The sequence below is a fragment of the Anas acuta genome, chromosome 19 (genome assembly GCF_963932015.1).
Source record: "Anas acuta chromosome 19, bAnaAcu1.1, whole genome shotgun sequence".
NCBI classification, from domain to species: domain Eukaryota; kingdom Metazoa; phylum Chordata; class Aves; order Anseriformes; family Anatidae; genus Anas; species Anas acuta.
This window is the reverse complement of record NC_088997.1, coordinates 11220852-11498299: the sequence shown is the minus strand read 5'-3', so window position 1 is coordinate 11498299 and position 277448 is coordinate 11220852. Positions and strand designations below refer to the sequence as shown.

General features: G+C 49.4%; 14 protein-coding genes, 2 long non-coding RNA genes and 2 other non-coding genes across 38 annotated transcripts in view; 9 read left to right on the top strand and 9 right to left on the bottom strand.

Moving 5' to 3' along the window:
- NSUN5 (NOP2/Sun RNA methyltransferase 5) overlaps positions 1 to 1757 on the top strand; it is a 4729-nt gene extending 2972 nt beyond the window's left edge. For both annotated transcript variants that reach the window (XM_068655620.1, XM_068655619.1), the window contains exons 10-11: positions 85 to 181; positions 1618 to 1757. In XM_068655620.1, the coding sequence (XP_068511721.1) occupies positions 85 to 181; positions 1618 to 1662 (142 nt within the window). In that variant the 3' untranslated portion in view covers positions 1663 to 1757. The remainder of the gene's footprint in view (positions 1 to 84; positions 182 to 1617) is intronic.
- Positions 931 to 15544, bottom strand: LOC137842026 (nuclear envelope pore membrane protein POM 121C-like). 2 transcript variants are annotated; one of them, XM_068655617.1, is made up of 13 exons: positions 15249 to 15544; positions 14959 to 15162; positions 14529 to 14690; positions 12546 to 12626; positions 12038 to 12209; positions 10858 to 10949; positions 9878 to 9948; positions 8589 to 8713; positions 8087 to 8189; positions 7632 to 7817; positions 5647 to 7326; positions 4083 to 4211; positions 931 to 3854 (listed from the first exon to the last, which is right to left on the bottom strand). In XM_068655617.1, the coding sequence occupies exons 1-13, from the start codon at positions 15509 to 15511 to the stop codon at positions 3760 to 3762; spliced, it is 3363 nt and encodes a 1120-aa protein (XP_068511718.1). In that variant the 5' UTR covers positions 15512 to 15544; the 3' UTR covers positions 931 to 3759. The 2 variants fall into 2 exon arrangements, with proteins under 2 accessions (XP_068511718.1, XP_068511719.1); XM_068655618.1 differs by having other exon boundaries at positions 7632 to 7814; positions 15249 to 15543.
- Positions 15545 to 15861: 317 nt separating this feature from the next.
- HIP1 (huntingtin interacting protein 1) lies at positions 15862 to 66148 on the bottom strand. 2 transcript variants are annotated; one of them, XM_068655917.1, is made up of 31 exons: positions 65985 to 66148; positions 37559 to 37622; positions 36727 to 36869; positions 35951 to 36007; positions 34602 to 34682; positions 32097 to 32173; positions 31786 to 31847; positions 29761 to 29901; positions 29365 to 29422; positions 27026 to 27101; positions 26498 to 26629; positions 25740 to 25837; positions 25301 to 25373; positions 24712 to 24895; positions 24547 to 24635; positions 24356 to 24472; positions 24089 to 24190; positions 22305 to 22499; positions 21883 to 22030; positions 21652 to 21738; positions 21339 to 21446; positions 21113 to 21249; positions 20877 to 20987; positions 20669 to 20727; positions 20348 to 20441; positions 19871 to 19971; positions 19640 to 19745; positions 19333 to 19456; positions 19080 to 19141; positions 18446 to 18557; positions 15862 to 18005 (listed from the first exon to the last, which is right to left on the bottom strand). In XM_068655917.1, the coding sequence occupies exons 1-31, from the start codon at positions 66099 to 66101 to the stop codon at positions 17995 to 17997; spliced, it is 3126 nt and encodes a 1041-aa protein (XP_068512018.1). In that variant the 5' UTR covers positions 66102 to 66148; the 3' UTR covers positions 15862 to 17994. The 2 variants fall into 2 exon arrangements, with proteins under 2 accessions (XP_068512018.1, XP_068512017.1); XM_068655916.1 differs by lacking the exon at positions 65985 to 66148 and adding an exon at positions 45664 to 45818.
- LOC137842177 (uncharacterized) lies at positions 45915 to 60781 on the top strand. 3 transcript variants are annotated; one of them, XR_011088937.1, is made up of 4 exons: positions 45915 to 46338; positions 51069 to 51189; positions 57149 to 57211; positions 57306 to 60781. It is a non-coding gene; the product is annotated as an uncharacterized lncRNA (long non-coding RNA). The 3 variants fall into 3 exon arrangements; XR_011088936.1 differs by having other exon boundaries at positions 57149 to 60781; XR_011088935.1 differs by lacking the exons at positions 57149 to 57211; positions 57306 to 60781 and having other exon boundaries at positions 51069 to 52286.
- A 10107-nt stretch (positions 66149 to 76255) lies between the features above and the next one.
- Positions 76256 to 77639, top strand: LOC137842144 (C-C motif chemokine 3-like). The gene is given in 4 exon segments (XM_068655886.1): positions 76256 to 76469; positions 76745 to 76859; positions 77308 to 77354; positions 77357 to 77639. Coding segments are annotated over 4 exon segments (273 nt in total). The 5' UTR covers positions 76256 to 76399; the 3' UTR covers positions 77398 to 77639.
- A 324-nt stretch (positions 77640 to 77963) lies between these two features.
- TRIM39 (tripartite motif containing 39) lies at positions 77964 to 84139 on the top strand. The gene is made up of 6 exons (XM_068655923.1): positions 77964 to 78475; positions 79069 to 79164; positions 80892 to 81122; positions 81249 to 81271; positions 81820 to 81932; positions 82692 to 84139. Exons 1-6 carry the CDS (start codon positions 78050 to 78052, stop codon positions 83261 to 83263), a joined length of 1461 nt encoding a protein of 486 aa, XP_068512024.1. The 5' UTR covers positions 77964 to 78049; the 3' UTR covers positions 83264 to 84139.
- A 3853-nt stretch (positions 84140 to 87992) lies between these two features.
- On the bottom strand, positions 87993 to 89242 carry LOC137842175 (C-C motif chemokine 4 homolog). 2 transcript variants are annotated; one of them, XM_068655929.1, is made up of 3 exons: positions 88980 to 89242; positions 88526 to 88640; positions 87993 to 88190 (listed from the first exon to the last, which is right to left on the bottom strand). In XM_068655929.1, exons 1-3 carry the CDS (start codon positions 89125 to 89127, stop codon positions 88103 to 88105), a joined length of 351 nt encoding a protein of 116 aa, XP_068512030.1. In that variant the 5' UTR covers positions 89128 to 89242; the 3' UTR covers positions 87993 to 88102. The 2 variants fall into 2 exon arrangements, with proteins under 2 accessions (XP_068512030.1, XP_068512029.1); XM_068655928.1 differs by having other exon boundaries at positions 88526 to 89117.
- Positions 89243 to 97109: 7867 nt separating this feature from the next.
- Positions 97110 to 98911, top strand: LOC137842129 (C-C motif chemokine 4-like). Its single transcript, XM_068655821.1, has 3 exons — positions 97110 to 97475; positions 97946 to 98057; positions 98345 to 98911. Exons 1-3 carry the CDS (start codon positions 97337 to 97339, stop codon positions 98430 to 98432), a joined length of 339 nt encoding a protein of 112 aa, XP_068511922.1. The 5' UTR covers positions 97110 to 97336; the 3' UTR covers positions 98433 to 98911.
- Positions 98912 to 110821: 11910 nt separating this feature from the next.
- On the top strand, positions 110822 to 111627 carry LOC137842181 (uncharacterized). The gene is made up of 2 exons (XR_011088939.1): positions 110822 to 111001; positions 111380 to 111627. It is a non-coding gene; the product is annotated as an uncharacterized lncRNA (long non-coding RNA).
- LOC137842178 (C-C motif chemokine 4 homolog) lies at positions 111376 to 112622 on the bottom strand. The gene is made up of 3 exons (XM_068655931.1): positions 112356 to 112622; positions 111902 to 112016; positions 111376 to 111573 (listed from the first exon to the last, which is right to left on the bottom strand). Exons 1-3 carry the CDS (start codon positions 112501 to 112503, stop codon positions 111486 to 111488), a joined length of 351 nt encoding a protein of 116 aa, XP_068512032.1. The 5' UTR covers positions 112504 to 112622; the 3' UTR covers positions 111376 to 111485.
- Positions 112623 to 120507: 7885 nt separating this feature from the next.
- On the top strand, positions 120508 to 122307 carry LOC137842179 (C-C motif chemokine 4-like). Its single transcript, XM_068655932.1, has 3 exons — positions 120508 to 120871; positions 121342 to 121453; positions 121741 to 122307. The coding sequence occupies exons 1-3, from the start codon at positions 120733 to 120735 to the stop codon at positions 121826 to 121828; spliced, it is 339 nt and encodes a 112-aa protein (XP_068512033.1). The 5' UTR covers positions 120508 to 120732; the 3' UTR covers positions 121829 to 122307.
- A 7074-nt stretch (positions 122308 to 129381) lies between these two features.
- On the bottom strand, positions 129382 to 131576 carry LOC137842180 (C-C motif chemokine 5-like). Its single transcript, XM_068655933.1, has 3 exons — positions 131257 to 131576; positions 130687 to 130798; positions 129382 to 130053 (listed from the first exon to the last, which is right to left on the bottom strand). Exons 1-3 carry the CDS (start codon positions 131327 to 131329, stop codon positions 129966 to 129968), a joined length of 273 nt encoding a protein of 90 aa, XP_068512034.1. The 5' UTR covers positions 131330 to 131576; the 3' UTR covers positions 129382 to 129965.
- A 4122-nt stretch (positions 131577 to 135698) lies between these two features.
- On the top strand, positions 135699 to 135770 carry TRNAE-CUC (transfer RNA glutamic acid (anticodon CUC)). The gene has a single exon. It is a non-coding gene; the product is annotated as a tRNA-Glu (tRNA).
- Positions 135771 to 136236: 466 nt separating this feature from the next.
- TRNAS-UGA (transfer RNA serine (anticodon UGA)) lies at positions 136237 to 136318 on the bottom strand. Its single transcript has one exon. It is a non-coding gene; the product is annotated as a tRNA-Ser (tRNA).
- Positions 136319 to 146567: 10249 nt separating this feature from the next.
- LOC137842391 (myeloperoxidase-like) lies at positions 146568 to 160956 on the top strand. 6 transcript variants are annotated; one of them, XM_068656360.1, is made up of 13 exons: positions 146568 to 146664; positions 147271 to 147364; positions 147993 to 148168; positions 149912 to 150029; positions 152834 to 152963; positions 153592 to 153792; positions 153886 to 154201; positions 155374 to 155534; positions 156084 to 156336; positions 157664 to 157834; positions 158720 to 158957; positions 159443 to 159660; positions 160226 to 160956. In XM_068656360.1, exons 1-13 carry the CDS (start codon positions 146568 to 146570, stop codon positions 160243 to 160245), a joined length of 2193 nt encoding a protein of 730 aa, XP_068512461.1. In that variant the 3' UTR covers positions 160246 to 160956. The 6 variants fall into 6 exon arrangements, with proteins under 6 accessions (XP_068512461.1, XP_068512462.1, XP_068512464.1 ...); XM_068656361.1 differs by having other exon boundaries at positions 152834 to 152921; positions 159443 to 160956; XM_068656363.1 differs by lacking the exon at positions 159443 to 159660.
- Positions 160957 to 161487: 531 nt separating this feature from the next.
- On the bottom strand, positions 161488 to 170981 carry LOC137842393 (1-acyl-sn-glycerol-3-phosphate acyltransferase alpha-like). The gene is made up of 6 exons (XM_068656369.1): positions 170702 to 170981; positions 167110 to 167243; positions 166495 to 166670; positions 166103 to 166198; positions 165530 to 165602; positions 161488 to 163073 (listed from the first exon to the last, which is right to left on the bottom strand). The coding sequence occupies exons 1-6, from the start codon at positions 170884 to 170886 to the stop codon at positions 162925 to 162927; spliced, it is 813 nt and encodes a 270-aa protein (XP_068512470.1). The 5' UTR covers positions 170887 to 170981; the 3' UTR covers positions 161488 to 162924.
- A 10055-nt stretch (positions 170982 to 181036) lies between these two features.
- LOC137842392 (myeloperoxidase-like) lies at positions 181037 to 206155 on the bottom strand. Of its 2 annotated transcripts, XM_068656368.1 has the most exons (14): positions 201107 to 206155; positions 200298 to 200375; positions 198796 to 198889; positions 197651 to 197826; positions 196380 to 196503; positions 195384 to 195513; positions 194045 to 194251; positions 192714 to 193029; positions 190198 to 190358; positions 188160 to 188406; positions 187626 to 187796; positions 185116 to 185353; positions 183210 to 183433; positions 181037 to 181976 (listed from the first exon to the last, which is right to left on the bottom strand). In XM_068656368.1, exons 2-13 carry the CDS (start codon positions 200371 to 200373, stop codon positions 183211 to 183213), a joined length of 2163 nt encoding a protein of 720 aa, XP_068512469.1. In that variant the 5' UTR covers positions 200374 to 200375; positions 201107 to 206155; the 3' UTR covers positions 181037 to 181976; position 183210. The 2 variants fall into 2 exon arrangements, with proteins under 2 accessions (XP_068512469.1, XP_068512468.1); XM_068656367.1 differs by having other exon boundaries at positions 200298 to 206155.
- A 1256-nt stretch (positions 206156 to 207411) lies between these two features.
- Positions 207412 to 276034, bottom strand: TSPOAP1 (TSPO associated protein 1). 9 transcript variants are annotated; one of them, XM_068656354.1, is made up of 31 exons: positions 274995 to 276030; positions 263012 to 263119; positions 260627 to 260755; positions 258225 to 258401; positions 254741 to 255001; positions 249504 to 249611; positions 248468 to 248551; positions 247133 to 247222; positions 246389 to 246511; positions 245904 to 246008; positions 245510 to 245560; positions 239556 to 239739; positions 238968 to 239188; positions 236399 to 236508; positions 234762 to 234871; positions 232567 to 233382; positions 231890 to 232041; positions 230504 to 231094; positions 228248 to 228550; positions 227753 to 227932; positions 223225 to 224352; positions 222507 to 222633; positions 222203 to 222354; positions 221851 to 222019; positions 219317 to 219388; positions 218904 to 218942; positions 217053 to 217156; positions 215187 to 215258; positions 213881 to 214009; positions 210733 to 210794; positions 207412 to 207644 (listed from the first exon to the last, which is right to left on the bottom strand). In XM_068656354.1, exons 1-30 carry the CDS (start codon positions 275295 to 275297, stop codon positions 210768 to 210770), a joined length of 6225 nt encoding a protein of 2074 aa, XP_068512455.1. In that variant the 5' UTR covers positions 275298 to 276030; the 3' UTR covers positions 207412 to 207644; positions 210733 to 210767. The 9 variants fall into 9 exon arrangements, 8 of the variants coding, with proteins under 8 accessions (XP_068512455.1, XP_068512451.1, XP_068512452.1 ...); XM_068656350.1 differs by lacking the exon at positions 210733 to 210794 and having other exon boundaries at positions 274995 to 276031; XM_068656351.1 differs by lacking the exon at positions 210733 to 210794 and having other exon boundaries at positions 218904 to 218939.
- Between the last annotated feature and the right edge of the window lie 1414 nt (positions 276035 to 277448).

Below are 277448 nucleotides of genomic sequence, written 5' to 3'. Positions count from 1 at the left end.
GAGGAGGAAGGAAGGTGGAAGGGCTGGCTGCCCTGAGTGCTGGAGAAGGCAGGAACCACAGGTCTATCTTTGTTCCTGTCACAGCTCCTTGCCTGCATCAGCTGAGGAAAGTCTGAAACAAGGAGAGGAAATGGAGCCAGGAGCAGCTCCTCCCAAGAAGAGGAGACGGAAAAAGCAGCGGGTAAAGACATGAAATAATTTCTTAGGAGCATGCAGTGGCTGGCTGTAGCTGGTGGATGCTGTTCCTCCCGTGCTCTTCTGCACTGCAGCCCTTGTACTGCCTAGACAACAGAAATAAAGCTTTCCACCAGCTGATGGTGTGGTTAACTTCTGTAATTCACTGCTCCTCCCCAGGAGCAAATGGTCTGAGTATTGCACATGCCATTACACAGGAGGAAACTGCTCCTCCAGGTACATATAGGGGCCTTTGAAGCCAGCGCACAGCACAAAGCTTGCCCTCAACGACAGACCTGGACTGGGGTAGCCTTAGGAAGTGAAGTCATCAACACCAGTGTTTCTATATCCTGGGGGCCTGGATTGCCCCTGCTGGATTAGTGACATACCACCTTATTTTTCCCTAAAAAGCTTTAACCCAGCCTAATCTGTAGTTTTGGAAAAGGCTTTTGACTGTTGGTAATGAAGCAAATTAAGATAATCCTTTGCTGGAGAAGACCACAATTTCTGCAGTCTTGCCCAGGAACAGCCACTGCTTGTGGTCTTACAGCTGAATAACAGGCACACTAACAGCTAGGCAAAGGTGGGAGAACAAACATGTTGGTGAAATAATAGTCTGCCATCCCCCAACTCACCACAGTGTGTTTGAATGGGGAGAGCAACACAAATGCAAACTGGAAGGAACTAGAAAGCAGTACCATATACTGCACTAGCAACATAGAACCCTGCTTGAGCCCAAGACTCAAAGGCAAGCAAGACAGGAACAGTCTTTTTATTTTAAATCAGTGACATAAGAAGCGAGAGAAAAAAAAAAATTGCACATTCACACTAAAATCCTCATCAGCCACACCAGGAATGATCCAAGTCTTGAGTAAAACCCCAGCTTCCCTCTGTCCCCCTACTGCAGCCCAGGCACAGGGTTATCTCCCAGCAGGGGTCTGAAGGGGCCTGTACAGCACAGAGGGGACACAGCTTGGACTTTACCTGCCTGGGGACTTGGCACAGTTCTGGTTTTGTTTAGGGCAGCCCAGAAACAGCAGAGCCAACAGCCAATGCTCCACAGGGTGCCCTCACCCCCTTGTTCAGCACCTGCCACCCTCTGCCCACTGGCCCTGGGTGGAGCTGGAATGATTTGAGGAAGGCTGAGAGACAGATCAGGTCCTGCCCTTGTGAGGCTAAGCAACAGCAGCCTGCACACCCTAGCTGTATGCTCCCTCACCCTTGGAGCCCCATGACTGCTCTCCAGGCACAGCAAGCACCTGGGGACAGGGATGTATCACCAGAATGAGCTTGCACATGCATGTAGCCCATGATTAGCTACTTTCTCAACCTCCAAGGGCACATTTGCTCAACTTGGCTTCTTCACAGCACCTATCTGCCATGCTCCAATCAGCCCTGCAACAGACTACTACATCCCCCCAGCTGCTTTTTTTTTTTTTGCAGATGCTAGCAACCCCCCCACCAGCTCCAGCAGCTGTGACCCTTTAAGGGAGAAGGTGCCAGCCTGCATCACCTCCACCCTTCTGCACTAAAGGGGGGCAACCCTGCTGTGCCACATAGACCCTGGTCACCTACTCTCCTTCTGCCTGCTGGGAGAGGCACCTTGTTCCTGGCAGACAAGAGGAACATGCGAGAGCTCCTGCTCCTCATCCTTGGGGGAATTAAAAAAAAAAAAGTTACGTCACATCCACATACATCACATTTTAAAAATAATGACTTGTTACAGCCTGGGAGGAGCACACAGTCACAGAGTACACGGCTGGGCTGCTCCAGCCAGCCCCTGGGACACAGCTGCCTTTCCCCAGCACAGCCAGTCCCCTGGGGCAGAGGTGGGGTGGGCCCACACCTCCTCACCAGGCTGTAACGTAACAGCACAGGTAAACTACCAACAGCGCTGCAGGGTCTAGCAACCTCACTGAACCAAGCTTGAAGGAATTCAAAGGCAATTTAGCTTAAATATAAAAATAAATTCTTATTTTGTTATAAAATGTTTAAATATTTTTTTGTTTTGTTTTTAAATTTAGACTTCAGCAGACACACACACTCACACGGCTCGGAGAGTAAAAAAACCCGGCAGCAAAGCACTCCTGGAAGCAGAGGGGAGCCTGCGGGCAGGGGTGCCCATCCCTCTCCCTGGCAGGGTAGCTGTTGGACACGGACCTGAGCTCTGGCAGCCTCTTCCTGTAAGACCTCCCCAAGATGGAACAGTCCCATTCCCAGATGGGTGGGGACAGGGGAGAGCACCATAGCTCCTAGGAGCCGTTAAACAGAGAAGGATGGGGATGAACTAAAAGTGAGAATCAATTCAGGTCTAGGGAGGTGCAAACCCACCTCCTCTGGGCTCCTTCCTTTGGCAGTGCCAGAGGACCCCAAGGTGGCAAAACGGCTCCAGCTCCTAGCCCAGGAGAGTAGGGCATGGGAGGGGAAGTTGGGAGAGGAGAGTTTGCCAGGGCCCAAGCCCCCATGCTGGGGAGCCAGGGCCAGATCCCCCCACCCCAGCTGCCTTTCTTTCAGTCACAATGACAAAGGGACAGACCAGCAAGAGTAGCCACGCAGTGATGCTACTGTCAACATCCAATTAGCTAGGGCACATCCCCTGCAAAGGAACAGGTGCCCGCCAAAAAAAACTCCAAACAGCAAATCCGGCATAACCAACATGCCGCCACACACACGGTTCAGTTTTTCCTCCAAACTCGATTCAATGAGAGCATTAAAATAGGAGCACAAACAAAGCAAAACAAACAGGGCTGTACACAAGCAGGGAGGGGAGGGAAGGGGGAAAGCCCAGCACCCAACAAACAGCAGCAAGGGTCAAGGGCTGCCCATGCCCACTGTGCTCTTCCAGCTGAACTTCAGTGCTGTGGCACAGAGCTGCCTGCCCAGCGCATGCTGCACAAGGTCTGAGGTTCAACAGGTGACAATGGGCTTATCATCTAGCTGCAGCTGGGTCAGCCATTTATGGCACCAAAACGCCCAAACTTGCAAGGCCAGGCTGGTGCTAACCCAGGATTGTGCTCTGCAGAGATGACAATAACCAGCTCAAAGCAGAGTCCTCCAGAGGAATCGTGTTCACCAGGCCCCAAGATTAAACGGCAGGGAAAGATTTCTGGGCCTGGTGAAAACCACATCCCTCAGCAGCCCAGAGCAGAGAACTGTGCCCAGCAAGGCTGCAGCATGGCTATGGCTGGGCTCCAACCACTGATGTGCCAGCTGCTGTACTGGGGACGGGGAGCTGATAGCCAGGGGGCTCAGGAGGGGACAGGAACAGCCATAGGAAGCAACGGGGAAAATTTACACATTATGAAACATGGCAAAACAGTGAGGGAGGAAACACTGTGGGTATGTACAGAGGTTCATCCAGCCTTGGCTGTGGAACTGTTCAAGTAAGAAGAGTTTGGTTTATCCTGTTGTCCCACCCCAGTCACTGCCACCCAGCACTGCCTCTGTCAGGGCATCTGTCAGGGGCCTGGCCCCGTCACCACTGCTCCCACCATGGGGACTGCTCCAGATCAGAGGCCCTCACGTGTATGCTGGCGCAGGCGCTCCTCGCACAGGCCAGCAATGGGGACCTGATAGCCCCAGAGGTTACTTTTTGCGGGTGTGCTGCCTCCGTGCCTGCAGCCGCTGACGAGCACCAGTCTTGGATCCTGCTCCAATGGAAAACGATGCAGCTGATGGACCTGGAAGCAAAAAGGTTGCATAGGTCTCTCTGGCCTGGCAGAGGAGGAATTCTGGGGAAATGATTTTGCCTCCCCTGGAGCCCAGCAGATACCACCTCAGCCTGTTGCAGGGAATTGCATCAAACCTGGCTCCCACAACACAGCCTGTTCCTGCTGCTGTCCCAAATCCAAAGACTAACATGGCCAACCAGCCCCCAACAGCTCCCTGGCCTGCTGAGGAACCCTTACCAAAGGAAGTGCCAACTCCTCCAAATGCTGAGGCAGGAGTGCTGGGCGTCCCAAAGGAAAGGCTGCCGCTTCCACTCCCCACTGCTCCTGGGAGAGGCGTGCTTTGCCCGAAGGTGGGAGCAGGAGTTCCTGGAAAGCAACATAATCACCATGAGCCCAGTTCAGCAAAGAGGAAGAACCTGGCCTTTGGGGGACAGGAGGCACAAATCTCTCCCTATAGACTGAAGTGAAGCAGGCCCGCAGATCCTGCTTCTTCACCCAAAAACCATTTTCATGCAAGACATTGCATTCTTGCTTTCTCATCATAATTCCTGGACCCTCTTGCCATGAGGGAAGCATGGGTAGATTTGCAGCTCAGGGAAGCACAAAGGTTTGCATCTGTCTAGACCAGAAGTTTCTCAGCAAGTAGGTTGCAACTCCATGGTAGGCAAGGTGGTTCAGCAAGGGTTCAAAGTGGTAGTACTTTGGTCATAACAGCACCATAGGCTTGGGGCAGAGTAGCTGGAAAGCTGTGCAGAGGAAAGGGATCTGGGTGTATTGATTGATACTCAACTGAACATGAGCCTGCAGTGTGCCCACGTGGCCAAGAAGGCCAAGGGCACCCTGGCTTGTACCAGCAGTCAGCAGGACCAGGAAGGTGATCACCCCCCTGTACCCTGCTCTGGTGAGGCTGCACCTTGAGTGCTGCTTTGGGCCCCTCACTACAAGAAGGACATCGAGGCCCTGGAGCGTGTCCAGAGAAGGGCTGTGACGCTGGTGAAGGGCCTGGAACAAAAGTCCTGTGAGGAGCAGCTGAGGGGGCTGGGGTTGTTTAGTCTGGGGAAGAGGAGACTCAGGGGAGACCTTATTGCTCTCTACAATTACTTGAAAGGAAGTTGTGGGAAGCTGGGGGTCAGCCTCTTCTTGCAAATAACTAGCAACAGGACTAGAGGGAATGGCCTCAAGTTGTGCCAGAGGAGGTTTGGGTTGGAAATTAGCAGACATTTCTTTCTTCTGCTGAAAGAACAGTCAGGCATTGGAACGGGTTGCCCAGGGAGTCTGTGGCATCACCAGCCCTGGGGGTGTTTAAGGAAAGGTTGGATGTGGTGCTTCAGGACATGGTTTTGTGGTATTAGTGGTAGGGGGATAGTTGGACCAGATGATCTTGGAGGTCTTTTCCAACCCTAATGATTCTGTGATTCTAGAACACTTCAGAGACAACAGAGAAGATTGTATTCACTGGCTGGAAGTGTTTCCACTCACCAAGAAATTCCAATTTGTTTCTAACTACCAGCAAGACCTCGGCTTCTCAGGGGCAGGAGAGCACCTGGCTGGGCTCAGTGCTCACGTGGAACTAGAAAGCTGGCATGTTTAGAGGGGCCAAGGAGCAGTGAAGAGCTACAGACTAATCTTCCCCTCTGACACCAAGGGCTGGGGACCTGGGCAGAGTGCACTGCACTACTGTTAACCCATCGAGGGCTGCGGAGCCTGGGGGAGGATCTCAGCAAGGTCTGGAAGGAAAGCAGCTGCCTAGATCCTGCCCTGCCCTCCACCCTGTCAGAAGGCCCCAAGCACTGCCACTCACCTCCAAACACAGGCTTGGTGTCGGGGGTGCTGGGCACAGTGAAGGCAAACGGCGTGTTCTGGTTCTGTGCACCCAGTGTGCTCTGTGTCAGGGAAGAGCCGAATGGCGTTGCTGCTGCTGCTGCTCCGCTCTGCCCAGCCCCGAAGTTGAATGCAACGGCAGGGGAGCCGCTGTTCAGGGTGGGCACACTGAGCCCAAAGGCACTGGCAGAGGGGCCTGGCTGGGCAGCTGCCCCGAAGGTGAAAGGAGAAGGGGTGGTGCCAAAGACGGCCGTGCCAGTGCTGCTGCTTGTGGTCTGTGTGCTGGAACCAAAGCTGACTGTAGTGGAGGTGGCTGTCCCGAAAGAGAAGACCGATGTGGTGGTCCCAAACACTGCCTGGGTGCTGCTGGTGCCAAAGGCACTCTGGGTGCCACCTGTGCCAAAGGCTGGCTGTGCACTGCTACCAAACGCTGGCTGAGTGGCGGACTGTGCCGTGGGGGCTCCAAAACTGAACGTGGGGCCAAAGCTGATGGGGCCTGCAGCAGGCTTGCTGGTGGGCAGCTGGCTCTCTGCAGCACCAGTGCTGAACGCTGGCTGGCTTGCTGCCCCAGGATATGGCGGTGGTGGCTTCGCGCTTGTGCTGAAAGAACTGCCAAAAGCTGAAATGGAGGAGCCAAATGTTAACGTCGACTGACCTGTGGTGGCCGGGGTAGATGACGATAGCGTGGTGCTCCCAAATATGCTGAAGCCCACAGTGGTGGTAGGTGCCATTGAGTTTGAAGCTGCTTGGCCAAATGTGGGGCCTCCAGGGACACTGGTGGTGGCAGTGACAGTGGCTGGAGCTAGCTTTCCAAACTGGAACACTGGCCCTGGGGCAGCAAAGCTGGAATCTGTACTGGTAGCTGAGCTGGCCAGGCCACCGAACAGGAACGGCTGCGACGTACTTGTGGATGTGGCAGTGGTCACAGTCAGGCTGGCAGTAGGGCCGGTGGAGGCAGGTGGGTTGAGTCCAAAGCTGAAAACTGGTTTAATGGTGGCATCTGTGGAGGAACTCAGAGTGGTGGCAGTTGTAGCTGCGGTGGTAAAGATGACGTTAGGGAGACCTGCGAATCCTGCCGTGGTGGTTGTGGAAGCTGCTGGTAAATCTGCAGCCGAGGCTGTCTGTGACAGTGGTTTGAACGTGAAAGGAGAGGACTTTGCTGGAGACAAAGCTGCTGTTACGCTGCCAAAGATAGGCTTGAACATGGTGGCGGTGGAAGATGTTGAGGAAGGGCTTGAGCTTGCAGACACAGTGACTGCAGAGGAGATGACAGCTGTACAGGGTGCTGTGCTCTCAGTTTTTGGCAAAGCACCAAAAATAGGTTTGAAGACGGGGGCTGTAGTAGGGACAGCAGTGGCTGTGGTCGTTGCTGGCTGGCTGGCAGGTGGGGTGCTCAGCGTCCCAAATAAGATGTTTGGCTTTGGTAAGGAGAGAGGCTTAACAGGGGTCTGGCCCAGCTCTGTGAATGCAGGTGCCACACTGCTGGGAGGCTGTGCCCCCGAGGCAGGAGGTGCAGAAAGCACAGGTGTGCTTAACACAGGCACAGGCTTGGTGTCAGCAGAGGTCGCAGGCAGAGAACTCAACTCCAGTGACACAGCAGCAGCAGGTGGCTGTGATGCTGATGAAGAAGGCTGGGACCCTATTACAGCTCCAGTGGAGTCTGGAAAGGGGAAGAGAGCTTTTTTTTAGGGACATGGGCCTAACACACAGACAGCTTTTCTCCCAGACAGCCATCCTAGTTCTGCAAAGGTTCCTGGAGACCCAGTCCTCCATGCTTAACACAGCTCACAACAGGACTATGGCCTGTGTCCCCCCAACTTGTCCTCCAAGTTCTGCCAGCCAGGGCATGCAGAACATTTAAACAGGAATTTTTCCAGCCTGCCTTCAACAGCAGGAATGCAGGGCTCCTGCTGAGCCTGGACTGCTCTGCCACCATCCCACCCTGCTGACCCTACTTCTTCTCACCTGCTGGCACAGGTGCAGCCTGGCTGCTCTGCATCTTCTTCAGGCTGTCCAGGAGCGAGTTGCTGCTGGGTAGGACAGGAGCTATTGATGCAGGTGCAGGCCCTGGGGACGTCACCATGGTTACTGTGAATGCCAGCGGCGTGGACACAGGTATAGTCTCTGCAGTGGTGCTGGGGACTGGATCTACTGGAAAGGAGACAAAAAGTCAGTATCCGTAACTTGCTGTAGGGGACTAGCCATTAGTAAAACTGCAGGCTCTGAGGCATGACCTCTTTGAGTCTCAAGGCACTGAGAACATCCCTAGACCCAAGGACCAGGCGGAGACTTGCCTGGGAGCTTCCCTAGCCTGTGCTACAGACACCCCACTGCCTGCCAGCCCCAGCCCTGGGTTTCTACTCCACTGCTCCTTGCCAACCCCATCAGGAGCCCAGCCTGCCCAGAGGTGCAGCCCTTACCAGCCTTATCCTCCAAGACTTTGTTGAACCACTGCAACGCTGCTTTCTTCTCCGCATCCAGGTCCTCTGATGTGACGGAGTAGCCCAGCTGAGGTGGTGGGGGCTGCCAAGAGAGAGCAGCAGCTTAGCTCCTTCTCAGGGAAGCTGGCAGAGCTTCTCTGAATGTGTGGTGAAGGCAGGCAGTCGCAAGACCCGTGAAGCAGGTGGTTCTGCCACAGCACGCTACCGCGGAGCTCCAATCCCCACTCATCGTGACCCCGGCTTGGCGCTGAGGGCACGGCAGGCCTTCCCCAGGCCATTACCTGGTCCGGCAGCAGGCAGCACAATCACGCACAGCCCACCAGACACTGGGGCTGGGGATAGCGTCACTTCCCACTCCGCCAAGGACGGGGCCTCCTTCCTGAGGGCAGGCAGGTCAGTCTCCCCCCAGCCCTGCAGAAATTGCAGTGAGCACATTCTATTGCCAGAGGAGGGCAAAAGGGGCTGCGAGACAGTGACGTACCAGCGCCAGCTGGTCCCCCCGGCGAGATGACAGCAACTGGATCTTCCTCTTCCGCTTCCCGCTGCTCCCTGACACAGATGGTGGGCTCAGGGAATTCCGCTTCTTTCTCATTGGTGTCTCCACCACTGCAGAAGAAGGTAAGTCAGACCCAGCTCTGGGCAGAGGAGCTGGGATTGTATCAGCAGGGTAGTCACATACAACTCCTCTCTCACAGAATCATCTAGGTTGGAAGAGACCACCAAGATCACCTAGGCCAACCTCTGACCTAACACTAACAAGTCCTTCAGTAAACTGTATCACTGAGCTGTACATGTAAATGTCTTTTAAAGACCTCCAGGGATGGTGACTTCACCACTTCCCTGGGCAGCCCATTCCAATGCCTCACAACCCTCTCAGTAAAGAAGTTCTTCCTAACATCCAACCTAACACACCCCTGGCACAACTTCAGCCTGTTCCCCCTCATCCTGTTGCCAGGCACGTGGGAAAACAGACCAACCCCCGCCTTGCTACAGCCTCCTGTAATGTACTTATAGAGAGCGATGAGGTCACCCCTGAGCCTCCTCTTCTCCAGGCTGAACAACCCCAGCTCCCTCAGCCACTCCTCGTAAGACTTGTTCTCCAGACCCCTCACCTGTCTGACCCAAACTCAAAGAGCAGAGCCAGGGGTATGGCTTTAAGCTGAGAACAAGGCTACAAGACTCCGGAAAAGCAGCTGGCCACAGCACATCCTGGGACAGTTTGGTACAAGAGCCTGTTGGCATTCAGCAGAGAAGCAACTCCTTTACCACTTCCAAACAGTCCTTGCAATCTGCCTACTTGAATCACACACCAGGAAAGCTACACGAGCCACATCTAGCGCTGCACCATGACAGACAGGTGGCTATTTATGATGGACACGGGATATCCTGTCCATTTTAGATGAGGAAGCATTGGAAGAGGCTCAGCCTGGAATCTGATTGGGATGCTGCTTGTAGCATGGCACATCTTGGTGTAAGGTTGACACCTGGACCCGTGCCAATCAAGGTTCTGGGGCTCCCTCTTGCAAGCCAGCTCCCACACATCTGCTAGCATGCAGACATCATCAGTATCCCTTGCTCATCGCCTGGAAATTCATTTAGGGCAGTTGCTGAGGCCAGAAGAAGTGCCTCAGCACCAGCACATTCCTAGTTGCCAGGTTTCACTTCAACCCAATCCCACCTGTAGACTTAAAGTCACATGACGTCCCCGCTGCTTGTGTGTGCTGCCAGCCTATCCAACCCTGCACAGAACTGCTGCCAGCCCATGCTCACCTTTCTCTGTCTGCAGCTCCTTGTCTGATTTCACCGGAGTGGAAGTGTTGGAGCGATGTGACTCCTCCTCCCTGTGCCAGTGGGAGAAAGCTAGTTATGGTCAAGCCCCAGGCATGGCGCTATCCCTTGAGAGCAGGACAGGCCAAACACACTAAGGATTCCTATTAGTAACACTGGCCTGTGGCCTCAGCCAAACAACGTGCCTTGAGACATCTTGAGCACAGCCCTGCACCACCCTGAAAGCAGCTCAAGGCTCAGGAGCTGCTTCCCTCTCCAGACCACAGCTCAGTGCAAGTCTGCAGAAGCCCCAATTCTCTGTAGGACAAACCAACCCGAGGGCAGCACCCAGCAGCCCTGGATGGGAAACACAAAGGTGTCTGTCTGTCATGTACAGGTCTCTGTCTGTCACCCACCCTTTCAGGGCAAGGGTGGTATCAGTTTTAGTTCTGACAAATGCTTACTGCGCAGTCAGGTCCTTCTCTCAGCTGGGAGAGAGGAGCACATGGGCCTACGCTACAAGACAGGCACCAAAGGCAACTGTGTATTATGTATTTTACATAGCTCTGGTGAATTGCTTTAGAGGAGACAGCAAGAATCAGTACCTGCCTCTTCCCAGGTTTTGGTGGCTCAAGTAACCCAGGCTATCACAACACCACAACACAACGCTGCCTCTGTGGCAATATCTGAACGTTTACATCTCTAACCTGGTCCCAGAATGCAGCGGGGATTAGGATGGTGCAGCTCTGCTGCTCCAGAACTCCTGCTGGGACAGCAGCATAACAAGGTGGCAGGGACAAGTGGACAAAAGCAACAGGGCTGCCACACAGGTGGGTCATACAACAGTCACTTTTCAGAAACAGGCCTGGATTACCTGGCCTCGTGGAGAGCAGGATTTGGTCAGCAGGCTAGCTGAGACATTGCCTGCCCTCCCCCTAGCTGGCATCAATGAGCAGGCACTCCCCAAGTGAGTGGCTAGTTACCTGGCTTTCCTGAGAGGCCATTCAGGTGTCTGGGGGCGGGAGGATGCAGGGCTGGACAGCGGGGAAATGCTCACACCACTCCTCTTCCACAGCTGGAATCCAGAGAGAGACCAGCAGTAACTTAGTGCACAAGCTGGGAGGGAGGAAACTGTCCCATCCTCCTGCTCACTTGCACAGTAAGTGCCATCTCCTCCCAGGACTGTGGCTAACAAGCCCAGAGCCTCAGTCTCTCCACCACTTTGCTCCCCTCCATGTTCAGTAGAGCACAGCAGCATCTGGCCACCCCAAACTCAATCTGCATTGGGAGCAAGCAGCCTCCAGGCTCTTAACAGCCAGTCCTGCCTAGAGGACAGGAGGAAGGATGCTGCTGGTCAGGTGCAGCTCTCTTGCCATCACACAGCAGAGGCTGCTCAGCTGCCCCAGACACCCTTGCATGTTTACAGCGGCTCTGGCTGAAGCAGGGCACCTCCTTGCCAGAGCTCAGAGAGGATGAATCCCACTTCAAGGATTTCAGACTCCCATCAGGGGAAACCTGTCCTTACTAATAGCATGGAGGAAGCCTTTCTCTACAAGGACAGCACAGATTCATTAACCATGACTATGTTCCTCCATCAGATCTGCAGCCTGACCCAAGAGCCATTTGAGCAATGTTTTATTACAGCTCAGCAGCTGCCAAGGGGGCCTGGGTCAAAGTGGGAACACATGGTTCCAATACATGCTGACTGCAGCTGAAAAGGTGGCAGTGCAGCAAAGGGATTTACTTTTCCTTCTTTCCTTTCACCTGGATCCAGCCACCCTAGCATGCTGGCCAAGTCTAAGCAGGGAAGGGGGGGGGGGGGGGGGGAAGCGTCCTCCTGGTTTCAAAAGTAAAAAAGAAAGCACTACAGCAGGACGGCTCAGCCTGGGGACACCCCTGGCAACGTGCACTGGAGGATGAGGAACATCACTGCCTGCTGCTGCTGACACAGCAGCCAGTCTAATGTGCAAGGAGCTGGATCTGCCTGCCTAAGCTGTGCTGGAGACTGACTGCAGTGCTCACCACCAGGCACCTCGCAACACTGCTCTCATCTTACAAGCCCTGGGTTTGAGTTACGCAGGTGATCCCAAAGGAGGGTTGAGCTACCCTGCACCATGCTTGGCTGTGGGCTCCAATGGTGCCTTTGGCAGGGGTGTTTCCTACCTGAGAGAGGCCCTGGCTGGAGCTGTAGGAGCTGGCAATGGCATTGCGGATGGAGCTGGGTATCCCACCAGCATATGTGTTGTTGAGGGAGCTCATGGAGGAGGTGCGTGACCTCTTGTTCGAGCAGTCATCTGGGCAGTGTGAAACAAGGCCCCTCTTCAGAGAGCCAGGCCTGCAGGAAGTTAAAGACAATTTTAGGAGCTCCTCACCATTCTACCCATAGGCCCTTTAAATGCAGGACAGGTTGAGGAAAGCAACCCTGCTTTCACACAGCACAGAGCTTGGGAAGAGGCCTCTGCAGCAGCACAGCCCTACAGCCACTGGCCTGCACTCACAAAGCACAGCTCTAATACTGAGTGACAGCCAGGAGGCACGGTCACGGCCTCTCTTCCCCTTCACAGAAGCTAGGCTCCACAAGCAAAACCCAAGCACCTTTTCCAGAGCACACAAACTTTAAGACTCACCTCCCAGCCAACAGCAGTTGTTTTTGGGCCCAGTGGGCACTTACTTGGGTATGAGAGAGGCAGGGACACCGTTGGCTACCAGAGGCTCAAATGCTGACTGCCCACTTCCACTGCTATCATGGCGCCTGCAGGAAAGAGGGCAGAAACCTGTGAGAGTGAGGAGGCAGAAGTGACGAGGGCTGCCCTTTCAGCCCGGCAACAGGACCTCTTCCAGGGGCCTAGGCACTGTGAAGGCACAAACCTTGCTTTTTTCTTGCCAACACCTGGGATAGAGGTTTTCCCCATCCACAGCCCACTGCAGATTCTCTTTCCACCCAAATCCTTACCTTATCGATTCTCATCCCCAGCTGCTTCCTCCCAAGCACCAGCAGCTCCATCAGCTGCCTGCTGGGCAGAGCAGTTTTCACTTAACAAAATATTTACTCAAATACGTTATTTGAAGCTAAAATATTTCAGAGAGACTTTGCAGCTTTTTTGGAATGGACCGAAGCTCCAGAGGTCTAGTCTTCTACCTCGTCCTAGCCAGCACCTTGGATGATTTGAGTCAGAAATGGGATCCCCGTTTCCCCCAATGATTCAGTAAAGAATTTAAGCCTGAAAGTCTTAAAACAAACCCTACTGTGAAGCAGAGCTGGAGGTGTCAGATCCATCCTGTCACTTAGCTGAAATCCTTCCTTCAAGCTCTGAACGTGTTGGTCACATTGCGCAGGCAATCCAGCGCTCTCCAGCTGACACATACCCCTTTCTGTCCTCAAAGGTCACAGTATTTTCTGCCTACAAGCATTCTTCATGCTTATCAGATATCAATCCCTTCAAAATTGGCTTTTTTTTGGCCAAGATTGGTATTGGCATGTTGAAGAAAAAAAGCAGATCCTGTTCACGTAACCAGCCTGTTATGCTACCCAGCTCTGGTAGGGCTCAGATTCACCAAGCTGTGGCAAGTGTTCAAAAGGAGAGGAAAATCCCATGATGGAGGAAGAATCCACACGTCCTGCTGTAGCTCCCACCACCAGCCTGCTCCTGCAGCAGCAGGACAGCAGCCAGTAGCTCTCTGCAAACTCCACTCATCCTGTTGTGCTCAGGACCACCTCCAGCAGCAGCCCCAGAGCAGCACGCAGGGCAATGCACCCATGGACTGCCTTTCTCTGCCCAAACCACTCCTCCTTAGTCTTTCCATTAATGTGCCTCAGCCCAGGAAGGCTGTCCTGGAACATGATGGGCAGAAGGGTACAATGCAAACAGCCCCCACGTATGTGGGAAGAAACAAGACACAGAAGCAAAGAGAAAAACAAGGCAGTGCTGTGTCCCAGCAGTGACAAAGGCTCCAGCAGACCTTGGTATCCAGGATTTACGCCTTGTCCTTCACAGAGCGCTGGCAAAGCCGCTGCACTCTCACTTCTTGTAGCTCAGAGCTAGAAATCACTGACCTTGACTAATGAAAGCAGAAGATAGTCTCTTCTGTTGTCCCTTTTGTCTTTACCTCCTTTTGGTACTTACAGAGTGTGAAGGAACCATGCAGAGCTTTTAAAGCATAATGCTTTTACCTGGAGTCCTAAGACGTGGGGATTGCATCTCTCCTTGACAACTAGGGCCAACTGAAGGATAGACATTTCAGCCTATTACTGATACCAAGTTTTCCCCACCAGTTTCCCCAGCCTACCAACCCCTGTGATGACAGAAATCACTCCCCTTCCCGGGAGCCTTGACAGACTTCCCTGATCCACATTCAGGCCTCTCCGAGCCCTAGCAACGCAGGGGAACATGCCTGACCTGCGAGCTTGCCCAGGCAAAACCTAAACCATATCCCTTTGATCTCAAGGGCAAAAAGGAGTCTTGGAAGAATTTCGGACACAGCTGAGAAGGCTGAGTGATGGGACATGCTTCCTCTTTGTATTCCTCTGGTTCAGTTTCCAGCGCTCTTTTCTATCCCAGGTTCTGTGTCACATCACATTTGTCACCACTGAAGCGCCAGGCCCATTCTGACCATCCCAATACACAGTCAGCAACCCGCACCACAAGGTTATTACCTTCTCTTACTCTCTTGATCGTTCCCCAGAACCTGGTTCTCCTCCTCCTCCTCCACAGGCCTCTTCCTGCTCTCCTTGATGGCATTCAGCACAGTCTCTTTTGCACATGGGTCTGGACTGCTGTTGGCCAGGAAGGCCACAGGTGAGGTCAGCTGCTCCAGCCTGGTAAAGAAAGCAAGGAGTTAGAGATAGGGGAACCCCAGGGCCAGCCCCACAACCTCTCGCACTGGCTGCCCGGGGGCCCCGTGTGAGCGGTGAGGGCCGTCCCACACGGTCTGAATCCCAGCATTCCTCCCAGGGCACAAAAGCAACGCCGCGGACAGGGATTAGGCCAGCGCAGGGCCGCGCTCTCCCACCGCGGTGCTCCGAGCAGCGGCTGCAGCAGCCGAGGGCCGGCGGCCGGCCCTCCCGGGGCCCCTCCCGTACTCACGCGGGGCTGCGGGCCAGGCCTCCGGGCCGGGCGATCCTCACGGTGACGGGGCTGCGGGCCGGGCCGGCGCGGCGCGCCCAGGCCGCGCTCCTCCGCGGGCAGGCGTCCCAGCAGGCGGCGGGCAGGGCGCCGGGCACGGCGCTGCGGGCCTGCGGCAGCGGGTACCGGCGGCGCGGCGCCTGCGGCCGGCAGCGCGGCGGGGTCCTGCGGAGACACGGCGGTCAGACACACCGCGCCCCTCAGCGGCGGCCCGCTCCCCCCCCCCCCCCCAGCCACCCCGCCCCGCTTACCCCAGGCCCGGGCCGAGGCGCCGCGGCGGGGCCCGCTGGGGCCGGCCCGAGGCGGCGGCCGGGCCCCCGTTGGCGGCGGCTTTGGCGGGCGGGCCGGGCCGCATGGCGCACCAGGCCCCCGCCGCGCCCAGCGCCGCCGCGCCCACCAGGGCGCCCCGCAGCACCAGGCAGGCCAGCGCCAGCGCCAGGCCCACGGCCGCCAGCGCCGCCGCCGCCGCGCCCCGCCGCCCCCAGGGCCCCGCGCCCGGCCCGGCCCCCGCCATCCCGCGCCGAGCCGAGCCGCCCGCCAGCCGCGGCTCCCGGCATGCACTGCGCGCCGGGGCGGGCGCCGGGCCCGGGGCCGCCCCCTCCCGGCGCGAGCCCGCCGGCCGCGGCCCCGCCCCAGCCCCGCCCCGGCCCCGGCCCCCCGCCCGCCCGGCCCGGCCGGGCCCGGCCCTCCCCCGCCCGCCCGCCCGCCCGCCCGCAGCGCCGCGTGCCGGGCCCTGGCCTCGCCGGCCCCAGCAACGGGCACGAGGCCGGGCCCGGGGCCCGCCGCCAGCCCATGCCGCGGGGCCCCGGGTGCCCGGAGCCCTGCCCGCCCCCGTTCCCCTCCCGGGAAGCACGCGGAGCTGGCAGCAGGGCCGAAGGCTTTATTTAAAAACCGGGAGCGCTCCGTGCCGCGCGATGCCGGAACCCGCGGGGCAGCCGCGCCGGGCCCGGTGCAGAGGGAGGGAGAAGCGCTGGGACCGGGAGCAGCGCCGCGGCCCCCTCCCCGCCCCCCTCCCGCCACCCCGGGGCCCAGCCGGGCACAGCCTGGAAACCTGAGGTAGCAGCTGGTGGTCGCCTGCGCCAGCCGGGCCCCCGAGAAGCCGGCGGGGGCTCAGGGGCACCCCGGTCTCCCCGCAGCAGAGGGGCGGCGCGTATTGCTTGCAGAGGGACCGGGAGGCCGGGGGCTGGCGGGGTCCTGGCAGGCTGGGGCTGCGGAGGGGGCGGTTTGGCAGCAGCTCGCTGTGGCAGGACCCTTAGGGCCACGGGGTCCCTGCACGCGGCACGGTGGCTGTCACCCTCTCCTGTGTCTGGGGAAGCCCCAGGGCCGTGGTGCTGGCTGGGGTGGCTGGGCAGGGGGACACGGGCAGATCCCACTGGTCCAAGTGGCTGGCACAGCCGATGCATGTCACCAGGAAAGCATGCGGTGACAGTCCAGCCATCCTGGGCGATGGGTGCCAAGGCCACCCACTCCCCTCCGTGGCCAGGCAGTGCCAACCACTGTCACCACATCCTAAAGGGAGAGTGACCAAATGCTGCCCCACAGCACCCTGCCGCAGTCCGCTCCTGCTGGGAAGGGCTCCCCGGTCCCACGAGGGAGACAAGTGTCCACCCGGCTTGGCTGTGGGCACATCTCAGCAAACCTGGGGATGGCAGGGAGGGGCGGCCAGGCAGGGTGAGGATATGGCTGTGCACTGCTGTGCGCTGGTCTGATCCCACCATCCCTGCCACGGTGAGACAAGCTGGGGGCCTGATGGGCCAGGGGCTGGAGGTCACCCCCTGCCCTGCAAGTCCCCTGCTCCAAGGCACAAAGGTTCCCTGGCTGGGGCTGGATGTTCAGCACCAGCAGCCCCACGGCTGCCCCTGCCCCTAGGGACAGTGGCACGCCAGGGCTGCTTGCTGCAGCTTTGGGGCACCCCGACTGCACCCTGACCCCTCCGTGCTGCTGCCCTTGAGCCACTCCATGCCTCTGGGAGCTGCTGGCCTGGGAGCAGATGTTGCCCAAATGTGAGCCAAGCACCTTGTAGAGTGGTTTATTGCTGGCATTGACACAGTGATCTCTCAGGGCAGCATAGCGCTGCACAGGGCCAGCCAGCCCAGCCCCTCTGCTCCAAGCACTGCTCCAGACAGGGCACTTTGGGAACATGGGGACAGGAACTCATCACAACCTTCCTCTCACTGCCAGTCCAAGCCCTGCTCATTGCTGACTGCTCCCAGCACTGCTGCTGGGACCTGGCCAGGCTGCCAATGGGCCCAGTGAGCTCTGCAGGGCTTGGAGGAAGCAATGGCTCTTACCGCCAGGGTTCAGCAACCCAGGCTGCCTCGTGTGAATGAGCCCCTGACCTGGCAGCAGCACGGGACCCTGGCCTTACCGTGGCCAAAGGCACTCTGCTTCCACACAGACTCACCCACCACCCTGGCTGCTGCCAGCAGCTGAGCGGGCCAGGGGGCTGGGGCCGGGGGAGCATGCCTAGCACCAAGCCCCGAGCTAGCCCAGCAGCACCAGCAGAGCCAGTTCCTGACCCCACCGCATCCCTGCGGCCCTTTGCACCAGGCAGGCTCCTTCCCTTGAGGTGTTTGCGCTGAGCCAGTTAACGCATTAAGGCTGGAGAAGCAGCAAGAGGTGAAGGAAACCCAAATGCTCCTGGTCCACCAGAGCTGGGTCAAACAGTTCAGGAAATCTGTGCAAAAATGAAACTAAAGGGTTAGAGACCACCCCAGAGACCCCCCCCCAAGCAGCTCTAATAAATACACGTGCAGTTTGCAGCTGGTGTGAGGTTGGGCGGCTGGGGAGCCCTCGCTCCTGGCCCCAGGGTCTCCCTTGGCAGCGACGCGGCTCTCGGTCCTCCAGCACTGCAGGCGGCTCTCGGGGAACGCAGAGGACGTGTGCTTCGGGGTGGATTTTGCACCAGTTTATTGTGTATCTTCTGAAAGGGCTGCACCAAGCTGGGTCCCAGCTGACCGAAGGGGTGTCTGCTGCTGGCTGCTTCTGCTGCAGCATCTAGTCGGTGGCTGGAAAGGGGAGAGACAGTAATGGGATGTAGAGCAATGTGCTCTTCTTGGGACCCCAGGGTTTCACATGCTGTGGCTCCAGGGCAGCAGCACCCCAGTGGCATGCGGGCCAGCTGGCTGCAGAGCCCAGGGCTGAACAGTGGGACCAGCAGGGATGGTGGGGCTCTAGGGAGAGCCGGTCCTGGGTACTTGATAGCTTCCACAGCCTTTTGCATGGGCCAGAGTCTCCATGGCTTTGGCCACATGTGCTAATTGCTGTCGGGCTCTGCTTTATGCCAGCTGCAGTGAAACCCCTGCCCTGCCTTCGCTCACTGCCTGGGCTGTGGGCAGGGCTGCCCTCCTGCCTGCTTCCCAGAGCTGCTTCCCAGCCAGCGCAGCAGATACAGCCTGAAGGGCTGCTGCCCTCCTGCAGTGCTCAACCCCTGCCCGTGGGTACTCACCATCCTCCTCCCAGCCCTCTGCCACTCCTGCCAGCTCGTAATGCTTCTTGCGCAGCTCCCCCAGCTTCTGCCGCTCCTTCTGCAGCTGGTTTTCCAGCTCCAACACTCGCACCTGAAGGACAAAGCACACACTGCTATTGCTACTCTTTGTCCCTGCAGCACAGCCAGCTCTGCCACCTGCATGCTGCAGCACTGCCACTGCCACCCAGCCCCACACCAGCTGTGCTGGGCTTCCTGACACCAAGCCCAACATCACCAAGGTACATCCCATTAATGTTCCAACAGCAAAAGTTCCTGGAGAGGGGACTTAGCTCAGACGTGTCTGAGGATGGGGAAAGCTCAAGGAACAAATGCATGCCGCTCCTGGGCAAGCCCAGCCTTCACTTTCATCCACTGGGCTTCACCCACAAGCTCCTGGTGCCCAGGTGCTGGTCATGCTCTGTGCTTGCATGGCCGGCTTGGGCAGCAGTTGGGAATGGTGCTTGAGGAAAAGAACCTCTTTACCAGGAACAAGAAAATGGCTCAGCTCTCCCCTGCTCCCACTCCTTGGGACAGCCTGGGCACCCTCTCATCAGCCCAAACATGCCAGATGCAACGTTGGCTGTGTTTCTGAAAGTGCAGAGGAAGCTCCTACCTGAGAGTCCATTTCTTGACGCTTGATCTGGGTTAGTGTCATACTAGAGAAGTCCATGCTGTCTGCAGAGACAAAAACACCGTGTCCCCTTGGGGGCCGCTCCCCAGTGTGACCTGCCCTCCCCAGCAGCTCCCATGCTGCAGGCAGAAACCACTGTGCACGTGGATATGGCCAACCGAACACCGAGGGCGCAAAGAGTGGAGATCTGGGGGCAGGTCTGTGCTGCCGGCCAGGCCTGCAGCCCCGTGCTCACCTTTCTCCTCAATCTGTGACTTGCCAGACTTGGTGGAGGCCACCACACTGGCTGTGGCCTGGTTGACACCCCGAGAAGCTTGCTGGAGCTTGGCCAGGTTGGCGCTATCTTTGTCTGCCTTCACCTGCCAGGGCCGAGAGGGTGTACGTGCTCATGTCCCACCAGGTCCCACGATCCAAGCCAAGGACCTGGCATGCCAGCTCCAGCCTCACTGTGCCACCAGGTCACCCTGGTCCCAAGCTGGGGGCCCCAGAGCACAGCTAGGGGAGCAGTGGTGTTTCTGCCACACAGGGCACAGTGTTCCTACCTTGGAAGCTGCCACCAGCTGTGCGGTGCTGGCTGCAATCTCATGGGAACAGACCATCAGCTCCTCGAATTTCCCTTTCCCTTGAACCACCAGGTCAGCAGCATCGCTGCGAGAGGACAGAGAAGGGCTAGAGCATCCCTCGGGCCAGCTCTCTCATACCCTCTCACCCTTCTCACCTCCTGCCCCTTGGGGATGGCAAAGACCCTGCTACCCCCACAGGGTGCCACTTACACCATGACAGTTGCTCCCCAGCCCACAGCCTTGGAGGCAGAGATGAGACCTTCCGTCCAGCGGGAATTCTTGGCATAAAACTCCTTGGGTGATGCTGCGCCCTGCAGAGGAGAAGGGAACAGTCACATGCTGGAGCAAGGGGATGCGCCCTCACCCCAGGGTGACAGGGTCTGGGGCCCCCAAACCTCTGCTCTTAGGAGACCAGAGTAAATCAGGATTTCATCTGAGATACAAGTGGAAGTGGAGCAGACACCCAACCCTAGGTGTCATGGGCTCCCCTGTGCAGCATGAGAGCTTTGCTGATGGCATTTGCAACCTCTGGGTGCAAAACAGAGACCTAGGACCAGGACAGACAGCCTCAATGCTGGCAGCTGTCCTGGCTGTCAGCACACAGCTCTGCACCACTCCCGTGGCAATCCCGTGCTGGCCAAGTCCTTGCCCGCCCACACTGCCCTCACTCCCTGCCCGCCTGCTCACCCGTCCGCTCTCCACAATCTCTCGCTGCAGGTCCTTGGACGCCAGGACCAGCAACTGTATTGCCTGCATAAGGCCTGTGCAGGAGCCCAGGATCCTGTGAGATAAATCCCAGTGAGTTGTGGGAAGGCTGGCACAGGTGCAAACCACGCAGCTGATGAGGTGCAGAGACCCCAGAGCCTTGAGGAAGATGCCCACCCTGCAACACTGTGTCTCATTGTGGCTCCTCAACTCACTCCTGCATCCCCAAACCCTTCTTCCTCTTCCCTTAGCACCTGGATTTAAACCGGTACCTTGATCTGTGATGCCCTGGCCACTTCTCACCTCTCATTCACTTCCAGTTTGACCCCAGTGTCACCAGCCCGGGCCTTGCTCAGCATCTCCTGGCAGAGGGGAGAAGCTACGCTGAGCCACTTGCACTGCCTGGCTGCCATACCCAGCCTTGTGCAGGAGGCCCCATGAGGCACGGTGCCCAAGGGTGCCTCAAGGCATGCAGTGACCCCGTGGGGCAGCCCTTGCAGTGCCGGTTCACCTCAATCCGTGTGGCCGCAGTCTCGATGGCCGCGGATGTAGCTGCCATCTCCTTGTCCACCAGATCACCCAGCTCTTCCTGCTCCACGTCCAGTCCTCTGGGTCGCAGCTCCTGAGGACAGGACGGAGAAAAATGCCTAAGGGAGGCACAGCCCCTCCACAGGTGCCACCACCCTGCTTGCCCCAGGTTGCTTCCCATGCCCCAATCCCACTTGGTGGTGATGCCCATGCACCCACCTCCCCAATGGCACTGATCCGGCCCAGGCAGCTGGTCACCGCGGCACAGTCAGCGCCTTCCACACTATCCAGGTCTTGCAGGGAGCTGAGGTAGCTCATGGCCTCGCTGCCACACTGCTTGCACATCTCCAGCAGACCTGTGAGCGCCGCAGAAGAGGCTGAGGGTGCTGCTGCCCATGAGGCCAGAGACCCCCGGCCCCTGCCCACCGCAGCTGGAAGCACTCACGGTCAGCGGGCTCCATTGGGGCCATGTGGGAGGTAGCGCTGCCTTGCAGGATGGTGTCGCTGATGAGGTGGGCAAAGAGGGCCACACAGGGCAGCAGGCTGCTCACATCTGCAGACAGAGAGAAGGCGCACAGCTCAGCTGAAGCGGCCTAGGAACCCATTTAGCTCTCACTTTTGCTTCCCCTGTTCCCACTTGGGCTCTGCAGAGCCTAATCCTTGGTTGTGGCTCTCAGCCCAGGTTTCTCACCCTGCTGCTTCCTGGAGATGCCACCTCTTGCCCACCTGAGCCCTTCCCCAGCACTGCCGTGTCTCACCTGTATGATTGGAAAGGTATTTTCTGTGTGCATCCTGCAGCCTCTCTGTGCACTCAGAGGCTGCCAATGTCCTGGACAGGAGGTAATCTGCAGACACACAAGAGACAAGACTTGAACAAAGTACAGCACAGCATCTCTCTATGGCTGGGCTGTCCCAGAAGAAACTGGGGAGGGTGGCTTTGCAAGGCCACTGTGGGACGTGCTGGCTTTGGTGGGCACTGGGGAGCTCACCTGCTGAGCCAGTGCAGCTGATGTGAGCAGGGTCCTCAAGGTGACTGAGGGCATCCTGCACCATCCTCTCTGCCTCCCGTGCGCTGCCCTGCAGCAGAGCAAACTGCTCCTTGGCGAGGCGCTGCTGCAGCATCTGCTCCATGCTCTCCTGCCAAAGCAGTGTGTCAGGCTCCCTCCCCACTGCACCAGCTGGCAAACCCTGACACCCCTCCACTGCCTCCAGCTCTGGCAAACACCCACAGCCAGGGCTTGGCACAGGGGCTTTGCTCTTGTCCCTGGGGACCAGCAGTGCGGCAGTGGGCAGCCAAGTGCCATGGAACACTGCTCCCCATGTGGCTCCTCACTGTAGTGGAGTGGCCCTTGGCTCTGGGTGCACTGCTGGTGATGCTGGGATGCCCGCAACAGCGGTGCCCCTGGGATACCTTGTCTTGCAGCTGTGTCTGCAGTGTCTCCAGCTCCTTCTTGCTGCTCTCCTTTTCACTGCTGAGAGTGTCCCGAAGCTGCTGCAGCTCAGCCTGCAGGGCTGCTATCTCCTCACCATGCCGCTCTGCCGCCCGGCTCAGGCTGTCTCTCTCCTGCTCCAGGTCTGCTATCCGGGTGCTCTGCTCTGCTCCCACCTGGCCGGGCACAAAACACCCATCAAGACTGTGCTGAGGACATGGCATTGAAGGGATGAACCCTTGCATTCGGAGAATTGCTTGTGGCTTGTGGTCCATGCCCAGGCCATCTCAACCACTGCTGCTTGATGCATTGCAACCCACACAGGTGCGGGCAGAGTGCAGCCCTGCATCACCCATGCCAGGCAGCCCAGCAGTACCTTTGAAGCAGCGGACAACCTTGTGTGGGGCCAGCTGAGGCTCCCTTGTATGCCACTCCACTTTTATCAGCTGATGACTGTCGTCATCCTGATGCATGAGCAGATGAAGGGCTCTTTGACCCACTGCAGCTTGTCTGCCCACCCTGGGGAAGGGCAGGTCCATTTCCCTGACAGCTCCCTGCCTCTACAACAAGCCTGGAGACCTCCAGAGCCCTGTGCAGCGAATGGCCATGTCTTCACAGACCCTCTGGCACAGCAGTGAGTCCAAAGCAAAGGCCTCTGGCAGGAGGGCATGCTGCCCGCCAGCATTTTGCAGCAGGCAGTCACCCTGTGTCCTGGTTTCAGTTAGAACAGTTAATTTTCTTCCTAGTAGCTGGTAGAATGCTATGTTTTGGCTTAGGATGAGAAGAGTGCTGATAACACCCCGATGTTTTAATTGTTGCAGAGCAGTGCTTATACTAAGCCAAGGACGTCTCAGCTTCTTGCTCTGTCCTGCCAACGGACAGGCTGGGGGTGCAGCAAGAGCTGGGAGGGGACAGACCCAGGACAGGTGACCCAAACTAGCCAAAGGGGTATTCCATACCATCTGACGTCATGCTAAACAATAGATAGGGGTGGCTAGCTGGGGTGAGGGGGCCGGACTGCTCGGGGTTAGGCTGGGCATCAGTCAGCGGGTGGTGAGCAATTGCATTGTGCATCACTTGTTTGTACACATTATTATTAGTAGTACTATTATCATAATTGTACTATTATTGTTATTATTATTATCATTATTATGATTTTTCTGTCTTATTAAACTGTCTTTATCTCAACTCACGGGCTTCACTTTCCATTTCTCTTCCCCGTCCCAGAGAGGGAGGGGGGAGGGTGAGCGAACGGCTGTGTGGTGTTTAGCTGCCAGCCGGGTTAAACCACGACACCCTGTCTGACTCTTTTTTCACCTGTGAGGATTTATTCCAACAATTTCTTCCTCACTCACACAGGAGTAGATTGTTCAGCTTCTCCATCAGAGGCTACAAGACATGGGGGTGAAGGCTGCCTGCTGGCTCTAGGGCAATCAGCTCCTGGGTCTGTCCCTTCTGAGCTGGGAGTCCCTGCTGCTGGAAACCACTGCTTGGTGCAGCCTCACACACGAGTGCTAAACCCCATGGTACGATCACTGAACCCATCCAGATCTGGGAAGGACAAGGACAGAAAGCTGGTTATTGGCCCAATGGCATCTTGCTGGGTAATGCCTTGCCAAGGCACTGTGACAATGGGCAGATCTGCCTTTCTCCTGGGCACAGATAAATGCTGCAAGCCCATCTGAGACTGAGTGGAGAGGAAATGGGGCTGGGCTCAGAAACCGGAGCAGGGTGGCAGCGGCATGGCCGTGGCAGGGGCTCTCACCTGTGTGCTGGACTCCAGTGTGCCCTGCAGGACCTGCAGCTCCTGCTTGCTGGCCGCCAGCTCCTGCTTCAGCATTTCCAGCACCTCGGCTTGCTCCTGAGACTGTGGGCAGGAGAGAGGTCGCCCCGAGCCGGCCCCTGTGGGGCACTCGCCCGCTTCCCTCCGAGTGCAACCAGGAAGGTCCCTTGGGGTGTGAGACCCCATCCCTGTCCCCACCACCTGTCCCCATCCCCAGGACGACCCCACTGTGCCATGCGCCCTACTCACCTTCCTCTGAGCCTGCTCGCTCACCCGCTGGAAGGAGTCCTCCAGCTCCTTCTTCTCCCTCTCCACATCACCCTGGGCCTGTCTTGCCACTGTCACCTGCTTGGTCACGTCCGCGTTCTGGGGATAGCAGTGGGAGCTCAGGGGCCAGCCCAGCCCAGGCTGCATGCTCCTTGGGTGGCTGTGGGGCCCACCTTCCGCAGCAGGTCAGCGTGGTTCTGCACCAGCTCGCTGTACTTCTCCTTGAGCTTGCTGTATCGCTGCTCATTCGCCTGTGCCCTCCCTGCCACACACAGGGTGAGGTGAGCACTGGGGGCGCCCTGTGGTCCCCCGCCAACCTCCCCTGGCCCTTTACTCACGTTCAATCTCTGTCAGGCTCCTCTGCGCTTTCTCCGTGTCCTCCCGCTGTTTCTTCAGCTCCTCCAGCTCAGTGCGCAGGAACTCGCTCTCGTCCAGCGCCTGCTGCTTCAGGTGCCGCTGCTCGGCCAGCTCAGCCTCCAGCTCACTGATGCGCCCGCGCAGCTGCAGGGTGCGACGCTCGTTCTGCAGATACAGCAGGTGGGCAGCTCCTGGCACCGTCCAGCGCCCGGCAGCCCCAAATGCACCAGATGGACCTTATGCAGTGGGGTAAGCCACACTGTGCAGCCGTGGGAGCCCTTCCCCATGCACAGTGGCTGCCCCACACGGCTGCTCTGTACAGACAGATTGCTGCTGAGCAATCCAGAGGAGCTGGAACCATCAGGTGTGGGGCAGGACACGGACAGGGTCAGGGCCTCACATCCCTGGGGCAGCAGGGTCACAGCTACCACCCTGCACCACCCTGCTGGCCCCTTCACAGTGTGAGCTGCCCCGGTATCGCCATGCGGTCCATGGGCCTACAGCTGCAGGGTGCTGAAGATGATGTGGCCAGCATGCACCATGTGCCACCAACTAGTTATTGTCACCCACCTCAGCCTTGAAGCTCTCCAGCTCCTCCTTCAGGGTCCTGATCTCCCCGTAGAGCTGCTCTATTAATCGGTCCCTGGGAAGGAGACACCAGGCACCACCTCAGTACTCCTGGCACTGACACAGGGATGTGGAGACAAGGAGAGAAGGTCCTCATGGAGGCCACTGTGTCCTCAGGGACAGCTGAGCTCAGCTCTGCCTCCTGCTCCACACCAAAACCCATGGACAGGAGTGCTTGGGGCTCTTGGGATTGTGCTGGGTTTGGCCATGGCCCTGAGATGGCCCAAGTGGGGACACGTCCCTGGAAGGGGTTGGGTGTGGGCAGCCACAGCACTTGCTGGCAGATGCGGTGCTGTGTTCTGGGGAGCTCCCGCTCTGCTTCGTCCTCCCTCTGCCACCCAGTGTCGGGAGGAGCCATGGACCCACTGATCGGAGGACTCACTTGTCGTCCTTGTTCATCCCATTCTGACTGTTGAAATTGAAGGGGTCGCTGCTGAGTGAGCTGCCAAAAATGTCATCAAACTTGTTGTCAAACAGACTCTGCAGGAAGAGAAGCACAGGGACCCAGGTGAGCACTGCTGCTCCCCTGCTTGTGCAACGGGAGCCTGCATCCCCTGCTGTCCCTGCAGGATTGCATGTGGCCCTGCAGATCCATCCCACCGGCCAGCAGGGCTGCTGCCTGCAAATGCTGCCCATCTGGATTTCCCAGAGCCCCCATAGCCTCGTGCACAGGCAGATCCCAGCACTTCCTATGGGGCAACTGTGGTCCTGGAGGGCAAATCCCCAAAGTCATTTCACATTAATTTTTCTTCTTAAAATGCTGAGTGCACAAGAAGAACTCTTCATGGAGAGGTGCAAAGAACTCCTCTCCCAGCAGAAGCATCCATGCAAGCACAGAAAGCTGTAGGGTAATGCTAGGAAGGAAAACATCCCCAGCCAGCCATCACTGGAGGGCACCAAACTATTAAGAGAAGCACCGTGGGATGCATTCAGCCTGACTCAAACACAGGCAGGGAGCCCACACTCCCCACTGGGCACCCTGCAGCACGCACCAGCGACACACAGCACCCACACAGCCCCTGTGCTGACGCTCAGTGCTGCCTGAGACCCTGCGACAGCACAGTTCAGAGAGAAAGTGATGGCTGCGGAGCCAGAGGGCAGCACCATAGGCACAGCCATGGGCCATGCCTCAGTGTTTACCTGTGACGCTGTTTCCATTTCCACCAGGTCTGTGATGGGCTCACTGTCAGGCGAGGATGCCTCAGCGGGGATGACCACCACAGGGCTGATGTGCTCTGACAGTGCTGAGGCTCGCAGGAAATTGGGAGGGTTCTGGGAAGGGAGGAGAGCACAGCTGGAAGGTGTAAGACCTGTTCCACAGTAGGGCTACTGATATGGCTGGCCCCGTGTCACACCTGAAAAATCATTTCACTCCTCATCCCTCCCAGCTATGCTGCCGTGAGGAGGGATCCTGGACCCCAGCCCTCTAGGGACAGCATGCAGCCAGAAAGCAGCTCCATCCCACAGGAACATTAAAAGCACCTGACCCAAGGAAGATGCAGGGATGAGCCCTGGGCCCCACAAGCCCTGAGTTGCCACCATGCCCATGAAGCAAAGCAGGTGGCACACAATGCTTTCTGGACAATGATTGCTCATTGCCATCAGCCCTCCCTGCTGCTCCCAGCCATGGGGATGGCGAGGGCTGCACCAACACTGTGGTGCTCTCACCTCTGGGAGCTGTGGGATCTGAATTAGCCGTTTGAAGTACTGCAGGTTACTGGAGCGATAGAAGAGGTCCTTCAGCCTGGAAGGGGACAGAGGCTGGTTAAGGAAGGCTCTCCATGTACCCCAGTTTCTCACCGCTGCTCTCATACATCCCCATCAGGCAGCTCCTCTGCACACCCCATACAAACCCTTGCCAGGCTCCAGAGCAGTGTCACCGCATTGTGCTGGAAGGAATGGGAGCATATGCCACCACCAAACCCATGGCAGGTCGTCAGAAGACCCTGGCCCCCAGACTCCCACCACTGGTAAAAACTGATTGCCAGAGGCTTTCTCGCATAAACCCAGGATTTGACGAGCAGAGAGAAGGACCTAAGACCACAAACCATGGGAGAGCCACTGCACTGGGTTGGACCAGAGGCCCTGCCACCTCTCTGCGCTGTCCTGACAGTAGCCAAAATGGTAGTTTTGTGTGAACAGCTGTGAAACAGCCCCACTGCTCCCATTATACCCCCAGCCACTGGCTGGTCAGGGCTTCCTGCATAGAGGCTACATCTGCACCATCATCTTCAATTCTCCCCACGAGCAGCCCTGCCTCCCTTCTAACCTGATTTCCAATTCTGGCACCAAGAACAGCCTGTGATAAATGCTCTCCACCCCTGGTTTTACACCTGGTATTATGCAAGAAGAAAAGCTGCAGCTGGGGACTCAGTGTGGGACTGAGGATGCTTGTGGCTCCCCCTCTACTACAGCCAACCTGGCATCCAGCCTGGTGCTGCCACCACCATGAGCTGCCATTCCCTTGGCATGGTTGATATTTGCCCCTGGGTCTGTCCTGGGCATTCAGAACCTGCTTACAGCCTAGCCATCTACTGATGGTTGTGCCTGGTGTTTTTCCCACAGGCACTGGTTTGCAGTTTTTGACCTTGAATCGAGATGTCCTATATTGTGCAGTCTCAGTGCTGTGATGTGCCCCTGCTGCTCTTTGTTGCCAGTTTTCATTTTGACTACCCTAAATAACTGCGTACCACAGGCCATAGCACTTCACTGCCTGCTCGCTCTTGATCTCATTTAAAATACAGTGAACAGCACTGCTTCCAGCACAGTCACTGGGAATTACCCTGAAAACCCCACTGGTACAAAACTTTATCAATTGTCACCTGCCTTTCGAGCAGTTGCTAATCCAGGGGAGACCTGTCCTTCCATCTCAAGGCAGCTTTTTTTTCCAGAGCTTTTGGAAATAAACATGCTCACTAGTGTTTGCACATCGCATGTGTGAGTTCCCAGGTAACTGGGTACATGTGATTTGGCTCCGGCCATTTGCTCCTATACTCCTATCTGTTGCTATTAAAATCTCTGCTATTGATATTTTAATTTGGGACAGTGCCTCAGACAACAGGACACATGCCACGAGCAACTTTACCTTTTCCAGTTCTGAACTGTACCCCAAAAAGACAGTTTTTCCCTCTCAAAAGCTACCTCTGCTTGGCTGAATGACCTGAATTTGCCTGCAAAGTCAGGTCTTCAGAGGACAACACCCTGAGCTCTGCAACACCTGAAGATTTTCTCTTTTTGCTGCTTCTTTTAACGAGCTGTCTTGGTTTGCCTTTCTTTTTTTTTTTTTTTTTTGAAATTAAGCACTACTCAGGGAAATCTCTTTTTCACGTGCCTAGAGACTACAAAATTGACTACCCAGGGGCACACCAGACACTGTTGCCTGCAACAGTATATCAAGCTGTGCCTATCACTGCTTGAAGGATGGCAACTGGGGAAAATTAGGACTTCCCCACGAGCACCCCACCACATTCAGCTTCTCAGTCCTTGCTAAGCAGGTGCTTTCAGTGGCAGCAGTGCAGTGGTGCTGTGTAGTTCAAACTCCTCCAGTGAAGCCAGGAAGGGCAGGGTTGGGTCCTCAGCAGCGACGGAGAGACATTCATCTCAGCACGTCAACTGCAAATTGCAGTTAAAACTGCAATTAAAGGGTTTGAGGGTTTTAAATCATCAACTGGCGCTTCGCACAAAATGCCATTAGCAGCTGAATGCCTCTTTAGAATTAATAATGCAGTTATCTGGTAATTCAATAGCATTGGATTAGCCAAACGGAGTGGGTGTCCTGGTGAAAGCATCCCCACTCCAGCAAAGCAGCTTCCAAGCAGAGGCAGAGAATTCAAAGCAGGCTGATTTTGGAGCCCTGCACTAGACAGATTCATGCATTTCCTCTGCCTCCATTGCTCAGCTGCTGAGCCTGAGTGCAGAGGGCTCCAGCACCCCAGGGCTCCCTGATCAGATCTCGGTAGCCAGAGCACCACCTGGGGTGGCAGCTGGCACCCCAGGTCTCCACTTACTTTCTGAACTGCTCCAAGAAGCGGTCCCGGTGGCCCTGCAGTGTGTCAGCAGGCAGACCTGGGAGAAGCAGCAGATATAAACCTCACCCCGTGTCCCCACCCCAGGAAGATGCAGGGCTCCAGGGGCAGCCTGTCAGCAGGGACAAGCATTTTGCAGGGACACTTGTCCTCCTCCCGGGGTCCAAATGGGGAGCCCCAGCCACACACTGGCAAAGAGTGCAGACACCCGAGTGTTGCTAAGTGGCCAGCCAGGCTGCTTCCATGTAGGATGCCCCAGCAAGCTGGGCTGGGGGCATGTGGGTTCCCGGAGTTGCCCCATGCATAGCCTGCTGGCTCTCCACATCCCCTCCACCCCTCTGAGCTCCTGGCTCTTGGACAGGCATGGGGGGTACTCACAGGAGTGGAGCTTGAAGAGCAGCTTGACTGTGTAGTCGTAGAGGTGGCTGCAGTCCAGGATCACCTGGATGAGCGGAGCAAGGCGGCACTGCCCCGCAGCCGTGACCGACACAGACCGTGACATGTCCAGGGAGCTGAACACTGGTAGGGAGGAGCAAGGACATGGTTCAGAGGGGTAGAGGGAATGTCAGGTTGTCAGAGCTAGGATTTGTGTAAACCAAACAGACAACTGCCTTGGAGCTAATGGTCTGCACTCCTTTACAGCCAGAGAATAGCGACAGCCCTCTGTGGCTGGCTCATTTCTTCCCAAACCAGGTGTTTGACACAGGTCAGCTTGCTGAGGCAGCCACGGAAATGCCACCCAGAGCAAGAGACCTGCTGGCCTGTCATGTAGCCTCTGTCACGTAGCTGCCTCCGTCCCAGTTTGTGCCATGAAATTTCAGCAAGAGCAGAAGCTCCCACCTGTGACTCTCTGGCACCACACTGGCGTGGGAACTCCTTGGCACCATACAGTGAGGGTGCCTGGTCCGGAGCCAGCCTTCAGCAGGGAGCAACAGGACAAAACCCACCCCAGCATGCGCAGGGACCCTGAGGCTCCTGTCAGCTCCCAGCTGAGCTCCCGAGGGATAAGACCAGGTACAAATACTAGAAAAAGGCAGAGGTGGAAAGGAGCTTGGTGCATGCTCCAGCCCTGGGGTGGCTGCCAACCACCTGTTTTGGGAGATGACTCTGGGAGCAGGAGGAACATCACCGGCATCCGAGGTGAGTGTGCACAAAGCCAGAGGCAGCCCCAGGGCAGGAGCGTGCTTCGGTGGCAGACAAAGCAGGTCACCCTGTGCTAATCCCAGTTGGCTGTGCTGCTCAGCCTCTCCTGCACACAGATCTGTCAAGCCTCTGTGCTGGGAAGCACCAAGCAGCCTCGGGGTAAATAACAGACAGCACAAATATTCTCCAACTTAGAGGCAGGCGGGAGCAGGGGCTGCACTTCTGGTGTGTGGAGCATCCTGCTGCACCGTGTGTGCTGCTGGGGAGATGCTCCAGAAAATACCCAGGAGCAGATGGCAGGGATCCTCTGCAGGGAGCAGAGTACAAGACACACTGGAGCATCCCACATAGCTGCAGGGGACATGCATCCCACTGCACTCCTTGACCGTTAGAGGCATGTTTTATGGATCAGGGTCATGTGTAGGGTGCCTAACCAAGAGAATCTTTATGTGCATTTACACAAAGCACTAACACAGCTGATTTACTGAAGCACTTACCAAGGTACATGACAGTACAAAGGGGGGAGCTGGAGGCCAGCGGAGTGAGGTCTTGAGCACCACAGCCTCTGGTTTCCACAGTGCATCTAATTATATCTAATGTGTTCCCATGCAAGTCCTAGGAAAGGGATGCCTGGCAGCTGGGAAGGAAGGGCTGCTGCCGTATGTGTCTGGGGACCATCTTCAGAGTCTGGTGTTATGCATCCTAAGGTGGCCTTGCTCTGGTACTTCTTTAATTTGTCCCAAACCCAACCTTGCTAGAGTGTGCAGAAGCACATTACGGTCCTAAGACTTTAGATTGACTTGTTTTTACCTCCATGCCTGATTACAGCCTCTGAGAGCATGAGGAAGAGAGGGTACTCCCACACCTCTTCCAGCTCCAGCACCACTGCAAGTACCTGGGGGAGCTTGTGTTCTCCACTAATAAAAGCCAGAAACTGTCACAAGCCCACAAGTAAGATGAGAAGAAACTCAGCTGAGGAAGGCTGTGGAGTGGGAGTCTGAAGCTGGGGAGTTAAAGCCAGAGGCATGTGGGGGAGAGTGGAGCTGTGCAGTGCATTGCAGCTGACCCCACACAGAGCTGCAGGAGGGCTGTGATGAGGCTAGAATGGCTCTGACATGGAATAAGTTCATCTAAGAACAACTGTGGTGAAGTGCATGGAAAACAGATGAGACCTGATGCCCTCAGACAACTCCCTTCCCAGAGCCGGTGCTGCCACATGGCACACACCAGGCCCACACACTAGGGTGATGAGGGGCTTACCTGTCTGGAATAGGTTCAGCTCACACTCCAGGTAGTCAAACATCTCCACCGTCAGCTGGAAGCTAGGGAAGAGGGGCCAGGAAGGTTGGGCAGTGTCCCTGCACAACCTTACCCCGTGCCGGGGTGACACACTGCCTGCTTGGGAGGGACGTGACAGCCCTGGCAGGTGGCTTTGTCTGCTCACAGTGCCCATGGCAGGTGGTGGGGACAAGGTGCCAGACAGAGCCACGTCCCTGGCTTGGAGGGGCAGCCGGCGAGGGTGCGCAGAGCTCCCCATCCTCCCCCTTGCCACCTGCCTGTCCCGCACTCACAAGTTATTGACGTCGCTCTCCCCTGCCTCATCGAGCTGCCGGTCGGACATCTGGAGATTGCCGGGAAACCGTGGGTTCTGTGGGGGGAAGAAGCAGTCAGGAACATGGAGGGGCTCCCATGCCCACCGTGGCTCCACACCAGGACACCTGGCCTGGTGTCCCTGCTGAACCAAAGGATCCCGAGCTGGGCTCCTCAGTGCTGAGCAGGGGCTGCTGCCCCCAGGTCTGCCGGTGGGCTAAAGTCTCGATGTCCATCACCAGATCCCTCCATCCTGGCAAAGCAATGCTGAGAGCCCCAAAGGGGCTTCACCTCATCCCTGCAGACTCCAGACTGAGGACAAAGGCAAGTGATCACCCTGAAAGCCCCATCCCTTGCCAGGAGGAAAAGTGAAGCTCAGCAAAATCCCTCATCCACAGGGCAGGGGCTGCGGCAGTGGGGAGCGGCTGGTACCTCCTGCTGCAGGGGGTAAGTCCTGCTGAAAAAAGGCTAACAAGAGGCCTGCTGAGCCCTGGGTGAGCAGGAGCCAGAGCCTCCATGGTCCATACAGCCTGTACTTCTAGCAAGAAAAATCAGTTCCCTCTGGGCTTAGAAACCTGCCCAGCTGCAAAGAGATGGGGCAGCAGCTCCTGCAAGGCTGAAAAGGAAAGTGCTGCAGGGCAGAAAGGAGCTGCCATTTACCTCAGAGGGCAAAGCCTCTTATTACTGCCCCAACTAGTCAAGGTACGCCATACTATGGCTCCAAACAGAGCTGAATAGGGATTACAGGTACAGGCCTAGCTTCTGAAAATACCTTTTCAGCAGAGCTCAAAAAGAAAGAAAACACTGCAGGTACCAAACCTGCCACAGCCAACTACTTTAAGCTTTAGAGCACCTAAACCCACACAAGGCAGTGTTTGTGTACAAGCCCACAATGACTTTTCATTCTGTTCTTGGAGGAACGCCTTTATTTTAATGCCACAAGCATAAGAGAACGTCTGCCTAAATAATAAACTCCATCAACGGGTGCACTGCTTCCCAACACCCCACAGGGCACATCACATTCCTTTCTATAAATATGCTCCCCATCACCTTTGGCAGCCAGCACTGGCCGAGCTGTGTGCAGGCATGCTGCAGCAACAGACCTGGAGCCAGCCAACTCTGACCACATCCTCTCCAAAACTCAGCCCAGACAAGGGACCTGCACAGCAACTCTGCTCTGGAGGCTCAAAACAAGCTCCCGAGGCAGGCACACAAGAGAGGGGGAAAAAAATCTAAGCTGTTCCCCTGCTCCGAGTGGCCAGAAGCACCCAGAGTCCAAGAGCCAGAAAGCATGGATTTTAATGAGTGAGAATGATTATTTGAGCTACCAGACCACACGCTGGAGACATCACTGTGTGGAACAGGATGGGACACCATGCTGCTGCTCTGCTGACTCTGGCTGGGACCCAGCCCTCCCACACCACCCCACGTTCAGCGATGTTTAACAAGTAATTTAACAAGAGATGGGGGCAGACCCTCTGGCAGCTGTAGAAGAGCTTTGTGCTTCATCCATTGCTGACCATGGCCAATAATCCTCAATGCTGGTATGCAGGTTGGAGCAGGTGCTGCTGCTCATCCTCTTCCACGCACAAACCAGGACACCCCACTGGCCTGAACCCCTGGCTTCCCTCCCTGTGTTCCTGGTGATACATGAGAGCTGGGCTCCACGCAGGATTTTCAGGACATTTACACTCCAGCACCGGCTCCTGCCCTGCCTGTGCTTCCCCTACCTGGCCCTGCTGCCAGGCAGGAGACCTTCCCGCAGTGCACTACAGCTGCTCTACCTCAGCCTGCCCTGCTCAGCCCGGCACACTGCGGCTCTGCCCCCTCTGCCTGCCCAGAAGGTGCCTGGGCTCCTGCAGAGCTCAGGAGGGGATGTGCACCCCAAGGCTGGGGGTCTCTCCATACTTTGCATAGCCCCTTGCATTCAGCACAAGGAAGACCACGCCAGGTGCCACCATGAGAACAGCCGTCCCTAAGGCTGTGGTCCTTGGGACACTTCTGATCCAGACACTAGCAGTCTGGGGCATGTTTCACGATGGTCACAATACAGAAGAGGACATGCTGGGGTCACAGCCAGGATGACACTCCTGCAACAGCTCTGCCTGTTGCTGTCCTGCATTGCCACCAGCTTCTGCCCCTGCAGCTCCCTGTAGCATGAACTCCCACAGCCCAGCTGTGCTTTGGGAGCAGGGCTGAGCCCCAGGCTCCCCAGCACCCATCCCTCAATGCAGCAGTGGCTCAGCAAGTCCTACCTCTGGTGCCAAGTGCGACAGCCAGGGTCCACCAAGCCAGACGGCATGGCTTAGTGCTCTTGACATGCTTCAACTACCCTTTGTGAGGCAGCTCATCACTAAGGTCCAAGTGACAAGCAGGCTGGGGACACGTGGTGGTGAGGATGGGATGGGATGGGATGGGATGGGATGGGATGGGATGGGATGGGATGGGATGGGATGGGATGGGATGGGATGGGATGGGATGCTCACCTTTGTGTGAAACTCCATCTTGGTTCTCAGCAGTTTGAGGTAGATGCTGCACAGCTGTCCATAGCCCTCGCTCAGGTGGCCCTGGGGATACCAAGAAGATGTTCAGACCTTGGGCGGGCTGTGCCTTCAAAAAAGCCTTCTTGCCTTGCAATAAGAATACAGATCTGACCCCTGCCTGCCTGGACTCCTGCCCCATCCTACCGCCCTGTGCCTCTGCCCTTCGCTGCCTGGGTCAGCAGCAGTCAAAAGCCCAGCACCTTCTTCATCTTCCACCTCCTCTTCCTCGATACACCACTGCCATACAAGCTGGCCAAGTGTGCTGTGCCCTCTGGGATACTAAGGGGAGTTCTGTGCACTCCCACTACCTGCATGTGGTTTAGGCCCTCTATATGGGCCTGGGGAGGGTCATGGCAGGGGATTTGGCCACCATCTTCTCATCTCAGTCTCTCATATTGCAGATTTCAGTTCTGCTTTTGACTATCAGAACACTTTTACTGGGTTTTGCCATAAAACAGAAAGCATATCACAGAATCATAGAATAACAGAATCGCAGTCAGTTGAAAGGTACCCACAAGGATCACTGAGTCCAATTCCTGACTCCACACAAGACTACTTAAAAATTAAGCTATATTTTTGAGAGAGTGAATGCTTCTGGTATTCCAGTAGGCTTGGTGCTATGACCACTTTCCCTGGGGAGCCTGTTCCAGTATCTGAATATGTTTAGTTTTGCCCAACGTGTTTGATTTTGATGGAAGTGGATACTGAATGCAACCTGCACACCAAGCCTGGTGTACTCAAGCCACCCACCCATCGCATTGAGCTCAGTTTCAAGCTGCACCTCTTCAACCCTCCTTGGGGGTCCTGCTTGCCTTTCAGCTGCCCTGCGCCCCTCTCCTGTGCTGTATCAGTGATGTTCTTCTCCACCAGCATCATCCTCCTGCTTCACACATCCCCACAACTCCCAGTCCATCTCCTGCAGCCTGCCTTGCCCTGCTCTCCTGAACTTCTGGTGCCTGATTTAACCTACCGTATCTGGAAAAAAGTCACTTAAGCTATCGTGAGTATTTCTTGCTATAAATACTCCATCTCATTCACCCTTCTCTGCAGCATGATGAAGTGAACTGAGCAGATATGGCACTTCCAGGCTAGGAGGCTCTGGGGAGGTGTTGAGACTGTGCTGACGAGCAGAGTGAGCCCCGAGGGATTTTGTGCGTCCCTGGTGCTCAGCACCCAGCATCTAGCTCCTCGCAGGTGAGATGACCACACAGTCCCTGCTGAGGAGCTGGCTCCAATTCACCCTCTGTTTGGGCAGCCACAGAGTCACACAGCTGGCAGGGTCAACCACTTACCCACATCCTGCTCATGTCACTCAGCTCATTCTTGTACCTCACAGAATCCTTCAGGACCTGGACAGATGAAGAAGAAAATAATCAGCAAATGAGGGTGGCATGCCGGGCACTGACGGCAAAGTGTGCGTTATCATGACCCAGCAATTAGTCTAAGGAATGGGTGCCCTGGGCATGTTCCTGACTCTGCAGCCAGCCTGCTGCCATTACTTCCCTGCCCCAGAGTGCCTCCGTCTCGCTGTCCATGCATAGGGCAGGATCCTGTTTGGCAGCTCCTGCATGCATGCCAATACCCTGGGGACAGTGGTTCCTCCAGCACCAGCACTGCAGCCATGGTAGGCACCAGGGTGAGTTATTCTGCATGACTTAGTGTGGGCTATTGTGGGCAGACTGGCACCATGAAGGCTCCTGCAAAGCACATGGGGAGGGATGCCCTGTCCAGTCCCTGCTGAGGACTCCCTGCTGCCTTTCACTACTCACAGCTGCGGGAGGGTAACGTCTGGCTGACACCCCCACTGCCCCATGCGGACCCCCAAGGAAGAACTTTGGTCCCAGGTTGGCTGCTGAGCCAAGCTTGCTGCACTGAGAAGCGTTGGGACACTGGTACCAGAGCTCTGCAGGACACAGCTGGGGTCAAGTCAGGGAGTGGAGGGATTCCAGCATTTTGGGGACAGACATCAGTTCCAGCACACAAAATTCAAGGAAAGGGTCAGGAGTCTGAAGGGTGCTGATGAATATGAGGTCTCCTCATGCAGTTGGGAGCGTGGGACAGCACTCACGTTCGAATGGCCATCGCGGAGGAGCTTGTGGAAGACGTGGCAGAACTTCCAGCAGAGCACGGCGTTGCCTGAGAGCGGCAGCCGGTTCACCACTGACCAGAAGGTCTGTGCCCCCTTTTCGTGGTGCGTGCCCAGGATGCATGGTGGAGGCTGGTCAAGGAAACGGGGGTGGAAGTTGCCCCACAGCTTGGCTGGCTGCTTCGAAACCACTCCCAACCCTGCAACCCCATTGGCATAAAACATGGGGTCCTGCAGAGCATATGTGCCCATCCCTGTGAATTTGAGGGGACAGGAGAATGAACCCCACAAAGCTGGGCAGCAGTGTTGATGCCAAGTGTGGGGCAAGCAGGGCTGCTGTGCACGAGGGACATGCTGTACTCTCTCAACCAGCACCCGCAGAGCTGAGGGAAGCCGAGCCACCAATGATAGGCTGCCAAGCACAGGCAACGCTGCCCAGGCACCCTGCACACCGCTGCCCCAGGAATGCCACAGCATGCTCAGAGTCAGGTGGGCAGGTCCCTCCGCTGACCCTGCTGCGATGCCAGAGGTCAGCTTTTAGTGACAGTGCTTTGACCCAGCATCATCTACCCCTCCATCCCTCCCATCACCGCTCCCATGAGATGGCCTGGACTAAATGGATGGATTGTTGGTGCCATGCCAGAAAGCCCTAGCCAGCAGGCAGAGCCCCTGGGGGTCTCGTCCAGCCCCCCCAAGCACCCCAGCAGCCTGCCCAGCAACCCCCCCACGTGCTGCCTTGCCGCGGGCCCTTTTCCAAGCAGCCCCAGCCAGCTCCCACGCTTGCTTGTCCTGTGGCCAACTCTCGGAAGGATATTTCTGGCGTGTTTCTCCTTGACAGCCACTTCCTGTGTATTAATAGCCTTATTGATGCTGACAGTCTGAAAAACAGAAGGGGGGGGGATGAGATGGGAAGGATTTGGGTTCCCCCAGTACCCCCACTCTGCCAGCACCTGTTGGGGCCTGGGTCCCATCCAGGTCCCCGGCCCACGAAGCAGCTGCTGGCCTGTGCCAGCTGGACACTGCCCATTCCTGGATGCCTTTCTGGGATGTGCCTGGCATCTGCCAGGTTCAGCTGCTGCCAGAACTCATTTACTCAGCATAATAATGATGCAATTAAAGCAGCGACCACAAAAGGACCCTCTCCTGCCCTAGAGGTGGTGGCTCAGGCAGGGGAAGACAAATTTCTCCCCTGATCTTGGATCACGGGTAGCAGCCAGCAGCTCCAGCTCTGCTTTCTGCTGGGTGCTGAGCAGAGAGGGTGTTTCAGGGAGGACGGGGAAATCCAGTACTGGAACGGTGAGACCACCATGAGCAGTACAGAGCAGAACAGGACCTGGGATGGCTGTGTCATTTGGCAACAAACAACAGGTCCCAGCTTAATCACTGCCAAAGTGGAGTGATGAGTGTGCACGGGACAGAGGAAATTGAGCAGCTTTGTGAGTACCCTCAGCCATGGGATAGTTTTACCATGTGCATGGTGGAGGAGGGCAGGAGATGCACCCCCACCAGCTCTCCCCATTTCCTGCTGCAGCTTTCCCCCCTCCAGCCAGAACACATTGACCTCCATGTCGCAGCCCAGCTACGCTCCTGCTCCTGCTCCGTCTGTGCCCCCTCCCAGCCCCACCATATGCTCCTCCCTGCAGCCAGGGACTCCCCAGCTGCTCCCAACCCACTTGGAGCTGGCACAACCCTCCCCAGTGCAGCCAAGCCCACCATACCCTCAGGCTGCTCTCAGCTCTCTGCCAGGAAAGGCATGGTTTGCAATGCAAATGTTGTGGACGTTGGGAAGCCCACATTGAGAAGCATAGGCACAGAGTGAGAAGTCAGTGCGCTCTGTAGCCTACAGAGAGGCAGTTGCTGGAGGTGTTTTCTTTACAGGATTTTGAGTGCTTTTTTAGCCTTATCCTCCTTCTGCATCTGCTTTCTCAAGTATGCAGCAGGGCTGGGAACTGGACTGGGCCTAGAAGGTGTTTTGGCGCTCACAAGCACACAAACCTTGTGGGACCAAGCCTGTTCTAAGCCCAGCCACAGGCAGTGGTCAAAACCAAGCGGATCAAGGAAGCTGCTTGGTGTGAGTGCTATGGTTCTGGCATGGAGCCACCCGCTCCTCAGGCTCATGCTCTGCTCACAGCAACATCCAGCACCTGCTGGACACCAGAACACTCACGTTCCCAGTGCTCTGTGAGGATCCATGCTATTGATGGAAGAAATAGGCTGGCTCAGCTCTGTCAGAAGTAGTTAATTACTGATGCAAGCCAATTAAAGCAGTGGGACTGATTCCAGTGCCTTACTCATTGACAGTCCGTCCTGCATCCCCACAGCACTCCACATCTCCAAAATGTCCTCATAAGGGAAGCAGGACCATAGGGAACCAAGGGTACAGCCATACACACCCCACGTGCAGCTGGGCATGGCCCAACCCCCCAGCAAACAAGGTGAAGCACAACCCACCTTCCCCCTAAAACATCTCTGCCCCCAGGCACCCGCCAGCTGGAGTGGGGACAATATGCTTATGGGCTGAGATGGCTTCTGCTTGAACTCACAACTGCAGCCTCAAGAGGAACCGCCCAGGGCCAAGCACCCCTCTTTAGACGAAACAGTGTGTCCTGGTTGTGCTGTGGGGACACTGCTGCTCACTCCAGCAGTGGACAACAGCATGGGGGCTTTAGAGCACGGCTAATCCATTTATCCCTTTGCTTTTTTCACTACCACCCATATGGCACAGGCTCTGCTGAGGATACACATAAGTCGCCGGTCATGCTGCGCTGCTGCTCACCGTGCTCCCTGCCTGCTGTGAGCATCCTGCACCAGGCCAACCTGGCTGAGGTGTGGGCACGGGGCAGAGCCTGCTGCTCGGCCTTGCTTAATGGAAGCTGAAAGAGACCCTGTAGGGATGGTGGAGGGAACCCAGATGGTTCCTTCTACAGCAGGCTGTAGGCCAACAGTCCTGGCTCACGCCCTCCTCACAGCTGGGCTGGGCTGGCTCCAGAGGGAAGTGGAGCTGGGGGGGTCCTGCATGGCCTCTGTTCCCCCGGAAAAGCTGGAAGTGGAGCTCCAAGCTTAAACTGCCGCTTCCTGTTGGCTTTTCCTGATGAGTCAAGGACAAGGCTTTGGTGCAGGCCTGGCAGACTCCTGGCACTAGGAACCCAAGTGGAGCAGGACAGCAGAGGCAGCAGCCATGACGCCATGCCTGGTCTGCTCTGTGTGGTGGCCTCTGGGAGTCCCGTCCCCAAGCCCTGCTGTCCCTTTGAGGCCCAGTACAGATGATGGGGAGGTTTTGGGCTCGATGGCCCAATGATGCTCCAGTGCTGCCTGCCACCACTGGCTCAGGCAGAGCCGCCACAGGCATTGGGCCGGAGCAGTGCCCGTGAAAGCAAAGAGAGATGTGGAGCAGCAGCAAGAGTGTTTTGGCTGCAAAAACAGGTCAAAAAGGCTGAGGTGTCTCACGAGAGATGCTGGGCTGTCTTGAAATGAGATTATACGCCTTTTATGCCAGCTGACAGGTAGGGAGAAGCATGGGTGAGGCACCACTCCCAGCCACTATGGTGTTTTAATTGTGAGTTTCTCCACCGCAGTAGCTGTTTCTGACCTCCAGGCCATGAACGTTTCCCTGGTGGTGCCACAGCCCTGCTCTGGTTTCTCTGAGCTGATGGAGGGATGCCAGAGCTGGCACTGGGGCCAACATGGGGAGACTGCCTGGGGAGACAGGCATGCAGTGGAGATGATGCCTCTGCAAATGCACCCTCCCCGTACCCCCTCATTTCCTCTTTTGTGCAATCCTTTGGTGCAATGCCGCAAATTTGGGCTGGAGAGGAAGTGAGAGGAGAAGCTGGTGGAGCGTCAGTGGGCCCCATGCACACAGCAAGAGCTGCTGGGGTTGCACCACTGCATCAGCATCCCCACAGCAGGGCCATGGGGCTGGAGCATGGGGCACAGCTCAGGTGAGCACTGACTGGAGCAGATCAACCAAAACATGGCTCCGGGTGTGTGACCGCAGGCACCACCCAGAGAGACAAAGGGGCACAAAAACACATGTGGGATCTGAGACAGAGCTACAGAGGGCTCTCTGAGTGCAGTGAGACCAGTCCCACTCTTTCACATGCACATGTAGATATGCACATCCTCATCCCCCTTCCAGATTTCCCCAAATTACAAGCTTAGCATCCTTTGAATTGCAAATCTCCTATTATGCAGAGAACAGTTCAGCTCTGCACAGTAGCTGCATGGCGCCTTCCCACATCTCCTTTCATTTCCAAAAGGAAATGAGTGTTGATTAAAGAATCCAGAGCTATTGCAAATTATTTGGAGAAACTGAGTAAGTTGCAGTGCAAATCCTCTTAGTAATGCTCCTCATTTCTCCTTAATTCCTTTCTATAAATGGATAGCTGGGATTGAGCATACCTCCGGAAAACTGCTCTCAACCAAGCCCTGCAGACACAGGGGCTCCAGGGGAAGCAAATGAGAAGATCTGACCAGCACAGAGCTGCCTGGAAAAAATTGTGAAATTAATTAAAATGCAAATCCCAGCTCAGCAAAGCTCCACTGTGGTCGCTGGGCAGCAGGGCCGGGGGGGAGCAGTACATGGCAATCCCCCTGGGAAGTGAGGGAGCCTTCCAGAGGTGTAAATCACAGCTGCTCAAAGGGCACACGTCTCTTTTTAAACATCACTCAACTGCAGCAGCCAAAAGCAAAACACAGGCTCTCCAAGCTCAGGAAAGGCTTTCCGCTGCGACGTCCCAAAGCAAAGTGGGCTGGATAACGCCTGCAGTGATTCATGACCGGCTCAGGACTGGGAGCTCCTGAGAGCTGCAGTAAAGCACAGGCATGCCTAAGGAGGCAGCCACCATGCAGCTCAGCCTCATGGCCTTATACAGTAGCACCCAGGCAGGGAACAGCCCTGGTTTTGTACACAACCGCAGCGGAAGGGAAGTGAAGAAACAGAGGCTGTGGAGGCAGCATGGCAGGCCAAGTGGCATGCCTCATACACACACACACACATGTGTATACATTTCTTTGTACAAAATAAGAGAATGCCCAGCAAAAACTGAGTGGCTCGCAGCCTTCCATCATAGTCCTAAGTGCTCTCTTTGAACTGGGAGTGAAAGGAGACATAAAAAATATTTTCCAACCTTTAATCTGGGCAATTTGGCTGCATCAGGGGCTTCCATTCCTGGATCCATGAACTTAGAAACAAAGTGCTCCTCTGCCTCCCACTGAGGAGCTGAAGCCACTCCAGGGATCACACACCCCGAGCTGCTCCAATCAACCACAGACTAATACCCAGAAAGGCACAAGTCTCATCATTTGCCTTCACTTGGACTGTAAGAAACAATCACACTTTTCCCAAAGCAATGTTTGCCTCTGGCTTTAGACACCCTGAAACCTCACCACATCCACGAGGGTTTGCACACTGCATCCAGGGCTGGAGATTTACTTAATGTTCACTCGGGAAAAGAAAACCTCAGCTCCCAAAGTAACCTGCTCTCTGAAAGGCCATGCATGGTCTGGCACGAGCCAATGGCTTGGGGCAGCGCAGGGCACTTTGCTACAGGGAGCGAGCACTGCATGTGAGGTTCTTCTTGGTACAGACATGGCCAGACCAGAGGTGACGTTGCACCATGTAACATCACTGCCTTTGGTTCTGCTCTCCTGAGGCTGGGAAGACAATGACTTCAGACCTATATGATGCTTGGCCTCCCAACCATTAATGCTCACCTGCACAAGTCAAAGCATGACACGAGTGTTATAGAACAGCACATCCAGCATGTGTGGTGTTTTGAGGAGAAAAACCTACTGCTCTGGGACAGGAAGGGGTGGTGCAATGTTTAGAGGTCTCCATCTTATTCTGCACACCACAAGGCAACACAAGAGGGCTGAGCAGCTGTCGGACTCCTCAGCAAGATCTGTGGCCTCTGCCTCATGAGCCACAGCACTGTTATCACAATAGAAAACATAAAATAATTCAAGGGATGCACATTTTGAGTGCATCTGAACATAAGAACAGAGGAGACCATCCCACTAGCTCCCAGCTACTCCTGAGGGCAGCAGAGTGGCATCAAACTGGTGGAAAGCATCTGCAAGTCGTGCTTCTATGAACTGTATGTGCAAGAAATTGCTCCTAGAAGGTGGCTTTGTGGATCTTCCAACTCAAATAGTAGGCTCAACAGTATCATGAGAGGCAGGGTGGGAAGAGACAGAGAAATTTGATCGCTCCTACTGCCTTTGAGCCAAAGAGAAAGAATGAAGAAAAGCACTCAATTGACTTGTCAGAGACTTGAGTGAGAAGTCTGATGTGGATAGTGGAGATCTGGCTGATGCCAGGAAGGGAGAGCCGAGCTGTTAGCATAGGTCTGCAGGCTTTGGTTATACCGACCCTGGAAACAAGAGCTTGCTGCGTTAAACACCACCTCACACAGCACTTCATACCATCCTGGTATCAAAACCCAAACAGTTGGGACAATTGATTTCTCAAATACCATAAACAGCTTATGCAGATTAATTACTTGGACACACTCCAAGCTCTGGATTTTATTCCTTTTTTTTTTTTTTTTTTTTATCCAACATAAGGAACATGGACTCTTTCAACACACAGAAAAGCTTTGGGAAAAAAAGGACAGAAGGAAAATCAATTTTGGGGAGAATGGCTGGCAAAAACTAAGGCTATGGAATAGGCCAAACCTCACTAATGACCATCCAGGGAGTTTACGCAGTAAAGCCTGGGATCCATTTGAAACCTCCAGGTGAAACAAGTAGTCAAATGAAAAGTCAGCTGAGGCTGCAGCAGAACCTGGGGAGTGCTCCAGCTGCCTCAGGAGCCAGCATGGATCCTGCTCAGCCTCACTCCTTCCTGCAGCCCCTCTGGGAAAAGAGCTGTCAGCACCAGGAGGCAGGCCATGAGGTTGGCCAGAAACCACCTCCTTCCACCAGATGCAGCAGCTGAGAACAGAGCCAGTTCACTGGTTGGGTAAGAGAGCTCCCCATCAGACATCATCCCCCTGGGGCACATCAGACCTGCAGTGACCAGAGGCCCCAGTGCAAGCAGACACTGGAATGACCTGCCAGATCCAGAAGCAGTGAGAGAACCACATGGCAGTGAGCCCTTACACACGTTGACATGGGCACCATGAGCACCTGAGACCTGCTCCCACTGGGCAGCATGGATTCCACCTGCAGAGCTTCCCTAGCTCCTCTGTAGCCGCTCCTCCTGACAACCACTCATTACTCTTCTTACTTAATTATTGATAAGGGCATGATATCATCATCAGCCAATTGCACTTGTGCCCCACATTGCCCAGCCTGCTCTGTCATGGCCAGAAGCCCTTTCCGCACTGTCCCATTAGCCAGGCTTTTAATTTTAAGTGGGGATTTTATGCAAAGATAATCTCTTCCACCAGTGGTGCTTTGCATCAGTGGACGGAGGATCACTATGTTTTCTGGGGTCAGTGTTCCAGGAAGATCCTCCACAGTCTTCAAATACTCCTGATACTTTCCCAGTGGCCCCAACTGGAGTCTTCTGCTTGCTGACAAATACCAATATTCAGGCACTTTTATAATGGGGGAGGAATCACGGGAGAGAGACAGGATGCCTGAGGATGCAGGGAGAAGAACCAGAATGCCACATGCTCATCTCCAGATGAGCGTTGTAGTGATCAGCAGCCATCCCAGGACCAAACTTGCTTGGGAAATGTTAAATCTTATGGAGATGTCTTCAGGACGAAACTAGTCCCTTCAACAGCAAGACAGCCTGCAAAGCACATCTCAGAGTACGGCAATCTCTGCTATCTCCCATGTGACAGGCACCCTGAAGTGCTCCGGGGTGAGGTGACAGCCCCATGCACTATGCCATGGACTGTTTAAGCACCAGACGCAGAGCTGTGGGTCACCCTGCCTGGCAGGAATGCCTGCGGTGCGGTAGCACCAGCAGAATGGTCCCTGGCTGGGTGAACCCCAGGCTGCAAAGGCAGCAACAGGCACTCTTGTGGAAATCCTTCCTTGCAGCTCCTCCTGCAAAGCAGCAGCTCCTCTGAACAGAATGAAGAGTCCCTTGCCACTGTGGGCAGACGTGAGAAAATTAAGGGAGCATTCCTCTTCCCTACGTCAGTTTGTTAAACGAACAGCCACCACCCAGACAGATGGCTGCAAGCTGGTTACTCCAGAAACGTCCAGGTGTTCCTTGGGGACACCTGGATCCTGTGCAGGAGCCGAGAACAGCCTGGACCCTGCTGGCTCCCTGCTGCTACACCCCTGTCACCTCATCCTGTCCCCAGCCCTGCTCTGCCAGAGCACCTGTGCCCCCATCCTCGCTGCTCCCAACCTGGGGATAGTGAAAAGCAAAATCTCCCTCTCAAGGTGACCAGCACAGGGGATGGCCATGCCTCCATGCCAGGATGGCTCCTCATGCCCTGCTTCCCCCAGCCCATCTCCATCCCTTGTGACCAAGCAGGGGCTGGCCTTATGCATCCCGGCTAGCCATGCGTGGCAGCTTGAGCAGGCAGGGCACGGCCTGTACCCCGCTAACCCAAATGCGGGGTGCAAGGCAACGTGCGGGTAGGAGTGCACCCCAACACAGGGGAGCTGCCTTGCAGCGGGGATCAGCTTAACCCCAACGATGTCTCCCGCCGGGGATGAATCCCAGACAGCTGGAGTACGGTTCCCGTTGCAACACGTCCAGTAACACCGGGCTGTTTCTTCCTGCTTTCACAGCAGAAAACACCAAAATTCGGGTTGGGGGGGGGGTTCGCAAACAGATGAAACTTGCCAAGCTCCCGCCTCGGGAGGGAGCAAGCCCTCAATCCCAGCTCCAGCAGCTCCCCCCGGAGCCCTGACCCTCTCCCCCGGGACCGCTGGTCCCCCCCTCCGCAGCCCTCGGAGCGCCGCACCGCTGCTGGGGGCCCCGGAGGAGGAGGAGGATGCACTCACCATTTTGCCCGCCTCCATGGCCGCTCCAGCCGGGCTGAGGCCGGCTCGCCGGAGCCCGATCGGCGGGGACGGGCCCCGCTCCCCGCTCCCCGCTCCCGGCCGCAGCGGCTCCGCGGCTCCCACGGCGGCGGCGCGGGGCGGGAGCGGGGCGGGGGCGCGGGAGGCTCCGCGGAGGAGCTGGGGGGGGGGGGGGGGTTGGAAGCGCGCACCCGCACGCGGCGCGCTCCCGCGAGCCACGGCGCAGCCCCGCGGGGTGGGGGCGGGGGATGGGAGGGCCGGCGGGGGCGCGCTCGCCCCCGCGCTGGACAACAAAGGCGGCCCCGGGCTGGTGGCGGGGGGGGGGAATTCGTGGGTGCCCGGCTGCACCCTGGAGCTGCGGGCTTTGGGGCAGCCAGGAGCGCCTGGGGAGGGCACCGCCCCATCCCTGTGCCCCATCTCCGTGCCCCCTGGGCGCTGCTGGGGATCCTACACCCGGTGGTCCTGCAGGTGACCTGTCCGTGCTCTCTCTGAGACAAGAGCTCATGGGCCGTGATCTCTCCTGCAACAAAAAAGCAATCAGGCTGGTACAGCGCGCCTGCTCCCCGTCCTCGGGGAGGCAGTGTGCCGGCTGGCATCACCTGGCCGTGGACCAGAGAATCCCCCTTTGCTGTGGGACAGGAGGGAACACAACAGCAGGTCAGTATCTTTGCTGTTCCCAGCTGCTACCAGTGTTTGAGAAGCTCTTTAGCATCTTCAGATGGGGGGGTATAAAAGAAACCCAAACAATTCTATAATCATTCTTTAAATTCCCTAAAAGCAAATCCAAAGCAGGTAGGAGGAAAAGCATCATGGCACTGAAACACAGCTAACCCTCTGCAGAAGGCAGAGAAGAAGCTTCATGGCCTCAAGCAAAAAAAATGTTCTGTGATGCTAGCCCTAGACTAACTCAATAAGCCTCCCAGATTACTTTAGTCTAGTCATGGCACAGCCCCTTGTTAATGGATGGTGACTTGGCTGCTCTTAACAAGATCACAGAATCCCACATCCCATGCACTCTGCAGGGACCTGTGGGGACTGAGAGCCACCCCTTGGGCCCAGGAGCACCCAGATCACGCTGACCCAAGTCACCAAGCAAGTCCCAGCCATGGGGGATGCTTTTGGAGCCAAGACCAGGTAGTGTTTTCCCTCTGGTGGCTCTCAAAGTCTCCACCGAGATTCCCATGTGGGACAGACACACAGACACACTGCTTTACTGCAGCTATGAACCTCCTCCTTTTGCTGGACTGACTGATTCCAACCTATAGCCAAATTTTACACCTTATCCATTTGCAGCTTTCACCTTGTAGAACCCTGGCAATGTGACGAAAAGGCCAAAAGAGCAATTTCCCACTTTAAATGAACTGTGACGCCCGGTTCCTATGGGAGCAGGTGGTCTGGTCCCTGCTCCTCGTCCCAGCCCGTCAGTATGCACAAAGCAGCGCGCTGGGTGTGGGCACCAGTCCCCATTGTGGGCACTTGTCCCCATCACGCCAGGCATGACGGGGCTCCGAGCACATCTGCACAGTAGGCCTGTGGCAGGAAGGGTGCATCAGGTCCCCGTGGTGCTGGCGGTGGAAGACGCAGTACCTACTGCAGCAAGGGAGGCAAAACCAGAATTGAGTGCTGTGACTTGAGAAAGGGAGCCGGGTTTGCTCCCTCCTTGCTGCAAAGCCCTTTGGTCAGCGATGTCCAGCTGGTTATGGGATATGGGAAAAAGCTCATTATCTGCCCCAAGGAAATCTTGGTAACTTGAGTACAACTCAAGTACCAAGACCATTACAACTGAAAACCGACTGGCATCTTTCCCTAATGCTGTGACACATCTGGCTGCTTTGCTGCACTTCATGCACAGTCCTATTTTAGAGCAAGCCCTCCCTACCTGGAGGTATGTGTCATCAGCGATCTGCTGGGAACCAGTCCAGGCCCATGCGGAGGAAGACCTAAAGATATCCATCAGCCTGCAAGGTGATCCCAGCCACTGGGGACAACCTCAGACCATCCTCGCACCGCAGCCTGCTCTGCAAAATAGGAATGGACACCCACTGGATGCAAGAAACCTGCTCTACCCACTGCAGCCCCCCTCCTGGAAATGCCTCCAGCACAGAAGATGTGAGCATTGGTCCTCACCACACAGCCCTGCTCTGTGGCATCCCCAGCCTGATCTTCCCCTGGTCAGTGGGATCCAGGAATTAATTAATCCAGTATCAGCTGGATTTACCATTGCTCTGAACTGGATGGCACCAGCACTGCATGGCTTACTGTCCTAGGTCCATCACACAGCCCCCTGTGGATGCAGAGCACCATGAGGCTCCATCCCTGCAATTAGCACTTGCATGGGGTTTTAATATCTCATTTGAACAAATGGAGACCTTAGGGCATGTGTGCAAGAGCAAACCCAAAGGTAAAGTGGAAAACAAAGAGAACCACTCACATCCTTGGGAGTAAAACTCAGTCCTGACCCCCACCACAACATGCGTAGGACAGATGTGAATTTTCCCCCTATGTCACCTGCATCAGAAATGTACAGCTTTTAAAATAGTTTGTAGGATTCCCTCTTTAGCAGATACATTGGTGACACCACGCAATGCCCATGAGCTTCCCATGCTGCATACTTGCTGTTTTACCTCCCATGGCTGGCTTTCGGCTCCAAGACCCACTTCATCCCACCATGCCCTCCTGCAAGACAGCATTTTGTAGCAAACCCAGTCAGCTCATCATCCTTAACCTTGGCTTTCAGAATTTTAATCTAGAGCCAGCACAGAGAGAAGGAGGCAGGGAACCAGCATCACAATGTGGGATCAGGCCCTGGGTGAGCATCTGCCTTGGATGCTGCACGGTTATTGCCATTAGAGGAGTTCTTGTACAGAGGCCTGAAGAGCTGCTAGAGCTGACAGAGACAGGTCCGTGTCTCACTCATGTCCCAATTGTGGGACAGCGCAGAGTGAGGACTGCGTAGCCATCGGGGGACAGGGAGTGCTCCAGGCCTGGAGCTTCCCAGCAAGGAGGGCTCTGACAAAGCTCCTTGGCTAAAGGGCAAACATTAGAGCCAAGGCAGCTATAGAAAAAAACTCTGAAAAATAATTTAGAGGCAACTTCAGAAGAGTCTCCAGAACAAAGGGAAAATAAAGTTCCCCACTGTCCAAGGAAGCTGCACTCCCAAAGCATGAAGCAGGGAGGGAGATGGCCACACATGCTGAGCCCTGGCATGATCCATGAGGACAAATCGCCCTGCCATAGGGTGATTTGCACCCCTGGGATGACCCCTTGCCCTGCCACAGGGGTGACACTTCAGAGAAGTGGCCCAGGGTGCAAGTTTCTTCCTTTCTGGGCTCATCTGAGCCCACACAAGTTCCCTGCTGTGGATCCCCTGCCAAGCAGGAGCCCCAAGGGTGAGCTGCTCCTGCCCTACATGGTGCTCGCTGCGACTGGGACAGCTGTTCCCAGTGGCTCACATAAGGATGTCAAAACACTGAATCTGCTACTTCTTGTAGCTGCAAGAGCAGCAGCTCCACTTTCAGCATGGTTTCCCTGAAGTGCTATACATACAAAGCAGTTTTATACTCAACTTGCCTGAGGGACAACCCAAATCCACCTAGGACTATGCAATGTTAAGTGAGCTTGCTCCAAATCTCTGTCGGTTTGCACACACACATGCAGAGCTATGGACAGTGTCAGGGGTGCAGTTTTATCAGCCAGGGGGAGCACACAACCTTGAAGCCTCTCCCACTCTGCCAGTAGCACTGGGCACAGCTGAATCAATGTCTGCTCCAGCCCTGGAGAGCAGGGATCACGCTTTTAGCAACCTCTGTGCTTTGATCTGCAGGTGTATGTGCAGACTGGTCAGCATCCAGCACCTTTCCACTCCAGAACTGCCTTACTTCCCAGCAATTTGGGAAGGGCTGCAGGAAGACTGGCCCTAGACAGCCTCCCCAGCAGCCTTTTTTGGGCCGATGCACTCTGGTCATTAGCAAATGAACATGGCTCTAGAGGGGTACTGGAGACAGGTGCCTGGAGGTCACACATTGAGGGACAAAAGCCAGGAGGGCATCACAAGCAATAATGCCTGCAGTACTGCCTTATGCACAGCCTTGACCCTGCCTCCCCCAGCTCTGGGAGCTGTGGGTATGGTGCGACATTCCCCCACAGCAGCAGGGGAGGCAAGGCTGTGCTGCTTGGGGGAGCAACCCCTGCTCTGTCCCTGTGTCCTGGTGCCCCCTCTGGGCACAGAGCCCCCTCCTCCCCAGCTGTGTTCAGCCTCCACTGTGCTGAACTTAGAGACCCTCGGCTAGGCCTAGGAATCAGCCCCAGCCTCCAGTGGCTCCTTCAGGGCTCTGCAAAATGCTTGGCTGAGAGGTGCAGCACAGCTGGGAGCGCTGTGGGCAAGGAGGGAGGAGAGGCGTCCATCCTCTGCCCTGAGCTGGAGGGAGGCTTTGGGAGCATCTTTAAAATTTATTTCAGCAGCTGACTCCCACAGAGATGAAGGGAGTTAGGCATAAAATGTCTTGGCAAATGCAGCTTTTTGTCATTACAGACAGTTTAACAAAGGTTAGTCAAGTAATGATCTACAAGTCATTTTATTTTATTGGTTTTACATTTCTTACTTCTATTTGAGCAAATCTCTGTCTGAGCTCATGCTCTGAGGTGAGATGAAGTGGAAGCCAGGTCCTCTCTGTGGCATGAACCATTCATGTCTCCAAAAGTTCTTGTCTCTCCCTTCCCCCCCCCCCCATTGTTCATTTTACCAGGTCTAAAAATAATCTGAAGCCTTTTAAACCATCTTCCATTGCAGCCTCCTCCCTCCTCGATGACTAATAATATCAGTTGCTCCCTCTTGATCTTTCTCTATTTCCCAAATCTGCCCAGAGAGAAGAGAACCAAGCCAGAGCTCAGCACCCACAGCTTGGAATCACAGTGCATTCATGGCAGGATTTTCCACAACATTCTTCCCCACAGTGAATTTGCAGGTGTCCCCTTTGTCATCCCAGGGGTGCAAGGCTGACCTATGCTGCTGGGGGCTCATCTGCTTCTGCTTGGGAAGCACTGGAGCTGTACTTGCACGGTGGCTGCTCCTGTGTGCCAGGGCAGCACATTTCATCACTGTGCTGGGAGTTGTCTCCTCAATTATTTCTCCTCGGGGGATGCAATCTTTCCCAGCTGCATCAGCCTGCTGGAGCAGTTCAAACCAACCACCCCACAGCAGCTCTTGCAGCTCACAACAAACCAGCCCTGCCCACTTAGGGGGACACCGGGACCCTGCAGGAGCATCAGCAGCATGGGGTCTCCAGGAGCTGGGAAGGGCTTTCCCAAGCTTTCTGCATAAGGCAGAGCAGCAGGTTCAGCAGAGAGACACCCAGCACATATGAAAATATTTGCTTTCTGTTTCACAGGCTTTGGCTGGTCTCAGCACATCTCCTGATCTTGCACAGCTCTGCACCACAGCCCGTATTGAAGGGACGTGCTGGTTGAGGATCTGCTGCGCTGGGTTTCATTTCTGACCCGTGGAACTGGGTGAGCACCTCTGGCTGTGCCAGGAGCATTGGCTGTGTTGTGTTTTTTCAGAGAAGGATGTGAATGCCAGCCACTGGGTGTATTTGTAATACTTCCACTTGGAGGAAAACCCACCTCACTATTGCTGTTTGTGGCTTTATTTATTTATTTTTTTCTCCCTGAACTGTGAGATCAGATCTTTGTAATGCAACCTCACATGCTTGTATCAGGCGCAAATCCTCCCACCCTTTCCCGGGTACCAGTGACACTTGTCCTGTAGCCGGCAGCTACCTACATGCATGGCCTCGACCTCTCAACAGTCTCCTGGGTGAGCACTGACTCTCCTGCACAGGACCCCTACGGGTAGGGGCAGGCTCAGCAATCCACAGGATCTGCTGCAGCTTGCAGGCATGTATGCTCTGACCTCACACCTCTGACTTCCAGATAGGACCCTGCAATGAGCAACCTGCAAAAAACCCTACACCCATTAACACCCAATTACACGTTATGTAAAAATATGTAAAAACCCTGAAAGGGTTACAATCTGAGGTGAATCAGCTGCTTTTTTTGGTACCAAATCTGCACTTTAGGTTGGATTTCAAAGTTGTTTGGGTGCTCCAATGCTCCTGAAAATCTCCCTGGACAATTATTGCCCAAATACCTTTGCAAATCTTGATTTAGGAAAATATCCTATTCAGTGCAGTACTTAAAAGCTCAATGCAATTTAAAAATCTTTCTAATGCTGCAGTTTCCTGTGCATGTGAAAGTGAGGAGGAAAAGCTGATCAGCTGCAGGTTGGCACGGGTCCAGGGCTCGCAGTGCATGGGTGCTCATGGGGCAGGGAGCAGGCAGCTGTGGGAGCAGGCAGCCCAGGCTCCAGCAAAAAGCCAGCCCAGCACTGGGCTGTGATAGAGGCCCCAGAGGCACCAAGCCTCCCTGGACAGAAGAGGCACCAAATGCCCCCAGCGTACAGAAACGCTGTGCTGCCAGCCCTGCACCTGGTGCAGGAAGGGGGCCCGACCTCATTACTCTTGCCTTGTCGGAGGCAGCTTTGTTGTGCTGTCGATATACAGATTTTCTTCAAAAATTAAATACAGCCACAGTTTGTGCTACTGTTATCGACTGTTTGTTATTTTTAGCTGTCTGTTCAATCTATACCGGCTCATGTTACAGCCACCACAGGAGCTTCGAGTAACTGGTCAGACAGCGCCTGCAGATGGGGCCAGCCCAAGACAATGGGATTAAAAATGCACAAGGGAAAGTGGCAGAATAAGCTGCACCTGCCCCATATGCTCCCCCCACTGCCAGTGCTGCAAGGTGATGGCAGATCCTGGCTGCAGGATTGGAGCAGAAGAAAGTCCCATTCCTCAGGTGGGGTGAAGGGTTATGGAGCCTTGCAAAGGGCAGACACCAGCTCAAGTGCTTGATCCAAAAGGACAGCTTGTAGTAGCAGCAATAACAGGGTTGTAACTGAATTGTGGAAGAGGGATTTAAAACTTCACGCTTAACCTCAGCAAATATGTACATGACCACTTGCTTCTCACTTGCAGATGTCTTCTATGTCCCCTGAGTCCCCATTTGTATGTATAGGTTATCTGGAAACCCCTCTTGACTCCAGCAGAGGCTGTCTTCCTTCACACACGTACAGCCTGGTCTGTACAATGCACCGCTTGAGTTGCTTCCTTCTTGTAAGCACAACGCCGACACTACCAAGATAAGCACAATGCCCAGAAAAGGAAGCAGGGTTAGCAAAGATCATAAATGTGCTAACAAAACATCAGCGCTGTGCTCACTGCTCTCATGCTGCTGCCCCCATCAGGCAGCTCACAACGTGGGCAGCACAGCCGGGTGCTCCACCACTGGGTGCTTCTCCATCATCTGCTCCCCTGTGTGCCCCTGGGGTCTGCTCAGATAAATGCTCCCAAGCAGAAATCAAAGGCCCCTACTTTGTTCTCACTTCTTCACTTTGAAACCCCTCCATAATTGGATCATTGCCATAAATTATTCAGGAAACAAGTTGATAAATCCCATCAATTTCCTTTCAAAGCCCTTAAGTTCTGCCTCAGAGGCACTGGCTTCATTTACAGGAGCCATGGGCAGCAAGGCTGCTGCCTGGGGAGCATCCAAGGCTGCAGAGGAAGCAGTGCCAAAATACCTCCATTTTGTGCTTGGGGAGCAGTGCCAGCATCTCTCACATCCCCAGAGGGGAGAGCCATCACCCTGGACAGGCTGTTCATCCTTTTCCAAGCAGTGTCTGTTAGACACCTGTCCCACAGCCAAAACTGGGCAACGTCAAACCCGGAGATCCATTTCCCTGCTTTGCTTGTCCTCACTATGTATCTGGAAATATTCACAGGGCCAGACATTGCATCCTGGCTGAGTTGCTGCCAGCACTGTCCAGCATCTCCTGAATTCCTCAGTGGCTTTGTGGGAGGTGACACGTCCCAGCTGCAAGGCTGCTGCTCAGAGCTCCAGGATGGGGCTGCACTCGGTGCCGTCCTCCCTTTTGCAGAGCAGTGAGCCTCCTCCCTTTTACCCCTCTCAAATCTCTGCCTTGGGTGATCCCTGAGGTGGCCCACGGGAGGAATCATTTGGTTATCTCCTTTTGCTTCTCCCATGGACGGAGATCTGGCTGTGGTGTCTTGTGCAAGGGGCTTCAGCCGAAGGCCCAACCAGGACCCCATCACCCTCGCCTTACAGTGCAAGAATTTCCTGTCTTCTCCAGAGCTTTATTTCCACACAAAACCAAAAGCCTGGTGAAAAGGTGGCTGAATGGAGGCTCACAGATTTGTGACATGACAGATGCCCACAGCTCTCACAGCTCCTGCAGTCCCCAAATGCTGACAGCTTGGCACACCTGTGTAACAAATGGGGAACGAGCTCTGATACAAAACCTCCTGGTACATGGGGTTGGGAGAAGCTGCAGCAATTGTGCCCACAGCTGCCGGGCCCCTGGGGCTGGATGGTGCCAGGCCACACCAGCAGCCGAGCCAGCTTCTGATGGACAGGCAGTGGTAGAAGTGCTGGTAGGACACAGACAGCGTGTTCTGTTCACAGCCCCAGGGAAGTTTCCAGCTGCGAGTAAATTCCCCTCGATGTGGGCTCGCTGCCCATGCGATGTGCATGGCTGCACTGAGAGGTCTGAATAAAGCATGCGGAGACCGCAGACCCTACCCCACCCAGGTCTAAGACCTTGCACTTGGCCTTGTTGAACTTAACAAGGTTCCCATGGGCCCACTTCTTGAGCTTGTCCAGGTCCCTCTGGATGGCATCCCTGCTTGGTGTGATGACCCACCACAGGAGCCCCCCTGGGGCTGAGCGCTGTGCCCCTGCCCAGCAAGGAAACAACTAATTCCCAGGCTCCAAACCTCTTTTGTTGGAAGGTCTGGTGCTTCCATAGGAGCTATGCCTACGGTCAATAGAGGACTGCAGGACCGAGCTTTGCGGGCAGTGCAGCTTGATGGGTCCCTGGGGATCTCCCAAGGAGTGTCCAGCTTGGTTAAGGGACCAGTGCAGTGCTTGAAGCCCAGCCCTAGGCACCCCTCTGAGATGGGGAATTGTCCCAAGCCCAAGATGACACCAAGATCCCCTCCCAGGGTGCAGGGACCATGCTGGCCCGACCTGGCCACACTCTGCACCGTTCCCAACGCTGTCCCAACCACATCCTTTTTAGCATAATTATTCATTTCAGTAACATAATTAAGCTGTGTAGGCTTCTCTCCCAGTGTCCACTCCCCATGCAGTGGAGCAAGCATGCTCAAGGATGGGGCAAGGAAGGAAAAAGTGGTATTTTCTGATGGACTTATAGCTGGAGAATAAAACAGCAGCCCCATTCTGGTACCTAAGTGCGTGCTTTCCTTGAGGTCTTGTAAATATAACAGTGGGCCACACTCTCCCTGCTTAATCCACCTCCGCCCAGGCTGCAGGAGATATGCTACGGCTCTGGGGATGCTCAGGCGAGGAGCACAAACATCCTGCAGCAAAGCTGCACCCTGCCTGCCTGCCTGCAAGCGCTCGGCGTGGTCTGTGCTGGCTGGCCAGGATGTGCATGTTTGTTTGCTACAAGTTTGGAAAACAGAGGCATGTGGTGCCAGAGAAGGGATGTCCGCTGGGGATGCAGGGTGGAGCAGGATGAAATCTGAGCAAACACAGAGGTGGAAAAACCCCAGCATATGAAGGAAACTGTGTTTCACATGTGGTCCTGCTGCCTTTCTGAAGCTTAGAAATGGGGGAATCACAGGCACAAAAGGTTGCAAAGTTCCTTCCTGAGATCTAAATATTAGTTTTTACTCATTTTTCATTTTTGAAAACAAACACTGCTGGCCTGGAGCTCATGCTAGCTATCCATTTTATTTACCCAGCCCTAGAACAAAGGGTTGCACTGTGGTGCTCCTGCCAGCCTCACAACCACTGCTGGAGCAACAGCTCCAGCAACAGCGAAGGCAAAACCCTGCTCTGGGTGTGGAAAACATGCCTGTGCCATCCAGTAGGATATGGAAAATGGATTAGAAGCACTTCGATTTTACACAGCCAAGTTACAGGCAGCCACGCAAGGAGCCTCTCCAGCACCAGGGGACATCCCCACACTGGAGCCGTCTGTGCGTGTTCCAGCACTGCGCTGGAGAAGCTTGCAGCAACCAGTGCTGGGTGTGGGAGGCCAGGGGCCAGAGCCGCCACTCCACTCCCTGCCTCCTCCCACTTGCAGAGAGGCAGTGGATGGAGCTGGGGGATGCACTCGTGTGCATCCCCTTGGGTTTCAGCAGATCAGATGTTATAACCTGAGAGTGAGATGTCCACTCTCAAAAGTGAATCATAGCATCCTGAGCACTGCCAGCAGCATCCTGCCCACCTGGTGCTGGGTGCATGTTGCTGATGTGCTCTGCTGAAGGGTGACCACTGCGGCCTGCTGACAAGGGCTCCTGTGAAAGCTGGTGGGTGTCGGCCAGCCCATGGGACATAAAAGCAGCAGCAACCACACTGTGCGGGCTCAGGACCATGGGGCAGCAGCACCCAGTGCTACTGTGGAGAAAAACCTTCCTCCTGCCTTCAGAAAATTGGAACTTTACGCATGTTTTTGGATGCTGGCCCCTGCTTGAGTCCAGCCTCAACCATCCCAGAGGTGCAGCCGCTGCTTGCAGTACTCATGTGTGAGGAGCTGAGCACCATGCTTATCCTGTAGGACTGGAAAAGATGGAAATTCCCAGGATAAGAAGAGTAAGCTTTAGCCATAGCTGCACAGGCTGCTTGCAGGATGCTGTAATCACACTGCTTCTCTTCACAGGCTGGAAAGAAACAGGCATTTGGAGGTGCTAAGATCAGATACTCAGAATTCACTCATTAGAAGAAAGGAGCTTGGCAGACTTCATTCCCTCTGAATCTCTTGATAGGAATCAGCAGTTCGTAACATTACCACAGTGTGCAAAATCTCCTTTCCCTTCTGCTGAGGGGAAAAGAAGCTGTAGATATAGGGAATAATTGTTCCTGCAGCAGCAGAAAGGGAGGGAAAAGGGTTAAAACCATAAACGATGTAATGTACACAAGCTGGCTAATTGCCATTTCCACGTGATGGCTGATGAGAAAGAAAAAATGTCTCAGATTTGACCTTGAATGCATTTTTCTCACAAAAAAAAAAAAAAAAGAGAGATGCCACTGTAGGCACCTGCTCCTCTCCTGTAGCAGCAGGAGCGGAGCAGAGCCCTAGCAGGCTCAGCTTGTAGCTGCCTCTGCTGCCCTTTGGGGGACTTTGTTTCATATTGCACAGTTTCCTGAACATTCACTGAAGCAGAGCCTGAATACTGCTGTCCCACCTCCTTCATCCACCCCATCCCCAGCAGGCAGCAGCGTCGCACCACCCCGTTCCCTCCAACCCACACCTCCAAATGTGTCAACTGCAACCCATGCATAGCCAAAATCACAAGTAATTTTAAGGGGATGAAAGACCCAGATGTTGTTAAGCAGATGTTGTCTTCTTTCTGCTCAGATTCATTTGCTCGTGTCCCCTTGCAGCCAGTACCAACCTCTGTATCTCCAGGTGACAGCTCAGGTGAGACTGAGGGCCTCAGCTCCCCCACACCCAAGGCTCCAGCAGACCTCGCTGGGCTCAGTGGCTCTGACACTTCTGACATTTCTTTTTCCAGGGGCAGGACACATTCAGTGCTTCAGCAGGGAGAGTTTGGGCAAACTGTTAGTGTATCTGGAGGCTACCAGAAATCAGGGTGTGGGTGAGAGCCCCTCCTTAGACATTTCCAGCTTTTGCTGGATGACTGCAGTCAGTGTAATGTAGGAAAGGAATCTCCTAACACCTTGCAGGAGCTCAGCCCCACGGCTGGTTTGAGTGCACTGGGAATAAGACAAAGAAGAAAGAAGACATGATCTGACTGGAACAAGCACGGGATGTGTTCCTCAGCTTGGCATTTGCAGCAAACTTGGACATCTCCGTTAAAAAAATAAAACTGGAATGCATAAGCGGAGACTATCCCTATTTCTAGCTGTGGCTCCTCCCCTGTGTATTTGGCCTCCCTGACAACTCAGTAATTCAAAGCACTTCTTTTTGAGCTATAAAAAGTGCCTGAGTGGTAATGCAATTTCTGGGAAGACAAATAAGAGGAGAGCACGCATGAAGAGTGCAGGGCGAACTTGTGGGGCTGGTGAGGAGCGAGTCATCCAGCTGAGGCCAAGAGCATCTTACCAGCAGATAAAGGAAGCCAGGAGCACCTTGTACCAGTGTGGGAGAAAACTGGAGCTATCTCCTAAAGGGGTTAATGATGACCCTGACACCAGATCCACACTTCCAGCTGAGCCGTATGAACCATGAAAGCTCTGGGTAACAGAGTGAGGCCACAGAATTCAGCAAGCCCAGAAGTGCGTACCTCTGCCCTCTCCAGAGAAGTGTTTACCTCCACAAAAGCAGTCAGGCCTTGCTGACTGTAGGAACATTTCATTCCCGTTTGTGAAGTAAACAAAGCATTCCTTGCTGGGAAAACACAGGATCTCCACCAGGTTACGAACTGGGAACAATGCCACCAGAAGAGATTTTCCCAGGCCACGTAGAAGTCAAGAACTTCCTCTGCCTCCACCTCAGTGCTGCCTTAAAACCTCAAAACCCTTTACTCATCACTCAGAGGTGGAACATGACTGTTGTTGGAAGCAATTCTGAAGGTTGTACTGCTGAAGTGAGCGGCCCACGAGCAGTGGCCTAGTGACGGTGTGCTCGGTGTGCTGGTGACCACAGCTGTGGTGCTGAGGCACCCGTGGGGGTGAGCATGGCCGCTGCCCAGCCCTCTGGGCTGTATGAGCGCTATCAGTGCCCAAGCAGGGCGTGATTTGCTGTTCAATTCTGCGGATCACAGAGGGTGTGCAGAGCCCCAGCCTGAATCAGTGGGGAGCCTTGTGGGCAGCAGGCCAGAAACCCAAGGGATGCATCTGGCTTGTACAGAAGGTGCAAAAGGCTCTTTGTGACTCCTTCCTATGGCCACTGCCCTGAGCGGCACTCGCCCCAAATGCACCAAGTGCCTTCTGCACCCAGAGGTCAGAGCCAAGTGGAGCTGCCAGCCCCAGACATGTCTCCAAGGACAGGCAGTGCGCAGGGTGGCACTGGGGGCCCAGCCTCAGTGCTGGTGCTGCAGGGTTCAGAGGGCACTTGGGCACTGCAGCATGTCCCCAGGGAAGTGTGGTCACGGCTGTCGGTGTTCAACAAGCGACTGGACCATGCTCCTAGATATGTGGTTTAACTTTCAGGTTGCCCTGCGTGCAGCCAGGTGTTGGACTTGATCTTCAGGGATCTCTTCCAAATCAGGATATTCCATGGGCTGTCTAGTGGAAGAGGGACAATTCCCAGCTTCCTGCAGCAGCGTGCCCCTGTGTTGTGCCATGAGCACCTTGTAACACTATTTGCGCTTATGAAACCCTGTATTCTTGCTCGCTTCCACGTAAAAATAATGTCTGGAAAACACTGTTTTCCAGCCAGCATCTGCTAATTAAAATAAAAAGCAATGCCATACACTCTCTAGAGAGCCCTGGGCTGCCTGCATAGAATAAAAGAGACAAATGTTAACAATAAATAGCAAGTCTCCAGCCTGGCCCTGATGAGAAAAGCCTCTTCTCCCAATGAGTCCCTTTGTTTACTGCAACTTGCCTCTTCTCTGCATGGTAAATATTTAATGTGCCATCTTCAGCAGCCCAGCTGCTGGAAGAATAGCGCTGTTGGGGGTGCAGGGGTCTGTGCCTGTATAGGAGGAGCTGGGTCACTTGGCAAAGCAAGAGCCAAGGAATAAAAACTGCAGGACCTCAAGGAACAGACTCCCCCAGGCCCATGGCATCTGGTGCTGTGGGACCGATAACCACACAAGTCTGGTCCATCTGGGAAGAGCACAGAGCAATGCTGTTAAATTGGGATTAACTGTAATTACATAAAGCTGGGTACCAGTCATACTATGCCAAAGGCAGCAAAATTATGAAAGTCCTGGAATAAAGTAATCACAGCTTTGGTAATCTGTTTTGTTAGTTTGGTAACAGCAAAGAAATAGTCTTCTCACTGCAAGACTAAGGATGGAAGACCTGGTCAACTCGAGTCAACCTGGCAGCCTGAGTTTCATGACCAAGCTACGAAAAAAGGCTGGTAACCTCACTAGGAGCTGCCTAAAGCTTACTGAGCGCTGGAGCTACATGATTTCACAGTAGCTGCTGAGAAAAAAAAGAGTGTTTTTGTAGTTACCATGCTGATGCTTTTCGCTTTGATGGGAACAGAGAATGCAATGATGTCTGCCTGTCCCAGCACCAAAGCAGCATGCCTGGCTCAAGGCACAGCAGGAAAGGGTTCAGCAAGCATGTACTGAGCCCCACGGATGGCACAGACACAGCTGATGGACATACTCACCTTGAAGCCCATGGTGGGGGCAGGGAACATCTGGGATCTCCCCTCTGCTGGCCTGAAGGTGATGCCAGAAGCCGTGAGCTGGGTGTGCAGCCTGGCATGAGGCTCAGCCCGGCCTGATGGTACAGCCATGGCCATGTGCTGCAGCCTTCGTGCTGCAGAAGTCACACAAGGAAGCTGCGCATGCTAGTAAGTAAAATATTAGATGCCCGCATGCAGCTTTGAGCCAGTAACTTCACCTTCTGCATGCAGACCAGGGGTAATTTACCTCCCACCCTGATTAGCTGGGAACAGCAAACAATGTACAATGCATCCAGCAGCAGCTGGGGACTCGCACATCCGGACTAAAATACCAGCTGTGCTGCTCATTGCATGTCCCCTTTGAACAGTCTGTCCCCAGGAAGATTTCCTCTTTGGTGAGTTCAGAATAAATCAGGTGAGCCTGTGGCAGTGATAAGGACCAGAATCCAGCCTTTTTTCTACTTCTCCCACTGCTGCATTGCTCTCGTTGCCATCTTGGCAGCAGCAGGATCCTGACTGCTTGGTTGAATTCTCTGCACCCAGTAAATGCTGGGTACTTAGGCATGGCCCTGCACACCTGCAGGCTGCTGGCAAAGCACCTGCCAGCAGAGCCTGGGGCATCTGGGGCTGTGCTCACCTCTCCTCCAAATGTTGCTCACTGTATGCTGGTATCTGTAATTATCGACACTCTTAAATAAATAAATAAATAATATAAAAATATATATTTTAAGGTAAACTGTCGGATTTGCATAAGAATAAGCTTGCAAAGATGCATCAACATCTGGCTTAAGCCCTATTCTTGCTTTCTCCGAATATCAGATCCAGACAGGTTCCGGCTCAAACACATTTGTGTTTCAGAAGCCAGAGTCTCTGGAGCCTCGGCCTCGTGCAAAGGCTGGTGCTGGTTTTAGCACGCAGTTTTCTTCCTCTTTGAAGCATTTGAAGCCAGATGATTACAAATATAAGAACTCAAACTATTTTGTCCTGGATACCTTTTAAAACGTTTCTTTCCAGCTGCCAACCAGGCAGAGAAGACAATGAGCTGCAAAACTGTGGATGAGCGATGAACATGGCAAGACAAGAGCAGCAGCTTCAGCCCTGTGCCCATGCTCTGCCCTGAGGTGTTTCCCCAAGCACCTGCAGCCCTGAGCAGCAGGAACCCAGTCCTGTGCCACAGACCTGGCACCTCCTCGTGCCTGGCACCCGCAGCCTCACCGTTACCCACTGTCCCCATCCTTCCCTTGGTTTTCTGGGCTCAGGGTTGCTGCCACTGCCAGCCAAGGGGACAGCAGGTGCTGAGCTGGGGATCAGGCTTGTCATGGCTGTGACGTCCCCCAGCCCCGTCCTCCTGTGCAGCCCTCGGTGCGTTCTGGGGCAAGGCCCCATGCTAGTTGCCAGCTGGTCCATAAATGTCACATTCCCACCTGAAGCAACCTGGCAGCAGGTGTCCCCACCTTCTATGCCACACGTATTTATTGTCCTGGAGCTCAGCCACTTTTTGAGTCCAGGATCACAGAAAAACCTCAGTTATTTCTCCCCCTGCCCCTCCCCCCCCCCTTTTTTTTTGTTTAAATCCCAGCTTTCACTAAAGAGAAAGACAGACCTCATACAGCTAATCTGGTAAAAGACAAGCTATTTTCTTTCACACAGATGAAGCTGTGGGGATGGAAATAAGTTTCTAAGTGAGATTGAAAAGAGCCGAGATGACTCATTTCTTTGCTGCTGAAACTGTATTCACTCCCAAGCACCTCTAATTCCTATTAAAATAAAATACACCAAGAGCATTGGGGAACACTTGGGACAAAGCACAAGAGCTCGTTTTTTCCTGGAGATGAAAGAGCAGAGAATTAATCCCCTGTATCACCAACTCCCCCAGGATGGGCTCAGCTGGCTTCATCCCTCACTCTCCACAGACAGAAGCTATTTTTTCCTGTTCTTGCCAGTGTCAATATGTTTCTTTAAATATCTGTTCAGAGAGGCTATATATATAGGAACACTCTGGTGCTTTTGAAAGGAGCCTCATTTCCTGTGCAAGAACTTAAGTTCTTGGCAAAACTGCCGGCGGCTGCAGCATCTGAACCACAAAAATTGTTTTCTAAAAGTGAAGATGTCAGAAGCAAAATGGCATTTCCTCTGCGATGGCAAGCTGCACTGAGCCACGTCCCGGTCACCGTGGGTGGGGAAGGGACACAGTGTTCCCCCCACAGTGGCACGGCCAAAAGCGGGGATGCTGCAGGAACTGCCTCCCACCTGCACTGGGCCACGAGCCTCCGGCAGCTCCCATGCCAGCAGGATGAAATAACCCCACTACCTTCGTCCCAAAACGAAACTGGCCCTTGCAGCCTGCAGTGCTGTGTTTTGGGCTTTTCAGCAGCAGAAGGGTGGAAGCCACTGCAAAATAACGAGCTGGTTTTGGTGCTGATTTGGGACAGTGGGGTGGCGTCATGCTGCAGAAGGCAACGGCAGTGGTGCTTGTACCCGCAGGAACCAGCACCAGGGCAGAGCTTTCAGGATGGAACCGAAGCTCTTGGGTCATGCAAAGGAGGAATATGAAGATCCACAAGCAGGCAATTGCCTGAACCCACAGAGACCCCAGGGACCATGAGCTGACAGTTTTTCACCCCTCTGCACCATGCCAGTTACCTTGGAGGGTACAAGCAGCAGTGAAGAGGAGCTCAATGATCACCTGCAACTGCACATATGACTTCCCAGGGGAATTTCTTAGTTGTAAATTGCTATTTTTGGTGGTCCTGCACCAACATGTGGTTCTAAGGACCCAGCTATAGCTGCAAACAAGGAAGAGAAGGTGGATGCAGTGGGCAATCAACAATCCATGTTTCTCTTTGCTACTGGGTGCCCTGCTTAGAAAAAGAAAAACTTGCAGAGCAGATGAAGTGCAAGCTTTTTAGATTTCCTGGAAGAGTTTTAAACAAGAAGTGTCTTCTCCCGGCACTTGGCCACTATCAGGACAAACCACAGTGGACGAATGCCCAAGGACACCTGATGGGTAGTGGATGCAGCACACAGCTATGACACATCTCCTGACACAAACCTCAGGGGACCTGTCTCTGGGGATGAACACAAAACTTCTGCATCTCTGCTCATGCCTTAAGGAGCAATGGAAACCACCAGCCCTGTCCCCAACCTGGCTGTAACCCAGAGGGAGAGCTTTATAACAGGACAGGAACATCATCAAAGCCCAGCAAGCCGCTTCTCACTGTTGCTCTGGGCACTTACGCCCACAAAGGAATCTTCCCCCATTACTCCTTTCTGAGCACATTTGCCCCTCTCCAGCATTTGGTTTCCCAAAAGCGGAAAGGGACTTGTGCAGGACCCTAAAAGGCAGTGAGCCAGAATTGTTCTGGATGAGGAAGGAAACTTTCCCATACATTCAGGTTTCTGGATGCTGATCGTCCCTACCAGCAGTGCCAGGGATGCTCCTGGAGCTCAGAGCACTGCCAGCATGGAGGGGCTCCCGGGTCCCCCTGCTGTCATCAGAAGACCCCACAGGCAAGCTGTGAAGCTACAGTGGACAACAGCAGTGCACCAGCCAGCATATGGCACAGCACAGGTGACAGCACTGTGCTGGCATCTCAGCGGCCATCCTTTGGAGGGGATTGGGGCAGAGGTGGCTCGGCACATCTACACAAAGCCAATGGCTCTGGGAAGTGCCAAGGTAGATGGTGCGCAGCAGCAGCACCAGGAGGTTTTTGTGTCCTGCCGTGATGCTCTGCACTTAGTGTCATGCGTGCATCCTCCCTACCTCACAGAAATCCTTCATCCTTCTGACACCATTTCTGCTCTCAAGATCTTGTCTCATCTAAGTGCTGAACATTTTGTCTCCGCCGAACCAGCACATTGTGTCCACACAGAGTGAGCCAGCCCCATCAAGGCACAGAAACGTCCACAGGGGACAGGTGCAGGGAGAAGTGAAAGGAAGCCCAAGCAGGGAAGGGCACCCACCTAAGCGAGCAGGTCTTAGCTTCAAAAGCTCAGTACAGAAAGAAGAATTTGCAGAGGATGCAAACTTCACAGTAGGCTAGCAGCCACGTGAAATAAAAGCATCTATCTCAACATATGGTAGAATTTTCACTTTTGGTGGTTTTTCTCCTTGCTCAGACAGCTTTGCTCTGTCCGAAGATTTATTCTACTGAGGTTGAAGCAGTGAGCAGCACTGAATCCCAGCAAGGGAAACACTGACAAAAGGGAGAAAGCTGTTGCAACAGCCATGGCAGCAGTGCACCCCATATGGCCATGCACTGGCAGGACAGCACAAGTGCAGGATCTGGCATCCCTGTTACTCAGCTTTCCATTAAAATAACCAGCAATGACAGCAAAAGAAAAGGGGAGCCGTCAGGCAGGTGCCAAAGCCAGGGAGCCACGTCTCTGGGGCTCGTGGAGCAGCTACCACCCAGCAGGGAGCCAGCCAGGGCCAGCACATGGCAGCAGCGTATCAGAGACATCACGTTTTGCTGTGCCCTCATGTTTTCCACATTTGCATCACTAGCAAAATGAAGACACAAGCACACATGAAGAAAAGAGACCACCAGGAAAGTTATTTTGACATATCCCTAAGCCAATGGACATCAACAGGGCAGACCATTGTGCAATGTGATGACAACCACAAGAGCATCCCACCATGAGAGCTTCATATGGCGCTCTTTTTACCAACCTGACTCTTCGACCACAGAAAACGGGTGCTACCAAACCCAATTAGGTGTCATCCAGGTTCACTGGAAGCCTATTTTGACATGCCTTCTATCTGTAGGGGCTCTTTTAGCCCAAGATATTGCTACTGCTGCTATGGGACCTGCAGGTTTTGGAGGCAAGGATGGAATGAGCCTGTGTGCATGTGGAAACCTGGTAAAATCTTCATTTTGAAAGCCATTTGAAAAAATGTATGAACCTTTGTAAAGAAAAGTCACTTTCAAAAAAAAACAAACGCCAAAACCCAAAAAACAAAACCCAAAAAACAAAACCCAAAAAGCCACCCAGCATGAGGTTTCTATAATAAAACCTCAAAAAGAAGAAGTTTGACAAACACTGTGGATGACCAATGTGTGGAAGATCTGAGCAGTGCCTGTGAAGTTCCCTATACTAGAGAGAAAGCAAGAATTACGGAAAAAGTAGAAAGGAGTAAGCCAGGAAATTGCAGAGCAGAACACTCACAAGAACCAACAGCCACACAGGGAACGAGCCAGCCCTTCGAAGAGCACCTCCGAGAAACACATGCCGTGTTGTTTCTCATCAGGAGCCTTCCTCTGCGTAGTGCCACATCCCACGTTAAACCCTTACAGCTGCATAAGAAACAGTGTGGCCAGCAGGTCTAGGGAAGTGATTGTCCCCCTGGTGAGGCCGCACCTCGAGTACTGTGTTCAGTTTTGGGCCCCTCGCTACAAGAAGGACATCGAGGTGCTTGAGCGGGTCCAGAGAAGGGCGACGAAGCTGGTGAGGGGCCTGGAGAACAAGTCCTACGAGGAGCGGCTGAGGGAGCTGGGATTGTTCAGCCTGGAGAAGAGGAGGCTCAGGGGCGACCTTATCGCTCTCTACAGGTACCTTAAAGGAGGCTGTAGCGAGGTGGGGGTTGGCCTGTTCTCCCATGTGCCTGGTGACAGGACGAGGGGGAATGGGCTAAAGTTGCGCCAGGGGAGGTTTAGGTTGGATGTTAGGAAGAACTTCTTTACCGAAAGGGTTGTGAGGCACTGGGATGGGCTGCCCAGGGAGGTGGTGGAGTCACCACCCCTGGAGGTCTTTCCACCACGTTGCGAAGCAGCGCTCAGTGACGCGGCGCCCCCGGGCACCACAGCGGTGCCGAGCGGCGGCGCCAGCCCCAGGGGAGCCCCGCCCAACATGGCGGCCGCCGGCCCCGGCAGGAGGCTGGCCCCGCCCCGCCCCGCCCCGGCCCGCCCCGCCCCGCCCGTACCTGGGCGCGCTCGAAGCTCTCCCGCTCCGCCTCCAGGCCGCCGCCGGCCGCCCGCCGGCCGAGCCCCTTGGGCAGCGGGTTGCCCACCTGCTTCATGGAGCTGCTCACGCGGTCCATGCCCCGCCGCGCCCTCGCAACCGCTCCGCTCCGACCCGCCGCTGTCCGTGCCACGCGCCATTGGCCCAGCCGCCTGCCACTCACGAACGGGCCCGCCCCGCCCACACCGCCTCCTCCCCGCCCCTTCGTTCTCATTGGTCGCTCCCAACGTCAGTCAGAAGGAGCCTCCTCCCCCCCGAGGGCCGTCCCTGCCGGTGCCCTGCGGTGATTGGTTCTCGCACCTGCCGCTCACGGCCTCTGCCCCTCCCTCCCCTCCCGCCTGGCGCCACCTGGCGGCCGGGGTCCCGCTGCGCAGCGCCCGGCCCGGGCCCGCGGGTGGCGGTGTCCGTGGGTCGCGGTGTGTCCAAGGCTGGGTGATCTCTGGGTGGTCTCTGGGTGATCTCTGGGTGATCTCTGGGTGATCTCTGACCTTGGCAAAGGGCAGCAGCGGGGCTGCGCCGGGTTTGTGCCAGACGGGTTCCTGGGTCTCAAAAACCAGCCGCATAAAAGCAGTGCCCCTGCTTCTGGTGGGGCATAGCCGGGCACAGCCGTCTCGTCAGCTGCTGCCTGTCGGAGGTGGCAGGACGCTCTGGGAGAAGCTGCTCAGGATGTGGGTTGGGTTGTCGTGAGCTGTTCTGCAAGCAGTAATACCCTGGGCAGCTCACTTTTGTGGCTTTTCAGCTGAAACAATTGCACAAGCGCCCTCCTGCAGGTGCCCTGTGGGACGTGTGAGCAGGCTGTGCGGTACACCTCACAGATGTCCACACTTGTGCCTTGGATATCAGCTTCTCAGCTGCTGGAAACGGCATGCACTGTGTGTCCAGCAAGGCCACCTCCTCCCCCCCCAGCTCATCTTGACCCCCTGTCTGCATTCTCTCTAATGCACTTTCTGGAAACCTGCCTCCTTTCTTGGGGCTGGTCCCAGAGGAAGTTTAATGTGTTTAAGTCAGCCGCTGTTACAGCAAGATGATTAATAATTGAAGAAATGAAGTCATTACCGAATAGAGATGAAGAAAAGAAAGGACAGAGGGACACAAAAGGAAAAGGAAAGAAAGGTCACACCCCTCTGCGTGGCTAAAGCCATCCTGCTCCCACATGGCCCCCCAGCATGCAGGACTGGATGCTGGAGGGCTAGATGCACCTCAGCCCCATGGCTGTGAGCTGTGCTCACCTCTTCGTCTTACTGAAGAGCAGAGTCAATTCCTCTCCTTCCACAGCCAGGGCTTGGTGCCCATGCTGGGACCTGGGCTGCTCCGTTCTTTTGCCCAGCTCCAAGAGGTTGGGCTGCAGCCGGGAAGCAAAGGGCAGCGGGGCAGCCTGTCATGGGGGTCTCGGCCACGCAGGGATGGACAGTAGCTTCCCCACTGTCACCCAGCCCAGTGCAGTGGATTTTGCAGATCTGGGGCAGGAGGCCTTGATGTGTGTCTGGGGCTGTGGAGCGTGATGACCTGCCTTTCAGTAGCTACCAGAGATGCCTGCCACCTGTGCGTCTTCTGTAGGATGAAGACCATGGGTCTGGTGTCTGCTGGGACATGGGCAGGACCACATGTCCCCTCCCTCCCTTCCTTAGGGCAGTGCAGTGCTCAGCAGCAGGTGACCCCTGGTGAGCGCTGGCTCAGGCTGGGCAGAGGGGACAGGACTGGTCCGTGTCTAACTGCAGGGCTCTGCAGGGTGGCCTCCCCTTGCTGCTCAAGCGCTTTGAGGCTCCGTCCATCCATAATGGCCCTGGAGGATGCTGCTCCCTCTTTGCTGGGACAAGGCTTCTGAGCTTGGTGTCAGCCCTAAGGACTTACAAGCCACTGGGAACAAGAAATGACAGGAGAGAGGCCAGAAGGATCAGAAGGGATGGAAGGGGCTGTGGGCCCTGACCGGGGTGGAGGAATGCTATGTTCCCAAGGGTTTCCAACTGCCCTCCCCAGCCAGAGCTGGGAGACTCCCAGGGTCCCACTGCCACACTCCCCCCCATCCCCCCCGTGGCCTGGCCCAGGCTCAGCGAGAGCACAGATACCCCTTGTTTCAGCAAGAAAACAGAGGCACAGAGAGCTCCACAGTCCTTCCTCTGTTATCCAGCTGGCTGTACTGGAGCAGGCGGGCACAGAGCTCTGTGCAAAGATCCTGCTGCTCTCTTTCCCCCTGGAGGTGAGATCCCAAACATGCTTCAGTCACCCTTGTAGACACCCCAAGGCATAAGCCCTTGAGCCCACCAGAGCAGATGAGCTGTCCCTGGTGGGCATATCTCCTGGAGGGCAGTGGCTGAAACAAGCCTTCCACAAATGCAATCATGTAACCAGAAATACAACCCTGGTGATAGGGTTATTTGCTCAGACCCTGGGACAAAAATGTTTTACAAGCCAAAGTGCCCACCTGGAGCAGGGTGAGGACAAGGTCTCGGGTGTAGGGCGGTGGTCCACATCCAGCAGGAGGGTCCTTGGCGGAGCAAAAGGCATGTGGTGTCTTCCCCTGGGGCAAGTAGAGCCTGCACATGCAGGCTTTATAATCTTTTGATTCCATTTTTTTAATGCTTTGGGCAAAAGAGATGCTGCTGCTGAATCCTTGTCAGCTAGTGCCATCAAAGTGCCTTTGTGGGAAGCAGCCCTGGCCAGCTGTGCAAGGTGGTGAGTGGGGAAAGGAAGGGAAGATTCTCATGCAGGACTGCCAGCTCCCACCTGGGAGCAGCCAAGACAGAGCAGCCAGTTGCAAGGGTCTTGGAGAGCTTAGCTATGGAGCGCGAGGGCACCATGTGGTCCTTACCTCCATCTTGGGTGAGCTCTGCTACTTGCCCAGGTTTTTTCAAGGAGGGATGCAAACCCAAGCATCACCAAGCCTCAGCAGCTGTATCTGCTTATCCAAGAATCCAAAAGCAGGAGCTGAGCATGGTTTGCAGATGGACCTAAGGAGAAGACCCGAATTCAACAGGGACCTTGGGCTGCAGTGCTGCTGGGGTGGCTGCCTAGGTGAAGAACTTGCTGAGGAACGGGGCCTGGAGGTGGGAAGTGCTTGCCATCTGCTGGAGAGCTTCCTCACTGCAGGGCAGCAGCTCGGCAGGAGCTCGGCAGGAGCACTGAGACAGACACCCAGCCCTTGGTTGACCATCTCACACGTGCCACTTGTGCCGGGGGTGGGAAAGGCTGTTCTCCCCCCAGGGTAGGACATTAAAAGCTTGCTTTGCTTCTGTATTAGGAGTCAGCCTTTGACTGCCAGAACGTGATCACTGAGAAAAGGTTTTCTGTGTGTGACTTGGGGTGTGCAGGTTTGTGCGGAGGACCTTGTGCTTGTTGCAGAAGAGCATGGGCAGTGAAGGAGACAGTGGCTGCAGGACAGCACAGGCTGTAGATCCAGAGAGACAGAAGTTATCCCTGTCTTCTCTTTATGATACAGGTTATAACCCAACTGTCACCAGAGCTCATGTGGAGCACTGTCCTTGATTTTCTGCATTTGTGAAATCCTACAGTCTGATCTGCAGATGTCACATGTACCTCAGCATCAGTGAAGACAACAGGAGGACAAAATACCATGTAATGTCGGGTGCTCAGAAATATCAGGTGCTGAGTATCTCAAAGGTGACACACATGATTTCCTCTTAGTTTCTCTGAGCTGCAGCTGCTGTACCTAAAACAGTCACTCAGTGCTACAGCTGCTGGGCAAACCCATCTCATCTCTGGCCAGGTTGGTGCTCAGTGCTGAGGGCATCCTCAGGTAAACCAGGATACACATGCATGGCTGTAATTTGGCAAAGGCAGCCTGTCCTTGGAAGTGCTACCAATGTCTGTGGGGGCCAGATCCTGACAAAGCAGCTGGCTACCTCCCACTCTTCAGTGGGGCTTGTCTAGGCACCCTGAATTTATCTTGGCAAATTGCACAAACTGCAAGAATATATTTTTTCCTTGAAGTGTGCTTAGAAACTGTTGGTGTCTTTCTGCTGACATTTACCAGAATCACTCATCCTGATATATAAATTTTCATCCAAGAATTTCAATGCAATTTCACAAGAAACACTGTAGACCATACAGTCCTGTAGGACGGGCTGGAATCAAACATGAACAGTCCCAAACGATGCAGAACAAGGATCCATCTAGCCCAACACTAATGTCTCCAGATGTGGGCAAACTCCTTGAAAAGAAAGGAAAATGTTTGTGCTGACTCCCTTGAATGCACATGCAGCCTCCAACCATTCTCATTTTACAAATCTTCTTGAGCTTATCACTTTGAAATCCATGCCCTGGCTCAGACACATGGATATTTCCTTGTGTTCTCCGTGTCCCTTGGCAAGATCTCATCTGAGATCTTGCTTGTCTTTCTCAGAATTGCAGCACCCTGCAGTCTGACTTCCCCCATGCTCTGTCATGTTCTTTCTGTTTCTTACTGTTTTGTTCCCAGTTTAAGCCCAATTTCCCCACAGTAGTGATGTAGCAGCTTCTGGGGCACTGGGATAATGTGACCCTCAGGTGAAACTCCAAAACTGAGAGACAGTGTGGTGTGGCAGTCTACCTTGAGGGCTAAGAAAAGACTTTCTCCTGCATCCCAAATCTGTTCTGGTAATGAATCCAAAGATACCATGTGTGGTTTCTATTGAAAGCTGAAACACACCATACGGCAGAGGTTTTATAGATTCCATAAATAGCTACTATTTAGGATGTATGATATAGAGGAGGTTTTAGAAATCAAAATATTTAGAGATTTGCGTTATTTGTCTTGGCAGAAAGGAGCAGCCAAGACTGAAATTCAAAATTGTCCTTCAAGGAAGGAATGGAGTTGAAGAAAACAGTGAAATGAGGAGATAGCAGAGGTGTCAAAAGCTCCAAGAATTCCCTTTGCAATGAATGAAATCAGGAGACACATTCTGGTATATCTGAAAGGATCACAAATTCATTCAAAAAGTCTAGGCACATATATATTCCTGATAGAAAATATTGATTTTCAAAATGAATCATGACATTTCCATCAAAACCATATTTGAATATTGCAAGAACATCCAGAACACTCAGCTAAAAGCAGCTCTAAGGGGGCTGTGTCAGTGTGAGCTGCATCAGCAAGGACGTCTCCAGCTCATTCCCCAGCCTCTTCTCCTCCTCGCATTTTAATTCTAGTCCCCGCGTGGAGATGTACAACAGGTATGTTAATATTGGTCAGGATATGAAATGTGTGTGAACGCTGGATGTGAAAGCACTGGTAGAAGTGGCAGGAGCAGGGATATGAGAGCAGCAAGTATTAGTAGCACTTAGGGTAGCAGGTCATCATGACTCCAGTGCATCACAGTCTCCATCTCTCCTCTCCTCTCCTCTCCTCTCCTCTCCTCTCCTCTCCTCTCCTCTCCTCTCCTCTCCTCTCCTCTCCTCTCCTCTCCTCTCCTCTCCTCTCCTCTCCTCTCCTCTCCTCTCCTCTCCTCTCCTCTCCTCTCCTCTCCTCTCCTCTCCTCTCCTCTCCTCTCCTCTCCTCTCCTCTCCTCTCCTCTCCTCTCCTCTCCTCTCCTCTCCTCTCCTCTCCTCTCCTCTCCTCTCCTCTCCTCTCCTCTCCTCTCCTCTCCTCTCCTCTCCTCTCCTCTCCTCTCCTCTCCTCTCCTCTCCTCTCCTCTCCTCTCCTCTCCTCTCCTCTCCTCTCCTCTCCTCTCCTCTCCTCTCCTCTCCTCTTGCAAGCTCCAGGCCTAGAATCAGCTCTTCAGCTGGTCCAGGGAATCTACTTAACAGAATAACAGAATGGTTTGGGCTGGAAGGGACCTTAAGGATCATCTAATTCCAACCCTCCTGCCATGGGCAGGATCACCTCCCACTACATCAGATTGCCCAAAGCCCCATCCAACCTGGCCTTGAACACTCCCAGGGATGGGGCATCCACAGCTTCTTTGGGCAGCTTGTGCCTCACTACCCTCTGATTGAAAATTTTCCTCCTAAAATACCTAATCTAAATCTACCTTTCCTTAGTTTAAAACGATTAAAACCATTATCCTATCACTACTCTCCCTAACAAAGAGTACCTCTCAGCTTTCCTGTAGCCCCCGGTAGGTACTGGAAGGCCACTGTAGGGTCTCCCTGGAGCCTCCTCCTCTCCAGACTGAACAACCCTAACTCCTTCATCCTGTCTTCACAGGAGAGGTGATCCAGCCCTCCAATCATCCTCATGGCCTCCTCTGGACTCTCTCTGACAGGCCCATTTCCTTCTCGTGCTGGGGACCCCAGAGCTGAACACAGGGCTCCAGGTGGGGTCTCATGAGAGCAGAGCAGAGGGGGAGAATCACCTCCCTTTGGATACCCAGTACCCAGAACTGGTGGAAGGGGACGGGGAGCAGGATGTGGCCCTCACCATCCACGAAGAACTGGTTGGTGACCTGCTACGGCACTTGGATGTGCACAAATCGATGGGGCCAGATGGGATCCACCCAAGGGTACTGAGAGAACTGGCAGAGGAGCTGGCCAAGCCCCTATCCATCATTTATCAGCAGTCCTGGCTATCGGGGGAGGTCCCAGCTGACTGGCGGCTAGCAAACGTGACGCCCATCTACAAGAAGGGCCGGAGGGCAGACCCGGGGAACTACAGGCCGGTCAGTTTGACCTCAGTACCAGGGAAGCTCATGGAGCAGATCCTCTTGGGAGTCATCATGCGGCACTTGAAGGGCAAGCAGGCAATCAGGCCCAGTCAGCATGGGTTTATGGAAGGCAGATCCTGCTTGACGAACCTGATCTTCTTCTACGACAAAGTGACGCGCTGGGTGGACGAGGGAAAGGCTGTGGATGTGGTCTACCTTGACTTCAGCAAGGCTTTTGACACCGTCTCCCACAGCATTCTCCTCAAGAAACTGGCTGCTCTTGGCTTGGACTGGCGCACGCTTCGTTGGCTTAGAAACTGGCTGGATAGCCGGGCCCAAAGAGTTGTGGTAAATGGAGCCAAGTCCAGTTGGAGGCCAGTCACTAGTGGCATCCCCCAGGGCTCGGTGCTGGGGCCGGTCCTCTTTAACATCTTCATCAATGATCTGGATGACGGCATTGAGTGCACCCTCAGTAAGTTTGCAGATGACACCAAGCTAGGTGCGTGTGTCGATCTGCTCGAGGGTAGGAAGGCTCTGCAGGAGGATCTGGATAGGCTGCACCGATGGGCTGAGGTCAACTGTATGAAGTTCAACAAGGCCAAGTGCCAGGTCCTGCACCTGGGGCGCAATAACCCCAAGCAGAGCTACAGGCTGGGAGAGGAATGGTTGGAGAGCTGCCAGGCAGAGAAGGACCTGGGAATGATGGTGGACAGTTGGCTGAATATGAGCCAGCAGTGTGCTCAGGTGGCCAAGAAGGCCAACGGCATCCTGGCTTGTATCAGAAACACTGTGACCAGCAGGGCTAGGGAGGTGATCGTCCCCCTGTACTCGGCTCTGGTGAGGCCGCACCTCGAGTACTGTGTTCAGTTTTGGGCCCCTCGCTACAAGAAGGACATCGAGGTGCTTGAGCGGGTCCAAAGAAGGGCGACAAAGCTGGTGAGGGGCCTGGAGAGAAAGTCCTATGAGGAGCGGCTGAAGGAGCTGGGCTTGTTCAGCCTAGAGAAGAGGAGGCTCAGGGGTGACCTTATTGCTCTGTATAAGTACATTAAAGGAGGCTGTAGCGAGGTGGGGGTTGGCCTGTTCTCCCATGTGCCTGGTGACAGGACGAGGGGGAATGGGCTAAAGTTACGCCAGGGGAGTTTTAAGTTAGATGTTAGGAAGAATTTCTTTACTGAAAGGGTTGTTAGGCACTGGAACGGGATGCCCAGGGAGGTGGTGGAGTCACCATCCCTGGAAGTCTTCAAAAGACGTTTAGATGTAGAACTTAGGGATATGGTTTAGTGGGGACTGTTAGTGTTAGGTCAGAGGTTGGACTCGATGATCTTGAGGTCTCTTCCAACCTAGAGATTCTGTGATTCCCTGCTGGCCGCACTGGTTTTGATGCAGACCAGGGTGGAGTTGGCTTTCTGGGCTGCAAGTATACATTGCCAGCTCATGTCAACCTTCTTATCAACCAGCACCCCCAGGTCCTTCCCCTCAGGGCTGCTCTCAATCCATTCTGCGCCCAGCCTGTATTTGTGCTTGGGAGCACCCTGGCCCAGATGCAGACCTTGCACTTGGCCTTGTTGAACTTCATGAGGTTCACACAGGCCCATCTCTCAGGCCTGTCCAGGTGCCTCTGGATGGCATTCCCTTTGTCGTGTTGACAGCACCACACAGCTTGGTGTCATCCTCAAACCTGTTGAGGGTGCACTCAATTTCACTGTCTATGTCACCAACAAAGATGTTAAACAGTGCCGGTCCCAATACCAATCCCTCAGGAACACCACTCATTACTGATTTCCACTTGGACATTGAGTCATTGACTGCAACTCTTTGAGTGACACCATGCAGCCAATCTGGACCACTTCCCCCCCGGGAGTTCCTCCTCTACATTCCTACAAGGCCACCACTTTGGGCAGTGGTTTCTCTTTTCTTTCCTTTCCAATCCATCCTTTCCAATAAAGAAGATAAGTCACTTTCTTCACGGACCGTTACGAAAAGCAGCCTGCTCATATGGCTGTGGCCGTGGTTGTCCAGTGCCCAAACACGTGCTAGCACCACGGGTAGTAAACTCTTCCTCTGCTTGCCTGAAACTTCATCCGCAAGCCTAGAGGTCATCAGAGTCCTTCTGTGGGGACATTTCCAAGATGTGTGACATTTCCAAGATGAGTTTCCCTGCCAGTGCAGTGACACCATTCCTGTCCCAAACAGTACCAGCTGAGCGAGCAAATATCTTCTGTATGTGTGTATGGCTGCTGTGACAATGGCAAAGCAATACCAGGAGGGTGTTAATTCTATGTTGCTGGGCCATATAATCATCTAAGCCAAATTTCCAAACCAACACAGTCATGTGCTTCTAAAGCTCTTTGTGATAGTTAATGGCCAATTCTCGTGTCCATGGATAACATAGCAGTATTTTAGCTGTCACTGGTATTTCACAGAATCACAAAATCACAGAATTATCTAGGTTGGAAGAGACCTCAAGATCATTGAGCCCAACCTCTGGCCTAACACTAGCAAGTCCTCCACTAAACCATATCGCTAAGTTCAACATCTAAACGTCTTTTAAAGACCTCCAGGGATGGTGACTCCACCACTTCCCTGGGCAGCCCATTCCAATGCCTCACAACCCTTTTATAAAGAAGTTCTTCCTAATATCCAGCCTAAACCTCCCCTGGCGCAACTTTAGCCCATTCCCCCTTGTCCTATCACTGGGTACATGGGAGAACAGACCAACCCCCACCTCGCTACAGCCTCCTTTAAGGTACTTATAAAGAGTGTCGCCCCTGAGGTCGCCCCTGAGCCTCCTTTTCTCCAAGTTGAACAATCCCAGCTCCCTCAGCCACTCCTCATAAGACTTGTTCTCCAGACCCCTCACCAGCTTCATCACCCTTCTCTGGACTTGCTCAAGCACCTTGATGTCCTTCTTTTAGCGAGGGGCCCAAAACTGAACACAGTACTCGAGGTGCGGCCTCACCAGAGCCGAGTAGAGGGGGACAATCACTTCCCTAGACCTGCTGGCCACACTGCTTCTTATGCAAGCCAGGATGCTGTTGGACTTCTTGGCCACCTGCATCATAGTTACAGAACCAGTTACCCAATAACTTCCTGCAAATGATGGGAAGGACAAGAAAGGAGCCTCATCTTAGGATACATGCTGTACCCTCAGCTCTACATGGCTGCATTCTGGTGGTGTCCTTGTCCCACAGAGAAAGCCCCATCGTGGCAGGGCAGCGCTGTGAGCAGGCAGGGCATGGTTGCTGTGTGCCTCGCTGACCCACTGAGCAGGCAGCTGGGGAGGCTGGCCTGACTTGTAGGCTCTCCCTGCTGCCATGGCTGCAGGGAAGTGGATTGGCCCCAGTTTTTCCATGATGCAGATGTTCTAGGAAATACAAGTGTGTGGCAGTCATACTTATTCTCCATCCATTGCCATCATGTGACTTCTAGGCAAGAGGGCCAGCTACCAAGCTCCTGAAACGTTACTTCTAGGTATTCTAGGTACACGTTTGGTCTGGGGAAATGAAAGGAGAGTTGGTCATATCCTGTTCTTTATCATATCATAGTGTCTTTCCATCAGGGCTCCAGGCACTACTTCCCTCCACTGTATGGTACTGGACTCCACACTCCTGACACAGCGTTTCTTGATACAGCACTTCTTCCATTGTGTCATGTTGTCTTTCAGCAACCATTTCGACACATTTCCGGCTTTGGTTCCCTTTATAAAGTGGGCTGAACCCAGGGATCCTGCATCAGGTATAGCAACAGGCCCTTTGCAACATTCTAGCCTGACTCCTACAGTCTATCTCCACCAAAGGGCATGAAGTCCTCCACAGCTGCCCTTGCTGTTCTTGTGGCTGCCCTCTGCTGCCAGGTCCTCTCTTCTCCAGGTGAGTCCAAGCTCTCTTCTCCAAGGAACTCTCTACTCTTTCCTTCTGCCATATTAGGTCCAGTAATGCTTGGCAGCTCTCTCTTCTGAGCATCTGCTGCAGGAAAAGAGAGGCACATCTTGCTGCTCTTTGGCTTACTGGGGAAAGGATAACTGTGGTGGGAGACGGTGGTGGGAGCATCATCTCCTCCAGCAGGGCCATTCTGGTTCTGTCACCCTGCTTCTCCCTGATGGCACTTTTCCTGGTCTGGTTTAATCATGAAACTTCTCTTCCAGCTGCTGTCAACTTCTCTGGTCCCTGCTGTGTCAAATACTCGAGCAAAAGTTTTTCCTCAAGACATGTGACAATGTATCAGAACACGAGTAGCCACTGTCCCCAGCCAGGCGTGATGTAAGTAGATCTGCCCAGATGCCAGGAGCTGCCTCCCAGATGGGTGACAGTGCCATGAAACCCCACAGCACACCTTATCCCGGCCAGGGGAACCACCACATTAGGAGAACAGCCTGGAAACAACTGAGGGACCAGCTCAGTTGGCTGTCCCAAACAGCCAGCTGTGGTCTTCATTAGATTTTGAGTCGAAAGAACTTCTGCTGGTTGCCCCCACAAAGATAGCGGGTCCCAGACAGGCCATCTGGGGGATGAAGTGGCTTTTTCCTCTAAACGAAGAAGGCAGGATACCTGTAATGACATTAAACCCACCCCCTGTGTTTCCCTGGGGCTGCTCTGCAGTGATAGAGGTGTGTGGTTTGGTGGGGTTCCCTGGTGGCAAGGAGCAGGCGGTCCCCCTGCCCTATCCTCCCTTCTCTCCCAACTCCTTTAACTGGATTTCATTCTGCAGATTCACCACATTCAAGGGCAAGTCATTCTGTGGCAACCCCAAAGATGAGTGGGTCCAGAATATCCTGAAACAGCACAAGGACCAGGCTGACAGTGTATGAGCAATGCCCTGCTCCCTTCAAGCATCACCTCTGCCGAAGAACTTCTTGTGGTCAACTCTGAGACATGTCCCTGTCCTCTTGTCACCTGTGAATTTTGTAGACTGGTACTGTGTTTATTTAAGTGCATGAAAAAGCATCTTAATTTATTTGTTATTTTCAGGCAAACTTTTTGTTCCAATTTGTACTGATTGTATTTCAGTTATTTTTGGATAATAAAAATGATCAAAACCTGCACCTTCTCCCACTGCCTCAGGATGCTGTGTATAGGCAGCAGCAGAGTTAGTGGTCCCAGGGCTCTGTGCTCCAACCCTCCTGGCAGCCCCACAGAGAGGCTGGTGTAGGCTCACCACCCTCAGCAGCTGCACAAACATCCTGGTGGATGCTACCAGACCATGTGCCGCCATTCTCCATAGCCTGTGGGAGCCCAGGCCGTGGAGCCTGGGTTATTCCTGGTGCTTTGTGATTCTCTGTGCTGTCCCTGCAGGGCTTCCCTTTCACTTTCAGTCCTGAGGGCCCCGAGGAAGCCACAGCCCCAGGCTGTGCTGCTGGGTGCCACGCTCCGCCCCTGCCTGCTGCCGCCTGCTTGCCAGTGTCTTCACCCCGGGCTGCAGCAGGCCGGGCTGCCCGGGTGAGGAGACTGCCATGGCCCTCTCCGGAGCCCTGGAGCGGCTGCAGGAGGAGGCCATCTGCTCTATCTGCCTGGAGTACATGACTGAGCCTGTCAGTGTCGACTGCGGGCACAACTTCTGCCACGGCTGCATCACCAAGCACTGCCAGGAGAAGTGTCTCTGGAATGACGCGCCCTTCTCCTGCCCGCAGTGCCGGGCCCCCTGCCGCCGCAGCAGCCTGCGCCCCAACAGGCAGCTGGCCAACATCGTGGAGAGCATCCGGCAGCTGAGGCTGGGGGGCGGCGTGGCGCCAGGGACCCCACTCTGTACCCAGCACGACGAGCGCCTCAAGCTCTTCTGTGAGGTGGATGAAGAGGCCATCTGCGTGGTGTGCCGGGAGTCCCAGCACCACCGCTCCCACACCGTCTACCCCATCGAGGAGGCTGCACAGGTGTACAAGGTATGAGAGGCTGGGGTGCCGGGAGCACCTCTCTGCAACCCCTGGGCACTGCTTCAGGCAGGCAGGGGAGGGGTGGTAAAGCTACCCAGCTGCTTATTCTGGGGATGAGGCCGGACCCGCTGCCTCCTGAGCTGGGAAGGGAGACACCCAGCCTTGCCCCTGTCTGTGTGGGTACAGGGGGCAGCTGGGGTCCCTGACCCTGGAGGAGGCCGGGGCTCTGGGTGCTGCTGTGGGGATGTTTTGCCTCAGCAGTGGGGTACAGAGCTGCTGGCATCCAAGTGCCATGTCCAGGAGTCGCTCCCAGCACCACGCTGCTGGTTGGCAAGTGCCCCAGCAAGGTGGGTGCAGTCAGTTCGCTCTCGGAAGCTAAATAGTGAAGAAAGCAGTGGAAAACCCATACAGCATGGAGGGGGTTAACAAGGCGAGCAGAGCACAGAGCACAGCTGCTGTGTTCGGGTGCCAGGGTTGGTACCGCCTGGCACTGGGTCACATTCCCCTCGCTGCCTGCTGGCACTGGCAGCCGCAGGCCCAGGGATGGGGCAGAGCAGGACGGGTGCTGCTGGGGTGAGCTGATCTGTTTCTGCTCTTTTCAGGTGAAACTCCAGAAAGTGTTGGAACATCTTTCCAAGGAAGTAGAGGATATGAAGAAATGTGAGTCAGTGGCAAAGATGAAAATCCAGGAGTGCAAGGCAGGTGCCTGGTTTAATTCTTCAAGAATTAGCTTAGATGACATTAGGAATTTAAAAAAAAATAATAATCCTGAATGATCTTATCGGGTGCTATGAATTTTCTGGGGCTGTGACATGTCCCAAGTCCTGCTGTCATGGGGAGGACCCACATCCACCGATGATCCTGGCTGCAGCATGAGAAGCAGTGAAAGTGCCATAAGACCTTCTCCATGGAGTGAATGACCCACACACGATGAAAGTGCTTAGTTTCCAGCGTGCTGGGCCCACTCGGCTCTGTGTGCCAAGCAGGGGTGAGGTACCCACTGCAGTGGGCAATGCCACTGGGATAGAAACCAGGATCAGTAAATTTGGATGGCTCAGAAAATATTGAAAGGTCTATAAACACTTTGAAAAAAGCAGCACACCATCTCTGATGAAATCATGGGGGTTTGTGCATTGGTTAAACAGTAATTTATTATTATTTTTTTTTTCTTGAGTTAAATTCGGGAGTGAACTACATGGTGAGCTCTGCCCCACAGCAATAAGAACTGGAATTGGTTTTATTACAAAAACAGAATAGCTGAATTACTGCACCTCTGCCTGCCTCCAGGCAGTCCTGGGGAAGTAGGACACCAGCAAAAGCGAGTCAGTTTAGCCTGGAAAGTAAAAGTAACTGCAGAAAAGGAAAAGAAACTGCTGGACGGAGAGTTCCTCAGCTGAGTTGATGATTAATCAGCTTTGGCAGGGAAAACAGGTTTCTCTGGGCTCTCCCAGTTAGAGCTGCCCAGTTAGAGCTCCCTGTGAGAGCTGCCACTGTCTGCTGCTTGTGGGTGCTGGGTGTTTAGGGTGCTGCTGCGTGCCTGCTGTGCCCCTCAAGCACTGGCATGGGCTGGGATAGGGCTTGTGACAGAGCTGGGTCCTCACCCCGCCTGCCTGAGTCAGGGCTGTGGGGTCACAGCCTGGCTGCCCCCGGCTTCCTCTGACCCAGTGGCTGATTGGACTGCTTTAGTAAAAAGGAAAAAATGTCCCTTGTGAGTGCTGGGGAGGAAGTGTCTGAGAATCCTGGCTTATCAAGCATACATGAGTCAGGTTCTGAAAAATCATGTGCTTGGACAGAAGAATAAATGCATTGCAGTTTCTTTTCATTTACCTCCTGGACTTTGAGATTTCCTGGTCCTAGTTAACCCCAGCGTGTTTTTCAGGCGTCGCTTAACTTTCATGCTCCAGGTTTTGGGCCAAGTAACAACTTTCAGGGCTCAGGAAAAAAAAAAAAAGCACCACAGCCCCTGCCTGTTGTTGCTCCTCAGCCCTGGGATTAGTGAGAGCTCTCAGCAATCCAGGGAGCCCTGCCCAGCTCCCTTCCAGCCCTCCCATTCCTAGGTGCTGATGCGTTTCCCTGGGGCTTCCCATGGTAGGAAAATGGCACCACTCCTAACAAAACCCTGCCTGACACCTCATGGCAACTCCTTGCAGCCCCCACAACCCCCTGTGCTGCACCGAGACATCGGTGGGCATTGGAGGTCCACCCAACCAGAACTGCTGCGATCAAAGCCCTACTGCTGGTAAACTCAAGATGTCCAGTGGGAACTCTGCCTAAATAAAAGCACAATGATTTTTTTTTTTTTTTGATCTTCATTTAAATAAACACACACAAAAATGCAGCGGTTTCCTGGATGCCGGTCATAGCTCTGACTTAGTTGTCTGGATAACATTTCCTCTCTTCACCCCTGCATCTTTCCTATCACAAGGAGACAGTGAAGAAAAAGCGGGAGAGGATTGTGAGCGAGTTTGGGAAGCTGCATCGGCTGCTGGCTGCTGAGGAGAAGCTGCTTCTTCAGAAGCTGGAGGAGGAGGAGAAGCAGATTCTAGTGATGATCTCTGAAAGCATGTTTAGGCTGGTGGAGCAGAAGTCCTTGCTAGATGAGCTGATCCTGGAGATAAAGGAGAAAATGCACCTGCCGGACGAGGGGCTTCTCAAGGTCAGGCTGTGCCTCCAGCCCTCTAACTCATCCCCGACCTCAGTCCCAAGACCTCTGTTGTCTGGATGGGTTGCTGAGGCCAGGCTGGAGTGAAAAACCCAGAATGACTTTCTCTTCTCCTTCTAGGACATGAAATGCATCCTGAGCAGGTAGGCACCCGTGCTCGTTCCTCCTACAGTACCAGCTCCCTGCAGGCTCTCAGTGTGATGTCCATGTGCCATCCACCCTCTGTCCTCCCTGCCCACTGTTTCATTTGTCCTCCAGAGATGGAGTGACCTGGGGCTAACAAGAGAGGGCACTGGAACCGGAGTGGGCTGCAGAACACTCCATCCATCCTCTTCTCCTGGGGCCCGAGAGCCCTGGAAGTCTTGCCTTGTGCCATGGGCTGTGAGGTGAGAGATGTGTCTGCACCCGAGGGGCATGCTGCCAGCGTGGCCTGGGTTTCTTCCTACTCTGGGCATCCCTACATGGCAGTGGCACTGCAGCTGCATGGGAGCCTTTTCTGGTGCACCACTTAGTCCTAAAGCAAAGGTCCCATCATGCTTGCTGCCAAGAGCAGTACTCTGGGATGACAGAGGAGATTGAGGGAGGAGATGCGTCTGTGCAGCCAGAAGAAAGGCATTAGAAAGCCCCCAAAATGCAGGAGGAGCTGTGCTGTAGGCATTGGATGTTGCCCCCCCCATTGCTGTCCTTTCAGGTGTGAAGCGGTGAAGTTCCAGACCCCTAAAGCTGTGTCTGTGACCCTGAAGGAGGACTACAGCATTCCGGAGCGCTGTCTGGGCATGAGGGAAATGCTGAAGAAGTTCAAAGGTGAGGGGACTGCTTCCAGCTCCTGGTGCAGGTGGTCCTGATCCCCCTATACCCTGGGACACAAGGAGGTGTTGCATACCCCTGACATGTGGGTGAGCCACTGGTTTGGGAGTGATCCTGGCTGAAGCCTTTGGTCCTGTTGGGTTCTGGAGAAGGTTACATTTGCATGAGGGAAGCCATGCCATCTGTGCTGCTCAAATGCTGTTGGAGATGTTGGCTGTGTCAGAGTCCATCCATGATTGGGCTCCTCTTTAATGACATGATTTCAGACCATGCCCCAGTTCAGACCAGGCTTTCTTGTTAGCACCGGCGCTAACTGTGGGTTTTTCCAACAAGTTTGGTCCAGATGGTCCCGTTTTGCATATCAGTAGGTTCAGGCTGATTTCATGGTGATGACACCTTCCTCCTTCTAGTGTCAGATGGTTGGGAGGTGACCCTGGTGCCTAGGAGAGCATTGCCCACAAACTCTTATTTTCAGTATTGCTTCTGAAGCTGTATCCAATCTGCTGGGCTGCCTTGGTTGTTCTTGCTCTGCAGTCCCATGCCAAATAATGTGATGTGGTTTACAGCTGAAATGATTTTATGAATAGCATTTCTCCATTCTGGGGCTGGCAGCACGAGGCACTGTGCAGTCAAAGGCATAAGCAATTAAACACAGCCAGCAGCAAGGGCTGCAGCTGGAGCACTCCAGCATGTTGGTGGCAGACACCCAGCCTGCCCACAAAGTCCGCTTGTCCTTCCTCCCTTCTCTCACACCAGTGGACGTGACTCTAGACCCTGAGACAGCGCACCCTGATCTTATCCTATCTGAGGACCACAAGAGCGTGCGGCGTGGGGGCAGGAAACTGCTCCTGTCCTTCTTTGACAACACCAGGAGGTTTAACTCTGCTCCGGTGGTGCTGGGAGTGCAGTTCTTCTTCTCAGGTCGCCACTACTGGGAGGTGCATGTGGGAGACAAGCCGGAGTGGGGCTTAGGGCTGTGCAAGGAGGCTGCCAGCCGGAAAGGCAACATCCTCTTCTCTCCAAACAATGGCTACTGGGTGCTACGGCTGCAAAATGGCGGCAACTATGAGGCCCTGACCTGTCCTGTCTCCCATCTGACCCTGAGCATCAGACCCCGGTGCATCGGCATCTTCCTGGACTACGAGGCTGGAGAAATCTCCTTCTACAATGTGACCGACCGCTCCCACCTTTACACTTTCACCGATAAGTTCTCAGGGAAGCTCCGGCCTCTTTTCTACCTGGGTTCCTTCTTGGGGGGCAAAAATGCAGAGCCCTTGGTGATCTCCTGGATGAGGGACATGCAGGGGACTGGCTGCATCGTCCTGTAATGGGAGGCAAGCAGAGACTTGGGGCCCGATGGGCTGCTCGGGTCTGCATGGGGATGATGGCTGGGCAGCAGCTGTGTGCGTGGGGGGCACATAGCGATGACCCCACCAGCCCCTGCTCCTGCCAGGACTCTGCTGAAACTGGGGCACCCGTTGGCCGCCACCATCTTGCCACTCACCCACAGGCTCCTGGTAGTGGGTGTCTGCACACCATGCTGCTTTGTCATGTGTTTGGTATGAGCTGTAGTGACACAAGACAATAAACAGATGATGTGGGGAGCCCTGAGCAGTCTGCAGTGCAATTTTTGTGGTGCATCCATCCCTGCTGGTAAACCCCGAGCCCTGGCTGACACCCAGCATCTCAGCCCTGAATTTTGTAGCTTGGAGAGAAGGTGCTGCTATGTGCTTGTTGCTGGATTATGGACCACGTGTGGTGTCCAAAGGGTGCTGTTGGCCATGGCTCTTTGCAGTCCAGGGGGGGCCACCAGGGCAGTGGTCTCCCAAGTGGGGTTCACAAGATGATTGATTCGGATGTGGAAGAAAATATTATAACTTCAGTAGTATATGTATATAATTTATAAATAAATAAAGACACATATACTGGGGGCTTTGATTAAAAAGAAAATAACAAGAAGGATTTGTAATCAGGCAAGTTTGGAGGCCACTGCTCTGGAGATCCTGCTGTGGCAACAGTGGGGCACCATGTTGGCAGAGTTCGATAGCAGCAGCTGCCTGTGCAGCTGACCACACTTCAGCTCTGTGTCACTGGGACCAGGGGTGAAGGCAAGGGGATGCGTGCGTGGGGGTTGCACTGTGTGTTGGACAGTTCTTGATTTAGTGACCAATTCAATTAGAATAAAACATGATTTGATAAGGAATGATCTAAAATACCTGATACAGTTTCTCTGGGGATGTCCTCGATGTTGATTAGGAAGCTCCTGGTAAAAAATGGTGTTGGACCCAACACAGCAGTTCCTCTTGGCTTGTTTTTGTCACTTTTTGGTGAACCTCACCCACCTCCCCTCGTCTGCTTGCTCTCTCTTCTGTAGGCTGCACAGAAGAGAAGAGAGCCTTGCTGGGAGAGCGTGGTCCCTGCTCTGCCACGTGCCCAGGAAGGGCAGTGGGCCTTGGTGGGCCTCACACCTTTTTTTGACCTCCATGGAGGTTTCACAAAGAGAGTTTATGTGGCCTGGGAATCTATAGAAAGAGCATGAACTTTGAGGGCTTGGCAGAGGGCTGGAAGCAGAGGCAGCTGGGGGCTGCCAGGGAAACCTGCTGCGCAGGGCAGCATTTGGGAAGGGGCCAGGCTAAATGTCACCAGGGCGGGAGGAGACGGTGGGATGGAAGCTGTCCAGAAAGCAAGAGCGATATCACTGCAGCAAGGTGCCAGATGAAGAGCACTGCCACAGATCAGGAGCGACAAAGAGCTTTTTCAGAAGAGGCAGGAGGAAATGCAACAATCTAGAGGTCTTACAGATGGGCAGGGATGACAGTGAAAAAGTGAACGGCTGAGCAGAAAGGATGTGAGGTCACCCCACCGCAACACCCAGTGCGTCCCTAGAAGTCATGCATCTGCTTCTCCAAAGAAGGAGAATAGAGGTCCACGGTATGAGATAACTCTGAATGTGCTATACAATTTTCCACTTGATGGAATCTGTGCATCATCTGCAGCTAAGAAACTGCTCTGTGCTGACACCAGTCTGCCCTGAGGTGTCCGGACTGGATGGCAAGTGTGGTTTAAGGCTACAGCTGTTCCTAAAACTGCTTACAAGCTCTTGCTCTAAGTCATGGCAAGTTGAGCTTGCCCACTTCCTCCATGGAAGTGCTTGTGTGCTTAAAGAACCATAGAATCATCTGGGTTGCAAAAAGACTTCAAGATCAGGTCCAGCCACCAACCTGACCAACTCAGTCCCATCACTAAGCCATGTCCCTTAGTGCCACTTCTACACGTGTTTTAGAAACCTCCATGGATGAGGACTGCATCGCTTTCCTGGGCAGCCTGTTCCAATGCTTAACTATACTTTCCATGAACAAATTCCTCCTAATGTCCAATATAACCCCCCCCCCCCCCGAAGACACTCCCTGGTGCAACTTGAGACCACTTCCCTGTGTTTCCTTCTGTATTGCCTGGCTCTGGCCTCCATAGGGCTCCTGCCCATCAAGGACCAGGTCCTGCTTAGACCACTTGCCCTGGCCATGTGGAGTAGTTACACGGCACAGTGTGGTCTGGCCCGAGCATCTCGGTTTTCCCATGGTGGTTGTGCTCCTGATCCCCTGCAGACCAGCACCAAGCAAGCTGGTGACCTTCACACCCAGACGTAGATTATTTAGTCCCAAAGAGGTTGGCCTGTATGCACCGGGGTGATCACAGTCAGACAGTTTCCCCTTGATTTCCATATCCCAAAGGAAGATGGGTGTATACGTACGTATGTATGTAAGTTCTGAAGGTACATTTTGGGTTCCCCAGGTCCCAGGGCTGATCTCCTGTTCAAGGTGTCTGTTTTGTTCTGAAGGCATCCTCAGGATGCCGCTTCTGGTGAATGACACAGCTTGGAGATGGGTGATCAGCGAGCTATTCTTTCTGAGTCGTCTGTGGATTTGTCACTTTTTGAGGGTTTGACTCCTGATTGGTCACCCAGAGGGGCTGATTGTCCCAGCTGGGAATCTCAGCAGTAAAATTTACAGCCCTGCAATTCTAGCAATGTGTTTTCTCAACAAACTTTAACATCCTTCTTTCTCTTCTAGTATACTGGAAATTGTTTCATCATCATAAGTGAATGTGAGTGCTTGTCTGCTTCTTTCTAAGAACAGAGCAGAAATGTTCTTTCAGGTCCAAATTTCCATTTCTGCTTTCTGTTGGCCATGGCTGACAGTGTGATAGTCAGACACCATTTCTAGTATTACATTTCATCATCTTACTAAATACTTCTGTGTATTCAGCCCGGGAAGTCAGGGATATATCGTTACTGCAGCATGCAAAACCATCCACCATTACTTCCCTAATGTTTAAAAGTTGTGAGTTGTGAGTTGTGACCCTTCCCTGGGGTGGTGGGGACAGCATGGAGCCAGTGCTCGTGAACCTAAATAGCAGAGATGGAAAAGCATCAGGCCATGAGCCACCGGTGCAGTCAATCGTACCTCAATTAGCACAGCACAGCTCCTCCTGCGGTGCAGTGCTGGGATCTGATGTGCAGCTCCCTCAGAATGCCTGTGTCCACAGTGGGGTGACGTAAACAACAAACGTGTAGAGATATTATAGTAATGTTGTTATTTTTATGATACCTTTCATTTGGTTCACATTTAGGCTTTCACATGGCTTTCATAAAAAATATTTATTTTTTAAAAAATTAGACTTTCCTTTAAATTGACTCTAAAGACCTGAACTACATGTTACACAAAGCATGCAGTAAATGCCCCACTGCTTTCAGGATGAGTCTCTCCTTTGGCAGTTCACAAACTCTGAAACAGCTGAGGCTATTGTTCTTGTCTCAGTCTGTTTGAGTCCAGACAGACCCGTGACCCCCATGAGTCCCCTCCCATGGGGCCACATCCTCCCCTGTCTCCAAACCAGCTCAGTGCCCTCTGGTATGCCGCCTCCTCTTCTGCCAGACGTGGTGGCCCTGAAGAGGGCCTGGAATACTTCCTCCATGTGCCCGGTGCTGCTTGCGGGCCCTGGGGGCTGCCTCCAACCTGCTGCTGCTGCATGCTGACAACTGCCTTTGCCTTGCTGGCGTGGGCTTGGCTCACACCTCTGTGCCCGTGGGTGTGGATTAACGGGAGCACAGCGTTCCTCGCACACTCAGTGAGGGCTCCTCTGAGCTGTCCCGTGTGAGTGGCTGTGAGATCAAGAAAGACGTGAGCAATCCAGGACTCCCTGCGGGCTCCCAGAATGGTGGTGAGGGGTTAGCTGAGGTACCCGGGGTAGGTGTCAGCTGTGGGTGGCTCCAACACGACCCAGGCTGACAAGGACATCGGTGCTTGGTGTGGTTTGCAACGGGCTCAAACCGTGTGTGGGCTGGGTGGTGCTCGTGGCTGAGCTTGTGCGGTGTGTCCTTTGACAAGACACCCCACAGCTGTGGGACTGCTCCCACTGCCACAGGACCAGGTGGAGCTGTGTCCACAGGGGACTGTTGAGGGTCAAGCCAATTGTGTGATGCCCCCGTTGTGGGTCTCCATGCCCCGAGACAGGAGCTCCTGTCCCCTGTTCCTGCTGGTCCCTGGAGTGAGGGCAGCTGTGGGTGCCCAGCTTTGTGCCAACCTCAGTTCTTGGGTGAAGCTACCAGGCTCCGGCATACAGGTATGGGGCTGGCTGCTACTCAGTGGCCAAACTGTCCTCATGTCCTTGAGGGTGACGAAACACTGGCACAGGATGCCCAGAGAGGGACATCCTGTGCCCTCAGGAGGGGGGGGGGGGATAGGTGTTGCCAGTTTAGAAGAGGAAATAAATTTGTTACCACAATTATTTTTTCAGCTATTGTCATCGCAAAAACAGTAATAGACACAAAAACAGAAATTTTGTACAAAAATATTTATTTCTTAACATTTGAATTAAATATTGCATAAAAAATCCAATTAATTAAATATAGAAAATATAATCTATATAAAGACCTATAAGCAAGATTCTTAATTAAAAAATATATAAATATATTAAATAATTTTCTTGTTATTTCACCTGCTCCCTTTCATTATAAAAATTAAATACATAAATAAATAAAAATAAAGTACACTGAAGTCAGGTTCTGGGACATTTTCAGTTTCTCAGCTAGTTCTAAATGACACGGAACATTTCTGATGGAGTCCATGGCTTGCTTGTCCTGGCACAGTGCATCCTGTTCCAAAGCTTCAGTTCAGTTCCAGTTCAGTCACGTACTTCTTGACCCAGTCATGTTCAGGGTTGGCACAGACTTCACGTCCCTTCCTTGTGATGAACCTGTGGGGAACAGCGAGGTGAGTTTTCCATGGGAGAGCTCCATGTGGGAGAGACCCCACCATCCCTGTTCCACACCCAGCCTCTCCTGAGGGTCAGTAGGATTTGGGCAGCACCACATGGTGCTGACCATGTTGGCAGCCACCAGCCTGCAAAACCCTGGAGCAGGACCAGTGTAAGCCCCAAGTGCACTGAGCCCATGGAGCATCCCCATGCATCTCTTGGCTCCACATCCTTCCTGTCCCCCCTGAAAATGAGTCTTTCTCATTGCAGGTCCAAAATGTGGAGGAATCCTTATCCCAAAGGGAGAACCCCCAGTCCTGGAGGAGAACACTTACACAACACCTGGCTGAGAGCACAGGCTGTTGGTCTCATAGTAGTCGGTCACGAAGCTACGGGGCAGCTCCCGTTGGATGTAGGTGAAACAGCAGGAGGTTGGTGGGTCAGAGCCAACTGTGAAGGCAAAGACAGGTGTGAGCAGTTGCAAGTGACAGGCGAACAGGGGCAGGGAGCTGGGACTGGAGTCCCCATGGGTCTGGGAGGACGTGGAGGGGGAATACGAAAAGCAAGGTCTTTTTCCTTCTTCCTTAAATTCTTTCTCATTTGGGTTCACCCTGAGCTGTTGCTGACACCACACACGTGTTGTGCTTTGCGCTGTGCCTGCCCACGGCTGAATAGCACCCATGGAGCACCCGCTAGAAGGAGATCTGACATGAGGAGGGACCCGGGGTGGAAGGGCTGGCAGAAAGGACCCTGTCCCCATTTAGAGAGATTCATAGAGTCCAGACTTACTTGGTGCAGCAGAGGTCTGGTAGCAGAAGGCGGCGATGAGAACAGCCAGGGCAACCACAGAGACCTTCATGTCAACGCAGAAGTTGTGGCCGGAGCTGAAGCAGGCAAGTGAGCTTGAAAGCTTCTTTTCTCTTTGGTGCTGAGACATTCAGATACCCTCCAATTTATAGGGCAAGAAGGTCTGGACAGTTGCTTGTGTAGGTGTGGTGGAATTTCCCCCAGAGAAGCGGCTCGCAGCACAGTCTCGTGATGGAACGAAGTGGTAGCCCCAGCCCCAGAAACGTGAAGCTGTCCCCTTGATTCAGTGCCTCCCCAGTGACACAGGATATGAAACTATCACAATATCTATTTCTGTTTCTTTCATGCATGTCCCTTAGTAAGAAGTTCCCCTGTGGAGGTTCCTGCATTTGTCAACAGGCCTGTGTTACCCAACCTGTAACAGCAACTTGGAGGCAAGCATGCATCCTGCCTCTGCACTGCACAAATGGGACGAAGAGTATAGATGGGATGAGGCCATCTTAGGAAAAAAGGGGAGAGAGATCTCTTCTACCCTGAACTGTTTCCCTCCTGCAGCAGCACAAGATAGGGGCTGTCACCTGTGGGCTCCCTCTTCCTATTGTCTGAGGGGACTCAGTAGCTGCCCTGCTGCTGTGACAGCACTGCAGGCACCAGCGCAGGTAGTGGTGAGCATAAGGGTGGGAAAAAGAGTTCCAGAAGCTGAAGTGCTTGAGTTTTTTCCTCAGTTTTAAGGGAGCTGAGATGGGGTGTTATCTCCTGGAGGGGCCTGCCTCACTCCGGGTCCTACAAGAAGACCTTAAATGACCAATTTAGGTTAGACACTTACGTTTCTTTGGCTACTGATAGGTGAGGTGAGGCCTATTGCTGATGGGCCTGGAGATGCAGAGATCCAGAAAAGTATGGAGATGTTGACTGTGACCCTGCAGATGAAGCAGAAGGAGCTCCAGGAGCTGGGTGAGGAAGAAGTCACCAGTTCTAAAGACCAGGAACTCTCAAGATGGGGGTGAAGGCACAAGCATAAACTGGGATGTCAGTCAGAAAAAGAGAACTTGGCCTCTTCTCAACAGCGAGGTAGCTGCATTTCAGGGAAATGTCTCCATTTCATTATTTTCATCTACTCAGTGATGTTTCAACAGATGCTTCCTGTTGAAAGAATATGACAAAAAGTAAAGCAAGCCAACGAAACAACCCCTGCCGCAGCGCTGGGCACTGACTCACCATGTTTCTGTAAAAGGCAACTTTTAGGCTGTCGACTTGGATGAGTTCTGTAGATAACCCAGTGTTTTCCAACCCTCACTGCAATGTCGCATGGTGTGCACAGCCCTTCCACCGTCTGCAGTTGGTGGGAAGGGAGGCAGTGCAGCCCTGTGAAGGGGGCTTGACCTCCAAGCAGACTGGGGTTTCTGGGAGACAATGTGGTCCAAGACCTTAGCGGGAGAGGTCCCAGAGGTGACCCACCCTCCAGGTGGTCTCCAGAGCCTGCAGAGAGCCACGGTGGTGGGATGCCTGCCCCTTGCCCTGGCATGGCTGCAGCACTTGTTCTGCATGGAAGGCAGATGGAGCAAATGTGGCACTTGCCAAATGGAGCATCAGCTCTTCCCTGGCAACACCATGCCAAGCTGGTCCCCTCCCTAGCCTTCCTTTTGCCATCTGGCCAGGGTGCTGAAGCACCTTGCAGGCTCCCCCACCAGCACAGCCCCCCCTGCTTGTTCATGTGTTGAGCCCTCAAAGTCCTGGGAGGATGAGGGGAGAGCCTTGGTGCGCCTGGCCAGGAAGGGGGAGGGAAGCTGACATTCAGCCAGAAGCCAGCTGGACCAGAAGTCAGCTCTGAGCCAGCCTCAGCTTTCTTGGCTCTTCTGTCTGGTTGCTTGGGGAATGTAACTTGTAGATACGTAAGAGCGTGGTTTGCCTCTGAGCTATTCCCTGTGATTGAACCTTCAAGCAGGTCATTCATAGGTCATGTCTTGAGATTTGCCACCTACAGCCATCTGGTCCTGTCCTGCTCGCCAGACAGATGACGTGGGTAGGGCAGGCAGGCAAAATGCCATTTATGGAGCAGAGATGTTCTGATAAAAGCAGGTTTCATTAGAATAGAAGAATTATTTGTAAGTACGCATTGGTTATTTGAATGCTTTCAGTGAGATATTTTTTCAGTTTCAGGTAGCTGAAATTCTCCATGCATTTGTACCTCTGTTGGCAAGCAGATACAAAAATGTTTTGAATTTTCAGGGACAATTTTTAAATTAAAACAAACAAACAAACAAACAAACCACCCAACAACAATCAAAGAAAGAAAACACCTTTTCAGTTTAGTTGATTCAGTTTAGGATCAGATTAGCCTAGATAATGTGTGTTACAAGGGCCAGGCAAGTGCTGGAACTTTTCCACTACTGAAAGCCAATAAAATAACCTCAAAATCGGAGTGTTTGCTTCCTATGAGTCTGTTTTTTTCCCTAGAAATCTGACAAAAGCCCTGACTCTGCCAGCTCTTCCCAGGCTGGGTGGAAGTGGGAGGCTGTAGTCAATGTCCTGAGATGTGGTAATGTGTCTAAAACGGTGTGCTTACCCATACCCCTGCAGCCCTATCATGATGAAATGAGAAAGGAATTTCTTCTCACCTTTCCCTTTTGGAAAGAGGGTGGCTGTGGGGCTGGGTGTCTGGGCTGAAGGACGTTTGTCTGGAAGGTGCTCTGGAATGGGCAGATGGCCATGGAAGAGTGGCCAAAGTAGGCTGGAGCTCCTTAAGGGAAATTAGGTTCATGCAAAAGATGCTGTGCAGGAAAATAAACATTTTCCCTCTCTGGCTCCGGCTGGTTTCAGGGCCTGTGACACAGCACACGGTCTGCCCTTCTCCCCCCCCCCCCCCTCACGGGCAGGCAATGTTTGGAGTCAGAAGGAAGGCTGGTTGAAGCAGTCTGCCTGATGTTGCACTGATTTGCCTGGAAGGTTATGTTAGAGCTTGTCTGCAGGCCAACGGAAATCCCAGAAGAAAATGCTAAATAAAGCAAATGCCCCAAATAAGTTTGGTCAGAGGCAGAAATAGAGAAATTCTTGATCTGTCTTATGAAAGGGGAACACTGCAAAAAATGGTGAGACTGGATGATGTAACTTGCTATTTATAGCAGTTTTAAATGCTGAGCTGGCAGGATTCACTTGGAAAAGGAAGTGTTAAAAATGGCCTAAGTTCAGTAACTGCCTCCAGCACAACCTGCAGCAGTCTTTGTCTTGCCCTGCTCAGAGCTTGGGTGCTGAAGACTTCCCTGAAGGAACCAGAAATTCTTTTCCTCCCTACTCTTGACATTTCTGGAGAAACAATGGAATTTTCAAGATGATGTCACGTCCTGGAACTGGCTCCAGGGGGAACCTGTGCGTGTGGGAGTGACTGGGAACCAGTGCCTCAGCTGCACTGGGGTGGGGGCAGTGCAGCCATCCAGGCCACACGGCATGGGCGAGTGTGGCTGCATTGCACAAGAGAGCGGCTTCGTGTTTCCTTGAAACCGTGTCACACAAGGAATCCTGGACAGTGACGGCCATTGAGAAGCAGGGTACAGCAAGCTGTTAGTGTTGATAAGAGATGGTAGCTCATTAAAGGTTGAACCTTCTTCCAGCAAGGATATTTTCTGAGAAAATGCTTTGGAGAAAAATATTGCTTTCCTATGTGTGCCTCACATTTTTCCTGGCCTTTGTTTTGAAATAAAACAAACAAAAGAGGATTAAATGTAGGGTATTTCAAACCAAATAAAAGTATAATTAAAAAAAAAAACAAAAACAAAACACACACACAACAACACAACTCTCCTTGCTCCAGCCCCCTCCCCATCCATGTCATGAAAGCCAATGAAAGAAACAGGGAAAAGTGAGTTTCAGTGATTTTGGAGCCCTAGGGCAGTGTTTGCAGCTGCCAGGGTACTCCTGGCCGGAGTGGTGGGGACTCGCCCCCACCCCCACCCCTCAGCATCCCCTCGGTGGCCCTCAAACCCCACGAATGCATGGAAATGACAACGTGTCTCTGCCTGGACTGTGTCCTTTGTCTAGAAGGATGGGCCATATCAGTCAGATCTTTGGTGAGTGCCCCAGGGAAAGCAAAGAAGACCAGGCTGAAAATTCAGAGCTCTGCTAGGGTGAAAAATAAAGCCAGTTTGTAAGTGAACCCACTAGGCTTTGTGTGTATGACATCATCACACAGAGTCCGACAGTGATACTCGGATGTTTATTAGCCTCAACATTTATTTTGGTTTGGGCTCTCTGCAAGGCTGCAAACCACTTCCTATGCATGGAGACTGCTTGCAGGTTGGGGTACTCTGCAGCACCTCTCTGAAGCACAGTTCCCATCTGAGCCTCTTGCGCCCCTGGATGGGTTTGCGCCCTTCAAAAGAGCCATGAGCACTGTCTGGTGCTGGCAGACACAGGGCAGGGGTTGGTGTTGGGGAATGCTGCATGCAGCTTTGCAGCCTCCCCCTGTGGCCTCCTGGGCCAGGGACAGTTTGGGAACAGGTGCTGAGGGGTCTCCTTTAGCCCCAGCTGTGCACAGAGCCCCGGACACTGCCCTCTGCCCAGGGCGAGACCCCCAGCATCCCCCAAACACAGCACCCTGCACGCTGGAGTTCACAGCCGCTTGTAGCCTTATGGACAACAGGAGTGAACATCGAGCAGGAGAGCCATGGACAGGCTAATATCCCTTTGTGTACTGCATCTGACTGTGCTGCAGAGCTGGGTTGGGGATGTTGCAGTGCCTGCAGGTGAGCTGTGCTTTGGTGCAGCAGATGCGGCTTTCTCCAGCCTGGGAGACCTCAGCATCACCTCAAGCGAAGCACTCGGGGTCCCTTCCCCTTGGGGCATATGCTTTGCGACTGGTACCTCTTGGCAAGGGCAGGACTTGGGGGGACTGGAGGGAGTCCCAGGGCCCCTGGGACTGCTATCCCAGTGGAAGAAGTCTTGGCAGCCACTATAGCATCCTTCTCTATAATCTTCTTTTTTGAATAATTTTAGCTTTCTTTTGCTACTCAAACAAACCTCATGCCCAAGGCTGGGTGAGGCCAAAGCTATAAAAGGCAGCTCCATGCCAGGAATAATAAGGGAAGCAAGCTTGAGAGAGATTGAATTATAACTACTTAAACTGCAGGAGCTTTCTGACAGCAGAGGGCTCTAGGATTTAACAGACAGACAGAAGACAGTGCAGAGAAACAGAAAGCTGGAAACAGACGTGGGCCTCAGGGGCCAGCAGGGTCATCTTGCTCCAGGAACAGCCAGGCAGGAGCGTGTGGTTGCAGCTGGAAGCTCAAAGGTGGAGACCTGCAGCAGGGGTCAGTGCCACGCAGGCGTGGCTGGAGAGGTGCCCACCCTGGCAGAAGGCATCACAGCTTTCAAAGGGCATTTTTGTAAGTGCTTATCAGTCTGGGCCAATGACACAAGCAAACAACCGTGGCTGCAGCAGCTCCTTCCAGACCCTCCTCTTCCACCCAGCCTTGTCAAATTCAGTAGCAGTGAACAACAGCTCCTTTCATTCCACTGAGCATCTCGGAGCTTCTGGATGGAGGGCAGAGCTTCCTGATGTGGAATGGTTCCATCACACCTCCTCACTGCCCCGGGTGCTCTGGGCGCTGAGCAAGACGGCACAGTGCGAGCCTCTAGCCCTTGGGCTTGTTCACTGCAGGAGGGGGACGCTGGGGAGAAGAAGGAGTGAAGTTCCCATGAGCAAAGCTCTTTCTGGCTGGTGTTAGCCACAAAACTGCCTTTCTGTAGCCGCAGTCTCTCTGTCATGGAAATGCAGCAAGAAGTGCAGAACCAGCAGCGAGTATTTGTCATTTCCCCGTGTCCATGCTACCCTATGAGCTGCAAGAAGAGGGGAACAGAGAGCGCCCACTGTTGGTTTCTGCACACTTTATTTCCGTGGCAAAAAGCCATGATTTAGTTTTACTCTATAGCAATTCATCTGAAAGCTGGAGCCACTTCTTGTTCTGCCATGCACCTCTGTCCAGAACTTCTCTGCTAAGCCATGGAAAGCAGAGCCCTGCCTGTCCTGCCAGGGCTTGCTCTGAATCTAGCAAAACTCCACTTTCCCGGTACCTGTGTCAAATCCTACAGAGGCTTTGGAACCAACAAAAGTGGTTGTGAGCTTCTGTGATGATGCATCTGCCCAGCTGCAAGGTGAGCTGCAGCCTGCTGCATCTGACAGCACCAGTATCCTGAATCACACTGCAGGGGAAGAGCAAGCAGGAAGCAGGAGTGTGACCGGGATCCTCCCTGGAGGGGTCGGGGTGTGGTGGAGCAGACCATCACCTGTGCCAGGAGCCGTCAGCCTTCTCTCTAAGCATCTCATACCTGTTCCTGATGGAGAACAGAGTTAAATCAGTGACTCCACTGCTCCCGTTTGCAGCTCCAGGAGAGACAAGCAGGGGTTTGCACTCCTGGGGATGAAGATCCAGGCCCAGGGGCCCATGCACAGCCCCAAGTCTCCTCTTTGCCGTGGAGGAGGCTCCCACCCACGCACCCCCAGGCTGGGGCAGGAGGTCAGATATCACAGGCTCGCCCGTTCCCCTACAGAGCTGCAGCTGTGCCCAGCTGCCCCGTGCTGCGCTGTGGCACTGCCCTGTTACAGCTCCAGTGTATGGCACCTGCGGGGCTGGAGAGTGTCTCCCATGCCAGGCAGGTTCTCTGCTACCTGTTGCTCACCTTTTCAGCCAGAACAATCCATCTTGGAGCCAGGGGAGCAGTTCAGACCGGAAAACATCTCAGGTTGGCAAAACTCCTCTTCCATAATCCTCCTGGCAGAGCAGGGATGTTATTTACGTTGACTTTAACAAGGCTTTCAATTGGCTCCCATGGAATCCTCATAGACAAACCGATGAGGTATTGGGCCTTGATGTGGGCTGACAGCTGGCTGAATATCCGGGCTCACAAGATTGTGATCCATGGCACAAAGTCCAGCTAGCGTCACCACTGGGACACTCCAGGTGTCCGTACTGGAGCCAGTCCTGTTTAATATCTTAATTACCTGGATAGTGGGACAGAGTGCACCCTCTGCAAGCCTGCAGACAGCACAAACTGCGAGAGCTGGCTAAGATGCCAGTGGGTTGTGCTCCCAGCCAGAAGGACCTGGAGAGGCTGCAGAGATGAGAGGACAAGACCCTCATCAAGTTCAGCAAATGGACACGCAAACCCCTTCCCCCGGGGAAGAATAGCCCCGTGCACCAGGGCGTGCTCGGAGCTGACTGGCTTGAAAGCAGCCTGGGAGCGAAGGACTTAGGGGTCCTGGTGGGCACCGAACTGGCCGTGAGCCAGCAGTGTGTCCTTGTGGCAAAGAAAGCCAGCAGCATCCTGGGCTGCCTGAGTGCTGCCAGCAAGGGGATTCTTCCCCCCTGCTGATGAGACACCGCTGGAGTCCTGTGTCCAGCTCTGGGCTCCGCAGCAAAAGAGAGGTACGGTCATACTGGAGAGTCCAGTGAAGGCCACAGAGATGATTTAGCGGCTGGGGTACCTGTCATGGGAAGAGAGGCAGTGAGCCCTGGGACTCACAGGGGGGCCTTCTCCATGTGTGGATGGGAAAAGAAGCAGATGAAATCAGACTCTTCTCAGTGTCTATGACAGGACAAGAAGCAATGCACACACCAAAACACAAGGAATTCTATTTAAAACACAGGTAAAACTTTATTACTGAACACTGCAACAGGTTGTCCAGAGAGTCTGGGGTGTTCCTCTCCTTGGAGGTCTTCAAAGCCCAGCTGAACACGGACAGCCCATGCAGGGCTTCCAGCTGACCCTGCTGTGAGCAGGGACTGGGCCAGGTGACCGCCAGGGGTGCCTCCAGCCCCAGCTCCTGGCTGGTCCCTGCTAAACCTGGCATGGTGGAACTGGTAGGGGTTGAGCGATTCAGACAGCACAGAGTCTGCAGTGCAGCCACCCCTCAGCTCCTTGCACTGCAGTTTAGCAAACACCCGGCATACAAACAGCACGAGCGTGCCTTGAGCCTGCTTGTTTTTTTTTTTTTTTTTTTTCTCCAGGCTTGCCTAATCTAAAGTAAACATTTTTTTTTTTTTTTTTTTTTTCTGTACAGACTCACAGGGAAAATCCCTCCTGTAATTTGGATGAATAGATACCTTCTTTGTGGCCAAGCTACTTGGCATGCTTCAGTTTCCTTTTGATTTGATAAAAATGAAAATGAATGCTGAGTCAAAGCTCAACATTCTTGGCTCCAATGTGAACTATATCCCATTCCTTCTGCCTTATTATTTTTTGGCTATTTCACTTTCGTGACATCCTCTATCATAATTCTGGAATTTCCACTTGGGCTTCTCTGCTGCCTCCAGGACTCCCTATTAAAAGGGAACTGAATCCAGCTGATGCAGTCTGTGTTGCATCTGCCAGAGCTCCTGGTCCTGCTCCGACTGTCCTTGTCTGACGGGAAGATGAAGGTCTCTTCAGTTGTTCTCGCTCTTCTCCTCATTGCAGCCTCTTGCTCCCAAACGTCCTCTGCCCCAGGTGAGTCCTGCTTTCTTATTTGTGAAGGAAGAATGGAGCTGAGCCTTCGTTATTATTTCTCCACTGAGATCCCCTGGTAGATAGCTGGGAATTTTTCAGCCACTCTCCTCTCTGCAGTGCAATCAATTACAATTTCCCTGAAGTGGAAAATCATCCCTCCGTCCATCCGTCCGTCCCTCCATCCAACTAGCCATCTGTCCAGCCATCCTGGACCTGGGATTCTTATTCCTGGTTATAGTTCAGGGTTCCCAACCACTGCCCAAAAACTGAGTGGGAATCTCTCCTATACTTGCCTTCCCTAGCAATGGTCGTTGACATTGGACCAGACAATCTCCCATGTCCCTTTCAGCCTTAATTATTCCCTGGTTCCTCACTCCCTCCTACCTGCCTAGCTTCCTGCACTTCTGGGCTGGCTGCTCCTGGTGCACAGCTCAGCACATGCTCATGCTGTCTCTCCCTGTCTCTTCCAGTTGGACCTGACCATCCAACCTGCTGCTTCTCTTACACATCCCACAAGCTCCCAAAGAAGCTCATCCTGCGTTACTACGTCACCAGCACCAGCTGCTCCCTGCCAGCCCTCGTGTAGGTATCAAGGCTGACGCCTGGGTGCAGCGCAGGCACAGCCATTTTGGCACGTGCGTGCTCATGTGCAGGGACCTGCTGGGGATGCTCCTGCAGGGACTGCCAACAAATCTTTTGTGGGGACTCCCAGGGATATTCCTGTAGTGTGAAAAAGCAGATGGGAATGGGGGAAAATCACTGTCAGCCATGGCACAAGCTTGGGACACAAGGGAGAACCTCCTGCAATACCCCAAACCTGGGAGCTTGGTCTGAGCAGAGACCTCACGTGTCTCATCCCTGTTCCACAGGTTCATCACAAAGAAAGGGCGTGAAGTCTGTGCCAATCCAAGTGACACCTGGGTGCAAAGATACCTGCAGAACATGAAGCAGAACTGAGCAAAGCCAGACAGGAAACACAGCTGCTGTCATGAGTCTTGTCATCCTGAGCCCCTGCGACAGAGCAGGGCTTTGGGATGGCAGGAGCTGCACGATACCACACCGTCTGCATGCAGCTCCCAGGGACTGTGGGAAGGGCACCATGAGACACCCCATGTTGGGGTGTTGCTGCTTGCACTCAGCTTGCACTTCAGACCAGTCTGAAACGTCATCAGTCAGCCTGACACCTCTGCCTGTGGCCCAGAAAGGCCCATGGGACTGCGCCTCTATTGTTCTTTTATTATTTTAATTTATTTAAGAAATGATCATATGAGATAGATGGTATTTTCATCGGTGGATCATAATGCTATTTATAGGAGGGTGGCAGGGAGGGTATTTACAGGAGGGCAGCTCAGAGTCTCCGAACAGGACAACGAGTGGCCCTGGCTTACTTGTGTGAAATTATGATTCTGGAGAATAAAGAATTTGGATAAAACATGGGTTTGGATAAAGCGTTTTTATTTTTCCCCCCTTTATTTCCCTTTCACCAGCACAGAGACAAGACCTCACCACTGAGCCCATCGACATACTCTAGATGACATGTGATAATGGGAAATGGTTTGAGGTAAAACCATGCTGTTTCCATACGACAGACATATAAATATCCTCTGACTCTGTTCCCCCACCACATATACCTCTGCCTCCCACATCCTCTACAAAATCAGACACGCCAGTGCACACACATAGCCTCGCACACACAAGAATGTGCCCCACACATACCCCAGGTGCCTTGGTCCCCAGATGGGCACTGTCTGTGTGACAAGGCAGTGGCTGGGCACACTTCAGAGGGCACGACTGGGGAAGGCTGTCATGGCTTTGGGGTTGTGCGCGAAGCTGACAGGCACAGAGGACACGTGAGCCACCCATGTGCCCTCGTGCCCAGGTGCTAGGGCATGGAGCAGATCCCTCTCTAGAGAAAGGCTCATTGATAGAGTAATTGGGAGAGAGGCACACGTTCTCAGTCTCTGGAGGCGACTCCTAACAGCTGTGAAAGAAAGGTATCCCCACATCGAAGATATTGTATATCAAGCAGGCAATGGACCACTATGGATAAGGGTTTACAGCACCTGTGGGAATTAGCTGTGCTGGAGATGCTTTATAGTGATTTGAACAATGCCCAGACACCTAAAGACCCTGATGAAGTCCAATGCACAACATCCATGTGGCAGAAGTTTGTATGGGCTGCACCCTCATCACATGCCAGCACACTGGCATCAATGGATTGGGAGGAGGGGATGGGGCCAACTGTGGATAACGTGTCCAACCAGCTTCATAAATATGAAGAAAATCTCTCTGCCCCAGTAGAGGCCTGCATTTCAGCTGTGGAGAGACTGTCCCAATGGTTAGAAGAACACATAGCTTCCTCCTCACCTAGACGGAAGAATCTTTCGGCCATCAAGTGCCAGCAGTCTCCGGCTCAAGCAAGGGAGAATCCAGGACGCACACCGCGGGATACTTTGTGGTTTTATTTACGTGACTATGGGGAAGATATGAGGAAGTGGGATGACGAACCATCCTCGGCCATAGCTGCTCGGGTATGTGAGCTGTGGAAAGATACAGCAGCAACAAAAGGGGCCCCTAGGAGGATTGCTGCCCCAGTTTTTGTTGGGCAGTCCCCCAGAGGCAGTAGAAGAGCTAGTATTACTCTTGACCCTGATGAGGAGACCTCTGCTTCATATTTGCAAGAATTTATTGATAGATACTCCAACCAGGACTAGTGGGGCCCTGCCTCTGGCCAGGTAGAGGAGAGGGACAACCGGATTTACTGGACTGTGTGGATTTGATGGCCTGGCACACCAGAACCGCAGAAATATAAAGCTTTAGTGGACACAGGTGCACAGTGTACCCTAATGCCGTCAGGCCACCAAGGGGCAAAATTCATCTCTACCTCTGGAGTGATGGGGGGATCCCAGATCCCATGAGCTAACTGCATTGGAAGCTGAAATGAGTCTAACTGGGAATGAGTGGCAAAAGCACCTCATCGTGACTGGCCCAGAGGCTCTGTGCATCCTCGGCATAGACTACCTCAAGGATCCAAAAGGGTACCGGTGGGTTTTTGGCATAGCTGCCTTGAGCACAGAGAAGATTAAGCAGCTGTCTACCCTGCCTGGTCTCTCACAAGACCCTTCTGCTATAGGATTGCTGAGGATTGAAGAACAGCAAGTGCCAATTGTGACTGCAACTGTGCACCAGCGGCAATATCACACCAACTGAAACTCCCTGATTCCTATCCATAAGTTAGTTCATCATCTGGAGAGCCAAGGAGTGATCAGCAAGACTCATTCACCTTTTAACAGTCCTATATGGCCAGTGCGAAAGTCCAATGGTGAGTGGAGACTAACGGTGGACTATTGGAGCCTGAATGAAGTCACGCCACCACTGAGTGCTGCAGTGCCAGACATGCTAGAACTCCAGTACGAACTAGAGTCAAAGGCAGCCAAGCGGTATGCTACAATCAATATCGCTAATGCATTTTTCTCCATCCCTCTGGCAGCAGCATGCAGGCCACAATTTGATTTCACTTGGAGGGGCATTCAATATACTTGGAATCGACTGCCCCAGGGGTGGAAACACAGCCCATTTACCATGTACTGATCCAGACGACACTGGAATAGGGGAACGCTCCTGAACACCTGCAGTGCATCGATGATATCATCGTATGGGGTAACACAGCAGGAGAAGTTTTTGAGAAAGGGAAGAAAATAATTCAAATTCTCCTGAAAGCTGGCTTTGCTATTAAACAGAATAAGGTCAAGGGACACACACAGGAAATCCAGTTCTTGGGGGTAAAATGGCAGGATGGACATCGCAACATTCCGATGGACGTGATCAACAAAATAACAGTTATGTTTCCGCCAACTAGCAAAAAAGAAACACAGGCTTTCCTAGGCCTTGTGGGATTTTGGAGAATGCACGTGCCAGGCTATGGTCAGCTTGTGAGTCCTCTATATTGAGTGTCTTGAAAGAAGAACTCTTTTGAGTGGGGTCACGAGCAACAACAGGCCTTTGAACAACTCAAACAAGAAATAGCTCGTTCAGTAGCCCTTGGGCCTGTCTGTACTGGACCAGCTGTGCAAAACATACTTTATACTGCAGCTGGGGAGCATGGGCTTACCTGGAGCCTCTGGCAGAAGACCCCAGGAGAAACTCGAGGCCGACCTCTGAGGTTCTGGAGCCAGGGCTATCGAGGATCAGAAGCCAATTACACCCCAACTGAAAAGGAAATATTAACAGCATATGAGGGGGTTTGAGCCACTTCAGAAGTTGTTGGTACAGAAGCACAACTCCTCTTGGCCCCATGGCTACCTGTGTTACACTGGATTTTCAAAGGGAAAATCCCCACTAAACACCATGCAATCAACATTACGTGGAGTAAATGGGTAGCGTTAATTACACAGCAGGCTCGAATGGGGAAACCCAACCACCTGGGAATCCTGGAAGAGATTATGGACTGGCCAGAGGGCAGGGATTTTGGAGTACCGACAGAAGAGGTAACTCGTGCTGAAGAGACACCACCATACAATGAGTTGCCAGAAGACAGAAAGCAATATGTGTTGTTCACTGACGGATCCTGCCGTGTGGTAGGGAGCCATCGGAAGTGGAAAGCTGCCATGTGGAGTCCCACACGACGAGTTGTGGAGGCCATGGAAGGGGAAGGCGAGTCGAGTCAGTATGCAGAAGTGAAAGCTATACAACTGGCCCTAGAAATTGCTGAAAGAGAAAAATGGCCAATACTGTATCTCTACACTGACTCATGGATGGTGGCAAATGCTCTGTGGGGGTGGCTGCGACAATGGAAACAGAACAACTGGCAGTGCAGAGGTAAACCTATCTGGGCTGCTACCCTGTGGCAAGATATTGCTGCCCGGGTGGAAAACCTGGCTGTAAAGGTACGTCATGTAGATGCCCACATGCCTAAGAATTGTGCCACCGAAGAACATCAGAACAAGGAAGAAGTAGATCGAGCTTCGAAAATTGAAGTAGCTCAGGTAGACCTGGACTGGGGACGTAAGGGTGAGCTATTTGTAGCTTGATGGTCCCATGAAACATCAGGACATCTAGGGAGGGATGCCACATACAGATAGGCTTGTGATCGAGGGGTGGACCTGACCATTGAGGCCATCACATAGGTTACCCATCAATGTGAGACCTGCGCTGCAATCAAACGAGACATGAGGGTAAAGTCTCCCTGGAATAGGGGGAGATGGCTTGGATTTCGTTATGGTGAGGCCTGGCAGATTGACTACACTGGACCACTCCCACAAACCCGCCAAGGTAAACATTACATACTTACCATGGTAGAAGCAACTACTGGGTGGCTGGAAACATATCCAGTAAACCATGCCACAGCCCGAAACACTATCTTGGGCCTGGAAAGACAAGTGCTGCGGCGACATGGTACACCAGAGAGAATTGAGTCCGACAATGGGAGTCACTTCCGAAACAATTTGGTCACTTCCTGGGCCAAGAGACATGGCACTGAGTGGGTGTATCACATCCCTTATCACCCACAAGCCTCTGGGAAGGTTGAGAGGTACAATGGACTGTTAAAAACTATGCTGCGAGCATTGGGTACTGGGACATGGAAACACTGGGATATAAACCTACCTGAGGCCACTTGTCTAGTTAACAACAGGGGGTCTGACAGCCGTCCTGGTCCTGCTGATACAAAACCCCTACACACTGTGGGAGAATCTAAAGTCACAGAATCACAGAATCACAGAATTTCTAGGTTGGAAGAGACCTCAAGATCATCGAGTCCAACCTCTGACCTAACGCTAACAGTCCCCACTAAACCATATCCCTAAGCTCTACATCTAAACGTCTTTTGAAGACTTCCAGGGATGGTGACTCCACCACCTCCCTGGGCAGCCTGTTCCAGTGCCTAACAACCCTCTCAGTAAAGAAGTTCTTCCTAACATCTAACCTAAAACTCCCCTGGCGCAACTTTAGCCCATTCTCCCTCGTCCTGTCACCAGGCACGTGGAAGAACAGGCCAACCCCCACCTCACTACAGCCTCCTTTAAGGTACCTGTAGAGAGCGATAAGGTCGCCCCTGAGCCTCCTCTTCTCCAGGCTGAACAAGCCCAGCTCCTTCAGCCGCTCCTCGTAGGACTTGTTCTCCAGGCCCCTCACCAGCTTCGTCGTCCTTCTCTGGACCCGCTCAAGCACCTCGATGTCCTTCTTTTAGCGAGGGGCCCAAAACTGAACACAGCACTCGAGGTACGGCCTCACCAGAGCCGAGTACAGGGGGACGATCACCTCCCTAGCCCTGCTGGTCACACTGTTTCTGATACAAGCCAGGATGCCGTTGGCCTTCTTGGCCACCTGAGCACACTGCTGGCTCATATTCAGCCGACTGTCCACCATCACTCCCAGGTCCTTCTCTGCCTGGCAGCTCTCCAACCATTCCTCTCCCAGCCTGTAGCTCTGCTTGGGGTTATTGCGCCCCAGGTGCAGGACCCGGCACTTGGCCTTGTTGAACTTCATGCAGTTGACCTCAGCCTATCCAGATCCTCCTGCAGAGCCTTCCTACCCTCGAGCAGATCGACACACGCACCTAACTTGGTGTCATCTGAGAACTTACTGAGGGTGCACTCAATGCCCTCATCCAGATCATTGATGAAGATGTTAAAGAGGACCGGCCCCAGCACCGAGCCCTGGGGGACGCCACTAGTGACTGGCCTCCAACTGGACTTGACTCCATTTACCACAACTCTTTGGGCCCGTAGTCCCTGTAGTGCATGTGGGAAAGTGGATTGGAAAGGTGGTTTGGGTTGCCCCTACCATGGGAAAAGGCAAACCCACTCATGGGATTGTCTTCGCCCAAGGACCAGGGTATACCTGGTGGGTAATGCAGAAAGATGGGGATATCAGGTGTGTGCCTCAAGGAGATTTAACACTGGGAGAAAATTAATCTGTAATCCAAGTTATGTGTTGTAGGAGGACACTGCAGAACCAATGACAGGTCAACTTCGCAAGGAACCGGGCAAGTGCAACAGTGATGTGAGCTAAGCTGGTGCTGGTGTCAAGAAAACCAATTTTGCCTGCCCTGAGTGACCACTTTGACAGTTGAAGCTGAAATCATTAACAGTTTTTATGAACATATTGGGAAAAGACCTATGGAATGAAAGGAAGTACAGACATATAAATACTGCAATGGACAGAGAACAATGGTGATGAGAGCATCTATATACTAAACTGTGTGGTACCTGATTGTGACACAAATGTTATGGAATAAGGGGTGGAGGTTGTGTTGGGTCTGTCTAAGCTGGAGTCACCTTTTCCCTGCAGCAGCCCACACAGTGCTGTGCTCCGCACTTGTAGCTGGAACAGCACTGATATCACCTCAGTGTTGTGTCTATTGCTGCATAGTGCTGGCACAGCATCAGGACTCCTTCCAAGCCCCCAAGAGCCAGCAGGCTGGGGGTGGGCAAGTGTTGGGGAGGGGACATTGCCAGGGCAGCTGACCTAAACCAACCAAAGGGATATTCCATAACACCTGATGTCACACTCAGCAATAAAAGGGGGGCTCTTGTGGGGGAGGGGGCTGTTCCTCCTGAACAACCACTACGCGTTTTGAAGCCCTGCTTCCAAGGACATGGCCGAACATCACTTATTGATGGGAAGTAGAGAATAATTTTTTCACTTCATTCTGTGCTTCCTCACGGACTTACTGTTCCTATGGTTTCTTTTTCTCCCCCTTCTCTTTCCCTTTAATTAAACCTTTCTCATCTCAAACCTTGAGTTCTCTGTATTGTATTTTCTCCCCATTCCTCTTTGAGGAGAGGGGGAGTGAGAGAGCGGCTGTGGTGGAGCTCGGCTGCCCACCTGAGTAAAACCACCACACCAACACAGCACTTCCTCTTGGCTTGTTTTTGTCACTTTTTGGTTAGTCTCACCCACCTCCCCTCGACTGCTTGCTCTCTCTTCTGTACAAGGCTGGAGAAATCTCCTTCTACAATGTGACCGACCGCTCCCACCTTTACACTTTCACCGACAAGTTCTCAGGGAAGCTCCGGCCTCTTTTCTACCTGGGTTCCTTCTTGGGGGGCAAAAATGCAGAGCCCTTGGTGATCTCCTGGATGAGGGACATGCAGGGGACTGGCTGCATCGTCCTGTAATGGGAGGCAAGCAGAGACTTGGGGCCCGATGGGCTGCTCGGGTCTGCATGGGGATGATGGCTGGGCAGCAGCTGTGTGCGTGGGGGGCACATAGCGATGACCCCACCAGCTCCTGCTCCTACCAGGACTCTGCTGAAACTGGGGCACCCGTTGGCCGCCACCGTCTTGCCACTCACCCACAGGCTCCTGGTAGTGGGTGTCTGCACACCATGCTGCTTTGTCATGTGTTTGGTATGAGCTGTAGTGACACAAGGCAATAAACGGATGATGTGGGGAGCCCTGAGCAGTCTGCAGTGCAATTTTTGTGGTGCATCCATCCCTGCTGGTAAACCCCGAGCCCTGGCTGACACCCAGCATCTCAGCCCTGAATTTTGTAGCTTGGAGAGAAGGTGCTGCTATGTGCTTGTTGCTGGATTATGGACCACGTGTGGTGTCCAAAGGGTGCTGTTGGCCATGGCTCTTTGCAGTCCAGGGGGGGCCACCAGGGCAGTGGTCTCCCAAGTGGGGTTCACAAGATGATTGATTCGGATGTGGAAGAAAATATTATAACTTCAGTAGTATATGTATATAATTTATAAATAAATAAAGACACATATACCGGGGGCTTTGATTAAAAAGAAAATAACAAGAAGGATTTGTAATCAGGCAAGTTTGGAGGCCACTGCTCTGGAGATCCTGCTGTGGCAACAGTGGGGCACCATGTTGGCAGAGTTCGATAGCAGCAGCTGCCTGTGCAGCTGACCACACTTCAGCTCTGTGTCACTGGGACCAGGGGTGAAGGCAAGGGGATGCGTGCGTGGGGGTTGCACTGTGTGTTGGACAGTTCTTGATTTAGTGACCAATTCAATTAGAATAAAACATGATTTGATAAGGAATGATCTAAAATACCTGGTACAGTTTCTCTGGGGATGTCCTCGATGTTGATTAGGAAGCTCCTAGTAAAAAATGGTGTTGGACCCAACACAGCAGTTCCTCTTGGCTTGTTTTTGTCACTTTTTGGTGAACCTCACCCACCTCCCCTCGTCTGCTTGCTCTCTCTTCTGTAGGCTACACAGAAGAGAAGAGAGCCTTGCTGGGAGAGCGTGGTCCCAGTTCTGCCACGTGCCCAGGAAGGGCAACGGGCCTTGGTGGGCCTCACACCTTTTTTTGACCTCCATGGAGGTTTCACAAAGAGAGTTTATGTGGCCTGGGAATCTATAGAAAGAGCATGAACTTTGAGGGCTTGGCAGAGGGCTGGAAGCAGAGGCAGCTGGGGGCTGCCAGGGAAACCTGCTGCACAGGGCAGCATTTGGGAAGGGGCCAGGCTAAATGTCACCAGGGCGGGAGGAGACGGTGGGATGGAAGCTGTCCAGAAAGCAAGAGTGATATCACTGCAACAAGGTGCCAGATGAAGAGCACTGCCACAGATCAGGAGCGACAAAGAGCTTTTTCAGAAGAGGCAGGAGGAAATGCAACAATCTAGAGGTCTTACAGATAGGCAGGAACGACAGTGAAAAAGTGAATGGCTGAGCAGAAAGGATGTGAGGTCACCCCACCGCAACACCCAGTGCGTCCCTAGAAGTCATGCATCTGCTTCTCCAAAGAAGGAGAATAAAGGTCCACGGTATGAGATAACTCTGAATGTGCTATACAATTTTCCACTTGATGGAATCTGTGCATCATCTGCAGCTAAGAAACTGCTCTGTGCTGACACCAGTCTGCCCTGAGGTGTCCGGACTGGATGGCAAGTGTGGTTTAAGGCTACAGCTGTTCCTAAAACTGCTTACAAGCTCTTGCTCTAAGTCATGGCAAGTTGAGCTTGCCCACTTCCTCCATGGAAGTGCTTGTGTGCTTAAAGAACCATAGAATCATCTGGGTTGCAAAAAGACTTCAAGATCAGGTCCAGCCACCAACCTGACCAACTCAGTCCCATCACTAAGCCATGTCCCTTAGTGCCACTTCTACACATGTTTTAGAAACCTCCATGGATGAGGACTGCATCACTTTCCTGGGCAGCCTGTTCCAATGCTTAACTATACTTTCCACGAACAAATTCCTCCTAATGTCCAATATAACCCCCCCCCCCCCCCCCGAAGACACCCCCCGGTGCAACTTGAGACCACTTCCCTGTGTTTCCTTCTGTATTGCCTGGCTCTGGCCTCCATAGGGCTCCTGCCCATCAAGGACCAGGTCCTGCTTAGACCACTTGCCCTGGCCATGTGGAGTAGTTACACGGCACAGTGTGGTCTGGCCCGAGCATCTGGGTTTTCCCATGGCGGTTGTGCTCCTGATCCCCCGCAGACCAGCACCAAGCAAGCTGGTGACCTTCACACCCAGACGTAGATTATTTAGTCCTAAAGAGGTTGGCCTGTATGCACCGGGGTGATCACAGTCAGACAGTTTCCCCTTGATTTCCGTATCCCAAAGGAAGATGTGTGTATACGTATGTATGTATGTAAGTTCTGCAGGTACATTTTGGGTTGAGACTGCCTCTTGCTGAGGCAGGTCCCAGGGCTGATCTCCTGTTCAAAGTGTCTGTTTTTTTTCTGAAGGCATCCTCAGGATGCCGGTTCTGGTGAATGACAAAGCTTGGAGATGGGTGATCAGCGAGCTATTCTTTCTGAGTCGTCTGTGGATTTGTCACTTTTTGAGGGTTTGACTCCTGTTTGGTCACCCAGAGGGGCTGATTGTCCCAGCTGGGAATCTCAGCAGTAAAATTTACAGACCTGCAATTCTAGCAATGTGTTTTCTCAACAAACTTTAACATCCTTCTTTCTCTTCTAGTATACTGGAAATTGTTTCATCATCATAAGTGAATGTGAGTGCTTGTCTGCTTCTTTCTAAGAACAGAGCAGAAATGTTCTTTCAGGTCAAATTTCCATTTCTGCTTTCTGTTGGCCATGGCTGACAGTGTGATAGTCAGACACCATTTCTAGTATTACATTTCATCATCTTACTAAATACTTCTGTGTATTCAGCCCAGGCAGTCAGGGATATATCGTTACTTAAGGAAATTGTCATATTGCAGCATGCAAAACCATCCACCATTACTTCCCTAATGTTTAAAAGTTGTGAGTCATCTGGCCTAAAATTTACAGTTAATAAGCCCAGATAATACCTGCAGAAATTTTAGTCTTTTCTTTCCAGTATCTCAGCTTATTGGGATCGGCCAGGATGTTCCAAGGTGGGTTTTCTAACTCCGAGGGCTTTGATTTTCCCTTTTGTCCTCCTCTTGCTATCTGTGAAGAGCCTCCTGCCAACACTTGAGTTCAGGAGCAACATCCTCTAGCAAAACTCCAGGTATGGCAATGTAAGTGGCCACAGCAGCATGGACAGCATGGAGCCAGTGCTCGCGAACCTAAATAGCAGAGATGGAAAAGCATCAGGCCATGAACCACCGGTGCAGTCAATGGTACCTCAATTAGCACAGCACAGCTCCTCCTGCGGTGCAGTGCTGGGATCTGATGTGCAGCTCCCTCAGAATGCCTGTGTCCACAGTGGGGTGACGTAAACAACAAACGTGTAGAGATATTATAGTAATGTTGTTACTTTTATGATACCTTTCATTTGGTTCACATTTAGGCTTTCACATGGCTTTCATAAAAAATATTTATTTTTTAAAAAATTAGACTTTCCTTTAAATAATATGGTTCAATACTACTGGAAGACGTGATACTCTGTTGCATTCCAAAATGTATTAAAAGCCTGCTCCACAACAGAACACAAAAAGCATTGACTCTAAAGACCTGAACTACATGTTACACAAAGCATGCAGTAAATGCCCCACTGCTTTCAGGATGAGTCTCTCCTTTGGCAGTTCACAAACTCTGAAACAGCTGAGGCTATTGTTCTTGTCTCAGTCTGTTTGAGTCCAGACAGACCCGTGACCCCCATAAGTCCCCTCCCATGGGGCCACATCCTCCCCTGTCTCCAAACCAGCTCAGTGCCCTCTGGTATGCCGCCTCCTCTTCTGCCAGACGTGGTGGCCCTGAAGAGGGCCTGGAATACTTCCTCCATGTGCCCGGTGCTGCTTGCGGGCCCTGGGGGCTACCTCCAACCTGCTGCTGCTGCATGCTGACAACTGCCTTTGCCTTGCTGGCGTGGGCTTGGCTCACACCTCTGTGCCCATGGGTGTGGATTAACGGGAGCACAGCGTTCCTCGCACGCTCAGTGAGGGCTCCTCTGAGCTGTCACGCGTGAGTGGCTGTGAGATCAAGGAAGACGTGAGCAATCCAGGACTCCCTGCGGGCTCCCAGAATGGTGGTGAGGGGTTAGCTGAGGTACCCGGGGTAGGTGTCAGCTGTGGGTGGCTCCAACACGACCCAGGCTGACAAGGACATCGGTGCTCGGTGTGGTTTGCAACGGGCTCAAACCGTGTGTGGGCTGGGTGGTGCTCGTGGCTGAGCTTGTGCGGTGTGTCCTTTGACAAGACAACCCACAGCTGTGGGACTGCTCCCACTGCCACAGGACCAGGTGGAGCTGTGTCCACAGGGGACTGTTGAGGATTAAGCCAATTGTGTGATGCCCCCGTTGTGGGTCTCCATGCCCCGAGACAGGAGCTCCTGTCCCCTGTTCCTGCTGGTCCCTGGAGTGAGGGCAGCTGTGGGTGCCCAGCTTTGTGCCAACCTCAGTTCTTGGGTAAAGCTACCAGGCTCCGGCATGCAGGTATGGGGCTGGCTGCTACTCAGTGGCCAAAGTGTCCTCATGTCCTTAAGGGTGACAAAACACTGGCACAGGATGCCCAGAGAGTCTGGTACTGGAGTCAGGTGCTGGAGTCTCCTCCTTGGAGATGGTCCAAAGACACCTGGAGATGGTCTTGGGCACCCTGTTCTGGGTGGCCCAATGGAGCAAATCACACAGACCCAGAGACTGCTGCTGACCTCAGCCATTCTGTCTATCACAGTCACAATAAATGGGGCTGGCCTGGGGGCGTGCAGTGCCTTTGGAGTCAAGGCTGTGCCCAAGGCCACTCCCCGGCTCACAGGTAGCAGCTCCATGTTGTGTTTTACACATCTGCCTATGTGGCGATGCCTGTCCCAACCCCATGGCCATGCAGCTCCCTCCCAGAAGCACATGGGGAATGGGGCTCTGGTCCCACTTATGGGCTCAGCTTTTGGTCTTTCCCCCCCCTTGCTGCTATTTTAAGCAGAGTACAGTCAGCACTGTCGCAGGATGAATGATGGGGTACAGGATGTCCTGTGGGCTGAAGAGCTGGGAGCTGTGTTCCTGAAGTGACAAGGCTCCTGATGACACCAATATATGCCGTCCTCCTGAAAACACACACAGGTCCTCCCAGGTCTTCCAGCCCCACAGGAGGTTCTCATTAAAATATATATATATTAAGTAATTTTCTTGTTATTTCACCTGCTCCCTTTCCTTATAAAAATTAAATGCATAAATAAAAAAAGAAACGCACACTGAAGTCAGGTTCAGGTTCAGAGAGGGACATCCTGTGCCCTCAGGAGGGGGGGGGGGGGGGATGGGTGTTGCCAGTTTAGAAGAGGAAATAAATTTGTTACCATAACTATTATTTCAGCTATTGTCATCGCAAAAACCGTAATAGACACAAAAACAGAAAGTTTGTACAAAAATATTTATTTCTTAACATTTGAATTAAATATTGCATAAAAAATCCAATTAATTAAATACAGAAAATATAATCTATATAAAGACCTATAAGCAAGATTCTTAATTAAAAAAATATATAAATATATTAAATAATTTTCTTGTTATTTCACCTGCTCCCTTTCATTATAAAAATTAAATACATAAATAAAAAAAAAAAAAAAAGTACACTGAAGTCAGGTTCTGGGACATTTTCAGTTTCTCAGCTAGTTCTAAATGACACGGAACATTTCTGATGGAGTCCATGGCTTGCTTGTCCTGGCACAGTGCATCCTGTTCCAAAGCTTCAGTTCAGTTCCAGCTCAGTCACGTACTTCTTGACCCAGTCATGTTCAGGGTTGGCACAGACTTCACGTCCCTTCCTTGTGATGAACCTGTGGGGAGCAGCGAGATGAGTTCCATGTGAGAGCTCCATGTGGGGGAGACCCCACCATCCCTGTTCCACACCTCTCCTGAGGGTCAGTAGGATTTGGGCAGCACCACATGGTGCTGATCATGTTGGCAGCCACCAGCCTGCAAAACCCTGGAGCAGGACCAGTGTAAGCCCCAAGTGCACTGAGCCCATGGAGCATCCCCATGCATCTCTTGGCTCCACATCCTTCCTGTCCCCCCTGAAAATGAATCTTTCTCATTGCAGGTCCAAAATGTGGAGGAATCCTCATCCCAAAGGGAGAACCCCCAGTCCTGGAGGAGAACACTTACACGACACCTGGCTTAGAGCACAGGCTGTTGGTCTCATAGTAGTCGGTCACGAAGCTACGGGGCAGCTCCCGTTGGACGTAGGTGAAACAGCAGGAGGTTGGTGGGTCAGAGCCAACTGTAAAGGCAAAGACAGGTGTGAGCAGTTGCAAGTGACAGGCGAACAGGGGCAGGGAGCTGGGACTGGAGTCCCCATGGGTCTGGGAGGACGTGGAGGGGGAATACGAAAAGCAAGGTCTTTTTCCTTCTTCCTTAAATTCTTTCTCATTTGGGTTCACCCTGAGCTGTTGCTGACACCACACACGTGTTGTGCTTTGCGCTGTGCCTGCCCACGGCTGAATAGCACCCATGGAGCACCCGCTAGAAGGAGATCTGACATGAGGAGGGACCCGGGGTGGAAGGGCTGGCAGAAAGGACCCTGTCCCCATTTAGAGAGATTCATAGAGTCCAGACTTACTTGGTGCAGCAGAGGTCTGGTAGCAGAAGGCGGCGATGAGAACAGCCAGGGCAACCACAGAGACCTTCATGTCAACGCAGAAGTTGTGGCCGGAGCTGAAGCAGGCAAGTGAGCTTGAAAGCTTCTTTTCTCTTTGGTGCTGAGACATTCAGATACCCTCCAATTTATAGGGCAAGCAGGTCTGGACAGTTGCTTGCGTAGGTGTGGTGGAATTTCCCCCAGAGAAGCAGCTCGCAGCACAGTCTCGTGATGGAACGAAGTGGTAGCCCCAGCCCCGGAAACGTGAAGCTGTCCCCTTGATTCAGTGCCTCCCCAGTGACACAGGATATGAAACTATCACAATATCTATTTCTGTTTCTTCCATGCATGTCCCTTAGTAAGAAGTTCCCCTGTGGAGGTTCCTGCATTTGTCAACAGGCCTGTGTTACCCAACCTGTAACAGCAACTTGGAGGCAAGCATGCATCCTGCCTCTGCACTGCACAAATGGGACGAAGAGTATAGATGGGATGAGGCCATCTTAGGAACAACGGGAGAGAGATCTCTTCTACCCTGAACTGTTTCCCTCCTGCAGCAGCACAAGATAGGGGCTGTCACCTGTGGGCTCCCTCTTCCTATTGTCTGAGGGGACTCAGTAGCTGCCCTGCTGCTGTGACAGCACTGCAGGCACCAGCGCAGGTAGTGGTGAGCATAAGGGTGGGAAAAAGAATTCCAGAAGCTGAAGTGCTTGAGTTTTTTCCTCAGTTTTACGGGAGCTGAGATGGGGTGTTATCTCCTGGAGGGGCCTGCCTCACTCCGGGTCCTACAAGAAGACCTTAAATGACCAATTTAGGTTAGACACTTACGTTTCTTTGGCTACTGATAGGTGAGGTGAGGCCTATTGTTGATGGGCCTGGAGATGCAGAGATCCAGAAAAGTATGGAGATGTTGACTGTGACCCTGCAGATGAAGCAGAAGGAGCTCCAGGAGCTGGGTGAGGAAGAAGTCACCAGTTCTAAAGACCAGGAACTCTCAAGATGGGGGTGAAGGCACAAGCATAAACTGGGATGTCAGTCAGAAAAAGAGAACTTGGCCTCTTCTCAACAGCGAGGTAGCTGCATTTCAGGGAAATGTCTCCATTTCATTATTTTCATCTACTCAGTGATGTTTCAACAGATGCTTCCTGTTGAAAGAATATGACAAAAAGTAAAGCAAGCCAACGAAACAACCCCTGCCGCAGCGCTGGGCACTGACTCACCATGTTTCTGTAAAAGGCAACTGGCTGTCGACTTGGATGAGTTCTGTAGATAACCCAGTGTTTTCAAACCCTCACTGCAATGTCGCATGGTGTGCACAGCCCTTCCACTGTCTGCAGTTTGTGGGAAGGGAGGCAGTGCAGCCCTGTGAAGGGGGCTTGACCTCCAAGCAGACTGGGGTTTCTGGGAGACGATGTGGTCCAAGGCCTTAGCAGGAGAGGTCCCAGAGGTGACCCACCCTCCAGGTGGTCTCCAGAGCCTGCAGAGAGCCACGGTGGTGGGATGCCTGCCCCTTGCCCTGGCATGGCTGCAGCACTTGTTCTGCATGGAAGGCAGATGGAGCAAATGTGGCACTTGCCAAATGGAGCATCAGCTCTTCCCTGGCAACACCATGCCAAGCTGGTCCCCTCCCTAGCCTTCCTTTTGCCATCTGGCCAGGGTGCTGAAGCACCTTGCAGGCTCCCCCACCAGCACAGCCCCCCCTGCTTGTTCATGTGTTGAGCCCTCAAAGTCCTGGGAGGATGAGGGGAGAGCCTTGGTGCGCCTGGCCAGGAAGGGGGAGGGAAGCTGACATTCAGCCAGAAGCCAGCTGGACCAGAAGTCAGCTCTGAGCCAGCCTCAGCTTTCTTGGCTCTTCTGTCTGGTTGCTTGGGGAATGTAACTTGTAGATACGTAAGAGCGTGGTTTGCCTCTGAGCTATTCCCTGTGATTGAACCTTCAAGCAGGTCATTCATAGGTCATGTCTTGAGATTTGCCACCTACAGCCATCTGGTCCTGTCCTGCTCGCCAGACAGATGACGTGGGTAGGGCAGGCAGGCAAAATGCCATTTATGGAGCAGAGATGTTCTGATAAAAGCAGGTTTCATTAGAATAGAAGAATTATTTGTAAGTACGCATTGGTTATTTGAATGCTTTCAGTGAGATATTTTTTCAGTTTCAGGTAGCTGAAATTCTCCATGCATTTGTACCTCTGTTGGCAAGCAGATACAAAAATGTTTTGAAATTTCAGGGGCAATTTTTAAATTAAAACAAACAAACAAACAAACAAACCACCCAACAACAAACAAAGAAAGAAAACACCTTTTCAGTTTAGTTGATTCAGTTTAGGATCAGATTAGCCTAGATAATGTGTGTTACAAGGGCCAGGCAAGTGCTGGAACTTTTCCACTACTGAAAGCCAATAAAATAACCTCAAAATCGGAGTGTTTGCTTCCTATGAGTCTGTTTTTTTCCCTAGAAATCTGACAAAAGCCCTGACTCTGCCAGCTCTTCCCAGGCTGGGTGGAAGTGGGAGGCTGTAGTCAATGCCCTGAGATGTGGTAATGTGTCTAAAACGGTGTGCTTACCCATACCCCTGCAGCCCTATCATGATGAAATGAGAAAGGAATTTCTTCTCACCTTTCCCTTTTGGAAAGAGGGTAGCTGTGGGGCTGGGTGTCTGGGCTGAAGGACGTTTGTCTGGGAGGTGCTCTGGAATGGGCAGATGGCCATGGAAGAGTGGCCAAAGTAGGCTGGAGCTCCTTAAAGGAAATTAGGTTCATGCAAAAGATGCTGTGCAGGAAAATAAACATTTTCCCTCTCTGGCTCCGGCTGGTTTCAGGGCCTGTGACACAGCACACGGTCTGCCCTTCTCCCCCCCCCCCCCCTCACGGGCAGGCAATGTTTGGAGTCAGAAGGAAGGCTGGTTGAAGCAGTCTGCCTGATGTTGCACTGATTTGCCTGGAAGGTTATGTTAGAGCTTGTCTGCAGGCCAACGGAAATCCCAGAAGAAAATGCTAAATAAAGCAAATGCCCCAAATAAGTTTGGTCAGAGGCAGAAATAGAGAAATTCTTGATCTGTCTTATGAAAGGGGAACACTGCAAAAAATGGTGAGACTGGATGATGTAACTTGCTATTTATAGCAGTTTTAAATGCTGAGCTGGCAGGATTCACTTGGAAAAGGAAGTGTTAAAAATGGCCTAAGTTCAGTAACTGCCTCCAGCACAACCTGCAGCAGTCTTTGTCTTGCCCTGCTCAGAGCTTGGGTGCTGAAGACTTCCCTGAAGGAACCAGAAATTCTTTTCCTCCCTACTCTTGACATTTCTGGAGAAACAATGGAATTTTCAAGATGATGTCACGTCCTGGAACTGGCTCCAGGGGGAACCTGTGCGTGTGGGAGTGACTGGGAACCAGTGCCTCAGCTGCACTGGGGTGGGGGCAGTGCAGCCATCCAGGCCACACGGCATGGGCGAGTGTGGCTGCATTGCACAAGAGAGCGGCTTCGTGTTTCCTTGAAACCGTGTCACACAAGGAATCCTGGACAGTGACGGCCATTGAGAAGCAGGGTACAGCAAGCTGTTAGTGTTGATAAGAGATGGTAGCTCATTAAAGGTTGAACCTTCTTCCAGCAAGGATATTTTCTGAGAAAATGCTTTGGAGAAAAATATTGCTTTCCTATGTGTGCCTCACATTTTTCCTGGCCTTTGTTTTGAAATAAAACAAACAAAAGAGGATTAAATGTAGGGTATTTCAAACCAAATAAAAGTATAATTAAAAAAAAAAACAAAAACAAAACACACACACAACAACACAACTCTCCTTGCTCCAGCCCCCTCCCCATCCATGTCATGAAAGCCAATGAAAGAAACAGGGAAAAGTGAGTTTCAGTGATTTTGGAGCCCTAGGGCAGTGTTTGCAGCTGCCAGGGTACTCCTGGCCGGAGTGGTGGGGACTCGCCCCCACCCCCACCCCTCAGCATCCCCTCGGTGGCCCTCAAACCCCACGAATGCATGGAAATGACAACGTGTCTCTGCCTGGACTGTGTCCTTTGTCTAGAAGGATGGGCCATATCAGTCAGATCTTTGGTGAGTGCCCCAGGGAAAGCAAAGAAGACCAGGCTGAAAATTCAGAGCTCTGCTAGGGTGAAAAATAAAGCCAGTTTGTAAGTGAACCCACTAGGCTTTGTGTGTATGACATCATCACACAGAGTCCGACAGTGATACTCGGATGTTTATTAGCCTCAACATTTATTTTGGTTTGGGCTCTCTGCAAGGCTGCAAACCACTTCCTATGCATGGAGACTGCTTGCAGGTTGGGGTACTCTGCAGCACCTCTCTGAAGCACAGTTCCCATCTGAGCCTCTTGCGCCCCTGGATGGGTTTGCGCCCTTCAAAAGAGCCATGAGCACTGTCTGGTGCTGGCAGACACAGGGCAGGGGTTGGTGTTGGGGAATGCTGCATGCAGCTTTGCAGCCTCCCCCTGTGGCCTCCTGGGCCAGGGACAGTTTGGGAACAGGTGCTGAGGGGTCTCCTTTAGCCCCAGCTGTGCACAGAGCCCCGGACACTGCCCTCTGCCCAGGGCGAGACCCCCAGCATCCCCCAAACACAGCACCCTGCACGCTGGAGTTCACAGCCGCTTGTAGCCTTATGGACAACAGGAGTGAACATCGAGCAGGAGAGCCATGGACAGGCTAATATCCCTTTGTGTACTGCATCTGACTGTGCTGCAGAGCTGGGTTGGGGATGTTGCAGTGCCTGCAGGTGAGCTGTGCTTTGGTGCAGCAGATGCGGCTTTCTCCAGCCTGGGAGACCTCAGCATCACCTCAAGCGAAGCACTCGGGGTCCCTTCCCCTTGGGGCATATGCTTTGCGACTGGTACCTCTTGGCAAGGGCAGGACTTGGGGGGACTGGAGGGAGTCCCAGGGCCCCTGGGACTGCTATCCCAGTGGAAGAAGTCTTGGCAGCCACTATAGCATCCTTCTCTATAATCTTCTTTTTTGAATAATTTTAGCTTTCTTTTGCTACTCAAACAAACCTCATGCCCAAGGCTGGGTGAGGCCAAAGCTATAAAAGGCAGCTCCATGCCAGGAATAATAAGGGAAGCAAGCTTGAGAGAGATTGAATTATAACTACTTAAACTGCAGGAGCTTTCTGACAGCAGAGGGCTCTAGGATTTAACAGACAGACAGAAGACAGTGCAGAGAAACAGAAAGCTGGAAACAGACGTGGGCCTCAGGGGCCAGCAGGGTCATCTTGCTCCAGGAACAGCCAGGCAGGAGCGTGTGGCTGTGGTTGCAGCTGGAAGCTCAAAGGTGGAGACCTGCAGCAGGGGTCAGTGCCACGCAGGCGTGGCTGGAGAGGTGCCCACCCTGGCAGAAGGCATCACGGCTTTCAAAGGGCATTTTTGTAAGTGCTTATCAGTCTGGGCCAATGACACAAGCAAACAACCGTGGCTGCAGCAGCTCCTTCCAGACCCTCCTCTTCCACCCAGCCTTGTCAAATTCAGTAGCAGTGAACAACAGCTCCTTTCATTCCACTGAGCATCTCGGAGCTTCTGGATGGAGGGCAGAGCTTCCTGATGTGGAATGGTTCCATCACACCTCCTCACTGCCCCGGGTGCTCTGGGCGCTGAGCAAGACGGCACAGTGCGAGCCTCTAGCCCTTGGGCTTGTTCACTGCAGGAGGGGGACGCTGGGGAGAAGAAGGAGTGAAGTTCCCATGAGCAAAGCTCTTTCTGGCTGGTGTTAGCCACAAAACTGCCTTTCTGTAGCCGCAGTCTCTCTGTCATGGAAATGCAGCAAGAAGTGCAGAACCAGCAGCGAGTATTTGTCATTTCCCCGTGTCCATGCTACCCTATGAGCTGCAAGAAGAGGGGAACAGAGAGCGCCCACTGTTGGTTTCTGCACACTTTATTTCCGTGGCAAAAAGCCATGATTTAGTTTTACTCTATAGCAATTCATCTGAAAGCTGGAGCCACTTCTTGTTCTGCCATGCACCTCTGTCCAGAACTTCTCTGCTAAGCCATGGAAAGCAGAGCCCTGCCTGTCCTGCCAGGGCTTGCTCTGAATCTAGCAAAACTCCACTTTCCCGGTACCTGTGTCAAATCCTACAGAGGCTTTGGAACCAACAAAAGTGGTTGTGAGCTTCTGTGATGATGCATCTGCCCAGCTGCAAGGTGAGCTGCAGCCTGCTGCATCTGACAGCACCAGTATCCTGAATCACACTGCAGGGGAAGAGCAAGCAGGAAGCAGGAGTGTGACCGGGATCCTCCCTGGAGGGGTCGGGGTGTGGTGGAGCAGACCATCACCTGTGCCAGGAGCCGTCAGCCTTCTCTCTAAGCATCTCATACCTGTTCCTGATGGAGAACAGAGTTAAATCAGTGACTCCACTGCTCCCGTTTGCAGCTCCAGGAGAGACAAGCAGGGGTTTGCACTCCTGGGGATGAAGATCCAGGCCCAGGGGCCCATGCACAGCCCCAAGTCTCCTCTTTGCCGTGGAGGAGGCTCCCACCCACGCACCCCCAGGCTGGGGCAGGAGGTCAGATATCACAGGCTCGCCCGTTCCCCTACAGAGCTGCAGCTGTGCCCAGCTGCCCCGTGCTGCGCTGTGGCACTGCCCTGTTACAGCTCCAGTGCTGGGCACCTGCAGGGCTGGAGAGTGTCTCCCATGCCAGGCAGGTTCTCTGCTACCTGTTGCTCACCTTTTCAGCCAGAACTATCCATCTTGGAGCCAGGGGAGCAGTTCAGACCGGAAAACATCTCAGGTTGGCAAAACTCCTCTTCCATAATCCTCCTGGCAGAGCAGGGATGTTATTTACGTTGACTTTAACAAGGCTTTCGACTGGCTCCCATGGAATCCTCATAGACAAACCGATGAGGTATTGGGCCTTGATGTGGGCTGACAGCTGGCTGAATATCCAGGCTCACAAGATTGTGATCCATGGCACAAAATCCAGCTAGCGTCACCACTGGGACACTCCAGGTGTCCGTACTGGAGCCAGTCCTGTTTAATATCTTAATTACCTGGATAGTGGGACAGAGTGCACCCTCTGCAAGCCTGCAGACAGCACAAACTGCGAGAGCTGGCTAAGATGCCAGTGGGTTGTGCTCCCAGCCAGAAGGACCTGGAGAGGCTGCAGAGATGAGAGGACAAGACCCTCATCAAGTTCAGCAAATGGACACGCAAACCCCTTCCCCCGGGGAAGAATAGCCCCGTGCACCAGGGCGTGCTCGGAGCTGACTGGCTTGAAAGCAGCCTGGGAGCGAAGGACTTAGGGGTCCTGGTGGGCACCGAACTGGCCGTGAGCCAGCAGTGTGTCCTTGTGGCAAAGAAAGCCAGCAGCATCCTGGGCTGCCTGAGTGCTGCCAGCAAGGGGATTCTTCCCCCCTGCTGATGAGACACCGCTGGAGTCCTGTGTCCAGCTCTGGGCTCCGCAGCAAAAGAGAGGTACGGTCATACTGGAGAGTCCAGTGAAGGCCACAGAGATGATTTAGCGGCTGGGGTACCTGTCATGGGAAGAGAGGCAGTGAGCCCTGGGACTCACAGGGGGGCCTTCTCCATGTGTGGATGGGAAAAGAAGCAGATGATATCAGACTCTTCTCAGTGTCTATGACAGGACAAGAAGCAATGCACACACCAAAACACAAGGAATTCTATTTAAAACACAGGTAAAACTTTATTACGGAACACTGCAACAGGTTGTCCAGAGAGTCTGGGGTGTTCCTCTCCTTGGAGGTCTTCAAAGCCCAGCTGAACACGGACAGCCCATGCAGGGCTTCCAGCTGACCCTGCTGTGAGCAGGGACTGGGCCAGGTGACCGCCAGGGGTGCCTCCAGCCCCAGCTCCTGGCTGGTCCCTGCTAAACCTGGCATGGTGGAACTGGTAGGGGTTGAGCGATTCAGACAGCACAGAGTCTGCAGTGCAGCCACCCCTCAGCTCCTTGCACTGCAGTTTAGCAAACACCCGGCATACAAACAGCACGAGCGTGCCTTGAGCCTGCTTTTTTTTTTTTTTTTTTTTTTTTTTTCCAGGCTTGCGTAATCTTAAGTAAATGTTTTTTTTTTTTTTCTTTTTTTTTTTTCTTTTTTTTTTTCTGTACAGACTCACAGGGAAAATCCCTCCTGTAATTTGGATGAATAGATACCTTCTTTGTGGCCAAGCTACTTGGCATGCTTCAGTTTCCTTTTGATTTGATAAAAATGAAAATGAATGCTGAGTCAAAGCTCAACATTCTTGGCTCCAATGTGAACTATATCCCATTCCTTCTGCCTTATTATTTTTTGGCTATTTCACTTTCGTGACATCCTCTATCATAATTCTGGAATTTCCACTTGGGCTTCTCTGCTGCCTCCAGGACTCCCTATTAAAAGGGAACTGAATCCAGCTGATGCAGTCTGTGTTGCATCTGCCAGAGCTCCTGGTCCTGCTCCGACTGTCCTTGTCTGACGGGAAGATGAAGGTCTCTTCAGTTGTTCTCGCTCTTCTCCTCATTGCAGCCTCTTGCTCCCAAACGTCCTCTGCCCCAGGTGAGTCCTGCTTTCTTATTTGTGAAGGAAGAATGGAGCTGAGCCTTCGTTATTATTTCTCCACTGAGATCCCCTGGTAGATAGCTGGGAATTTTTCAGCCACTCTCCTCTCTGCAGTGCAATCAATTACAATTTCCCTGAAGTGGAAAATCATCCCTCCGTCCATCCGTCCGTCCCTCCATCCAACTAGCCATCTGTCCAGCCATCCTGGACCTGGGATTCTTATTCCTGGTTATAGTTCAGGGTTCCCAACCACTGCCCAAAAACTGAGTGGGAATCTCTCCTATACTTGCCTTCCCTAGCAATGGTCGTTGACATTGGACCAGACAATCTCCCATGTCCCTTTCAGCCTTAATTATTCCCTGGTTCCTCACTCCCTCCTACCTGCCTAGCTTCCTGCACTTCTGGGCTGGCTGCTCCTGGTGCACAGCTCAGCACATGCTCATGCTGTCTCTCCCTGTCTCTTCCAGTTGGACCTGACCATCCAACCTGCTGCTTCTCTTACACATCCCACAAGCTCCCAAAGAAGCTCATCCTGCGTTACTACGTCACCAGCACCAGCTGCTCCCTGCCAGCCCTCGTGTAGGTATCAAGGCTGACGCCTGGGTGCAGCGCAGGCACAGCCATTTTGGCACGTGCGTGCTCATGTGCAGGGACCTGCTGGGGATGCTCCTGCAGGGACTGCCAACAAATCTTTTGTGGGGACTCCCAGGGATATTCCTGTAGTGTGAAAAAGCAGATGGGAATGGGGGAAAATCACTGTCAGCCATGGCACAAGCTTGGGACACAAGGGAGAACCTCCTGCAATACCCCAAACCTGGGAGCTTGGTCTGAGCAGAGACCTCACGTGTCTCATCCCTGTTCCACAGGTTCATCACAAAGAAAGGGCGTGAAGTCTGTGCCAATCCAAGTGACACCTGGGTGCAAAGATACCTGCAGAACATGAAGCAGAACTGAGCAAAGCCAGACAGGAAACACAGCTGCTGTCATGAGTCTTGTCATCCTGAGCCCCTGCGACAGAGCAGGGCTTTGGGATGGCAGGAGCTGCACGATACCACACCGTCTGCATGCAGCTCCCAGGGACTGTGGGAAGGGCACCATGAGACACCCCATGTTGGGGTGTTGCTGCTTGCACTCAGCTTGCACTTCAGACCAGTCTGAAACGTCATCAGTCAGCCTGACACCTCTGCCTGTGGCCCAGAAAGGCCCATGGGACTGCGCCTCTATTGTTCTTTTATTATTTTAATTTATTTAAGAAATGATCATATGAGATAGATGGTATTTTCATCGGTGGATCATAATGCTATTTATAGGAGGGTGGCAGGGAGGGTATTTACAGGAGGGCAGCTCAGAGTCTCCGAACAGGACAACGAGTGGCCCTGGCTTACTTGTGTGAAATTATGATTCTGGAGAATAAAGAATTTGGATAAAACATGGGTTTGGATAAAGCGTTTTTATTTTTCCCCCCTTTATTTCCCTTTCACCAGCACAGAGACAAGACCTCACCACTGAGCCCATCGACATACTCTAGATGACATGTGATAATGGGAAATGGTTTGAGGTAAAACCATGCTGTTTCCATACGACAGACATATAAATATCCTCTGACTCTGTTCCCCCACCACATATACCTCTGCCTCCCACATCCTCTACAAAATCAGACACGCCAGTGCACACACATAGCCTCGCACACACAAGAATGTGCCCCACACATACCCCAGGTGCCTTGGTCCCCAGATGGGCACTGTCTGTGTGACAAGGCAGTGGCTGGGCACACTTCAGAGGGCACGACTGGGGAAGGCTGTCATGGCTTTGGGGTTGTGCGCGAAGCTGACAGGCACAGAGGACACGTGAGCCACCCATGTGCCCTCGTGCCCATGTGCTAGGGCATGGATCAGGGCCAGCTCCCTGCCCACAAGCGTGCTCTTCTGCAGCTTTGTGCCAGTGAAGGTGACGCAGTTCCCATAATGGAGCCTGCAGGCACCACACCCATATTGTCAGCAGCCCTGCAACATCACTTGTCCCATCTTCCTGCTCCTCCAGGACACCACTACAGCTCTGCCACCAGCCCCAGCATATATATGGGTCCTTCTGGCTGGCAGTAGAAGACAGCAGGCACCCTGGCTCTCTGAGCATCCCAATGGAGTTGCTCCTCACTTTCCCACCAGTAAACCAAAACACAGTTCTTTTGTGCTGCTGGGGTGAAAAAAACACCAGAAAATCTGCTTTATCCCAGCTGTTGTTCCCAGGACAAGGCTTTGCAATAGTGCAGAGCAGGTCCCAATGGAGAAAGTGTAGTGCTGGGCACAGTTTGCCTGTGTCATGCTCAGCACATCATCTGCTCTGTTCAGTCAGTATTTCTTCTTCCTAACGCAAAAAGTCTCTTACTGTTTCATTTTTTTCCCTGCTGCTTATAGGTCAGACTTGGCTGCCCTGAGACTGGGAAAGCACCTCTCAGCTGTCTTGTGATTTCCCTCTAGTGTTGTGTTTTCCCTGCTGCACCTCAGGCAGGAAGGCTCATGGGGGACCCAAAGGGCAGCATGGGCAGACCCAGCCCTGTCCCTGGCCATGAGCGTTTTTCTGTGTCCCAGGAGATGGTGCTGGTGATGGGGACCATGTGGAGGGGTCTTCTGCAATCCTGTTTCTGCCTGCTGAGCTGGGAGGATGAGCAGCTTCCCCCTCCTTTCTCTCTCTCTCCTCAGCAGGGTTCTAGCAGACAGGAGCAGCTTAAAGTAGGGACCAGGGGGGTCAGCATGACTGCAAAAATCTTACCCCATCCTATGGCCAGCATGCCTTTAGCTTTGTTCCCCAAATCCTCCCTGATCCTCTTTTCTGTGAGGGGACAGAGCACGGATGCAGGGAGCCTGGGGGGGTGGGAGGTTATGCTCCAGACCTGACACTCGGGAGAGGCAGGAGGAGCTTGGCTCTGCAGCTGGATCTTTTCCGGACAGTCCCTGGCTGGAAGCCCAGGCTTCTGCGGGAATTTCCCTTAGTCTCTCTGCTTTCGGTTTCCTTGCTGGAGCTCCCAGAGCAGCAGTCATGCCAGCCCTGCTCACTGACACCCCAGCCCTGGCTTCCAGTGAGCCAGGATGAGTGTGAGATATAAGGGGGGGGGGGGGGGGGGGGGAGGCTCAGAACAATGGGGTGCACCTGGGTGCAGGGGAGCAGCCTGCCCCCAGCCTCTTGTCTGCCGCTAGCTCTGGGCAGGGCAGGGCAGGGCTGCTGGGCGATGCATCAGCTGCCTGCAATGGTCCTCTCCTGAGGCTTGGGACAACACCAGACTTTCCCCAGCTCTTTCTTGCTTGCTACAAGGCTTCTTGTGTGTTTAGAGAGGTGGACAGAAACCAAGGAGACTGGCATATTGAGGCTGCTGAATGTGCACAGGCTTCTCTTTCCCTGCCTGTGCTCAGTAATGCCCAGAAGGCACCCAGACCTTTGTAGTCCCATGGGCAAAGCATCAAGCCTTGGGCACTACTGGAAGCTAAACCTGGTATCTTGGTCCTCTCTGGTCATTTGGGGAGCTTGAACCCTATTTAGCTCTCCCCTTACTGCCTGTGAATCTGGGAAAAGCCCTGGGATAGGTGGTGAGCAACCCCACAGGCAGCATTCTCTCCCTATGGCCATTCTTCCTAACCTGATTCGGCAGCTATCCCCTTCATCAGCCCTCAGGGGGTAAAGAGTGTAAGGAAGTACTTCTTGCCTCCTCCCTCTCTTAGCTGTCCTCACCATGAGGAGTGGAGTTGTGGTTACTTCTGGACAACTTTGCTGAAGTATTAAGGGAGGCATATCCTGTCACAGCCTCCCCCTGCAGCTCTCCTGTGTTAGCTGTTGTTTTGGATCTGACCTCACAACTCAGTGTCTTTGAATTTTGTCTTTCTAAGCTATGTGATGCTGTCTGTGTGGCAGATCCTGAGTGGCAGCTCCACATCACTCAGGAAACCTTTCTCCTAAACCCATTTTTATAGCACCCATCACTGGTGCTTCTCTATGGAAAGCAAGGACTGCTTGGATCAGTGATGAGCACAGAAATGATCTGTATGTCTGCTTAGCTCTGGTTGGGAAAGTGATGGTCTCTCTGGTTGCTCTCCTTATTGCTGCCCTCTACTCCCAAGGTGAACCCACTTCTGTCTTTGGGTTGTTTTTGTTCTCCTGGAGGACGAAGGTCTCATCATTGTGACCTGTAAGGCCTGACAAACAGGCATGGGTGCTCTGACTCTTTGGCCTGGAACATGGCCCAGCAGGAGCGCTTGTTCTCTGCTGGTAGTACACGGTTGATTTTCCTTATTATGCCTGAGGACTCTGGGAGAGTTCCTGAGGAGAAGAAGTTCCTGAGGAGTCCAGTCACAGGCAAGCAATGGCAAGGCCTTTCAGGAAGTCCAGCTGGAGCTTTGCTTGACTGGGGACTGCCCACAGAGCCAGATAGGGCAAGGGGGGCTGAAGCTGTTGGAACTACTGCCCCTTCCCACTACAGACTTCAGCATATCTTCACTGGTGGTGCAGGAAGCCTGTGTCCTGTTTGCCCATCCTTGCCCAGTGGGGAGAAAGTCCCAAGGTCTCTGGGGTGGGAATGGTTAGGGTTAGGTGCTCTCACTCTCCATGTGTGTGGGATGGCAGGGTCAGCATCCCTGATGTGTCTCCTTCTGGTTGTAGGGATTCAGTCCTACACTCCAAATCTCTTTCAGCCAGCCCTGTCACAGCTGTGCACTGCTTCATGCTTGCTTGGCAGAAGCTTTCCAGGAAATGTGAGAAGGAGCCTTCCTACACTGCCAGCTGGTGCCAGCAGCCAGCTCTTGTGTGGGTAACACACCAGCCCTGGGCCCATTCAGGAAGCTTTTGACTTGACCCCACAAGTCTTTCTCTATCTTGGGACCAAGAGTTGGGTTTGTTGGGTGTTATCTGGGACTGGCCATCACTCTGTACTGGCAAGGAGAGAGATTTTCCAGCTGCAGGGAGGTGGCTGAGAAAGACCTGCCTGTACTGGTGAAGGGACAAGCCCTGCAGAAGGATGGGATGTTATTCTGGGAAATCTGTCTTGGTTTTATGTGGCAAGGTTTTGGTAGCAGGGGTCTGCAGGGTTGGCCTCTGTGAGAAGAGTCCAGAAGCTACCTCATGTCAGAACAGAGCCAGCTCCTGCTGGCTCCAAAAAGGACCCATTGATAGCCAGAGTTGAGCCAATAAGTGATGTTTGCACCTCTGTGAGAGCAGATTTAAGAAAGGGGGGAAAACAAAACAAAACAAAACAGAAAATTGATGTGCAACAACAACTGGGAGAGAGATGAGTGAGAACCAGCCCTGCAACCCCCAAGGTAAGTGCAGCAGGAGGCAGGAGGTGCTCCAGGCACGCAGCACAAGTTCCCCTGTGGCTTGTGGAGAGGCCCCTGGTGGAGCAGGCTGTCCCCCTGCAGCCCATGGGTCCCACATGGAGCAGATCTCCACGCTGCAGCCTGCGGAGGAGCTCCGGTGGAGCAGATGGATGTGGCCTAGAGGAGGCTGCGGCCCATGGAGAGCCCCTGCAGGAGGAAGCCCCGGGCTGGAGCTGAAGCCCGTGGAGAGGGGCCCACGCATGAGCAGGGGCCTGGGGGGAGCTGCTGCCCGTGGGAGACCCGTGCGAGCAGTTTGCTCCTGGGGGATGGACCCCGTGGTACAGAGCTGTGTGGGAGCAGTTACTGAGGAACTGCTGCCTGTGGGCAGCCCCCACAGGCTTAGTTCAGGAAGGATGGCGTCCTGTGGGAGGGACCCTGCATGTAGCAGGGGTAGAGAGTGACCATGAAGGAGTGGCAGAGATGAAGCGTCAGGGACTGACTGCAGATCCCATTCGCCATTTCCCTGTGCCACTCAGGAGAGGTCAGAGAAGAGGGTGGGTGGGGAGGAAGTTTTTTTTTTAATTTGTTTTTAGTTTCTCACTGTTGTAATCCAGTAGTGATAGGCCATAAATTACATAAATCTTCCTATGCTGAGTTTGTTTTGCCCATGACAATAACTGTTTGTCAATAAATCTCCATGTCCTTATCTCAACCGTGGCACCCTTTCATTCATATTTTCTCCCCTTTTTCTTTTAAGGAGGGGAAGAGAAATAGAGAGGTTGTGGTGGAATTCAGCTATGTAAACCACCACAAAACCATCCCAGCCTGACTGAGGAGGAGCCCCCGGGTGACGTGTGGTGTGCAGAGATCTATGCCCACATGATGCCTGCCCCAGCAGATACCAACTACTCTGTCTGCAGCAGCCACTCAGGCCTGCAGTCTGTGGTCCTCCTCCCTGCCTGCCAAAGTCTGCGGCAAGAGGAGGCAGAGCCAGGAGTCTTTCATGGGACCTTCTCTGGTTTCTCAGCACCTCCCCTTGGCTGGCTGCCTGCACAGTGGTCACACAAAAGACAGTTCCCAGACTTGATGTGGCACCACAGTGCAGCTCTGCAGTGGTGCATCCCTTCCTCACCACAAAGGCTTCCCAGTCCTCTCCACATCTTCACCACCAGGAAAAAAATGGTCTGAGCTGCCCCACCACTGCTGGGTGAGGGCATTTGTGAAGTTTTTGGGGACACATGAGTCAGCATGGCATCTCAGCCCCAGCTTCTTTTCCTCCTCTTGCAAAGTAGTTTCAGTGTCATGAACACCATGGCCCCCTCTTCTCACTCATGGTGTTTGCCAGACAGGGCAAAGGGAGCACAACCTCACATCCTTTAGGACCCCGAAGCCCTGCAGAACCAAGGCTGCTGTGAGCACCAGACCTGACACCCATGTGGATTTCATTGTCCCCCATCTCCTGCTGACAGGTCTCTGTACATTCCACAGGCTTCTGACAAGGTGGGTTGGAGGCACCACCCCTGGGGATCCTGCCCCTATGCCTGGGAACCCGACTGACCAGACAGGGCTCTTCCCATCCCAGACCTGGGCGCTCGCATCCCTTCCTCTACTGCAACCTCTCTCTCCCTCCTCTGCTTCTGTCCTCAACCTCCCAGCTCTCTGCCTCTTTCATCTGTGCCTCCTTGATGGTTCCTGTCCCACGGGGTGCCCTGCACCCAACTCCACCCCCTACACTTTTCTTCCCCATCCCTAGGGAGAGCCACTCTGTTCTGCCTGAAGCTGTTTCCTTGTATCCCATCACCAAGGATCTGGAATCCCTCCACAGCTGGGTCCCCCGGGGACAGGACCCTCTCAGCATGCGGACACTACACAGGCAGGAAATCTGCCAGGATTCAAGGATGGGATCATTTTGGGTTGTGATATTTTGACATGGACACATACACAGATGTCTCCGGGCTCCCTGTTGCCTGCTCTCACTGTTAGAACATGCTGCCAGCTCAGCCAGTCAGATGAAAGCACAGCAGGGCTGCAAGGCCACAATGACAGCGTCCACTGTGCACTTTAGCTTGGCGAAGCTTCTGCATCTGTTTCCTGCCCCAGGCTGCAGGGAACACAGCTTCAGTCTGTAGAGAGCCCTGGGAGCAGTGGGTTAGAGCTCTGTGCTCAGATTCTGCCAGAAATTGAGACTTTGAGGCAGCTAATAAAGAACTTCATAGGAAAGGGTGGTCATTAATCAGGGAGACCTGTGGAAAGGTGGTGATGAGCAAGGGGAGGACAGGAGACAACACAAACACCTGCAGACCACTGTAGCACCAGTGGGCTTGGGGTATTTAACAGAAACTGTGTCATCTCACACTGGTTTGCTTGCTCCAAACTATGGAGGAAAATTATGGCAATGAGGGGAGGGCTGAGAAATAAGTCCCAGTGAGTGAAGAAGAGCTCATTTCCTTGTAAACAGTGGCCTGGGAGGTGAACATGGACATGCACAAACTGCCTGCACAAGGTCAGGTCAGCTTACAAAAGCTTTTTTTTTTTTGCTTTGGGCAGCTTGATGGAAGCAGCCCAGGGCACATAGCGAAGGTCCTCTCCCCCCTGCACAGAGCTTCAGTGGCAGGAGGTCAGACCCAGCAGTTTCGTTTTCCACCCACAAAGACATCAGCGAGCTTTAAATGCAAACCATAGCTTGACAAAGTGTTTTTCTTGTTTTTACTCAGTGTGCTTTTTAAAACCAAATTCAGGTTTTCTTTGCAAACCAGCTGCAGACAGATCTGCAGCAGATAATGGGTGCCTGTGGTAAAACACTAAGAAGATAGGGCCAGAGCAGAGCATCAGATCCTGCAGGACCAGCTCCACCAGCTCCTGGCCTTGGTCACTCGTGATGGGGGCAAGGGCTGGCTCACAGCAGAGCAGGGGCTGGGAGGATGCAGCCCTGGGCAATGCTGGGTGCTGGAGACTAGGGAGGCAATGCAGGAGGGAAGATTTAGGAAAAAGAAGGATGAGGCATTTCCAGGTGGGAAGTCATGGCCTGTCTCCTGCCTCTCCCAAGGTGGTTGTGGTGGAGTCCTTCTAGACAAGTACCTTCCAAGCACCAGCTCTGGGGTAGACAGGTGCTGGGATGTGTAGCAGAAAGGTCCCTCCACACTCCAGCACTCCCAGGACCAAGTGCTTTCTGCCTTCCTCTGGGGCTGGGCAAGAGATGACACAGAGTGAAGAGAGCAAGAGAAAAATCTTTATTCTTTGATACCAGCAAGACACAGCATTTTGAGAATAAGGCTGAACAACATGATTCCACAACCAGCATCCCATAAATATCCAGTGTACCATTTCTTCCATTAAGGAAGGATTTCATTCATTGAATCTCATTCACAGCATCTGCTGTACTGCAGGGTTCAGCCAGCTGGCTTGGTAGTCAGACTGCATTTACATGACAGCACTCATACCTAGTTTTGACAGACCACTTCCCACAAATAGCTCCTAAGATAAGATTCCCCTCCCATTCTAGCAGCAGAGGCGCAAGGAGTGGATGGAGTTTAGTCACAGCTCACACAGCAGGCTATGCCAGGCCATGTCTGCAAGGCCAGGAGGTAGGTCCCCAGCATCATAGCTGCCCAGTAGGGGTGGCTAAATTGTAAAAGATAAACAATGCCCTTGCAAGACGAAAGGAAATTCAGGGCCCCTGAAGCGTCTGTTGGCCTCGGTGCTCAGAACAAGCAGGATTTCTGGTCCATGCCATGACTTTGCTGGATGGTCTTGCAGGACTCTCCTGGCAGGTTCCTCTCAGCTCCCAGTGCTCAGTGCAGCTCCAGGAAGTTTACATATTCCTTCACCCACCTGGCATCAGGTTTAGCACAGACCTGCCGACTCCTCCTGGTGATGAACCTGTCAAGCCAGGCAGAGAGGTGTTATAGTCCTGGAGGTAGAAGGGACATGCCAAAGTGGCAGCCAGGGCCTTGGGTTGCTTTCTGGACACCTGCTGACCTGTCCTGTGATCAGTGCTGGCTCCCAAGGGGATCATTTACCCTCACATAAACCACAAGCTCCAGGGGAGCCTGCTAAACCCAGGCATCAAGGAGAGCTCTAGGTGCCCTGGGAGAAGCCCCCATGCTCAGACATTCCTGTCCCTGTCCAGTCTGGAGGTGAGCCTGGATGCAGTGTATGGGCATCTGGCATTTCTGGGGCAAGCATCTGCTGGCCTCAGACCCCTAGTCTACATCAGGTACAAGTCTCACGAGTGGCACGTTATGTGCCTTGGGCTCATGGCCACAGGGAGGCTACGCAGGAATATCCTTCCCACACCTTGTTCCCAGCACCAGGATGGCCCTATTTGTCATCTGAGGAGGATGAGTGCTCACATACAGCATGTGGGGCCTGTGGTGGCTGCCCCCTGACTCCATGCATGATTCCTAACACCACCATGCTCTTAGTCCCAGTGGATGGCAGGAAATTTTGGAGCAGAGCCCAAAGGCTGGTGGAGCCTTTCCCAAAGAGCTCAGAGCAGGAGCCAGTACTTACACAACTGCTGGCTGTGGGCATTTGCTGCTGGTGTAGAAATAATCCTTCACATGACTCTGGGGCAGCTTCTGTGAGGTATAGCTGAAGCAGCAGATGGTTGTGTCAGCTCCAACTGGAAGAGATCAGGAAGGACAGCATGAGTCTACCATGAGCAACCATTCCCTTACTCAGCTGTGGAGCCCTCTTCTTATCCAAATTAACCATAAAGTCAGCAAAAAATGACAGTGCTTAATGAAAGTCACTGCTAGAGTGTCTTGCTAAAGGCTTTCTCCCTCACTACCAATGATAAACATCCCCTTGGTCACTCTAGTATCACTCCTAAAGCCTGGTAACAGAAGCAGAGTTGTGAAACCTGAAACCTTTAATACTTGTGAAGTAAAATTCATAATTACCTCCCTAAGTTAAAAGGATGCTGGAAAGGAGAACCAATTCAAAGAAAGCATGAAAAGCTATTCACACAGGTTTTTAATCTTTGAAACTTTTTCCATCTCTTCTTCAAAATTATTGCCTTCAGAGCAAAAATCCTGAATGCCAACATCCCACCCCAGGAGAGCAAAGAGTTGTACTCACTTGGACCAGAAAAGGCCTGAGAAAAGAGGCCAGCAAGCAGGAGGATGGAGAGGGCTGCACTAAAGATGTTCATTATAGACGGAGGCGAGCTGCAAGGCAGAAGCAGGATCAGATCAGGTTTCTCCTTCGTCTGGTGCAAGATGGTTTGGATGCTCCTTGCTTTTTATAGGGGTAGCAGCAGATTTCAAGGCAAGTATTCGGAATTTCCAAAGCGTAACAGAGCTGATGTCATGGCACCTTTGCCTCAGAAATACTGAAATAAAGAGGAAGCAGCAGGTTTAGGAAATACTAAAATAGCCTTTGTGTAAGGTGGGGTAAGTCTGAACAAACCAGCACCCTCACGAGGGCTATACTGACCAAGACAGGATATGAAATAGCTCTTGAGAAGCAGGTTTGCACTTAGGTTCACCAAGATGACAGCAAACCCCAACAAGCTCATCTCAGCAGCCTCCCACAGGGCCAGGAAGATGTCAGCCCAATGTCCTTTTCAAGAACCCAAGTCCTGAGCACAAAGGTGCTCAGCCCCTTGAATGGCTTGGGACCAGGTCCAGTTGGAGGTCCTGTGGTGGGCTGGGACACATGTGAGGGGCAGCGTGGGCAGTGTGCATGCTCCGAGCACCACTGCCTGTGCAGGTAGCAAGGATAGCTGGCACCCTGGGGAGGCTGTAGCCCTGGGAAATCTTTGAGAGACACAAAACCCTCAAAGCTGTGCTCCCAGAATGGAGCTCAGGACCTCCCAGTACACACCAGCATCAGCCAAGAAAGGGGATGCTTGCCTGGTAAGTCCACCTTGAAGGTTTCCTCTACAAACACTGACTTCTCCCAGACATGTGGGGCAAACATAAGCACCAACCTGGGCTTGGGGAAAGGTGGGATGAAGAAGGCAGAGCAGGAGGCTCCCCTGCTTGGGACCTGATCTCATGTCAAGGCAGAGCCCCATCACCATGTGCACACTCACAGTCATGGGCCTCGTGATGGGCTCCCCAGGTTGCCGCAGGGAGCATTTCCCCTTTCTCCACCTCCCTCTTCTCTTCAGCTGGCACCACATTTGCCAGCTCACAGCCTGTGGTTTCTCCGTGAATTTCATGCCTGGCTCCCAGAGACAAGTGCTGCTCACGAGGCACCACGAGCTCCTCTCCCTGGGGTTTCCTTGCTGTCCTGTGGCTCCTGCAGTGCAGTGGACTGCCATAGGAGCTGTGTTCTGTTCCCATGGCATGGTGTCCCCTTCACCACTATGTCCCCAAAAACTGGGAGAATGAGAGGTGCTGCAGGAGGGCTCCGTGCTACAGGACAGCAAGAACTTAAGGCTTCCCCAAACCTCCCTCCCAGATGAGCAGGCAGGAGCTCTCCCGGTGGGCTAGAGGGGGGATGCCAGGCAGGTGAAGTGCCCTGGAGACCCCAAGAACTCCTGCCCTCAAATTAATGTGAAGGGTCTGGAGCTGAACCCAGTGATAGAGATAGTGGAACTGCTGTGACTGGCACCATGGGGTTGTCATAAATGCCTGGTGGCAGCAATTTGGGGCAGAACAGCAATATGCTAACAGGCACTTGGGCTTTGTCAGAGACAAAACCTCAACTGGGATTTTCCAAGGGATGTCCTACTCTTTGAGTTGGAAAGAGGGATTATTTATTGCTAATCCTCTGCTGAAAGTATTTTAGTATTGCACTTAGCCAAATATTCTGGCTAATTTATGCACTTATTGCATTATATACCCTAGATCCACAATGGGGTACAAAGCAAGGCCATGCATCTCAGCCCCATCTCCTTGCTGCAATGGTGGCTGCATTTTGTACTGGGTCCTGACCTATGCCTGTTGCTCCAAGGCTGCCCCTGGGGCTGGGACTTGTCCTTCAAAGGAGTAGTGCTTTTAGAGAATATTTTCATCCCCCACAGCTGCACATCACACACAGCCCTGCACACTGCTGACAAGGTGCAGCTTCTGGACTGCATTGCTTCCTTGTTGCATTCAGGGGGTGGCAATCACCCACCTCTCAGTCCTCTGCCATCACAGCCAGAGACTGTGCCCAGTATGTGTCATGCAAGTGAGGCTGCTGCTGCCAGCAGAGTGGTTACTGCCTATGACAAAACATCTGAAAGTCCCAGATAGAGATCTAAGAAACCGCAGAGAGATACTGACGCTGCCCCAACCACAAGACTGCCAGAGCCCATGCTCTGTTGGAGCTTGTAGAGGCAACCAAAACCATGAAATCTGCATATCTTTCTGATGATGCAGGGTATCTGCACCTCAGCCCAGCACGACTCCCCTCTCCCCTCTGCCCTAACGAGCACAAGGGGTGCAATAATGTTAGGTGTCTCTGGAGTCCACTGCACAGCCCAGCCTCATCCCTCACACTGGGGCTTTGGCCCTATGCAGGTCTTTGTGGTGGGGACATGGCTGAGATGCTGCAGAATTGCAAAGATGCGAGCGAGCCCCTGTTCTTTTGTCTTGGCTCCATCCTTGCTCTTGAGGGAAGGTGACACTCTTCTCTGCTCTCTTCATCCTACTCTGCAATTCACTAGTCAGTCCTCCAGTGTTATCCACTGCCTCCCTTTGTCCTTTCCTGCTTCCTGCAGCACAGCTCCTCAGGCAAAGGCAGCAAGCAGCAGCCATCATCCAGTGGACACAGCATGACTGGGGAGAGGCCAGGGCACCATAGGGACAGGGGAGCTGTCCCTGGATGTCCCTCTGTGACCCCAGACCATGTCAAGGAAGGACTGCAGGGGGTCCATGCGGACCGTGCCAGAGTTTGGATGGAGAGGGGAGCTGTGTGGCCATTTTAGGGAGCTGCATGGGGCAGGGAGAGCCCTGAAGGAGCCTCCCCAGGGCATTCTGTGTGAGCAAGTCCCCATCAAGGGACCCTGGCCAACACTGCCAGGAATGGGAACTGTGCTGGGGGATGTGAGAGAGAAAGAAGGAAGGAAGGAAGGAAGGAAGGAAGGAAGGAAGGAAGGAAGGAAGGAAGGAAGGAAGGAAGGAAGGAAGAGGCTGTGATGGCACATTCCTTTGTGTATTCAGCTAAAGACACGGGTGTAGCATAGGCTGGTGAAGGAGCAGAAGGAGCAGAGAGAGCTCCCTTGTCCTGCACATCATTTACTTTTCTGAACCATGCATGAGTGCGCAAGGTGCATGAGCCCTCTGCTGTCTTTTGTGGGAAATGCTCCTGGAGCCTTTTCATTCCTCTGCATCGTAGTCACCATTCGCCCGTCTGCTGGGAAGCCCTGCAGTGCCCCAGGTGCAAGCGTGGGGCTTGTCTCCCTGCAGCCTGACGCGGTGCTGCCCACTCTGGCAGCAACCACCTGAGGAATGGGGGCCCACTCCGAACCCCTCTGCTCTTCTCTGTTCTGTTCATTCTCTGTTCTGTTCAGCAGAAAGTCTATTTTTTTTTTTTTTTTTTTTTTTTTTTTTTTTTTAGGGGATGTGCACAGGCACTGGGGGAGAAGGTTTTGTTTTTGTCCCAGCCTAACCTCACTTAAGCTCCAGGGATTTTGTCCAATAAATTTCACTTAACAAAATAAGACTGAAAAAGACATTTCACTTAAGAAAAAATACTGTTCTGAAATAAAAAATGCTAAGTGAGGTGCTTGGGGCAAGGGTTGGTGGATGACAAGTGCCACTGCTGCATGATACCCATGTAGTGCTGCCTGTGTCCCTCACCTGTCCCCTCCTGCAGCACAGTTCCCAGAGCAAGTGGGCAAGTGTTTACTCATCTTCCTTCTGTGGGGTAAATGAAGGCAAAAGGCTCTGCTCCTTTAGGAGGACTCTCTCTGTAGACTAGGGTCACCTTCTCTTTGCAGCTCCAGCCAAACTCTCAAAAGATGGCACCAGGGAAAACAAGATACAGATTTTACTGTGCACCAAGTAGGAATGAGGACCCCAGACACAGCCCCTCTACCAGCACAAGGACTCAGAACCCTGTTTCCCTTGAGCAGGGGAAAGCTCTGCTAGTAATCATCAGCCTGTGCCTATGCTGTTCTGGTTCACCCAATTTCAGGGGCACCCTGGCTGAGTTCCATGAACTGGGTTTGCTGTGTCCATGATCACCTGTGATTTATGTCACCTTAGCCTGGCTATGCACAGCAGCACAAATGGGGTGCCTGCTCCATCAGCAGCAGGGCTGAACCTCCTTGGGTACTGCTGATTGTTTTCTTGAGCAATTGGACATCATTGTCTTTCCCAAACCTGCCTTCATTGGTGATCATAGCCTCAGCATAGCTAAGTTCTGCTTCCCATACCTGGCAGAGATGGTGTCCTCTTGCACAGAGGGTCTGCCCAATACCACAGCTCTCAGAAAGCAGCAGATGTCCCTGCAAAGTCCCACAGAAAGGCTGTGGCATCCATACCAACCAGTCTTCCCCTCTGGCTGTGGGGTCCATGTATCCATATCCCTTCAGAGCTTAGTTGGTCACCATCACGGAATCTGTCACCATTACCCTCATCTTATCCTTGGTAGTCTAGTGGGCAGGATTTGGCACTCTCATTGCCACGGCCTGGGTTCGATTCCCAGCCAGGGAAGGGGTTCCCCCACTGAAGGTTGCAGCCTTTTCCTGCAGTGCCCTGGAGCAGATCTTGGGGTTTGGAATGATGTGGGGTCAGTGCTTGGGTAACTTTTGGGGTCAGCAGCAACTGACTCTCCCTCACTGCCACAAGGCATCACCTCCAGCAGAAAGCTGTCCTGCATGGAGGGCAGCCAGAGCCTGTCCTGTGGCTGCAGGGAGCAGAGCGATGTGGCTTCAGGGAGGGTGATGTGACTGCAGGGATTAGGGCAATGCAGAGCAGAATGCTGCAGCTGTAGCAAACACAGTGTGGGTTTCTTCCTGTGATAATGAGATGTAGGTGTGCAGGGCTGCTCCAATGAACATAGTCTTCGTCATCCTAAAGGGAAGGGGGCCAGTAGGAGACTGGTGTCAGTAGCAGGTGGGGTCACATCCATCTGTCCCCTCCTGTGGACAAGAGGACAGGGGCTGTCAGTAAAAGCTCCCGCTGTGAGCAGGATTTGAACCTGCGTGGGGAAACCCCATTGGATTTCAAGTCCAACGCCTTCACCGCTCGGCCATCACAGCAGCTTGCATGATGGATTCTCCACAGGAGGATGTCAGGAGGGACTTTTACCTGGCCCTGGGGGGTCACAAAAGGACCCAATCCCATACTAGACAGGGGTCCCTCCTGCACACCCAGTGCTGGTATTTCTGCTACTGCTGTCACCTGCACTGCACTGTGCTGGGAAAGGAAACCAGGCACCATTCACAACATCAGTGGTTGTGATGTGGTAGAGGGACATGGCAGGAACTCTGTGTCCCATCTCATCTCCTTTCTAACAGCAAAAACCTGGCCCTGAACATTCAGCCCCAGCTGTCTTTCCCAGTCTGGGCACACCCTTGCCTGCTCTATCCCTCCTGATACACATACATTTGCTTCTGTGAAAATGGGTCCAGACTTAGCTAATTGAGGCCACCTGACACACAGACCAGGCAGTGTCCTGTCCCACAGCTGGCAGGTTGATATTGCCAGATTTGCATGGTTTTGACCTGCCTTTTGGCTTCTGGCAAAAGGGATTTGGAGAAAGGAATAAAAGAGACTGTTGAGTAGAAATCCTTGCTGAGCAGTCTACAGCAACCTACTTTGTACTACGGAAGTCCTATCTGGAGGACAGTCCTAGAAGCATTTGCCTATCTCTGGTTTGGGTGCCTATCTTTAGATATCCAAAGCCTTTCCTGGGTTCCCAGTGTGTCCTGGTTTTAGCTAGGATAGAATTAATTTTCCTCCTAGTAGCTGGTAGGGTGCTATGTTTTGGATTTAGGATGAAAATAATGTTGATAACACTGTTGCAGAGCAGTGCTTACACTAAGACAAGGACTTTTCAGCTTCTCACTCTGTCCTGACAGCAGGCAGGCTGGGGGTGCAGCAAAAGCTGGGAGGGGACAGACCCAGAACTGGCCAAAGGGGTATTCCATACAATCTGGTGTCATGCTAAACAATATATAGGGGTGGCTAGCCAGGGTTGGGGGGGAGCAGCTGCTCAGGGATAGGCTGGGCATCAGTCAGAAGGTGGTGAGCAATTACATTGTGCATCACTTGTTTTGTACATATTATTATTGTTGTTGTTGTTGTTATTGTTATTTTGTTTTCTGTCTTAATAAACTGTCTCTATCTCAACCCACAGGCTTCGGTTTTCTCATTTCTCTCCCCCATCCCAGAGAGGGAGGGGGAGAGGGTAAGCGAACAGCTGTGTGGTGTTTAGCTGCTGGCTGTGTTAAACCACAACACAGTGTTATGTCCAGGACCTGTGCAAGTGCTTCAGTATCTCAGTGCCACCCCCTCCCTTGGGTGACTTATTAGCAGGAGCAGCTTGGATAGAAACCTCACTGTGCAGGAACTGCATGTTCAGTTCAGTTTGGGCGCAGCTTCCAGCCCAAAGTAGGGTCTTACTGCACTGCCACCCTCCCTGGCGTCTGTCTTTGTAGTTTGATTTTCTTCCTCCACTGGCCAGGGAGGGAGGAGCATGTTCCTGGCGTACTCAGCCTTGACACAGTCACACATGCATGTAAGAATGCGTATGCATGAATGCCTGCCTGCTCATATGAACCTGTGTGTTGGATTCATAGAATCATTCAGATCAGAAAAGATCTCTAAGATCATCTAGTCCAACCTTTAACCTAGTACTGACAAGTCCACCACTAAACCATGCTACTAAGTTCTACATCTACATGTTTCTTGAAGACCTCCAGGGATGGTGACTCAAACACTTACCTGGGCAGCCTATTCCAATGCTGCACAACCCTTTCAGTAATGAAAATTTCTCCTAATATCTAACCTAAGGAAACCAGGTCCTTAAACCATCTCTATCTCTGCACACATGAAATAGTGAATAGAATAAGACTAACAAATGTGATAGAGCTAAATAGAGGGGTGAGTGGGGGGAATCTGTCTTTGGACAATTATGGAAAGACTCAAGAGAAAAATTAAGCTTAAATTCATCCCTTTCAGTTATTCAGTCCTTTCCCTCTTCTAGGCTCCATATTCACACTCACAGCTAGGAGATGCATCCTCTAGATCTCCTGAAATGACTGTGGGGTTCAGCTTAGGATTTGGCACAAGGGAGAAGAGCTTTCAGAGCTGGAAAGCACTACTGTCCTGATTGGCACAGTTAGTAAAGCTGAGGTCTATGGTCTACAATGAGCTATTTCGTGTTATTCCTTTTGAGCATGAAGTACTGTGCATTTGGTATCTGAAGAGCTCTGTTGAAGTGACGCTTCATTTTAGGGTAAGGGTTCAAACACCCTTCAGATGGCAAATGGAGGAACCTGGAAGGACAAGGTTCACAGAGCACAGAATACTAGAGCCCAAATGGAGGGGTCTGGAGGGGCCCACAGTGTATGTGGAAAGGACAGAGAGGCTCCAGACCCCAATGAAGGGACCTGGAGAGGATCAGAGGAGGTGTGGAGGGTCTGGAGAGCATTGGCAGCTAAACAGAGGAGATTGGAGCAGACCAGAGCATGAAGAAAATGTCTGACAGAGGTAAAGAGGGCATAAGGTTTGATCAGGACACCAGATGGGTCTGGAGAGGACCACATCCTCGACTGGTTCCTGCGGCTTGGCTAGACACAGGCTTTCATTACTCTGGTCAGAATTTCCATAACATTATTCTTTTTTTTTTTTTTTTTTTTTTTTAATTGTTGTTGACTTTTTTTTTTTCTTATCTCATCTTGTGTCATTGTCAGTGAACACCTGTTTTCATCTACAGTTCTTGGAATGTTTACAGACAAAACCATATTGCCTAATAAGAACAGGATGTATTTATAGAAAAATCTGAGAACAAGAGGAGAAATGACAGTTCATCTCATGTTACAAATGGCATTTTTCAATATTATGCAAGACAACAAACTACAACAAAAGCAGTACTCATGAGACAGACTTTTCTTCTTCTTCAGATAAATGTTCAAACACTCCTTCTATCTGCAATTTTTTGCCCTTTTATCTCCCAAGGTTCAGAGAATAATGGCTTTTCTCCAGTGCTGGTTTTGGTAGGCCCAGCACATTTCTCTAATACCCAGCCTAAACCTCCCCTAGCACAACTTAAGGCCATTTCCCCTCATCTTATCACTTGATGTTTGGGAGAAGAGCCTGATCCTCACCTTGCTACAACCTCCTTTAATGTAATTGTAAAGCACCTCCCTGATGTACTTTAATTATAAAGGTCTCCCTTGAGCCTTCCTTTCTCCAAGCTAAACAAATCCAGCTCCCTCAGCCACTTCTTGTAAAACATGTTCTCTAGACCCTTCACCAGCTTCGTTGTCCTTCTTTGGACACACTCCAGCATCTCAATGCCCTTCTTGTAGTGAGGGGCCCAAAACTGAACACAGTGACCTCACCAGAGCCAAGTACAGGGGGACAATCACTTCCCTAGACCTGCTGGCCACACTGTTTCTTACACAATCCAGGACGCTGTTGGCCTTCTTGGCCACCTGAGCACACTGCTGGCTCATATTCAGCTGGCTATTGACCAATACCCCCAGGTCTCTTTCTGCCAGGCAGCTTTCCAGCCATTCATCTCCCGGCCTGTAGTGCTGCTTGGGGTTACCGTGCCCCAAGTGCAGGTCTTGGTACTTGGCCTTTTTGAACCTCATAGAGTTGGCCTCAGCCCATCATTCCAGCCTATCCAGATCCTTCTGCAGACCCCTCCTACCCTTGAGCCTACATTCCTTCCTAACTTGGCGTTGCCTGTAGACCAACTGAGTATGCACTCCATCCCCCTGTCCAGATCATTGATAACGATACTGAAGAGAACTGGCCCCAACACTGAGCCCTGGGGGGCACAACTAGTGACTGGTCTCCAACTGGATTTAAATCCATTCACCACAACTTTTTGGGCCTGACCACCCAACCAGTGTTTAATCCAATGAAGCATACACCTTTGAGCAGCCATCTTCTTCAGGAGAATGCTGAGGGAAACAGTGTCAAAAGCCTTACTGAAGTCTAGGTAGACCACATCCACAGCCTTTACTTCATCCACTGAACATGTCACCTTGTTGTAGAAGGAAATCAAATTCATCAAGCAGGCCCTGCCTTTGATAAGCCCATGCTGACTGGGCCTGATCACCTGGTAGTCCTGTAAGTCTTCTCAGTGACTTTCTAGGTGCTTGACAGCCGCTCCTGCTTTGACTTTGTCCCAGATGCCCAGATGAGATAGGAACTGGTTCCAGAGCAGGAAGATAATGTAAACTGGAGAAATGGAGGACTTCAAAGAGAGGTAGGAATCTCACCACCAGGCCTTTGATGCTGTAAAGGCCTCTGGTGCCACCTCCTGAGCGTCCCACGGTGTTGCTGCCAGTCCAACACTGCTGTCCCAACAGCACTGAAAGCGTCCACTGAGAGAAGAGTTTGAAGTGGTCAGATCCCATGGAGCCTTCAAGAATGTATGCAGCTGCTGTGAGATGGGTACCAGCTCCTGCTGGTAGTATTTCGTGCTTAGGGGATTTTCTCAGCAAACTTTACCAGTTGCTGTCCCTGGGTGGAGAGTGAGAACTGCAGAACTGCTGGTGGTTGGGGTAGATTGTTTGAACCATGGACGGAAGGGAAGTGTTACGTGTAGGGGAGCCACAGAGCCCACCTTAGCCCATAGCGTCTTGGTTTTTAATTCACCTGATTTCAACCCACACTGTTGCTGTGTTTGGCCTCTTACTTATTGCCCAAGTTGATCCACAAGCAAACCTGTCCAAATCCTTGTTATAGTCTTGTGTCCATACAAGCCTTTTGTGTGTGTGTGTGTTACTTAAGTTTAAAGATCTTGTTGCTACAGCTAATTCTTGATGACATATTTAGCAAACACTATCAGTGGCTGCATAGCTACATATTTTTAGACTTACACTAAGATTTACAGGTGAGGATATGCAACCTAAATGGTATCACCAAGACATAATATGAATAACACAATAAGGGTCTGAAAGAGAAGAATTCTCAAACTTCTATTCACTCAGAACAGAGAGAAGATCTGATAGAGAGGCTATTGTAGTTGAGATAAGTTAATTGATGGATAATGAATGCCCTGGCTGCCCAGATGTCTTGTATGCTTTGCTGAATGGTGATCAGCATTGGTAGGCAATGCTCAAAAGCTCAAAAGATTGCACTGAAGAACCATAACTCCTAGCTGCAGGTGACATGAGTCAACTTGCCTGTGGGCAGTTGGAAGCCCTGGGTACTGTACTTAGACCTGAGCTGGAGTAATTGGCAGGACACATCTAGTGTCACACTTGCAATGCAAATGTCAGGTTACTTCAACCTTGGGAACGGGCATTGCAAAGTGACAATGCACACCCCTGAAGGCAGACAGTGTCCCTGTCTTTGCAGTTTCACTGTTCCAAGGGCAGCTTGGGGGTTTAGGCTTCACTGAGGCACTAATGCAACTGCAATGATACATGTCAAAAATAGAATCATAGAATCATCGAATATCCCAAGTTGGAAGGGACCCATAAGGATCATCAAGCCCAACTCCTGGCACTGCACAGGTCTACCCAAAAATTCAGACCATGTGACTAAGTGCACAGTCCAATCTCTTCTTGAATTCAGACAGGCTTGGTGCAGTGACTACTTCACTGGGGAGCCTGTTCCAGTGTGCAACCACCCTCTCAGTCAAGAACCTTTTCCTGATGTATAGCCTAAAATACAAAAGCAATTTAGCAAAATCACCCTGAGATACCCAGAATTCTGCATAAGTACAGTTTATATGTAGAAAGCTGGATGGACATGGTAGATCGTCAGTCAGGGTGAGCAGAGCGCCTCTAGTACCAGCTTCTGCTTTTGATTCTGAATTTCATTTTAGGAGTGGAAAAAAGGCATTGTATTTTCAGTTCCCAAAAACCTAACCTTCACACATATATAAATATTTGATTTAACGTGATGCATATTTGTTTGCAGTTTTCTTCTTTGTATATTTATCTATTTATTTTGTCTCGGTAAGATCTGTGAAAATATTTAAACACTAGGAAGGACTGGGTACTTAATCTTTTGGGATTTACATGGTTGATCATCAGTAAGAAGTTCCTCTTGAATGTCAGTCTCTCCACAACAGCTTGTATAATGTTCTATAGAATGATCATAAATAACAGTAGTGACACAGGGAAGGGTTTACACTGAACAGTGACTATTTCTGAGCAAACAGAACGGAATTAATTCCTGGTACATTTTGTATTTTTCTTTTGCTGTTCAGAAGTAAGATTTCACTTTTTTAAGATCAGTGATGTACTACTTTTGCAATTCTGACACTAAATCATCGTGGTGTCATAAAGTATTCTGCAATAATGAAATGCTTCTGAAATCTTTGCAGCCAGTACAGGGCAGGGAACTGGTGCTATGGTTGCCTTGGAGTGCCAGTGAATGTGGTACAACATTTAGCACACAGCTCACAAACATACATTGACCATGGTTTTCCTCTTTACCTGCAGCTTCTGGGCACAACCTGTGGGATTTTCACACAAAAAATGCAACACTCTTTCCTTTAGTATGACCTGCTGAGACATCCATTGTTGCCCACTCCCACTTCCACACATGGAGGCTCAAGATTCCCATTTGTTTAATTTCCAATGGCAAAGAGAGGTTGTCACCCCCATGTAGATGATCCTGTTGCCACCACCTGCCACAAAGCCTGGCTGCCCTCAAAGATCATTCAATAAATGCATCTAGGAGTAAAAACAAATAAACAAACAAAAAAAAGACAACCAAAAAAGCAGGTGCACAATGCACTGGACTGCTATCAGCCTGTGACTTCTGATGACAAAAATACTTACTACCCTTCTGGCAACAGTCTGCACTTTAAAAGTCAATGCAAATCAGGTGGTTTTCATAATACTGGCAAAAAACAATCTATCAGCATTGAATTTATACAAATGAGATGTTTTCAAAAATATTGAACCTCATTTTTAAAGAACTGAGGAAACTAAACTTTTTGATAGAGTCTTCAAGCCTGTGACATTTTTCTAGGAGAAGGGCTGGATGAAAATGAAGGACACTGAACAGGACAAATTTCTCTCTTCAGAAGGAAGAACTAGGAAATTCATTCAATTCTTGGATAAAGTTCTACCAACACTGACCAAGTGTTTGATTATTTAACTGCCAAGGTGATGAGCAAGAGTCAACACTGGCTTCTCAAGAAACCATGCCAAACCAATCAGGGCAGCAGGTACTTTGAAGAAAGATAAAGATACCACAGATAAGACCCAGTGGTGCTTTTGGCTCTGCTTCCAATTATATACTTGTAAGCAAACTATCAAAGCCTGGTCTCAAAGAAACTAATTCAGAGTGGGTATAAAACTAACTAAAGAACCTATTATTCAGACATGAATCACTTGATCTCTCTTTGAACACTGGATCACTTCTTCATCCACTACATCATAGGAGCGGAAAATTCAGCTGAGAAAACATACCATGTGATTTCTCCTCCACTTCCTGTCTGCAGTTTGTAGTTCTGGGATACCTGAACTATATTGGTGTCTTTGTGTCTAATACACTTTGAAAGGTTCTTTCTTCCATTAATTTGTCTGATCAGTCTCTGGACTTGTTCTGTGCTCAATGGTTTCACAGTTATGTGCTGTGTGTAAACCTCTCTCCTTTTGCTTATTTTTGTCCCTGTCTTTTGGTGACTTTAGTCTTCCTTTCATAAGGAGTTCTGGGCCCTTGCTGCTAATGAAAAGAGTTTATTATTCCACAGTAACATTCTTACACTCACCCATCTCATCTATCTGATCTCAAACTGAAATTATTAAGAAATCGAAGATGAATAAATTATAGCAGTATCTTTTGTGGATGATTCATTCTTACCTTTCAAAATTTTTGTCTTATTTTTGATTATTCTTCTGGGTTTAATTTATATAATTTTGCACTTGTTCCATCTTTCCTGGTAGAATGAGGAGTCAGTTCATAGTGTGGCAGAAGTAGTGATTTCAAGTCCCTCAGTGACTTGGACAGGATGGAAGTGCCTGCTTTTGCACTGAAGAAGGCAAGACCATGTGTAGGCATTTGGCTTACTGGTGGAGGAGAAGGAAGGATAGATATGTGCTCTTCATTTTCATAGTAAGATATGTTTTAAGTACTTCACCACTGGTAGAGGTGTTCAGATATATGTACACTCTAAGTCAGTACTTAATTTTCTTTTCAGTAAATTGATGGGCTTCTGAAAAAGCTTGTCTGAGCCTAAAAATTTGGCTACTTAAACTGAATACTCATATGAATATGAATAAACATATGAATATCATATCATATCATATCACATCATATCATATCGTATGAATAAACAGAGTACTCTTATTTTCTGAATATAGCTTTACCTGGTACAAGTGCCTTATGTAGGATGTTTTTGTTGTTGTTGTTTTTCCCCACATTGTGGTCATGAGCATTGTCTTTTGAAATAATCCTGACTGATGTTCAAAGAAGTAAATTCTTGCTTCTACCTTCCTGTTTGCCCACTGAAGTGCAGCCCTTTTTCCTACTGATCCACCTTGTTCTGTGCAACTGCCTTGTTCTTTGTCCAGTGTTTTTCATCCACAATTATGAACACAGATTTTATTTTAATTTCCAAATCATTGATGATCTGACAAGTTTTTAATTATACTAATAAAGTTATTAAGCAATTTGAAATGGGATACAACTTTGGTTTTCCTTGATACAAATTTTGGCAAGTACCTGAAATGGCACTTACTCAACTATGTCACTTTAAAATAAGGTTGCAATCTTTTTTTATTTTTTTATTTTTTATAAATATCATGTCTTCACTCCTGCCAAATCTACAGATTCTGATGGCTGGTTACTGCTTATGGTTTTGTATAGTGCTATGACAAATGCATGCAGCCTTCTTCTGCACACTTATGGTCAGCAGTTCATAGCACATATTCTGAAAATACAGGGCACACACAGAGAAACTGCATGCAAGCCCACCGGTCCACCAGGCAGACGTGCTTATTTTGACCTTTGCATACTCTGCAAACACATGTTGGCAAAAAGACACATCTCTGGCTTTCCAAACCAGCAGACATGTCAACCAAAAGGGAAAAAGAAGGCAAATTCCACCATTATCTTCTACCTTCATAAAATTAAGATGTTCCCTTTCACCTTGCAGAAAAGAAATGTGTGCCTTTACTCTTTTTCCTTTTTTACTGTTTTTTTTTTTTTTTTTTTTTCAATTTTTTATTTTTTCAAAAAGGAAGTACACATTTACCAAAAAGGGATAGAGGTGTGTACACCTTTCTTAATTCAGGAAAGTAAACCAGCAGATATTTCCTCTTGGCTCAACCTGGTCCCAAGTTCTCCCTTTTTGGCCACACCCAGGTCAGACCCAGCTGATTTCTGCCCTGCTGCAGATGTTATAAATGACTGGCTAGTTTCCCAGTCTTTTGAACTCTGCAGAGATGGAAGGTAAGATCAGTGCTTTTTAATCTTAAGTCTGTATTTAACCAGTTTGGTATTTCTGGTGTGGGTATTGATGCATTCCTTAACTGAGCCCAAGGAGATGAGGACACAGAGTAGAGCATTAGGAGCTGGTGTCTCTACTTACTTCTCTCAGCATACCTAAAATACATATATTTTGAGAAGTGAGAAAAAGGAGTTTTCCTCCCTCACGTAGCAATACATGGCAGTAAAAGACTGCAAGGAATAAGCAGCTGTCAATCCCTGCGAAGAATTTCCCTGGGCTGCAAATACAAATAGCCTGGCTCATGATGAGAATTTCACCAGTTCCTCCAAATTTTATCTTCATTTCCTGTTCTAAACTGTTAAAATATTGACTAAATGGCTTTATATATATACATAATTACAACCTTTTTGTTAAGTAATTCCTTCCAAGGAAGTCATTCTGCTACTGTATATATAAAGTCTGGAGGACCAGTGCTAGATTTGCCTCCTCATCAGTAACAAGACTGAGAAGGGGAAGAGAGGGCAGGCTGACCATGAATTTATGGAGTCTCCTTCACACCAGCCACCTGCAATGGACCCTCCCAATCTCCGTACAGTGGGACACTGTCCTCTTCTAATACACTTTCCTGACAACCCTTGTCACTGAAGGTTGAACTGTATTTTGCTATCTCCTTGGCAATTACTCAGTGCAATTTATTAAATGTCCTACATCACAGGTACAGCCTTGTGTCCCACCAAGACCTGCAGCTACTGTCTTTGCAAGTCAGAATCCCACCTACAAACCTGATCAGAGGGGTTCTGTATTTTATTCCTGGGTCCTGAAAGAAATACTCCAACCAAACAAGGCCTGTCAATCCCTTCTGATGGTTCAGGGAAGCTCTGCCCATTCATTTATGTGAACTGAGAATTATTATGTTTTGTTTCTCTTTAGGCATAAAACTGATAGTAACTCTGCAAGGAGTAATCATCACCTTCTGCTTAGTTGGGCCATTGGACTCCTCATTAAATCGTAAGTTTGTTTTTCCTCCTGCTGATATTGTGCTTGAAAAAATGTGATGTTTTATGGGCCATTTGAGTCAAAACTCAGTCAGTCTGATTTCCTAGTTAATCATAGCTCCAATATAAGTTTGAAATACCCTTCAAATTTGCCCACTGACAATGAAATCAATGCCTAAGAAGCTTGTCTTGTTGGGTCTTCCAAGGGCGTGAGTATCATTTTATGACAGTAAAACTGGTCACAGACCATATATTTGGCTTCTTCCATGTTATATCTTAAGTGAATGTCCCTTCTTAAGGGGAAGAATAACTTCAAAAAGAAGGGTGAAAATTAACTCTCTAAAGATGTCCCAAAGCCAACAGAGTCAAGTATGACATGGATAATAAGCTATCACTTTATAGTCACTTACTGTCCTATAACTTTCATGACCTTAGTAATGGGGCAAAGCAGGTGAACAGGAGGAACAGACAAATCTGTCAAAGTAGTGCTAAAAACATAGTGAGAATTGCAAGTAAAGTGAGTCAACATGCCCCAGCACCCAGAGATAGAGTGGGATGTGTAGCTCCTGGTGTGCACTACAAAGTATCAAAGTATCCTCAATTTCTGCTTTTTGAGTAGAGCACTTGGAAGCGCTATCAGACTCATCTCTCCTGAGCACCATAAATGAAGCCAGGCAGCTGGTGGATTCAGCATACTTACGTGCCCGAAAAAGGTGAGTCTTTTTTTGCACAACAGCTTCAACATTATAAGGCAATAAGAGGAAATATTTGTTCTTCTCTCCAGTGCGTGTCTATTAAGGAGACACCTTTATCTAAGGACTCTCCCTGTTATAGTTGAAGAGGTCCTTTTCCTCAGTCTGGCTGGATCTGGTGTCTAGTGGTATGAGCATGATGTTTCTGTGTCACCAAAGTTAAAGGGAGTCAAAAACCAGGAACTGGTTTATACCATTTGTATTGTCCCCGAAAGCCAGTTCCAGGCAGCAGGCTGTTTTGGGGACGAGTCCCTTTTTCTACAAAAGATTCCTGGGGCCAGGAACAGAAACAGCATATCCAAGACAGTTTCTGTTCACAGAATATATATTAGGGCATCCTAAATGTAAAGTTTTATCCAGTGACTGAATAACTCAGTTTTCCACAGATTTTTTTTCTAGCTTTTCATATAGTTTAACAAGACTCATTGTGACAAGGATGTAAAGCAAACTTGAAAGGGATTACAATGACTTGTTTTCCAAAATTTACCTAAGATAGAGATATGCAAACCTGATGAGTAGTCAGTCATGACTAAGTACACCAGCCCTGCAGGGCAGAAGACGTCACTTCACGGGGCTCTTTCCTGTTTAGTTTAAAGCAAAAACTAGAGGAAAAAGTTGCCAGCCCCATGGATTTCCTGAAGCACTTAAAGGAGCCTGTAGGAAGAACCAGATGTGCAGTCCGTGCTGCTGACTATTTGGAAACTACCTTGAAACTCCTCAAAGGAAAGCTGCAGCTGCTTGGGAAGGGGAGATTCAATGTTACAGGTAATGTGGTTTAGTCCAAAATATCTTGCCAACAGCAGAAAAGCTATCACAGCAGGCACATTAGAGAGCAGCTCTGCCATGATCCAAACAACTGGTTATAAAGCCCTTCCCTACAGAAGCAAAGCTGGTTCTGTTTGACTTTATGGTCCTGGGTGAGCAGACCCTGTAAATAGTGGAAAGATAAAGTGTGTTCAGAGGCAGACCCAGACCACCTGGTGTATTAATCATCAGTTTGGCACTGCCTCTTTCAACTCATATCTTTGATTAAAAAAAAAAAAGCCTAGAGTGAATGGGGGTAGTAACAAGGTTGTTAAGAATAAGTAGAATAAATCTGTGACAAACCATGCTGAGTGTCAGGAGACTCTAGCCTCCAAGGACAGAAGCACATCTACACGCTCATGATTTTGTTCTCAGTCAAATATAAAACTTTGCTGGTGATGATGGTCCCCAAATCTCCTGGAAAGTTGTTCCATGCCATCCCAGCTTTCCTTGCCCAGAGATGACAAAAGGTTTTAGGGATCAAATTAACAATGGAAACACAGCTGTTATATTTCCACAGTCCTGACTCAGATCACAGCTAGCGTGCCTCTAGTCAACCCAGCCCTGCCTGTGCTAGAGAATATAAAGGACACACAGATGAGCAATTTCTCATCTATTCTGCCTGAATGTTTCTGAGATATCAACCAAACGGGGCTCTTCAAATTATTGCAGTGGTCCTGACTGTATTCCTTGTTTTATTCCCAATGGATTAATTCCTAGAACAAATAAAACAATTGTCATGTGACCTTGCTGATGTTGGAGGTACATTGTGTCACAGCTGAGGAGTGTGAACCAGCCATCTGGAGTCTTTGAGCTGAGCATAGCTGCTAAAGTACAGGCTGCAATGCCAGGTAATTGGCAGCTGCAACGTGCCCATCATCAAGCTGATGCTGACAATTTGCTGGTGCAAAGAAGTTCTTGTTTAAGACAACTTCACTAGTGCTGAGCTCTGGTGTCATCCCTTCCTGCTAAGCCTCACAGCGTTACCACTATTCTCATAGTATCTCACATCTCCTCTTCATTTATTTTTTTTTTTTGTAGTTACTAGACTTAGTAAGAGCAGAGTAATTCTGGATGAGCTAATGGTCTGTGGCACAGAGAGGCAGAAGTTATTATGAGGAAACCAGTTACTGCATATCAGCTGGTACCCAGCAACTTTTTGCGTATGTGTTCTTAGGCCAATAAATGCCATGTGATAAATATCTGTAATAGAACAGGGATAAGTGAAGACCTGCATTTGGTCAGATGAATCGTGAGCTGAACTTCAATGTAACTACCCCTAAGTAACTTCAGGAAAGCTGTCAACTCTAGACACCAAAAGTCAGTGCATGAACCTTCTCCATTTGTGATTCATCTTCAGAGAAAATTCACTGAGCTTGTTAAAGCCATTGTACAAGTTTAAATCCCTGAGAAGTGTTATCTGGTGGGCGTTAGTTGCTGACATTTTCGGCATAGACCCACTGTTTCCCATGCCAAGATTCTTGTGTTGCTGAGAGATGAAGTAGGCAGATATTGGTAACAGAATGGCAGAAAATGCATTCTTCTTGTGGAATACAGTTTAAATCAGAGGAAGTTTTAAATAACATTTGATGTTGGTGCAGTGGATGCTGACCTTACTAGGGATACAGAAATTTCAAGCATTAACTTAGAATACCAAAAAGATACAATAAGAGTGAATGTTATTTTGCATGGTTTCTTTTGCAGACCTCCTAGACACAAAACAGAAGGAGATGATTTCCAGAGAAACTGGCTGTGACTATCATTCTATTAAATGCCCAGAGGATGATATTTACCGGACCATTACTGGAGAGTGTAACAACAGGTAGGATTTGTGTGTGGGCAAGGAGTTTATGCATTGACTTGGTTAGAAGTCTTAAAGCCATTTGTGTACCTTTCAAAAGGGCAAGAAGAGTGAAAAGTCTTTTTTTAAAAAATTATTATTATTATTTTTTTAATGATGCCAGTATCAGATGTTTCATTTCTATTTATACCTGGCAGGAAAAAAGATATGTCTTGAAAATTTTGCATATAAGTCCACTGCTCTCCATACATTGCTTTGGCCGAAGGAAAGGAATTCCTGGGGTGCAGAAGGTCAAAAGTTGAGGAAAGAATATTTGGGGACTATGGAATCCTACCACTCTCTCTGTTTGAGGTCCCAGAAAACCTCCCCTTCCTCCTTTGTAATACTAGTAATATTGATTTTCCCAGCCTTAGGGAGACTCCAAGTTTTGAACCTGATGAGCATCGATTATAAAAATTTTTAACTTCAGATTTCTTGGACATAGTACCTAAATAATATTTTTAAAAACATAGGTCTCATGGGTCCTGTGAATATAAATAATCCTTGTTTGTTATACTCCAGTAAGAATTATGGCACATGAGACTAATTTTAGTGCCTGGTTTGTATAAACGCATCTTTATAACTCCCAGCATATCTGTGGCTATCCAAGTACATACTCTTATTTGCTTCCCATTCTTACGCATCAAAAGACTTTCATTCTTGGCTTTTTTAGCTCCGCATAGCACGATCCTTTAAGCTGGAAAAAAAAAAGAGTTTTTCACTTTTCTGGGCATTGTTACTTCCTGGTTCAAACCTGGGATCATACTTTGGTTTGTTTCTCCTTGATAGCTTTTTGTTTGTTTGTTTTTGTTTGGTTGGGATTTTTGATGAGCAGAAAATTTCTAGCCTGATACTTGGAAAGCAAAGCATACTGTCCTGGTCTGCCACAGATTTGCTGCCTGATCTCAAGCTGAGCAAGATCCATTTTAAATGATCTTTATATAACACAGATCTTTATATAACTCCAGACCCCAGATGTGATTGCACATCACAGCTCTATATGACCTGTGTGGGGAGCTCACACTCAGTGCTGGCATTATGGTTAATCTGTACTTTCGCTCCATCCACAGAGGCTTCAGCACCCAAAGAGCAGCTATGCCCATGCTGTTTCTTAGGCTCACAGTAGGGTTGTCTTCTGGCTTCCTAATCCAGTGAGATAACAAGATACTCAGTAACAAAGGCACTCTGTGTTTTATAAAGATCATTTAAAATGGATCTTGCTCAGCTTGAGATGCACACCATGAGATAGTGCTTGAATACTCTGCAAAAATTTCCTGTAAGGACAATAATAGCAATCGAAACAAGCTGTGGCGGTAATGGGGTCTGTACCAATTTATTTATTTTATAATTGCTTCAGCTATGGTGTGGCATTTGTTCTAGGGCATGCTCTAATTTCACAGCACATTGGTGTGAATTCTGGGTATACTACCTCTTCTTCAGAATAGACAGGTATTACCCCATGTTTATTGATTTAAAAGTTTATACACAGACAGTTGATGTGCATAAGCTGATATTCAGTAACTATCTTCCTCAAAATAGCCTGTTTTACTGTGTCCCTAGAGTCACAGATCATTAGCTCAACCAGTATTATTGTTCTTCTGAACAAGTTTTACTAATGTTATTGATAACGCAGTTATAGAATAGTGTAGAAATGTATAACCTACTTCCTTTCAAGATTGCCTAGTTAACTGAAGCTAACCTTGAGTTTATTGACTGAGTGATTTCAAAAGATGTTTGGGGAAAAAATCTGATGGTTCATAGTTCCCTACAAGGAATTTGCTTTTAGTGTTTCAAGTCACAACCAGGATTAACTCTTATTGTGCCAAGTCAGCTGAGGAAACCTGTCTTCAAAACTGGTAGGCACACAGATAAGTTTAAGAATGTTCTCACCTTGCAACTATTCATTTGTACTGCAAATAGGGCCCATGACATATTGGATTATAGAAGGAGGAGGAGGAACATGACGTGCAGATAGAGGGTCCAGTTTTGGATAGTCCATAATTCATGAGGGATGCAAAACAAACTAGTGAGGATTTAGCAGAGGACTTTCAGGAATATCAGGGGCCTAGAGCACATGGCCTATGAGAAGGAGTGAAGGAAGCTAGGCTTCTGTAGTTTGGCTAGGAGGAGGCCAAAAGCAGATCTAGTATCTGCATCAGCTATTTGAAGTGTAGTTACCAAACAATGGAGTCAAATTCTTCTAATTAATGTGGGAAAATATACTTACTATAACTGCAGATAGCACTTTGAGCTGTTTATGCTGGACAAGGGGAAAACTTCCCGAAGGAGCAGCCTTGGGACTGGTCCCCACTGAGGTGAGGGACCTTCATCCTTTGGAGGATCTTCATCCTTTGAGGCTTCCAAGCCTCAACTGGACAAAGCATAGCCACCCTGATAATTGATGATGGCCTTACTGTGAGACTGTGATTTTGTGTGACCAAGGTGCTAGAGAGATATAAATTCCAAATAAAATTAATTTAATGTCATGAGGAATCTTATTTTTTAAAAAAGTTTATTTAGATAAACTTTAATAAATAAACTTTAAAAAAAAAAAAAAGAAAAGACTCCTCATGACATTATATTAATTTTATTTGGAATTTATAATAATAATCCACAGTCATAATCTTGGTATTGTTTACTTCTCAGTGTTTTCTGGCTATCACCTTTGTTACTGGAATAATCAAACATGGATTAAAGGCCTGGAAAGCATTTGTCTACATGCCTGAAATAATTAAATTATCTATGAAATAATACCAGTGTTTGCATTTCTTCTTGTGATGTTCCAGAAAGCATTCTCATTTTGGGGCCTCCAACCATGCATTTGTTCGCTGGCTCCCAGCAGCATATGAAGATGGAGTGTCTGTTCCCAGAGGAGTAAGTGAAGGAAAGCTTTACAATGGATTTCCACTCCCACTGGTGAGAACAGTTACTCTTGTCTGAGTAATAGTAGTGAATGTTGCCCTCAGGAAGCAGAAAGTTATTCACTTTCATCAGAAGTGAAACAATGACAACACCTAGAGTGTAAATTGGCTGCTAAATCAGGTACTAACTTAGAGATTGTTTTCTGAAATGAAGTTGTGGCATGGGCTCATGTGTTTGTCAGAGACAGAGATGAGAAACAATGATGCAAGTACTTCACTAAGCAAAGCCAGGGCAACATCAAAATATTTTCAGAAGTGTGCATTTTCGGGTTTGGTGCAGACAGCACAGATAGAACAGGATTTTTATACATGCAAGGAGGCTTGGCTGTTCCTAAGCCATCTTGTCTTTATGGGTATGTGCACATACCTCACATCGAGCCTGCCATGAAGTGAGGCTTGGCTGAGTGATTGTGGAGTTAAGATGGTGCTGCAAAAGGGCTGGAGGCTATAATCACATCAATTTTAGTCCAACTGAGACATGGCATGGGGCTGTTCAAAGCCGTAATTAACTCTTATGAACGTATCTAAGATCATCTTAGCCATGTTCTCATGGTAGGTGTTATGCTGAAAGGCAAATTCATCTTGGAACAGATAGTACACACGTTAATTTTGATTTTCTCCAGGTTCGAAAAGTGTCCAATGAACTTGCTCGAACAGGCAATGAGAACGTTACTCAGGATCAAGAGCTCTCTCTTTTCTTCATGCACTGGGGCCAGTGGGTCAGCCATGATATAGACTTATCCCCTTCCAGTGGTGCAGGAGCAAACCTGAATCTTCACTGTGAGACCAACTGTACCTTCAAGTCCCCTTGCTTCCCAATCAAGGTACCATGAATTTTGTTCCATCCCATGCCACCTTAATAATAAAAAAAGCCGCACAACTTTCTCTGAGGCATTGCTTATGTTTGTTTGCTTTAGTTCCCCCCTGATGACCCACGGGTGCTGAGATCAAATTCTTGTATGCCGTTCATCCAGTCAGCTTCAGTGTGCAATTCCAGGACATTTACCCGCGAGCAGATCAATGCAGTCAGCTCATTCATTGATGCCAGCATGGTGTATGGGAGCGAAGACTCTGTGGCAAAGAGTCTTAGAAATCAGACCAGCTGGATGGGTTTGTTGGCTGTGAACCAGAACTTTACTGATGCAGGGTTGGAGTTATTGCCCTTTGAGAACAAAACAAAAAGTATTTGTGTACTCACAAACAAGAGTATGAATATCCCCTGTTTTAAAGCAGGTAAGGTACATCCATGGAGTAATTTTCTCCTGGGAGCAACAGTGATATTTTAATGGTCCATAAAGCCAAAAAGGATTGTTATGGTCACTTGTCTCATGTCTATTTATATTTGTATGAGGCGCTGCAAGACGTGAATTTATAAGGTGAAAGACAGAGACCACTCCTAAATTTAGGAAGAGTAATACCAAAACAATAATTGTTTAATTAAATACAAAAGTGACTTTATTTTCATTTCCAGAAAGAGTTACAGCAAATCCTCCCCCACCCCCTTCAAAAGTTTTTTCAAAGGTAGGAGATTTTTTTTCAATAGAATAAATAACAGTTTAAAATTTCCCAGTGATTTTTTCCCTCCTACCTAGAATTCACCAGTTTTCAATTCAATAAATACTAAAAATTAAAAGCTCTTAAATTCTATTAGTAACTCCTTCATACTACAATCTAAATTTGTAATATTTAAGAATATCCCAACATATATCTGAAGACAAATCTAGAAATTTCAGTCTGAATTTTAAACAAGCCAATGACTCAAAAGGTAATGATTTAAAATGGGAAGTAGTCCAGAATAAGTACAATATTAAAACAAAAAAAAAAACTAGAAATGTGAAGCTTTCAAAGGTAATGATAAGAATATAACACGTACCCATTACATAATATTGTCACTTTCCTTCCACATGAGAAGATCCCCTTGCTGAATGAGGAGAGACACAGTGCTTCTGTAAGCTGCCTGAGGGACTTTGCCACATCTCCTCAGTTTTCTCTCCAGCATCTCTGCTGAAAGCACATTCACAAGCCTCTCAGAGGTGTTCATAACTTGAGTGAACTGAGATTTTTCAAAACCAAACATTCACAGTGATACAAAGGAAGATAGTTAAAAGCCTTGAGGTACAAGAGGAAGACAGATGTTAGATTTTCACAAAACGATATGTTTACAGGTACTTCATGAACAAGTGCAATTTAGCTTAAATTGCCCAAAGCCCCCTCTCCAAGGTTTTTGGATAAATGATCTGGATTGTCTGTGATGGAAACAAATATCTGGCATGAGTGTGAGGAAGTGTGACCACAAGCATTACTGTCAGTAGCACTATTGGTTGCTGCTTGTCTGTCCTAACATCAAAATCTGCTGTTGAAATAAAAAGCAGCTTACAAACTTTCTAAAATATTTTCATTTATAGGGGACAAACGCGTAACTGAAAACCTGGGACTTTCTGCTCTGCACACTGTCTTCCTCAGAGAGCACAATCGCCTGGTTACAAAGCTGGGGAAGTTAAATCCTCACTGGGATGGTGAAAAGCTTTACCAAGAGAGTCGAAAGATCATAGCTGCCATGACTCAGGTACCAACCTCTACTCACTGTTTATCACTTGCATCCTTAGAAATTGGTTTTATTCCTGTAAAGGGAGGAAAAATAGTGCTTTGCATAACTCATGGAGATATTTGTGGGAGCTGAAAACTCATGAATAAGCACAGTCCACCTGAGACAGCATGCATGTCCAGAGGTTTTGTGAAACCCACGTGTACTTTCTTTAGCAGATATGAAGATGTTCGATTCAGCTGTTCTTTGTCACCTTGTGTAGTAACAACAGGATGGAAATCATAGAAAATCCTCCTCCCCTTTCTCTAATGCAAATAACATTGCTGCCTTTTTTTTTTTTTTAATTAATTATTTTACCTCAGCATCTCCTGACAGACTCATATTATTGCTACAGCTTTTTTTTTTTTTTTTTTTCTCTCTCTCTCTCTCTCTCTCTTCCCTGAATATCTTACAATGTCTCTGTCACTGGTCTAAGATTCTGTGTTCAATGAGATTCCTCGTTCTCTTTGACATTGATGGCATTTCTGCTACAGCTGCCGACCATTTGCTCTGCTTTTATACCTTTTTCAGATAATAACATACAGGGATTATCTTCCACTTGTGCTTGGAGAGGAGACTAACAGGTGGATACCCTCGTACAGTGGTTACAATGAGACTATGAATCCTACGGTATCAAATGTTTTCTCTTTGGCTTTCCGATTTGGTCATACCTCAGTACAGCCTTTTGTATCCCGTTTAGATGACAGTTTTCAGCCTATGAGTCAACTTTCCCATGTCCCTCTTCATTTGACATTTTGTGCTTCTTGGAGAATTATAACAGAAGGTAAGAACATAGGGCAGCCAGCAGTCTTGATCTGGTCCTGAAGTAGGCACTCAGGTGGAGGTACACTGGTTAGACACAAGCCTAGACTCCAAAAACTGCTCTAGCTCCATTTACTTAATTTTTAACACAAATTATAGTGCCATTGAGCTTGAAAGTTGCTCATGACATGTCTACCCAAGGGGCTGAAGACAAATGAGTGGTCTGCCAGATGTGGCACATCAGAACAGTCCTGCAGAACTGTCTCCAAACATATCACAAGAACATTGAACCTGTACTGTACCCAGAGGAAGGAGCTCTGCCCAAAATTACATGTTGTAATACTCTAGTCATTGAATGTTATTGAGCACCCACTACATCATTGCATTCATATTCTGAACATGCCAGTAAATAACCAGAATATGTAACAGATCAAATCTGCATCTCAGGTGGCCGTCTGCCTATCATCTCAGTGAGACCTGACAGTGTGAGCACTGTGCCTTCACTCAAATACTGTAGTTGCTCATGCTGTTCTGGGAGGCACAAGATTCACAGTGCCAAAAATCAGTCAAACAAAATTTAGGCCAGACTAAGCAAGTTTTGTTTTTTTTTATAACCCCCTGTAGTTGGTAGGCATTGCCAGAGGGTGACACATCAATCCAACTGAGCTAAGACAGGATAATTGCTTTCTAGTGGTCTCTTTATGACTCTAAAGAGAGTTATTGAATCCAGCTCTTATACAGCTAATGTCTGCAGGCATGAATCTTTCCAAGGAAGACAAATGTCTCCTCCAAAATGAATTATCTCACTAATTATGGAAAATATACCAAAATGTACGCATGCAGCCAGTTTTACTGTGTTTTTGTAATTCTGTCTTAATGCCTATGAAAAAGACAGACAAACAGACATGAATTGATTTTATTTTTTTTCATTTAATATTCCAGTAAATATTTCTCAGTTGATAGCTAATTCTAAACAAAGTAAATTGCAGAACAAAACTTTGGATGGAACCCCGTACATCAGTGTGTGTTGGGGACTGACTGCCTAAGGAGCAGGTCTGCAGAAGGGGACCTGGGGGTACCAGTTGGCAACAAGTTCATTTAAGGTTGAAGAAAGGAAGGTTGAGGGACAGGAAGGGATAGGGAATCTGGTTGCTGAAGGGGGGCCTTATCAGCTGGCCTTTGCAGATATGTACATAGGCATTAGCATATGCTGAGATGGAATTGTGGAACTACACTGCTCAGAGTAGAAAAATGATCTAATGCAGCACTGTTTCAGCTGCATAGAAGGGCCTATCAAAGCTGGAACTTGGTAAAAAGATAAGTCCTTTCCTGATTTGCAATGAATGCAGGTGGCATTGACCCTCTGATACGAGGCATGGTTGTTGATCAAGCAAAACTAATGAAACAGAATCAACTGCTTGTTGAGGAGCTCCAGAACCACCTTTTTGAACAGACTGCTGTAATGGGTCTGGATCTAGCAGCCCTGAATTTGCAGCGGGGAAGAGACCATGGCCTTCCAGGTAAGGAGACACAAGTCCACAGATCCTGTGAATAAAATTCCTTTTTCTTTGTTGTTTATAGCAGCTTCATGAATGTACCAAGCTTTTTCCAAACCAATGGGGGAAAACAAACAAACAAACAAACAAACAAAAAAAAAAAACAACAAAAAAACAAAAAACACACACACACAAGAAAAAAAAAAAGTACTTTGATTTGAGGTGGAAGAATGGATAGACAGACTCAGGGAAGAAGAGTCTATTATACAGATTTTTCTCTGAGGAAGTAAGAAGAGGACAAGGGACCTGGAGAGCAAAGATGATAGTTGGAATAATGTATTAAAGGGTGGAAGAAGCAGTGGTGTATTGCCAAGAAAGCGTGTGGTGTACAGAAGGTACAGACCCAAGTGACAAAGTTCAATTTTCATCTAAGCTGGACAGACCATCTGTTCTTTGCCCATCAAGACTCGTTTTATGTCTTCAAACAACCCACAACTCTGAGCAGAAGTGGTTTTTACCCATGGGGACGATTGCCTCCAGGTGCTGCAGAGGAATTGGTGTTTTTGGGATAAGCACAACAAAATGTCTTTCCTACAATTTTGATCATAGGCATTTTGCCTCCTGCAAGAACTGGTGCATTCACCCTCAGTACCAGGTAGCTCTAAGTGACAGGATGGGCTGAACTGGTAGTCATGTGTAAAGTAAACCCAAAATGTTAGTATGTGCATATAAAAACAACTTTTGAGAACATCTGTTGTGACTGTCTCTACCTAGGTAAGAATGTCTTCCAAGTCCTTTAATGCCATGTGAAGAAGCAGATGTTGCTCATGACCTCAGGGGTCTGTTTAGCTTCTGAGCATAAGCAGATAGTGGGGAGACATGGGTCCTGACCAGCTTCTGCTTTTGCAGGTTACAATGCCTGGAGGCGCTTCTGTGGGCTCTCCCAGCCTCAAAGTGTAGAGGAACTCTCTGAGGTGCTAGGCAACTCCAAATTGGCCAAGAAATTCATGGACTTGTATGGGACACCAGACAATATTGACCTTTGGATTGGTGCAATTGCAGAGCCCTTCATTCCCCAGGGTAGAGTCGGGCCCCTCCTGGCCTGCATCATTGGCACCCAGTTCAGGAACCTGCGTGACGGAGACAGGTAGGTGGCTCTCCCATGGCATTTATTATGGGGAAAAATGGTTACATTTTATGCCTTGCACTGATCCAGCCCATCTCTAACACATCACTGAGTGCTCCCAGAAGGACTCACACCTTGATTTTAGCCCTAGTTGTCAAAGGGTTCTTTCTTACAGCCCAGCCATACAGACCCACGTGTCTGAGGAGCACCAGCTCCAGGCCATGGGTGATCTGCAGCAGGCTCTGCTTGAGGTGACATTTGCTCTCACAGAAGGGAGGAGGATCAGTCACTGTGTCCCAGCAACCTGGTGATGCTGTGTACCAGCAGATGAGTGTGGCAGAAGTCACACCTGGAGACACCTCTTTCCAAAGTGTTGTGCCTATGGCCTGATGAATTAAGGTGGATCTGAACTGGGATTCATCTTGGCCAGATTTCCATTTTGGGAAGTAAACAGCATCGAGTGCCTTGAAGGAGACTATAAGCTGCTTCTGTAAATATCATTGCAGATTCTGGTGGGAGAAACCAGGAGTTTTCACTCTGCAGCAGTTACATGCACTGAAAAAAGTCTCTCTGTCGAAGGTGATCTGTGATAATACTCATATCAAAAAGTTACCCCAGGACATGTTCCAAGCCAACACTTATCCTGAGAACTTCGTTGACTGCCATGAGATTGATATGCTCAATCTCTCAGCCTGGAAAGATGAACCTGAGAGTGGCAGAAAAGGTACGCAGGGGACTTCCCTTGTCTCTCGAAAATACTAAATCTGATCTACGCTCTCCTGCACCTAAAGAAGTAAAAGAATTATGGTCATCATAGTGATCCTGCCCCCAGAATATAGTATGTCCATCCATTCAGCCCCACTCAGACACAACAGGAAGCGCACAAGCTGTTAGCCTACTTTTCTCATAATCCACTCCTTAGCAGCCTAATTCTTCCTCTTCAACTTGATGGAAAATCCCTGACAGTCCAGTCTGTTTTGGCCCCTGTGAATGTGTCCTTCTCTAGGAAACATTCCAAGTCAGATAATTTATTCCAAGATATCTGGAGTCTTTCTTCATAGGGAAGGTGTCTATGAAGAAATCAATCAGAATTATCCAAACTGCTTCAAACTCTTACTCTGCTGGTCTAAGCCCCTATTTTCCTCTTGCCTTCCCCGAGGAATTACAGTATTTTAAGTTACACTATCAAATAAAAATGTGGAGAGGAATACTGTGTCCAGCAAAGACTTTCTGCTATTCAGTAGCCTTTTCTGCTTCATTTATAGCTTCTAATCTTGCTCTTCCAACAGGTACTGGAAACTTCTTTTGACGGCACTAAGCTGTGCATACTGCCTATATGTCATGTTCAACTAACTGCTGTAGTGAGCATCTGGCATGTGTTTTCCCAGAGAGGAGCTCAAGACTGAGACCACTGTTTTATTTGCTGTACTGTATTTTTTCCTCATTCTTTTGTAAAAGCTTTCTGTAATTAAATTATTCAGATAAAGTAGTGACATTTTATCACCTATTGCCTTAAAAATTTTCCGAGGTTTACAAGACTCAGTTAGGTGCCTTTTGTTTTCTGAATGTTTAAAAGCACAATCAAAGAAGAAATTTTCTGCTTCCCATCCTGAAGGGGAGGGAAATCTGGAAGCCAAGGTGCTTGCATGAAACAGGTTTCAAACATTGTCCTTATTTATGATCTCTTAGTTACAGAAGTAGTAATTTAGCCTTCTAAATCAAATTCCTTATCCTTTGTATCTGCTCAGAATCTAGCAAGTGCATGTAACATAAAATCTTTATCCCAATGTTACTTATCTCCTTGTTTTGCTAAAGAGTGTAGCTTGGAGGGGGGGGGGGGGGGTGAGGGGGAGGAGAAGGGCTGTTTCTAGTTAGCAGTGAGATTTCACTCTTGGAAGATGCTGGAGAATGGCAGCTGCATCCTGAAGCCTAGAGACAACTTTTACTTAACTCCATTGTGAAGATGTGTTTGTGCTGAGCATTAATAAAATACATTAAATGCACTCATCTGCATTTGGCATCCATTCTGGTATGTCAAATATCTGTCCCAAAATATTCTTTGAATATGGTTCATAGCTAAACTTATCAGCACAAAAAAAAAAAAAACAAACAAACTGTAAATTGACTGGTATGTAAACCACAAACGTTAGGGCTAAAAATTAATCATCTGGTAAAATGATCGCTCCCAAGACTGTATTAAATCAGTAAATACCAAACATGCAAAAATTATGTTAAGTTTCCATCTCTCCTTGGCACAACCAGGAGGGAAAGAGGGGAATGGGAGCATGAAGGCAGCAGTTTAAGGTGGAATCATGCCTGAAGTTTCTGGGTGGATCAGGTACCTCTCTGGCAAGGACTGATGAAGGAGATGCTTGTAAATTTCCATGGCTACAGCAACTGCATGCAGGCTTTGCCTAGTGGGTGTGCAGGTATGTGTGTCTCAGCCCAGAGTGCCCCATGCTTCACACTGATAGTTGCCAGGTGTGTGATTGAGCATGTGGACCATGCTGCTTCATGAGCACCCAGCATGCTGGGAACAGGGTAAGGCAGTGATGCCCTTGGGCAGAGGAGGCCAAGATGCCAGGCAAGCCAAATAAATGCAGTCCTACCAGAGGTAGCTGTTCCCCATGGTCCCCAGGACTCACCTGGCCAGGTTTCCTAGGCAGCATAGACCAGATCCAGGTCTTTTACAGCAACAGAGATCCAGACACTTCTCAGGTCCTTGCTCATAGGACTCCTTGGGGGTCTTGGAGAGCTGCGTCTCTTCCAGACCATGGCTACCAGGCTGGCCCATATACAAACACAAAACACTTTTACTTTTTCAATCACAAACAGCCAATGGTAAAAATGAACTTCAGTGCCTGAAACACAAGCTTTTTTTTTTTTTTTTAAAAAAAATGATATTTGATAATTTGATGTCTACTGGTGCTCTATTCTCCCTAACCTGCCACAGAAATTGTGTTGAGGAGATGGAGAAGACAGAGAAAAACTAGGAAGTATTCAGAAAATTCATTCTGGGAGCAGCTGCAGCTTCCAGAGTGTACTTGGATTGAAAAATACGTGTTGTATTCAAAATCACAAGATTATCATGTTATGGTAAGGATGTCAAGCAATACCTTTCTGCTGTTTGCCTCTGAGTCCCCTGGGCACATTCCCTTCACACTTTCAAGGTTTGCCCATCTACTGAGTGCAAATTCTTACTTTGCTTAATAGGCATGCTGAGGGAGGGAGGGAGGGAAAAAGAAAGAGAGAAAGAGAGAAAGAAAGAGAAAGAGGAAAAGAAAAGAAAAGAAAAGAAAAGAAAAGAAAAGAAAAGAAAAGAAAAGAAAAGAAAAGAAAAGAAAAGAAAAGAAAAGAAAAGAAAAGAAAAGAAAAGAAAAGAAAAAAAGAAAAGAAAAGAAAGAAAAGAAAAGAAAAAAGAAAAGAAAAAGAAACACACACACACAAAAAAAAACAGAAAACACTGACCCCTGCAGACACACATAAAGAATGCGTTGGTCTTTAATTCCCCTATAATAAACTGTGTTGGCTTCCACCTCTTGTGGCAGAGGTAACTCCCAAGTCCTCCCCATGGTAGGAGACAGTGCTTTCCCCTGCATGTTCTTGCCAGGGGATCGTGGTAACCTTCTAACCCCAAGACACCCAGGCAGGATGGCCATAGGTTCAGGGATAAATGCCTCCACCTTGTTGGTTTTGAACAGGAAAAGGTAATCATAAGCACACAGAGATGATCACAGGAAAGGTCTAGCTCTGTCTGGGGTCCAGCCAGAGAGATGTTCTCAGGGTTATGATTACGAAGAATTGTCCTGTTATCCATTATGTGTCTGTCCACAGAGCTGAGGCAGCACAGTTCTCTGAAAGGAACACAACCATTTCACTACTTCTATGTAAAAGTTTTTCTTCCTCTGTGGACATTTGGCCTGTCTCTGGTGTATCAGTGTTGCAGTCATGGTTGTTTCTGTTTCCAGACCTTTTTGTGGTTCCTGGATCACTGATGTGAAGACCCATTCGTCATTCCTGATATCCCCTGATAGGTGGTGATCATGGAATCACGGACCTGCTCAGTGAGCTTGGGAACATCTTCTGGGCCTAGACCAAGAGTCTTGACTTCTGGCAGGATCTGGATGGTGATTTTCCCTGGAAAAGTAAGACAGAAGGGTCAGAGGGGAATGAAATATGTGAGTGGTATGGGAGAGCAAGAGAAGCTATGGCAGAGGGATTGGTGCAAATCAAAGGACATGACAAAAATTAAGGGAAATGTGTTCTTTCACACCAAAACAGCTGTATAGCAACCTAGTTATATTCCAGATGCACGCAGCAAAAGCCCAAACAAGATTCTTCCCATGCAGAGAGACCATCAGTCATGGACACTCATTTATATCCAATGCAAAAAAACCAAGTGGAATATAAGATTTCACAGTGGGAAGAGGTCACCCACAAGTCCTGGCCCTAGACCTCAGAGTCTGTCTGGATCAGGGTAAAGAGAATGAGAGGTCTGTTATACAACACATCCAAACTGGACATGCTCTGGCCTATGTATAATGAATTCAGAAGAGTCTTTCTTTACCAAAACGCACTTAGTTATGAGAGGAACCATGCCCAGAAAAACTTGGTTTGCCAAGATGTGTCTCAGGAAGTGCCTTAGCAATGAAATGGTGTAAACAGGAAGGATATACAGGGGAATTGTCATGATGCTCTTCTGTTCTTGCACCCAGTCGCCCTTGTTCTGGACAGTGGAGACAAGACGCTGCCTGCACAGACAATCACCTAAAGATCTGGGGAGTGTCCGTATTACTTTTAAGTTCTTTTTCATGCCTTTATATGCGTGCTAGGAAATAGGATCCAGGAGTATTGCTGGCAGAGCCATGCAAGGAAAATGAAACAAAAGCACAGAGAATAGCTTCCCAAAAGAAGAGGGCATGCTCCCTGCCTGCACATATACCCACAAAACACATTAAATGCAAAGCTAGGCCTTGTATCTCAGGAGTCTACTACACTTCTCTTGGTGTTGCAGAAAAAGCTGAATGATGACAAGGTGGTGCTAGAAGTGCTGCTGCTGGGGTATAACCCCAGCAACACCCCACTTGCTCCATGCATGATAGACAACTTCAATGTGCAGACACTGGACACCAGCTGGACCTTCCAGAAGTCCATCAGCATGCCCAGAGCCACTGGGGACATGGAGAACTGTCCTGGCCTGGTGATCAGCCTGCTCAACATGCAGAAATCTTGGGCATGTGTAGCACATCTTCAGAATCAGCCCTGGCAAAACTTCCAGATGGGAAAAGCAGAGAGGTACAGGAAAAGCACTCTGTGGTCCTTTCTTCAGATGTGAAAGTCCTTTCTATTCAACAACAATTTGGAAATGACTGACCCTGAAGAGTGCTTAGAGGTCACAAAAAATCCCAGCTAACCACAAACTCCCAGGTTTTGGGGGGGTTATTATAAAGGTAAATGTACATACAACTGCAAATAGTCTTTTCTGAAATGTTTGAGGAGGTTGTGGAATCTGCTTTCTTGGAGTTACACCAAATTTGGCTGGACAAGGCACAGAGCAAACTCATCTTTGGAGATGGTCTTGAGTGAAGTAAAAGGTTAATCTAACAAAGAGGTCCCTCCCCACTGCATCTTCCTCTTATTTCCCATGGAAGTGCTTCATCTTGATTGCCCAGCTAAGCAAGGATGTCATAGAGAGGGAGTGCAAGGAGCAGGCTAGCAGAGCAGGGTATACATCTGAAATCGCTGCTCATCCTCCTATCTTAACTCCCACGTGGGGGAATGCTTCCACTACTGAAAAGCTCTTGTGTGTGGCCAACAGAGAAAGAATAAATCCAGTAGTTGAAAGCTGAATAGAAACAGATAATTCAGTGTTTATCTCTCTCTTCCAGATGTCTGCCTTCAAGGGAATGACTACCTCAAAGTACAAATGATGACAGGAATGAGAATTTCAGCTGCAAATCCTCCCCTTAGGAAAGAACAGGGCTTGAGACCAGCCTGGGAGAGGGTAGGAAGTGCCAGAAGCCCATTTTGGGGTAGATGCCAGGGAAGAACACACTAGGCTGTTTTTCTCTGCAGGAACTTGAAAGATTTTTGTCCACATTTTCCTTTTGAAACCTAGACCCATTTTTTTGACCCATCAAAAAGATGAAGATTCATCTTTTTTTCCCTGTGAAATTGTATAACAGTGACAAGCAGAAATTTTGTCATCATAAATGTATGAAACGTGTGAAAGAACAGGGTAAATGAGAGGAAATAGGAGTCTGCATAACTTTTTCTGAGACCTGTGTTTGCTTTTGCTCCCCAGCTTTCCATGCACCTGTAGATCCAAGGACAGCAGTGGAGCCAGGGCAGGATCTGCCCTAGGACTCTGCTGCTTCTCCAGGTTCCCTCATTGGACAAGCTCTGAGAAAGCAAACAGATGAGTATTTCCTGAAGTATTCCACTCCCTCTCCTCCTGAAAAGAAAGAAACTGCCTTTGTCCAGCTGCAATCCCCACACTGCATGTGGTTCTCTGCCCACCCACCTCCTGGCTCCCTCCAAGGACTGAGCCCACACAAGCTGCCAGCCTGCTTTTTGCCCCAAGTAATCCTCACCTGGAGTGAATCTCTTCTCCTTCTGGCTGTAGAAGTCATTGTAGGATGAGATCACCACAGGAATAATGGGAACCTGGAGGGGAAGCAGTCTACAGTAAGTGAAACTGCAAATTTCTCTGTTCCTCACCCAAGAAGGAAATGGTGTTTTCAGATGAACCATATACTTTGCTGATAACTATCCCAGTTAGCTTCATAGTAGACACTAAAAGGGATATTTCAATCATTTAACCATATTACCCAGTGTCTGCACTGTTGGTTTTTATTTTTTATTCTCTTTATTTAGGCCAACAGTGGCTGGATTGCCAAATACAGGCCTGTTCAGCAGGAACTCTCCTGGAAGGTCCAGTGCTTTTGTCAAGGTTCCCCCACTTTTTTTCCCAGGCAGAGTCACTAAGGTTTTCTACCTGTCCCAGAAATGTCTCCCTCCTGTGCCACCTGCAGGCTCCTGCTGGGCTCCTGGATGGGTGCTCAATCCAAAGGGAAGTCAGGGACCAGGAGCCTTGTAGTCCTGCTTGTTGGTGGACCATGGTAGGCAAATTACATCCCCAGTGGCAGGAAGAAGGTGGGTCTCACCTGGGCTTTCACAGCCAGCTGGAAGGCCCCACGTTTGAAGGGCAACATGGAGCCACTATGATTGCGAGTTCCCTCAGGGAAGATCAAGACACGGAACTGCAGGAGGGAGAAGACATTGAGATGAAGGGATCTCGAGTTGCTATTCAAAACCGCTGCACAGGCATACTGTCCTGGGACTGATCTGTCTGCTCCTGGTGCCATGAAGAGACATGCACTTCCTCCACTTCAAGCACTTTCTGGCCACAAAATATAATTAACCCACCAGAGGAGCTCTTTGTTCTGTTCTGCGCCTAGTCCAGAGACCAAGATCACCTTCCACATACATCAAGGTTCACATTTTCCAGTGGCTCAAAATGCCTCCTGCTCCCCACCAAAGGGTCTTCCCCACTCACATTGTCTTTGTGCATGGAGTGTGCCACCTCTGTCAAAGTAGCGATAGACTCTTCCCTCTTCTTGCGGTCAATGAAAATGATTCCTGCAAGCCAGCATGCTAGGCCAAAAGTGCCCATGTATAGTATTTCCTTCTTTGCAATGGCCACACAGCGACTTGGCAGTATCTCCATCATCACTGGAGGGGAAGAACAAGGACAGAACAAGTGTTATTCTACACTGACATTCCCTCCAGCCTCTGGGCTACAGCCCTCTGCTCTGGGAAATGCCATACCTACAGCTTCTGCAGCTCCAACCCAACCTCACAGGGTCATAAGCATGTTGGAAAAGGGATTCTGAGGGTCTCCAGATCAACCACCCACTTAGAGCAGGGCTATTGAATAAGATCAGCTGATGTTCTCATCCCAATTCTGTTGCAAAGGATGAAGCTGCTTTAGCTTGAAAATGACTGTTGTGCTCTAATGCCCTGGAACACAGACTGCCTTGAGGCTAGCTGGGATGGACTGTGTAGCAGCCACTCCTGCCCTTCTGTCTGTGGTATTAGGGATATCATAAATACCATCCCTTCAAGAGCAGTGGAACCAGGAGCAGAAGACAGGATCAGGTTCTCCACATACCCATAATGTCAAGGGAGGTCTGGTGATTCAACGCTAGTACAAAAGGCTTCTTGGTCCTGAGGTTCTCCTTGCCCTTCACCACTATCTTGATACCAAAGATGTATTTGAGTGGCAGAAATGACATGCTCAAAAACCTGGAAAAGGGAAGCAGATGTGAGATAAAGAAAAGCTAAAATTGAGTAAAGGGGCCAAAAAAACAATCTTCCATGCTAGCCCATCTTACAGACTACTCCTGGAGAGTAGCCTGTTTCTCCACAATCCAAGGTTTGATCCATTATTGTCTGTCTTGGAGAAGAACTACTAGTATGGCTCCTCAACTCTCATTAGAGAAGACAAATACACCTGGTAGGTTTTCTTCAGGACAGTTTAGACCAATGGCCCAGCAACTCCAGATACAGAAATTCCATGGATCAGCCAAATATCAGTTAATCATAGAATCATAGAAACACAACGTTGGAAAGGACCTACAAGACCATCTAGTCCAACCGTTCTCCTATCACCAATACTACCCACCAAGCTACTAAATCATATCTCTTAGCACCTTGTCCAGGAACTTCTTGAACACCAGGAGGGACGGTGACTCCACCACCTCCCTGGGCAAGCTGTTCCAGTGCCTGACCACTCTTTGAGAGAAAAGGTTTTTCCTGATATCTAATCTCAATCTCCCCAGGTGCAACTTGTGGCCATTTCCTCGAATCCTGTCATTAGTTATCTGAGAGAAGAGGCCGACCCCCTCCTCATCATAACCTTCCTTCAGGAAGTTGTAGAGCGCAATGAGGTCTCCCCTGAGCCTCCTCCAGACTAAACAGTCCCAGCTCCCTCAGCTGTTCCTCATAAGACTTGTGCTCCAGACCCCTCACCAGTTTTGTTGCCCTTCCCTGGACATGCTTCAGGGTCTCGATGTCTTTCTTGTAGTGAGGGGCTCAAAACTGAACACAGTACTTGAGGTGCGGCCTCACCAAAGCTGAGTACAGGAGGATAATCCCCTCCCTGCTCCTGCTGGCTATACTATTTCTAATACAGGCCAGGATGCCATTGGCCTTCTTGGACACCTGGGCACACTGCTGACTCCTGTTCAGCCGAGCACTGATCAACACTTCCAGGTCCCTTTACTCTTCACAGTCTTCTAGCCACTCTGCCCAAGCCTATAGGGTTGCATGGGGTTATTGTGGCCAAAGCGCAGGACCTGGCACTTGGCCTTGATAAACCTCATCCTGTTGGCACAGCAGCCCAGCCTATCCAGATCCCTCTGAAGGGCCACCATACCCTCAGGGAGATTGACACTACCTCCCAGCTTGGTGTCATCTGCAAATATTCTGAGGGTACACTCAATCTGCTCATCTAGGTCATCAATAAAGATATTAAACAAGATAGGCCCCAGTACCAACCCCTGGGGGACACCACTTGTAATGGGATGCCAGCTGGACTTAACTCCATTAACCACTACCTGGAGGGACACAGTCCTCCAGCCAATTCTTTACCCAGAGGAGAGTATACCTGTCCAGGCCACGGGCAGGCAGTTTCACCAGGACAGTACTGTGGGAGACCATGTCAAAGGCTTTGCTGAAGTCTAAGTAGACTACATCAACAGCCCTTCCTTCATCTACCAGTCTGGTCAAGTGGTCATAGAAGGAGATGAGGTTGGAAAAATACGACCTGCCTTTCATGAACCTGTGCTGGCTGGGCCTGATCCCCTGGATGCCACGCAAGTGCCGTGTGATCTCACTCCAGATGATTTGCTCCATAACTTTCCCTGGACAGGTTGACAGGTTTGTATTTCCCTGTGTCCTTCTTATGGCCCTTCTTGTGGGACTCACATCGGCAAGCTTCCAATCCTCTGGGACCTATCCAGAGAACCAGGAATGCTGATAGATGGTGGAAAGCAGCTTGGCAATCACCTCCACCAGCTTCCTCAACACCCAGGGGTGGAGCTCATCTGGTCCCATGGACTTGTGACATTCCAGATGGAGGAATTTAAGTCTCTAACTAACTATCTAACCAGGTCTCTAACTGTCTCTTCCTGGATCACGGGAGGGGGGATTCTCTACCTGAATCACAGGGGACGTCCAGGTCAGGGAGTAAAGTACCCTGAGGATAACTGATCTGACTATTAAAGACAGATGTAAAGAAGTCATTGAGAACCTCAGCCTTATCCTTATCCTCAGTGACCACATTTCCAGCTGCCCAAATTCACAGTGCACCTGTTTATACTCTACTCCCCTGTCCACATTGCTTAATCTTGAATATGGGCAGCAGTAAAAATTTTGTGCATCTGACACTGCTATTTCCCAGATGGTGGGAAGAGAGGTGATTTTGTCACTGGATCACAGACTGCAATTTGCACAGACAATGGAAAAAATAAAGATCAAAGTCAGGCACAAAAGTCAAGAAAATTTCTTAAAATGAAAAGCTGGGAACTTGCACTGCAACATACACCTTCTGAAGTAGTGAATCCTTTCCCTGGAGCACTTTTAGGGGTTACAAAGTGCTAGTGCTGCTGTGTAGCAGTTGGCTTCTAGCTCCCACTTACCCCATGCCCTAAGAAGCTGTCCATTAACATGTGCTGCTGCAAGTCACAGCTCACACAAGTACACCCAGCTGCACAGCCCCGTGGCTCATTGCAAAGGCAGAAATGGATGGGGAGACAGAATGGGCAGTGAGGGCAGAAGCTCAGAGACTGACAGACCTGGGTGATTTCAGTGATGGGGACATCACAGAATCACAGAATCACAGAATTTCTAGGTTGGAAGAGACCTCAAGATCATCAAGTCCAACCTCTAACTTAACGCTAACAGTCCCCACTAAACCATATCCCTAAGCTCTACATCTAAACGTCTTTTGAAGACTTCCAGGGATGGTGACTCCACCACCTCCCTGGGCAGCCTGTTCCAGTGCCTAACAACCCTTTCAGTAAAGAAGCTCTTCCTAACATCTAACCTAAAACTCCCCTGGCGCAACTTTAGCCCATTCCCCCTCGTCCTGTCACCAGGCACGTGGGAGAACAGGCCAACCCCCACCTCACTACAGCCTCCTTTAAGGTACCTGTAGAGAGCGATAAGGTCGCCCCTGAGCCTCCTCTTCTCCAGAACATCAGTGACAACTCAACTCTTCTCCAGACATCAGTGACAACTCAAAGGTGCATGCCAGCAGTGCACCGTGGTAATGTGGGCACTGGCTGAGAATAAAGTAGTGGGGAGAAAAAGAGAAGAGTACCTCAGAAGATTTCTCAACACAGCTTAGAAGGGGAATGACCACCCACAGGGAGGCAGGAAACAGCTCTGAAGACCAGTTAGGAGTTGTTTACTGAAAAAAAGCAGGTTACTTTACCTGTGCGTTATATTCGGTTTGTTGGTATTACATGGTTTGTCAAATTCATCACCTTTTACATCCTTTCCTTCCTCATCATTAATTATTCTTTCTATCAAGTAAAATCCCCAAAACTGCCTCCATTCTCTCAATTGCAGAACTATGTAATACCACACATCAATATAAAACTAATTCCTCCCCACTGCAGCACAGTTCCCAGGACTCTCCAAAACAGAGAGTTGACTGCATCAATGCCCACAGCGGAAAGAAGCCCAAGCCAACTTACTTCATGTTTTCACAGTTACGTCCACGAGGAATACTGGCGGTAATAACCAGAAGGCTTATGGTGAAGACCCACAGCTTATAGAAGCACATCTTGCAAAAGAATCTGAACGCAGGATACATCTGGTAAAGAATTAGAAATGCAATGAGCAGAAAAGTAAATGGGTAGCGAAGAAGCAGTAGCTCCATCCTTTCAGCCCAGTGTTAACCAGAGGAGTGTTGCCCGGAACAGTAAATGAGTAACTAGCATCCAATGCTGCAGAGCAGAGTTTAGCTACATGTTCAGCTACGTGTGGGTGGCACAGCCTTGTTCAGCTACATGTGGGTGGCACTGCACTGGAACGAGATTTGGGAGATCTTCAGCAAGGCTGAATCTTGGAGTTAAAGTAACCATGGAAAGCCGGTTTAGCAAGGGAGCTGTGGCAACACTGTGTGTAGGAGCTGGCTGGCAAGCAGAGGCAAACATGCAATAGCAAGCCTGTGTATGTGAATGATCTGGTGGGGCTCTCAACTGGTAGAGCAATGACTGTTTGGAGAGAGAGACGGGGGTTCCCCTTCATGGGCAGGGATCTTTAACAGAAGCATTCATTTGTGTCAAGCTCTGTGCATAAGAACTTCAAGAAATCTTTAACAGGAGGGAGTGTGATGTTTTGGACAGCACAGGTACCCAGCTGTTGTGCTGTCTAGAATGCCTCACCCTGTGCAAGCATCAAACTTCACCAAGTGAGCTGACTGCAAGAGGTCAGGAAATCAGGAATCAATATTATGGAGGAGAGATAGAGAAAAACAGTGATCATACCAGCCAATTCCTTGCCCACACATGCAGGCATTAGAGGCACCAAACTTAGCAACTGGATGTTTCTCAAAGAGAGGGGGAAAAGTGACAAAAAAGCCACCTGTCTAGACAAAAAACAAACAAAGCTACTCCAGATGTTTTCATGGCCAGAGTCAGGCACATGTTTAGACAACATCTCCATATGTAAGAGGTAAATCAGGAAATCACAGGTACTTTAGCTCCTAAAACACAGCATGAAGAGGATCTTCACAAGCATAATGACAAGGCTGAGAAACAAAAGCTTTGTGTCTCATCAGTTGCACAACAGGCCTTGCTCAAGCAGCTATCACTTAAGTGGAGTAATATTACTAAATTCCAAATGGTACCGAGATCTACAGATTCTCAAAGAACATTTGGAAGACTCATAAAGCAACATCAGTTTTCAACCACAACCTAAAGAACAAAATCAAATCTCCAAGAATAGTAAAAGGGGCAAGACTCAGCAATAATTCATGAAGAAGGAAATGGCAATAAAGAAAGACATCAGCTGTGCTCCCTGTTCCTTGGGTTTAACCAGCGACTCCTCTTCTCCTCCCATCTTTTGTGGGAAAACTGGAGATAAGTGAATACTCAAGGTTTTCTGTGACCACAGGACAGGCAGCCAAACCTAAGAGTTTCAATGACAGCTTCCTCACTCCGTAGTGCTTCCTGTTGCATCAGTTGAGTATCCAGGAAGGTATTGCATGGTGAGGAGAGACACCTGGCCCTGCACCAGCACGTGCCAAAGGCAGGCACAGCACAGCACCTGGGCACTGTGACCCCTCTGTGCCAGTGCTGCAGAGATTAGCTCTCTTTTGGAGCTCATTCACAGAGACCAGCCATGGCTGTTTTGTTGTTATCTAGAAGCCAAGTTCTAGTCCATCAAATAGTTGTATTCCTAATGCCTTTTAAAATTCTCCCATCTCATACGAATCCTATCAATAACAGTCATGGACTTTCACAATTTCATGCAAGCTGATTTGACAAGCAACTGGTTCATCCTAAAATGTAATGCCAGTGAAAGGGTCTTTGAATGGCTGTTCTGCAAGGACAGCTGTAGCTGTCAAATCAAGATTGCTGTTGTCAGGCACCTAATGAGAGAGGAACACCTTACACAACTCTACACGTGAAAACTCACCCAGAACATCTAGGGACAAAAAAGGGAGCAAAAAGAAATCATTGCACACCACTGAAGAGCTTTATTTTTAAGCCACTGACAGCAATTTTCAAATACATTCATCAAGGCTATAAGGAAATTATATTTCTTTAGCATACAGTGCACTACCAATCAGGTACCATAATATAGCAGGTTGATGTCTCTTACCCAAAGGAACATGGCAACCCTAAAACACCATGGATCTATGAGAAAAATGTCTCCAGCACAAATTATGGTTTCCACATGGTCAAAACAAATCACAGCCAGAGAAGGACATAAGCAGATTTACAAGTGCAAGCATCTGTTAGCCCTCAAATTAGAGGGCCAAGTTAAGAGAGGAGTTGGCATCCATGGCATCACTGAACAGGGGCATAACCAGCATCAGCTGGGCATCACTGAGGACAGCTGCTCTCAGGAACAAATCAGATATGCAAGAGTTTGAAGATAGGCTCATGGTTACATGGGGCTTTAAATAGTTAGTATCTCCTATGAGTATGGGAAAATGAAAGGACAAAAAGAGGTAATAAAAATTATGCAATTCCCAACTCATCATGAAGAGAGAATCAGTTCAGATCTAACAACACATTTAGGCTCCAAACCCACTGATACTAAAATTCTCAGATAATATTTTCTTCCATTGCAAAGATTCGTAGCATCTAGACCCATTATGCTTCCATTTCAAAAGCAGACAGCTGTTGCCTTTCAAGGCTTTTTTTTAGAAACTACAGCTCCAGTGAAACTCCTGGCTTTTAGACTAAATGTATCCATGTTCACCTGACTCCCTTGCCCCTGGATATTTGCACCTTCTTCAGAGCCTGGCCCAATTTAAATGAATCTTAGGTAGTGGGAGGAGGGTCTTGATGTTCTCAGGAACTTTTGTCATGCAGCTTCAATGACTCTGCTAAGGCATGCACTGGCCAGAAGAGAGAGGTGGAGGCAGGAAGGTGATCTGATCTAACTGGAAAAGGCTAAGAAAATTAACTTGTCCAAAGTAAGCAAATGAAGATCTCAAAATCTCTCAAAAGAGATCTGACTGTTGTCAGTAAAGCAAAGCTGGAGAGTCGGGAGAGCTGTTCAACTTAAAGGTTATGATTGACTTTTAAGTGAGAGAGGAATGATTTCAGGATGAAATAAGAGGACTGGATTCTGAAATGGGAGTGAATCCCACTGGAAACTACTGACACAAATATCTCCACTGGTAGAGACTGGAGCAAGCTATCAGAGGGCAAAGAATTGGGACTGCTCACTGCAAGGGCTGTATTGTATCAGCCAGACAGTCCTGTAATGGAGAGCAGTGCTGAAGGGAATTCACCTACTACATACTCAGATAAACAGACATTAACACTGACGTTAAAAGTTTCACAAGGATTCCGGAGTATTAGACAAAGGTCATCAAGACTAAGGAATCTGTATTTATCATGCTCCCGCTGTACCTCCATGATGAATCTTCACATAACTCAATTGTACAAGGCACAGATTACCTTTGCATTTCTACTTATGAGTGAAGAAATAGTGAAATAGAATAGTCCCAAAATGACAGAAAAGGAGTTTCAACAAGAAAATGTGTACCAACTCATGAAACTTCCTGTAGTGTCCATGACAGAAATGTAATACAACAAGCTGGAATAACTTGTGGTCTTGGACTTTAATCCATGATAATAGAGCAGGGGACACCCAGATGAACTCAAGACTGGAAAATAACTTAGTTTACTGCTGTAAATGAAAGAATCGTATTAATAAAAAGATGGGGGAATAGACCCCTGGAGGTCTGTAGTCCAACCAGCTGCTCGGAGCAGGGTTAACTCCAAACCCAGATAAGTTTGCTCAGGGCCTTGTCTAGGTAAGTCTGGAGTATCTCCAAGGATGGAGATCCCACCAGTTCTCTGGTCCCTGTCTCGGCACTGGACCATTATGATGAGGACGAATGTTTTTGTCTAATGGGAATCTCCCTTGCTGCTGCAAGTGTCTGTCCTCTCTCATTCTTTCACTGTGCAGCTGAGAAGCATTTGGCCTTACAGCTGCTCATTAGGCAGCTGTAGACTGAAATCTCCTCCTCTCCCCTCGTCCTCTCCAGACTGAACAAATCCAGCTTCTTCAGCCTGTCTTTGTACAGCACATGCTCCAGCCCACTGACCATCTTAGTAGCCCTCCACTCAAGTGAAATGTAGTAAGTTCTGGGAGATGGTCCTGAGCAATATGGACATCCATTTGCAGAGCTGAAGCTGCTGGGGGAGGCTGAAGGTGGGAAAGAAGGTGAATGAGAGGCCATGACAGGGCCATGTTTCTGAAATCAGCAGCAGTGACTGAGCAGGGCAAACAAACGTGTCCTGGCCCCTTCCAGGGAAGTGGCTCCTTCAGGATGCACTCCTCCACTCTGTGGCTCTGCCAGATGGGGCAAGCACACTCTGAAGTCTCATCAGAACAGCTCTGATCCTGCTGCACATGCACTTTTGTGAATTTGACTAAGCAGTTTCATCAAGTTGCTAAGCTCGATTAAATTTTCCACATTTCAGCCTTGCATTTAGCTAAAAATGGAAAAATAGGTACTCTGTGCTTAGTGCACACAGAAAGATCATAGGTGATTGGGCCCCTCAGTACAAGAAGGACATTGAGACCCTGGAATGTGTCCAGAGAAGGGCTACGAAGCTGGTGAAGGGCCTGAAACACAAGTCCTGTGAGGAGCGGCTGAGGGAACTGGGGTTAGGTCTGGGAAAGAGAAGGCTCAGGGGAGACCTCATTGCTCTCTACAACTGCCTGAAAGGAAGGTGTGGGGAGCTGGGGGTTGGCCTCTTCTCGCAGATAACCAGTGACAGGACTAACTTTTTCACAGTGAGGGTGACAGACCACTGGAACAGGCTGCCCAGGGGTGTTGTGGAGTCTGCTTCTCTGGAGACATTCAAACCCACCTGGACGCATTCCTGTGTGACATGATTTAGGTGTTTCTGCTTCTACAGGGGAATTGGACTAGGTGATCTTTCAAGGTCCCTTCCAATCCCTAACACTGTGATTCTGTGACTAGAGGGAATGGCCTCAAGTTGTTGCAGGGGAGGTTAAGGTTGGAAATTAGGAGATATTTCTTCTCAGAAAGAGCAGTCAGGCATTGGAATGGGTTGTCCAGGGAGGTTGTGGAGTCACCGTCCCTGGGGGTGTTCAAGGAAAGGTTGGACGTGGTGCTTAGGGACATAGAATCATAGAATATCCCAAGTTGGAAGGGACCCATAAGGATCATCAAGTACAACTCCTGGCACCACACAGGTCTACCCAAAAGTCTAGACCATGTGACTAAGTGCACAGTCCAATCTCTCCTTAAATTCAGACAGGCTCAGTGCACAGACTACATCCCTGGGGAACCTTTTCCAGTGTGCGACCACCCTCTCGGTGAAGAACCTCTTCCTGATGTATAGCCTAAATATCCCCTGCCTCAGCTTAACACCATTCCTGCGGGTCCTATCACTGGTGATTACGGAGAATAGGTCACCTGCCTCTCCACTCCTCCTCGTGAGGAAGTTGTAGTCCCCCCCTCAGCCTCCTCTTCTCCAGGCTGAACAGGCCCAGTGACCTCAGCTGCTCCTCATACATCTTCCCCTCTAGGCCCTTCACTATCTTTGTTGCCCTCCTCTGGACACTCTCCAACAGTTTAATGTCCTTTTTATACTGTGGTGCCCAGAACTGTACACAGCGCTCAAGATGAGGCCACACCAGCGCAGAGTACAGTGTGACAATCACTTCCCTTGACCAACTAGTGATGCCGTGCTTGATGCATCCAAGGATACGCTTGGCCTTCCTGGCTGCCAGGGCACACTGCTGGCTCATATTCAACTTGCTGTCAACCACAACCCTCAGATCCCTCTCTGTGGGGCTGCTCTCCAGAGTCTCATCGACCAGGCTGTACGTATAGCCAGGGTTGCCCCGTCCCAGGTGCAGGACCTGGCACTTGCTTTTGTTAAACTTCATGTGGTTTGTGATCACCCAGCTCTCCAATCTGTTCAGATCTCTCTGCAAGGCCTTTCCACCCTCATCAGAGTCCACAACCCCTCCAAGTTTGGTGTCATCGGCAAATTTGCTCAAAAAGCCTTCTAGTCCTACATCCAAATCATTAATAAAAACATTGAAGAGGACTAGCCCTAAAATGGAGCCTTGGGGGACTCCACTAGTGACCATCCACCAACCAGATGTGGCCCCATTTACCACAACCCTTTCAGCCCTGCCCATCAGCCAATTGCTCACCCATCGTATGATGTTTTTGTTAAGTTGTATGCTGGACATTTTGTCCAGTAGGATCCTACGGGAAACCGTGTCAAAAGCTTTGCTGAAGTCCAAAAAGATCACATCAGTTGGTTTCCCTTGGTCAACTAGATGGGTGATGTTATTATAAAAGGAAATCAAATTTGTTAGGCAGGACCTACCCCTCATGAACCCATGTTGGATGGGATCAATGGCTGCATTGTCCCCCAGGTGCGTGTCAATAACTTCAAGGATCATCTTCTCCATAATTTTACCAGGCACTGACGTGAGACTGACAGGCCTGTAATTGTTAGGGTCTTCTTTCTTTCCCTTCTTGAAAATTGGCACAACATTTGCCAGCTTCCAGTCTACTGGAACCTCTCCAGATTCCCAAGATCATTGAAAAATAATTGAGAAAGTCTTGTGATGATGTCAGCCAGCTCTTTAAGCACCCTGGAATGAATCCCATCCAGACCCATGGACTTGTATGGATCCAGGTGGAGCTGCAAGTCCTGCACATGTTCAGTGTCAATTGGGAATTTAGCATTCCCACCGTCATGGTCCTCCAGCTCTGGGCACCCTGGGTCCTGAAGCTTGTCATCAGTGTTGAAGACAGAGGCAAAGAAGGCATTAAATGCCTCTGCTTTTCCTATGTCATTGTGAGGAGACCTTCCCCAACATGTGGCAGACCTATGTTTTATTTGGTTCTCCTTTTTCTGTTCACCTATCTAAAAAAAAAAACTTTTTTATTGTCGCCCACAGACATGGTCAGCTTCAATTCTAGTTGGGCTTTGGCCACACAAATTTTCTCCCTACAAACACAAACAGAATCCCTGCATTCCTTCCTTGTCACCTGACTCTCCTTCCAGCAGCTGTACACTTTCTTTTTCCATCTAAGCTCCAGTAGAAGATCCCTGGTCAGCCAGGCCGGCCTTCTGCCCTTCCTGTCTGCCTTCCAATATTTTGGAATTGCCTGATCTTGTGCTTTTAGGAGGCAGTGCTTAAAGACTGACCAGTGCTGATGGACGCCAATGCCATCAAAAGCAGTTTCTCAGGGGACCTTGCTGACTAGTTCCCCGAGCAGCCTGAAGTCTGCTTTCCCCATATCCAGGGATGAAGTTTTGATGGCAGTTTTCCTTCTGTCACCATAAATTCTAAACTCAACCACTTCATGGTCACTACGACCGAGATGGCCGCCAATTGCCATGTCTCCCACAAGACCCTCTCTGTTTTCCAGCGACAGATCAAGGAGGGCACCTTTCCTAGTTGGCTCCCTTAGCACCTGCACCAAGAAGTTATCATCTAGGTGCTTTATGAACCTCTTGGACTTGTTTGTGTCAGCTGTGTGTTGATCCCAGTTGACATCTGGCAAGTTAAAATCTCCCATAAGGACAAGGGAAGTTGATCTCGAGGCGTCTCTTAGTTCTGCAAAGAATAATTCATTGGCATTGTTGTCCTGGCCAGGTGGTCTTTAATAGACTCCCACAGCAATATCCCCTTTATTTGTTCATCCCTTAATCCTTACCCAGAGGCTGTCAACTTTGCCATTCCCAACTTGAAGTTCCACACAGTCCAGCTCATGCTTCACATACATCACCACCCCATCCACCCTGCCTGTCCCTCCTGAAGAGCCTGTAACCATCTATTGCAGCACAGCAGCCACAGGACTCATCCCACCAGATTTCGCTTATGCCAATGATGTTGTAGCTGTGGGACTGAGCCAAGACTTCTAGCTCATCCATTTTATTCCTCATACTGTGTATGTTTGTGTAGAAGCACTTCAAATGTGCTTCTCTACAAACAGCACCTTATGAAGCCGACCGAAGGACCTCACTAGCACACAGTCCCTCTGATTCTAGCACACCATCCCTTAGCTCATCACCGGCGTGCCTGGTTTTATCCCTTTCCCCCTTCAACTCTAGTTTAAAGCCCTATCTCCTGAGCAAAAATCCTTATCCCTCTCTGAGAGAGGCGCATACCATCTGGTGACAGCAGGCCTGGCATCACGTAGACCTTCCCATGATCAACAAACCCAAAGTTCTGTCTGTTGCACTAGTCCCAAAGCCACGTGTTAATGTGACGAGTCTGCTTGTCAGCATTGATCCCCCCTATTGGAAGGACAGAGAAAAACACAACCTGTGCCCCTGATCCTTTAAGTAATTGCCCCAAAGCCCTAAAGCCCCTCTTGATTGCTCTCGGACTTCTCGTTGCTACGTTGTCATTACCAGCCTGAAAGACCAGTAGCAGATAGTAGTCAGTGGGCCGTACCAGGCACTTGACTTTCTTAGCAAAGACTCTCACCTGAGCCCCAGGCAGGCAACAGACTTCCTTGTGGGTTGCGTCTGGTCAGTATATTGGGCCCTCTGTCCCTTTCAAAAGTAACCCTTATATCTTTCTTGACAGACGATGTAGCAATGCAGGGGGGTAGGTTGCGTTGCCTTAGGCACCTTCTCCAACTGGGACGGGCTTTCGTCTACTTCATTACTCTGACTGTTGTGTACTAGAGCCTCATGCCTGTTACATAAGGGTAGATGGGAAAGTGAAGTGGGCAGTGACAGGGCTCACCTACCACCCTGAACAGGAACCTGCCTCCATTTCCCCCTTTGGCCCAGGTCTCCTCCTACTGCCTGGCAGGATGAGGGAACTATTGTCTTCTGCAGAGCAGGAGGCACCTGTGCTGTGACAGGCTTGTGAGTCTGTCTCAGAGAGGGTAGAGCACATCTCCACCAGTCAATTTCCCTCTCTGACTGCCTGATGCTCCTGAATCTGCTCGCCTCCTCCTGAAACTCCACTACCTGGCTGAGCAGCTCTTCAGCCTGGGCACACCTCCCACAGGCATACCCCTCGCTGCTGCTGTTGGATACAGACAGAAGACTTGGGCACACCCTGCAGCCCAAGACCTGGACGGCGGTGTATTTCCCCAAGCCATCTGTCTGAATAGCCACATAGGTGACTGTGGCTGGAGAAGCCACAAGAGATGGGGAGGCCATGGTTTTCTGCCTGGTTGATACCATGGCCAGGTTCCTCACAAGGAGGTTACATGTACTGAAGGGAGAGACTGCTGAAAGAGAGCAGCGAGGGGCCCTCCCTGCGTGAACCGCCGCGCCCCGCCCTGTTTGCCCGTCCTGGTCGCTTGTGCTCCCAGGGGCTGCCTCGTCAGCCTCCCTCGCGAGGGCTGCTGGATCCTTGCGGCTCCCTTGGCTGCTTTGAATGGCGGCCTCTATGCCAAAAAAAAAAGCCCTGCCTGTCTCAATCATCTGCTCCGCTGCAGAACGTGTCTGCCCCGGAGCCGATCGCCTCGGCAGGTGTTTAGTGGGTGATACTGATGGTAGGGGGTGGTTGGACCAGATGATCTTGGAGGGCTTTTCCAACCTTAATGATTCTATGATTTTGAGCTAGTCATTTAGACTTGATGATATTTGTAAGTCCCTTCCAAATGAAGTTTTCTATTTTCTCTTCATAAGTCAATTGCTGAAATTAAAAGGTAATGAATGTGCCCTCCTGTGTCATCAAGGGTCTGAGTAAGTGCTGGGGCTGCACGTTAGACAACCAGTACTAAAAAAATAAAGCCAGAGAGACTGACGCACATCCCCAGTGTAGTCAGTGTCTCACACCCATTGAATCTGTTGACTCCCTTGAAACTCTCAGCACCATGAGCTTAACCAAGAAACACTGGGCTTCAACCCACTCCTAGGGGATGTTTGCTTGTAAGAACCCTTCTGTGTTCAAAACACGTCCAGACTTATGTTTGTCAGCCTACACACCTGGGGCATTTCGTCACCCCAGCATCACCCCAACACCTTGGACAAATGGTGCCAGAAGTCAGTACCTACACCTCTTCTTTTTCTCTGAGGATCTCACAGGAACTTTTTGCCTTTTGGGAGAGATAAGGAGGAGATTACTGTCAAGCGTTTGTTAGAGCTAAATCCTGCACTGCCCCTTTTTCTGAGGAATGCTTTTGTAGTGCTACATGACACAGGATAATGACTCAGAGACTGCAGCAAGATATATCTTCCTTCCTTAAAAATGTACTAGGTTCTTCACTTGAATCTGCTTAATCCATTACCTCCAAATTAAACCTATCACCACCCTCCACCTGGCATTGGTCATTGTACTTTTTACAAAGTGTAAAGAAAGTCTTGGCCTCAACTCAAAATTGCAATTTATTGATCAACTACAGTAGCACAGCAAATTAGAGAGGAAAGAGAAAGACATTTTGATTCCGTTTGGGAAAAGCTATTGAAGGGAGAAACTAGATTAGGTCTTACTTTCTTGTACTTCAGACTGATCCTGTCTTTGCTAGGACATATCCCATCACCTCCACAGCCCAGGGGTAAGTCATTCTGGCTCATGCCAGGCTGCAGAACAATTTATCAGAGTTTTCCATCATGCTGTGTGATGCCTTAGGCATTCTGGATGAGGGGCAGGTACTGATGAGAGAACAGCTTTATTCCAAGTGTACAATTTCTTGATTCCATATCCAACAAAAGCAGGAACAGAGGGTTTTTAATAAATCTGTTTGGGGTACATGAAAGCTAATGCTGCTTCACTGAAATTACTAGATTTTCTCTGGAAACCAAAGTATGTACTTCTTAGAAATAAAAATGAAATGGTAATAATAATAATAAAGAGAGCAAAAATATGCAATCTGTTCTGATGCCCCAATGCCTTTCTGTGTAGACTGGAAACTTCATGCTGTTTCACACGAAGGGAGTGTACAGAACCTGTCTTTTGACAGTAAAGCTTACTGGGACCCAGTGTATGTGAAATTACCTGAGCAAGCAGTATGTTTGGGAGTGAGTCTCTTGATAACTCACTTTCTTTTGCATTGTGATATTGAGTAATTTGCACAGATCTGGAACATCTTTTCATGAAGTTTTTTATCACTGGATTCCATCTCACTTGAAAGGCTTCAAGCAAACTAAATAGAGTGGATGACAGCGATCATGCCCAAACATTTCAGGCAGTAAAGACATAGACACAGGGATAAAATAATAATAAAAAAAAAATAAATCTCAGCAGCTTCTTCAAATCCAAGCTTCTGGGGAATCCTCAGTGTTCAACATTAAGAATCACGTGGTTCTTCTACAGGAGACAAAAACCAATGTGTTAACAGACCAGAAAAGAATGCACCATAACTCCCTATTGTCTTGTGTGATTTATTGCATAGGTTAAGCTGGAAAAGTGGGACCAATAACTCTGGTATTAGCTCTGCTCTGGGCAGGAGATTTCTCTAGAGACCTCTGGAGATCCCTGCCTGCATATTGCTTTCTGCAGTCCTCCAAACCTTACTTTTCTGGTACCAAGAAAGTGGCATTTATGGTTGCTCCTTGTCACACTTTCAAGCTGATAATCCCATAGCCCTTTGGAAAATGTAACTAAACAGCCTCAAGGGAATTGGAAGTCGACTGCAGCTGGAGTTCTCTGAGCTCTGAATGATCGCATCTAGTTGCAGTGATTTGCTCCTTCTCACAGCTATTAGCATGACAGCATGGCAGGGCCTGACTCTCAGAGCAAGGGAAAGATGATGTTTAATGAGGAAAAGGCCCTAATGAACCGGAGCAGCCCACTTTTCCCAGGGGAGAGCTGCTCTTGCCTGCATCCACTTCCTAGAGATTTCAGAGATCATTTTGGAAGAAAAGCATTGAACCTCAAGAACTTTAAAACTTTAAAGCAGTAAACCTCAAGAACTGAAGGCAGATGAAGGAAATACCAGAAATATGGGTAAAATATTTCTTAGCACAAATCAAACTCCACAAACTGGTCCATATATTGGGAATCTCTTTTCAAGTGCAGAGATGGTTTTTGTGTGACCTGGATGTGCTGACAGCATTCTCAGAGATGGGCAGAAGACAGACCTAGACAGGTCTGGACAGAAAGACAAGCTGGATGGAAAAAAAAGTGTGTATACCAACAACAGAGCTAAACTGAAAAGACTGAATAAGAAAAATCCCAGAGCTATAAAGCTAGCTTCACCTTGCAATGCTGATGCTGGAAAATCTGTGCTAGAGGAACTACTCCCAGTGGACTCGATGGAATGACATATCTAAACACATGCTAGGTATGTACCTGGCACATATCTTCAGGCCTGTGATAGACAGCTCTGTTTAAGAGCCTGGGTGTCTGGTGCAGTGGTCTTTGGCTGCCCTAATATGTCAACAGCCATTTCATGGTAGTCTCAGGAGTATTTTGGTAAGCTAGTTTTCTGTGTAACGCAGACTGCATTGCTTAGACACTTAAAGTCCTCTAAAACCTGAGCTTAGTCCAGTTATATCACCTGTTTTCAAGCAGAAACTGACTGCTGTTTCAGGTTTATACCTTACTCTGTACTTTCTTCCATCTTCTTTGACTTCCAAGCTCTGAGGTCCAGCTTTGGGATCTGGTTGCAGCTCACAAAGGAGTGAGGATAGCTGTTGGCCTGGAAGATATTTCTTGACACTTTAGAGATGTGGGTATTATCACATATTATTCGTGACAAGGAGATTTTAGCCAGTGAACTGCGCTGCCGAGGAGTGAAAACTCCTTCATTCTCCCACCAAAACCTGCAGGAGACAGAAAATGACACTATAGATTTTTCCCTTCTATCTTCTTCTTATTCAAGATTCCTGCAAAATTATTTCCCATTAACACCAATGTTTGTTTTTTTCCCTGCTAAGACCAAATTAAAATTTCTGGTGTTTAAGTTAAATGCTCTGTCTCACCCGCTGAGTAATTTGAATTGCATTTCTGCCATATAAATAAAACAAAGATACAGTTGAATTAAAGCCTAGCCCTGTGTTTCTTCAACTGAGGCTCAAACACCCTCTTTCAAATAGAATATTCAGCACAAACTCAACAGACTGTGATGCCATGGTGGGAACAGCCCTCTAATTACTCTCTTTTAAAAAATTGTTTCTTCTATTCCTGCCTTATGAATAGGATTTCTAAATGTGAAAGTAGACTGTTTGCCTTTAAGCTCCCAACTCTGTGTTTTGAGCTTGTAAGTCTTTCTAGGTACGTACTTGGCAGAAAAGTTTCCTAGGAACAGGTATCATGATCCCATTTTCAGACAATATTGCTAAACAATGCAAGAACCCTGCTTCAGAAAGGACTGGCAAATGTACCTTGAAAAGGGTACAAACTCCTCTACCTGATGTCCTATAGCAACTTCAAGGAGGAGGTGGCAGAGGACCTCAGGTATTTTGAAAGCACAACACTGCTCAAATGATTTTCGTTGGCAAGCTAACACCAGTCCACCCATCTCCTGGTGCAAACTAAGCCTAAATTGCTACATGCCCATGAGAGTACACCTCATAACTGGGGTGGAATGGACAAATAGTGAAAAGTCACCTCTAAGACCTCCAAGAGGTGCAGAAGACACTGCATTTGTGCAAGGTTGTGTTCTGTAATTACAGGGTCTGTGAAGGTGACAGATGTTTTTAGACTTTTGCAGGGCACAGCCCTGAAGAAGCAGCCTATCTGTCCCAGCAGAGAGGGATCAGGGATGCTGACAGTGCCAAGCAAGCAGTGAAGCTTAGCTGGGACTTGGAGAGAACCAAGAGAACAATTAATCTGCTTTACTCCCTTCAAAGCCTGACAGTGTTAGTCCCTCAGTAACATCCCTTAGCATGCAGGCAATTTTTCAAAAACTGCCCAAAGTGTTATCCACCCCATCAGCAGACACTAAACATCTACAGTTCTGTCAGTGCGAGCTACATAGGCTGACTAAACCTGGAAGCTTGTTTCCAGTTGGTGAAGGCAATGCATCTGGAGCCTGGTTTTCCCATCCTTAAAACTATACTTGTTTTTCTTGTTAAGGTACTTACATATTTCCCTTTGCTTGAGCAAGTGGGTGTTTGAACACGTAGTAATATAGGCCTTCCTTAAAACAACTTATCTGAATGCAGCAAAATTGCTCAAACATTACCACTGTGTTTGAGCCATCGGCATGGAAAAAGTCAATACAATTTGCAAAATTAGTGAAAGTGAACACGCAGAGGGTCAAAACACTTGGCTGGGAAGGGATCTCAGCCTAGAATCTCAACCTAGGGATTATATATCTAGACAGGGAATAAGAACATCACTAGAAAGGGAAAACAAACAAACAAACAAAAACCAAACACATTTTGAGGAGCAATGAAAAAAAAAATAACCAAACAACTGGAAGCAGTTTCCAAATCTCCATTAGGAAATCTGCACAAACTCCAGTCTCACTCTGTCCTCTGGGGTTTGTGTACCCTCTTACCTGTCCCCATCACGTATCTTCCTGAACTGGGTGCCAATTAGACAAGCCATGAGAGGACCAACTCTTCCACCTTTCACAAAGGGCTCTGCAAGCGCCCCAATCCAAATGTCAATATTCTTTGGTGTCCCATACAGCTGCATGAATTTCTTTGCCAGACTGTGATTCTTCAATACTTGAGCAAGTGACTTCAAACCACAAGGTTTTGAGAGCCTACAGAATTGTCTCCAGGAGATGTAACCTGCAAGTAGTCGAGTATCACAGCAAAGAACGGTCAATAACGTTTTCCCTTTTTGGAAAGATTTTTTCTCTCTTTCCCGTACCCTGGGCAGAGGTAGGTTCCAATTATGTTTAAAACCTTTTTCTAAATTCTTCTGTATTTCTATTAATGCTATTGCCTTTCCAATGCTTGAGGGTCATTTTGTCCTGCCTGGCATTTTCATGCTATTTGTGGATGTCTCTGCAAGTGATCCCTGCCAGCCAGAGTTTCTCTACCACTTTCCAGCACCGTTTTGCTGTTTCACCAAGTGGCAAGACAGATCCCCATGCAGGCTCCAGAACCATGGTGTATCCTGAACAATCTCATGAAGATGTGACAGAGGAGCTATGGGAGACCCATGCCCTGTTGAAGCTGCAGCAGATGGCAAGAGGAGTGACCCCAAAGCATTTGCAATAGCAAAGGAGACATATGCTCAGGCACCTGATCCTGAGTGTGCTATGATTGCTCCTACCCCTCTGCTCTGGATACCCAGATGAAGGGGCTGGGCATGCCAAATTACAGCCTAGGAACATTAAGGTAGCTCTGTGAGCAGACAATGTCAGATATCTTTGGAAAAACAGGAGAGATTTCCTCACAAAACTTATTGATGTTGATTTCTTTGAAAGTGAATCTAGATAATATGTTGATGCTCTGTACAATAGGACAGTGGCCAAGTACCTCCCCACAGGTGGTCTCACGTACATTTATATCTAGCCACCCTGACAAGCCATTCCACACTGCAAATAGAGCTCATAAGGCAAGCTACTATGGGTGGAAGAGGGACACTGTACATTGCCAGCTGTACTAAATTTTGTTTACAGCAAATAGCTGGAAATTCATGAGACCACAACTGGAAGATAATTTTGCATCTTGTTGATCTGGGCACATAAACAGCAAAAGGCAGTCTCAATTCAATCCTCTCTCTATCTTATCGAATGACTGCTTAAGTAAAAGAAAAGTCTATGGAGAACTAATGCATTCTGCTACCTTTCGGCCCAGGAAACTGCTGGGTACAGAGAAGAGAATGATACTGCAGCATACATTTCAGCTGTAAGTAAGATGTTTAAAAGCTGGTGAGAATTCATAGAAAAAGATACAGCATATGGTACTACTATCAAACAATTCAAGGAGACCACATATTGCTGTATCAGAAAAAGAATCAGGAAGCTTTTTTGATGTTGCTATGTTATCACCACTTTCATAGTTTGTCTAACATCAAGGAGCACAGTAGCACTCAGGGGTAGGCTGAGACCCAAAGACAAGGAGATTAACACAAATAAACACTTTTACAAATACATTTCAGTTCCACTGCAGTAGATCAGCAGACAAAACTAGAAATTTGGGATTTGATTTCAGATGAGGTTCTGTGCAGCAGTGTTCCCACAGACAGAATGGAACATCGAGACCTACTGTTGATAAAAAGGCAGAGCAATCCTGTGACCAGACCATGCATCTGCAGGCATTGCAAAGCCTCTGTCTGGGCTTAAAACATGTGAGTCTGGCATTCTTCATCACAGTTTCAAAGTGAGCTGTATTGCAGTTCCCAGGATGTTACTGACACAACAGCTCCAGGCACTTACGTCAGCCTAATAACAGTGTTAGGCAATGGCACACCCTTGATTCTGTTGTCAAGTCCTATCAACAATCTATTTCTCAAGACTATATTGTGATGTCTTTACACTGGTTTTGCATTTTGCAGCTCCCTGTGAGTGGTTTTGACATGCTTGTTTTTTTTTGTTTTTTTTTTTTTGTTGTTGTTTTTTTTTGTTTTTTTTTTCCTGGGACATTGTCTTTGTAGAGAAAATATGGTGAGATTATTTTTTTTTCAGATATATGGTCTTCTGGGGCTGTGCTGGACCTATACAAATGTCTGAAGAGAAGCCATGGGGGCTTCTGGCCCGAACTCTGCTAATGACTCCTGCACACCCTTGGTGAACCACTTTCATAATTATGGCATTTAAACAACAACATAAATGCATCAGTTACTGAATGCTTGACTCTGTGCAATGCTAAGTGTACTTGTGGCTGTGTGCCTCCATGTGTCTTCTCCAGCTCCAGCCAGGCTCTGACTTCATTGCACAACCTGCAACCTACTTATCAATGGTAGTACAGAAAAGATTAAAAGGTTTGGAAAAGTCCTCTAAGACAAGTTTCAGCCAAGCATGGGCTGGAGATGTTTCTCAATGTTCAATAACAAGATTGCCTGATTTTCACTTGTTCTCCTTTGGCAGCTCTGCTGCCACAGCCAGCTTACCTGGAAGGCCATGATCTCTGCCACGCTGCATGTTAAGTGCAGCCAAATCAAACCCAATCCTTTCAACCTGCTCAAACATCCGATCCCGGAGTTCATCCACAACCATTTGTTTCTGTGTCATCAGCTTGGCCTTACTGGCCATCAGGTTCCGCAGGAAGGGATCGATACCGCCTGCAACAGTTACACAGCAACTTGTGAGCAGCATAGGGTGGAAAGTGTGTATGAAAGAGGCTCCAGAGGTCTGAATAAAACTTGTATTTAATTATAAGTACAGGAGAATCAGTTTTCCTGCACATAAAGCATTAGAAAGAAAATACTTTGAATGGTCTTAGAAACTACAACAATTAAGCAATCAGACTGCATACATCATAATAAGATGACTGCAGAGAACAGCTATGTTGGGAAAACTCTGGTAGTAAAGATGATTTAATACATTTAATGCAAGCTGCTTTTAAATTTGACTGATGCAGGAGCTTATACAGAGAGGGCCAAATGAAGTAATGGTACACCCAAGACGTTCAAGAAAGGCTTTACCTTCTTTCACAATCCTCCAGACACCAAAAAAGGTTTTGCTGAGTTGCAGTTTTGGATTTATGGGCTTATAATTTGTGTTTAATCGGCCCACAAATGGGGGAACTGAAGCATGAGCGAAACGGAAAGCCAGAGTGAAGACATTGGATATGCGAGGATCCACAGCCTCATTGTAGCCTCGGTAGCAAGGAATCCATTTCTGTAAACTTGTTCCCAGCAAAAGAGGCAGGTAGTCCCTGTAGGTTATAATCTAAGGAGAAACAAGGAAAGTGTGAATAATTAATTGCTTAAGCATCAGTTTCCTTGGAAACAAAGTAATGGGAGAGCTGTTGCATACATCTTAAACAGGAGCTGTCAGACTGGGCTTCTCTGATGCTATTTCTGTAGGAAATTTTGCTAACACAAGATGCAGACCAGACTCCCCAGGGCCAACTTTCCTTTCACCTCATCAGACCTTGACCCAAGTGCTCTGGCAGTCTGTTGAGGATCCTTTCTGACACCGCTGAGTGACAATTGTATTTCTAAAGCTCTGTAGCCTTGGTTCAAAGCAGCTTTTGCACCTGACCATTGCCCCATGCCATTGCCAGTGCAGCTCCAGGCACAGGCACTGCAGGGTGCTGCTCCAGCCATGTGCAGGGATCTCTGCACTCTCTAGCACTGACAAGGGGATGAAAATGCAAAGCTTCATAGCAGCTTCAGCAACATCAGGAAGCACAGACACTGCTGATGCCTGACCCATGCTCAACCTTTGTGTGTAATGCACTGGGATTCTCTACATGTTGCTGCTGCTGCTCAGCTGTCCTCAGACATGGTCCTCACCTCTAGCCTTATATCTTGACAGATGAGAGCAGGATGAAAGCTAGCATTGCCTGCTACAACCTCTCAAATATTTCCTCTTGGAACTATAGGTAGAGGCCATTTCCAGCAGCCACGTAGAACTGCATGTCCTCCTCCCTCCCATATTACTTGCTTCAGATGAGAGAAAAGATCTATGGTGTTGACACAGATGATATCACCTCCCATGGGCAGCTGTTAGTCCTCTCAGAGCAGAGGTTTCCAGCCCTGGCTTCCTCTCTCTTTGGGTTATTGCGGAAGCTGAAGCATACAACTCAAAAAAACAAATTATTTGTCAGGAAATGTCTTAATTGACTGCGAATTGCAAGAAAATTAAGCCATTGATGTAAACATGACGAAAGAGGCAATGCTTTTACTGCAATTGTTTAAATCTCTCCACATTGGCTTATTCAATATTTGTTTATTCAACACTATCATAATATGCAATTTTGAGTTTTAAAAACTTAAACCTTTTGACATTACTGAAAGAATTTGCCAAGCCAACTCAGAAAATAGGTTTTCAATTAGATATGACTAAGCACTGCTTTTGGTAACCCTGCGTCTTCTTCTGTCATAGGAGCCAGCCTTTTCTGCCAGCTGTGAAACCTCATCTGTTTTGAAGCTGGTCCTGCTCTGAACTGGAGGCTGGACTAGAGACATTGAGAGATCCTCTCCAAGCACAGAAGTATTTCTGTGACCCTACTGTCTCAGTCAGGGGAAAATCTGTAGTGTAGCATGGACCCAAGCATCCCTGCTCTAAAACCATAAGGACAACAGAATGTCACGGGTGGTTGCACCCACCAGCACATAGGGCTTCTTGAGAGGAACAGACTTATGACCCAGAGGAATTTTAACCCAAATCTCCAATAGCATTATTATCCTGCACAAAACACTGGGAAAACTTTTCCTCTGACTTTTCTGTCCTCATGTTCATCAAACAAAAATATGCAGTTAAAAACACATCAAACAATTAAGAAATGTAACAGTAGAGGAACATAAAAGATTCAGGGAGACCCCCTCTGCACGTTATTTCAGGTATCTCTGGGTGGTTTTACTTTAGACTAAAGGAGTTAGTGAAAAGCATTTGATTATTTGCACCCCAAAACACTGCACCCTATGGAAACCCCACACTAGCAATCCTACCATATTAACTCTGCAAGGCTGCAAGACAAGGCAGCAGAGCTGGGGTGTGACATGGTGGCTCTACCTGGATCATGGCACCCACAATCTTCCGTGCCTCCTGGTAGAGCTTCTCTCCATTCCAGTGTGGATTTAATCTCTTCAGTCCTCTAGCCAGGCGGTTGTGCTCCCGCACAAAAAGCGTGTGCATGCACGCCAGCTCCAGCATCTCGTTTGCTCGAGAGTCACCTATGAGTATCACAAGAGTGCTTAATTTTACTGCCAGTGTCCTGCGTGTGCCTGGCTGCTTCACATTGGGAGAAAGCAAACATCCTGCTTTGAACCATGCACAGAGAGCTTTTTAGGTGTCTCAATATCTGCATCATGAAGCAGATGGATAAGAACCACACACAAGGAGAAGGAGCAGTCCAGAGGACCAAAGAACTCTGGTGAAAAGCCATTTCCTGCCAAAGCAGCAATAGCCAAGATGAGCATAGTTGTGCCCATTTTTGGGTTAAAAAAAAAAAAAAAAAGTCTAAGAGAGGTAACTTAAGGAGTTAAATACAAGTAGGTCTCCTCCAGGCTCGTATATCAGAGCAACAGTCTCAGAGCTCAAGACAGAAATGAAAATGGGCGGAGGGAAGTCAGGACAGCCAAGGGAACTTTGTAAGTCAGAAGGCATCCTTTGAACCAGCTGAAACCATGGCCAAAGCAAGAAGACAGTCACAATCAAGCTCTCAGAAAAGTAAAAGGAAAAGCAAAATGAGTCACAACTTGAAGGAATATATTACAAAAGGCATAACAATGAAATATTAAATCCTTCTTCAAATGTCTAGAGCAGGAAACCTGAAAGCAAGCAGGTGATGAGAGTATAAAGAAGCACTCAGAGAAGAGGAAATGCATAGTGTTTAGTCCGCTAGATCCATAGTAAATAGAGGGATTTGCTCATGCACTCAGCACAGAGCCCTTTTCATTAACTATCAAAGACTGTCTGTAAGAGGCTACGGAAGAAGAAACAAAACAAGCACTGTGAGGTTTCCTCCAGCAGACAGCATCCACTCAGGGCTTCCAAAGGAACTCCAATAATGAAATCGCTGAACCCTGTTAGGTAACAGCGCATGTACAGCTGCCTCAGTTCTCAGGGTCCGGAAAAGTCACAAATAAGACACTGAATTTTCAAAGGAGTTTGTGGGGAGCTGCAAGGAGCCTCTGAGTAAGCCTGAACCCCTTCACTATAATTTTGTTGATGTCCATGTACCCAGCTATATAACAGAAACTGCTCAGGCAGCCCAGAGGTGCTTGGGATGGGAAGCCCACACCAGGAAGCACCTGATGTACTTGCCTGCTCTGCTTCCCACTGGGCATCTGCCACAGCAGGGCCCTCACTGAGGACCTGCACGAACTGGGGAAGCAGCTGGAGACATGGAGCAATGGATGGGAGAGATAGACAGGTGTGAGAGGCCAAGGAAAACAGAAAACACCAAGAACTTGAAAAGAGGGACCTGGAGGATGACACCAAGCAGAGCTCTCCTGCTGGTCCTGTCACCTTGGATGTATTGCCAAGGTATACAGGGATGTTGTTCAAAGCAGCCTAGGCCAGATGTGCAGGGTGCAAGGGAACAGAAATCAGCTCCACAGCTGATGAGATCTGTCATGCCCTCAGGTGCCATGAACAGCCCAGTGTGGCCAGAGCCATCAAGTATTAGACAGGAGGTCCTGCTGGCCAAAAGGAAGGACCAAGGGGTGAGAAACTTTCCTCTGTGGGTTCTCACACACTTGTAGCAGCACCCTACTCCTCACTAGCAGGAGCTGGGGGAAGAGACCACTGCTTAGGGCCTTCGGAAACGAAATATATTGGCCTCTGTGTGCTGGGAACAGGACAAGCAGCAAGCAGCAGCAGCAGATGGAAGGTCTTGGTTCTGCACAGGACAAAAGGATTTAGCTTGGGTTGAAGGAATAGTCAAGAGGATGCCAAGAGGGTGACAAATGGAGCAGGAGATTTTGTTAATGTATAAAGGTCTGCACTGCCAGCATGTTGCCAGTGCACCCCAGCCTTCTTGGTGGCAAGGTCACCTCAGTCTGCAATCAGTCCTGTTCTCAGTCCAGCTGGGATCTGAGCTTCTGTCAGTGCAGCAGCACTAGCAAGTATTTCTTGGTAGTGATCCAGCCCAGCACAAACACACCTGTATCTAACCAGATGGTAGAGAGGCAGCTGCCAAGTGACGAGCATGGACAAGCCACTGTATCCCAGCCAGTCTGCTACTGCTGCATTTGCTTGGCTCCATCCAGGAGCTGCATGGGGCCCTGGGTGCACCATGGCACCCATGGCAGCACCGTGTCCCTGGCTCTACTCCAGGGCAGGGCTGCTGAGCACAGATGGAGAAACATCACAGCAGTGGTATGGTCACAAGAAAGACTCAGGAAGTGAAGAGCTTTCTCCTACCTGCCTGCCTTAGTCATTCACCATGTTTTGCTATGCTCCCTTTTCTACTTAAATACAAGAAACAAGCAATTAAAGAACTAAACCCGAGCTGGTGGAATTGTTCACTCTAGATCTCAAGACTAGGGAACCTACATGTACAAGGGTTTCAACAGCCAACTTACCTGCAAGAAAGCATGGAATATTAGCTCCCTTGCTGACCATAAGACAGGGGTTCTTTGACATGTAGTCAAAGGGCATATACGCCATGCCCCTGTCAGTGAAATTCCGATTAACAGCCAGCAAGCCCAGCTGGTTGGTCCGATCCCTCAGCTTGTTGGCCAAAGGCACCTCACTGCCATACACCACACTGCCATCAAGAAAGGAGGTGAGCGCGTTGATCTGTTCTCGAATTGCTTTACCACTGTCACAAGCAGGAGCTGAGCGAATGAATGGGAGGCAATCTCTGGTGTTTTTAACTCGTGGGTCATTAGGTGGGATCTGAAAAAAGATAAGGGAATAATTCATCATCATTTCAGGGGTGCAGAAACTCTGCAATGTGATACTACAATCATAAGAAAAGCCAGGCAGGAGTGATTTCAGAGGCAGCTTCCATGGCAGACAGTGTTGAGTCTGATCCAAAATCCCACCTATGAAGTGTCAGACGGACAGCAGAGATGCTTTTTTTAGGACTCCCAAATATGTATGAAAGCCTGGAGGTGCCTGAATGTCCAGAAAGAAAGACCAAAGGATACCTAAACTTCTTCCCCTGGGTAAATACATATCAGATCAAATCTTAGAAGCTCATGTGTTCCTATCTTATATTGCAGTCTAATGTCCATATCTACTCCACATTGTGGACAATTGCCATCCAGCACTTGTAACACTGGCTGTGTTTTCAAATGCATATGTGGCAAATACTCAGTGATGCCCCAACCCTTCACAGTTTTCCTTGGGAGGAAATATGGGTATGCGATCGAGCCAGAGCTGCAACACATTCCGAAAATCAGGAGAGTAGTGCTGCAGGGTGGATGTGTGCTTACTGGAGCAGAGACTGCAATGTGGCTGTTGAGTTTCCTAGCTCAAAGCCTTAGCCACTGCTGACAGGTGCTCGCCCCTTCCTCATTCCAGACACTATAGAGCAGTTAACCATGAAATAGGCATTTTCCAGGGTACCAATGGGACATTAACACCCACCAAACCCTATCTCTGACACACTTACTATAACCCAGGCACCGTCTGTGTTGTCTTTGCATTATACCTCCGAAATAAATATATATTCTTGAAGGAGATGGGGTTAAAGGTTGGAAACGAGGGAAAGGCTGTGGATGTGCTTACATCTGGGGATAGCTCCTTGGAGTGAGCACTTCCACCTCAGAAAGAGTGGTCTGTCCCCCTTGGCCTGCTCTGTGAGGCTGTTCCTTGGTGGCCAGGATAGGGAGAGCCACCAGCACCTCCCGGTCAGAGGACCGATACCCTGTCCCCAGCTTCTCTGAAAGAAGCAGGCTGGCTGTACCTTGATGGGAAAGCAGGGGGGCTGCTTGGCACAGCTGGTGTGACAATCCACTTTGCCACTGAAGGTGACTCTGGCTGGGGTTTCAGGACTGAAATCAAGGTCATGATCAATAAACTGACCCCACTGCATGAACATGAGTGATCGCTGCTGGTCCAGCTTGAGCTGCGCAGGGGGGAAACGGACGATCTCATTTGACACCTTTCGAACCTGCACAGGATGAAGGCAGAACACGTGCATTAGAAAATGGTTATAGGAATGGGTGCATCTGTAGGGTTGTCAACAAAAAAATCACAAGGAATGATTCCTTTTATGTCATATTAGAAAAAAAAAAGCCTCTGACTGGAAGGTATTACAGAGAGACCTCTGCTGAGCATTGTACTCTTAAATCTAGCCAGGTTTCTGAGCTTCTAGGCAAAGAGCATCCCTTAATGGACATGTGGAAGTGGCTAAGAAAGACCCATACTCTGGTTCTTAGACTGGGAAAGGGAGGCAAATTTTTTTCAAATATTGCTTTGAAATAGAAGTGCAAGGGAATAAAAGTATTTAGGAATTTCTGAAGGTTTTGTCAGTAAATTCCCTCTAGTTACTAAAACATGTATAATCCTTCACAGTTCAAATGCTCCTTGGTCAGGTACGCTTCTCACATAGACAGGATACTCTCCCAAACCCTTTTTCTTTTCTTCTGCTCTGTCCCCTGTCACCGTTTCTCCATCAGCTCTTCTTTCAGTTATTACTGCAGAAAAAGGAGAAACTGGGCAGCCCTGATAATGTGCTTTAGAGCAGAGTTAGGAAGCACAAGGAACCATGACGATAAGGCACACAACACAGAAAATCTTTGCTCCTCATTACTGCTGGTGGTGCACCAAGCTCAAGTGACCTGAAACCATCTCCCCGCCAGGTGCCACCAGAGCCACACACACATCCCTCACTGATTACTCACCCATGGGTGCATAAACAGAATTTATAGCTCAATGTCTTTTATTCCAGAGATTCTCTTGCTCATTTTATTCTCTGGCATACTGCTTTTCAGGAGACCATTCAAGAGCAAAACAACTTCCACAAAACAAATCATAAAAAGCTGAGTCAGACCTTAAAGTAAATTATATTGGCTTAAATGCACTTGACTTAAAAGAAAGCATCATGCAGGTCTTTCTTTGTTTCTTCTGCAGTAATCAGATTAATTTTCCTTTGCTTTTCATCCAAGCATGGGAGTGAGAAAGCATTTCCAATAGGTCACCATGGAGATTCTCATATAGTCAGATGACACCTGACGTAGGTGAATTTATCTTTCTGCCTCCTGATCACGACGATGCTAACTAGCAGACTTGTAAGGACTTACTAGTGGAAAGGGGAATCCAGAGAAACACTTTTTTTCTGTCCACCCATGGGGAATTGACACACCATCTTCATAGTCTGCTGGCAACCATCTGGCCAGTGCTCTGTTTGAAGCTCCTAGTAATGGGTTTTTCCTGCACCAGTGAATGGAAGAACAGAAAAATATTAGTGCAACTAGGTCTGGCTCAGGTCTGAGGGACCCATTGTTATCCCAGATACTAGATCTCCCTCCCAAATGAAGCCACCACCTTCTGAAAATGGAAGGGCACAGCTAGCTCTCTCCCTGCTTCTTACACAGACATCTGAAGGCGAAGTCATCCTGTAGGCAGGCAGACCTGTCTGAATTTCTTTCTCCTCCCGAGAAAGGGGAGACACAGCTTTTTATGGCCAAAGTGTTTTATGGCCACAGCTGCCAGGACATGCTCTGCCTAGTACGTACTTGGCAACAGCGGAGAGATGTGGAATGTTCCTGTGCTGTTCCTTTGAAAATCCTCCACTGTTTGCCATAGAAAACTCTGTAAGTACTAAGAAACAGTTTTTACATTCCATGTTACAGTCATGTCCATCCATATACCCATGGGACCTGCACAAGGTGCTCGCACCCAGCCTGTGTGTCCAGATTTCCTCCTGGACACAGACTGGGGCATGGAGATGGCCAGATCATGCCCCAGTTCACATGCAGCCAGGTCGTATACCCAGTTAGGAAGCCAGGAAGCACTATGAAACCATGCAAGGGGGTAGATCCAGACAAAACCCAGGAGAAAGCAGAGAGAGAAGGGTCGGAATTGTTGTCATTTTGGCCAAAGAGCTCATTTATGTATGACACCAAGAACCCTTGAAGCAAGGCTGTAATTAAAATCTTCACACATCTAGGAAACAACTCTGGGGGCTGCAAAACCCTAAATAAGGCATCCTATGTGGATCACCTCTGGGTCCGTAGGTCTGTTCCTACTGATGGAGGACCTATGCATCCATCTTCCCTTTAACACAGCCTCCTCACCTGTTGTTGCACTTGCCAGTGATTGTTCGGTAGTGGCCAGAAGATTCACAGTTTATTTCCTCATTCTGCTGGTCACATCCGCTTGCCTTGAAAATCATCCCCAGCTGAGCTGGTGTGAGCATGTCTGCAAGGTAACCATAGAGGATAAACACACAGGAATACACTGGCTCTGTCGAGTTTGTGGTGTCTCCCTGGCTCAGGAAAAAGTTTCCCTTCTCGTACCCTTGACGCCTTCTTTTACCACTGTATCACCCTCTGCTGTAGGAGCACAAGGGGCTCACCGAAGGTCATCCTGCTCAGACCTGTGCTGAGGATGCTCTTTGGCAGATTGCTTTTTCTGCTTTGAAAAGCATTAAAACCACCAAAGTTGTGATCAAATCTTAGATATTATTAAGCCTGTGCAGAAGAGGCATGAGCTTCTAGCATTAGCAGTCCTTTTCCCTTCCTCTCCCCTTCCTTTTTATCTCCACCATAAATTGCTAACAATTACAGTCATCCAAGATGTTTGTTACAAATCTTTCCCTTATGGGAGGAGTGTGCCTCACCACCACTGAACACACACTCAAAGCTGCTCGGAGAAGGCACCCCCGGGTGGCCGGGCAGCACAAGGGAATGCCATTTGCATTTCCACCGCGAAGCTCTCCTCCTGTATGGGAGGTAAGTGGCTGAGCTCAGCCAGCAAACCCTGCTTGGCCATTGCTGCTTGCACACTTCCCGAGCCCCTTGGAGGTTTCCTAGCCGCTGCTGCCACCAACAGGATGGGTCACAGCATGGTTTGTCATCATGCTCAGGCTGATGCGGGGTGCCCTGGCAAGGAGAAAGGCTCCTGGCACAGAGAGGTAGGAGCTGAGCACACCCAGCCCTGTCTCCCTCTTCCCACTCCCACTCATGCTGGAGCTATGTTGGAGCACCCCGTGACTTGCATCTTGGCCTGCCAGTGCTTCTGCAGCAATCAGATTAATTACCCTTTGCTTTCCCATGAGTTTATCTTTACATCGCAAGAGCTGTCCTGTGCCTGCCTCCCTGGGCTGTTTCTGTGCCTGCCCCTAATGTGCCTCCTGCTCTCAGCAAAGTGGTCTTGCCAGGAGGCAAGGACTGCTGCTTCCTGGAGGATGCTGCGCCTCAGCGTGGCACAGGGACAGCTCACTCAGCTTTGGTGGGAGGGATCCAAGACCTGACCCCCATAAATCCCTTCCCCTCCCTCCTCATAAAGCCCACAGAGTCCTGCAGAGTACTGCTCTGCCTTCCTCCCAGCAAAGTGACACCCTGACCTGTGACATTGAAGTCCCCCTTCACGGCCCAGCGTAGCTTCTCCTTGAGAAGGGTCAGGGTGGTTTCCATGTAATCTGCAGCCCGCACAGCAGCCCGAGTCCCTGCCACTGGCTGTTTGAAATATCTCAGAAGTTCTACGGGGGTCAAGACATCATTCTCCAGGTTCTTCTTTATGCTGCAAGGGAGAATAGAATAACTTCTGCAGGACTGAAATGGGCCAAAGCCATGAGTCCTGCAGGTTGCACACGTGAGCCTCAGGCACCCCAGATCTGCCATGTTAAGAGTTGGAATTGCCAACAAAGGCAGAGTCACCTACCACCCTGCACAGCAGCTGGAAGAGAGCAGACTGCTCCTGCCACCCTCGGCAGAGGAGCAGGGTGGGTGCAGGAAGGCAATCTCTCCAACCTGCCAGAAAACATCAGAGCTCTCAGATCTTTACATCTTTGAGGCAACCAAACCTCACTCAACTGTTCTCCAACTAATCAGTCACCTGCAGGTGACTGTCTCCATCCAGAGGTCCCAAGCATCTCCATGTCACCCTGTCTTAATGCTGCTGGAGCCCTGAAAAGCTGTCAGATGGAGGGTTCCTAAGCCAGTGAGGGGTTTTCAACAGATGGCAACAGAAAGAGGAGGTATATAGGTCAGTCGGAAGCCATATGTTCTCACACCATAGTGGTAGAAGCTGGAGTCATCAGCAAATGTACAAACTACAGTGGTTTGCGTCCTCCACAGGGGGTGAAAAACTACGAATAAGCAAGATCCTGTGCTGGCTCCAGCCCTCCTCAGGATCTTCCCAAGGGATGAAACAGACCACGCAATACTCAGCAGGGAGGGAGGGCAGGGAGAACACTGTTCCAGCTATGAGAGACACCACGGACTGGAGATGTGGTGCAAAATTGAGGGAAGCCAATATGCACAAGGCAGCACTATCATCTGCAGGATGCGAAGAGCCAGGCCCTCTGCAGAGACACAGTTGAGGATCCAAGGATAAGAGCAGGCAGCAAAGGATGGGTGGGGAAACCACAAGGGTATACGAAGAGGAGACTGGACACCCCCTTGAGGCTGTGACCCTCCAGAATGTGACAGAGGAGACCAGGCCATGGCTCGTGCACATGAGACAGCTGTGCCTAAGCCCAACTCTCACCGGTCACGTGTGTCCTTGTAGGCTGAATCCACGATCTGCTTGGCTTCAAGCACGCTGCTCAGGAGGGATGCGTCTGACAGCTCCTTGGACAGATCTCATTAGGGGAATGGAAAAAACAGAGGTGAGAACACTGTCCCATGCCTAGTCACGTCAGAGCTTCCCTGTGCTGCAGTGGGTGTCTCTTTGTGCCACCAGTACCTAGGGATATTTGCACTGCAGTGCTGGAAGCAATTGCTGCTACTCTCTCTGGAGAGGGAGAGAGACATCTGTGCATGACTACATTCCTCAGACATGGAAAGGGTCTCTCCATTGGTGGAGGCTTCAGATAGCCATGTGAGAGATGTAGGCATGATCCTTCCTGTTGCTTTATGGGGGAGAAGTTGCTATTTCTATAAAATATTTTGCAATCCCAATTATTGTCATTTATTTTATTTATATGACTACAGCCATCACAGCTTGCACAGATACCTCTGGCTGCCATGTCAAACTCACATTAAAAGCTCTCATTTCCTGTTTTTTCACATCATTGTCTTCATTCCCCAACACTTGTAAAGTAGAATGGGTATAGCCACGTTTTCCAACACACCTATGGCACCAACTGGCAAAAGATCCTATATATCCCCACGTCTCAAGGCGGATGGATGCTCATGCCAATTTCCCCACTACTTTCTCCAGTCTCCTGCAACCCCCTGCTCTCTTCCCACTCTCATCACTTCCCCTCATGCTCTGGGGAGCTCCCAGAAATGGACTTGGTCCCCATCATCAGCTGGCTGGGGGTTACAGAGCAAGAGGAAAAGCCCCTGCTATCCCACTTGATCCCTGAGTGGGATCTTTTTCCTACAGCTTCAGAAATCAACACAAATGAAAAAAAAAAAAAAAAAGAGAAAAAAAAAGTCTCCAGATTCTCCCAAGATTCTTTTAACTGCCTGCCATGACCAACCCAGAGTTCACCTCTTTTTCAATCTTGGAGAGAAAAATTATTGCCTGAACCACCATATGAGATAAATTCAAGGTCTGGCATGTGTTTTCCATAATGATTTAAAATCATGAGTTAACAAGCAGAGGTCTCTACAGGTTTTGGAAGGGTAAATCAGCACTGGAACAGAAATTAGTTCAGTTTTCAGCCTCCCTAAAAAAGATGATGCATGATGGAGCTACTAGCACTGCAGCCCGGCAGAGCCAAACTGCGCTCCCAGGGGACACTTTGCAAAGCGTGTGGGGTGGGAGAACCTCTGTACCGTGGGGATGGAGCTGTTCTGAGAGCTGACTTCTCCTATAATGTGATTTTAAGAAATCAGATAGGAAATTAACTGATAAACACCTGAAGCTGTCAGGATTGCTGGCACAGTAGATACAAACTGGCAATGTTTTTTTCTGACCTCTCTTTGGGGCTCAGCTGCTTAAAAGAGAATAATTCAGATTCTCCTAGACCTGACTTCATTGTTTTTCCCACTCAGAACATACAAGACCCTGATCTGCAAAACACAAGAACAGAACAATACCATAGGAAGAAGATACATGTGCCTGGAACAGGATTAGGACCACCAGCAACCCTGGGAAGAGGATTTCTGCCTTCATCCCTGCAAAAAAAGTGCAAGAAGTGAAGAAAACTGAGAAGCCACAGACCTGATTATGAGCAGCAAGTCCCTAGCAGCTCCCCCGTGTCTATACAAAAGCCCAGAAGCAGATGGACAATTATTTCCCCAGCTGTATTTTAAAAACAGACTCAAATCCTTTGGAGTAGCTGGAGGACAGCAAGAGAGACCAGCAGCTGCCCTGATCATGCAGAGAATTTGTGCAGGGTTAGGAGAGCTGCCACTGGTTATTCAGCTGGGGTGGGGGTGGAAAAGAGAGATCAGTCTGCAAGGTCTTCTGCACGCAGAGATTTGGGATGTTTTGCCCAAAACTGACCCCTCACCTCCCTCCAGCATGGAGCAAGGCCACTCCAAAGCAATTGGCTCTATCAGAAGCAGAGCCCAGAGCTGTGGGTGCTGCCAATGGAGCATCATTAGGTACCCATCATGGAGCAAGGTAGGTACCAAGCAAAGGCAGTACAGCATTCACCTTAAAATTCAGAGTAAAACCCATTCCCCATGGGGGAACTCCCTGCAACAACAGCAGCATGGTCCAGCCCCATCTTTGCTAGCCTCCAGCTGCACTGGGTAGTGGGGCAGAGAAAGGCTCTGGGGTCCCTGGGGAGAGGTGGGGAAGCTCAGACCTCAGCTATGCACAGCCCCGGCTCCCCATCCGCAGTGTGGAAGTAAGTGGTCTGTGAAAGCAAAAGCAAGCATGCATTGTGCCAGGCTCTCACCTGCTGTCTTCTGCTGTCCTCACCACGGCTCCCCCCACGGACACGCTTTTATCTGTGCCAGGCTGTTATCTGCACCAGGCTGTTATCTACAGCAGGCTGTTATCTGTGCCAGGCTATCTGGGCTGACCCACAGGGCTCAGTGACTCTCCACAGTGCTGCTTCCCACCCCAGCTCCATAGCAGGGGGCTCCTGCGCACAAGGCGAGTAGTTCTGCACACCCAGCTGGACACACAGCCTGTTGCTCTAGCAGCGCTTCTGCATGGTTTTGGTGGGGGAGAGACATAAGGTAGTACTTTGCAGTAGTTCAGGAGTCTTGAATTCCCCCCTGGGGATGTCCTACAAGGACAGGCGTCCTTTCCCCATGGTGTTCTTTATCCTTCGCTGCTCTTAAAGGTTGAAAAAAAAAAGTCTCGTAAGTATCAATGGAGCCACCAGCTGTAAGGAATGTCTGCTTTGCTCATCACTCCCCGTCACACCTCCCTGCCCTGCCTTGTGTTTCTGCTGTGGTGTGGAAAGGCCCATGAACATCACTCCTAGAGCCCCACGGGCAGGAACATCAGGAGGGGGCACCTGGCTGATGGGCTGAACATGCAGCAGGAATGCACCAACCTCCAGTATGCACATCTCAAGCTCTGGGTAGCTCACACAGGGGTTTCACCCTTGTCCAAATTGCCATTGTACTCCTGGGAGCTCACCTGGCAAAGCAGCAGCTCTTCCACCGTACAAAGCCCCTCTCTTTGTCTGCGTGCACATCCAGCTGATGGACAAATCCTCACCATCTTACAGCTGTGCTGATGATGCAGGGAAATGGAATACTGCTAGACAGGCAAACAAGCTGGTGTGTGTAGAAGCAAGGGAGCTGCTCACCAGCACTCATCAGCTCCCCACTAACTGGGGGTTTATTGCAGTTGTACTTCTCCTAACCATAAACTCCCTGGATCAGCAGTTACAGTTTGAGAACAACCAAGTCTCTGCCGGTGTTCACCAGGTTAAATGAACATCTGTTTAACTCTTCCCTGCATGGGGCCTACTAGGAACTGCAGTGGTGGTACAGTGCCTCCAGCAGCAGCTCAACACATACTTGTGTCCTCAAAGCTGGACTACACAGGTGGCACCATACCCTTCACGAAAATCTGCAAAGCCAATTGCCAGCCTTGCAATGAGTCACAGGTGAGGCTGCTCTTGGAGCAGTGTCCTGTTCTGCAGTTGCTTGTCTGAGACAGCTTTTGATTAACTGGAGTGAAATCAAAATCTTGTGCATCTAGAGCACAAGACATACAACAAGAACTGATTTAGCCAGTTTTAGTCAGCTGGGTGGGGAGAAGGCTCAGAAGAACCCCACTGTTGGATTCAGCTGTATCATGGAAGGATTATAGAGCAGGAGTCTTTTCAGAAGTGCACAGAGAAAGGACAGGAGGCAATGGGCATGTTTGCTGCAAAAGAAATTCCTGTTGGACTTAATAAAAACAACCACAAGGGTGGTGCAGTGCTGGGCCAGGTCTCAGGAAAGTGGTTGGTTCTCCACCCTTGGTTCTCACTTGGAGAAGACCCTGAGCATCCTCCCTGGCCTCAGAGGTAGCCCTGCTGCGGGCAGGGGTTGGACCAGAGCCTCAGGAGGTGCCCCCACACCACGCCACACCTTCCTGTGCACTCAGCTTGTCAGAGACAGAAGCAAAGTACCTCTCCCTAAGCCACCACCATCAGCTGCTTGCACGAGAGCAGCACTACTCTTGTGCAAAGGGGCAGAGCTGGCAGCTTGCTGAAGCCATTATCTCTGTGCTTATTTTGCTGTATCATGTAGCTCACTGGTTAGAAGGGGATAAGGATTTTTCAAAGGCTAGTGAGACAGTTAGTGCACATCTGTGCTGATAATTGCATTTCATAATAAGGAACTTACTTAATTGCTCTTAAAACTGCTTTAGAAATCTTGATAGTGGGAGGTTTTGAGAGAGGCTTTGTCTCTTCAGTGTTCCCTTGCCATGGAGACTGTGGACCTGCTGCCAGATGGCCATGTGTGGGACCAGCCATGTATCTGGGCCTCTCTGTACAAGCCTTCTGCCAAGTATCACTGCAAGTGCCAAGCCCTTGTGCTCAGCACCTTCACCTGCAAAGGAGACACTGTGTGCTGCTTCTCTAGAGTAAAAAAATGAACGTTAGCTCAAGCAATGTCACCTCAGAGCAGAGGTTTACATTCCAGCTGCTCGTTTGCCTGCTTGCCCAGGCAGAGTCCGCAGGAAGCATGTTTCTGTTGACCATGAGGTGGTCAGATCAAAGCACCAGGCATCTCCACATCACTACAGGACTCCAAGTGCTCCTACTGAAAAACACAATGGTGACGATTGTCCTAGGTGGAGGTTTGCACCACTGATGGAGCAAGCTCTGTAGCGCTGAGTTTGTCATGAGGCAAACCCTCCTGGTTGGGCCTGCTTTGGACCACCACAGCTCAATTTTGAACTATGCCAAAGTGACAGTTTTATAGAAGATTTTCAGTTGGGAGGCTCCTCTAAAGTCTGTGGTTCAATCTCCTTCTGGATTGATCCAGATCAGATCCACATCTGGATCAGGATGCTCTCCCACCAGGTGTAGCTCTAATGAGCAGCGGTGGTCTTCTCCATCTGTGCTTGCAGTCCCAACTGCTGAGCTCCAATGGTGCAGCTCCAGTGAGCAGGAAAGGATTTGACTGCTTTTACAGCAGTTCTGTCAAGTTATGGGCTCCTCAAAACTGCCAGGCAAAGCCCTTCTGACTGCAGATGGCTTTCTGACAAAACAGCACCTTTATATAAAGCCAACTATATCCTCATGAAAGAGCCTGAAAAATATCACCCCTCTTTCCAGTCCTCAGGTAGAAAATCTGTCAGAAAAAGCTGCTTTTCCATCGAGTCTTTCAGGCATTTCCTTCACAGTGCAGCAGGCCCAGCAGCACTGACAAACAACCGGACTGCTGAGGACTGAGAAAAGCTTCATGCACCTAGTGCATTTCTCTGTTTTTAACCAAATATCTGGACCAAGAGCAGTCAGGAACCCCACAATAAGCAAGCTCACATCCTGACTACAGTAAGTGGATTGTTGGGACAGATGATCCCATTCCCCATGCACCCTCCATCCTACCCAGAGACACACACTGCCTCCCTCACTCTCTGGGACCATGGCAGTGATCCACAAGCCCAGGTCAAGCTCTTACCTGCATACTAGACATCTTCAGGTTTTATAGGTCTTAAGTAAGAGTTGTGCAAGAGTATTCAACTCTTGTGTTGCTTGAAGTCTGTAAAAAGCTGACCCAAGTCTTGTTCTTCTGGAGAAAGTTTTGTAAACTCAGAAACTTGTCAGAACTCAGGTACTCCATCTTGGGAACTATGGGCAACCACACATTGATATTTTATCTCAATTCTGAGAAGACACTAAGTAAATTTCCTGAAGAAATAACTTTTAAAAATACAGATTCTGTCCACTGGCCTTGCTGCCTTCCCAACTTATTCTCTACTTTAATTTGTTGAGGATGTGTGTCCAGTGCCCGTATTGTCTGCTAACAAATCTGCTTGGTGTTGCCAGTGATGATGTGCCTACCAGAAGGAAGAGCATACTGGAGCTGCCAAGCGAAAGAGAATATGCATGCAGTAAATGGTCACCAAAGGCCCAGGAATGGAACCGTAGACATCCCTGTTAGGCAGCTCTTAATGAGTATGCACAAAATCAGAAACAGGAGCAACTCCTAAGTCAGTAGAGGACACCAGTCCCCAGGTGACCATTGGCTGCATTTGCATCCAGATCTAGACTGAAGGGAAGTACCTAAGGAAGGGCACAGTTTGGCAGAGGAAGAAACCAGAGCTTTGGATGTCACCAAGAGTGTCATCAACACCTGGGATACAGTGCAGCAATTCAAATCCAAAAGTGCAAAGCAGAATTGTTTTGTTTCTTGTATTTATTTTTTTAACCTACCAAGACCTGAAGGTCTTAAACCTTTCTCAGGACTCCTCTCAGCTTTGCTGTAAAGCCTGCCTGGTGTTGGGGGATCCAACTGAATTAGCATGACTCCACTATGCAATGGGAGTCTGTGTATATAACTGTGATTTGGTAGCATGCAGCCCAGCACACGCCTGGTGAGCAGGGAAACAACATTCATATCTCACAAGGTGAAGGCAGTACCAGAGCGAGTGAGCCATCCTGCAGGCACCAGCTCTGGGCAGACACCAAAACGTTACAGCTGCTGTTTATCTAAGGACGTTGTTCTTCCGTTAGTCCCCTGATTAACTGGTAAGTGCAAGAACAGACAGTTTCTTTCAAAAGACCTCAAATGACTTGCTTAGGAAACTGCAGATGGTAAATTCAGTTAGAACAGCAACCAACTTCCTCCAGGCAGGGTAAGTGGAAGGTAAGTTACAGCATGGAGGGTACTTCAGGCAGCACTAGCTACCAAGATTAGAATCACAGAATCAAAAATTATCCCAAGTTGGAAGGGACCCACCAGGATCACCGAGTCCAACTCGTGACTCCACGCAAAACTACCTGAAAATTAAGCCGTATGTCTGAGAGCCTTGTGCAAGCACTTCTGGACCTCCAGCAGCTTTGGTGCCATGACCGCTTCCGTGGGGAGCCTGTTCCAGTGCCTGACAAGCCTCCTGGTGAAGAGCCTTTTCCCAACAGCTCCTGTCTGAGCCTGCCCTGAGGCAGCTTCCTGCTGTTCCCTCAGGTCCTCTCACTGGGCACCAGAGAGAAGAGATCAGTGCCTGCCCCTCCGCTCCCCCTGGTGAGGAAGATGTAGGCCGCCATGAGGTCACCCCTGTGCCTTCTCTTCTTTAAGCTGAACAAACCAAGCCACATCAACTGCTCCTCCTATGCCGTGCCCTTTCACCATCTGTGTTGCCCTCCTCTGTAAACTCTCTAACACAATTATACCCTTTGTAGCTCTATAGGTAGTGTCACAACTGTCAGGGGAGGAAAACTCCACGGCAGAGGAGACATAGGGTCTGACATGTTTTCAGGACTCAAAAGAGACCTAGCAGGCCTTAATACTAGGTTGCTGAGGACCATCATCACTTACGTCTGCTTCAGATATTCTAAGAAAACCTTGCAAGCATTCATAGCTAAAGCAACTTTATGACTGTGTCCACCAAGTAAGATAGTGGTACACTGTCATATCAAACATACCACACTTCCACCCCCCAAATAAGCAACAATGAATCTTTTGCTTTTTTAAGGAAAATGTATTTTTGTGAAAATAGACTTTATTATAATAAAATTTGATATTAAATAAAAACATACCTTATCACCAACACTTGTGGACACTGTGCTGGCATAATTCACATACCTCACGTAACTGTCTTTCTCAAAACATGTACTCCATTGAAACATGCAAAGAAAGAAACACTGAAAAGGATAGAAACCATGTCGTACAAAACTCTCCGTGGCTTAGGAAGGGATGTGTCTTAACTGAAGGAACACATCTCATATGAAAATAGCTGCAAACTCTCCATCCCCAGCTCTACGCTCCATCCAAGCTCCAACTGAGGAGCAGCCCACTGAAACAGCCAAATAAAACTGTGAATGAGTCGGACTAAATAAATAAATAAATAAATAAATAAATAAATAAATAAGGCGGAGTCCCCAGCCAGTGTGTGGTCAAGGTGAACCAGCCAAGAGCAGCTTACAGCAGCCCACGCTACAAGCGGAAGTATCGACCCCCTTCTGGGTATCGCTCCTTCCTCCACGGGAATCATAGAATCATTAGGTTGGAAAAGAATCCTCACGCTGAAACATGACTGAGGCAGTGTGGGATGCTCCTAGGCACAGCTGCATATTTACAGTACAAATAACTCACTTTTCAGCCCAGAGACAGCAAAGAGGGTTCACAGCAACAGAAGAGTGCAATTTTTCTTTGCAGGAAGTGAAGGACTTGACACAACCTCCTTTGGACCAGAGAAATACCAAGGGGTGTAGTACAAGGGAGCTCTTCCTAAGGGGCTGGGGCTTTGCTGGGAAAAGCCATTTAGCTAACTTACAGTCAGAATATATTTTTAAAATTAAAATATTTACAGGGAACTGGTGCATTGAGGGCTGCATGGAGCAGGACACACTAATGTGGAGTTAGCTGTATCCTAGAGCTGAGGCCTCACACACCTCAGTGCTGTGACACTGTTCAGAGTCACTGCCAGTGGGCTCTCATCAGAGACCACAGCTCACAGACCCACTGAAGAGTTTTCTCTATTCAATATACACTTTTCCCCTATGAAAATACTCTAATCAGCTTATTGCAGAGGGCTTCTCCTGAATTTTCAGTGCCTGTGTGGACTGCACAGGCAGCCTACACCTAACAGTAAATCCTTTATTAGTTTTTCTTACTGGACCCAAGTTTTTTGAAGAGCTTTTTTCCTTTGAAGAAGAAGCCTCTCTTCTTTTTACTCTGACCAGGTAAATCACTGCATTTGAGAATAGCCAGCGATGCCTGCTCTGGACACTGCTCGCCTGTGGCAAGGCAGGAAGGTGGTTCAGTAGGAGGAGTTGGTGAGAAGTCGCTTTGATCAACAGATCCATCTGGATTTAACTGAGCAGGAAAAGAGAAAGAAAAAAAAAAAAGAGAAAGTAGAAGTTAGACTTGAAGAAGGACATGATGCCCACACAAACCTCAGCCAGAGAACCCTGCATTCTCCCCACCAGTCTGTCCCACAACCTGCAAGGCTCAGCTCCTTTGTGCAGCTGCAGAATCAGTTAGGAAGTTTCCAGTAAAGCGTTTTATACTCCCAACACACTGCCTGACCTCAGCCATTCCAAAATCCGTTAACTTTGGACTTTAACTTTGGGCAACATCAGAAATGCCTCCACTGAGGACCTCTTGAAAGATGTTGCTTCACAGCTGAAAATACTACATTAAGCACCTTCTCAGTGCAAGGATAGAAAGGTAACGATGCATCCCATTATGCCTGCTGGCTGCTTGCGGCCAGGGGAGACTGGTGGGCTCCCGGCACACTCTGGGATAGGCCATTAAGAAAAACAACCCAGTAAGAACAAGGGCTGTGCAAGACCTCAGAAGTTCAAGTAGGCTGGCTAAGCTGGGAGGCTTCTGTAACAGTGACTGTGCTCTGTCAGGGTCAGATATTTAGACCCTTGCAAGGCTGCTCCGCATCCATCAAATCTAATTACAGGAGGGGCAGAAAGCATGTCTGATTCTCTCCAACGGTTCCAACAATGGAAAAAAAAAACAAGAACGTGGTGATGGAGCAGGACACAGGGAAGTCTTGAATCATGTGGCACAAAGCAACCTGTGTTCTTAAGCAACCTGAGTATTTCAGAATATTAACTAGGATCTACAGCTCCAAATGATTCACTGTATGCTGCTCCTTTTGGAAATCACAAAGTGCCCTGGTCCTGGGTTCAGCTTTCTCTTCAGAACATGCTGATGTAAGGTCAGTTTCTGGCAGAAGACTTCTGCTTTACACAATCTCCTCTTCCTCGGTGTATGGATTGTGACCACTTCTGCTCTGGCATGGCACACTTTCCCAAGAAGTTGCCAAGTTCACCAGGGAAGAGGTTCTGGGTTGCTGAAGCCTAGGAGAGCCCTTGTCCCACTGCCTTCTCTTCCACACAGCTTTCATGTGCCTGACAGAGAACTAATTTTCTAGACTCCCTGCTGTATATCCTACCTTGGCAGTCCCCAGAACCCATGACATGTGCTAGAGCTGTGCCAAGGAAGAGCCCCCTTGGCAGGTTGAAATATTGGCTCTGCTTGGGTCCCACTAAGTCAGGGAGAGTTGAGTGCATACTCATTAAGGATCTGTAAGCAGCCACAGCTCCATCAGGGAAACTGAGTTAGTAACAAAGGCAGAAGGATGCCCCACCCAGGGAGGAAGCATTGCTGAAGAGCAAAGACGAGCCCTGCAGATGAAATGTGTCAGAACCACAGCAGCAGCTGCTTGTAGCTCACTGGCAGGAGTAGATGTGCTCTGGTCCCGTAGTGCTCCTGGTGAACACTGCTGAATGAAGCAGATGCACAGACATACCATCACTGCCATAGCTATAGGACTTTATGTGCTGTCGGTTCACTTATTTAAAGTTTCCTAAGGTTACAAGCAAATGCAGCCCCACTCTATCACCCCATGGCTGTTTCAGCAGCCCACCTCCTCTGTGATGAAGAACGTGAAAAGTAGCTGTGATTTCTGCTCCTCCTGTAGAACAATATGCTGCTGTTAAACAACCTTCCATATGAAGTTCACACCTTGGTCTGTCTGGCTTAGCAGAACCAGAAGATGTAGGGGCAATGTAAAGGTCCCTGCACAGCCAGGGCAGCAAAGGCTTGGAGCCCATGCACTGCTGGATAACATTTATCAGGCAAAGTGAAACAGTTTTAGGGCAGATCTGAAGGGGCCCAACAAACCTTACACACTTTCTCCTGCTGAGCTAGGCATGAGAAACTGCAGGCAAAATGAGCGGCAGGTACCCAGATCAATTCATGAATGACACAGTTATTTACTGTAATAAGGATAGCACAGTATCAATATAATTATCAAACATCAAACGGTTAAAAGGAAATGACTAGCAGTTTCCAGCCTTTGTGGCTGCAAGTCCTTCTTATTTCCAGCTATGGTACACGATGCCCATGCAGATCTTTATACACAGAGGCACTCACACACAAGTATGTGCAGATATTCTCACAGGTCTTTGTATGGCAGAAAAACAACAGAACCAGTTCACAGATTCATCTGGTCAGAGACAAGTAACAAGAAAAACAAGGGATTCTTCTCTAAGAGAAACTTAAAGGAAAAACTGCTCTGGCAAGCTGTGGATGCCCCATCCCTGGAAGTGTTCAAGGCCAGGTTGGATGGGGCTTTAAGCAACCTGATCTAGTGGGAGGTGTACCTGACCAGAACAGGGGGGTTAGAATTAGATGATCTTTAAAGTTCCTTCCAACCCAAACCATTCTGCGATTCTGTGAAGATCCTGATAAAGCTATTGGGGTTGATAAACTGAAGAGTCACGTTAGTTTTCAGGAGACACTTTTCAATGCTCTCTCTAGTATTATTGACTTGTATAACTTCTGGAAAACAATGTTTGAAAGGAAGAAAAACCACAGATCTCCTCCCACTGCCACCCAAAACCAGGGGTCTCACCCCCCAACCCCAAAATTGTCAGACAGAACAATTATCCAGACTAGGTTGGTTTTAGGGACTAAGTGTTGCTACTTTCTTAAGTTGATGGTGTATGGGGGCATTTCAAGAAGTGAAAAAAAAACACAGACTGAACATGGGTGCTCAGCCTGAGCAGGATTTCTGCAATGGCTACATGAGGTTCTTGTTGCTCAGGTGCTTGAACAGTGGTAGAATGGCAAGGCTGAATTTCAAAGCAGGTCTTTTCTAAACCTGAATATCCAGTACTACTACAGTCCCATCATGGTCCCCAAAACCACCAGATAATTGTTCCAAACTGTACTTCATGTGCAGAACGTGGCTTCTCTTTAATACAGAACTAACTTGGCAGGTAAAGATCTGCCACCAGAGGGTTTGAAGCTGGACTTGATAGCAGAGCCCCAAACCAGCCTGTCAAACTACAAGCAAGAACAGGAGTAAATTGCAAGTGCAGGACCCTTTAATAGGCTAAGCTGGGTGGGAAATTGAAGAGATCTTCTCACACAAACTTACATGGTTGCTCTCTCTCTATGTATCATTCATATCTATCACTGGACTCTTCTCTTCCTCATTCTCTGAAGAAAAGAACCACCACGGCAGAAATAAATACATGAAATCAATTAGAATTGAATACTTTCTGAAGTTGTTTTACAAACGGTCTTTGACAAAAACTGCATATTAGTGAGGCAAAAATATTCATTCAATAGCCACAGCATTAAGGTAAACTGCTCATAGCTGGTGAACATGAGTGCTTCAGCGCCCTAGTTTGTGATCATAACTTCTTGGACACTCCTCTTTGTACTGCATTTTTTGTTGCTCAGTCTAATACCAAAACGACATTACTTTGAAAGTCAAACTGCTTTACCTTTTTCAGATGTCAGCACTTTAAGATTTACTCAAAAATAATTCTAATAATTCACCTTCCCCAGTTCAATTTGGAAAGTTAATTGTCCTTACCCTCAGGCCTTTGGCATAGCATCAAGGAGAAGGGAAATGGGAAGAACATACATGGTGAAAATTTTAAATCCAAGAAGTTACAGGCAATTTTAAAATCATTCGTGGTCATGCTGGAGAAGCTTCTGTTAAGACTGGAACTAGCTTTAATACAATCCAAAGCTCTGATGTTAATACCATGGTGAGTATGCATGCTTGCTGATGTGTTAGGTCTCAAGATGAAACTGGCAAATTTGTTGGGAGACTTTTGCTATGTTGTGTCCCAGAACATTCAAACAATACTTCTCTAGAGGCTGCCATGCATCTTCTGTCTTTGGTGATTTTTTGCATAAGCCCTGTCCTCCCGCCCCATCTCATCCCAAACAGGAGCAGCTGTATGTGTTCTGCCTACATATACATGCCAAAACCACACTTAACTAGCATGTTCATAAACTCTGCAGAATGAATATGACAGAGTTTGGAAAGCCTCATGCTTGGCTGTATCACTCAGTTTATGACAGCTCGGGGATGGCCCTTAAAATATGTTTTCTATAGGAGAACATGTTTCTTCTTGCCTTACCCTTCAAGTGTTTTGCTCATAGGTCAGGATGCTGTAACTGATGACACAGCCAAAAACTCAGTGGGTCAGGTCTCTTCTCAGGACTCACTAAACATAACTAAATGCAGTTATCTAGTACAAGCTTCATTATGAGCAGGATAAATATACTGTTTTACATGGGGGCAAACATTCCCTTCCTATTTGGAAGCTGTTTAGATGGAGCTGGACTGCAAAGCACAAGCAGGACTGCACATAATTAGATTGTTAAGCCAGAATCACCAAGGACAGGTGTGCTGGTGAAGCAGGGAGGCAGCAGGACAGGAAACTGTCTGCCACCACATAGAAACAGACAACAGAAAGTCATGCTTGCATAGTTAATGTTGACTCCCAGTGATACAAAATTGGCTTAAGCATCAAGAACTGAATTTTCCAAGTTCCCAGACTTCACAAGGAACAGCAGCTCATGGATTGGCCAAGTGACAAAGCTACCAAATCTATCCTGGCCTAAGGCTTCCCGCTCTGCAAACCCCAAGTCTGATCAAATGCAATGAAAAGCTCTGTTGCATCTCTGGCATAGAAACACAAATGAACTGAAGGCCAGGCAAGCCTGAAACAGGTCTATATTAGGAGGGTTTATCATGTTCAAGAGGTATTCCTGTTTAAAAAAGGTGTCATGAATCACAAAAAAAAATACAGCTTTGAGCATCCAAGGATATATGGGCCAAACTGCTGTGTCCAGGTGAACAATCACCTCCTGCTGAACCCAGCCACAATGGAAAGCGGAGAGAGGAGAGGAGCAGTGGCAAACTGTAAAGCATCAAGGAGGAGCAGCTTGTAACCTCATAGCTGCTGAACCCTGGTAGTAACAGCTCATTAATTTCTCTGATTGCTCAGCAAGGACCAGCCCTTGTTGGCTGAGATCAAAGTAACTGAGTATCCAAAACAGGCAAACATAAGGGTCCAAAACCACTTCTGGGTTTAGAAGATGATCCAGCCAACTACCCTCAAATCTTATTTCTGAGGCTGTCCTTCCACTTTCCCTCATAAGAAGACATTGAGGCTGTGGGACAAACATTACACCAACAAAGCTTCAAATGCCTGGAAGCAAAAGAGGGGGCTGTAGGTAGAGCCTGTGCAAGTCCAGGCAGCATTTGAAAGGTAAGTGGGAAGTGAGTAAAGGAGGAGCAGGGAATGAAAAATAAGACAAATGACACTGCAGACAGATGGAAAGCGAGGGTGACACCAGTGAAGAGTTTGACAGAGGAGGATTTAGGACCGCATACTTCCTTAAGGATTGCCTCAAAGCCAATCTAGGCCTGCTCTTCCACACTTTTAAGGGCCTGTATAATAACCTCTCCGTGAGAACTGAAGGTTGAGGAATAAGTACATTTGAACTGGGACGAGGCTGTGTCACTCCCTGCCTCCCACTGTCTAGAATGCCACAGCACAGGCAGTGACCAGAGAGGTGTCACACTTTTGGCCTTGCTTTCTGAGGACTGACTGAATCTGGCAGATGACCCCAGTGTCCTGCTTAAGCATTTATTTGAAAAGTATCAGAAACATAATGCAAGGGAGATAGCCCAACCTTTGAACCCCTTGCATCTGTGGGTTGCTCCCATAGCCTTAGCCTGTGGATCCACTCCTCAGATCTGTTTGATCCTTCCCTCTATGTTTTTTTGTTTGTTTTGTTTTTTTCCTGAATACTCCTTGGACAGATTTAAGATACATCTAACTTGGGATGGGTGGAAAAGCATTGGTGCTTAGGTGTCAATAACTCCAGAACTCCTTGGCATGGATATGAGCAAATATGAGGAATTTCATGTGTCTGGGGATCTGGCTGAACTCCTTTGCTTGCAGCAGGATTTCACCACTGACCTTTGTGTGCATCTGAAGAACTTGCTGGTGGGACCTGTGATGTTCTTTGCTCACATGACAATAACAAGCATGAGGTCCCAGAAAATGTTCTTGCTTTGTGTCTCATTTTGTACTATACTGTCTTTAAGAAGAACTCCTGGTGCTCCCTTCTAAACTTCTGGGCTCCCATGGGATGAATCAAGCTACATGCAATAATTTAAATCACCCCATCAGATGCTGCATGCTGTGCGACACCCACTCTCCAACCATGTCACAGCTTGGATGTCTGTACTATGCAGAGTCTCACAATCTTACCTGGCTCTCAGAACTTGGTGGAAAAGCATCTTTATCTTTTGAATGAAGTTCCTCAACCATGCCTCCATCTGAAGTTACAGCTTCCAAGAAGTTTGATGGGACAAGCCCTCTCTGTTGGTTCAGCTCTCCCTGAAAGATCAACGTTTAGTTCCCGTATCAGGTTTCCTGGCTGATGGAAAAATAAATAGAGGTGCAGCCCTATTCCAAGAAGGCTATGCTATGGCCTGAGAGAAGCCCAGGAACACATTCATGTTGGAAGCATCCTCAGTAAGTTTCACAACTCACACTCTTGCTTAGTTGTGGAACAATTCAAAATGCAAAAACACATGAGTGTAAAGGAAGAAAAGATGATGGCAAGCTATGACAAACGTATTCCAGCAGCATGGACAGACACCTCTAAGTTGTAGACTATGAAGACTATTTGCACTTTATAAACTCAAAAAAATTTTACTAATAACCTGGAAGCAACTGGAACATGATTGTGCCACAGGATTCCTAAAGGCCTTTCATTTGTTCTGGTATTTAATTTTTTAAAGAATGAAGTACTGCTAGTACAATGCCCTGTAGGCCTTGTCTCTATGCTCACTGACATCTGGAGCTGCAAACCAAGCTTGGCTGTCTTTCCAAAAATTTGTCTCTATTTCAACAAGAGGTAGCTGGGTGAGACAAAACAACCCCAGCAATGTTGTCTGACCAACGCCATGAAGGAAGTCAAACAAAACATTCCTAACAATGCCTCCAGACTTCATCTAGTGGTGCACCTCAACTTTGATGTATGAATGCATACTGTTTTCTGTGCAGGAAAAGAGGGATGATCCAAGGGCTAAGAAACATGTCTAACACACAGCTTGCTGGCAGGCACGGTCCCCAGCTATCCATAGTAAATTAAACAGATATCAATGTTTGTTGAAGTTGGTTTGTTGATGTGTTGCAGGATGGGGATCAGCATAGGTTTTGTTCTTATATGTTAGCCTCCTGTCCTGGTTAAGACCATGTGTCAGAGTCCTTGGCAACAAATCAGCTTGTAGCAGATGCTGATGCAACTAATGTATGTGCAGTAAACACATCTTAGGCTTTGGGAAACCTGCAGTCAATTTAGTCCAAGAAAGAAACTCAGAACCATTTGGAATATTAGGTTTAGAGGAGAACACGGACTGCAAGAAACAATCTGTTTATTCTAAGGAGGCATGTGTTCATGTGTTCCACCAGCAGAATATTTTGTCCCCTAATTTTTGCTCTCCTGCCACTAGATTGAATCCAAGGATTTCAGACGTAGCCAAAGGACCCAGCCAACCCCAATACTTACGTAATAGAATCCATCATCATCCATGGACCCAAACACAGTGATAATGTCCCCTGCGCTGAAAGTCAGTTCAGCCTGCAATGAACAAAAGGAAACAATAGTCACAGGAGGAGCACTGCCTGGAATTTCTCACAAGGTTGCCCTGGGCTGCTTGCACAATCTCACCATGAGTGAGGGAGGCCATTGTGATAAGACTTGCAGGAACAGAATGCAGAACAACCAACCTTGGAAACTGTGGAATTCATTGTTGAGTAAGCATTTCATAAAGTAGGATAAGAGCAAAATTTGTCTCGTCAACCAATTTTAACAGAACTTCAAAATGGTACCTATCACCTGTTATAGAAAGGGGTGCCAAGAACAAACTAAACAAGCACCAGAAATGCCTTTTTTTTTTTTTTTTTCCTTTTAATATAAACACTAAATCCCCCTTTACCTCAGATGACTGTTCTGTATGCAATGCTCAGGGTACTCCTTGGAGCACAAGACCAAGGCCAAGGATATAGGTATTCTCTTCTAACGGAAGGAATCCCCCCAGTTACAGTGAAACAGTTGCTCTAAGATAGGAGAGGTGGAATCTTTCAACAGGCTGCATAATGGGCAAGACCCACTGAAGACGTCTTTACATGCAATTCCCAGACCAATGGAAGCATTGGCTTGAAGAGACCTACTTCTGATATATTTACTTTATTTAATTCCCAGTACTCGAATTCTCTCCTGAGGCTGCAGGTTCCTACTGATGGCAGTGAATGACTTTGTCCTAGCAGAAAGCAACTTCTAGGGAACTTCACTCACAGAGAACTGCACAGCTGATCCTATTAGGTGTTGCTGCAGGTTCAAAAACACCAAATGCAGCTTTCCAGCAAATCAAGTGACCAAATTTCCTGTGAGTTAGAATGGGGAACACCTCTAATAATGCAATGTCAACAGCACTTTGTTGACAAGGGCTCAAAAAAATCCTTCGGTCAGATGTGTGAATACCTACATAAATGCTGGTTGATGCATGTTTTTATTGTATCTCTCCTAAAATAATCCATTAAACCCAAAATACTCTGTCCTCAGAAGCAGGCTCTTTTGTTCATAAAACACACAGATTGGGTGTCAAGCATTACCTGTATTGTGCCACCTCTTGGCCATACATTCTTTTTACTAATCATGGGGTTAGTATTCAGATTCTTTCCATGTATATGTTTGCTCAGAGTAGACTGATGCTGCTACAGAGGAACAGAAACAGAGCATGTTCTAATTCAGAAAGTCTTTCTTGCTGGAAGGATTTTGTTTTACAATCTTTCCATCGGAAACATATTTATCCACAGAATCATTGTTTGGTTTATATGTAGAGACTGCTTGAAAAGCCGAGCGTAGAGGACTGGTCCATTAAATTGGAATTAAGTGTTCTTGCTTGAACAAAGACCTACACAGGTAGCTAACACAAAAGACATGCTCCATAAAGACACATTCACCATAAGTATCAGAAATCAATTCTGACCCTTAATCGGGTATTTCCATTTACCACAGGATGCCCCATACAGTTGCTATCAGCTGGGGCTGTTTAGTCCTGTCTAAACACTTACAGCATGCTACAAGGCCGTAAGATGCTCTAATAGCTTCACAGAGACAAATACTGAAAATGATTATGGGTGGGTTGCTTCATACTCTTCACAGAATAATAACTGACCACTGTTATTAGGGAATGCATGAGAGAACTTATTGGCAAACTTTATATTTTATGACTTCAGCCAAACAGTTTTAGTCATTATTTTGCCATGCTATAATCATCTTAGTTTTGACCAAAGACTTAAGTGTTTCAGGACAAAAGAAAAAAAGAGTGGAAAAAGAAAGGTATCGGAGGACTGAGCAGCTGCTGGTTACCTCTGCATCTGCATTTGGAGAGCTCTCCTTAGGATTATAGTCAAAGACAGCCATCATACTTCGAGGAGTAAGTAGTTCAGCTTCAAAGTCCTGATGCTTCTGTCCTGGAGGACAAAAACATAACAAAACATGCTGAGCTGGAAGCCAAAGGACAAAATACCAAGTCACAGCAGCTCTTCACTCTTCTTGGGAGTAAACTGAATAAAATGAATACAAGAGGGAAACTGAATGAGCAAGAGATCTTAGAGGACCCCGAGATATCTGATAAAGCAGATTTCTGATCTCCTGCATTAACTCACAGAACCAGTGACATCTCTCACTTGCAGTATCCTGGTATCCTGCCTATATATACAGGAATTTTATTTATTTATTTATTTATTAATATACTAACAGACACAAACACACAAGACAGCAGTCTCTTTACAGTGTCTCAAATGGATATTTCTCTTTTCTCCATGTAAAAATTATCCTGAGGAATAAATAAGTGCCAAGGAAACAGGAAGACCCTAAACAACATCAACAGGCAGTCCAGCCACACCAGCACAAAGCTCAGCACAAAGGGAAGTGCAGGCAACACCCTGCATTTTTACAACCACCTACCTGCTCAGCCCCATTAACCACCTACCTGCTCAGGCCCCATTCTTTGGACCCTTCGGGTCCAAAGAAGGGCGACGAAGCTGGTGAGGGGCCTGGAGAGCAAGTCCTACGAGGAGCGGCTGAAGGAGCTGGGCTTGTTCAGCCTAGAGAAGAGGAGGCTCAGGGGTGACCTTATTGCTCTGTATAAGTACATTAAAGGAGGCTGTAGCGAGGTGGGGGTTGGCCTGTTCTCCCATGTGCCTGGTGACAGGACGAGGGGGAATGGGCTAAAGTTACGCCAGGGGAGTTTTAGGTTAGATGTTAGGAAGAATTTCTTTACTGAAAGGGTTGTGAGGCATTGGAACGGGCTGCCCAGGGAGGTGGTGGAGTCACCATCCCTGGAAGTCTTCAAAAGACGTTTAGATGTAGAGCTTAGGGATATGGTTTAGTGGGGACTGTTAGTTTTAGGTCAGAGGTTGGACTCGATGATCTTGAGGTCTCTTCCAACCTAGAAAATTCTGTGAAATTCTGTGAAATTAAAGACCTGCTCTGACTCTACAAAAGCAAAGCTTGACACTACAGAAAACATAAATTGTCTAGTCCTTCATCTTACAGATCTGATCCATTGTATGGGTTAGCAGGGTGTTTGCAGGCTTGAACTCTCTTGACATCAATAAATCACAGAGCACCTAAGCATAGAGAGAACTCCTTCATGGGACCTTGGATTTTAAGGATCGCAGCATCAGATGAATGAGAGATTACCCTGCCCTTGCAAAGCAAAACCATGTGTGCCCTTCTCCTCCAAACACTCCCTTGTTTAGTCAAAGGCCACTGCAGTCACTAATAAATTAAAGAACTACAACTCTTCTTTTCTGAGAATGACCATTCTCTTACAGTGCTCTGAATGATGACTTACAGCTACAGGACAAGAAGCAACGGGCACAAACTGAAATGCAGGAAGTTCTGGCTGAATATGAGGAAACATTTCTTTGCTGTAAGGGTGACAGAGCACTGGAACAGGTTGCCCAGAGAGGTTGTGGAGTCTCCATTTTGGAGATAGTCAAAACCTGCCTGGATGCAACCCTGTGCAATGAGTACTAGGTGACCCTGCTTGGCAGAGGGGTTGGACTAGGTAGACTCCAGAGGTCCCTTCCAAACTCAACCATTCTGTGATACAGGATGTTGGATTGGCCCATGACCACAAAACTAGTGTCTGTATTATGATCATGCCAATGTAACATTCCCCTTCTTATAGTAAGAAAGAGCAATTCTTACCTGTTTGAGACTTGTGCTTCTCCTGTTTATCCAGTTCTGCTGGGGGGAGAAAACATCTTATCAATGGATATTCATCTTTCAACAGTGTCCACACCACATAACTGACAAACAACAATCAAAAGAACAAACGCCACAGCAGCAAAAAACAGAAGCAAACTGTTCATGCAACTCAAAGTCTAAGCCAGTAACCATGACTCAAGGATGTAATAGGACGCAGAGGTCAAGCTCCAAAACTATAAAAGACATTACTGTTGTTAAAAAAACTTAACATCAGCAGGGATGGAATCTCTTTCCACTTCCTAGCAGTCGTACAGAGACAAACATCTGAGGGTCCTGTAAGCAAGCAGTAAAAATTCAATGCAGTCTGTAATCCTATTGCAAGAAACAAAGAGGAAGCAGTGGGTGACACAGACCTTTCTTGGAGCGTCTGGGTTTTGGAGGAGGGACGGTTTGGCGGCGTGGAGGTGGAGAAAATGTGCCATTTCCTTAATAAAAACCCAAAAAAAGCAAATAAATAGACAAGAGAAACAGACAGTGAATGGAAAGTGAAAAGCATCTTGAAGAGTGAACACGCAACAGAGTGGCATGACATGCTTCCCCTGGGAAGCAGACACTGTGATTTCTGTGCACAAGGCCCCAGTCTCTATTTATTGTATGTGGACTCAGACGAGGCATGATCCACATCCTAGATATATACAGAATTCCACATTGTATTTTTGCCCATAATTGACGCCACAGTACACATCCGACAAACTTTGCCACTTAGCTGCATTTTATCTTTCAGAAGCAGCACCACAAAGATAAAATAAAGCCTTTGTACCATTAATACCTGAAAAATGCCAGGTGAAGTGAATCCCATCAGCTCAAGTGGGAAGGGATCTTGCGATGTCTCTTGTTAAAACTTCTGAATAAAACAGGGTCAATACTGGATTTGGACCAGGCTGCTCAAGGCTTTGCCTCACTGGGTCTTGAAAAACTCTCAGGACAGGGATTCCCTCACCTCTTGAGTCCTGTACCAATGCTTACTTATCCTCATAGTGAGAGATGTGTTTCTTTTATTTGATCAAAACTCTTAACTGATTATTATTTTCCCTTTTCCTTCAGCCATGCAGTACCATGAACTGCCTGGTTGTGCCTGCTTGCTAACCTCTTTTAAGGTGCTAGAGGGCTGCCAGAAGTCATTCTTCACATACTCCAAGCCTTCTCTTCTCCTAGCTAAACAAGCCACAATTCCTCAGCCTCTCATTGTACAAAATGTTCAAACACAGCCACTGCCCCTGTATGGCTCTTCAATGCTTGAACATGTCCCTTGAAGTTCCAGAAAAGGGAGGATTTCTATAGAAGCCAGCACATACATCCCTAGAGAAGTCCCCAGCTGAGCCTCTAGGAGTACCCAGACCAACCCCTTAGAGGCATTCCCTCAATTACCAGGCTGTAATACCGGTTTACAGCAGCAGGAAAACTGAGGCACTTACAGCCCAGCTGTGTAAGGGAACAAGGTTTACCATCTCTGCACACACCCCCACGTATCTTTTTCACTATCCCCACTCTTCTGGAAACTTTCACATCCACTACGTTTCATGCAGTCTCAGAGCTATTAAGGTTTTTATTCTGAGAGGACGCAACAGGGGAGGGAACAGAGAGCCCTGTACATCCAGACAGGTACAAAGCCCACCACAGGCATCAAATCACCTCTGGGTACCAGGGAATAAATTCAAGAGAAACATTATGAATGTTCCAGGGGTGAAAAAAGCCTCAGTAAAATCTCTGCTCCCCGTAGACATGAGAGGGGCCAACAGACACAAACCTACCAAAAAGCACACAGCCACAAAGTGAAAGCAACTGCCTCCAAGTCCTGTGCTCATGAGGACTCACCTTCCAGAGACCCACATTTAGCAGTTGGGCATGATTAGACCCTTAGTCTCAAGGGCTGGACAATAGGTCTTAATGCAGGGGAACAGAAACAAGTTTGATCGCTTCTTTTTCATTTTTCCTTGACTGTCTGTGAGAACAGCTCAGTCCTTTGCCACCCCAAGCACCCAAAAACCTCATACGTGTGCTGTTTCAGCCTGCTGAACTGGTGAGGAAAAGGTGGCTGGCCAAAACACAAATTTCCTCTCGTTTTAACAAGTGGAAAAGGTCAAAGAATTGTCACTGGTAGCAGAGAGTACAAAAACAAGCACGGGATGAGACGGGGGGATAAAAGCCAGACAGGTGGGACACAGTTTGTTGACAGCAGTCTCAGGGCAGCTCACAGCCCTGCAACTGCAGTCTAACCCAGCCCAAGCAGTAATAGCTGCAAATCCCAGGGAAGATTCCTCTCCTCTCTCTGAACATGAGTGGAAAGAAACAGGAAAGCCTCTGCAGTGCGTAAACCACTGAACCATATACTTCAGGGAGTGAGAAACAGCCCACGAACCAGGGTCTACCCATTGTACACTCCTGCATGACTGCCTTGCTGTCTCAAACCCTTCCTACCATTCACTATGAGTCTCTGCCCATCTTCCTCCTTTCCCACATTGAAAATTCTGTCACCTAAGAGCCTACAGGCTCATTTACAAACTCACAAAACAAGAGAGCACAAAAGTGAAAACTGTGTTCACAAACTTCAGCTGCTCTTCAAACTTTTGTTCCTCCTCCTCTACTGAGGATCAGCTTCACCAGCTTCTGTGTGGAGTTCAAAAGCACGATACTTCAAGCACTGGACCAACTCAAGCAGCTGCAAATGCAGCTCTGGGCAGTGCTGTCCCGCTCTAGAATCTGGTATGAACCAAGATCTCAGACATCCCTTCTTGCCACCGCTGTAGCCACTAAACAAGCATTCAGACCCTGGTGATGAGCCATTTTGGTGGGCTGCATTGGCCACAAAACTTGACAGCACAACTGAGCTTTCTACAGTTCAGCAAGGACGCATGAGGGCACAACACACATAAAGGAGATACAGTACCTATGCTCTCCATTGGCGTGTCGGCAGGAAGGAACCCTTGCTTTAGCAGCTGCCTCTTGATTTCATTATTCTCCACCTGGATTTCAGATACCATGTTACATGGAATGTAACCCTCTCTTCCTGCACATTCACCCCTGTAAAAGCCATCAGCATCCTTGTCTCCACACACCTGCAAGGTAAAAGACAGGCCAAGGACTGTTTACACTACAGGGACCAAGACACAAAGACAACAGAGAAAGGGAATCTAAGGAAACTCCCAAGATGAGGAAGCTCCACTTCCCAAAGTTTATGCTGTCCCTGGAACAAGAGTTGGCTCCATATAGAGTAGATGTTCACTAAGATCTGCTCCTACCTTCAGGATCTGCCCCTCCTTAAATGGGAGCTCCTCTTCTGCTGCATCAGGGTTAGGAGACATAGAAACAGGATCATAGTCAAAGAGGGCCACAAATATTCTAATGCCATCATCTTTAACAGCAGTTGCTGATGCAGCACTTCTTGGAGGACCTGGAAGTAGTCAGGCGACACACCAGATATAATGTAAGCACCATTTCCGTGCCATAGACCTGCATGGCTAAAATACTATTAGCCTCCCCCATGCAATTTCCAACAGCCTCCCCCTCTTCTGCTGCATGACTCTCCCCTCATTCCCCACTCACCTGGACTAGAGAGCAAAGGTTTCTGCATTTGACTTCTTCTTACACTCCTGTTCCCTCTTCTGCTGGGAGCCTGCCAGGCAGCTGAGCCAGACAGCTCCTGGCCCCTAGGATCTTTATTACCAGACGCCTGCAACAGGAACCACCAGAGAGTTAGTAGCAGCCTCTGCCTTCCAACTCAAGTGAACAGTGCTCAGCCTAAATGCACTCCACAAAGCGCAGTGCATCCAAATGCAACATTCCTCTTCAGGGACACTCTAGAGCTGAAAATACTATGGGAGGTGGAAAAGAGAACTAAATACAGGCAAACACCCAGCCTGACAACGGGGATGCAAGGACGCAGGAAAGGGCATTTCAAATGAAGGCAATGACATTACAGTCATCATCTACACAAAGTTTTCACAAATCAGCTTATTTCACCAGGGATTCTCATTTGAGTCCCACAGCCTCCTGCTATAGGTAGGAAGACCCAGTGCGAAAAGGAATACTGCATCGGTGACACTCAGTCATTTAGCAGGAAAAGCAGAAGCAGCTAATACAAGAAAAGGCACGAAGCAGCACAGAACTACAGAATCTCCCAGATATTCTTCCAGACGGTCCTAGAGGGTCCTTTTTCTGGACAACACTGAACAAAGCAAGATACAGGCAGGCCAGGGAAGCAGAAGGGAAGCTAACGCCACTGCAAGCTGCTTCAAAACCAGAATAGGAAAAGTCACCCAACCCTTTTGTGCAAGGAGGTGCTACGTATCCCCTTCCAAGGATGTTCGAGCCTCCTTCTCCAGACAGGTGACTTACAGTCCAGGTCCCAGCCCTGCTCCTCAGAGCTGCTCTCACACCTCAGTGCCTCCTTCTCCTGGCAGAAGAATTGCAGGTGGTGGTTTGGATACCCAGCCCACTCCATGTCCTGCTCTTCCAACATCTCCAGTCTGGTCAGGTCCCTTCTGCCATCCATGTGGACAACCTCAGATTGACTGGAGCAATCACTCCAATCCCCCGCACAGCTCTGGGACCTTTCTGGCCACAGCCTGCTCTCAGGGGGGGATGCACAGGTTGAATCCTGATCGTCTTCAGAGTCGTATTCAACGTCTATTTCCAGGCTCCTGGGGCTGGAGCAGAGTGCTGCTGCCAAAGCTGGTTCTCCAAACCCTGAAACCACTGCTTTCGTGTGGTTTCTTCGTGAGGTTCCTTGTCTGGCTCGATTGTACACATCAAACCCCTCCTTACCACCAGCGCTGCTCACAATGTTCAGCTCTTCCCTGAGGCTAGGAGCTCTGTACAATCTACTTCCCATCTGGCTGCAGTTGCCCAGCAGACGACTGCAATGCTCTGAGAGATCATTCTGTCTCTTCCTACCCATCTCAGGCCGACTCCAGATCTTCTCTCGATAGTTGTTTCCCTTCTTCTTGCTCTGAGTGGGGATTGCCCCAGTCCCAGGCTTTGGATCATTCTCCTGGTAGCCCCGGTTCCAGTTTGCCCTTTTCTGACTCCAGCCCAGAGGCTCAAACCCAGGGCTCTCATGGTCAGCATCCCCTCTGCTCTCCTTAACAGTACACTCATCCCATGGGGTCTCAGCGGACAGATCTGGGGAAGAATCACTACCGTCTGCCTTTAGAAATGGCTCCTGGATGCTGAGTGGCTTCTCGGTCCTTCCTGCATGGTAGGTAGGCATTTCCAAGGAGTCTTGAACATTTGCCTTTTCCTCCATAACACCCTTCTCATCCTCATCTTCATCCTCATCCTCAGTCACTTCAGGGATGCTAAACAATTTCTTGCTGTGGTTCTTCTGAAGTGGGAGCTCTAGTATCTTCTCCAGAATCTCCTCATCGCTGTCAGTATCACAAAGATCCATCTGTACCCAGCCCCCGAGAAAAGCAACAGCCAGGACAAGCAAAGGAAAAAAAGAGAGGAAATACGCATTAAAAAGAGAGACAGGGTTATAGTGGATTCCCTCCCAGCACAGCGGTATGAAGCAGCGACTGTGGTCTGCAGAGAAGCAAGGGTAGGAAGCAAACAATAGCAATGGGTCTTCTGGCAAAGGCAATCAGATGAATCAGCAATGCAGCAGAAAGCAAGAAAGGCATGGATGAGCTCCCTCCCGGGCTCTGCCTCTGCACAGACAACTGTCTACAACACCCTCCATCCTGCCTGCTGGACTCCCCACAGCTCCAGAATCCCCAGTCTGGGATGACGGGCCAGGAGCAACACAGATCCTCTGTAGTTGCTCACTGCACGTTGGAGCTGGTCTGCTTCCACCCTCCACAGGGACCAGTCTCACAGCCTGTGCCCACACAAGGACCCAGAGTCCTCCCTTATCTCTCTGTCCTCACACTGGAACATAAGGAAGTGACCCTGTATAGCAGGACAACTTGAAGATGTTTCTGCTATAAAGCACCTTCCCCAAACCTTTCCTCTCATCTGTCAAGGTCCAGCTCTACAGCAGTTTGTCTCTAAATCCAGGTTAATGCAGCATTGCCATGAATATACATGAAAGTCCTTTATGTCAATGGGGTCGTGCATACTTCTATCTCACTTGCAATCTGGGAAAGAGCCTACCAGGTCACACAAAACTTTTGGAAAAACATTGAATTTTAGAACTTGTTTTGGATCAACTGTGTAAGTTATGTTTTGCCTTTTACTACATTTATAGTAAAATAAAAGGGTAGAATCCTGGAAACATACCATAATTTAACTTAGAAGATATGTCTGGAGGTCTCTGGTCCAACTTCCCTGGTAATTTTTACCATGACTTTCTAAAAACATTTATAAGTACTTAACCAAGCATATGCAGATACTGATGTTTTAAGCTACAGCCACAAGCCTGGCCGTGCAGAGATAATTAAAAACTGAACCACGATAGGGTGAAAAGGCAGTTGTAAGCTGCCTATTGATCACTTCAACCTCCATAACTTTTTCCAAGCAAAAGCTGGTCTTGAATCATATTTCGAATGGGTTAGAAGGGACCTCCAGAGGTGTCTAGTTCAATCTCCTACTTGCAATCAGGAGTGTTACAAAGACTATAGCAGTGTTTTGCTTAGCTGAGGCTGGAAAACAACAAAGAACGGAACTCCTGCACCTCTGACCCATGAGATCCATCCCAGGGCTGCATCACCTTCCTAGGAAGGAAGTCTGTACTTATGTCCAACATGAGCCAAACTGCAGCTCATGGCTGTTGCCTGTTTCTTTATTATTTGCCACCCTTTGACTTTGGCTTTCTCCTCCTTATAATCATCCTTCAAATAGTTGCAACCAGCTACTAGACCTCCCTTTAGCCTCCTCTTTGCCAGACTGAACAAGCTCAGCTTCCTAGAACTCTGCATACGATGAGCACTCAAGGCCCTACTTTGTTAGCACAAATTAGTAACATGCTAATTTATGAATGCAACCATAAAAAAACAGTCTAGTAAGACATTTACAAAACTGGGGTCTTTGCTTTTGAGTTTTAATATAATAAATGGTTTCTAGCAAGTTGAAGCTGCAGCTATGCAAGTGTGAGCTTCCACATCAAGGCAAAAGGAATCCAGGGACTCAGAAAACACAAATCTTGAAGAAAAACACTGTTTTGTATTTGAAAGAAGTAGAATAATGAAATTCTGTAACATGAGAAGGGTCTGAGACTTTGTAGTCCATTAATAATCAAGAAGAAAGTTAAACAACATAACCGAGATTACACTTTTAAAATCAGAACCCCTCCATTCTTTTATCCCACAAACCCTGAGTCAGCTGAGGAGACCTGAAACAACCCAGAACATTACTAAATATGCAGAAGCCTAGAAAATAGGCCTGCCGAGGCTTGGCCCAAACCTCAGCCATCATCTTCCTCTACATTACAAAACAGTGTAGTGAGCTCTGTGCCCTAGATCTTCCTTCCCCCTGATGCCCCCTACCCATTCAGCATCTTGTCACACTCATGCCATCAACTCTGCATTGCCAGAACAGAAAACAATCACTTTACCAGGTCAAGAAGCACCAGTTTGCTCAACCCCTCGGAGTGTGCATGTTGTTGGTTTTTTTTGGTAGTTCTTTGTCAGGGGAAAACAAACAAACAAACAAACAAACACACACACACTTTCAGGCTAATAAAATGTCCAGGAAAAGGTGACTAGTAATGGTGTTTCTAGCTGTTCTCATTTCCCCTTTTTCTCCTTCCAGGGAAACTGTTTTAACTGTTTTTATCACTTTTTTTTTTTCTAGCACAATCTAGAGCTTCAACATGTTCTTCCCAGGGAGCCCACATCTCCAGCCACCAGGCTCCTGACACACTGCCCTGTAGGTCCACCCTCCCCACCAAAGCAGAACCCCCTTCAAAAGGGGAAAAAGCAGCAGCAGATTTACTCCAGATTCACTGCAGTTTCTGATGCTATTTAATGCTCAGCAGATCCATCCCATCTGTGCTGCAGGCTATGAGCCATACAGTTCAGCATCAGTGAACTACAACTGTTCTTTGATCACATGAACGAAATAAGGGCGTTTCTTGCAATACAGGAAGATCACATTTCCTGCAAATCTTCCTAATTTCTCAGTCATCCAGCCTTAATACCATCCCTCACGTGCATTCATTTCAACTGTCATAATTTGTATGATTATATATCCCTTCCCAGTCATGCAGTTTTAAGCACATTTCCTGATGCAGATGCATTGTAACACTCCAGCTAGCTTTAACTGTTTGAACTTGTAACATGAATAAATTATTGCTCATAATTCAACTTAAGCAGTATTTTCTCACTTGTAACATCTGAATTGCAAAACTATTGCACTGCTCCTGCAAGCAATCCTTCCATTCAGAGAACACCAAGGTTTAAACAAAATCATCTGCACAACATGATTCATGTTCAGGAGTGTGTGCAGGACTAAGGCCAAAATATTACATGACCGTTTTCCCTTTGTAGGGAAGGTGGATTGCTACAGAATCCATAGATGGGTGGACTTTACAGACTCCTTCGTGCTCACTGTTTCCATCTACATTAAGAACTTGGTCAATACAATTGATTTTTCACCCTAGGCTCTGAAGTTCACATTACATCTTGTGTTCTTCCAACTACTTAAACCACGGACAAATTTATTACATATAAACACTCTCCCCTCTCATGAAGAACTTGCATTTTAGCAGCTTAAAGACAATGCTGGGAGTAAAAGCAGAGCATGCAGGAACTTAGCCAAGCTGGAACCAGACCAGCACCTTCTCCTGTGAGCTGATGACATGGGATGGCTGCACTGGCACTCCCCACAAGCATCACTCTGCTACAGGTTACCTTTTCTCCATTCTCCCTGTAAAAGGGCTCTCTTGAATCCCATTTCTTCTCTTCCAGAGCTTCTGAAGACAGTTCATCTTCTTCCTCTTCTTCCAAAATATCTGAAAGGTCTGAACTACGGTTGTGCTCAGCAAAAAGGGTAAGCTGTCGTCTTCCTATTTCAGACAGTTTTTCTTCTTGCTGTGGAAAAACAAAACCAATTTCAATCCTCTCAGGCATCCTCTCTATTTCAGCAATAAAGTAATATTTTACTTTTATTCTCTCATACACATGCAGTTAAAGTGTGTTAGGAAATAAATTGGACAGCACCCAGTGCAGCAATTGGCACATGCGCACACAAATGTGCATGAATACACAAAACTGACAGACACTTTATAACATGCAAAAAATGGTACAGCTTAAGACTGTAAAAGAAAGAAGAAAAAAAAAAAGGATATCAAATACAATCTATATCCCCCTCCATAGGCAGAAATTTGACCAACATACAAAACAAACCTCTCTTTTCACTCTGGACATTTCTTTCATCACCTCCTTGCCAGGGGACAACCTCAGGAACTCCTGGCAGCTGCTCCCACCTGTGGTTGCATCTCGGGAGGTGCCCTCTGTCCTGTCAGCCTGGCCTGGGGCGGGCACAGGCTCTGGGCTCAAGTGCTTCTCCTTTGTCTCTCTCTCTCTTTCAGTACTGGGACTTTTTAGTGGCTCTTCCACAGAGCACGTACAGCAGGTCTCCATATGTATCTTCAGGCTACTGTTAGATGGGGTCTCTAGCTCAGGTGCTTTGGTTACAGATTGTTCCATCTGGGAAACAAACAAAAAAAAAGGCATCACCAGGATAACAGCATCGTCTGCAGGACCTTCCTGTGCCCCCCCCCCCCCCCCACCTCCAGTGCATGCTCTATTTCTACTCTTCTGCAAAGGACCCCTCAAGGACAATTTGAGAAGTTCAACCTTGGCGTCCTTGCCAGCAGTTCTGAGGTGAATGACACCAGTTTGCTGCACCCCCCACCCAGCCCTTTCTTGGCAGGGAGCAAAAAGAAACCTGGGGAAAATGTCATCCAATACTTGTGAACCAAAAGGGGACCCTTAACCCCACTACTCTGTCTGAAATACCATGTGTTCGGTGTCCTCGGTGCATGAAGATTTTGGCAGTCAATTTTGTATCATAGAAGGCTGGCCTGTACTGGAACAAACTCCTCCTTAGAGTTACCTGAAGGTGGGCCCTTCCACTACAGCACTGTGCTTTGCACCTGTGCAAGTCCAGCCACCTCATATGTCACATACAGGCCACAGAAGCATATCAACAAATAGTTTTAGAGCAGCAAGAACAAGATGAGCCCAACCCATACAACCAGGCCATTTCCCATTCTGCTGTTCCAGAGGAACATCCTGCGCACTAGCTTGCAGGTTAGCTTGAGCTGGAGGTGAGGACACTATCCCAGCACTTCCTGGAGCTGGTAAGTGCTGTGAAGAAAATGGGATTCTGTGAAGAATATAGACAGAGAGTACAGCTGCACAGACAGGAACAAGGAGGGTAAATCAGGCAGGCCTTTATCAGCCATCTCCTTTGCTAACCGTTCATCTAAAAAAGGTAGCCTATCTCCACTGCATTTTGCAACAAAGTACAGTTTTGTCCTTATGTACCAGACACACTTAGCAAATATTCACAGGATCAGACTCCAAAGGAGATTTAGACACTGCAGCACCTAGTTTCTAAATGCCCCCTGAGTTTAGGCAAAAGCTAGGCAGGTCTGGATCTCATATTTAATCTGACAGCTAGACTCCTTCTGCCCTGCTTCTTTTTGTTGACAGCTGTGTGAAGACAGACAGTTTGTACTGGGCATCCCAGTACCAGAGGGACATAGAACTACCAGAGTGAGTTCAGAGGAGGGCTACAAAGATGATGAGAGGACTGGAGCACCTGTCGCACACGGACAGGCTGCAAGAGCTGGGTCTGTTAGCCTCTAAAAGAGGAGACTGAGGGGAGACCTCATCAATGCGTATAAATATCTGAGGGGAGGGTGTCAAGAGGATGGAGCCAGTCTCTTTTCAGTTGTGCCCAGTGACAGGACGAGAGGCAATGGGCACAAACTGAAGCACAGGAGCTCTGGCTTCTGAGACGGTACTTCTTTATTGGAGGGGGGGGGGGGGGTAGGGAGGTGACAGAGCACTGGAACAGATTGCCCAGAGAGGTTGTGGAGTCTCTTTCTCTGGAGATATTCAAAACCCACCTGGATGCCATCTTGTGCAACGTGCTCTAGGTAAACCTGCTTGGGAGAGGGGTTAGACTAGATGATCTTCAGAGGTCCTTCCAACCCCAGTCATTCTGTGATTCTGTGACACAGCTACATCACTGGGCAGTGCCCCTTCTTGCTACAGGGCTTAGTCTGCCTTGCACAAGTCCACCCAACTGGAGAAGATTCTTGGAAGTCAAAGACAACAGCAATGCCTGACTAACACTGACATGAAAAACAGTAGGAACATCCTTTTCACCATCCAAGCCCAAAGAGTTCTTGCTTTCGTAACTCTACTCATGCTCTGGTTGCACACATGCAATCAAGTAGTGAGGGTCTTCTGCTCTTGCAGGTACACAACAGCAGCCAATGCTGTTTCCTGGTTTGCCAACCACTGGACGATGGCCCAAATAAAACAGTGCATCACAACAGGAGAAAGACAAACAGCAGCATGTCATTCCATTCCCCAAAATGATTCATTCTCCTTCCCAGCACATGAGGCATGAGACATTAAGCTTACCTTCACCTCTGTCCGTTTGTCTGAGCTTTTCAATTCTGCTTCCTTTGAAGGGCCAGGCTCTGTGCCCTCACCAGGGAACACTGTGCTGCCAGCTTGCTGAGGAGGCACAGTCAGACATTTCTTGTCTTGTGCATCGCCTGATCCCTCTGGGAAAGTGCCTATGGTGTGCACCAACGAAGCACTGGGAGAGTAGAGGTGCAGTGGTGAGGAGGCTTTCTCTGGCAGAGATCGTGCTGAGCCATCGTGGCTGGAAGAAAGATCAGTCAATTTGGCATCTGAGATATCAGTGGAAACTTGTTGAAGCAAGAGTGCCACTGTCTGGTGCATGGGTGGGCTGCGTGCAGACAGAGAGCCCCTAGGATCTCTGCAGGGCAGTCTAGAGGTAAAAGTAGTAGAAACAGCAGAATCTGAATTTGAAGAGTGACGAGATGTTCTCAGCAAGACTGAGGAAATCTGGGCTGGAACTGAATCCACTGACTCTCCATACAGAGACATTGTTCTCACAGAAACTTCCCGGCACACCTGGAACATCTGAAGCTGGGACAAGTCCACAAGAATGCTCCCAGCTGTTGGAGAAGTAACTTCTATTGCCTGCAAGCAAAGAACCATGAAACAGTTGTTTATTGTGCCCAGTTCAGCCTTTCTGAGAATGGTAGCTCCTGAACCCAAAGTTAACAAGCGTCCCCTAACAGTAAAGAGAAAGTCACAGCTTTTGGGTATAACATCACTGGCAAAGATGAGTTATTATCTTTCCTGAGGCTTATTGGCAGCACCATGGTGAGGCAGCACCATTATGCCTCTTCCCCACCCATGTTTCAGGTGGGCACACCACAAACATGGTAAAAGGAAGACTGTAATGCTGGGATAAAAAACATACATGAAAGACAGTCCACAGAAAGGAACTGTTACTATGTTCTGAAGAGATTGGAATCAAATTAACAAGCTAAGCACCCATATGAGGAATGATGAAACTCCCTACTGATGCCACCACAAAGCAATTTAACCATTCTGCAGTTACTGGGTCCCCACTTGGGATCCCACAAATCTGGATCTGCCCTAAGTTACCAACCTGCAGCAAAGTTAGCCACTGTGTACTATGCTAATGAAGTATTAATCAGAAAAGTCCCTTCCCAGTAGAAAAAAAAATCCTCCCTTTTTAGAGCATGATCCTTTTTCTCCACTTCTCATGAATACACAAAGTACCTCTCAGTCCTGCCCAGGTCACAGGAGCACCACAGTGACATTAACACTCATCACATGCCTGACTTGTACAGTCAGTGGCTGCTTTCGATGTCTTGAAGCTCTGAGGTTGCCCCGTTGACCCTGCACCAGCCTCCAGCCACCCACCTGCACAAACATCAGCCTTGCACAGTATCAGCTCCATACCTTCTGTCCGTCCGCGTACACAGCGTAACCAGTGACTCGAACTCCGTTGGAAGATCCTTCGGCATCAATAGTGACAGGTAACCAGCTGATAACTAGGATACCTGGCGAGGGACCAGCTTCTACCTGGACATCCAGAGGAGCATCAGGCGTACCTTTGAGAAAACAAACAGACTTTTTTCTTGCTTACCTCACTACAGCATAACACTAAATTAAACCCATTTGTATCAAAAAGAAAACTCTCACACCAGACTCGTCACTGCAGAACCCCAAGCCTTGGGAAGTGCAAGACAAAACCAGAGCAAATAAGGTGCTCTTGTTCTGTGAAAACATTAATGCACAGAAAACAAAACTTTGCAAAAGTAGCTGAGGCCAAGATGCAGCAACCCTTAGAGCAAGGTAAGTGCAGGTCACAGCAAAACAGATTGTCCATGTCCCAAGAGGCATGCTGCTCAAATCAGCAAAGGGGATGTCTTCTCAGAGCAAATGAAAACAGAAGTAATAAATTCTTAAAATAAAAGAAGAACAAAACATTAAGGCGAAACAGTACAGCATCTCACACCTCAGATCCTAATAAACCTTGCTTCCCTTTACTCCAAGGTTTCACAGCAAAGTTCAGACAGAACTCTCTGCCCCAAGCACTTCCTGCACAGTGGCAATGGGCATGACTGCTCTGATACCTGCTAGTGGGGTAGTGAAGTGTATCACAGCTGAGTTCTGCTCCTGCCCCTCTGGGACCTCTTCCCAAGGAGTTTTCAAGGGTCGGGCTTCCAGCTTGGCAACATACTGAGTGCTTGGCTGCAGGTTGCGGAAAGCATACCAGTAGACCCCTGGTTTTGTTATGTCACATTCCTCCCCATTGAGATACACTGCATGGTTATAATTGCTGTTGCAGGGAAGCCATGTGACTTCTGCTGATGTGGCAGTGACGCTTCTGACTTTCAGCATAGTTGGTGCCAAACAAAAATCTTGCCCCACAAAGAAAGTGCATCGCAGTTTATCAGAACTGCCTTGCTCTGTCACGCTCTGCACAGACACACGGTAAGCCTTCGTCTTTAAATCCAGCTTTTCAATCACTGTTTTGGTCTGAAAGCCACTCTTCACATTTTGACGTAGCTCTTCATCCACATAGATATTGTAGCTTTGTATGTCTGGGCAGCCAGTCGGCAAAAGTGGTGGTTCCCAGCCTACAACTATGCTTCTGGCAAGCTGCTTGATCAAAGTCAGTTTTCTTGGGTAAGGCACTGCTGTGTGACTAACAGCTTCCTCCTGGTCTCCTTCTGCTCTACTGGCCAACGGACTGATGCTACTCTCTTCAATGGAGAAATCACTCTTATCCCCACTGCTGGTGCTTGCACTGACAAAACTTTTCTCTTGGTATGAACTATGGGTGAGATCATTCAGCTCCGAAGGCAGAAACGTCATGAGGTCATCATCTGAAATTCGCTCAACAAAATTGGAGGGGACCAGCCCTCGCCGGCCATCCATCAGCTCCCCTAAACAAAAAACAGGAAACCTGTTACCACTGCACCTACCATTCAACCTTCCAACTCATCTGTGAAGACAATGTGACAATTTCTATGCTAGGTCATAACTGCACTGCAGTCAAGAATAAAGAAAGCTCTGGGATGTTATCCCTGGGCAAGTTTGCTCCATTTCCTACAGCTGCTCTTGTTACATCCCAATGTCCACAGTGAGACAACTCACTGTGAGATAACTACACACTTCAGAGCCAACTAACCACAGAGTGTTTTGTGTAATTAAGGGTTAAGCTTAAGGGTTTTTCCTACTTCATTATCCTCTTGTTCTTCCTCACAGCTTGTTTTACTAACTTAAATGTCTTTTTCTATTTTTCACAAACTATGCAAGCTATTTTATGTCTTCTCCCAGCCAAACAGTTTTGGTTTTCACAGTACTTCCCCATGGAATTTCATTTATCCAGTTCTGTATTCAGCTCTGGCCTTCTTTTTAGTTCCCTCCTTTGCTATGCTAGCTTCTGTAATAAAGATGTCCCGAAAGGACACATGGGGATGACTGATACCACAGCATCTAAGTGCAAGAACCATCAAATCAGTATTAAATGAACACTGTATAGGGACCGAACCTACTTTCAAATTCTACCTACAGCAAATCAACTGAACGCAGGGAAAGCAAAAAAAAAATAGTAAAGAATAATCTTTTTATTCTTTAAACAATAAATAAATAAATACATGAGAAGCTTGGAAATAGAAAGAAAGAAACAGACAGTCAAAGAGTAAGCAGTGCAACATGGCATGCATTTGCCTCAGCTCTTGCAAAGCACCTGAATAAATCAGGTCCCTATATCCCCATAAGTATGTCAACTCTACAAAGAAACTTCACTACAATTTACAGTCCAGAATTCTTTGTTTCAATTCCATCCACCCATTAGTCAACAAGGACCATGGTTTCAAAGGTGCCAAAAGAGAAGCACACTGTATAACACCAAACAGGATAAAGACTGTGGTTTAGACTGCTTAGCTTACACCTTACTATGCCCAAAAGAGCAAGAGATGATCAAGACTATCAACTGCCTGTGGTCCCTGGCTCAGTAGGCAGCCACTGGAAAGAGGGTAAGAGACCACCTGCAGAAGGCACCCATAGGTTAAACTTGGTCCTCTCCATGGAAAGTAATGGCAAAACTCCCACTGAATTCACCAGACCAGGATTTCACATTTTAGACGTTAATCATGATGCAAATAAACTCTTTTCCAACAGAACCTGCTCTTCCCACTAGCAAACTGGCTTTGGACAGGAAACATTTATCTTGAGCTTTTAAGATTCACTAATTTATTTTTTTTTATGGGATCAAATCTCCACAGCAGTTCAGTCACATTCCACTTCCACTAGAACACACCTTCAAAGAAGCCATCTTCATCCATGTCTCCATAGATGTAAATATACTCTCCAGCAGTCAGTGGAAGTTCTGCCTCTGGATTTTCATTAGGTCCATCAAATGGATTGTAGCTGAAATAGTCACAAAACAAAACTTTACTTCATACAGCAACTTTCATAGCAACACCTTCAAGCTATGCTGTTAGAACAGCTTACATTTTAGCTGCACCCACCTTTTGTAAGCAGCAAATTCCACAAAGGTCAAGCCTCCAGCTTATGCTTTTATATATAACCAACACTATATTGCTCCATGTTCAAACAGCAGCTAGGAGTGCTTTGTTGAGTGGCAGAAGAGATGTCTTTTGACTTCTGAAGTAACAGATCAGCGTGACTCAAGGAAGTGTTTTAAAAAGATTTGATTTACCTGAGTGCCTGCTGTTCTCCAGATTATATCAACTGAATAAGTTTTAGGATTCTGCATTTTTGAATTAGACATCCTTAGATTCACCTGCACTCTTAACTCTTATGTACATAGTTCTCTACATTTCATGCACATAACTGCTTTGAATCAAAGCTCCTCAAACACGTAAAGCAAGCTTTACCAGCCATACAACTGTCAGGGATAAGCACAGCAAAGAATCTCAAAATTCCCATGTTTCAAACCCTAAGAATGAGCTGATTTGTGCAGAATGTTACATATGAATGAAGAAAAGGTTTCTAGCCTTCGTAATTACCCAGTTCTTAGGATCCAAGTTGTCAAGAACCAACTCCCAGTGCTGTAACTCCACATTTTAAATGGCAGTCCAAAAGTACATTAAATTGTTAAATAAATGCATTGGTGATAGTATTTGGGCTCCAGATAGTTCTAAGTTACCTACCCACAAGCCAATCAGAGAGCCTAGTAGAGGAAAAAGCCTCATAAAGAAACTTGTAAGAATCTACTGCCAATTCCTGCTCTTCAGTCATTATAATGGTTTCCAGCATGCTGAAGCAATGCTATCCTTTCTGAGCTGAGCAAGACCTTATGGGCACAGGACTAGGACATGAACACACAGGTCATATCTGATCTACTCCTAACAAGTGTAGAATCATCCCAGTTCTTCTCCTTCCAGTCAACAGTCTAAAAGCTGAATCATATGCCAACATTCTTGGAACTGAAAAGAGGGACTAGGCTTTGACCATAGCAACTCAATGGACAGCAAAAATGAACTGGAAAATCTGGTGTTATTCTTTCCTTCTTCAGTATTACATTGTTTTGAGTAATAACCATAAAGATTTCAGCCAAAACTCAATTCAGGAATTCTGTGCTGAAGTTTTCTTAATTGTTGGAATAAGATTTTCTTGGAGAAGGCTACACAATTCTCCAAAAATCAGACTGAGGAATGGGTCAATTCAGAACTCAATTTTCCATCCAAAATCATTTTCAAAAGAAAAATTTCAACCAGTGCCGCTTGCTAACGAGCTTGCTATATTTTTGTTATGCTGAATGCACAGGCTTTGCTTGTGGAAGAAATGCAAGTCACCAAAAAAAGTCCAACAGATGAGTCAGGTACATGGTTGAACCTGACAGCTTTCCTTAACAGTGGTTCATGTCATAGATCAGGGTAAACTAGGCAAGTGTGAGATAACCTGTCTAACCTTAATGAGGTGACACATTACCTGTATCGAGCCAGGAAGACCTGGAGCTTTGCAGGGCCTTGGCTACCTGTCTCTGGCATTAGAGAGATGCTGTCAACATCCAGTTCTTCCATTTCACTCGCTGTGTCCACCTAAAAAAACACATTAAAGATGAAGGATTAGATATGGTCAAAATCAGAATGAAGGAATACTCGAAAGGTTCCAACAGTAGTGAACAAGTCCTCTAAGCAGATGTATGTGGTGAGTTTGGCCAGTTTGGCTAAGGATTAGTCTGGAAGAATGATTTTTAGGGTGAAAAGGTAGTACTAAGAATGACAGCTCCAAGCTGCAGTTTCAATGGTTGCAAAACATTGCAAAAACTCCTTGCCCAGGCAGGTGATGCAACCTTGGGAGAGGTTTCCACAGAGCTGGTGGATCTCCCATTGCTGAAGCCTCAGCTAGGTAAAGCCATGGCCTCACTGAGCCAGTGTTGGTGGGCAGTCCCACTATGAGTAGGAAATTAGACTTGAAATTCTGGAAGTCCCTTCCACTGTACGTATCTCCAATGCAGTAAATTCACTTCCTCCTATCTCTGTGACCCTGTATGAAATACAAATGGTAATGGCATCCAGGTGGGTTTTGAATGTCTCCAGAGAAGGAAACTCCACAGTCTCCCTGGGCAACCTGTCCCAGTGCTCTGTCACCCTCCCAATAAGGATGTGCCCCCTCATATATAGCCAGAACCTCCTGTGCTTCAATTTGTGCCCGCTGCCTCTTGTCCTGTCATTGGGCACAATTGAAAAGAGACCGGCTCCATCCTCTTGACATCCTCCCCTCAGATATTTATACACATTGATGAGGTCTCCCCTCAGTCTCCTCTTCTCCATGCTAAACAGACCCAGTTCTCTCAGCCTGTCCTTGTGTGACAGATGCTCCAGTCCTCTAATCACCTTCATAGCCCTCCTCTGAACTCTGGTACTTCTACGTCCCTCTGGTACTAGGGAGCCCAGAACTGGGCACAACATTCCACGTGTGGCCTCAACAGGGCTGAGCAGAAGGACGGGATCACCTCCCTTGACCTGCTGGCAACACGCTTCTGAATGCAGCCCAGCATCCCCTCAGCCTTCTTGGCCACAAGGGCACATTACTGCCTCCCGGTCAGCCTGCTGTCCACCAGGACTCCCAGGTCCCTCTCTGCAGAGCTGCTCTCCAGCAGGTCAGCCCCCAGCCTGTGCTGGTGCTTGGGGTTATTCCTCCCTAGGTGCAGGGCCCTGCACTTGCCCTCATTGAACTTCATGAGGTTCCTCTTGGCCCAGCCCTCCAGCCTGTTGAGGTCCCTCTGAATGGCAGCACAGCCCTCTGGGGTATCAGCGACTCCTCCCAGCTTTGTGTAATCTGCAAATCCGCTGAGGGTGCCCTCCGTTCCTTTATCCAGGACAAAGGAACTTGTTGATGGGCAAGTTGAACAGCACTGGACCCAGTACTGACCCCTGGGGGACACCACAAGCTACAGGTCTCCAACTAGACTGCACCACTGAGCACAACCCCCTGAGCTCTGCCATCCAGCCAATTGTTAATCCACTTCACTGTCCACTCATCTAGGCTGCACTTCCTGAGCTTGTCTACGAAGATGTTTTGGGAGACATTGAACAACAGTAATTACACTGAACAATAGTAATTTCTCCCACCACAGAACTGATAGTAGTCAGATACATGTTCCTTTCCAGGTGTGACCATCACTTTATCACTAAAGATGACAACTTCTCAGACCTTACACAGTGGTGGGCACTGCTTGGCACACCAACTTCCTGGGCTCTGTAGCTCAAGACTTCAACGTCCTCCACATGTATAATGTGGCACTCCATGTAGCCTCCAAAGTTTTAGCTGTTCAGTAAACATCAGTGAACCAAGAGACCAAGAGCTGCCTCCTACACCACCACACCCAGCCCCACTCACAGCAATAGCTCACCCTAAATTGTCGTATCAGTGAGTATGAAAGACTGCTTAAATGAACCCTGTAATACTACATAAGAGCTCCTGGGGAAGAGAAGAAACCGCCATCTATGGTATCTTGGTGACACAAATAGGCAAAGCCTATTAACTTCACCCCTTTGCTAGCACAAACTCAGCATCTTGGTGTATTATGTATCATGGTGTATTAGAACAGGTAAAACTAGTACTCCTAAGAGAACAAGCAAAGAAGCTCGAGTCCCTCATTTACAGCTCAGGGACAAAAATAGTTCGGGCATAGTCCCTCAGCATGCTGAAAGTAACAGTCTGTAAACTTTATGCTTGCAACCATGGCTGAGGCTTAACCAGAGCTTCCCCACACTTCTTACCATATGACCTGCCCACTTGCCTCCTTCTCCAAGCCCACAGTACTCTGTCTAGTCAGTTGATTCCTTCCTAAATTGCAGTAATATGTACAAATGAGCACTGCAGACATGGGCATCCAAGACCTTTTCAATTCTTCCTACAGGTTTTCTCATTTTGCTACAGTTTTCTTCAGTCAGCCAGAGGGAACAAATGCAACACCAGGAAATACAGGGCTCTCTGCAATGCATTTCTTGGCTTAGAAAGGACAGGTCCGAGAGGGGACTCCCATACTGACCTCTGGAGTTGGGCAGGATTTTGGACTGTTCTGCATGGATTCTGATTTTGAAGAGCTTGACTGAGATTCAACTTTTTTGGCTTGTTTCTGAGAACCAGTAGCAGAAACTGGGGAACCAACAGCAGCATCAGGAACCCGCTGTGATGACTCCAACTCATCATTCTCTTCATTGTGAACCTTCTTTGTGCTTTGGTGAGTAAGCAATGCAGGACCAGTTGAATCTGCAATAAAATAACCTATCCATTACTTTTAGCCGCAGTCAGAATACAAGACCAAAAGTGAGTATCACAGTGAGCAAACACCCCTTTAGAGCAGCTCATGTCTCAGTAAGTGCAATTCATTTAACCGTGCAACAGACTGGGCACCCTACACTCTATTTGGTCAGAGAAGCACCAAGTTGTCTCCGTGACTACAAAATGAATTTTGGTTATTTACGAGAGAAAAAGAGATACAGACCGAGATCCCAGAAGTTGATACAGACCGAGATCCCCAAAACACATTTGCATTATTTTCTTTACACCTTTCCACTTTCACAAATAATGACACATTTATCAAAACAACCACAGACCAGGCATCTCCAGCAATTACCTTTCTCCCAGTGGAGCTGTGGGCTAGAGCTGCACAGTGCAAGAGGAAGCTCAGAAGTCACCAGTGTAGAGGTGAGAAGGTCAATTTTTCCTGTTTGAAGTCGGAATTGTTTGAGTTCCTCAGACAGGAGGCTGAACTGCTCTGTTTGATTGCGGCACTGCTCTTCTAGGTCTTTCACCCGGGCCTGACAGGAAAGACACAAGATGAGGCACAAACCTACATTAAAATCATCACTGAGGCTCCAAATAGCATTCATCTTTGCTACAACTCTTCAGAAACTGGGTGGGTCTCAGATTACAAGGACCTAACTGTATGCCCTGCCCAGGAAAGGTCAATAGCAATTGGAAGCTCTGCACCTAGAGTGTCTTCGAAAACCTGAGACTCCTTATCTATTAGGAGACTGACTACAAGATCAATTAGGAATTATCCCTGAAATGTTGAGTTTGAACATTAATGTCCTATCCAAGACTTGCACAAGAAAGGATGTGATGAGTCAAAGATAAGTAAATTTTGGAAAGAAAAAGGCTGAGATAGCTTTGCATGTTTCTTAGAGCATTAATATCATGTCTGCAAAAGGATTTGCTCTCCCAGTGCTCTATTTCCTCCATCACCCCAGAAGCTCCAGGAAGCTCCCACAACCTTACCATGGCCTCCCCACAAGCTGTTCTGGGCATGACTTCCAGGCACTAGGAAGGGCACAGAGCACTATCACCGTGGCCCATGCTGCAGAATGTTGGCGTGATGCCGGCAGCCCACAGGGTTTGCCACCAGGTCCTATAGGGATGACTTGCTCCATGAAAATGCATGCTGAGTACAAGAAAGCTGCATCTCAACGGGATGATATGCAGGGGAACATTGGGAAAATACTGTGCAAAGTATGAGAAATACTCATTCCTTCAACTTAAGACTACACTGCTAGGTAAGCATTTTTATCTCTTTTATAGTGTTCTCTTTCTACCATCTCTATATCTTCCCATTCCAAAATATTGCCAAGTCTTGGCTGTCCTTACACATCCCCACACCCTCCCTAGCTGCAGGCATATTTCCAGGAGAACACAACTGCTCCTTTCTCTCTCAGCTCTCTTGCCACCATGTAGTAGCTTAGTGTGGCTTCCTAGAAAGTTTTCCTGTGTAGACCTTGCTCACGCCCTTCAAGTAATAAGAAGACACACAGTATTGGTGCTAGATGCAAATTTCTCATAACAAATTCTTCAACTGAGATCACGCAGAAGATTTGGCATCAGTGCATCTGGCTGAGTCACAGGCTCTGTGCGAGGTGACATTTGTTCAATCAATCTCTTCAAAATTTTCCATTCTATGAAACGTTTTTGAAATGTCTTTTTCTCCTTCCAACTCAAAAATTAAATCATGCTTTTGAAATGCTTTGGGAGACAGAAAGTCTGTTTCTAAGAAGCTCTAAAAGTAACAGTTTTGACCTGGATAAAGCTTTCTTTCTGGTCTCAGAGTATTGCAAAATCTTTCTGTCCCACTCCTTACCAATTTCCAAGTGTACATTCATTTTTATTTTAGCATAAAACACGTGTTTTAAACTTGTCAGTTTTATAATTTGTTTCCTGTCAAGTAGCTAGGAATTCTCAGTCTTCAAGTGAAGCCTGTTGAAGTCTGAAGTGTGGCAAGGAGTAACTGTCCCTGTAATGAAAGACATTATTACACGCCACAAGCAACTTTCAGAAGTGTCTGCAATTCTCTGCTTGCTCAGTCAACCCCGTCACTGAGGTCATGTTGTACAGGATTCCTCTACAACACAATACATGTAAATGCCTCTTAGCAGGCTACTCACAGAGGTTCGCATGTGGCTAGGCAAGCAGCACGTTTCCAGGGCAGTGCTAGGAAGCTGCGGGATAAGGAAGAGGAGCCCATGGACAAGGTCAAGAGCTGCAGAGAACGAGCAAGAACCAAGCCCCAGACACAGAAGAGACAGAAGTCTTTTGTGTCTATGCATCTATGCTTATCCCAAAAGGGGAAGAAAGATGAGCCACACACCAACCTGAGACTGAATAGTGGGATTACCAGAAAAGGCTGCAAGAGCAGGGAGCAGTGCTTGGAGGGATCACGTTGACCAATTCAGGAACTGACCACCAATTTCAGGAACCAATTTCCCTCACTGAGCTAGACCTAACCACTACCAGCTCAGCCCTGTCCTCTTAGATACTCTCTTTGGCTGCTTTGTTACAATTCTCCTCCTACAAAGGATGTTCCCCCATCCAGACATCCTTTGCTACCTTTCTCCATATCTTCTGCTACCTGCTTTGGTGATCAGAGAATCATGATTTAGGTGAAAGAGGACTCTGGAGGTTTGCAGTCCAACCTCTTGCTCAAAGCAGGACTAACTCCGAACTTAACATTGGGATTAAAGGAACATCTATAACTCCACATAGATGTGGGTGCTACTTCTACAGAAAGTGGGCATACCCTGATGTCCTCAGGCTTTCTTCAGAAAAGAAAATAATTCCCTTTCTAAAAGTTCCCAACACTGTATTTGCCTTTAAGACCAGTACTATGAAGAGAGATGACATTTTATTTATAAAAGAGATACTTCGAAATCTGCTTTTCCTGTCACAACAGGTAACTGAGAGCCCATGCTGCACGTTTTTGGTAACGGCTGCGTCTCCTCCATGGGCGTACCTTTGCCCAATCAGTGCTGTCATTGATCTCCCCACTACCCACGAGACCTTCTCACTGATTTTGCAGTCAGATTTGAAGGTGACTGCCGAAATCTGTTCTCTGTCAGGTACGAACTCCATCACTTCAGTAGAAGCCCTTATTCCAAATCTTTTGTCAATAGGCCAACCAGCACAGCTTCCAGACTACAATACCTTTATTACTTCACTAATTACTACCTCTTCTGTAAAAATTACTATTCACAATCTCTGCTTCCTGTCTTCCAACCAATTACAAAGCCAGCAGGTATTATTCTTTATGACTCTTTCGCTTGCAATGTTGTTGCCATTGCTTTTGGTTTTGAAGGAAATGCTTTCCTCTTGGACTGCAAGTAGTTGCCCAAAGACCTTGTCTTGTGTTGACATACAAGGTCAAAGACAAGGACCTTGTATGTGATGTATGGAGAAGGTGCACAGTTGGACAAATTTGAAAGATATGGAAAAGTCCAATAAAAGCTCAAAATTCTAATTGGCTGAGAAAGCAAAGCATTTAAACAGAAAAGCAGCTGCTCTATCAAACTCCTAGTGGCAGCTTCTTTAATTATATTTATTTCTTAAAGGTGACACTCTTGCAATCTTTTCCTGAGTATAGTTAAAACAGAAATATCAAGCAACTGTCAAAGCCAGGACAGAGGAGAAAAATGTCCTGCTTGACAGGATTATTGCAGTACCTGCATGCAATCCAAAGTACTCTGGTAGCAAGGAGAAAAGCAAAAAGAGATATAAAACCAAATCAGCAGTTACACTAGCCAAAAATTAACAACCTGCAAAGATAACCCAACCCTCAGTTTGAATGAGATTTGTTTCTCACCAACTTCGTGTCCACCTTGTCCCATACAGAGATCCCCACCTCTATGCAATCATCTGCTTGCTGAACAAAAGCCAAATCCCCAATACCAATTGCACGAACAAGGTAGCCATGCACATTTTGAGGGCCTCCAAATCACAGTAAGATCTGAACAAATGAGTTTAAGTGCTAAATTTCAAGCTTTCTTTTCCCAGCACATTGCAGCCATCCCTACCTACCACACAATGGATTGTTTGTGCATAGACTCCCCAGCTCTGAGACCAAGGAGTGCTAGGAATCAAAGCCCAGTTCAGAATGTGGCTTTGCCACAATTTCAAGGAGCAGACAGACTGCTCAGTCATGCACCCTGCTCCTAAGTCAGGGAAAACAAGCCAATTTGAGCCAGGTTTACTGCATTTCCCTACAAATTTCTGCACTGGATACTTGAAAGCAGGCTGTTGCCTTTGGTATCAATGAAGTACAAAAGGCAGTTGACACTTTGTCCCATGCACATCAGAAAAGCTACTAAATTCCTTCGTCACCGTGACCATACCCCCCAAGGTTTTCTTTCTAAGCAGAGTTGGTCATTCTGTGCATAGCATTTCCTCACACAGAAATGACCCCATACCTCTACTCATCCCCATCACTTCCCTATTACAGAGCTACACAGTAGTTGAAGTTGGAAGGCAGCTCTGGAGACCATCTAGTCCAATCCCCTCAGCTCAAAGCAGAGTCAGCTAAAGTAGGCTGCTGACAACCCAGTCTCCTTGGGTTTTGAACATCTCCAAAGAGGAAGACTCCACTTAGGACAACCATCTGACTGAACTCTTCCAAAATGGACCACACCCATTCTCCATTAATATTACATCAAAAAGCAATCCAAACACATCTAAAATGACAATATGAGGTGTTAAGTAATCCCAACCCCATATCTGGCCCCTACACTGATATTCTGGAAGGACTATGATTATAGTTCAGTTGTTTAAACAACCGTTGCTCCGCATTAAACTAGCTTTCAATGACAATTTCTCTCTCTTTTTGCCACCTGGTGTCACTGACTTATAAAGTAATTCTGTACCAGAAATATGAAAGCAAGAACTGATGAGGCCTTTATGACCAGCTACTCAAACAGAAAAAAAACAACTGTTCCCTTTTTCCCCAACATGGGTAGATGTCTATTTTAAACCTGAGAGGCTGCTCCAATCCTTCGATGAATTAGTTCAGAAAACATTTGCCAAGTATCAAACCTCCCTTGCTGTAATGGCTGCTAAGAAGCCAGCTAAATACCAACTGATGTAAGAGTAGCACACATACCAACCCTGATCCTGTCTCTGCAGCCTGTCTCTGCAGATGTCCCAGAAAGAACATGGAAATGGGACAATATATAACATCACTTCCCTTTAATATTCACCCATCTTGCAACAATTTCAGTGCCATCTGGTTAGGAGCCCAGCACTCTTAGGATCTCCAGTTCAGATACAGGTCATGCCCACTCAAAGGAGATGCCATTTACAGACATGGAACAATCTTATGGATAAAGAAAACTTACCATCTTGCTCAATTCTTCTGGGCTCCTAACAACCACAGAGATCGACATAGGCAATTCAGGCTGCCATCTCCGACTGTACATGTATGTCACCACTATAGACATGGCCACAGCCTCATTAATAGGAGATCTCAATGTCCAGGTGTACAACGAAGCACTCTGCTCTTTCCCAGATATTTTATTACTCAGAAAGCCTCAGTGGACAGACAGAGCAGAAGCTGCTCCATGTGCCTTCACACCTAGCCCCAGTCTCAGGCAGCCACCAAATTACCACATCAGGTTTCAGGGTTTAGTGCTTTGCATTTGCAGTTCTAGGAATCCACAGCCAAGGTTTTCTCCTAAGTCATCTTAACCACTGAGACAGTGCAAATCAAAACCAAAACAGTGTTCATCCCATTTGCCAGCCTGCATCATTAAGCTGTCTGCCACCATGGCAAAGCACGTTCTGCGCAGATGTCACAGCACTCACACAACTGGTCTCAGACTAGCAAATGGGACAAGGGCACTGCCTCAAACGTCATCACTCATTATCTTCAGGCAAAGGACACAATTCAACCTATACACACAAAAAAAAATATATCAAATAACATGGACACAAGTATTCCTCCTCCCTGCAGATGACCCTGGAAATGGAGCAGGCAGATCTGAGGTTGGTTACTTAATGCATCACTGAAAGAGTTGCTGGACACTGTCTGAATGAAATAACCTATTTGAGGACTGAACAAGTTAGGATTTAACCACACAAAACTCTCATCTCAGTGACTACACTCTGCCAGCACAACCAATAATTATACACAGCAGCAACATTTTGTGTCAAGTCAATACTTTATCACATTTTGCTCAAGAACTAATACAATCCAGGGCATCAAGAAAAATGACATTAAGAACAAAAGATACCAACTCTGCATCCACTAAATTATCTTGTTTTATTTTGTCTTACCTCTAGAAGCTGTACTGCTCCTTCATGTTCCCTTTTTGCCTCTGCCTGTGCCTAAGAAAAAAGAGACAGAGTAAATAAGAAAGCATTCTACCTAAACTCACTTCTACTATCATCATCACCCTGACAGATACTATTATAGCTTTAAGACACATTAAAGACTGAAGGCATCTTTGGTCTATGGACAAACAGCTGTGGGAGATCATTTATGAGAAAAACCCCTCAATTTGCTCAAGTACCAGAGTTCACCTAGACACAGAGACTCTTCCCTGGGTTACTTTAGTAGATTCACATATAGCTCCTCCATACATTGCTCCTCCAAGCAACAAAGTGCAGGAGTCCCAGCTCTTCTGGGAATTCATAGAATAAGATGTCTGATCACTCACACACTGCATACCTGCTGTAACCGTCTGACTTCCTCTTGTTTCTCCTGCAGGACTAGCAGCGCTTCCTTGTGTTCGGCTTCCAGCTGCTGCCTTCGCTCAGCCACATCTCTCATGTGCTGCAGAACAATTCACAGACAGTTTAAAGGCAATGTTACTGAAATAATGTCCTATGTCCTGCCATGAGCCATGGAGTTAAAACATGGTCTGTATCTCACAGAGGAGAAAGAAATTCTTGCCACAAGCCAGAGCAACACAAAGAGAATCTTAAAATCAGTGATGACCACCTTATATTCCCCTTCCACCCAAATCCCTGCAGCAGCCTTTCCCAAGTCCCTCTGCTCCCTTCGGAAGGCCATGTCACAGGATCCTGCATGGCAGAACCCCCAGCAGAAGCACCAAATCTAAAGAACAGACAAAAAAAAAAAAAAGCGAAGAGACAACCTCTGCCATCCAAAAACAGCACTAAGCATCTGGACAGTCCTTCCAGCCTACTGACCTTCAACACCTGCTCTAGATTCTCCAGCTTGGTTTGAAGTCCTTGATTTGTCTGAATTACTGAATCCCGTTCCTTAGTAACCAAAACAACCTGCAACTTCAGGTCAGCATTCTCAGATTCAACCTGAAGAGAAAGGATTGGCAATTAGCACATATAGCCATAGGTATTTGTTATATAAAGAATGGAGGACAATTTATTTCCATACGCTATTTTACAGACCTGCTTCTTACTTGTAACACCAAAATCATCAACCTCCTCTCCCTCTGTCTTCCATTCAGAACAAATACTGCCGTATTTACACGCACATGCCATTTCTCCTACTAGTTTCTCTTTAGCAGGGGGGAAGGAATTGGGATAAGAAGAGGTTATTTACTGAAGAGATACAAACAAAACACACAAGCTCTGAGAGCTTTTTTTTTTTTTTAATTCTATATAGTGGGATTAGTGGGATTAACCACAGAGAACTGTGCAGAAAGACACAATAACCTGCTGAAACTGCATTTACCTCCTCCACTTACTATAGGAGGTTCCAGTAATGTATTTTGTTTCTGTAGCACACTATGGATTGATGACCACTTGCAATGCAGATTACCAAGTAAAGAAAAATCCTTCCAATTAGAACAAACAATTGCTAAATATGTTGGAAGACCTATGCACGGTGGCAACATGATGACTCTTAGTTCATCTCAGAAAGTTTTACGGAAGGTAATGCTCCATCTGACAAACAAAAACACTGCTTTTTACCTGTCCTGCCCATCCAGCCTTCTCATTCAGCTGCAAGTTCTCTTCAGCCAGTCGTGCATTTTCACTCTGTATCTCCTGCAGCTGGATCTCCTGTCCAGAAACAGCAGGTGTTACCATTCCAAGGTCCTCAGACTAACTCCCCCACCTTTTTCTGCATGACTTCATTGTTCCTGTTGACTGATGGTTCAGGATGCTGGCAGGATACTGCTTGAGCAGTGGAAGGTAACAGTGTGCAGCACTGCTCAGGCAGATACCAGCCCCATCTCAGATGGTCTCGTAAGTTGCTTTTCTCATTTATATAGCCTCAAACCTCAGAATAAGAAAGACATTTCCTTGTCTACTTCTGTCTAGAACTCTATCTCTACCGACAATTCATCAAGTTTCACTGCTGGTTCAAGACTGCAGTCTTCTCTACAAATTTCAGTGGAGGAAGAAGAATTTTATGTCTCTGAGCAGGCAGGAAGCCATGGACACTTACTGAGTTATGCAAGTCTAGTCCACCTACAGCCCTTACAGCATCAGAGGAATTTGAGAGTTTCATAATTACAAGTGACTCCACAGAGACACACGCACATACATACATTCCCCCACCACACAGTTTTAAGGAAACATTTTCACATTTTCTGGATATTCCAAGAGCTAATACCCTGTACTGGAGAGTCTCAATCCCAGTCTTTCAAGGTGACTTGGTCCCTTCTTGATCTCAAAAATCTGCTAACAACATATAACAACAATCTTATTCCCTAAACACTCCATACTTACCCAAACAGTGAGCTATGCATCATGGACATGTAGAACTGACATCTGAGCAAGAGGCAAAACAACTATTCAAAGGGTCATCACCCTTTGACGAAACTATACATTGTGGCAGTCATTAATACCACCAGAGTTGCTCAGCAAGGTAGAAACAGAAGGGAGAAATCTGGATGCTGTGATATGACCTGCAAAACCTCCATGAAATGGAAAAGAGGCAAGGTTCCATCCAAAAAAAAAAAGAAGCACAAGAAAATTATGTGCAATTACTTTCTCAAGATGCAGAAATTTTTGATGTTTGCCTGGAGTACATGTGAAAATAGAAAGCATCTCCCCAGACTTGCAAAGGCTATGGAGTTTCATCCAGTGATTTATGTAGCTTTATCCAACCCACAACTAGCTGAAGGACTAAATAAAAAATTCCAGCTCCAAGGGCTGAAGCCCAGAATTTGTGACACCGTTCAAGAAGATGACTGGCAACTCATTACTGCAATAAATAAACAGAACCCAAGACAACCACACAACAACCTAAAATCTTATTCTACCATTAGATTCACAACACTAGGCAATGAGAACACTTACGAGTTCTTTGCATCTTTTATGTTTTTTCCTCACTTCATGCTCAAGGTTTTCACATTTTTTGCGCTTTTTCTTGAGTTCAAATTCCTGCACAAAACAAGAATAAATAGATCACTAAGTCCATGTTCTTACAGTGCAGAACAAATTCAGGCTCTGCTTCTCAGACCCAATGCTATATTAGCTTTTCCCATTTTCTTAAGAAAAACTCTTTTTTACAAATATAAATAACATTTTTTCCCATTTTCTTAAGAAAAACTCTTTTTTACAAATATAAATAACATATAAACCTAGGGAGATTTTTCAAATAACATTGTAAACCAAAAAACATTTTAAATAAAACAGCTCTTTCTCAACCCTTTCAACTTCTGGAAACAGTTCTCTATTTCCCATCTGCAAAGATTGTCCTTATTTGTGTAGGATAGGATGAAGGACAAGATGTGAGGAACAAGAATAAAAAAGTTGTGCAGAATATGAAGCCTGAAACAACAGCTGTGCTAAACTAGCTCTTTTTCTAATCCAGTTGACATCTAACAAACAGCAGACATCATCTGGTTATGTACCTTTATCTATAGTTACTTGCGATCACTCTTGGTTCCGAAGATAGAAAAGAATGGCTAAACTTCACTGTGAACTGTCCTAGTTTGCCAGAATAATTCACAAGGGCCATATTCCTCACAACATCTGTCCCAAGTTAGTCACATCTGTTTCCCAGTTCAGATAAGACTAAACTAAACACATCACAGAATCTATTGGCATGGTTTCCTCTCATTTTAGTCTGATACATTCCCCCACCAGCTCACGTAAGATGCAGCACAATACCAGGAGATGTCTCCCAGAAGCACTCTCAATGCAGAGATAGCCTTTGCAGGTTGTGCCTACAAAAGACTTCAGTCCCCCAAACCTCTGCCTGGATCCTATGGATGAAAACCACAAGAAAGCAGTGCACTCCTTCACCTAAAACCAGACTGGTTTTATTCTGGAAGGGAAGTGCCAATATGCACAGACCCCTCTTGCACCCACAGACAGGGCAACAACTCACCAGCTGCTGAATCTGTTGGCTGCTCTCTGGGTCTGTTATTGCATTTCTAGGAGGGAAATTTTCATGTCCTTCAGAGGCAATGCCCAATGGTAGCACACCTGGTTCCACCTGGAAAGCAAGTAAGATATCAGAGAGCTCAGGGACAGTCAGGAGAACAGAGCCCACCTCACAACACATGTGCTAAGGGAGAAGACGCTCTCCTGGCCGTACCACCTAAGACAGAAACATCCCACATGAAAACTTCTGACCTTCTCCAGAATTTATGATTAGAAAGGTTGATGTCATCAGGGATCAGCCAGCTACCAGAGAGAGACGTGTTGGACAGGTTCTGGAGCCCAGTGCCACTCAGACCAGCTTGACTAAACCACCCATCTGCAATGGTGGATTTGAGGAAGTTCTCAGGTTTAAGCTCCCCTTCGTGCCTCATCTGAAGTTTCAATGAGAGGCATCAGCAACACCTTCCATGGCCTTCTCCAAAGCAATAAACAGAGGAGGAAGATGATCAGATGGGAGGACAAAACCCTCATAAACTTGAGAAAGTAGAAATCAGTGAAGATCTCAGAATACAAGAAAATCAGTCAAAAACAACTTCAGAAGAACCACTAAAAACACAGGAAAAAATCTATTATTTATGGCCTAGTGACAAAGTTTCACAAGCAACTTTATTACACACCTCAGGAATTTCTAAGCTGTTTTATTTTTGTTTGTTTGTTTGTTTTTTACCTGTTTTGTGCACAAGTTTCTAACGGAATACCCTTTAATTTGGGCTACAAACACACCTTTAATCCTCTAAATTTTCACTCTCAACTGATATCTGACCTGGCATTGTCTGGTCAGAGTAATCCCTGACAGGAGGGTAAGGTGTGAGGTAAACTGAAGAAAGAGGGCAACATTTAAATATTGAATTTAAAGTTGTTTTTGATAAATGGTTTTAGAGACAGGAGATTGTGATCATCAAATCCAACTTGTACGGTGAAGAAGCAGGAGGACTTTGTGACTCCATCTCAGCCTCTAACCTTCATCCGTCTGCCATCAGAACTGGAATTTCTCATTTCACTTTGAGCATCTACAGTCTGAGGGATCTGTGACAGATCTATGTTATTAAGTCTGAGCTCCCTTTATAGTCAGTTATTAAGAGAATATCCCAGCACTACACCTGCTGTCTCTTATCTATTTCAGACTTGAAACTCTGGTTTTAAATACAACTATATTCATGGCTCCACTGCTGAAACCCAGGAAACTATGAGACTACAAGCCTGGGCTATCAAAGCTTTCAGATTTTCTGCTACAGAGCTGGTGCTTGAAATTGGAAAAATCCTGAAACCACCATCCCGCAGCAAGGCTCACAGATATTAGCACCCCTGGAACAAGGGTGACATTGGTCTGGCAGATCAAGACCCAACCAGTGGCTGGAAATCCTGAGATCCTCTACCCAGGCCATGGTGCCTTACAAGCCCCAGCACTCAGAAGCCTTCAAATGTTTTGTAAAAACATTATTTTTGCCAGTGGAACCATCCTTTGGGACTAAGGTAACTAACTAAACCCCTCAGTCTCACTTGGAACTTGAAAGGCTTTCGGTTAATATTTAGCTCTGGGATACCCACGTGTTGAGATTTTTATTTTTAAACTATCTGGCACATACTAAGTTTCAAATCTATATTCTCCCCACCCACACAAAAATTTTGCTTCCTCACAAACTGAAAACATTGCACGTTAGTCAGCTTTAATGAAGTAACGTCCCAAGGAACGCTAGTGGATATACCACCTAAGGTTTGATACCTACTGTACCAGTAACATGCACTATGCTTAAGAAGCCATCCTCTCACAAACAAATATACAAAGCAAATCTGCTTGCTTGTAAACATTTTTCATTAAAATGATAAATAAAATGATGAAATTCCTAATTACAGCCAACCTACAAAATTTAGAAAATTAAATTTGCCTGCTTGGACCTAATTTCCTCCCAAGAACAAAGACAATCCCCCCAGCCACATGCTATTGTGGCTGCTATTATATACTGCTATTTTTCTGTAGAACCCAGACTCATCACCACATCAGACAACTGGTAAATGAGACTGGCACACACCATGAAGAGAGCTGTGATTTCGAGCTGTGCCACCTCATTCACGGCAGAGCCTGGAAGATGCTCAGTGAATTCAGGTGTAAGTATTCTGTTCAGCAAAACAGTTAAAAATAACCAGAGAAAAGCTGCTTTCCACCCTCGAAGCTATCCACAGCGTGCACCTACATTGGCAGAGCCAATTGAGACAGCACGGTGGGGCTGCACAGCTGATGAGACATCCAGGATGTATTGGTTTAAGTCAAGCATACAACAGGCACAGAGATATCCGTGCTTTGGCAAATGAGCAGAATGTTTGAAGCAAGCAATAAAGTAAATTAAAAATGTTGTAGGCTGTCTAGAAAGCTCTGTCCTTGGCATCCAGGAAGCATCACTGCAATCCTGCCCCTAAATCATGTTCCGTGATTTAGCTGTGGTCCCTTCCCTCAGCTGTGCCAGGGCAGCTCTGCACAATACCACACAGAGCTGGACCAGAAAACTGATGCAGGTTACAGAAAAAGATGGAAGGAAGGCTGTGGATGCTAGGCCACTTTTAACTCTGATCTGTTCTCTAGTCCCTAACACTTCACTGCAGCAGTACAACTGAAGGGGTAGCGGGGACATGCAGTGGGGGACAGGAGGCTGTTTAAGCTGGCACTGTCAATGAGAGAAATCCCTCTTAAATTATGATTGGACTTAACAGAGATAAGCATCATTTCTAATCCCTAAAGAAGTAGAGAAATCAGCAGGAAAACAGAGAAAAGGGATTTTCCAATGACAGTTAGAAACAAAGCTTGTTCTTTACACCCTGAGGAAGTTCTTTGAAAGTCATGGAATACAGCCCTGATGCACTGTGCCAGGGAGAGAGACAGAAGAGTGGAATTATTTATTTTAACTTCAGTAAGTGGGATTACTGCCCCAAGGGCTAACTCCATTCTCAATGCTGCACCACTGTGCCCACATGAACATAGCCCACTGAGCCCAGGGTATTCTGTGCTACAGTTTCAGCTGTGAGACTGGCGATAGTTCCTTACTCCCTGCTAATTACTGCTATCAGACTTAGTCTTCTTGTTATTTTTGAGAGAGAAAATCTTTTGACAATGAGGACAGACTCCCCTGAATCAGAGAAATGAAGAGCAGATGTGCGGAAGGATAAAATGCATGTTCTCTCTCATGAGAAGAATCTGACAGAATCTGGAGGATCAATTTAACATCAAGGTACAGAAGGGCTGTCCAAGGATGATAACAGCAGAGCAGGACCAAAAAAAAAAAAAAAGAAAGAAAGACAGACAAGCCTGTACATCCATCCCCACATCCCCATCACGGAAGAGTTTAGGCGGTGAGGGCTCACCATGGCAGAAATTTCAAACTGTGAGGAACAGAACTGAGGATCTGTATCAAACTGAACTGTCTGATAGAAGAAATGTGGAGACCAGTAAAATAAATGGTAACAAATCACCAAGATTAGACAAAATTCAACCAAGAGTGCATGAACTGAATCTCTCATTTCAGTAGTAACTGAGTAAGGACATGTACTGATTCACTTCTCTGACACTGCCTTAATAAAAATTGCTGGTAAAATATCAAGTTTTAAAAGTATTTCAGTGGTGATCTGGGAAAAAAGAGACTAGCACATTTGACATCTGTTCCCGGCAAACCCATAGGAAACAAAGATTAAGCAAGTATTTAAAACAAACAAACAAACAAACAAAAACTTCCTCCTACACTCCCAAATCTGTAAAATGAGTGAGGATCAGTAGGTACAGTTTGCTTGGGTACTCTGCTACAGTTCTTTTAAAGGTTTCTGCAGACACTAAGCCACCAAAGGATGGGGGAAGGTTTTCTCTCAGGTAAATATTTGGTAAAAATAAGAAGACTAATGGAGAAGCAGCAGGAACTGTGCTGCCCAAGAACTGATGCTGCATTGACACAAACGGTGAAAAGAGTCTCATGACACTGGGAGATTACAGCGTGGCATTACAGAAATGATGTTTTAATAGAACCCAAAGCTTACACAAACAGGCAAGGAGATGTATTAGGAAAGGGAGAGAAAACTTCATTATGTCGCTCTATAAATCAGTGACAGCCTCTGGGATACTGCATGCTGCGGTGCTTCCCCCAACACAAAAACAGTAGAGAAAATGTACAAAGAAAGGAGACAAAGATGATCAACGCTGAGTAATGAAAGAGGCTAGAACCCACCAGTACAGAAACAAAAAGTGGCTGGAGGAATACAGGAGAAAGGTCACAAGTCACTTGGAAAAGATGAACACTAAATGAATATTCAGTGCATTCAGTACAACCGCGGGGCAATACACGCGAGCAGCTGGCAGTTCAGAGCAGCCGCTCCTCACACAGACTCCGGGCGCGAAATTCCGCCCCAGGACACTGCGGGTACTGAAAAATTCAATCAGAAATCGGGGGAAGCCCCAGCAGATAAATCCACCAGGTGGCGGAGGACCCCGCGGTGCCATCCCCGGCTCGGCCCGGCCTCCTCCTGCCGCGGCCCCGGGCCCGGGCCCCCCGACGGGCCGAGCCCGTTTGCCGGCCCCGGCCTCGCCCGCGGAGCGTCTCTCTCGCCCCCGCAGCCGCCAGGAAGCGCCGCTGCCCACAGCGGGCCCGCGGGCAGCAGGGCCCCGCCGCGGAGGCCCCAGCAGAGGGGCCGGGCCGGGCCGGGTCGGGCCGCGCTCAGCCGCCCCGGCCCAGCGGCACCGGGCCGCGCCGCGGGGCAGCTGCTGCCCGGCGGAGCCCCGGACCCGCCCCGGGCCCCGTTCGTCGCTCCCCGGCCCGGCGCGGGTGGCCGCGGGAGGCCCGGCCTTACCTGCCGGCGGCGCGGCGCGGCGGGGATTTAGCGGGGCCGTACCACTGCGGCCGCGGGGGGGCGGCCCGGACCCTGCTCAGCGCGGCCTGGGCGTGAGGCGAAGCCCGGGGGGCAAAGGCCCGGAGCTGAAGGGCGCTCTGCTCCACCGCCACGGAGCCCTCGAATGGGGGGGGGCTGCCGGCAGCGGCCACCGTCCCCTTGCTAGGCGACGCTTGGTGCTTGGGCAGGCCACTTTGAAAACTAGCACAGCCAACGTTGAGTGCAGCGCTCATGTGCTCTTTGCAGGCTTCCTGAGAACATTGTTTAATTCAGTAACGAAATCACAAGACTTTTCGCTTGCTGACCCACTTGTCTCACCTTCCTGTGTGCTTCCACTCTTAGCGCTGGGTCTCCCGAGCGGGCCTCCTTTGGTAGAGGTGAGTCTTTGATGCAGGTATTTAGTGTTGCTCCCAGGCAGGTGGTGGCACTTGGCAAAGAGCTGCCTGAACTGGTTTTAGAGGAACGCAGGCACTCCTTGAAATTCTTCAGAGCAATCTGTCTCTGCAGCCGCAGCACTTCTTTCTGGGACTCCCGCAGCAGCCGATCAAACTCAACAACGTTTAGGCAGCAAGGGTCATCCTGCAGAAAACGCAAACCCAGCAGTGTATCACTGCCAAGCTTGAAAAGGTGGAGCAGGTCACGGTGGTGATTTCACACACAAACTGCAAAAGTGTTACCAAATAACTACCAGCAAAAACAGGTAATGCAGTACACAAAGATTTTAGTTTCCTGCATCTCCAAAGCCTCAAAAACAGTCATTTTGCATCCCTTATTTCAATATGTTATTTCTCCCACAGATGAAAACTAGCCTGTAATGCTTCTACAAGTATCCCAGTGCAAAGCTATACTAAAAAGGGCCTAGCGTGTGTTTTCTAAGTGTTTGCCAGCAGAGAGCGTGTCAGGATAATAAAATCTCATTTCCCCGCAAAACAAGAGCCTCGGCTGGTTCCCTTTATTGTGAGCGCTGGCATTCTCTGCAGCCCTATGCATGCATGGTGGGTTAGGTTTTTAAATGCTAGGAATAATGAAGAATATCTGAGACTTGTTAAGTTCTAACTCAGGATGTTGTTGTTTATTTTTTTAAACATTCTTGATTTCTAACCTCATCAGAGAGGGATAGATGGGCTACTATCTTCAGCACAAGTGGTCGCTCTGGACCTACAGCCAGCAGCTTTTAAAGGAAACCAGTGCAAATTTTATTCTCACAAAAAAAAAAAAAAAAGGTGTGCATGTATCACCAGTTTTGTTAATTCTTCACAGGTTTTTACAGATTTCAGGAAGCTGAAAAAACATGTACCTGCATGTCTGTACATACATACAAAAGCTGGTTATGAAAACCTGTCTTTACAAATACACTGCTGAAGGAGACATTGCTCATTCCCCTGGAAACCTCCTAAGCCAGTGAATTCAATACATAATTGGTATCCAAGACAAATTTAATCTGCTTCCCTGTTCACTTCTTATACACCCTAAAAATAGTGTGTGCTTCGCAAATGCAATTTTAGTCAAAAAACGTAATTGCTCTCAAGCTACAAGGGGGAAACTGAGGCACCATTAATGGGAACTGGTTACAGATTTAAGAAGCAAGCAGCTGGGCCCTCCCATGTACATGCTATCAGGGTATAGTTCTTTAAACAAAATTGACTGTGGCTGCAAAAAACTCCCTTCCCCCACCAAAAAAAAAAAAGAAAGAAAAAAAAAAAAAGGCAGCTATTATCAACAGAAAGCCTCCACAGCCTGGGGAACAAGGGAGTAGAAAAAACCTCAGATTTCCCCTCATATTATGCATGTTCCCTGCAGCTGCCTTGCCATTCCCTGAAATTCCTTGTTTCCAAGAATCTCCACTGCAAGAAATTGAAGTCTGCTGAGAGCTGGTGCTAGGGCTTGGTTGGAAACCCATCACTGGAGAATGATCTCAGGAAATCATTTTATCCTGAGAGCCCTAATTTTGCAAAACAAGGGCAATGCTTTTGCAGTCCGGTGTGCAGGTTGTCTTGCCAGTGGAAAGGAACTGAGCAGATCCATTTCATAGCTACTGAAGAATTTGTGCGGAATTAAGTATGCTAGATTAAAATTGATTTGGTTACAAACTCTGAGCATGCACATAATATCTCTGCATATAAACCCCTTCACTGGCATAATGCATTTTGCATGCTACAGACAGATTAGGTGAATTTTGAATTTTAACTAGCTGAGAATTAAAATTTAATGAGCAGTTTGCTTGGAAGAGAAATGGGAAAAACAAGATCAGATGGAATGATTTTATCTCCAGCAATTTTTCTCTGCAGATTCCCTGCTCATCTATTGGTGCCCTCCATTGCTGGTACCTTGGCAGGTTAAACAGGTGGTTCTATCTTCCCAGCCAGTGTTGTCACCCAGGCCGTAGCAAGGCAGAAGCTGAAATCAACCCTGAGGATTACACCAATGTGTATTTCCTTGGCCATTAACGAGTCTTGCTCTCCTGTCTTTGTCACATTCTTCTGTAGTTTGTTACTTTCCTATCCCTGGCAGATTCAGGTTGGTTGCTCAGCATTCTCTGCTGTGAAAATCAGACAGCTTTGATAGGCTGTTCCTGCTTCTGTGGGGGTTGCAGCAAGCAGTCAGGAGGACATGAAGGAAATTTGTTCTCAATGAGACTGTAGGACACATGCAGACCTGGATAACTTTCTCCTGTTTAATTTAATGCCAGAAGGGATCACTGGGGCAGCTCTTTACAAAGAGCAAACACCACCCAATTATTCTTGTCCTGACTAGACCTACATTAGGGAAAAAGGAAAAATCTACCTGCAAACATGCAGTTAAAGCAAACATATGGAGAGCTCAGGGAATGAAATAAAGCTGCTTTCAGCAAGGAAGTATTTGTCACCTCAGTATTACTGTAGGTAGAGTAAGTAGAAATGCAAGTATTCTTTCAGCTCAGCTGGGTGCAAGAACATAGCACTGCACTTGACCACAACCATATTGGTGAAAAAGAGAGAATGAGAGTTTGTTAACCGACCTACACCAAAAGTTTCCAGCTTAGGAACAAAAGACATACCTGATATGCGCAGAACAGATTGCTCTAGTCATCTTGAGTGAGAACTGTTTTATCTAGCTTCATATGTCTGCAGAGGCTCCTTTCAGAGCCATTGCAGAGAATAGGTGCTTCGAGGGAATGACACATCCAAGCAGTTTTTAGATACCTCAGGATGAGCTGAATTAACCGTTTTATCTCATCAGTTATTTCAGCAAGTTATGTGCTAGTGCTAAAGGGAACGCAGGCAACCAGCCTTGTTGTAGGCATCAGCACTGTAGATGGTTTCATGGACACAAACCCTCATCTTGGAATTTGTATCCACAAATATGCACTACTGTGGCTGTAAGCACTCAGAAAGCTGCAGTTGAGGACATGAGATTCAGAGTGGTTATTGGGAATGTGCTCAGCTGGTTTACTTTTTAAAGGAATGTCTTAAAAGGAAGTCCTGCTTCTACATCTCACTTGAAGTTTAGCGCTGTGAAAGGTCATCCTGTATCTGTGGCTTCTTGGGGGCTTTCCAGGGGGAGACTTTTAGGTCACTGCTGAAAATGGCAGCACAGACCCACGAATTCATGAAGTGAGAATTGGAGTATCCCCCAACATACTGTTCTGGAGGGGTCTGGACCCCATCTTGGCCACACACTTACCCAACTTCTCCCATACCAACTCACACATCAAATGCTCTGTTTTCAGTCTGTCCTTCTCACACTGCTGGAGCGTGGTTCCCAGCATTGTTACTGCACTGTTTTTACCCAGCCACTGCATGATGTCCCAGAAGTTTCTCACCTTCCCTGCAATGAGCTTAGCCTGCAGCTCCCGGCACTCCTGCTGCAGAGCTTCAATCTGCTTGTCTTTCGCCAGGAGAGCACTGGCTTGCTCTGTCAGGTCCTTGGCACGCTGGCAGGCAAATGCTTTTTTACACAGCTCCAGGCTGGAACCCTTTAGAGGCACCGGAGCAGTTACCTATACCAGAGAGAGCAGCAAGAGAGAAAGCCACATACATTGGTGTTGATCAACTACCACCCCAACTACCATCAGGCAGCCTAGCCCCAAAAGGGGAGAACAAGAGGTGTATGGAAAGACAGACGGGAGAACAAGAGGTGTATAGAAAAGTGGGAGGAAAGAGGAAAGGCTTCTTAGAGAATTGGATCAGAGAGGAGGTGGGAGGGAGAAGGTGCTCAGCAGACTGGGCCAATGCATGTATAGTCAGCACAGAGGGCTGCAGACAGGGCAGCAGCAGCTGTGGGGAGGAGAAAGCCAGAATAAAGGCTGAAAGATAAGAGAGGACAGCAGAAAGGAGAGGAGGGTGGCAGGAAAGATGAGCATGGGAGCAAGAGTGAAGGCAGCCAAGGCAGCAAGAGAAATGGGGCTTTTATGGAATCCTTGAAAGGCAAGGGGGAAGAGCTTCAGCATGCATGGGTGGAAAATACAGGCAAAGGGGAGTGGCAAGAGAGAGCCCAGTCAGGGCCAGCACAGCTGGGGGAAGATGGGATGTTCAGCCGAAGAAGCAGTTCAGCTTCACGCACTCCCTTGGAAGGGAGGGAAGAGCAAGAGTGGGAAGTTGTGGGGGACTACAAGGGGAGTAAAGGGGATGGGCAAAAGGCTGGGCACAGCCTCTGAGTAGAGGTCCTGTGCAGGGCATGATGCTGCCCAGCTGCAGTCTCCCCAGGATGACAGGTCTCAGCACTGCCCCCATCCCTAGCTGGCCCCCATCCCTAGGGCCAGCTCTCCCATGGGGTACCAGCACTGCTGAGTGGGTGGGTAGCTCACACATCCCTGTGCATCCCAGCCCTCTGGGCAGTGAGGCCATGTCTCATCCCCAGGTTTATCACACCCTGCCTCTCATCCAGCAGTTTTTCTCTGAACAAAACCTGGAAAACTTACCAGGAGGGACTCCCTCCCCTCCCTGACCAGGATCAGGGCATCCTCTGTGCAAACTTCTCCCCAGGTCTTTCTGAGCACCTCACCCACACACAGAAGCTGCACACTGAGCTGGTTCCCCAGGACCTGTGTACCAGTTATGGAAGCCAACTGCTGCCAGATTAACCCCAGCTCCTCAGGGCACACAGCTGCCTGGTCCTACCTCCAGCCCACCTCTCTACAAACTTTGGCCACCCAAGTGTTCAGCTGCATGGAGACCTGGGCCAGCCAGTTGGTTCTCCAAGGGCTCACCCAGGTCTCAAACAGCAGCCACCCCAAAGTTTCACTTGGAAAAAAAAATAATGAAATGGTACTTGTGTAGTTGCTGGAGAGTTTACATAGCTGTTAGATGCATAGCAAATGATTTCTCTCAGCACAGTATCTGCCAAGTCCATCTGGCAGCAACTGTTACACTGCAAGTACCAAAATCCTGTGGCAGAGGGACAGTGTGGTGCCTGGGGACAGCGAGGGCAGGAAATATCAGGAAAATCCCCTACCTTCTCTTCAGCAAAGCTTTCACTTCTCCTTTCTACCCTAAAGGGCTTGAATTCCCCCCACTCCTCCCCACACCACCACCACCACCCCCCACCCCCCCCAAAAAAAAAAAGGTTTCATTCAAATGGGAGAAAGATTTTCCCTTACACTGCTACAAGCTACCTTTAGGTAGCTCATGCAAATGTTTGTCTGCAAAATCCCATGTCCTTCAGCCATCTCCCACCACTCCTGCACTGTATCAGAAACTATAGGGTTTCTAACAAACTGCTCTTCCGTTTGAGAAAGAAAAAACACACAGCTTGCACAAAAATGCTAGTGAGGTGTGGATGGGGCAGAACATAGTATCTCACCCCTTCCTGTTTTGCCTTACCACACTCCTTTTCTTATTCAAATACTTCCTGTTTCTTTTCGGTGAAGTCAGATGAATTATTTTTATGACTAGCCCAGGGAAAGCTGAGCTAATTACCTAAATTAATACCTTACATTAGGATGGCACATTTACAGCAAGAAACCAATTAGGAGGAAATTGCTCAAAACCAGCTCCCCAAGCATAAGTAGAAGCTGGTGATGGCTGTCCCCTCAGCTCAGTTTTGTGATTCCTGCCCTGTTATAGATGTACAAAGCAAGACTGCCATGTGGCCTTGCCTGGTTTAAGGAAAGGGAAAAGAAGAGGGCCTTCTGTTCCTATAAAAGTAGCAAGCAAGAAGTGCCAGTGGTGAGGTGCTCTCCTAGCCCAGCTTCCCAACTCAGCAATGCAGAGGCTCAACACTCACGACTTTGAGGTTTGCCTCCTGGAGTTTCCGGGCTCTCTCCTCCAGGCGTTTGGCGATCACCGCCAGCTCTGCGTTCTTCCTCTTCAGGTGCTTAACCTTCTCCTCTGTTTCAGGGAAGCAGCTCCTGCGCTGGATAACAGAAGGATTGACCTGAAAACCCTATTCAGTCTCCCCGTGCACCCATACTTGAAGCTGCCACTGAGGATGTCAGAGGTAGCAGAGGTCCCTTGCCCTGCCTGACCCACTCTGTGTCCACTAGGCTCTCCCCAACCAGGGCTTGGCCTGTTCTTGTACAGCTGTCCCAGATGATATACACTGACCTTCACTCGTCTCCTCTCCAGTCACTGAAACCTCTGCTTTTCCTGATATTTTTGTTAACTTGACCTCTTAAACAAGAAGCCCCTTGCCCCACCCCAGTCCATCCATCTCTGCAGCCTGTCTGTCGCTCTCTCTGCTCTTTGCAGGCTTTGCCTTTGCTGGATGGGACTGAGCACATCACCAGAATCAGTCTATTCTGGCTGCTGGCCCTTTGGGCTTTCCCTTCCAAAGCCTGTCCAGTACATTTCCCTGCTGTTACAGTACTCAACACATCACTGTGGATTTGCACTGCATTACACCCCACATTACACCCCAAACTTTGCTTGCTTTTTTCCTTGCCCTCCTGACACTGAGACATAAGCTGAGGGGAATGGGGAGAAAGCAGCCAAGGACTTTATGATGTTTGCAAACCAAATTTCCTTTTCCTTTCTATTGATTCTGTTTGCTCTTAATCCCCTTTTATTTGTTATCTGTCCATTTCGATAAGCTGCTGCTTGCCGATGGCTTGTTCTCTCAAGGTCGTACCCAGATGTGTTGTGCTGTCTTTTCACATCAGCAAAAATGTCAGGTCAGCTGATCCTTTCACTTATTTTCTTCACTATCCCTGTGAGATCCCACCACATGCACTTGCTGCTTTCACTGTTTTATTTGCTTTTCTTCATTTGGAAGACCAAGGCTGATTTTTGAGAGTAAGATTTGATGAGAGCTTATATGACAGTGCTTTGCTAAAATCCACATGAATGCTAATGGGTGACCCCCTGAGCCTGCAGGGCATACTGGATGTATGCTTTTAGTGTAGGAAAATTATCTAAAATCTGTTTTGAATTTGGTGATGTAAATCTGAAATGTTGAGTGATCAAATTTTCAAGGGCATTTTGAAGAGAAAAAATCAACCTGAACTGTATATTTCTCAGACTCTTTTACACCTTCTAATCCTTTTCAAACAGCAGTGGTGACACATGAAATATGAAGCTGCTATGACATTTACATTAGGAAATGGGAAGCACCTTTGCCTAGGACGGCATTATGGCCATACACTTCCAAAGGTGCACAGACGATGTGTAATGCAAGGTCCTCTCCCTCTGCACATTGTAGTTCAGAGCCAGGGTTGCTGATGAACCCCATTCCCAGCAGGAACAAGGAGGTTGTTCCTGAAGCATATCCTGCTGCCTGTGTCTTGGCAGCAGTACCCATCGCACTGTCTAGCCAAGCCCTGATGCCACACAGGTCCAGGCTGTTGAAGCATGCTGAACATGCTGAGCAGGTGGCTGGACCACAGCAGTGGAAGGACCTGAACTTTTGGGGGCCTCTATGGTCATGGTCTCAGATCAGGAACTGGAAGTTTATAGGGTTGGACCAATGCGGCCCTGCCAGCATTGTGGGGTACTCAAACCCAGGGTGGCTACATCCCCACGTTGCAGGGCTTTACAGGCAGGGATATGCTCTGGTGAGGGGGGGGGGAGCATCTCCTCTTCTTATTTCCTGGCTGCCAACCATGGGCTAGGGGAGCCAAGGATGTGGAAGTTGGGCAGAATGGGGCAGCCCACACTGTGGATTTGGGTGCCAGGGGTGCAGCTGGAGAGCTGGGTGCTGAGCTCCCGCAGGAGCAGGGGGCAGTGCTGTGCTGTCACCAGAGCAGGGTGAAGTGAATCAGTGTTTCTGCTTTTTCCCTTAAAGAGGAAACAAGAGTGACTTCCCCCTCCCCGCTGTCAGCTCATGGCTGTGTTGCTCTCTGCCAGCCCTAGCAGGCAGCTGCGGAAAAGCCTCTTGCGGTTTCCAGCAGGCAAATAACGCAGGACAAAGATGGCAGGGAGGGCAGCAGCAGGTCACGAGGAAGGGGTCCTGCTCGAGCCAACAGCAGGTGCAGTGCAAAGGCACCCAGGGCACACAAAGCACCCAGGCCCCCTTTTCTTTCCCCCACGCCCTCCCCAGCTGATCTCACGTACCAGCATTTCTTGGATCTGGTGGCCAATGGCAGCTCGCCCCAAACAGGGCTCCCTCCCCACACCCCACATTGGTGTTCCTTGAGCCAACCCAGTGCCTGACCAGGCTGCATCCTCCGCTCACCAGCAAGCTGTTTTCCTCCACGAGACTAGAGTAGCGGTGCTGCAGGTCCTCCAGTGCACTCAGGAGCTTCGTGTTCTGGCTCACAAGGAAGCTGTAGTCAGCCCCGCTCTGCAAAACAGCATGGGAGAGGCAAGGCAGGGCTTCACCTCCCCTGGACGAGGAGGCCATGGCTGCATGCTCTCCCTGGCCCCACAGCAAGCTCAGCCCAGCTTCACTGGGAGGCCAGCAGGGTCACAGTGCAGGCAGTGAAGCAGCAGACTGAGACTTGGAGGCTGATTTCAGGAGGAAGAGAGGGGCTGCATGTCCTTTGGGGACAGCAGGAGCAATGGCCATAGCTGGGTACTTGCAGATGCTTTTCCAGGTTCAAGGAGATGTATGCCCTACTAGCAGTGTGGAAAGTCAGGGAGATTGCTATCAAGGGCACACTGAACTCTGGCACCCCTCTACAAATGGTTCCATCACCCAGTGCCTCCCCATGGACCGGTGGGACTGGTCACCCTGCAGAGAGTCTTGGGCTGCATCAGGGTCTCAACTTGCATCTGGGGAAAAAGCCCAAACCCTGACATTGTTTCCAGCTGCTTGCGTTTTGACATCATACCACCTAAACCAGCTCAGATAAACGCAAGCAGAGCCAGCAAGAGCACATGCCACAACACACCAGACACATGTGCTCCTCCCTACAGCTCAGGGACCAGGTATTGTGTGGTTCTTGGAGGCAAAGAGACCTCCTCACCCCCCTCCCCAAGCCAGCCACACAGTTTAGCCCAGGAACCTGCCTGGGAGCCAGGCCCTGGCTCTGCCCTCCTTGTGACAGCCTTGGCTCCGGAAGAAGGCAACATGCCGGATTTCTTTGCAAAATACTACCTTAATTTTGTCACATCAAAAGCAGCAGCAGCTCTGCTGGGAGCTGTATATATAGCTTGTGGTTACTGCTTCCTGCACAGAGCAGCTCGCCGCAGGCTTGCTGCCGAAGCAGGGTCCCAGAAAGTATTTTTATGTGTTAGCAAAGCTCAGAGCCAAGCTATTGCTTCACATCTGCCATATGGCAGCAGCAAGCCATGGACTTCGAGAAGACCTAGACAGATGTTCTCCCAGCAGCCAGACCAGTCTTACAGGACCCAGGAATTCTTTGCTAGTGCCAATAAACACTTCCCAGGCTTTCCTGGCAGCAAGTCATATAAGCAGCTCACAGCACAAGGATGTTGATAAGCTCTAGGAAGTCTGAGACTGGGTAAAACTCATCACACTTTTGAACAAGACTATTCTTGGCTTCTTGATCACTTCTATCAGAGAAAAAGCACAGGAGACCAGTGCCACAAAGTCCATTGTGCCAAAACCCCCGGCATAGCCGGGCACAGCAAGCAGCCTCTCCCAACCTTTCACCCCTGTATAGAAATGCATTGGCACATCAGGGAGGAAAAACATGACTGGAAGAGACTGAAAACCAAAAGAAAACCCTTTAAAAATAAACCAGCCCTCTCCTGGCCTCACCCAATGCCCCAGGTGCCACCAGCCCTCTAAGCCCCCAAGAGGGGATATTTGATACCTCGAGCTCCCAGGCCTTTGGCAGAGCTGTTTGTAGGTGTCCACCCTGAAGAAATCCCTGGGTTCAAGAAAGGTGGAGTGAAATGTCCCATGGGAAGAGATTGCATTGCCTTCCATTTGTGGGAAAGCAAACCTATATTTATTTTATTCTTTTTTTCCACCCCTCTCAGCACAAAGGTGCAGTTGCTGCCTTATCTCCAAGGACACTGTGCCATGTGAGCCCCCTGGCATGACAAAGAAGCCCCCAGAGCCAAGTGCCATTCATCCTGCACAGTGCAGTGACCTGGGCCCAGAGACCCAGCACCAAGTCCTGCAGCACCAGTCCCATCCCTGCTGCTTTACAGGGACAGTAATGTGTCTCAGAGAATATTTCCCCCATTACCAGCTCCAGGAAGAGCAGAGCCCATGCAGAGGATGCTGTGAGTGCTGATGGGGGCACAAAGCAGGATGAGGGCATGGGGCGAATCCTGTCAGCATTTTCCAGGCAAGCACAGTGTTGCTGTGGGACGGTTCACTGCTCCTGTCCCCAGAGCCAGGAAGGCAGCTCCTGGGATGAAGTCAGAATGCATTATTTCCGTCTCCTTGCCACTGCCAAGAAGAGTAAAGCTTCTTGTCTTTGCTCTCTTCCACGCAGAGAGGCTCAGCCAGTGCCTTCTGCGCCTGGGGCAGGAGCTGGGCAGCCATGAAGGATGCAGGGTGCTGTGGCCTCTCCCCTCTGGCAGCCAGGGCTTCTGGCACATCACTATCGCGGTTCTGCAGGGGCTGATTGGCCCTTCTAACATGGCAGGGGCTCTGCTGGGGACTGACACCCAGATGGGCCTATTTATGTCTTTGAAGCCTCTTTATTGTAGCTACAAAACAGTGTCTTCACCAGGCCAGGATGCAAAGACTCACAGCTACTCTCCTCCTAGCCTGGGCTAGCAGGCTGTCCGCAGTTCAGCTGCGCTTCAGAGCCCACCACACAGCAGAGGCTGAGTCCACGCTAAGCTCCCCAGGTGCTGCTGGCTCCCCTGGGCCTGCTCCAGGCCGGGCCTGGCCCACAGCCAGGCCACCCCCCACCTCCTAGTCCCTGCTGCAGCTGCAGGTCCTCATGGCCTCCTTAGGAGAGGCATGAGGGGCATCCACAGCCACGTGGCATCAGGAGACCCTTGCTGCGGCACCACCAGGGTGGTGGCTCCAAGCTTTGCCAAACCTCACCCTGGCACAGGGCTGGGGCCGGGCTGGCTCCTCACAGATTGCGTGGCCAGCACTGACTGACTGTCTAGACGTCATCCCACACTCATTAAACATTCATTTCCTATAATGAAATAGCTTTTCATTTATTAACCGCTCTGACATTCCACATTGCATCTGTGCTCTGTGATGCAGCCTCACTGCAGGCATGCTTGCAGCCCCCCCACACGTTGTGTTTTGAATGGAGCTGAGGAAATCTTTGTGAGAATAGGCCTGGAGGCCCCCCCAAATGGCTCATCTTCATAAGGACACATAGAAGTGCCTGCAGAAGCCAGGAGACAAAATCCAAAAGCTTCCCGCAGTCAGGAAGGTTTGCAGTGAGCTGGTGGGAGCCAAGGCAGAGCTGAATCACAGAGAAGGCACAGAGAGCCCTCATGTCCCCAGATCAGGAGATTCCTTGGCCACTAACATAATTAATCACAGGGACAAGTTCTTTGGCCACACAGGAAATTTTCCAAAGATAGAGCAAAGCAGGGAAATAGCAGCAGGGAGGCAAGCAGGGAAGCAGAGCACAGCTCCCTAGTGCAGCTGACACACGGCTTTGAAGCCTCTTGGTACAGTGGTAACATGATCATCTGTCACCTATTCTGGCGGGTAGAACCAAAAATACAGTTTCCTCGTGATACATTGGGAATGAGCAAACACAGGCCTCAGCAGGATACCTACAAGAAAAGCTGCTGCTTTTTCACCTGAAAACTTCAAAAAGCCATCAAGAGCTGCAGCAGCTTTTACAGAGCGAGATGCCCAGACAGGCTGCTAAATGGGTCATGCAATCAAAATCCCCCAGGAACATGCAGCATCCAGCACAATCTTTGAAGTTCTGCCGCAAACTTGCAGGAAGCCATTTGGGGGGCAGTAAATCAAACTGCGGCAGGGTTGGCAGCTCAGCTCTGCAGTGCAGCTCGGGTGGCCAAGCTATACTGCTGGTGCCTTGCGGCTCAGCCTGGCACAGACTGGCCCAAGGGCTTCCCCAGTCCCACTGCTGCAACTGAACCAAAGTCAAAATCCAACCCTGCTTGAAAATCTAGCAGAGAAGCAGATGTTGAGGAGGAATTTACCAGGTGGCTCCATGAGCAGGAAGTCTCAGGTGGCCTTTAGCATGCTCGTGACTGTTTCTAAAACATATAATTTCAAGATGTCCCCATGATGACTTCCCTGTCTGCAACAGATAGGGCTCCAGTTGCCAGGTTTGCTTCACAACAGCCATCTCTGAAATCTAACCCTCCTACTTCAGATACCACTTCTTATGTCAAAAACCACCACTACTTTCCTACTACCTTCTATATTAAACCCATCACCTCTCCCTTGTTTGAAATCATTGTCACTTGTACTGCATTAAATTCCAGGCCTCCATTATGCCAAAGCCCTATAGTTTGCTCCAGCTGACTTTGGTAATTAGTTTCCTTAACTTCTCAGTCCTTGCCACTTGGAAATAAAACCTGTCACTGACGATCCGTTTTTTCCTCTTCCATCCAGGTTCAGCGGAATCAGCTTCCTTGTAGAGGGAAGTTATTTTCTGTAGGCTGCTCTTCTGCACTTCCCTCGCTGCATGTCAAAAGCAAGACAAAAATAGCATCACCTCCTGCTCGGTCAGTGAGCAAGAGCAAAACCCATCAGCTGCCACTGCTGGCACAGCGAGGACACCTCACACTGGAGTGTGCATTATCTGCATGGAGGTAAAAGGGCTATTTTTGTTAAAGGTATGAGAGAAGAAACAGGCCCGGGATGCAGCCGTGGTTACTCTGCCACTCCTTTGATAGGCAGCCTGTTTCCCACAGCTTCCTTCATTTTGCACCAGGTTCCTGGTTTCAGACACAAACATCTATGTTTTTTCTTTGACTTCATGACACTTCCTCACCAGCTCCTCTCCCTGTGCATTGCCAGCTCCTGTTTCCATGATTCAGCATTTTCTTCTGCTGCCCATCCCTCTTCCAAACACAATCTTATTTATTGTGATTTCCTCATTTATCTGATTTTTATCACCACAAGTAAAGAATTCACAGAAGAAAAAATCCATCTGAGGCTATTAATTTCAAATATACTGTCTCCAGCATGAAGAGTGTTGGAGTCACAGATTGCAAGATATTAAGAGAATATTCAGGGAACATTCACTTTGCGTTTGTTCTTTCTTACACCTTTTCCCAAGCATCCTATTCTGCACACCCTCTGACCACTTTCAGCTTTTCTTAAGTTCCCCACAATGTATTTAAATTGAGACATGCAGCTAAAAATGTAGTCTCACAAATTCATGTCCTCTCTGTCTTTAAAGTTTCTTATGAAAGCACTATCATTAGTCCCGGAAAAACAAAATCAGGTACTCCAAGAGGAGAAAAATCAGCTTGATAGCCCTGATCACCCTGGTTGGGCTGTCCTTTGATGAGCTCAACTTCTCCAGTCTTCCCAGATCGAGAAAAATTGAAGTCTTTGCAGCATTGAGACTAGGAATGTGAGTGGAAAATAAAATCCTGAGACAGAGGCAGAATCCAAGACTGCAGTCAGGTCCAGAATACAATATGGAACAATTTCTCACCTGTAGCAGCAAATCCAAAATACAAGAAGTTTTGCAAGTAGATGAGAAAATGATACCTTCATACCACAAGGCTGCTGGAAAAGCAGCTCTGAACTATTCCTAGCATACACAGTATGCATTTATTTGTCTTTGACAATCAGACATAAAACAGATCAGTTGGTTGAGAGAGCCAGAGGATTTGGAGTAACCCTTTTCTGTCCCCGCAAGGCCAGCCTGTCCCTGTGTCACAAAGCCCAGCACAGAGATCAGAGCAAGCAGCCCTGTGTGGGATGGACCCAGTGAGGACACCTGAAGTGGAAAGGTCCTGCTAAGGGCACAGGCTCTCATCTAGCTGAATGACTGCTGGTACCATCTGTACTGGAGTTGCTCCTTGTCCTGCCCTCCAGTGTGGTCCAGAGACCTTTAACCAACACTTCTTCCAGCTGGGAGTTACCTTCCTTACACAGAGGCATGACAGTGCGGGTGTCCCCATGAAGGATTTCCCAGCTGCAACCCAACCTCTCTTCATGTTAAATGCAAATCTTTTTGCAGATCCAGGATATGCAGCCAGAAAATGCAGCTGGTGATTGCTGGGATATGATCCAACTTGTTTAGCAGATAACCTACAGTGTAGGGTTATACACAGTATGAAAACAACATGACCTTCCTGCCCTTGGGTCACTCTGGGATCCTTGGGCACCCCTAAGTCCTTTGTAGGGACCTTTTTCATCTACATATCTTGTGAGAAAGATGCCCGCATTTCACAGGGGAAGAATCATGTATTAAGCCTCTTCTGTCAACTGCCCATTTAACACTGATGTACAAGGTTCTCATTTTTCTCTTAGCAGCTTTCAGAAAGATTTTGTCTATCCCCACAGCGGTAAAGCAGAATTGTGCCCCATCCCCACCACGGTAAGGTGAGACTAATAGTCTTTCTGCTTTCATTGCAGAGAAAAACTGAAGAGATTATTTCTCTTCATTGCACAGCTTGAAATATACGAAAGTCAGGATATATGCTGTAAAACCCATTTTGTTTGTAAAACTCAGGTGACCAACCAAGCCAAGACAGCCAAGCCTTCTTCTTTCATTGCAGATTTTCTAGGTGCTGCTGAGCAAGTCATTGAATCTGCAGAGAAGTAGGCACAAGCAATGACATTTACACTAGACAAAAGCAACACATAGAAGTGGGAAGTAAATGTGTTAACATCCTCATTGCAAACACAGAAAGACGGGTGGCTTCACAACCCCTGCTTCTTGCGTACTCGTCTGCATTGCCCATCCTTTGAGCTAAACATGTGGGTATTGGCTTCCTACAGAAGGTGTTGGAGATTTTTGTTTTTCAGGTCTGAACAAAGGTCAGCCTGCAGCTCCCAGCACTGCAGGCTCCAGCCCAGGCAGCCCCAAGGTCTTCATGGAGTATCTGGACTCTTTGGATGCCACATGTCTGATAATTCTATTTTGTAAGTATGCAAAAAAACTGGGGAAGAGTGATAAAACTTAGCTCTTTCCAGGTTTGGTATTTTGATGGCTGGAGCAGGGACGATTGTTCTCTGATATCTCATCTTTCTTGTAACAGAAACTTTAATCCAAAGAACCACTCCCTGGAAAGGCATGAGACTTGAGAGCCATAAGAAAGGCATGGTATTGACAAATGCATGTGGGATGCTCCTGTCTACAGTGAGCAGCCTGGGGCTGTGCCAGGGCTTCACGCCCGGCAGCCATGGAACTGCAGTTCAGTAAATCCCTACCCCAGGTGGAAGTGCCACTGCCCTCTAACAGGATCACAGCTTGAAAAGTTAATACCCGGTCTCCTTCCTACTTCAGAGCCTCAGCAATGGTATTTGTGGTCTCATGAGTTGCTTTTATTGAGTAGAGAGACTGTATTACCTAATGCATTCAGCTCTGAAGAGATGGATGACCTCTTGAACCTTGGAAGACACATCATAGAACTAGAGTGGCAGATTTTGTATGCAGTGCTCAGTTTTTGCCCAGGCATCTGCCCCACAGTTCTCTACCATGTGAGTCTGTTTCCTGAATTACTTGCAGTTTCCCAGGGGCGAAGAGTACCTTTTCTGCTTGGGTCATATTTGCTTAAAAAATGTTGATTGCCCAGACTCTGGCACATTGGGAACAGCATTTCTTCCATATTGCAGTAAGCAAGAATTCACTGGCCAAAATGTGATTTTAAGATTTTGTCCTTTTGACAAGCCCCAAATCTCCAATGTCTTTAACAAGTAGATGGAGGACAAAGAAATAATTTCCTTGCACCACTCACAAGAGCCAAAGGCACTGTTTGGTGATCAATATGGGAATGTGAATGGCAAGAACAGTGGAAGACTTACAAACGGATGCCCAAAAGGGTATTTTCCAAGAACTGCTAAACAGATGGCTCAGCTGCAGAAAGCCTGTACTCAAAGCAGGAGGGGGCCAACAAGGCTGCCGGCATTGCATGTGCCATATCTCTTCATGTTGTTCCAGCAGGAAGGAGGACTACAGCCACAGGACACCCAAAAGAAAGAAGCAAAGGCATTGGCAAATTCCCTTGTGGATAATGTACAGAGGGTGAAATGAAAAAGATGCTGAGACAAAAGATCATGGTGCAGTTAACAGCCAACTTCCCAAACCAGTCCATCATCACCAGTCCAGAGGAGCCAAGGACACAGTGAGGAGGCAATGGGCTGGTGTCTCTCATCCTCCATGTTCCGCACAAGTAACCTTTCCAAGCGATTTGGATATGTCTTTGTGCTGACAGTACAGGTGAGTAGAGTCAGCTTTCTCAGATAGGTAAGTAAAATAAAAATTACTTTCCCCTTCCAAACAGTCTTGCTTTGTGCTTTCGTTCATTCCTACAAATAAAATCACACTGTGTTTTCATGGCAGACAGCTATCTGCAGTTGGCCATACATTCGTAATGCTTGCAGAAAATGGCACTAAGTCATTTGCATGAGGCTGAGTGTTGCCAAGAAAAAATAATTTACTCAGATTTTGAGCTAGATGGAGTACAATCTTTTTCTGATTGCGATTCTCTGAAATGATGTCCATAACAGTCAGAACTGGCCTCAGTACCCAGGAAGGCCTTCTCACCTCCCCACCATATTTTATTTTGCTGATCTATCCATTTAGTCAGGGGTGCAGCTGTACACATCCTCAGGCATTAAATTAATAGGTTTTCATCTATGGAGTGTTCAAAGCTCTTAAAGTACCATGAATCCCTGCAAAAGGAACTGAGCTTGCTGTTAAATGCAGCTTGTCCTGAACACTTGGCATGGAGGATGTTTACCAGCATTTTATAATTCTTACTGTATCTGTGATTTGTGTTAAGTCCCATTGAGAGCAACAGCTTTTTTTCTGTGGATATTTAAATTCCATCTGATTTGGGGGCTCCTTGGATTAAGCATCTTCATTTGGGTTTTACAGAGTAATTGAACATCCTTAGCTCCCTCTGACCTCAGAGAGAAAGCTGCATGCTTGGCTTTTTAGAAATTCAGATCCAAAGTGGCCTCCTGAGATTGAGAAGTAGTCACATTAGCAAACTCTGAGCACCCTAGCCATGCTCCTTGCTTTTGTGGTTCATGAGATGCCAGAACATGGATGGTTAAGCTGCTGAGCTTATCCCATCTGTACATGAAGCTGAATAGGCTGGTGGGGGACTAATCCTGGAAACAGAGGGCACAGAGAATATCCAGAAAGTGAATGACCTTGTTCCTTTCCCCTCTATCAATTTAGGACATCAGGAAAAAACCTTCAGTTCAGCAACCCACCCTCAAACCATCCCAAATTTCCAGGACCAAAGCAGATCCCAGCAGGGCAGCACCCCACAGCAGATGCAGACAACTGAGCTCTTCCAGGAAATGCTCTAAAACTGTTCTGACAGCATTACGAGAAGTTTCCAGTTTCCAACCAGACTGTACCTGTGACACTTTGACCCTATTCTTCCTACATAGTGTTTTACATAATGTTTTTCTCCTCTGATATTCATCATTCTGATTGGGATCCTAAACCTGCCGTGCCTGGAGATTCTCAGCAAGAAAGTCTTTTCTTACCTTCTGTGTCTACACAGAAATTTTGGAAAGCAAGACCAGAGTGATTTCAAAGGCCTTGGAACAAGAATACATTCATGAGATCAAGCCCCTAAATAGCATTAGTCAGTAGTAAGACGGGGGATGCACGTCTCTGCTGTTACTCTGCAGAGGAGCTAGGAAATCCTGCAGTGCATTGCAGGACACAGAGGAGCACAGCAAACGGAGGGGAAGAAACGGGCACAGGGAAATTCCCACAGGACCTATGAAGAACACTCATCTCAAGGAGTCTACTGTAGCTTTGGGACAGGGTTAGAGAGGTGGAGGGGTCCCAATCTTTGGAGATATTCAACACTTGCCTGGACAGGCCCTAAACAACATTATCCAGCTCTGGAGCAAGCTCTGCTCCAGACAGAGGCTGCATGGGGTGCTCCAAGTGTTCTCCTCAGCCCCATCCCACTTCTCTATCTCCACAGTTCACTTGCCAGCTCCCGTATGGGAGAAAGGTGGCAGCTCCCCAACCCCTGCACTCCAGAGGGATCTAAGCAAGAAAGCTGATATTAACTTGACCTACAGAAAGTTTTAACATCTGCCCCTAGACTGGCCCTGAGGAAATGGCACAGCATGGCAGAGGCTGGTACACACGGCAAGAGCTTCATCATAAAATCAACCTCTTTAATCAACTCTGTCAGTGACGAGCCCTCAAGAGGCTCTTCCCCACACTAGGAGATTACTCCCTGGAGGCTGCTGCCCTGTTTGCGAAATGCAGCACTGACATCCCAAGGACAGAAGTCCTGGACTCCTAAAGGAATCCCAGCTCTGTCTGCAGGGCACATGGCATTGGTAGCACTTGTCCCAGCCTGGCCAGGAAGAGCCATGCTTTGGAGGGGAGCTCCCTGCTGGATCTGAAACAGAGATCAGTTACAAGCCTTTCATATCACTTGACTTTAGGAGGAAGTGCAGGATTTCCTTCCAGGAAATGACAAGTTAACCTTTCTGGGGATCAACAGCAATGTTAAGGATGTAACATTATCACGACTACCACCACAGTATCACCAGTACTACCACAGTAATGTCATGGTACTGCCACAGTCCCACTATGGCACTAACACAATACACGACAGTACCACCAGGTGCCACAGTACCATTGCTATGTCAAGTACCATTGTGGTACTGACTCAGTACACTGGTGCTGTGGTGACACTACCATGGTGCTGCCAAGCCCATGAAGAGGGAAGGGAAACAGTCATCTGCCATGTTAGGACCGCCCATGATCCTAGGGAAAAGTCAAAGCATCCCAAAGACCAAGGGAAACTGGATGGTGGATGCTCAGCAGTCACAGCCATTGAAACCAAGTGGGGTCATCGCCCTCACCACTTCCACCCACACATGCAGCTGGTGCCTATGGTACCCACTGCAGGATCAGCCAGAACTGCTGGAGAACCCACAGTGACCCCTTTGCGCCATCTCCTGCCCCTTGCCACCCTCCCCGGACGGCATGAGGCAGTCCTGTGGGTCAGAATAAAGCTGAGCACCAGAGCGAGGAACACCAACACCAAGACAGGGTGTTTACTCCCTCCCTCACCTGCTGGCTCTCCTGAAGCAAGAGGAGACATTACGTTTGGCACAATTGGTTCGAGTCTTGGGATGGACAGTTAAGGGGGATGGGAGCGGAAATGCTTCCTATACTGCTGCCCCAATTTTGTCTGGGGTGCTTCTGGAACAACAAAGAGCTGTGACCAGAGGTGGGCTAACGACTGTGTGGCTAAATGTGGCATTTCCCTAAGCATCACGTTAAACAGCCATTCAAAAAAGACCCATAAGAGACTGCTTGAATGAAACAATTTTCTCTCCCGGTGGGTTTCCAGCAGTACCCTTGCTCCTGTGAGCTGGTCCAGCCACCCTCCAGCCGTGCTCAGGAACACAGCACTGGCATAGCTCAAAAATCTCCTGCTAAACCCCAACCAGCTCTGCTCACCTCTTCTTCCCCACACTCTAGAAGAACAGGCTGAGAGCTTATTCCTTCCCTATTTTAAACGCATCACAGAGTCACCTCAGAGCACCAGGGGATCCCAGAAAGATGAGCGATTCTACCCAAGGAAAGGGAAGGTGAGTTGTCATAAACAGGGCCAGCTAATGAACTTATGTGGCCAGGATTGAGGGGGTGAGGCTCCTAGGAAGCCTCTTCAGCTGTTTTCAGAGAGATGCTGCGAGGGGCAGGGCATTGCGTTGCCTCGAGGTGCCCTGCTTTGTCTGCAGGGACAAGATCCCCCCTGCCCACCAAGCCCACAACCCCTCCAGACCACCCTGCTGGAAGAGGGCACGCTCTGGAAGCAGGTGGCAGAGAGCTGTGTCCCCTTCAGCACCCTCAGCGCCACTGATGCTGCCGGAGCGCGGAGATGCCGCAGGGGTGGGGGAGCCCCGGGCTGACATATCCGTGCCCGGAGCCAGCTCCAGCACCAGCAGGGCAGCGGCAGCTGGCAACCCCTGCGGCTCCTTGCCCCTCACCCGCTGCGTGGCAGCGGCTCCAGCAGCTCCCGGCCCCACGGGGTCGGTGCCGCGGGGCGGCTCAGCCGCGGCCCGGCGCAGCCACGGCCCGAGCCCGGCCGAGGCGACGGCCGTCCGTGGCCACGACGCCTCTCGCCCCGAAACGCGGCTCGCCGGGCAGCCGCCCTACCTGGGCCAGGCCGTCTGTCCGCTCACGTCCGAGCCCGTCCATGGCTTGCCGAGGCCTAACGAGCTCCGGCGCGGGGCGAACCCGCTGCGGGTCCGCCGGGGGGGCGCGGAGGCTGCTGCGGGATCCCTCCTGGGGCTGGGCTGCTCCGGCCCCCTCCGGGCCCGGGGACGGCGGGCGGCTCGCCCCGCCGGCGGCGCCCCCCGCGCCCTCACGCGTGGCCGGCGCCAGGGACACGTCCGGGCAGGCGGAGGCCGAGGCCGCGGGGACGGCGTCGCCCGTGTGCGGCGGGTCCGGCTCCTCCATGGCTCAGGCTGCGGCGCGGGGGGCTGGCCGCGGCTGCGGGGCCCGGCGCGGGCACCCCGAAGGCATCAGAGCGGCGACGGCGGCGGGCGCCCGGGCCGCGCTCCCGCCCGGCGGGGACGGAGGCGGCGGCAGCATCCCCGCGCCCGGGGAGGCTCCGTCCCCGCCTGGATCCGCCGGCTCGGCGGGCGGGCGGCTGCCGGTGCGTGTGCGCGTCCGTGCGCGCGTGTGTCCGCGTGGCTGCGCGTGTGCGCGTGTCCCACCCCGCACGCACACGCGCTCCGCTCCCGCACCCTACAAAGGCCGCCCGCTGCCCCCAGCCCCGCCGACCCCCGCGCCCGCCGAGGCCCGGGCCGGCCGCCGCAGCGCCGAGACGCCGGTGGGGGGCCGCGGGCGCTGCCCGCCCCTGGCCGCGGCCCGGCGGAGCTCCCCGCGCCGAGCCCCGCAGGCCCCGGCGGCCGCGCGGCCGAGCCGTGCACGCGGAGCCCGGGCCTGGGCACCCCGCCGGGAGGAACGCCGGCCCTGCCGGTTTCCATGGCAATGGTGCGGGGACGGTGCCGGCTGCCTGCCGATGAGGCTCCGGGCCGGGGGAGCCCCGCCACCGTCCCGCTGCCCCCCGCCTCGCCCGGCTCACGGGGTGCTGGCGGCGGGGTCCCGCCGGGCTCTCGCCCCCCCGGGCGCGGCTCCGGGGTTGGGGGTTCCTCTGTGGGGAGCCCCGCGCGTTTCCCCATCCCCTTCGGCCCTGGGATCGCCCGGTGTCCCGCTACTGCTGCCCCGCAGGGCCAAGCACAGGCACGACCCGCTGCCGAAAACACGAACTTGGGCCCTGCCAGCACACGTAGGGGCTGCGGTGGGTGAGCCACAATGTGGGAAGGGAGGGAGCTGTTGGGGTTGGCGTGGTCCAGATGCACAGACGAGAGATGAGAGTTAGCGGCAGAGCGCTGCAGCAGAGCACACACAGAGCCACAAAGGTGTCTGCTGCCCATCCCGCTCTCCGTGGATGGAAGCCGCCCCACACAGTGGGCCACACAGCACCAGTGACACAGCACCAGTCTCTCGGGGAGAGCCCCTGCCCCGTTCCCCAGGACGCCCACTTGTCCTCGCTCCCCAGCCCAGCTCCAGCCTTGTCCTGCAGCAGGACACGGTTTGGCCATCCCTCCACTGCTGGGGATACACCCCACCTGCTGCATCAGCATGCGTGGCTGCGGGGTGGACAGTGTTTTGTCACAGTGTTGCTCCGTTTGTGGCCATGGCTCCAGGTGAGGTACACACAGGAGGCTCAGGTGGCTGGCATGCACGTTTCAGAGGTTGCTTTATGAGCACTGCCTGTGGGAGCTCACGGGCACAGCCGGGTGTGCAGAGTGCAGATGTGTCACCTACTGAAACAGATGCCACTGGCTTCATGTCAGCTCTGCCTGAGCACAGACAGTGCAGACATCACCACCAACAGCAGTTTTCTCACCGCTGACTGTAAAGTCTGCAGATGACCCACTTAGATGCTGTGGGGAGTTAGCACCAGGTCTAACAGTCCCACATCTGGCAGCATCCTCGAAGCCTGCCGTCACACAAATCCAGGATCTCTGAGCTCTTCATTTTAAAGAGTGTTTATTGTGATCACCGCCAAGCTGGCCACAAGCAGTGAACAAAACCAACAGACCAGAGGGAAAATTTCACACAGCAGATCCCACCTACCCACATCTTCTGATACTTGCATATCTCCAATCACTAGCTCGAGTGACCCCCCCCACCCCCATGAGCACTCAGGATGAGTCCCACTGCCTTCCACTGCCAGGAGGAGACCTAGAACCCCCTGGTCCCTGCCCATGACTGTTTTCCTCCCCAGGAGATGCCAGGCAGGATCTCCAGATGCTGCACAAGTGCAGAGCAAAGCCCAGGTGCTGCACAACTTGCTGACAAGACAGAACAAGAAAGTTTAATTAGCAGGACGCAAGAGCCAGCAGTGGGAAGGGAAATGTGCCACTGATAAGATCATGTGGTTGCAAGCAGCGCACGGCACACGCTGCTCAAACAGCACAGCCTCCTTGGGAACCCTGCTCCGACATGTCTTATTTTGCACTTCCACTGCCATGTGCTGCTCACCACAGCAGTCTTTGCTTATCCCGCCAGGGAACTGCTGCTATCACCAGACCTACT

Bases quoted from the DNA above. Each gene is read 5' to 3' on its own strand.
- LOC137842026 (XM_068655617.1), bottom strand. From the start codon at position 15,511: ATGGCGGGGGCCGGGCCGGGCGCGGGGCCCTGGGGGCGGCGGGGCGCG. The intron at 15,163-15,248 runs GTAAGCGGGGCG...GTGTCTCCGCAG, and splicing joins CGCCTCGGCCCGGGCCTGGG to GACCCCGCCGCGCTGCCGGC. The intron at 12,627-14,528 runs GTAATAACCTTG...TCTTTCCTGCAG, and splicing joins GATCAAGAGAGTAAGAGAAG to GCGCCATGATAGCAGTGGAA.
- HIP1 (XM_068655917.1), bottom strand. From the start codon at position 66,101: ATGGACCGCGTGAGCAGCTCCATGAAGCAGGTGGGCAACCCGCTGCCC. The intron at 37,623-65,984 runs GTACGGGCGGGG...TCTGTTTTTCAG, and splicing joins AGAGCTTCGAGCGCGCCCAG to ACTGTCAGCATCAATAAGGC. The intron at 18,558-19,079 runs GTAGGAGCTTCC...TTTGTCCTTCAG, and splicing joins GTCAAGAAATGGACTCTCAG to GTGCGAGTGTTGGAGCTGGA.
- TRIM39 (XM_068655923.1), top strand. From the start codon at position 78,050: ATGGCCCTCTCCGGAGCCCTGGAGCGGCTGCAGGAGGAGGCCATCTGC. The intron at 79,165-80,891 runs GCAGGTGCCTGG...TCCTATCACAAG, and splicing joins TGAAAATCCAGGAGTGCAAG to GAGACAGTGAAGAAAAAGCG. The intron at 81,272-81,819 runs GTAGGCACCCGT...CTGTCCTTTCAG, and splicing joins ATGAAATGCATCCTGAGCAG to GTGTGAAGCGGTGAAGTTCC.
- LOC137842175 (XM_068655928.1), bottom strand. From the start codon at position 88,950: ATGGGGACAGGGTCCTTTCTGCCAGCCCTTCCACCCCGGGTCCCTCCT. The intron at 88,191-88,525 runs GTAAGTGTTCTC...TGTTCCCCACAG, and splicing joins TGCTCTCAGCCAGGTGTTGT to GTTCATCACAAGGAAGGGAC.
- LOC137842129 (XM_068655821.1), top strand. From the start codon at position 97,337: ATGCAGTCTGTGTTGCATCTGCCAGAGCTCCTGGTCCTGCTCCGACTG. The intron at 97,476-97,945 runs GTGAGTCCTGCT...TGTCTCTTCCAG, and splicing joins CCAAACGTCCTCTGCCCCAG to TTGGACCTGACCATCCAACC. The intron at 98,058-98,344 runs GTAGGTATCAAG...CCTGTTCCACAG, and splicing joins TGCTCCCTGCCAGCCCTCGT to GTTCATCACAAAGAAAGGGC.
- LOC137842178 (XM_068655931.1), bottom strand. From the start codon at position 112,503: ATGTCTCAGCACCAAAGAGAAAAGAAGCTTTCAAGCTCACTTGCCTGC. The intron at 112,017-112,355 runs GTAAGTCTGGAC...TTGCCTTTACAG, and splicing joins CCAGACCTCTGCTGCACCAA to TTGGCTCTGACCCACCAACC. The intron at 111,574-111,901 runs GTAAGTGTTCTC...TGCTCCCCACAG, and splicing joins TGCTCTAAGCCAGGTGTCGT to GTTCATCACAAGGAAGGGAC.
- LOC137842179 (XM_068655932.1), top strand. From the start codon at position 120,733: ATGCAGTCTGTGTTGCATCTGCCAGAGCTCCTGGTCCTGCTCCGACTG. The intron at 120,872-121,341 runs GTGAGTCCTGCT...TGTCTCTTCCAG, and splicing joins CCAAACGTCCTCTGCCCCAG to TTGGACCTGACCATCCAACC. The intron at 121,454-121,740 runs GTAGGTATCAAG...CCTGTTCCACAG, and splicing joins TGCTCCCTGCCAGCCCTCGT to GTTCATCACAAAGAAAGGGC.
- LOC137842180 (XM_068655933.1), bottom strand. From the start codon at position 131,329: ATGAACATCTTTAGTGCAGCCCTCTCCATCCTCCTGCTTGCTGGCCTC. The intron at 130,799-131,256 runs GTGAGTACAACT...GATCTCTTCCAG, and splicing joins TCAGGCCTTTTCTGGTCCAA to TTGGAGCTGACACAACCATC. The intron at 130,054-130,686 runs GTAAGTACTGGC...CTGGCTTGACAG, and splicing joins TGCCCACAGCCAGCAGTTGT to GTTCATCACCAGGAGGAGTC.
- LOC137842391 (XM_068656359.1), top strand. From the start codon at position 146,568: ATGTTTTGTTTCTCTTTAGGCATAAAACTGATAGTAACTCTGCAAGGA. The intron at 147,365-147,992 runs GTGAGTCTTTTT...TTTCCTGTTTAG, and splicing joins TACTTACGTGCCCGAAAAAG to TTTAAAGCAAAAACTAGAGG. The intron at 155,535-156,083 runs GTACCAACCTCT...TACCTTTTTCAG, and splicing joins TCATAGCTGCCATGACTCAG to ATAATAACATACAGGGATTA.
- LOC137842393 (XM_068656369.1), bottom strand. From the start codon at position 170,886: ATGGAGCTACTGCTTCTTCGCTACCCATTTACTTTTCTGCTCATTGCA. The intron at 166,671-167,109 runs GTATGTGGAGAA...CTTCCCCTCCAG, and splicing joins GACCTCCCTTGACATTATGG to TGATGATGGAGATACTGCCA. The intron at 166,199-166,494 runs GTGAGTGGGGAA...TCCCTCCTGCAG, and splicing joins ACTCCATGCACAAAGACAAT to TTCCGTGTCTTGATCTTCCC.
- LOC137842392 (XM_068656367.1), bottom strand. From the start codon at position 200,373: ATGAAGGCAGAAATCCTCTTCCCAGGGTTGCTGGTGGTCCTAATCCTG. The intron at 194,252-195,383 runs GTAAGTCCTTAC...CATCCTGTGCAG, and splicing joins CTGGATTCCCCTTTCCACTA to GTTCGAAAGGTGTCAAATGA. The intron at 185,354-187,625 runs GTAAGCTGGCTG...GACTACTTGCAG, and splicing joins CAGAGATCATGGCCTTCCAG to GTTACATCTCCTGGAGACAA.
- TSPOAP1 (XM_068656350.1), bottom strand. From the start codon at position 275,297: ATGGAGGAGCCGGACCCGCCGCACACGGGCGACGCCGTCCCCGCGGCC. The intron at 248,552-249,503 runs GTGAGTTGTTGC...TGTTTTGTGCAG, and splicing joins GCCAACAGATTCAGCAGCTG to GAATTTGAACTCAAGAAAAA. The intron at 245,561-245,903 runs GTATGCAGTGTG...CTTTTTTCTTAG, and splicing joins AAGTCAGACGGTTACAGCAG to GCACAGGCAGAGGCAAAAAG.